This window comes from Asterias amurensis, chromosome 1 (assembly GCF_032118995.1).
Source record: "Asterias amurensis chromosome 1, ASM3211899v1".
Classification (NCBI taxonomy): domain Eukaryota; kingdom Metazoa; phylum Echinodermata; class Asteroidea; order Forcipulatida; family Asteriidae; genus Asterias; species Asterias amurensis.
This window is the reverse complement of record NC_092648.1, coordinates 35900929-36144721: the sequence shown is the minus strand read 5'-3', so window position 1 is coordinate 36144721 and position 243793 is coordinate 35900929. Positions and strand designations below refer to the sequence as shown.

The 243793-nt window shown below is 39.4% G+C and overlaps 10 protein-coding genes, 1 long non-coding RNA gene and 1 pseudogene across 17 annotated transcripts in view; 7 read left to right on the top strand and 5 right to left on the bottom strand.

Annotated features, from left to right (window-relative positions):
• The first annotated feature begins 213 nt into the window (after positions 1-213).
• On the top strand, positions 214-4293 carry LOC139938509 (uncharacterized; annotated as a pseudogene).
• A 24378-nt stretch (positions 4294-28671) lies between these two features.
• Positions 28672-51080, top strand: LOC139938482 (cleavage and polyadenylation specificity factor subunit 2-like). Of its 2 annotated transcripts, none has more exons than XM_071934040.1 (19): positions 28672-28779; positions 30425-30649; positions 31463-31622; positions 32485-32590; positions 34406-34651; positions 36370-36458; positions 36953-37051; positions 37672-37794; positions 38310-38477; positions 38920-39008; positions 40092-40206; positions 41429-41593; positions 42976-43012; positions 44104-44246; positions 44619-44753; positions 45789-45966; positions 47997-48079; positions 48822-48956; positions 49848-51080. In XM_071934040.1, the coding sequence occupies exons 2-19, from the start codon at positions 30501-30503 to the stop codon at positions 49938-49940; spliced, it is 2313 nt and encodes a 770-aa protein (XP_071790141.1). In that variant the 5' UTR covers positions 28672-28779; positions 30425-30500; the 3' UTR covers positions 49941-51080. The 2 variants fall into 2 exon arrangements, with proteins under 2 accessions (XP_071790141.1, XP_071790148.1); XM_071934047.1 differs by having other exon boundaries at positions 28756-28779; positions 30453-30649.
• A 929-nt stretch (positions 51081-52009) lies between these two features.
• LOC139938494 (polyprenol dehydrogenase-like) lies at positions 52010-56139 on the bottom strand. 2 transcript variants are annotated; one of them, XM_071934059.1, is made up of 2 exons: positions 55623-56139; positions 52010-54471 (listed from the first exon to the last, which is right to left on the bottom strand). In XM_071934059.1, exon 2 carries the CDS (start codon positions 54462-54464, stop codon positions 53634-53636), a length of 831 nt encoding a protein of 276 aa, XP_071790160.1. In that variant the 5' UTR covers positions 54465-54471; positions 55623-56139; the 3' UTR covers positions 52010-53633. The 2 variants fall into 2 exon arrangements, with proteins under 2 accessions (XP_071790160.1, XP_071790169.1); XM_071934068.1 differs by lacking the exon at positions 55623-56139 and adding an exon at positions 55480-55598.
• A 2466-nt stretch (positions 56140-58605) lies between these two features.
• Positions 58606-76069, top strand: LOC139938461 (BTB/POZ domain-containing protein KCTD3-like). Of its 2 annotated transcripts, XM_071934014.1 has the most exons (17): positions 58606-58756; positions 59728-59781; positions 60325-60370; positions 62280-62412; positions 63099-63179; positions 63478-63648; positions 64443-64724; positions 65286-65401; positions 66043-66130; positions 67152-67271; positions 67846-68016; positions 68647-68802; positions 70514-70610; positions 72205-72337; positions 72565-72622; positions 73502-73723; positions 74275-76069. In XM_071934014.1, exons 1-17 carry the CDS (start codon positions 58689-58691, stop codon positions 74283-74285), a joined length of 2007 nt encoding a protein of 668 aa, XP_071790115.1. In that variant the 5' UTR covers positions 58606-58688; the 3' UTR covers positions 74286-76069. The 2 variants fall into 2 exon arrangements, with proteins under 2 accessions (XP_071790115.1, XP_071790107.1); XM_071934006.1 differs by having other exon boundaries at positions 73502-76069.
• A 4172-nt stretch (positions 76070-80241) lies between these two features.
• Positions 80242-145017, bottom strand: LOC139938442 (usherin-like). 3 transcript variants are annotated; one of them, XM_071933977.1, is made up of 64 exons: positions 144306-145017; positions 143245-143410; positions 142050-142182; positions 140814-140979; positions 139999-140170; positions 139182-139369; positions 138509-138724; positions 136640-136727; positions 136042-136193; positions 134943-135117; positions 134344-134539; positions 133499-133797; positions 132469-132826; positions 131848-132037; positions 130604-130767; positions 130105-130266; positions 129189-129683; positions 128353-128622; positions 128005-128171; positions 127171-127315; positions 126415-126642; positions 125416-125694; positions 124666-124956; positions 124094-124248; positions 123207-123465; positions 122704-122907; positions 122038-122118; positions 121269-121460; positions 120580-120690; positions 119568-119771; positions 118716-119002; positions 117983-118130; positions 116976-117290; positions 116045-116224; positions 115354-115504; positions 114789-114931; positions 113471-113607; positions 112749-112884; positions 111909-112205; positions 110904-111101; positions 110517-110732; positions 109306-109551; positions 108616-108834; positions 107641-107843; positions 106810-107018; positions 105963-106056; positions 105298-105577; positions 104553-104612; positions 101852-102039; positions 101087-101298; positions 99989-100149; positions 98426-98623; positions 97306-97460; positions 96628-96829; positions 96030-96137; positions 91876-95027; positions 91138-91257; positions 90127-90362; positions 89645-89862; positions 88823-89008; positions 88056-88130; positions 86823-87058; positions 86284-86496; positions 80242-83420 (listed from the first exon to the last, which is right to left on the bottom strand). In XM_071933977.1, exons 1-64 carry the CDS (start codon positions 144821-144823, stop codon positions 83334-83336), a joined length of 15690 nt encoding a protein of 5229 aa, XP_071790078.1. In that variant the 5' UTR covers positions 144824-145017; the 3' UTR covers positions 80242-83333. The 3 variants fall into 3 exon arrangements, with proteins under 3 accessions (XP_071790078.1, XP_071790086.1, XP_071790095.1); XM_071933985.1 differs by having other exon boundaries at positions 86299-86496; XM_071933994.1 differs by lacking the exon at positions 104553-104612.
• A 3996-nt stretch (positions 145018-149013) lies between these two features.
• LOC139944795 (galanin receptor type 1-like) lies at positions 149014-152821 on the bottom strand. Its single transcript, XM_071941940.1, has 2 exons — positions 152101-152821; positions 149014-149369 (listed from the first exon to the last, which is right to left on the bottom strand). The coding sequence occupies exons 1-2, from the start codon at positions 152819-152821 to the stop codon at positions 149014-149016; spliced, it is 1077 nt and encodes a 358-aa protein (XP_071798041.1).
• A 3295-nt stretch (positions 152822-156116) lies between these two features.
• LOC139938435 (uncharacterized) lies at positions 156117-166771 on the top strand. The gene is made up of 6 exons (XM_071933965.1): positions 156117-156424; positions 159060-159187; positions 160178-160331; positions 161167-161306; positions 162897-163131; positions 163707-166771. Exons 1-6 carry the CDS (start codon positions 156281-156283, stop codon positions 164904-164906), a joined length of 2001 nt encoding a protein of 666 aa, XP_071790066.1. The 5' UTR covers positions 156117-156280; the 3' UTR covers positions 164907-166771.
• Positions 166772-171085: 4314 nt separating this feature from the next.
• Positions 171086-181938, top strand: LOC139938423 (uncharacterized). Of its 2 annotated transcripts, XM_071933948.1 has the most exons (6): positions 171086-171438; positions 173185-173312; positions 174313-174466; positions 174898-175037; positions 176099-176333; positions 176910-181938. In XM_071933948.1, the coding sequence occupies exons 1-6, from the start codon at positions 171295-171297 to the stop codon at positions 178644-178646; spliced, it is 2538 nt and encodes an 845-aa protein (XP_071790049.1). In that variant the 5' UTR covers positions 171086-171294; the 3' UTR covers positions 178647-181938. The 2 variants fall into 2 exon arrangements, with proteins under 2 accessions (XP_071790049.1, XP_071790054.1); XM_071933953.1 differs by lacking the exon at positions 171086-171438 and having other exon boundaries at positions 173232-173312; positions 174317-174466.
• A 19273-nt stretch (positions 181939-201211) lies between these two features.
• On the bottom strand, positions 201212-203570 carry LOC139941315 (uncharacterized). Its single transcript, XM_071937748.1, has one exon. The coding sequence runs from the start codon at positions 203081-203083 to the stop codon at positions 202346-202348; it is 738 nt and encodes a 245-aa protein (XP_071793849.1). The 5' UTR covers positions 203084-203570; the 3' UTR covers positions 201212-202345.
• A 4483-nt stretch (positions 203571-208053) lies between these two features.
• Positions 208054-222825, top strand: LOC139938419 (ATP-dependent DNA helicase Q1-like). Its single transcript, XM_071933931.1, has 14 exons — positions 208054-208140; positions 209286-209450; positions 209831-210013; positions 210525-210704; positions 211041-211153; positions 211804-211996; positions 212838-213004; positions 213321-213402; positions 213609-213757; positions 214276-214393; positions 214895-215033; positions 216465-216565; positions 217309-217446; positions 218048-222825. The coding sequence occupies exons 2-14, from the start codon at positions 209396-209398 to the stop codon at positions 218464-218466; spliced, it is 2037 nt and encodes a 678-aa protein (XP_071790032.1). The 5' UTR covers positions 208054-208140; positions 209286-209395; the 3' UTR covers positions 218467-222825.
• A 903-nt stretch (positions 222826-223728) lies between these two features.
• Positions 223729-233402, top strand: LOC139938414 (uncharacterized). Its single transcript, XR_011786153.1, has 3 exons — positions 223729-223907; positions 229082-229255; positions 230699-233402. It is a non-coding gene; the product is annotated as an uncharacterized lncRNA (long non-coding RNA).
• Positions 233403-237647: 4245 nt separating this feature from the next.
• LOC139938396 (uncharacterized) overlaps positions 237648-243793 on the bottom strand; it is a 15191-nt gene continuing 9045 nt past the window's right edge. The window contains exon 5 of the mRNA XM_071933901.1: positions 237648-243233. Within this exon, the coding sequence (XP_071790002.1) occupies positions 243165-243233 (69 nt within the window). The 3' untranslated portion in view covers positions 237648-243164. The remainder of the gene's footprint in view (positions 243234-243793) is intronic.

Here is a 243793-nt window from a genome sequence, read left to right as displayed (position 1 = left end):
GTGCCGTACACATGTATGTGCGTCTATGCGTACACAGTCACTGGCTGGGAGGCAAGGAGGTGCGATACAACACACCAATCACGTGTGGGGTGTTTACTTCTCGCGTGACTCTAGCGGTTTGCACGTGGATTGTCGCACTTCACGGCATGCGTGCAATACTTACGGCATGCGTGCAATACTTATTACTCATTGTGACGTTGACTTGATCTACACATGTTAGACTCGGTGTCATTGCTTTGTAGCATCATTCGTTCAGTTGTGTATCCTCATCAGTGCAGGTCGATACAAGCAACCGAGGTCTCCATCTCGTATCGTTACGGTCCGAATCATGACGCAGGGAGACCAGCAACAGCATCCCAGCGGGACGACCACCGCAGCCTGCTCTTCGTATCCCAAAGACGTCGCCGATTCGACCTCCGAGAGCAGGGGTATCAGTCCACCAGTAGAGACCGTCTCATCATCAGGGATGGACGGGCACCATCCACACCACTACCACCACCCTCATTATCACAAGGAGCACACAGCACCAACATCAGATGGAGATGTGAAAACGCTTCTTCATTTTGTCAATCTTGCCTCGTCAGATATCAAGGCTGCACTGGATAAGTCAGCACCCATCAGAAAATCTTCAGAGAATCGGAAGTTTTTACAGAAACAGCTTAAGCGCAGCCCACCGCCTTTTTTCAACGAGGACGAAATTTACAAGAGCAGTAGTGCACCAGTGTCTCCCCCTGTTGTTACACACGACAACCATGGCTTCAGTGCACGGAGATTCATCTCAAATCTGAACTCATCTCCTCCCTCCACCAACCACCAGAGTAGCAGCAGTCTTCACTTCTCGGAGAGATTAATGGCAAGTGCATCCCTTCATAGAGATCATATCAAAAACTCGGATTTGAACTTGATCAAGGAACTCTCTTTTGGAAATATCCACCGGGGTACGGATCAGATCTTGAGCAAAATGACATCGAATAGTTATCGGGACAAGCAGCACATCTCGTCCGGTCGTGAGTTCACAGATATGGCGACTTTAAATCACGAGGAAGGGGGCAAGAACAGAGAGAATCCGCTGCCGCTCCGGAAGCGCAGATTGCCCGCTTCATTTTGGCAAGAGCCCGGTAAGAGCGAGAATCACAAAACAACACCCGGGGCAATGGCTGGAATTTCACCGATAAACGCAAGTCTGAAATTTCCCCTCATTTCATCTCTTACCCAGGGCTTCACGGACTCTAGACCCACATCTCTGGATAAAAATGCAATTTATCCATCGAGTGATCACCAGTGTTTTCCCGCCGGACAATCGTTTATGCCCTCTCTTTCAAACTCTCTAAACACTGAGAGTTACCTCAATCGTACTCTTAACTTTCCCTATTCCTCTATTTGCTCGTGCCACCAGCATACTGAACTGTATGGCTACGACCACCACGGGCCGGCTTGTGCCACTTACGCATCTAGACAGGGCGGTGATGCACCGGGGATTTTCAGCCCAATTGGCCCCACCGGGCTCATCTCGTCATCACGGTGGCACGTTCCCTCACTCACGACCGACCGGCCGGACCTCTGCCACCCGTCGGCCGCCCCACGTGTCGTCAAGCCCATTCCCACCAAGAGCATATCCTCGTATCCACATCGTTATCACCCAATATACACTTAAAAATTGCTCTCCAATAACCCACATTTTTGTCAATAAAAAATTTCACCTCATCAAAAGCACATCATCCCATTTGGAAACCCCGACTGTCATTGTTCATGCCATAAATTGATGGCATTCCTACCACGGGAGTTTGACATTTTCCCCGTGTTCTCACCCGCTGTGATGATAGCATCCACTAGTGCGGTGGAATGCAACCCTGAGATGGCTGTATTCGCCTCATCGGATAGCTGAAACTCTTTGGGAAAATTAGGCTAAAGCCCCTAAGGTCCTAGGGACCACTGCGTGCAGTGCGCCAAGGAGATTGACGGTTAAAGGCAAGTGTTCTGGTGTCCATAACGGCCGTCAGGCACGCGTCTTGCCACGGGGGAGTAATTACAGACATGGGCGAACAAGCAAAACGCGTGTACTGAAATGTGTATGAATTTCCAAATGTAAAGGGTACATTACATACGTACCCTCGATGGGGTAAACTGACGGCTATGAGTGTTATGTTACTGACACAAAATACCAATGAAATTAAGTGCTAGCGCCAACGTCTATGTGCGCACTTCTTTTTTGAAACAATTGCCATCTTTAAACATGGAACTATGATCTTTAAAACATTAACCGAATTTTATTTCCGATATTTGTACCATATATGCCGTTTTATCGTGACACACATCCATATGATTTGGGCATTCTGCAACTGTTTTGTTTGCTGCATTTTCACATTAGGCTCTACTCTTTTGATTGTTAAACTAATAATTATTGTCTAAAAATGGTGTTTAACTTTGGTGCTAATTACTTACTTTAAAATACCACATTATGAAAACAACGGTGTTAGTAGAGATGCTCGTCATCTAGAAGTGGGCATGTTAATGTTCATAATATACCACTTGGATTTTCAGAATGTCTTATATCATTAACAATGTTCTCTTTCAAAGGTTTCATCTCACTTCGATTGCCACTATTGTACAGAGTGACCCAAGATGTGATAATAGCTTTAGTTTTTAAAATACAAACAACTGCAAAATGTACACTTGCCTCATGCAGCTTTATGCAATTGGAAACAAGTTCATAATTCAGTGCCATGTAATTCGACAACCTTCCGAATTCAAAGAACAGGCTATCAAAGTTGAACTTGCCGAAATCGTAAATTCGTTTCCCCAAATCCTCCATAAGCCTCCAGAGGTGGCATGAATATCTAAAACTTAAAGCATTATCTATAAACATTTTTACCACAGTATTCTTTATGTGAAATTTCAATCTTTGTGAAATTAACCCTCTGATAATTTATCGCACTAAGTGCTTTTGAAACTGATCATAAACGTGTTATTTATAATATCTATTGTTTAATTATTATAGTCGCGCCCTTTGTTAATTATTAATAGGGCTTGTATTACATAAAGGAGAGTTTTTAAATCCCGTGTCTTTCCTCACAAGGTGCAAGATAAGTTTGCAATATATTCCAGGAGTACGGTAGTTCGTCAGAAAGTAGGCCTATCTACTAGATAATTGTTTGAGTAGATCATAAAACTTATTGAAGCTGTTCAGTTATTTTGGTTAAATAAACAGGTATCCATGTTTATTTACGCCATTTTTAAAGACAGTGCATGGACACTATTGGTAATTACTCAAAACAATTATTAGCATGAAACCTTACTTGGTAACGAGATAATGGAGAGCTGTTGATAGTATAAAACAATGTGAGAAACAGCTCTCTCTGAAGTAAAATAGTTTTCGAGAAAGAAGTGATTTTCCACGAATTTGATTTCGAGACCTCATATTTAGAATTTTAGGTCTCGAAATCAACCATCTTAACGCACACTTAACTTCGCGTGACAAGGGTGTTTTTTCTTTCATGATTATCTCGCAACTCCGACGACCATTGAGCTCAAATTTTCACATGTTTGTTATTTTATGCATATGTTGAGTTACATTAAAGTGAGAATACTAGTCTTTGACAATAACCAATAGTGTCCAGTGTCTTTAAAGTGTACATCAAGACCGCAATTATAAAGATGTGTCATTTGTAGATTTGGAGTTAATTAAGGAGAACTACTAGAGCAATTTATCTATTTATTTATTTTGTTTGTCTCGGGTATTGAACTTGTATGATAGATGATATTAAGCTATAAGAATGAACGTGCAGTGCCAGCCAAAATGAGTTACGAAAAAAAGATAACATTCACACTCCCACAGTTTTTCACAGAATGGTTGTACCTTTTAGTACCGCCAACCTAACGGTATTATTTTAAAGGCACTGGACACTTTTGGTAATTACTTAACATAATTGTTAGCATAAAAACTTACTTGGCAACGAGCAACGGAGAGCTGATAGTATAAAACATTGTGAGAAATAGCCCCTTTGAAGTTTTTGAGAAAGAGGTAATTTACCACTCAATATAATAAAAGACTTCAGATGCTCTTGCAAACTCGGTGACCAAATTTTTCGCAGATTTGGTATTTTATGCATATTTTTGGGATACACCAAGTAAGAATACTGGTCTTTGACAATTACCAAACGTGTCCAGTGCCTTTAATATTTAAAATTTAATGTTTTACTTAGAACTTTTAGGGTTTTTTCCAACTCACGAAATTGAGGTACCGTACACTTAACAATTCTTAAAAATGTAAATTTGCTGAAGGGAAAATGAAATAAAAAGGGGACAATGGTAAACGGTTTCTAGCGTTTTATTACTTGAAGATATATTATATGTTTTAATTTGTTAATTTATTCAAATCTAAGAAGAGCTGATAAGATCGGCTAAGTGAAGAAGACGATGAAGAAATGCTAATGATTCCACAGACATGAGCTCAGTTTCATAAAGCTGTTCACCCATAAAAAAAAATCGTGCTTACTGTAGCAGGAAAATGTGCGTAAGCAGAACATTTCTAGTCGCGCATGCATATTCACCAATGGATTTGTATTGTTACGTCACTCGTGTGCTAACCGCGGGTTATGCCAGCATCACTTTACAGTAAACTGCTTTATGAAATAGAAATATTATGCTTTAGGGTCGCTCCGTAAGCACAAAACGGCTGCTTACATGTTTTATGAAATTGGGCCATGGTCACAATCGCGAAGCCAACCTAAGAGGCAAAAAGGTTATATCACGAGAGAGTTTATGGTAATATCCGTTTCCTTTCAAAGAATTAAATAAACTTGATGCACATTCTATTGAACAACTGCGAGTTTTGCAATTTTGATACCCTGGATTAAGAATTGATTTGAACCCCCCCCACGATGCCAAGACAAGTCCTTGCAACCGACCCTGTGTGATAACCAGACGGAGAGGGGCAGCGGGAGCCACCCTCTCAGAACCCTTGCCGTCTCGTCGTCTCCCCCCCCCCCCGCCCTCCCACCAAGAGATTGAAATTGAAAAAATGCACACAGTTGAATGGTTAAGTCTTTTACCCTTCTTCCCCCCCCCCCAAAAAAAAAAAAAAGAAGATAAAGAAGAAGAAAAAAAAGAGAAAAAGCCAGGGCCCAGAAAATATCACTTAACAATGTTCGGCTAAGCACAAAATGACCAGGATACCAGTCAAAGTACATTTAATACATTATATATATATATTTGCTGTTGACCATACACTAATGAGCATAATTTTGTTGTGCTTATCTACTTCTTATGCTTAAAAGCAGCTGTAGGAAATCAGGCTACCGACCCGTCGATCTAAAATGCCCCCCCCCCCCCAATTCCATGCACACAAGTCGGCCGTCGATGAAGCTATAGCATCTCGCCATCATTTGGGAGCAGACACGTAAAGTTGACCATAGAGCACTTCATCACACCGAGGTAGAAAAAAATACCTCTATGGTATGGTCACACAGAGAACTAAGGGCCTTTTCGAATCCACGGCTTCGGCTTTGGATTCGCCTTCAGGCTCCGTTCTCTCGTCTCAAACCCTGAGCTCGTATACGCAAAGCACGTGCAATTGTCAAATCAACCGGCGGGGCCAAGCTAGCCTAAACCGAATCCAAAGCCGAAGAAGTCGTTTCGAAAAGGGCCTTAACTTCAATGATCTCACTGCAGTTAAAAACAAAAAAATCCTCCGCCCAGACTGTACTTTGGCGAGTTCACCAGCCACATCTCACACACAGAGACCATGGCACCAATATAATCAAGTGGGCGGATGTTTATAGCGTGTCTTACTCATTTCTTTGCAGAGACACCCAAAGCAATTGAGACATTCCAACGGATTACACAAATCTTTGACCAAACACAAAATATGCCTGTGTGATAGATTATCCTTCAAATCCTGTTATCCTGTATCGAAATCACTTGTACTATACGGAGGTCTAAAGATCACTCTAAAGCTGGTTAAAAAAGGAGAGTGAAGATTAACATTTTTTAGGAAGTGGGTGGTGAAGCATTGTTTGCTATTGTCTGAGTTTGACAATAACAGGTGCCCTACAGAAAAACTTTTTGTTCAATTAGCTAAAACGTTGTACATCAACTCAAAAAAATTAGTGCCTATGTCGCATGCAATTATGTCCTATATGCAATACTATCCGGAGGACACTATGGCATATGCAATAATGTCCGCCGGACGATTTTGCATATGCAATCGTGTCCGCCCGGACGCTGCTGCACAATGCAATTGTGTCCGCCCGGACACATTTGCATATGCAGTTGTGTCCGACCCGTGCAAAACCGTCCTTGCAATAAACTAAACGCCCTTGGTCGAAAGACATGGGAAATGTTCGGTATTCGCTGCAATCATAAAACACCTGAATATTCATGCTGCATATACCATACATAGGTTCAGTGCATGCACGCTCGCTTACGCGCGCACATACATGTGCAGTCATGTACATAGACCTTTTCGCAAATACTGGGGCGCGCGCGTAAAGCTTGGAATTAGGTGCATTGTGGTCTAGCTGATTACAAATTTGATTAATATATATCCCACAATGCACCTCATTCAACAGTCTGCGCTTGCGCATTGGTATTTGCGATAAGGTCTATGTCCGCCGGACGGTTTTTGCATAGCCACGGACACGATTGCATATGCAAAAGTGTCCGGAACGGACAGTATTGCACGGCGGACACAAACTGTAAAACTTAACCAATGTACACTTGTCTGGGTATTAACAGAAATGGTTTAAACAGCTTGTAAAAATGTTCTCTGGCAATTCCCAACGATCCAGATTTTAGGGGTGGGTGTGGGGTGGGGGGGGGGAGTGTAGACACAATTGAAGGAACGTACCCCTCCTCGTTCCCATAAGCCCACCTCCAACCAAGTTGAACAGGGTTTAATCATGTCCCAGTGTCCCAACAATAGAATAACATACAAGTGCAAATATGGGCTAGTGATACGTCGAAGTTGCAACAACATAGTGACAGCAAACCCTGTTGCATAGAACTGTGTGTTTGATGTTTGATGATGCCCGAAGCCCTTTTCAGATTCAACTTTTGGGTGAACATTTTCTCTTTTATAAATGTTTTATACTATCGACTGCTCTCAAGTGCTCTTTACCATATATGTTTTTAACGGTCATAATTGGAGTAATTACTAAAGGTAATACGTAACCCTTATTTTAAACATTGTTTAAAGGCAGTGAACACTATAGGTAATTACTCAAAATAATTATAAGCATAAAACCTTACTTGGTGATGAGCAATGGAGAGCTGTTGACAGATAAAAACATTGTGGGAAACGGCTCCCTCTGAAGTGACGTAGTTTTCGAGAAAGAAGTAATTTTTCCACGAATTTGATTTCGAGACCTCAGATTTAGAATTTGAGGTCTCGAAAATCAAGCATCTGAAAGCACACAGCTTTGTGTGACAAGAGTTGTTTTTTTCTTTCTTTATTATCTCGCAACTCCGACGACCAATTGAGCTCAAATTTGCACAGGTTTATTATTGTATAGATATGTTAAGATACACCAAGTGGGAAGACTGGTCTTTAAAATTACCAAAGGTGTCCAGTGCCTTTAAAGTCCCAATGAGCAAACATTCTTAAACGTTAAATAATTCCAAATCCGAACTATTGACTTAGGCCGAAACATTTAAATGTCCCCTTTTATTTCTCAATAAAAATAACTTGTAACTTGGAGAAGAGCAGATTATCATTCGGAACGTCCAGACCATCACAACGGCTTGTTTTAGGGCCATCATCCCCCCCCCCAAAAAAAGAAGAAGCTTTACACAATTGGTTGTACCCGCAAGTTAAGTTGCTTAATCTGATTTGGCAAGCATTTGTACCCAACTGGAACAATCAAACCACCAAAAGCTTGAATAACAGGGACTTTTTCCAGCGGCGATGATGTCATATAGAGTTGTTTATAAATAGATAATAAAGTACCATGGATCCCCGTTTTATCTCCTTGCTTCTGTCTACTTATCCTTCTTTACCGGGATGAGTGCATGACTCATGCTGGGATCTTTGCTGAAAAGACGTTTAGAAGAAGCCTTCTTTTGGGTTTCCTTTCTTACTCTGTGGTAAAGAAATGGCACACTTAATGAGTCTGTTTGTTCGTTCGTTGAGACGAAATCGTCAATCAGGTAATTGCAAAATGTCAGTCCTTAATGCCTACCCAACATTGTTTATTGCACAGCATGCAACAGTTTGGTACGCCATGTGATAGACTAAGAATAATATTTTTTCATATAAATTAAACTCATCTGCTGAGGGACGACATAAAGATATATGTTAACAATTCTTTTAACGATTAAATTGCGGTCAGGTGTAGTTTCTTTAAGTCGTACGGTTTTTTTTTAAATGACCAACACAAAATGTTGGTGAAGGTTGTCGAAACATATATGGTGTCGGAACATATGGGTGTCGGAATATAGGGGTGTCGGAAGACAGGTTGAGTTATCGGAACATAGGGATGTCGGAATATAGAGCAGTCACCGACCTAGTTCACGGTGTGGTCATCTTGATTTTACTCCATTCCAACTCATGTAACCAAACTGAGGCTTGGACGAAATAGTCTGGTGCCAAGCGCAATGAATGTTAGCATTCATTACTGTTATTGGAAACAGGGAACATGACCAAGATGGTGACAGCGTGATAAAGGTCTAATGGTCAAGTACCCTCTTTGCGATATAAATAATGTATACCAATTCAAATCTATACCCGAAATGGGAGAGACTATTTGCCCTTCGTCTTGCTTTTGTTTGGAACGTTTAAAACATAATGGACAACCCGTGATAAATGTCTTTAATGGCGTCGGCCAAACACAAACCTATGAACTTTACCACAATTTGTTTGTAATGGAAAAACACACAAGTCGTAACTACAAGTTTATATCTTAAAATTGTACACACTGACAACTGTATTGATTACCGAATAACGTCTTTAACCTAGCTAACAAATGAATCGATCCATCGACCTCAATATTAAAACGCTTTCAAAACTTTGTCTTAGCTATTTTTGTAATTATCTTTTAATCAACAAATATTTAACTCATGCCTTAACCGTGTACTGCGAGTGCTTCATATGTGCAGAATTTCACAAATGTCTACAAAAACATCCCATGCAGAAATGTTTTCCATATCTCACGTCGCACGATATAATAATTACTCCAAACTGATATTTTCCGGAACTATAAGAAATAACTTGATAGCTTCTGACGACATCTGCTGAAACCAATAATGTCAGTTTCACAACATTTTTGAGGAAAATGCACAACAACAAAAATACGATGATGGAAAAATCATTTGATGGTATTGAATAACAACTCTGTACAAGCTATCAAACCAATCTGAAAATACACATCGACGTTAAATTACTTGCATAATTGACAGGACAGGGGGCAGACGACGGGAATACTAGTAAACATTTGCCTGAACGAGTGGCTATTATTCAATATGGCTCATGAATTCTACAAATACTCAGTGAGGTGAAGACACTCTTGGGTTTGGGGGGGGGGGGTAGAGAGGTAGTTTAATTTAACTTTAAATGTAAGACGATTAAAAAACACAAGTTCATGGTCAAAATGACAAAACAACATTCCGAACCAAAGCGATATGGCCATTTTGGAACTTTTTCTCAATAAGTGTGATAACCATCGCGTCTGCACAAGTTCGGCATTGGCTGTGAATACTTCGCAAGTCCATCATTGAAACATTGTATGACTAAAGCGTCGAAGACAGTCCCATCTGTTTGTTTGTTGGGGTGTTTGTTTGTTGTTTGTTTTGTGTATTTTGTTCTTCTGTCGATTGGGATTGGGACCCCAAGCCACTTTCAAAACACAAAGGCACTGGACACTATTGGTAATTACTCAAAATAATTTCTAGCATAAAAACTTACTTGGTAACAGCAATGTAGAGCTGTTAATATGGTGTAAAACTTTATGTAAGAAACTGCTGCTCCCTTTGAAGTAACTTTTTTTTTATGAAGACGTAACTTTCTACCCACTTAAAAGTTTTCAGGCCTGAAGTATTTAAATATCTTTTAGGCATTTAATTGAGTCAAAATTCACAGATTTGTTATTGTATGCATGTTTGGATACACCGAGTGCGAGGACTGGTCTTTGACAATTACCAAGTGTGTCCATGTGCCTTTTCCTGTCTTTTTTGTTTTTCTTTAAATATTGTTAAACACACACACTTAATACCGCCTCTGCAAAATGTTTCTCCAAGACCTTTTTACAAAATGATTGCATTCAAACCAGGTAAAAGAGACACTGAAAATATTAACTATCCGGCAAGTCAGGTTTTCTTACTGTCCCAGCAATGCCCCAGTGTCCTGCACCCAGTGTGGCTCAAACCAGCGCCCACTCGGCCGATAATAAACCCAACATCATGGCTAGTTGGCAACACGGTCAGCAATATAAAGTCACTACTGTACAAAAACAAGACCACATTTTTAAGCCAATAAATGCCACGCGTGCGTGTGACAGATGTAATTTAATTTGTTGATTATATTAAGATTTAACAACTTAATATTCCGGTATGCTTTTCCACATAAGAACTGCCACTGCTGTGCGTTGGTTTTTTAAATCGAAAACACACATGTGACTTTTTGCATGCCAGAAAGTGATTGATATTTGAGACCATCGTTTGTGTACAAGTGTACATTTTTTCAGCACGGGTGGTTGCATATTTCGATAATTTTACCCCGAAGCTGTAATAAAATTGTCAATTTTCAGGTAACGAGGGACAACGAATGGAGGCAGTTATTGGTTGAATTCGATGACGTGCCTGTAATAGGGTTGTTGAGATGTAATGTGTAGTTATTTGTTGTCTTGGAATTGGACGGCGCTTTGTGCCCGATAACCAAATGAAAGGCTCACCTGTGGGGTACAGACCTTTATCACGCTGTCACCATCTTGGTCATGTTCCCTGTTTCCAATAATAGTAATGAATGCTAACATTCATAGCGAATGGCACCAGACTATTATTCCGTCCAGCCTCAGTTTGGTTACAATGAATTGGAATGGAGTAAAATCAAGATGGCAACACCGTGATAAAGGTCCAGTGCAGAGTTGGGGGGTATGTCTTTTCGACTTCTTTTGCAGAAACTGATGGGGTGATAAACTTGACATCGATGGTGTTGTCACATATATTCTAAGGAGGGAATCAACGTTAACATCACAGTGTGTTGATGAAAACTAATGTAATTGTTTTGCCAGAAATTAGGGTAGGCCTACATTTTTATTCTCTCTTTGGTTTCTATAAACTATAAGTGATAATATGGTATCAAGTTTGACACCACGTTTTGCGATGCACGATGGCACGCGTCCCTGGGAGTTTTTGTTTTCTTTAATCAAGATAAAAATGACATTACTTTGTGAGTGAACTAAATTACTGTAGCTCAAAAGTCAGAGGAAACCTTTAAACAAGGTTGTTTGTGAGCTTGGATTGAGGACTGATATAAGAAAATGTTTTTGTTTTGGTTGGTCAAGTTTTGTCTTTTCCTAAAATAGCCGCACTTAAAACCCGAACCCCACCCGAGAAGATGTTCCCCCGCAGGCCCGGTCGGGATAGCACGCAGATGCGTTGCTTGTCACACATCGGTGTAAGGCTAAGACATAAATAACATTCTTTGGGCCTAATCTCCAATGCAATTATTTCATCTATTAAAATGATTGAGGTATGCATCAATGTCAAACAACCAATAATTGTTCATACTATATTAATCCATATGTAGAATCAATCATCTATCTTAGAGGTATCCAATGCAATGACTTGCATGAGAACAGTCAATGCAGTGTTTATGCTGTGTAGAGTGACATGCTTCCCCGTGCCGAAGGTATCGGAATTTCGCCACCATAAACTCCCACCTGAAATTGTCAATGATGCGAGTTATCTCTTCCTTGCTATCAGCCATTGTTTTTAAGGCACTGGACACCTTTAAAAATTGGCAAAAACCAGTATTATCACTTGGTGTATCCCAACATAATGCACAAATTAACAAACCTGTGAAAATTTTGACTCTTATTTGTCATCGCAATTGCAAGAGAATTATGGGGGGAAAAAAAAAGATCTTCGATTTAGCTCAGTTAATAATGACAAGACGCGCCTGTGTAAGCCCAAAATCAAGTAGAATATTTATCGTTGTTCACCCAAGATACATTCTATAACACGCACCATGCAATTCCCTATGTGGTTCATTACTTGAATTTAGAAAAATTTAAACTTTTGCATCACAAAGCTTAATAAGAATAAAAAGATGAGTTAAGTAACTGATAGTGTCAATTAAGACCTGCCCAATCCTTCTTGTCATTTTGCCCACATTTTCCGCTGTCTTTCCTTTCCTTGGGATACATCTACATCCTCCAGGAATGTGATGAGACTTCTCTTCTATCTGACCACGTGAACAATTACCTCAACCTCTCCATCACTAATCCAATTATTTCCAAGCTTTTTTCAACGTATATCCATGCAAATACTTGGTAACTAATTAGGACTGCCCGTTTAAAGGGAAGGTTAACCTGCTATGTTAAAGGTACTGTACACTATTGGTGTTACTAAAAAAATAAAAATTGTAGCATAAAAACTTATTAGTCAAATGGAGACCTATTGATAGTATAAAACATTGTGAGTAACGGCTCCCTCTTTATTGTAATCTATCTAGATTTATATGGGATTAAAACAATCAATCAGTTTCAAAAACCAAAGGACTGTATACTTTCCATTTAAAGGCACTGTAGGCACGTTTATTTAATGTAAAAGATAAAAAAATAACAAATTTGTGAAAGTTTTGACTCAATTGGTCATCGAAGAAAAAACACACAAGCTAGTTTTTACAAATTTGTGTGCTTTCAGCAGACGCCTAAAAATGCTTCAGGCCTTAAATCTTTTAATATTTGAGCGAAAAATTACCTCTTTTTGAAAAAGAAATACTTCGGAGGGAGCCTTCTCACAATGTGTCAACAGCTCTCCATTGCTCGTTACCAAATAAGTTGTTTGCTAACAATTATTTTGAGTAATTACCAAAAGTGTCCAGTGCCTTTAATATGAGAAAGGTTGTTGGTCATCGCCACTATGACATACTACGAATTCTTGTTTGTTTTCAAAACGAGACGCACACTCCAAAAACTCAATCAATCACAATTCCAGTTATTTTTCGAGAGCGTGCTTACATCATTATAACAGTTCTTGAAGTTGGTCTCATCTCCTGTTGATGAACCTCATCTTCAGAATTAATTTATTTCTGAGCTTTTTATTTTCTTTCTTTGGAGCTGTTAGCTACATCAAGTTATTTCCGAATGTTTGTCGCAAAATGAAATGTGAAAGAATGTCTATATTTCGAGGTCGAAATTTCAAAAAGTTCACAGTAAAAAAAGATTAAATCTGTAAAACAAATAGTGTTAAGTATTGTCAGCCCGAGAGTATAAGAAGTTTAGACATTGCTTCAAACCACATTTGTGATGGAAGGATGGACCACTGGATTTGGAAAGCCTGTGACCACTCTTTGTTTGCCAGAATCCATCTTCAATTAGTTTATAGCTTGAAACAGTAAGTATATTAAATTTAAAGGCTCCAATCGTCAAAAAGCAAACTATGATCCAAAGGTTATCAGAAGTTGCAGGAAGATATGACAGAAAAACACAATTGTTTTACAGAAGTGTTTGTATTTATGCCTGAAGAAGGCTTCATATCCAACATATTTTTGATAACAAAACCTCTTATAAAGGTTAAATACTTAAAAGTGTGTATTTTTTGTATCAGCGGCTATCCATGAGCATATGCGGATCATTATTATTTGGAGTAGGCTGACACAAATTTAATGTGCATGACGTTAACGTTTTACTATAGGTTTTCTCGGTCAAATTCGGCAAATGAGCAGTCAATTTCATTTTCATGCGTTCGAATTAAAGCTGTTTTGCCTCTCTAGTTGTTACTGTGTTTCAAATTCAGAATTCGGCCATTCAATTTCGTTTTGAATCGAGTCAAATTCCTTTAGCAATCTGTTAAATTTAGCGTAGCGTCATTCTTTTTCGTGACACACACGCCTCAAGAAGCGTCTACGAATTTGAATGCTGCTTTGATGAATTGTTAAATTGAATGATTATTTTGTTAATTCGAATGACGCAACATTACATTTGACTAATCCCAAAACGAAATCGAATGACCCTTTTGAGTAGCATTCGATTTTGTGCGAAATAAAATAGCTTGGTGGTTAAATTGGCTGCTCATTTTCCGAAATTGACCGAGAAAACCTATATAAAGCATAAGTAGGTTTTGAAACTTTGCATGGTGGAGATAAGATATAGAAGAGTTTGCGGTAACACCATGGTGTTACCGCAAACTCTTCTATATATAAAGCATGCCTACACATGTCGTGATTTTAGGGTATTTTTAGGAGTTTTATATTGCCAACCTTTCTAATAGTTTTCATTGTCTTGAAAGTGTCTAAACTCACTGAGGACATTACCGAATTACCTCTCTTTCTCGTGTAACACAATTTTGCAAGACTGACAATATCACACGAAGCATACGAAGAAAAAACCCTCTAACCAATCCTGGACAACTCGGCAAGCCGAGCGACACGGTTCGCTTGCCGAACCTTTTAAACAAAAATCACTAACATTCACGGCGTGCTTCTGATGGCAAACCGGAACAAGCAGATACTTGGTCACTGGCAGTCGAAAGCCAAAACCAGAACAAACTGACAAAACAGTCTAAGAGTCCCGCCGGTCATTCCAGTCCGTTTCACCCCCTTTCTTTCTCCGAGCTTTACCCGGGATTGCATGTCAACGGCAGAAGTATCCGCCACGGACGGGGCAAGTTCACCCGCAGGGACATTCCATCATCACCGAAGCGCTGGCGGGGAAGAAGAAAAAAAGTGAAAGAAAAAAATGGAAAGGAAAACAACTTCATAATGGATATCCCATAGGATCTAGTTCCTCTTGTTTGTCTTTCTTAAAATTGCCTCTCCAGACATTTGAATTTTCAAGATAGGAGAACTGAAGTATTTATGTTACAATTATGGTGAAAACAGCTTTGAAAGCAAAGAGTAAAAAACCCTGACTGACAGCTTATACAATTGATTTTCAATTCAACTTTAATCCTCGAAACCTCGTTCACAATACCTCCCTAAAAAAGCGCGCTTCATCACAAAAGGCGCAAAAAAAAAAAAAAAAAAAATAATAATAATAATTTTATTGCGACATCTTCTTACAGTTCAATGCGACTCTAATGCGAAACACAACCGACAATGAATAAACAATCACTTTAACAAGTAAGGGGGAGTACAAGAAAACGATACAATTCCGAAGTGCTGACAAAATATTTAAAGAAATAAAATAATACATCACATTGCGCTCTTTTCTTGCAAGATCCGATCGATACAGTTCTCAATGATATCTCTTATTTAGAATAAGACGTCATGATATTTTTCCATTCTTATATACCAAGACCAACTAACTGGCCAATACTTATTGTTTACTGTAAAATTCTAATTCCGCAATTCGAATTTGTATTGTAAAATAATCTTTAAAATAAGATTCATTTTACACTATGTGCCTTAGAAATACTGTGTTGTCATCATTGTTGATATCCATATTGTTTCTATACATGAAACTCAACTCAATCAAAATTTGTTCCAGTATTAACTCACAAAGGGATCTGGTCTTCTCCCAAAGGGAGCTATACAAACTGCAATGCTGCGGTGCGTTGCTTTCAACCTCTGCAGTAGCATTCCATAGATATAATGAGTTTGTAATCGCTGTCAGCTAGGTTTATTGACAGTGCATTTCATGTTTATTTAACTAAAGATTCTTGGGAAATGTTGAACATGCCTTTGACAACCCTCACCGTGGAGCAGGCACGACCTGAACCGGGCCGAGAGGAAGGCTTCATCGGGGTATAGAATGATTGGTCGATGCTTGGTTGGTTGACATGAGTGAAAGAAAAATTAATTGCATCGTTTATCATTGCTCAAAATAATGCCATACTCTCTACACAAATGCACGTATTTCATATTGTGCATATTAAGTTTGAACATCTCAATTCATTTTGAAAACAGTTTGCAATGCTAGTCATGTAAGTTGTTTGTAATAAGTACATTGGACGTGACATTATAGAGCATAAAAATATCATCCATACTTTGCAAGTTTTCTGTTCAATTCACACTTCAGTGGGAACAACATTAGGCCTATTGACTGCGCTGCTAAAGGTCGCTCTTTTGCCGTGTCGAAATCATATGATTTTCGCGCGACAAAAGTGCGGCAATAAAACAAATCCGTGACAAACGTGGAACCATTTTTACAAAATCGCCTTGAATAACAAGGTCTGCATTCGATCTGGTTTACAATCTGGTTTTTATTCGTATGTACGGCTAAATTAAACTTGCTGTATGTATGGCAAACCTTGCCTTCAAACGACGGAACAAAATCACCAGGCTTCCCTTATAGGCAGTGGACACTATTGGTAATTGCTCAAAATAATAATTAGCATAAACCCTTACTTGGTAACGAGTAATGGGGAGAGGTTGATGGTATAAAACATTGTGAGAAACGGCTCCCTCTGAAGTGCCATAGTTTTTGAGAAAGAAGTAATTTTCCACGAATTTGATTTCGAGACCTCAGATTTAGAACTTGAGGTCTCAAAATCAACCATCTAAACGCACACAACTTCGTGTGACAAGGGTGTTTTTGTCTTTCATTATTATCTCGCAAGTTCGATTGCCGATTGAGCTCAAATTTCCAACGGTTTGTTATTTTATGCATACGTGGAGATACACCAACTGTGAAGGCTAGTCTTTGACAATTACCAATAGTGTCCACTGTCTTTAAACCGTTCCGTGTAAACATGAGATAATAGTTTATGCAAAGCAAGTAATAAATCACTAGGAAAACTGCAACAGGTACTAATTTGTAATTACATTTTGAGTTGAACAAAGAAAATACAGAAGCGAGAGCTTAACAATTTGACTTGAGACCAGAAGAAACAGAAATAACAAAGTGAGTAATAGTTCAAGAATCTTGCTTGCAGTATTATGATGAGAGAGATGAACCAAACTCTCACCGTCTCAAGTTTACATTACGATAATTAAAAGTGACGTTTGATTCAAGAGAGAATAAATAATTTATACACTCCAAACAGTTGTTGACATTTTATGATGTTATGTGCTGCAGGGCTGTTTTGTAGAGCATATCGTCTGGCCAGCCAAGATGACGATGTGGTGTGATTTAAATGCACCACACGACAAGGCCGTCAAAATCTCGAGGCCGTACAAGCCGCTCACCTTACGATTTAAGGTCAAATATAAAGGTCATTAGATGACAGGAAATTACAAGCTGATACACGACCCGCTACTGTGCTAGAATGTCATCTTGCAGGAGCCGAGAAATTGTGGCATTTCGAAAGGGGAAAACAAGCCCTGGGCCACGGCGCGACTGGCATGCCTCTCCCTTAGCCATAATCACTCAGAAATTATGCCACGAATGATAGATATGCCGGTTGCTGGGCGACCTGTGTACAGTAGCCTGCGTCTGGACGCCGCATCTCTCGCCCCTGGGCGACCATTTGGAAGAATCTTAAAGATGCGGCGAAGACATCTCAGAGAGGGCAAGTGATGGGATAGCGAGAGAGTAAGAGCAACTCCTCATCACAGCTGCCTCGTGGTCTCTTACGACGTGGATAAACATCACTAAAGCAAAAAACAACACGGCACTGTGCATACCTTAGGTCCCGGACGGCCGCTACATTCATCGTGGGAAAATATCAGACGCGTGCTAAAGTTTCAGACGCAATAAATATTGTGCTAACTAAAGTGTGTATAATAGAGCAGCAGCGAGTTCCTGAAGAATCCCAAGTGGTTTTGGCGGGAAATGTGTCTCCACGTGAATAGAAAGTGGTAAATGCAAAGTGACAGCTTGTGTGAGATACTACGAGGGTGGCTTCACATCTCCGAGATAAAACAATTTCACACATTTTTAATCCCGAAGAGACTTGGTGTCACTTTCATTATATATATATTTTTTTTCCCCGTAGAGTTCAGTTCAAAATAAAACTAGAGAAAATAGAATTAGCTTTTTCAAACTGCTTAGCACCCAAAAGGACCTACGGTTTAAGGGCACTGGACTCATGGTAATTGTTAAAGACCAGTATTCTCACTTGGTGTATCCAAACATAGGCTATGCATGAAATAACAAACCTGAACATTTTGGCTCAATTTGGTCATCGAGTTTGCAAGATAATAAAGTAAAAACACCCTTGATGCACTACTCGGTGTGCTTTCAGATGCATATTAAAAGGCTTCAGCTGAAGTTTTTTTTTATTTGAGTGAGAAATTACCTCTTATACTAAAAAACTACGTTACTTCAGAGGGAGCCGTTTCTCACAATACTACCAACAGTTCCCCATTGCTCGTAACCAAGTAAGTTTATGCGAACAACTATTTTGAGTTATCTATATACCAATAATGTCCAGTGCCTTTTACGGCAACGACTATAGAAATATTCAGTGGCCTGATTTCTTGACCGTAGAGTTTTTCTCGAAAGCTAAAATCATAGTTTACAATATCTGATGCATTTAAAAAAGAACACAAAAAATGATTCCCTTATTTGTATTATTGCCTGCACAAAATGGACGCTCATATGTACTTTAAAATGATCCGGGACCATCATGGTCCACAATACAATGCATTCTGACACAGGAATGATTGCAAGGACAGAAAACACTTCTTATTCTCAAGTCTCATTCTAAACTATCATCTGTTTGTGGTTTCGCCATCAAAAGCAGACAAATGTCTCTGGGTCCACGATGATCTTCCAAGATTTAAATAAATCCGTTCGCGGAGTATCGGGTTTTGGCAGACGATTATAGGGCAAACTTTTGGCGCGCAATTGACAGCATTTCTGGCAAGTGTATTTTGTTGGCCTACTTGTGTAAAGTGATAATGGATTTTCAATGTGACGGAGTCGTGTGTGCGGTAAGGATGCAGTAGGTTGCAGGACGCGCTCGGGATATGGGTGGATTGGGGTAATATTTCAATTTGATAAAAAGTTGCTACTATTTATGAGAAATTAATGACCTTATTCACATTTAAAAACCTGCAAAGTTTCATTTGCAGTTTGTCCCTCTTCATTTTTTTTTTTTTTAGAATCAAAGTGGAAGGATGTAGGGTATAATATTTGCAACAATTTTCGAGAGGGTTAGGAATTAAGTTCTATATTTTCTCTGCCTCTCCCTATCGTTGAAATGACATTGATTTGTATGCAATTTCGGGATATTATTTTTAAAAAGTCGTCCCCATCAGTTAGCAATCCTATGATGGAAACGACATTTCCAAACAATGTGAGTGAGTTAACAATCCTATGGATGAACAATTAAAACAACACCCTTTGTTATCAGTATTGTGACTTGGGAATCATGGAATCCTATGGAATCCTAAACGTGGATGAGTTAAATTGGATGAACAATTAATTCAGCACCCATGGTGTCCTCACTGTATTGCGATAGGCGGGCTATATTTTTGTATGTGTCGCGATGCACAGCACAGAAAGAGTATTTCATTTTTTATAAGTCGACAGCTTTTTCCACACCATATAAGGAAACTTGAACCTAAAATGCAAGATGGCGGCATATCGTCAATACCGGTATGTCATTTTTAGTTGTATCCATACAGACCTATATAGATTTATAAAAGGGTTATAGGTGACACGGGTTACCAGCTCGACCTGTCCTGGATTAACCATTAACCTCATCTAAATCTGGGGTATGGGAATCTGTAAAAAGGATTTACGGTTAAATTTAGGTTTTGGGCTTATGTGAAACCCAATATCCATCTCCCAGTGGGGACTATGGGGGAGTGTATGTGGTACCTGCAGCACGGGACCTCGGCACACGCCACACGCGTTTTATGGGTCGCCTTAAAAGAAGCCGCTTAGCCGCATACCAACCAATTACGGGTGACTTTCTCGTCGTAAATCACAATCATTATCCGAGTGATGACTCCACATTCCATGAAGCTTCTCAAGCAGACTTCACGCTGTCATCTCGCCAGACTCTGGCCCCCGTAAATCGTAGCTTCAACTTCAAGTCTACCCAAAGTGATCTCCCGAATTTAATCCACCAACTATCCTGACTGACGAACAGCTGTCAGCGTTGTTTGATACAACCTCGCAGGCAACTCGGGCAATTCGTCTCAATCTGAGCGTTGACGTGTATGCTATGCGTTCCCCTGGGGTTGTACGGGGCACTGTGCCAGTCAGCGTATGCCACTCGCCGTAAAAACACTCCCGAAACCCCACCATCGTATTACCTCGTCGAGGGGATATTACGGAGATGTTTTGAATGTATAGATTTTTGGGTCAGTATACCGGAGGATAAAAGCTCAAGCAAATATTTGAAATGTCTGGACTAACTGGGGAAGAAGGAATCGTTTTGTCTGTAGATGGATGATCTAAGTGATGCTGGGCTATCTGTTTTGATGATGGATGAAAGGGTTTAATCTTGATTGCTTTTGAATAAGAGTATAGGCTACGTTAACCATTTAAAACCTGGATTATTTTAAAGGCAAAATAGTTATAACCATAAAATCTTTCTTGGTGACGAGTAATGGAAATATGATGACCGTATAAAAGTTTATGAGAAACAGCTCCCTCTGAAGTGCCATAGTTTTCGAGAAAGAAGTAATTTTACACGAATTTGATTTCAAGACCTCAGATTTAAAACTTGAGGTCTCAAAATCAACCATCTAAACGCACACAACTTTGTGTGACAAGGGTGTTTTCTTCTTTCATTATTATCTTGCAACTTTGATGACCGATTGAGCTCAAGTTTTCACAGGTTAGTTATTGTATGCATATGTTGAGATACACCAACTGTGAAAGCTAGTCTTTGACAATTACCAATAGTGTCCACTGCCTAGGCCCACTAATAAAATAATAAAAAAGTTCAACGTCAAGCTAACATTCAATTCAATGAAACATGTATTTCAATCCGTACTTATACAATAAAAAAAGACAAAATAATGTTGACAAAAATATAATTGATTGTACAAGCAAAGAGTAAACATGACCATGAATTGTGCTGGAGAAAACCCAATCTAAGTTGCTGTGATGAGTAATGAGCCAAAAAAGCCGAGGCTTGTGGGAGCAGCCTATAATACATAAACAATAGCAGTAGCAAAGACAACTAAACAAACTAAAATTACAGGAGGGAAGGCAAAATGTACAGGTGATGAGCTAATTATACATTATAAAAGCCCAAGAAATAATGACAATAATGGAACTGAAGACGTGCAGTGGATTCGGGAGAAAAAAAAAGCTAAGTTAAAGGGTGTATGTATTTTTTGTAGGACAAAAAACACAATTTCCACAGATTTACACTAAACTAACACAATTTGAAGATAATGATAGTAGAAAGCTTCCCTGAAAATATAACGTGCTGAGGTGCTGTAGTTTTTGGGTAATGAGTAAAACAATGTCATGAAACTAATTTTGGTCTCATGAGACCAAAATTATTTTAAAGACAGTGGACACTATTGGTAATGGAGTATGAACTGTGGTTATGGCACAGTGGACTTCTTCTTTTATAAGAACTTCAGGCTGTGTCCAGGAGAGTGGGTTAGGGCAAGGGCAAGGGCAAGGGCAAGGGCTACATCAGTGCACCTGTTCACATGTCCACAAGTCTAAGGTCACAGCCTTGGCCAAAGACTCAGAGAGCATGCCATCTGTATAAATACCATACAGACCGACTTCAAACATTGGTATATTAAAGACTTTGGACACTATTGGTAATTGTCAAAGACTAGTCTTCACAGTTGGTGTATCTCAACATATGCACAAAATAACAAACCTGTGAAAATTTGAGCTCAATCGGTCATCGAAGTTGCGAGATAATAATGAAGGAAAAAAACACCCTTGTCACACGAAGTTGTGTGTGTTTAGATGGTTGATTTCGAGACCTCAAGTTCTAAATCTGAGGTCTCGAAATCAAATTCATGGAAAATTACTTCTTTCTCGAAAACTATGGCACTTCAGAGGGAGCCGTTTCTCATAATGTTTTATACCATCAACCTCTCCCCATTAATCGTCACCAAGAAAGGTTTTATGCTAATAATTATTTTGAGTAATTACCAATAGTGTCCACTGCCTTTAAGCATTTACAAATGTATTTTCATTACATTGTTTTACTCATTTCTCAAAAACTACAGCATTTCAGTAAGTAATATTTCAAGGGAAGCTTTCCCTTATCATTATCTTCAAACCCTGTGAGTTTAATGTAAATCTATGGACATTTTGAAAGTACCCAAATCGACCCTTTAAATGAATAAGTATAAGGGCCTTTCAAAAATCTTAAAGGATGATCATCTTGTGATTAGGCCTACTCCGAAAAAACATATTATATTCAAAGTCTATAAAACAAATATTTTATGAAGATGGATATCGGTATTGAGAATCGTGCGAAATTCGTTCCCCCTCCCCCCCCCCCGATTCAAAGTCACTAAAAGTATGTCAACAATTTTTGAACCTCCAAAGATCGCCTTCAGGTGATGTTTGGAATTTAAACTTATGATGCGGCCAGAGATGCGATTCGGGGGCTACTGTCGCCTCACAAAACGTGGATGGATTCAATGTTCTTGCTGTTTTCTTATAAAGTAGCCTAGGCCTATAGGCAATGTAGCCAAGACTCTCACAGACTCTCACAGATGACTTTAAGCCTAACATGGACAACAGTGAGCCATCGACAACAAACAGCAACACAAATATGGTCATTTTCCATAATCTGAGCTGTTCTCTTTTTTGACGATGTCCAAGTCCAGACATTCATGGAGTGTGTCAACATAAAACCACGATTTTCCGACTTACTGTTCTCAAGATGAAAATGCGATTTGATTTTCAAAATCTTGACAACTCAAATAGTATTAAGAGTCAGTTCAGGTAAATAGTTGACATACTTGCTCACCGTCAAAAAATGAATTTTTTTTATACTTTGTAGGTGGAAGGGCCTTGGGGTGCAAGTAAACAAAATTGCATTTTCAATTCTATATATAGCCCGTTGCCATGGTTACGGCTCATTTTAATTTTTTGCCATTTTAGGTCGATTTTGGGGTCTGAAAAACTGGTTTTTAGCTCATATTTACAACTCCACCCCACCAAAATGCCATATTAATTCAAAAAACCTGTTATATCACTACAAAGTATCATCTTTGGCCTTCCTTGAGAAAAAAATTATTGCTTTAAATATCACCCTTGTGCTATTTTTGCATCATGCATTACAGTATGTTTTTAGAACTTGCAAAATCGACATTTTTACCCTATTTTTGGACCCCAAAATGTCAACTTGCCAGGGGTCTCAGAAAATTTTCCTTTCGTCTGTGATTAGGACCAACATTGGTCTTTCCATATCTGGTGTCAAAAACTTGGGCAATTGTATCCTGTTGGGCCAGTACTGCCTCAAAACTAGACTTTTTTCCCCAAAACATGAAAAATGCCTTTTTAAGGGCCTTTTCACATAATATCGACATTTGAGTCCATGGTAAATAAAAAGGAATATTTTTTTTTATACTTTGTGGATGGTAGGGACTTGGGGTGCAAATAAACAACATTAACATTTCAAATCATAATATAACACGTTACCATGGTAACAGTTCATTTGTGTTTAGGCCACTTTGGGCCGATATTGGGGAATGAAAAACTGTTTTATTAAAAGTTAACATTTACAACTCCACCCCACCAAAAAACAAAAATATTTCATAAAACCTTTTACATCACTACAAAGTATCATCCTTGGCTTTACTTGAGACAAAAAAATATTGCTATAAATTTCACCCTTGTGCTATTTTAAGAACGTGCGTTACAGTATGTTTTTAGAGCTTGCAAAATCAACATTTTTACCATATTTTTTGCCCTCACAATTCCATTTTTTCAGGGGTCTCAGAATATTTTCCTTTCGGTTTTGATCAGGGCCATAATTTGTCTTTTTATTTCTGGTAAGAAAAACTCGGGCAATTGTATCCTGATGTAACAGAACTGTCTCAAAAATAGACCCTTTTCCCCGAAAACATAGAGAAATGCATTTTGAAATATTTGCTTCATTTTGAATTTATAACATGAAGAAGTTAGCTATAATTCCATCAATCTGGCAACTTTTTATAAGCACTTTGTAGGTTTAGTGCATTACCAAACATTGATCAGGACTTGTTGATGACCTAAATCTTATAATTTGCCCCACCCCGGCCCTGGCCCAATCATATTTCTTGACATTGCATAAAATAAAATAACAGTTTTGTGAACAGCGCCTCTTTTTTGAAAGTCACATTTTTTAATTCCCCTTGCACATCAAGAAAGTTTGTACTGTCTTTAATGTTTTATTGATTCTCGGAATATTTCCCTTTTTGTTTTGATTGGGCTATCATTATGGTTTGCATGTCTACTGGGGAGAAACACTTTGGTTTATTGTATCCTGTTGTGACACTTCTGCCTCAAAAATGGTAATTTTTCCAAAAACAGTGAAAATGCATTTTGAAGTTATCCCTTAGTTTGAATTGATAAAAAACAAAAACAGGCATGCTTGTTAAAAGAATATGGCACTGTTTCCATGCTCTTTAAACCACTGAGTTTTTGTTTTGTCATAACTACTTTACCTAGTTGTACAGGTATGATTCACATTGCAAGAAGAGAAGTAGTGCGATGAGCAAGCTTTACTGTTCTTGTCTTTACATGGCCTTATAACAGTCTTCTTGGTCCCCTGCCCGCTACCAAACTAAACATTTTCATCCCAATCAGAACAAAGAGGCTCTAAAAGTGAGCAAGTACTGTATCCAAAGTATCTAACCATGTAGCCGCTGTACCGCCCAGCCGCATTATAGCGATACACTGTATGCGGTACGAGGAAACCTCGCTAGCTTGTGTTTGTAGAAAAAAAGGAACATCAAAAGAAAACTCGATAGTCATTAGTAGGTATACGCATTTGTTAATATATCTAGTTGTTATAGATCGTTATTAATTCTCCCTTCACAGTTGACTTGTCGAAGCTAGTGATGATGAAATAATTTTGCTCTTACGAAAAATAAAACGCTCATTAGTAAACAGGAAACTGTTCATCATTTATTATATTGTCAAAAATTAACGCCTTCGCATTTAATCAGTATGAGCATTGAGCCAGAAAAAAAGCCTTGAAAAGCTATTGTGTTCATTTTATCCGTGCACAAAAATATTCGCCATAAAAATTACCGTAGTCGTTTAATGAGAGGCATTTATTGTTCCCATGAGAACTTTTATACAAATATTACCGAAAGGGTAAAAAATTGTGCATACACATTAAGCCATGGCTATCTTTTAAAATTTGAACTATGATTCCAGTAATTTACTAATTTGCAAGACTCTTGAGAAATTGGATTTCAGCAAACTCGGGGGGTGCAGGGACTAACGGGGCTAAATGGTCATTCACCTGATTTGGCCTTCTGTAAGCAGTTCCCCCATCTATGGTGGGGTTCCTTTCATTTGTACTGTTGCAAACAATAAAAGAGTTGGTTTATTTAACGTGATAAACAATTCAATGTTTTTTGTTGATCGTTCTCAGAGACATATATAATAAATATGAATTAGTAAGATAGTGAATGGAAAAAATATCAAACTAGCCTGAATAGACTTTTGTCACTGCAAATTCATCTTACTTATTTATGTTCAGCAGGTGCAAGTTTTTACAACTTCTTTCAATGTTGTTTCATTAAAGGAACACGTTGCCTTGGATCGGTCGAGTTGGTATTTGAAAAGCGTTTGTAAACGTTTATTAAAAAATGCATATGATTAGAAAGATATTTTAAAAGTAGAATATAATGATCCATACAAGTATCACTCAAAAACATCTTTCTAACCATGCATTTTAAAACAAACCGTTACAAACGCATTTCAAAGACCAACTTAACCGATCCCAGGCAACGTGTTTCTTTTAAATAATCTCTAACGCTCATCTTGCAAATCGTTAGTATCATTGTTTTTAATAAGATCTTGGCAAACTTTTCCAACACTTTTAAGCGGGCTTTTTAATTTCCCACGTTTGTGTTGGACATGATTGGATGCTCCAAACCATCTGCCGCAAGCACAGAAACTACATTGTTTATGATCTCTATCTCTAAGAAAAGTTTTACATTTGGTAGCAGGCAGGGACCAAGGAGAGTAGGCCCTGTATTAAAGACAACTTGTAAAGAATGCTCATCGCACTCTACTTGCAATGGGAATCATACCTGTACAATAGGTATAGCCAAATCAAGAACTCTCAGTGGCAAAGCATTGGTTATGGTTTGGTTGGATACCATTATGTTTAAATAAAAACTTTGTATTAATTACTCAAAGGGCATGGAAACAGTGCCAGATTTTTAACAAGCATGCATTGTTTTTGGAAAAATTACTATACTCAAGGCATGATCAGTCACAACACGATACAATAAACACAGTGTTTCTACCCAGAAGACATGAAAACACCAATAACAACCGAAAGGGAACACTTTCACAAAAAGAGGCGCTATTCACAAAACATTGTTTTATGCAATGTCAAGAAATATGATTGGGGCTGGGCCGGGCAAATTGTAAAATTAAGGTCATCAACAGTTCCTGATCAATGTTGGGTAATCCACTAAGTGCTAAGGAAAAGCTGCAAGATTGATAGAATTATTACTTTTTAATGTTAGAAATTCAATATGAAGAAAAAACAATTCAAAATGCATTTTTCTGTTTGAGGAAAAAAGTCTATTTTTGAGACAGTACTGTTAACATCAGGATACACGTGCCAAGTTTTTCTTACCAGAAATAAAAAAGACAAATTTTGGCCCTGATCAAAACCGAAAGGAAAATATTCTGAGACCCCTGAAAAAAATGAAAAATGAGGGCAAAAAATATGGTAAAAATGTTGATTTTGCAAGTTCTAAAAACATACTCTAATGCACGTTCTAAAAATAGCACAAGGGTGAAATTTATAGCAATATTTTTTTGTCTCAAGTAAAGCCAAGGATGGTAATTTGTAGTGATGTAAAAGGTTTTATGAAATAATTTTGTTTTTTGGTGGGGTGGAGTTGTAAATATTAACTAAAAAAACAGTTTTTCATACCCCAAGATCAGCCTAAAGTGGCCTAAACACACATGAACTGTTACCATGGCAACGTGTTATATTATGATTTGAAATGTAAATGTTGTTTATTTGGACCCCAAGTCCCTACCATCCTACCATCCACACAAAAATGAAAAATATTCTTTCTTTTTTTACCCTGGACACGTATTTCGATATTATGTGAAAAGACCCTTTTAAAAAATTACAGGAAATTTTAAAATAATGTAGACTTAAAAGTCTACATTATTTCAAAATTTCCTGTAATTTTTGTATGATTTGTTTTTATTCAGCGTAATATTGAGCCTTTTTCAGACTTGAACGCGACCAAAAAAACCCACTCGTGATTATTACTGGTCGCAAACATTGTTTCTTTGACGTGTCTGAGGAATGCTTCGTTCGCAAACTTCGCACTCAAACTGTTGTGATTGATTAATAATGTTGGTTTTAAAGAGTGTTAGGATACTTCGCGCCACTGAGCCTTGTAATCCAATGCACCGATCACTGTCAACATCATGATGCTCTTTTCCCGTGACTCCCATGTTTAGCCACTTCTTTGTAAGGTTCATATGCTGTTGAAACATTGTTTTAGTTGTTCTCGATTCAGGTTTGTTATTTACAAATAAACACTGCACAAACTGAGGTTTTAAAATTGACACCGTCACATGGATACTAAAGAGACACAATCTACACAGTGTAAAAATAACATTAATCCTTTCCAAAAAATTGTAATTCATATTATATTATTTGATTCTCTCTTTGGTAGGATATAATACTTTAAATTTCTTTATTGATAAGAACAGGATCCCAACCAAATTTCTATATTTGTTGCATAGGCCCTATTGCTGGTGTTTGCTTATCCTGAAAATCACGTGGACATTAATTTGGTTATTAATCCTTTTTATCAAGGAGTCGGTAATTTCCCATGCTTAGCAAATTGTTGTGCTTAGCAGCTCCATGAAATTGGGCACAGATCTTAATTTGAGATCCACTGATCATAACAATTTGTGACAATTGAGGTAAACTTTTCAACTAACGAATATAAATCTTTTTGTTTGTATACGAAACTCTGTGCGGCCTTTGTTTACGAGGCTGACAGAATCATTGGCTCCCCCCCCCCCCACAGAAAAAAAACCCACACTCCACAACAACCTTATTGAAGCGGATTTGACGACATCATATGCCAGTGATCATGACGGCATGAAGCTCTTAGAAAAAGCTAAGAAGAGGCAGTATGCTCAGACCCGGAGCAGTTCACACAAAAACTGGAATAGGCTGAGACTTCTAAAAATAGCTTTGACAGACTAGAAACTTTAGCCAAAATTGAAACGGTGTGTTGAAAATGCACAAGTCTATACCATAGAAAAATTCTATAAAATAAAATCTGAAGTGTGAATGTAGGCTAGGCGTAGGCCTAAAGCGTCCCAAATGTTTAGTTACATATTTTGACACCAACAAACTACGTACTTTTCTATGCCGCGAATTATTTTGCTGTGGGGGACCATCGCGTGCCGTCCGTGATCGACTCAGTTTGCGCGGTCGGTTTTGGTTATCGGCACATTGCCCAAAATGTAGAGGGCGCTGTCAAAAAACGAAAATAGAAACCAAAATGGCGCCGCTGTAAATTGCCAATGGATAAAGCATGGTAAACCATAGAGTAAGGGTAAACAAGACAACAGTTAATTTGTAAGTAAATTAGCGCTGTAGTTGTGAGGGTTTTCATTATTTGAAGTTATTTCCTTTTTAACTATTTAATATAGAATACAAAGAGACAAACATGACACATCCGTTCCATTTAATCGGTTATTTTGAAGTTGAAAGAATGAAAGAATTTGGATTCGGCATAGAATAGATGCCGAACAACAAAAACATATTTTTTTTTTTGCCCGACCCCAAACATGTCAAAGTCAAAAGTAAACCACAAACACCTGAACGAGGTAGGATTTCACTGATGTCAAGAAACAGATAGCATTTCCTTATAAAGTGTGATTCTCAAAGATACATAAACTGTCGGAAACTTTCAAATGGTGACTTGATTGCTGTTCAAAAACTGGTTATTAAAAATTTGGAATGCCATGATAAATGATAAAATAAACTTTATTATTAATGTTATATTGATATTTTTAAATAAAATTAACCTGCCCTGATGATACTGATACTGGTGTTGTAAAAGCATCCAAAGCCAAACACTATTTTACCGTACTACATGTACAATACTTTTGTTTGTACTTTGATGTCACTCAGACTCAGAGTATACTTATAGTCTTGGTCTTACTCTTAGCTGTCAGGATGTGAAGATAAATCTGGTAGTGTAAATAATTTTACAATAAATAATATTGGCTGCTTTATGAGTCATCTTGATCTTGATCTTGATATAATATTGAACAGCTCCTTACTAGGAACAGATAACTTTCTGTATGGCGCCACCACTTTTTCACTCATTTTTATAAAAAAGAGATATCTCATTGAGGTAAATTAGATACTGTAATTATTTCATATCGAATGAAAAAGTGGTGGCGCCATACGGAAACTTTTCCCTAGGAACAGCACTTAAATGAAGTCAAGTCAGTAGGGAGGAACTACTAGTCTTTTTTTATGCGCACCTATCGCCAACACTTTAATAGTGGGGCTATACAGTTGATGGTTGTTAAGTAGAATTCCAGTCTTTTGCATCATAGAGGGAGCTAAACAATCTGCAGGTTGGATAATTTTACCATTTTTGGTAAAAAAATATCCACACTGTACAGGAATAATATCTGGACAAATTTAATTGGTTGAAAGCTTTACAAAGGCTACAAAATTCATACTAGTAGCCTACAAACCCTTCACAGAAACATTTGAAATTATTAGTGTCGACTTTCAGACAATAACATTTGAAATTTTAGTTTAATTGCCACAATAAAAATAAAACCCATATGAATGTGCTCAAAATCCCTGATGAAACATAAACCAAGCATAGCTACTGAATTTGAGGAAATTCCCAATAATGGTTTGTTGGTGTGTAAACGGATAGCGGAGGATGTAACAAAGAAATAATCCACGGGTCGGTCGAGGGGAAGAGAAGGAGAGGTCGTCCAGCAACATGGACGACTGACATAAAGAATTGGACTGGACAGGGTTCGGCAGCTGCATCAAGATCAGCAGAAGATCAAGATGGCTGACGTAAACTTGTAATGACCACCGCAGCGCAATTTGCACCAACGGACTGAAGAGAGCTCGAGAAACTAGAAACACTTTACTTTCTAAGAATCAATGTTGTGTATTTTCCCTTTTAAGTCCGCATTTTGTTTATATTGATCATAAAGATTATTTCATTTCTTTATATTTACAGACTGATGTTGATATTTTCCTCATCCTAGAAAAGCATTCGAAAAAAAGATAATTCAGCCGGATTTAGGAAAGCCAAGATGACCTCCATTATAAAGCTGACACCATTCTCCGGTGTTCGCGATGAGTCTCCACCATGTTACATGCTTCAGGTGGATGAGTTCAGGTTCCTTCTGGACTGTGGATGGGATGAGAAGTTTAACCTGGACTACATAGAGAACCTCAAAAAGTAATCATTATTCTGTTTGTACCTCCTGGTCTCTTGGCCAACAAGAAATATTATCGCATTCTGAGCAAATTCATTAGTGCTATACATGTTTGTATGATATGAAGCTCCATTAAGTGCTTGACTGCAGATATTATTTTTGTTATCATGAGTTTGAATCGATCACTTCCACTCGAAGGTAGACATTTTAATGCCGGGATTGATTTGATTGCAAATAAAAATTTCTCAAAGTTTGATTTAGGACGGTGGCAATGGAGATTTTGTTTGTGAAGACTGTACCAGCCGGCAATTTCTCCAAGTGGTCTGGCTAACTAGAGTGCTGACAAACATCACTGTTTCATACAAGCTATGGACTAGTGAAAAAGATGGGTGAGGAGTAAAGGACAAGCTAATTGGTCCTACTGGCTAGTCACTGACAACGTTAAGGGCAAACCCTGGTGCCTATTGGAAATTTGAAATAGAGTACAAAGTCTTGCTGTGCATGGTGCTTGCTTTTGGTTATATCAACAGCAAATTGCGCCACAGCACCTTGTAAAGCATTACATGGTGCTATCAGAATTAGGTCTCATAATTCAAACGTGGTCCCATATCTGGCAGGGAATACTGTATGTTACAGCGCCGGGAGCGTCACTGGGTGACGGACATGTGCGCTATATAAGAAGCCACTGACAAACTGCAGTTTTGTGTCAATAAAGTGTGTGCACTCTTGCCCAATGTTGTTAACATGCCTGTAGTGTTCAGAAGTACGCTATATGTGAAGAATCTCTCTGAGCTCTTTTCCATGACAACATTTTTCTTTGTGATTATTCTTACCAGGCATGTCCACCAGATCGATGCAATGCTACTCACTTTCCCAGATCATCTCCACCTCGGCGCTCTACCGTACATCGTCGGCAAATGTGGCCTGACATGCCCCATCTATGCAACCATACCTGTGTACAAGATGGGGCAGATGTTCATGTACGATTTATACCAAGTGAGTATCTCCTTTTTAGGAAAATCTAATTTTTGGGTGGACAAGTCAAGGGTATGAAACTTTGCATGGTGGGAGTATAATCAGGTGAAGTTTGCGGTAGCACCATAGTGTTGTTTCTGAAAAGAACAGGTGGTTGACAACTCAACGTTTGAATCAGTATGATCAGGAGAAGATAACACATGGTGTCGCTGCAAACCTCACCTATTTAAAATCAAGCATACAAAAATGCTGAGGTAAGTCAGACTCTTGTAATTTTATGATCTTGAAAAACTAGCAATACGTCCACTTTTTGATACTGAGAATTCTTTCGATTTTAAAAGACAAAACTTTCCATTCATAAATTTGTCTCGGTAAAATGATCAAAAACCAGGCCTCGTTGGGATTAAACCACGTTGGGTCTTGTGTATTAGAGGGTGGGTTTGAATCCCGGTCATAACACTTGTGCCCTTGAGCAACACTTTATAATTGCTTCTTAAGAAGTTGGGATTGTAATACTTTCTGCTCCACCAGCCAGGCTCCTAGTGGATGATACCCATGCCTTCATCCTTACAGACTGTGGAGGGGATAACCCTGTTTCAGCCCCAGAAGTAGGTGGCAACCTGCCCCTGGTGACAGTTGATTTTGGCCGTTAGGATGTTGGAGGATTAAATATTGGAGGATTTAGGTCTCCTGTAAGAAAATACGCCAGGGAGTAAGGCTTATATTTATAGTACTTCCCACACAGATTAATCGCATGCTAATAGATATTTCAGGTATTGCCAGTATAAACTTTGTCGTGGGAGTTTTTATCTTGTACCAATCTAGTTCAAATATAGTGACAACTCAGTTTTAAATCCATTTGTTTTTAAAAATCCTTTTCTAGTCGAGACACAATTCGGAGGAGTTTGACTTGTTCACATTGGATGATGTAGACACTGCGTTTGATCGGATTATTCAGCTCAAATACTCACAGAGTACCAATCTCAGAGGTATGTATCTAGTTATTGTACAAGTATAAACCCCTTGCATGTGACGTCACACGCTCAAAAAGCGCCCTGACAGGGGTCAAAAAGCACCCTCACTGGGGTCAAAGGAGGCAAATGATAGGACGAAAGCTATTCTTTGTGCGCAAAAACGTGCGCGTGAGCTCAGCGTCCCTGTAGCATTTCGTGTTATGCAGGGGGTCTATTGGATGCATTTGAAGTGCATTGTTTCAGAATGTAATCATGAAGTGAAATCTTGACTATTCAATTTCATGAGGCGACACCAATTGAAATTGAATGCCAGATTTCATTGAGTGATTATATTCTGCAACAATGCACAAATGAAATCTATTCAATATTTTCTACTTAAAGGCACTGGACACTATTGGTAATTACTCAAAATCATGGTTAGCATAAAACCTTTCTTGGTAACGAGCAATAGTGAGTTTTTTATAGTATAAAACATTGTGAGAAACGGCTCCCTCTGAATTAACGTAGTTTTCGAGAAAAAAGTAATTTTCCACTAACATATTTGAATTTGATTTCGAGACCTCAGAATTAGATTTGAGGTCCAGAAATCAAGCATCTGAAAGCACACAATTTCGTGTGACAATTAGGGTATTTTTTTTTCCATTATCATCTTGCAACTTAGACGACCAATTGAGTTCAAATTTTCACAGGTTTGTTATTTCATGCATATGTTGATATACACCAAGTGAGATCAACTGGTCTTTGACAATTACCAAAGGTGTCCAGTGTCGTAATAAATAACTCACACATAGAATCTTGTCAATTGAAAACTCTTTCACAATAAACACAAAATAGACACGGAAACTCTTCCACCACACTCTCTGGAAATTATTGATGAAACCTGGGCCCAATTTCATGGCTCTGCTTACCGTAAGCACAGAATTGGCGCTTACGGAAGCAGGGATCTCTGTGCTTACGGCAAGCGTATTTCACGAGTAAGCGGCGAATTTGGGCTTCTGCGCGTAGGTACTCCGCATTAATAAGCATCCGCTTACAAGGCTAGCACAGAAATTCGGCTCTTTTAATAATTATAATAATGAAGAATATTTATGGGGTGCCAAAATCCACCAAAATGAGGTGCTCAAGGTGCACAGGAGGGGGAACCACACACAGCAAGGAAAATAAGACAAATAGACCAGTTACACATAGGCGAGATTAAACAAAGTGGTTTTCAACTTAACCTTGAAAGTATTGATGTTAGAAATATTGCGGATTTGTAGAGGCAAGTCATTCCAGAGTGTGGGTCCAGCATGGGAAAAAGACCTATCGCCCCATGACTTGCTACTCTAAGTAACTTGAAGCATGCATGTATTGGAAGATCGGAGAGATCGCACAGGAGTCAGCGGGGAATCGTGATCGTAAGCGCAGAATTCGGCGTTAAGCAGAGCCTTAAAATTGGGCCCTGTACAGATGATACATACCTTTCATGTTTTTATTTACCCACTTTGGGCTGGTATCCCCCCCCCCCCCAGTTTTCTTTTTTTAAGAGTAATTTTGGAGTGATAAGCTGACAGAGTGATTATTTTCCTTTTTGAAAATATCGTCATCACAATGAAACCCTGACTTCACATGGGGAAAGACAACACAGGGTTCTCATAACAACCACTGTTTTTTTTTTATCGTGTTAGAAAATATGAGTATGCGTTCACCATAAATCGCACAGCCTCAGCCAAAAGCCATGGCCTATAATCTGCCATGGTATACTGGAATTTCAGAATGCTCAGGCCTACCAAGAGGAAACTTGGCTAGAGCTCAATCTCTGATTTTAATTTTGTCTGTTTTTCTTCCCAGGGAAAGGACACGGCCTAACGATTACTCCACTGCCCGCTGGTCACATGATCGGCGGCACCCTATGGAAGATCGTCAAGGACGGTGAGGAAGAGATAATTTACGGAATCGACTACAACCACAAGAAGGAGAGGCATCTCAACGGATGCGTCTTGGAGACGATTAATCGACCGTCTCTTCTCATCACCGATGCCTTCAATGCAACGTACATACAGGCCAGAAGGAGACTTCGAGATGAACAGTTAATGAGTGAGTGTTGGAGAGCTTGATGGGGTTTAAAGGCACAGGGTGGATTACACAAAGCACTAAGATTCATCTTTTAAAAGACAAGTTTTCAGTATCGCCATAGTGGTTTGTCTTGTGACATCACACTTTGCTTAATAGCAATTAAGATTGATTTGCAGTTAAGATCGATCTTAGATCTTTGTGAAATCCACCCCTGTATTTGGTAACAACTCTGAAAATTAATGTCGATGAAGACTTGCATGGTAAGAAATACAGCAGCTTTGAACAGTATAACGTATTTTGAGAAAATTTGCACTTGTAAGTATCGCAGTTGTGGATGAATATATCACTTTTTATCCCCCAAAATGTAGAATACGAAGCCCATGTGTATTCCTGTTGGGTATTATACTTCCTGCGTGGACATATTCACTGCGGAATTCTGGCGATATCTCAAAAAATGCAACCACCTTTTGAAATAAATTGTCGTTGGTTAGTTTCATTGTGTTATATCAACATTTATATAGGACTGAAACATTTGAAGGGTTCTAAGGACCAAACGTGTACAGACCCTTTAACTAACGAGGGCATGTTTGCACATTGTTTCCCCCTGTGGAATTGATGTAATGCAAACAACTTCGTAAGATTGAGTCTAGAGCCATCATTGTTGTTGGAATTCTAAAACATTCCAGAATCTAGTAGGAAAAACAGCTTTTCAATGTTGTCCAATCTGTGAAATCTGCTTCAGCATCGGGGAAATTACACATTCCAATGTTTGTTTGTAATTATAGTGACCTTGCAAGGCCATGTCTGGTATCCACATTTTTACTAGTCGTACTTTCATTTTGATGAGTTAGGTCAGGTACTTATTTGTTGCATTGAGTAAGGGAGTGTCTAAAAAAGTGGGAGCAATCAGACTCAGAATGGTCAATATCATTAAGAGTAGTAAAAGATTTTACCAATGGTTTAAGCTCTGTATACTTGGTGCTTGGGGGGGGGGGGTTTGTGTGCGGAGTTTGCACTAAATGTGCACTGCTTATCACATAAGGGTTAAGCAAAAAGACTTCTTTATCCCGGTGTAATTATTAAATGTATTAAAGGATTTGGGTACTTTTTGTAACACAAAACACAATGTCCACAGATTTACATTAAACTTACACCGTTTGAAGATAATGATAGTGGAAAGCTTCCCTGAAAATATTTGACGCTGAGGTGCTGTAGTTTTTGAGAAATGAGTAAAAGTATGTCATGAAAATACGTTTTTTCTTGCTGAACTAATTTTCGTCTCATGATCAGTGAGACAAAAATTATTTTCATTACATTGTTTTACTCATTTTTCAAAAACTACAGCACCTCAGCAAGTAATATTTTCAGGGAAGCTTTCTACTATCATAATCTTCAAACTGTGTAAGTTTAATGTAAATCTGTGGACATTGTTTTTTTTTTTCCCCAAAAAAGTACAACGACCCTTTAAATCAAGTGGTAATAGAAGCTTTGCATGTTGTGGATCACAAGGAGAAACTTGTGTGTGCAACGATGTTTAAAACTCTTTTGGGAAGAGTGTTGGCTCTGAAAAGAACTGTTGTGGTCTTGACGTTTAGAAAAGTATTCTCTGCTCGTCTTCACCGGTTCATCAAGAGCAAACCAACACTTCTCCCAAAAGAGTTGTATACATTTAATGCCAGGATGCCAATGGGCCGTAAATACCTTGGTAGTTTTCTCACATCCTTTTTTCCATATTTCAGCCATCATCCTAAACACAATGAGGAGAGACGGGAATGTACTAATCGCAGTCGACACAGCCGGCAGGGTCGTTGAACTCTCACTCCTCCTGGTAAGTGCCATGTGACATCATTAAGTTTACGTGTCATCCCGGTTACAGGACACACCATTTGTGTTGCTACAGCAGATTTTAAAAACTTTTTACGAAACAAGTGGTTAATTTTGACAATTTGTTATTGTTTTTCAACCTTCTGTGGTTAAACCAACCCCTTCCCTCAAACCCCACCCTCTTTGTTTTCCTTAAATATTCATAAGGGTTTACAAGGTGCTGCAACTCATACTCAATGTAAAATCTATCGGTGCAAACGCGTTCGCACAATCATAGAGTGCGCATGCAATTATTAATCACCCGGGTGAAACATGAATTTTCCATGACAACTTCGCCTCGTGAAACGGAATAGTCCTGATTTCACCTTGTGAGTTCATCCTGCGTCAATGCACTCATATGCATCCAATATTTTGCATTATACTATTTTTATTATAATTATAATAACTGCAAGTGGAATTGTAAACACTAATCCAAACGGATTGTTTGGATCATTTCAGGATCAATTGTGGAGGAACACAGAATCTGGGCTGAGTCCATACTCCTTAGCCATGGTAAACAATGTCAGCTACAACGTTGTGGAGTTTGCAAAGTCACAGGTAAACAATTACTGTTTTAGATTATAATTGGAACATGATACGGTTTAAAAAAAATATATATATATATATTTTGGGCTGTCGTATTCACCAATCTCTTAAAATGTAAGTCCAAACACAAAACACTTTCACTGTATTGAGCTCTTTTATTACAAATCTATTAATATAATTTTAATACTAACAACTGTTCAACTCACAAGATTTGATATTGTTTATGGTGAGATGAATGCATTACCTGAGCTACCAGCTAATGAGTGCATAGCACTTCTGAAGTACTGAAATTTTACAAGAGTAAAAAGTCAGGGATGTATAAGTAAAGTGGGTTGGTAAACTGCTTTATTTATATTAAATACATAACTTCTCCCTGTTCCAACATTTGTCAACAAGTTTTTATTTTATTTTTTCATGAACGTTTTTGTTTAACAAACTTAAAAAAAAAAATAAAAAAAATAAATTGTTGGTTGTGAAGCAAATGATGGTCAGTCGGACGAGGACAAACAAACAATTTCAATGTGTCTTCTTAGATCTGGGTCCTAGTTTAAAAACTTAACTGTCATCAATGACTCTGACCATTATGTATTGCATCCTTAACTGTTTTCCTTCTTTGATCCTCCTTCATGTAGGTGGAATGGATGAGCGACAAAGTGATGCGATCTTTCGAAGACAAACGTAACAATCCATTCCAGTTTAAACATCTCAAATTGTGCCACTCGCTGAAAGAGCTGGCCAAAGTCCCCGAACCTAAGGTACGTATTTGTAGAAAATCCCACCGTAAAGCTTGTGTGTGGTAAACATGTGCAGCCCTCAGCGCCATGGGTTCAGGGCCCAATTTCATAGAGCTGCTAGAGCGGAAAATATTGCTATAAAGGCAGTGGACACTATTGGTAATTACTCAAAATAATTATCGATGGAGTTTCTTTCCTCTCCCTTAGATCAGAATGTCTGCACAAGTAGATAGATTGTTCACTACTCCTAGTAATCTGTTGCCTTTATTTGATACTTTGGCCGTGGTTTCACAGGTCATTAACCCCCCTTTTCTAGTATTTCGTAATATGGTGGTACGAGTAGGGTGTGTTAGTTGAGTGTAAAAATGTGTGTTTTGCAAGGGGACAGATCGCCTTGTGACCGTCGACTGAGACGCCGGCCAGCATGTTGTATTGCTGCGTATTTTGTGGGTTTGGTATTGCCTAAGTTTCTCCGGTTTAGCTTCATGAGATGTGTATTTGATGCAATCGGTCATCTTTTTATCACTACCTTTCAGGTTGTTTTAGCGAGTGTACCAGATTTGGAATGCGGTTATTCTCGTAGCCTCTTTGTGGACTGGTGTGATAACCCTAAGAACAGCGTCGTCTTGACATGTAGGAGCAGTGAAGGGACTCTCGCTCGCTCATTCATTGATAACATCCAACAGAAAGAAGTCACACTCAAGGTATGACCTCAATTCTTGTTATTGTTTTTTTTCTTTTTGTTCCAGTAAATGAGACGGGCTCTGCAAAAATGAGTTGCTTGTCGCACAGCCCACTTTCAAGTACAGGGCGGTTGAGTGTTTGGATGGTGCAAAAACAAATAGAAATTGTTTTTTATGATATGCGGTTTCTTGCTTCTTATTGGTCTATATTTTCATGTTTTGCAAATAGAAACTTTTGTGTTTATGGACAAAGATAAACAGGGATAAACAGACCCTCTTGTTTCATTTGTGAACTTTTTTTTAATACAATATTTGTTTTTAGGAGGGCAAATCAAGAATTTTTTTGGGGAGGTCTTAAGTTCAAACACAACTTTCTTGCATTCACATTTGTGTTGTTGCACATGTATCGTACAGCTACAACTCCCTTATTATATTGTCTCTACCTCGTTGATGTTTGTTTCAGCTGAGTAAGAGAGTCAAGCTGGATCCAGAGGAGTTGGAGGTGTACAGAATCAAAGAGAAAGAGAGAAAGGCGGCTGTCAAACTGAAACAGTAAGTCTAGATGTTTTACTGATATTAATAATAATAATAACAACAACATCGGAGTCTTATACATGTATAGCTCAAAATTTGATGATAATAATAATATCAAAGTCTTAAATAGCGCTGAGTATATACAAAATTTCAGAAAGATATTGTAGTGATGAATTCTGAGACCCAATTATTTAGCACCTAATAAGGGTTTGTTTGCAAGGTGCTACGACGCATACAGCAGCCACAGCCAGAAACACCGGGGCGAACCCCTTCTCCTTTCGATAAGTGCTCTGGGTTCTTTTACATGAATTACACAACACATGGGACCAACGACTTTATGCCCATCCGAAGGACAAAGCAATAGTTAAATGTCTTGCTTAAAGGGCACAAGTGTCACGGCTGGGGATTCGAACCAACACTCTGCTGATCAGAAACACCAGAGTTTGAATTCGGTGCTCTTAACCTCTCGACTACGACACTTCCTCATGAGATTTTCTCAATTGAGTAGCATGTAGTAAGCCACAAGAGGAACTGACTGGGTTAAAATGCAAGACAATTTTGACAAGAGCAGGATTTGAACCTGCGACCTCCAAACTTCAATGCCAGTGCTGTTCTAACTGAGCCAAGATAGCCCTATGTTTGCAGTCTCCCTCTTTTGTCACAATCTTTGTTCAGGGGGGGGGGGGCGCATGTCAGAGGTCTTACAAATGTATACTGCCGTACGACCCTTCATAGGTTAAACAGCCCAACTTGAAGAGATAGGCTGTTTTGCCCTAAAATAAGAAAAAAGTGTAAAAGAGGCAAAGATAGGACATGTTTTATTCACATTCATGCATAGTATGTTCTCAAAAAAGGAAAAACTCCCTCATTTGACCCAGAAATTATCTTATATAAGAAGCAAACATTTTTGGGTAAAGGCTGTTTTGCAATAGAAGCGTCTCGCATAGCCAGATGACCGTGTTTATAATTTAACCTGGGAAGTGTTTTAAGGGCGTGCAACTTTTATTATATCAAGTAGTAAACAACAAGGGGAAACTGATGACTGCCTAAATATAAATACGGGGAAAAACTGACTTGATTTATTCTTTGTGAATCCCACAGAGGTGCTGAGTTAGACTCTAGTGATGAGAGTGAAGAAGAGATGGAGATTGGAGATGCAGTCGGTCACAAGAGCAGCAAGAAACAAGTCCAACATGACCTCATGCTCAAGGCTGAGGTACGTACAATGTTTTACTCTACACATTTGTTAAAGCCATTGGACCCTTTCGGTACAGAAAAGAAAAAAAAAGTTCACAGATTTACAAATAATTTACAGGGTTTACAGAAGGTAATGGTGAAAGACTTCTCTTGAAATATTAGTCCATGAAATGCTTTCCTTTTTGAGAAAACGGTAAAACAATATAAATTCTCGTTAACGAGAATTACGGATTTGTTATAAACACATGTCATGACACGGCGAAACGCGCGAAAACAGGAGTGGGTTTTCCCGTTATTTTCTCCCGACTCCGATGTCCGATTGAGCCTAAATTTCCACAGGATTGTTATTTTATATATAAGTTGTGATACACGAAGTGTGGGACTTGGACAATACTGTTTACCGAAAGTGTATAATGGCTTTAACCAGTTGTTGAAATTCATGTACACAGGCAGGACCCAATTTCATAGAGCTGCTTAAGCACAACAGAAAGGAGATAAGCAGAACAAAATTGACAACTAGAACAAGGTTACCAGCCAAAAATGCCATATCACATCTGTCTATGACTGGTATACTGCTTGATTTTGCATAGCAGCAAATAATTAAGCAATATTTATTGCCTAGGCAGAGCTATAAAATTGCACCATTGGTGATAAGTTTTCATGGCCCTCTCTTGTGTATAGAACAAGCTTTCCACCTCCATTACAGGTTCAAAGGTCATGTCCAAATTGCTTCCCTCGATATTCATGATGTTGAGTCTAAGATTACAATGGAACTATTCATCGGTTGAGAATGCTTACCCCCCTTGGAATTAAAAAGGCAAGCAAGGCTGAGTCACACTGCAGCGATAACGAAAACGATAACGATCACTACCCAAAGAGAACGCATTCTATTGGTTGAATGAGCGTGGGCGTATTCTGAGTCGAGCAATTCAACCAATAGAATATGTTCTCTTTGCATCGTGATCGTTATAGTTTTCGTTATCGCTGCAGTGCGACTCAGCCTTAAGCCCCAACTCAACTTATATCGTACTGCCTCTAGCTATAGGGCAATCTCGGTGGACTAGTTGACAAGACATCTGCTCTTGCATGGTAAAGGTCGTGGGTTCAATTCTCGCGCAATAATATGCCTGTGATTTTCTTTACACAGTACTCGGGAAAAGTACTGGGTACACGTTGCTTACATACATCGACGTATGGGTAAAACCAATTAATATCTCTCCCTAAATCAATATTATCTACAGAGTGGGAAGAAAGGAACAAGTTTCTTCAAGAATGCCAAGAAGTCTTATCCGATGTTTCCATTCCACGAGGAGAGAATAAGATGGGACGAGTATGGGGAGTTGATTAAACCAGAGGACTACATGATCACTGAGATGAACCAAGCTGAAGAAGAGAAAACCAAAGCTGTAAGTCGCTCATATATTGGCACTTTTGGAACCCATGAAACTGAGAGCCCCCGCATGCCCGCCCCCTTTGGGGGATCATCCCTTAGAACTATCGGTTGGTAGTTTATTGCACCACATAGGCACATATCTGTTGCACGCCTAAAGTTTCCACTCCAAAACGTTTGTGTGCTGCAATTTTACCCCAAATCAACCATTTCAATTTTCAAATGCATTTCTCATGACAGAAATTGTTAATTCTGCAAAGACATTAGACTTTAAAGAATTTATGTGGGACCATGGGTACAGTTAAAGGCGAGGAAAACAACATTTTTCTTTTGATTATGGGTGCAATAGCTTGTATTTGTCACTTGCAATGAATTAGTTTAGTTTTATTAAACTTTACACTGGCATAAAAATATACAAATGGATAAATTAAGATACAAAGAACCAAAATAGATTAAAATACCAAGCCAGTGAGTGGCAAGAAGGAACAGGTGAACAGCACCTCTACAAAGCTGTCCTGTCACAAAGAAAGTCCACTAATCCCACCCCTCAGTTCAGAAACCATTCACCCCTCTGTTTAAGAACCACCCCTCCCTCAGAAAAAGAACAAAAATAAGGGGGGGGGGGGCTTGAAGGCAGGCCTGACAATTATGAGCGACAACAAGAGCAATGGCAATGTGACACCCAAGTATAATGATCTTAATCGTGGAGAGGAACAAACTACATGTGAACTAGGCCTATATGTTGAATCCTCTGTAAATAAATAACACTTACAATAGATTTTTGTGTGCAGTTCTTAAAGTAATTAAACTAGGCCACTGTGGTGTACGTATTAGCTGTATACTACTGCCAAATGGAAACACCACAGTGACAAATCCAAAACTAAATTAACGTGCTGGGTATACTCTTAAAAATTTATGGCTAATGGTGCTGTTGGCTGCTAGGTGTAAACTGAGAGAAAGAAAAAAGGTTCAGCCAGCCTATATAGTGTAGGCGCTACGGTCATGGTTGAACACACACTTGGTGATGCTCAAAAGAAATAACTCGCTGATTTAAATACCACAGAAACTAAGGCTACTACAAGATACATTTTAAAACAATAACAAATATTTAGATGTGTACTGTTTGAGATGTTTGGGCAGCACCTTAACTTAAAAATCAATTTAGAATGAAATACTTGTTTAATAAAAAGAAAGCAACAAGGTTTATTTCTCTACTGCTGAGGATACTTTTCCCTAAAGCTCTTTGGAATCTTTCAACAACAAGTAGAATGCCATCATGTCAACATAACTCCTAAGATCTGGATCCTTATTTTTGTCATCAATGACTTCTCATCCATGGTTTTAAAAGAATGTCTTCCAAGATGAAATAATGAGAATGTAATTTTGATTTGTCCGCAGGAGGAGGATGGTTTTGATGGAGAAGACGTTGGTGAAGGTGAGTTATTAAAGGATTTGGGTACTTTCTTGTAACACAAAACACAATGCCCACAGATTTACATTAAACTTAAAACGCTTGAAGATAATGTTAGTAGAAAGTGTACCTAAAAAGATTAGTTGCTGAGGTGCTGTAGTTTTTTAGAAATGAGTAAAACAATGCCATGAAAATACGTTTTTACACGCTATAATAATTTTGTCTCATGATCACTGAGGTGAATATTATATTCATGACATTGTTTTACTCATTTCTCAAAAACTACAGCACGTTAGCAAGTTATATTTTCAGGGAATCTTTCTAATATCATTATCTTCAAACTGTGTAAGATTAGTGGAAATCTGTGGACATTGTGTTTTTTTGTCATACAAAAAGTACTCAGACCCTGTAAGTTAATTATCGTCATGAGAGGCGATGAAAGCAAAATATCAAGGACAAAAGTGCCATGATTTGGATTAGAACCAAAACTCTGGTGACAGTTCATTGGTGTGGTGAGAGAGAGTTTTTAAGAAAAAAGACGGATGTACAAATTCATACAAAGATAAATAAAGCACAGCCACTAGTGTGATATAGTTTCACAATAGTTTTAAGTTTTTTTTTGTACGCACAAAAAACTTAATGGTCTGACATTTAGACCCTAGCAGAGTCTATCTCATCATCATCATTTAGCGGTCGCTACCGAGATTCCATGCACAGTGTCACGCCAGAGGTGTTTATTCCTCGTCATGTTTGGAAGGTCCTCCGTGTCTCTACCGATCACTTTGATGTAGTTGAGTGGTCGAGGTCCTCTATTAGGGCACGGCAGTCTCCAATATAACACGTCAGGAATGGCCTGGTCTTTGGCACGAAAGCAGTGACCTGCGAAGCGGACTCTGCGTTGAGCAACAGTAGTAGAGATCGGTGGAATGTCTCTGTAGATCTGTTCTTTGGTCTTGTGCTCAAAGGCTAACAATGACACCAAATTATTGAGAGTCTGCTTCTGTCGAAACATCAGGCCATTTACTATTTTTTTGCATTTATACACTTTGTTTTGTTAGTTGTTTGCAACATCTTATTCTACTCAGGATTGTAAATGTCTTTATTTCCTTCATCAGCCGGGGCAGATATTCCCACAAAATGTGTCTCTCGGGAGGTGACCATGGAGGTGAAATGCTCGGTAAACTTTATTGACTTTGAGGGGCGGTCAGATGGAGAGTCCATCAAAAAACTCATCACTCAGGTTAAGCCTCGTCAACTGGTGAGTACAAAGTTCAGAATTTGTTTTTTTTTATTTGTAAAAATAGAGTCTGGATTTAAAATTGTTCATTTTGTGTCCAATCTCAACAAAAATCTATTGATTTTAGCACCAGGTCAATTTATTTCAGTTGAAAATGAATGCTCCGTTTTGTTGGCATTCAACAGTTAAAAGGAGTAATTAAATTTCACCAGTTTAGCATTCACTGGTTTTACAACCTGTGGACGAGGCGGCCACGGACGCAAGTCTATGCCGAAAGATTTTGATGATGATGGTTTTAGCAATACCACCATTCAATTTCATTAGGCCACAAGATTCATTCAAATTTGTGAACTGTAATCATCAACTGATAGAGCTGTCAATTTCTACATACAGATTATTGTACATGGCGCTGAGGAGCCTACCCAGCATTTAGCGGAGTACTGCAGGCTGCAGTTAGCTGGAACCAAGGTATTCACTCCGAGTATCAATGAGACAATGGATGCTACGATGGAGAGCCACATATATCAAGTAAGACGTTGTCAAATATCAATTCATTTGTTCTGCAATTTGTTAGCCGACAGGAAACACAATAAAGTGTACCGCAGTTTTCCCAATGGTTTTAACATATTTTGTTGGGGTACTTTTTGGAAACACAAAACACAATGTCTACAGATAATGATAGTAGAAACTGTACCTTAAAATATAAGTTGCTGAGGTGCTGTAGTTTTATTAGAAATGAGCAAAACAGTGTCAAGAAAACAAACGTTTTTACACGCTAAAATAATTTTTGTCTCATGATCGCTAAGACGAAAATTATTTTCATGACATTGTTTTACTCATTTCTCAAAAACTACAGCACCTTAGCAAGTAATATTTTCAGGGAAGCTTTCTACCATCAATATCTTCAAACTGTGTAAGTTTAATGTAAATCTGTGGACATTGTGTTTTTTGTCCTACAAAAAGTACCCAGACCCTTTAAGTAACTGACCCCAAAAAAGTGTTTCAATATGTTAGTAGACATGCAGGCTTATACTGAATTTCTTTTGAGTTGATAAGTATAATTAAATATTTTTTTACTCTCTAATTTTAAGACAAACATTTACGTAAATGCGAGGTTAATTTTTCTTTCAATTTTTGTTTATAAATATTTGATTGTGATTTAGAAAAATTTGTTCATTAGGCCTAAACATCAAATGAATTAACTCCATTCATTTTTGTAACATGACCTTGCCTGGTGGAACAAATGGGCAGGGAGCAATTATTTTGGAAATATCCAATAATTATCCATATTGGACTCTATGTTCATTTGTGGAGTGTCAAAGCAGTATACATGGTAAAATAAAGGACGACATGTGATCCACTATCGAATGACAAGCATTAACATGTACATCCCCTTCAAAGTATATTTTATACATAACTTTACATAAGTTTGATATTCTTTCGGGTGAATAAGAATTTGGTCTGCACCATAAAGGTGACATGTTATGAAAGGTAAAAACAAATTATATTCTTGATCCCCGATGCCAAACTAACATCTCTTACTATCTTATTGTTTGTCCAAAGGTGAGGTTAAAAGACTCGCTGGTCAGCTCCCTCAATTTCTCCAAAGCCAAGGATGCAGAGTTGGCGTGGATCGATGGCATGCTTGACCTCCCTGAGTCTGCGTCGGACCTTGGGGTCGTTAAAGAACCAGAGGCTGAGGCAAAGGAGGAGGGTTCAGAAGACAAGCTCAAGGCACCAGGTGAGAGAGTTAGTAGATGTGATTCTTGGCTCTTTGCCAGTTGTCAGCATTTTTGTAATAGACTGATTGCGCTCCGTGCGTCATGTGACCTATAGTGGGCACTGGATGTAAACAAACACGGCGTACTGCATATAAACATGCGATAAAAAGACATGATTACTGTTGCAGTTTTTGGCTCAAAGTAAGCTTGGGCGATATCAATTTATTTTATTCACTTTATATCGCGGACAATATATCGCGATATTCGATATAATCGCCATCAATTAAATTTGACATCAGTCTTTAAACTCCAAGTGAAAGTTGTGGTGAGACAGTCATAGCATAAGAGAGGTGTTCTAATGACAAATTCTTCTGGTTTTCCTATGGGGTGCAAGATGTCTCTGCTAGCAAATATATTGCGATATTTAATCGATATCGCGATATATTGCAATGTGCGATATTTTGATTAAAACCAAATCCATCCGATATCGAAATCGTTTCCAAATCAATATCGCGATATTCGATAATATCGTGATATCGCCCAAGCTTAGCTCAAAGAAGGACTAAATTCTTGAAATCACTGAAGAATATTCCGCAGTTAATAACATGAGACCTTACTGGTGGCTGAACAATGGCAGTAATGGGTAAACACAGTTCCACCAAATATGAAATTTCAAGAGAATTTTTACATGAAGTGTTTGTGCACGGAAAGTGTGGTTTTACAGTGCCCTCATTGTAATGATTTTGCTGCCAATATTTTCAATAAAAATCTCATTAAGAAGCTGCGAATCTCTTCATGTTCACCATGAAAAAATTTAGTTAGAAGGGGTAGCTGTCCGCTATGAGTAGGACAACTTGGCGATCTCCCTTATCACAGCCCAACTTCACGCCTTTCACAAAGCAAATCCATGGTGCATGAGCTCGCTCAAACCTCAGTTATTTACGTAGTCTAACCATACTCTCAAAAGAAACCTCTTTTGTAGTAGAATACTGGGAACATCAAACAAAAAATGTGATTTAAATCAATGTCACAATATTCAATTTATAAAAAGGACTCTGTTTTTAGTTATAAGTGTTATTTATTGAAAACACAGCCAATTATGGTCCATCGGTACGAGTTTTCCCATGTCTTTACTGTATAGCTGTGTTTTTTTATACCCACTATAGGTCACATGAACACATGTAAACATTGGTAGCGCAATCGGTCTACTAGTTTCCCTAAATTTCCTGGCATGTCGTGGCTCTGGTGTTGTCGCAACAGAGAGTCTGTTTGAATCCTGCAGTCCCGACACTTGTGCCCTTGGTCCCGACGTTTGTGCCCTCGATTATGACACTTGTGCCCTTGAGCAAGGCACTTGACCATAATTGCTTCCTAAAAAGTTTGAAAATTTAATCTGTTTGGTTATTTGTCTGAGATCATTATTACAACTCATAGGTCTGTAGCCAACCTCTGTCTTTTTTACGAATATTTCCGTAGTAAACTTTCCAGCTGTCTGTCCGACCTGGTCTCTCCTATCATGGTGTTTGGAGTGTGAAACCAGACTTTCTGCTTGTTCTCATCTATACACACTTGAATTGTTGAGATTTACATGTATAACAAAGAGCCATTCCAACAGCTTTATTCCACATACTGCATCTCTTTGTAACTCCTTGCCTGGTGCATGTTTCCCTCCATCCTACAATCTAGACTGTTACAAGAGGAACATCAGTTCCTACCTTCAGCTCCCCTGAGTTATTTTCATTCTAAATGTTATTTATCTTACCAAGAGTTGCTTTAAGCCTCATATGGTGCCAGCTGGCATAAAAAAGGGGACAAATAAGATTTAAAACTTTGCATGGCGGTGAGAGAATCTAGTAAGGTTTGATTTCCCCTGAAGAAAGGTCAAGTTGTTAAACACCTGATTCTCTTCAGAACCACTATAACTCATAGAGAGACATTTCATGTAAGCAGTCAAACAGTATTTATTGCAAACCTTAGTAGATAGCATTATTGTACATTTCTTATTATTTACTCTAAGCCGATAGTAATTCAATGTCTGTTTGTCCTCTAGGTTTAAGCATCAGTAATAAAGACAACATTGAAGGAGATACAGATGAAGTCATCCCAATGCTAGGAGCCATCCCACAACAAGAGGTATGTCTTGCTGAGGCAAAAAATAATAATAATACGCAGTTGTTATATATGCAGTTCTTCATGGTGTGTCATGGCCGAGTGGTGTAGCACATTCAACTCAAGTTCTGGATGGGAGGTCACCAAGATGTGGGTTCGAACCACAGTCATGACACTTGCGCCCTTGAGTGGAACACTTAGATGGTAAAAATTAGATGATTTTTTTTGTTTATTTGTTTAGCTTGGTGCGCTGTATATACTTGGCAGCACAGGTTGTATACTCCCGCTGTAGCTTAGGTGGTTTTTAAGAAAAGAAATAAATGACCCAGTGACCAGCAGGGTCTTTGACAAGTGAGACTGTGTTCTTTTACGTGCATTACAACACATACAGGACCTGTGGCTTCTGTACCATCTGAAGGATGCAGCAATAATGGTTAAGTGTCTTGCTTTAGGACACCATAGTGTCAAGACCAGGACTGGAACCCACACTCTGCTGTTCAGAAACGCTGGAGCTTGAGTCCAGTGTGCTTGGCCACAACACATCAGGACTGGACAAAGACCCCAAAATAGCCTTCTTTCGTAAACAAATCTTTAAAAACTCACATATAGTATGGTTGTTGTCATATAAAAAGAAAAGAAAAAAGGGAATCCCCAAAGTTTCTTCATGTGTTACCTGCTCCAAAATTAAATGTTGTACCTGCTACTAAAGTGTACATAAACCAACTTGTCTGCTTGCTGTAAATAATTTTTGTGAAAACTTTCATAGGTCCCTGGTCACAATCAAGTTTACGTCAACGCTCCCAAGTTCCAAGACCTGAAACAAGTGATGTCAAGAAACGGCGTACAGGCTGAGTTTACTGGTGGCGTACTGGTCTGTAACTCTGTGGTTGCAATTAAACGGGTAAGGAGATGTTTTCAGATCATATCTACTTTCTTCAGGGTGGTTTTATGGAGCTGTTTGAAACACTGCCTGATAAATTAAAGATGTTTTTTATTTAGGACGATAACTTGAAAAGATAAGCCCAGAATACTCTATCAGATATTGGTATTAATTCCTCACCAATATCAAGAACTGACACCTCGTGTACAAAATCACTTTAAAAAAAAATAGTTTTCAGTTGTTTGTTTATACAATATTTGTCAAGGCCCACAATTTCATGAAGTTTCAAAGATTCATGCATGCACTATGCTGAAATGAAAAGAAAAAAAGTTTCAACAAACTGTCACAAACCTAGTGTGTGGCACGTGAGCTGGCCTCTGTTTTCACAAATTGACACACAAGTAGTTTTGTAATTCATTAGAATGTGGCGTTTCAGGAAAAAAAATGCTTGGTTGTTTTGGGTTTATTTGGTTGCATGAACTGACAGGCACATTTCTTACTTTGTTGCTTATTAATTTAGGGAGTGAAACGTTCGAAACCAGTATTTTTGTAAAAGCATCAAGTATATGAAAAATCTGTTGAAAACACTCTTGACATCAAAGGATAGTGTTTTTTTTTAGATACTCAACTTTAGATGCTGTTTTGTTTGGTTTATTGGTATTGAGATTAATACACCACAGGCCTTTCAAAATTTCGGGTTGAACTCTGGCTCAAGTTTGGGCTCCGTCATCAAGCTCAGACAGTGTATATTTTTGCACAGTGTTTCCAACACATCAAATAGCTGGAGTCCAAATCGAGGATTGGAAAAAAACCTAGAAAAAAAACATGGCTTGTACTTTGTCGTTTTTTAGGCACGCCAGATTTAAGAGATGTTTATTTATCAATATTTAATTTGATTTGTTCTCATTTTAGAATGACTCTGGAAGGATCACGTTAGAAGGATGCCTAAGCCCAGATTACTTTAAGGTCAGGCAACTATTGTACGAGCAGTATGCCATTATCTAATGCAGACTAAAAGCAGCCCTCCGCAGCCCGTCTAGAGCAAGAGATGAACTCATGGCTGATGCGACTGCAGGTTATACTGTTTATCAGACTACTTGGGACAAACTTTGACACAGTACTTGTTCATAGTTGATGCTGGCCTGGAATTAACGTTTGAGAGAACAAGCCCATTTTCATTTTGAAAAGGGCACTCGCATTTGAAAATCTTAAAGTCTATGTGGAACTTTTGAAGGGGCACCGAGGCCATGCCCAGGGCAATAGAGACCATGTCCACCGTGACCTCTCCCGTCTAAATCCAGGCCTGGGATGTGAATGTAGAATTTGGTTCTGCTTTTCATTGCTGTGGATTAAAGTAGGTCGAGACTCAACTTCAAGAGAGCAACCATCTTTAGGTGCTTCACTGACCTTATACAGTACACCCAATGTCATCAGCCAGGATGAATCGTGGATGTGCCATTTTGGGGTTGGAGTGTCCAGTGTGTTTACGGTGCAGTGCACAGTCCAGGAGATGAGCACATTGTAAAACAATTAGTGCAGACAATAACCGCATTGCCGTCAGTAAAGGGGTCTGTATCACGGCCCAATTACATAGAGCTGCTAAAAGGCAGTGGACACTATTGGTAATTACTCAAAATACATATTTTGAGTAACATAATGCCCGTGATATTTTTTCGTAGGACTCGGGAAAGTACCGAGTATACAGTGCTAACACTCATCGGTGTATGGGTAAAAACCAAAATTAATATTCTTTATCCCTGATGCAAATTTAACATCTCTTATATCGTTGTGGTACCCGCTGCCAAAACATAGGATTTGAACTGCCTCTAGCTACCGGGCAACCTCGGTAGTCTAGTTGGTAGGACACTGCTCTAGAATTGCAAGGGTTGTGGGTTTAAATCCCACCCGAGTAACATGCCTGTGATATTTTTTCACACGACTCGGGAAAGTACTGAGTATACAGTGCTAACACACATTGGTGTATGGGTAAAAACCAAAATTAATATTCTTTATCCCCGATGCAAACTTAACATCTCTTAACATAATTATTAGCATAAGACCTTACTTGTTAACGAGTAATGGGGAGAGGTTGATAGTGTAAAACATTGTGAGAAATGGTTCCCTCTGAAGTAACGTAGTTTTTGAGAGAGAAGTAATTTTCTGAGAATTTGATTTCGAGACCTCAGAATTAGAGGTCTCGAAATCAAGCACCTGAAAGCACACAACTTTGTGTGACAAGGGTGTTTTTTTCTTTCATAATTATCTCGCAACTTCGACGACCAATTGAGCTCAAATTTTCACAGGTTTGTTATTTTATGCATTTGTTGAGATACACCAAGTGAGAAGACTGGTCTTTGACAATGACCATTAGTGTCCAGTGTCTGTAAGCACAGAAAGTAGCAAAGCACAACATTATGGTTACAGGAAGAAGGTTACCAGCCAAAATACCATGTCACATGTTTGAATCTGTGACTGGTTTCTGACCTATTTTTGCTTGACAGAAAACACCTTTTAAAGTAATTTAAGCAGCTCTATGAAATTGGGATTGATGAGTTAATTTATTATCAAATGAAGAAGGGATGACACTTAGTACATTCATACTTTGCAGGTCCAACTGAAAATTTGAGAAATAACATGTTTACCAAAAGGGTGATATCAGGGGTGGGGGCGTTTACAGTAGCCATACATGGTTGTAGCAGATACATTGCCAACAATTCCAAACGGTACTCTTGTTCAAAGCTGCCTTTTTTTTTGGGGGGGGGGAAAAACACCATAGCTCAGTTTCTTTGTGTTCTGTGTGCTAGTTACTTTTATGCATCAAATCCAGTATTTTCTGCATCAAGAATCACCAGGCCTATATTTCTTACATCTGTATATATAAACATTGTTAAGTTGCTATTATGAGAAAGTGAGTTGGGAATATTTATGACTCTGTATTAAGTTACTGAGTTATGAGATTTTTAATAAAGACTGTTTTCTTAAATTTTCTGAATTTAGTGGTTTTTTTTCCGTTTTTTTTCTTGAAAAATGGACAAGGCATTGCAGGGCTGTGAAATGAAGGAATATATCATGAGATTGGTGGCGACTTGGCCTTGCCCTAGGAGTTAATCCATGGCGAAATGTCAATTCAAGTCAATTGTAAATTCTCAAGTCATTTTTCCCCAAATCAAATCGTAAGTCAGGGAAATTGGGCAACTCCAGTCTTAAGTCACCGACCCGAGTCAACAACACTGCTAAAAGGACTCTGCTACAAACGAAATGCAGGCCAATAAATATTTTTTGCTTTTTTTTTGCTTTTTGGAGGTTGGTAAGCAGTTTGCACCAGCTACTTGTATCTTCTAAAATATGATTTCGATGAGAGAACTGTGGGACCAACAAAGAAAGAAATGAGAAAAGTGAAAAAAAAACAGGGTCAAAAATCAACCTGCTATTGTTTGGTACGGTGTATATAAAATATTTCATAAAATATTTATTGGGTTGAACTCTACTTAAAATCTAGGTACCATTAAAAGTAACTTGCAAAGAAACCTAAACCACCCATGTATTTAAGACCACAACATTTTCTTCCTCTGTGGTTATTTCTAAGCCTTTTATTAAACCTGAGTTTATTTCTATCAAAGTGAAATAGAAAATTGTGTCATAAGATAATAAGAATACAGTTTTAAATGAAGTAGATCGAGGATACAAAAATAACTATGCTACTGGCTTCAATTACTTCTTCAAATAATAGATTTCGAAAATCGTTTAAATTTAGAAAAATTTAATTGACACAATGGCAGTTCAAAGGCAGTTATTTATTGATTTACCAAAAAATACTATTTTTTTTAACTAAAATACAAAATAAAATCCACAAATCAAACCACAAATTGTAGCTCAAAGATTGAATTGAAGATTTTTCAATACCCCATCGCCCATTTTGAAATATTACTTTAATGCACTGTACACATTTGGTAATTACTCAAAATATGCATCTAAACTTACTTGGTAACAGCAACGGAGAGCTGTTACTAGTACACCTCTGAGGTAACATAGGTTTTGAGAAATATTTTCTCACTTAAATATTAAAAGACTTCAGCCTAAGCCTTTTATTTCTACCTGAAGGCACACAAATTTGTACAGTGGTGTTCTTTCGTTCATAATTTTCTTGCAACTTCGATTAACAATTGAGCCCTAATTTTCACAAGTTTGTTATTTCATGCATATGGTAGGATAAATTTAGTGAGAATACTGGTCTTTGACAACAACGAAACATGTCCAGTGCCAAGGAAAACAAACTAATTTGAGGCCAAATGCGCTGCAATGTCTAGTCACACATACTCTATGTTTAATTGTAACAGATCTACGTATTTTTGATACTCCCAAGTTAACTGAATTAAAATAATTATTTTGATCAGTCTGGTACAGACAAAACTGCCTGCATCATGGGCAGTACTCTGTCATTTAGTACTCTGCGCTAAAAGTATCAAAACCAAAGTACCAAACAAAAAAAACTCTCAAAACTTAATCATGATTTGAATACATGAAAACATAACGAATTCATTGTTAAAAAGTTCTCTCGAACAAATACAAACAATTGTAATAATGTCCTCACGTTTTGAACCTTTGAGGAAATATTCCCATGTGTCAAAACAGGAGTCCATCAACACTTCTTTTTGCATTTATCCATTTATTAAATTTTCCTCCACCAGGCAGTGTTATTTAGTAAACTGCCCCTGTTATTTCAACCAAGGTAGCCCAAAGTTTATCCTGCTTTTCTCTGTCGTATGCAATCGCCGAGGTTTCTGTGTCCTTGTCATCTACAAAATACTTCCCCGTCACCTTGTCTAAGACAGGGTCAGTAGCAGCTCTGAATACGAAGTTTGCCTCCTCGATTGGGATTCCAATTGGCCCCCATGCTTTAATGAGCATGTTGGTGTTCACCGTGCCTGGATCCAAGCAGTTAACGGTGATGTCATCAGCTTTCAAATCTCTCGCCATCTTGTAGGTGAACATGATATCGCAAAGTTTCGACAATCCGTAGGCCCCTCGGCCGTCGGCGTAATTTGATTTAGAGTTCAGGTCATCCAAACCGCCTTTCGGACAATTATGATGGGAGATGGAGCTGACATGGACGATGCGACTTGACTGTCCCTTCTTTAGAAGGTCCATCAAGAGTGAGGTCAAGAGGAACGGGGCGAGGACATTTACCGCAAAGGTCATCTCATATCCATCCTTAGACTCTTGCCGTGTGGTCAGGTAAACACCAGCGTTATTCACAAGGACATCCAAGCTGCAGTGCTTTTTGTGGATATCCTCCGACAGACTCCGAACCTGGTCGAGGGAGCCCAGGTCCGCAATGTATGACTCTAGACACTTGTTTCCCGTCTTCTGTTCGATTTCTTCCGTGGCTTTGCGGAGTTTCTCCGCACTGCGGCCATGCATGAGAACCGTTGCTCCAGTCTTGGCCAGTCTAAAAGCTGTATGCTTACCAATGCCATCCGTAGCACCAGTAACCAGAAACTTGCGACCAATCATTGAGGCAGCTGACATGGTTTTACTTCAGGGGAAAGAAAGAAAAAAAGGGGAAAACACAAATATAAAATAAGAAAATCAGTTCATCAAGCCTTGGGGCTGCAATTTTCCTCTTTCCTCTATGAGCAGTGGAATTTAAGTGTTAAAATGTATTTTGAGATATGCAAAAGGCACCAAAGCATAGGGCACCACATCAATTGCTGTGGGTGCCAAGTGTAGTTTTGAGGCCTGGTTAATTTTTATAAGAGAGGGATACTTGAGATAGCAAAGGTGTCGAATCTGACTGCTATTTTTCTCTCATTATGGCAACAAATATTATCTGATCACAAAATTAAGTGAAAAATTGCGATGGAGATGAGGCCTGCTCATTGCCTTTATCCACAATCATACCTTGACATTTTATTGACAGGGATTAAACAGTTAGAACTTAAACATAATTACTTTAATCTTATGGAACTTTTGATCATTCCCTATCTCTCAATGAATAATTAATTAATTAATTAATTAATCATTTGTTTGATAGCCTTAACACCAATCATATCAGGATGATATAGCCAGATACGAAAACTTAAAACCCTGTGGGAAAAACTGAGAATGTACATGTATGCTGACCATGCCCTAGACTTGATTCAAGTCCCATTCTCGTGCCAAAACTTGTGGACCATAAATAAAGGGGAGAAGGTGGGTTGAAAAGTTCAACCAAAAGCTGTGAACTCTCACTCGGCCACTCATTTGCAAGAACAATCCTGATTGGTCAATCCAACACACACTTAAGAAAGCATTCTATTCTACTGAAATTTCTCTCATTGGTTGTCGATGTCCTGAATACTTCATTTCCATATACGCAAATAGCTTCACACCTGTCACAAACTGTTTATAAACTAGACTGGAAAACCAGTCTTTCCGTGAATCATGAGAACTAACCCAAGTACAAACTGCAAGCAACAAGAGTAAATGCATTTTTGATCGTTTAACTCCTTGCTCCTGCTCGTTGTAATTTCTTTACTCTGTACTATATTTATCGATGACTTACGATATGAGCCTGCTCCCATACGATGACGGTGGGACTAATACTAAATAGATCAATGGTAAACTATGGTGGTATATTCACGGATAAGTGTACACAGTATTACCATTGCTCCATGATATTACACACCACCAACAAAAAACACTTACTCTGAACTCTATGCTCTGAACTTAGTTGTGTACGATCAGGAATCCCAGCAATGGCAAAGTAGAATGGGCATAAAAGTTGGAGGAATTTCCAGAGATAGATGCAGAAGATTATGCAGAAAAAGGCAACCACAATCGCTATCGCTACTTCCAGTGAACTAGTGATAATGCATGGAGTGATTGTACAGCAAGCCTTTTTTGTGGTTGACCTTATGGGATTGCTTTTTCGTTCAACCATGGAGGTAGACATGGAGCTATCCATTCAACCATTGCAACCTTCGGCCCTGGCCCTGTTTACACAATCTCAATCCTGCGGCACTGCTCGACATTATGTCAAGCAAGCATGGAGGAGGAAGAAACTAACACCGGACACGCCGGAATTATTATGTAGTGCAGGGGCGGTTGTTGGACGCCCGATCGAGTCCGATCCGGGAGGAAGTAGAAAGGTTCTATGAGTCACGTTGTAGGCCAATGATGTGGTTATAGAACAGTGTCAAGAATGCTGAAAACTAGAGAAGTGTTTAAAAGTTTTGACGGCTTCTTTTGAGATTTTCGTCCCAACCGCCCTCGCCAAAGCCCGCCCCGTGGAATGGCTTATTCTGCAGTTCAATTTTGTTATCTACTAATGTAGGCCTAGTTTCCGAAAAAAGAAAAAAGAAACCACTCGCAACTGAGACCCAGTAACTGGGGCGCTGTACTCCCTTTTTTGAAATGTGTCCTTCGGTTGTATCGTATCGGTCGTACTCGTAGTATAAAGACAATTTGAAAAAAGGAGTACAGCGCCCCAGTTTGAGGGTAAATGTTTGTTTTTCTGCAATGGAATTGCCATCCACACTAACATTTTATTTGATTGAGAAAACAAAAATCCACAGTGGCAATCTTGATGTAGGTCAGACAAAAAATTGCACGTAAAGCGGCGGTCCCAACCCGCCGTACGTGCAAGTGCGTGCTGTCTACGTGCAAAAACGTGGGCAAGATTTGGGGATCCGTAGGCCTACGTGCCGTTATGCCGAGTACGTGCCGAGTACCGCCTCAGTACGGATTTGGGAGCACGCAGACACGACGTTGCACTTTTTATAGTGCATGAGGAACTTTCTCTGCGTCACCCGTACGGATTCACCCCCAGTACGGGTGACGTGCGTGCCCTCTACAGCCAACGTGCGCACAGCGCACTGACTCCCTTTTTTTTCTCCCCAACGGTCACTTGCACGAGTACGTAAGCACGTGCTCCACACTTACAACACACGTGTGCGCACTTATTTCTGCAGTAGAAAAGACGAGTGCCATCATTTCGTCTCAAAGATGCCGAAGAAGACACAGAATAAGAGGTCGCTGCATCTGCAGCTCATCTGCAGCTCAAAAGGCAGGCGGATACGGCCAGAGAGGCCCAACAGAAACGGGCCACGGAAGATGAGAGGGCTAGAGAGGAAGAAGGGAGGAAGGGTGAAGAAGAGTCAGATGGTGACGCCAGAGAGAGTCTGATCATGAGAAGGGTGCTGCTGGTGGATCGGAGAGTGGGTCACGATAAGAACAAAAACATTTTACTATTTGTTTGACACAATGAATACATAAAATTAAATTATGAGTTCATGGAATAGAGTTCATCAAATTAAAGAAACACGTTGCCTTGGATCTTTTGGTCTTTGAAAAGCGTTTGTTATATGCATATGGGTAGAAAGATGCTGTAAAAGTAGAATACAATGATCCACACAAACATGCCTCGAAATTGCACGGTTTTCCTTTTACCTCGTCGACTAACACGGTCGGCCATTTATGGGAGTAAAATTATCCTTCTAAGCGTTTGTAACCGTTTGTTATAAAATGCATTTTATAACAAACGGTTACAAACGCTTTTTTATATACCAACTCGTCCGATCCAAGGCAATGTGTTCCTTTAAATCATGAATACCATGAGTTCATGTGCTCAAACAACCACGTTGTTAGCACGTTGTAAGCACGTTGTAAGCACGTTGTAAGCACGTTGTAAGCACGTTGTAAGCACGTTGTAAGCACGTTGTAAGTATGTACAACTCACTTACCACGTGCGCAACATACGTTGCACGCAACCACTCACGGCCAGGCGTGGCGTGCGGGCCACGTGCTTACACCTTGCGCAAACCGTGCGAGTGACGTGCGTTGACGTACTCCCTCCCTGCTCTTGCCACTCCCTCCCCACGTTTTCAGAAAGACGTGGCGGACGTGGCCTCCCAAAAAAACGTACGGACAAAAAAACACGCACGGTGGGTTGTGACCGAGGCGTAAACGATCTTCTTTTCACCATGTGTGTTGTGTAGCAGCAGTTTGGCGCCCGATGTAGTGCAACCGCGTGACGTGCCATATATGTTATAATAAAATGGTATGGGGGATGAGAGTCATCAAAGAGGACTCTAGTTTTTCGAGTTTTGTAGTCTCCCTTGAAACTATACCTGCTGCACTTTAGATAGACCATCCTCGAAAATGTTCCTTAATTATTATCACTACTGACCAGGAAGTATTGAGCTACAATTATTATGCAAGTCATGATCCTAGCCATCATAGGGGGGTGTTGCAGACAGGAAAAACTAACTGAAGTTAACAAATTGTATTCCACCACAAACTACGTGTTCTTGATAGGTCACACACAGGCCCTATAATTTTATAAAAGAAGCCGAATGTCTGAATTGTTAACAGAAAAAAAATGTTGTCATTGAGTCTGACAGGCCTACATGCACCATTTAGGTCTTTGAGCCTTGAGCTTTCTGTTTGTTTGTGTGTTTGTTTGTTTGTTTATTTGCTTGTTTTGTGTTGTCTGCATTTCTCCCACCAAATCTATGGGCGTTTCTGTTGCCGCCCCATACCCCACTGCAGTAGCTCATGGTCCAAAAATAGAAATGTTGACAATAGTTTGGTGCCATTATTCTTGTATGGTATCCAGACTCACAATTTTTACTATACATATTCAATACAATTTTCTACATTTATTTATGCACGATACAACGTAGCTGGATGTACACAACTGGTCACACTTCTTTTGATGAAAAACATGTATTAAACTCGACAAGATTGCGAAGAAAACAACGGTAAAACACCATGCATACATTGTTTGGATCACCTGGATTTTCTGGAGAGATTATTAAGCTGAATGTTGGAGGAGCAAAGTATGTGTAAATTTTGTTAACTGAAATTTTAATAATAATGTTTGTAATGAAAATAGTAAAATACACACACCACAATATGATTATATGCAGTGTGTGACTGTCATAAAAAAAAAATCGAAGTTGTGATAACCATAACCCTCCACACATCCTCCCGACTGTCGACCGTAGGGAGGAGGTGGGGGGAGATGATTGTCACAGCTATATATATTATTAAAGTAGTACAAAACTAACTTACCCTAGGATAACTTTCCGTATGGCGCCACCACTTTTTCACTCATTTTTACAAAAAGGGATATATCAATCAGGTAAATTAGATACTATATTATTTTATTTCGAATGAAAAAGTGGTGGCGCCATACGGAAACTTTTCCTTCTAATTTTCTGTAGTGTTATTTTGTTTTGGGCATGTGAAACGTACGCTGTTACGTTTCGGATAAGTCAATCAACACGGAATAAAACGGTCAAACATTTTTTACTGATGGTCCGCTTGTTTAATTTTTTTATCCCCAATACTTAGATACATACATGCTTGACTGTTTATTAAACCATTTCCTGAAGTTTTAATCGGAATATAATGCCATTTTTATAAATAACTATATAATTTGCCTCTAAAATCATGCCTTCTTTCCACAATTTCGCATGTCGCAAAATCTCTTAGTCTTACTCCATTTTAAACATTAACAACAACAAAATTGTTGGCGCCATCAATTTTTACACAAATTTTGTATCATTGGAAAACTTATTAATGACGCATGCACACTGAATCGAGTGTCTATTCTTGAGGTTTCAGGGTACATCTCTGAATAGTGAATTGAAATTTTCAAGTATTGTTGTAGATTCAGCAGAGGTTAGTGGAATTCTTTGGGACTTGATTTGAATGTGACCGATTTGACTTCTAAAGAAAACCCAAGTGACCTCAAATTAGTGGATAAGTTTGGAGAATAAACAATAACAAAATTATTTCTTTTCAGGTTTTCAACATCCAAGCAGACATTGACATGCGTTCCAGACTCCTTCTTCTCCAGGTTAGTTGAAACTTGGGAGAGTTTTCTTCATTTCGTATCTTCAAAGCACCAAATTGTCGTTTTTCATTTGTCTATGCAGTGTTTTGCATTGATGGTGTAGTTCGTGAGGTCTGATGGTTGGGATAGTAATCGGCATTTAATGCAGTGATCCATTGTGTGCTTCTCTACACCCACATTATGATAGGGCCGGTTTTGGTAACTCTGTTCAGTCCCAACTTTAGCAGTGTCCTAACTGTTGTTGACCAGTCCCAACTGTAGTATTACAGTTGGGACGGCCCAACTATAGCTGGGATCCAGGGACATATCCTTTTCCTTGTGTTTATGCAGAAAATTTGGACACACTGGTTGTACATCCTGGATATTCACTGTACCCCAAAGACATTACAGTTACACCCCCCCCACCCCTCCCCCCCAAAAAACCCAAAACAATTACAACAACATCAACAACTTTATCTCTTCAATATCAAGCCTAACAAAAATTCAATAACTGTTCATTGTTTTTAAGATGTATTGAAATATAACAATTTTCTCTTTTATTCCCAGCTTGATGAGCGGTCGTATTCCATCAGTCAAGGATGAAGAAGGAGCAGTAAGTGATTTAATAGTATCTCTTCAATTCAATTCATCAACGTTTATTTCCACATTGATAAGCACTTTAGAAAAACAAACCAATTGTTACAAGAACACTACTAAGTAATAATAATAATAATAATAATAAATCTTATAAAGCGCTGGTATCTAGAAAACTATTCACTGCGCTAAAATATGACCAAGGGAAAAATTAATGGTAGGCTTGACTGAAGAGTTAAGTTTTGAGATTGGATTTGAATGAAAAAATGTGAGGTTGTGATCTAAGGGTGAGAGGCAGGTCGTTCCACAGGCGGGGGGCAGCAACCGAGAAACTTCTATCCCCATAAGTTTTCAACCTGGAAGGTGGAACGGCAAGCAAGTTGGCATCACTGGACCTTAGCTGGCGAACGGGCTTATACGGCAGGAGAAGCCTCTGCAAGTACAACGGGGATGAAGTCTCTGTCATACAACGGTATGTTGTACAAAGGAGTTTGAAGATGATGCGTTGCTCAACAGGGAGCCAGTGTAGTGCTTGAAGAACCGGGGTGATATGCTCAAACTTTTTTGAGCGTGTTAGGATACGAGCTGCAATGTTCTGGATTCTCTGAAGGTGATGCAAGGTGGAAGCTGGAAGTCCATATAAGAGTGAGTTGCAGTAGTCAAGTCGAGACGTTACAAGTGCGTGAATGAGTTGCTCTGCTGTTTTGTCAGAGAGCAATGAGCGGATGTGGTTTATGTTCTTCAAGTGGTACATGGCGATTCGGGAGGAGTTTTTGACGTTGGTTGTGAAGTTCATGTGCCTGTCAAAGATGACACCCAGGTTTCTAGCTGTGTTGCTACAAGGAATGACATGGCCGTCAATCAGGATGCTGTGAATGGTGTTGTGGCGATGTTGACTTTGGGAGTTCAGCAAGAGGATGACTGTCTTATCGCTATTGAGTTGAAGTTTGTTTGCGACCATCCATTCCTTAACTTCGGCAACACACGCTTCTGTACGAGCAACTGCAGTGTTTGCGTCCGTGGAGACAAAAGTGGAGGCATAAAGTGGAGGCATAATACAAGAAGCCGAAGCTTAAAAACAGAATGCCTTTAACGCAAAAAGAAATATACTTAAATAAACAATATTGAACAAGGAAGACAAAACAAAACAAAGAAACGAAAACAGACAAACAAATGGATCTCTTAGTGGGATTGGAAACTTCAGGGCTCAAAATTTGGGGGAAAATTCCTCAAGACCACAGTAACTCAGCATGTTTACCAGATCAGAAGTTATTTTATTGTCCCTGATTGGGCAAGAACACCATATTGTCCCTTATTGGGCAAGAACACCATATTGTCCCTTATTGGGCAAGAACACCCAATATTGTCACTGATAGGCAAGAACACCCTATACTGTCAGTGATTAAGCAGGGACACGCTATCGTCCCTGATTGGGCAGGAACCTCCTATTATCCCTGATTGGGCAGGAACAGCAACTGCAGTGTTAGCCATACCCATTCCATTCAGCTATTTAAATTAAAATTAACAGTGAACAATCTGTGTCAAGCAATTTTATATTGACCGACAATGGAACTTGACAGCTGGGCCCAATTTAATGGCTCTGCTTACCGTAAGCACAGAATCGGCGCTTACGGAAGCAGGGAATTCTGTGCTTACGGCAAGCGTATTTCACGGGTTAGCGGCGAATTTGGGCTTCTGCGCGTGCGTACTTTACGTTACTAGGCATTCTACGCTTACAAGGCTAGCGCAGAAATTTGGCGCTTGCACGTAAGCGGAGAATCGCGATCGCCTCTTGCTGCAAAAAAAGAGTTTTATGTCTGGATGTGTATAGACCAACAAACTTTTGAGTGAAAGCAGCCCTTTTGGAGTCATATTATTTGTGTTTTTAAATCAAATTTTGGTATAGGATTATCTTTTTTTCCTTGAAGATTTTTATTGACCGTGACCCGACAGTCTTTGCTCCGATCCTAAACTACTTACGAACGAAAGAGCTGAATCTTAAAGGAGTTGATGTACAGACGTTACGCCATGAAGCTGAGTTCTATGGCATTTCACCGTTGGGTAGGTCTGACTAGTTTGTGTCACAACAGATGTTTTTTGGTTGTTTTTAAATAAGTTGCTTTAATTATTTTTGATACAGTTGCATTGTTTAAGACTTCATATAAGATTAATAACTTAAAGCAGACTGCCCCTTTAACTACAAGTAGTCTCTTCATGTTCATTACCAAGACATTGTTAAAGTGATCTTTATTTGAGCCAAGAGAGTTATTGCAAGGGTCAATGTGCCAACCTTTTTGTTTTGGAAATAAACACATTTGCAAAGAAGAACTAGTGTCATATTTGTTTCAGGGAGACGTTGCCTTAGATTTGGCGATTCAGGCTGTAAAAAGCATTTGGTATGAAATGAATATGGCTGGAAAGATGTTTTACAAGTAGATTATAATGATCCATACAAACATGCCTTGAAATTGTGCATTTTTCCTTTTACTTTGTGAACTAACGTGGGTTGGGGTCAGTAGATACCAACAGATTTGTAGAACCAAATTTTTTACTTCACGAAATGACAGATCGTTCATTTTATAGCCTATTTTGCCCAATGCAAGGCAACAGGTCTGTTTAACCTTCTAAAGAACATTTATGTAGGTTACCCCAAACCAAAAGTTTACAATGTAGTTTCATCTCGAAGCCTTGCTCCGTGCTCCAAGAAATCTTTAACTGATGCTGGTAAATTGTTCTTATCTTGACAGTCAAGAAGTTGACGTTATGTGAAGATCTGGAGAGATCGTCTTGTGGTAATGTGCTCTTCCACGGATACCTCCCTCCACCTTGTGAGTAACTAGTTTATAACTAGATTTTAAAGAATGCTGAGCTCAATTGTTGTCTGTGTTTGCAGCGTACGCTGTCTAACGCCCTCTATGTCAGCTGTGGACATGGAGTATCATGCACACTGCACTTGAAGGAATGAATTCCTATAATCTTTTATGTTGCTAACAACAGAGACTGGAAGTCTGTTAGTTATATGGTGTTAACAAAAAAGCATATGCCAAGTTATAAACTATTTATGGGACTTATGACAAAGTTACAGCCTGTAAACCAATGTCCTACGTTTTCTACTGTTCTCATTAGCTTTTCCACCCAGGCTGGAGCGCAACGAGCATCGTCACAGTCTCTCAGTGGATGCTGAGACAAGACCTAGACCGACGCTGGCGAGAGGAGCATCGTTAAGAGAGTCAACTCAGAGACCAGTGTCTGCAATAGAACCAAGATCAGTCAGAACTGACTTAGACATTCCTCTGGGTGAGTCCAGAATTTCTCATATTTGTATTGTGTTACTCATGTTACATTGCCCATGTTAAGCCCGGTTCATACTTCCTGCGAATGCGAATGTGATACGAATGTTGACGTCACAAATTCGCAACGAATAATTTCGCAGCAGTTGATTTGTGCTCAACTCTCCTGCGAAGAGCTGTGACGTCAAATTCACGTCAAATTCGCATCGCATTCGCAGGAAGTATGAACTGGGCTTCAGTGGGTCATAGCCTAGTAGTTTAGAGTATTGAATTCAAGTTCTTCGGGATGTAGGTTCGAATCTCGACCATGACACTTGTGTCCCTTGAGTAAGACACTTCACTATAATTTATTCTCTTCGTACGGGGGTATAAATGGGAACCTGGGAGGGTAAAGGTTGATATTGTGTATCGAAAAGCCACTGGGGCACCAATCGGGTCGGGGCTGTGTACTCCCCCCTGGGATCTGAGAAAGATTTCAGGAATGTTATTGGCCAAATGACCAGGGCCTGATGTAAAGTGCATTGATACAGTTACTGTAAATTGTGTTTTATAAGAACTGGTTTATTATTATTATTATTATTAAGCAGAAAACTGCGTATAAAGTTTCTGCAAAGCAGAAATGAGCAGGATGCCAGTCACAAATTGTACTTGTGACACAGTAATTTGGCTGGTAACCTATTCTGGTAAGCACAGTTCTGTTGTGCGTGCTTAGCGAATTATTGTGCTTAAGTAGCTCTATGAATTTGGGTACTGGCAACAAACTACTGATTTCTAATCTTCTTCAATATCTTAAACTCCCAGAAACCTGTACAGATCCTCGTAGGGTACTCATCGTTGCTGGCCATCACAATTGGATCGCTCTTGCCTACGCCCATTTCGTCTGCTGCTATCGCATCAAGGAGTCCACAGGATGGCAGTTAGTCTTCACCTCGCCGTATCTTGAACGGACCATCGAGAGGGTCGCACTGAACTCCAGGGTCCCGCTGAGTCAGTCCGAGGGAAAGGAAAAAATGGTGGCGGTGTCGTACGGTAGCCAGATCAGACTCTGGAGCTGCCAGGATGAGAGCAAACGCAATCAAATCGGTGAGCATTTCCAAATCATTAAAACAATTTGAAAACATCAATCCATAATCAGAGCTGAAGTGATTTCTTAACCCTGACTGCCTTGAGCCCATGTCATACTGTATATTTTACCCCTGTGCAGTGGAATACAGCCCTAGGGAGGCCCTAGGAGTTATTTACCCCACCGTTACATGAGGTTCCGGTCGTACGCTTCAAGAATACCCCGGGGTTTTACCACTTACCCCTACTCCAGAGCAGGGGTTGCTAATCTCTGGGGTAGATCAGGAGTAAAGCGATCCAAGTGTGAAAGGGCTGACTGTTATTCCAATAGACCTTTATCACGGTGTGGCCATCTTGATTTTACTCCATTCAAACTCATTGTAACCAAACTGAGGCTGGACGAAATAATAGTCTGGTGCCATGCGCAACGAATGTTAGCATTCATTACCATTGTTGGAAATAGGGAACATGACCAAGATGGAAATAGCGTGATAAAGGTCTGTGGGTTGTCCCTTGGGAATAGAATAGTGTGAAAAAAGGTTTTGGTGCTAAAATTACTAACAACTTCGTATTGTTGTGCAGGTACCTTTGATCTCGGTGTCCATGTAGACTCATTGTTCTTCATCGGTAGTCAACTAGTGGCTACCAGTCATACGGGTAAAGTAGGCGTCTGGCATGCAGTCACACAGCATTGGCAGGTAAAACAGTGAAATTCCATAAAAGTTAATTATTTTATTTTTATTTAATTTTAATTTGATTACCTTCAATGCACAAATATGTAAAAAATGACATCGGTGCAAAAGGGAAGCCCCAAACAGGCACACATGGCCACTAAATGGGGACCCTTGTTCACACATCAAAACCAAAAGACAAGGGACAAGCACAACTACTGACAAACAACCGAAGAAAACAAAGAAATACTAAAAAAAGTAAAAGCAAATCACAAAGAAGATAGAAAAACTACAATTTAAAAAAGACAAACAATTATTGCACAAGCATGATAAAAATATACAGGAGAACTGTTTTATCCAAATTAAAATTTTGTGCAAGTAGTTTTTATGTCTATCTGTACTCTGTAAAATTAGTACATTCCATTAAACATAAAAAAACCAAGCCCCAATATACATTCAACCATAACGTGAAATTTATGTGATCAGGCAAACCACAATGGTCAGAGTCCAACAGTCTTGTTGTTGAGTTTACCATAAATAAAATTTGTAAGGAAGGATCTTATTAAATCATCCAAAGAGTTTAAATAAAGAAATAACCAAAGTTGTTTGAAAGTCTATTGGTAACCATGGTAACCAGATGCATTTATTAATAATTGTTGTCCCTTCAGACTCAAGAAATGTGTGCGATTGCTAGCCATGATACAGCAGGGTCCTTCCTTCTATTGGGATGTACAAACGGCTCCATCTACTACATAGGTCAGTATTACTGGACTACTTTTAGGATTGTGTGTCTGTGTTTAATTGAAACTTGTGGCTTCTGGTTAGCCGTTCAAATTTTCCCCCGATTCCAATCTGAACTATGAGACAGCATATAAAAAGATGCAAATGTCAACCTACTTTCCCCAGGATCGACCAGGGGCTGATTTCATAAAGCTGCTTAAAGCCATTATACACTTTCGGTAAACAGTATTGTCCAAGTCCCAAACTTCGTGTATCACAACTTATATATAAAATAACAAATCTGTGAAAATTTAGGCTCAATCGGTCTTCGGAGTCGGGAGAAAATAACGGGAAAACCCACTCTTGTTTCAGCACGTTTCGCCGTGTCATGACATGTGTTTAAAATAAATCCGTAATTCTCGATATTGAGAATTGATATTGTTTTCTCAAAAAGTAAAGCATTTCATGGAACAATATTTCAAGAGAAGTCTTTCACCATTACCTTCTTTAAACCCTGTAAATTATTTGTAAATCTGTGAACTTTAAAAAAAATTTCAGTACCGAAGTGTATAATGGCTTTAAGGATACCAGTCACAAATTAGACATGTAACCTGGTAGTTTGGCTGTTAACATCATTCTGGTAAGCACACTTTTTTTGTAGTGCTTAGCTACTTTGGTGTTTAAGCAGCTCTGACATTGGGCCCTGGATTAAAAATAGAACACTATAGTCTTCACAACCACAACTTTGGCATACAAAATGTATCAGAAATTTTAGGTAATCAAACATATTTTAGTGGGGGATTAAGAAAAGACAGTGACACCAACGAAATGGATGTCAATCATTCTCCCTGAATTGAATCAAACTAACGTATTTGAAGAAACAGAATCGCGCACATGTAAAACTCAATATATTTGGGACCAAGTTGGTCGCGAATGTTCACATACGCGTGAGAATTGCAAAGTCTATTCAACCAAAATGCAATGTGTATGATGTAGGCCATGAAATGGTTTGCTTTATGAATGCTGTGTGACATACAAGCCTTTTTTTCCTCCCTAGATATGCAGAAGTTTCCATTAAGAATGAAGGACAATGATTTATTAGTGACTGAACTGTACCATGATCCTGGCATTAATGACGCAGTTACTGCCCTCAGTGTCTACCTCACTCCAAAGACAAGTAAGTCAACCAAACACATGATATTTAGGGCAGACAGGTTGGTGTATCCATGCAAAGGTTGTGGGTTCGAATCCCACCCGGGTGATTTGCCTGTGGATTTTGTTCACAGAACTCAGGAAAGTACAGAGTTTACATTTCACCGTACATGTTATATTCTAGATAAATAAAATTTAACCGTATGGTCTCAGAGCAAAAAAAAAACATGTTTTAGGGATTTGGCTTAAGTATAAAGTTTCCAGTCGACGCCCAACTGTCTGTGCAGTTTGCCATTGCATTCGGAAAGCATTCAGATTGAATTGCTGAGGGAGTGCTCCAAAGGTAGGACACATATACGTAGTTATATATGGGTTGATGTGGAAGGTTGCCAGAGGTGCCCTTAAATGCCTCGGCTCGAACACGTTGTAGTGGCGTCCTTTGAAATTCAGCTTCCCAGCGAATAAGGATGATTAGCCTCCCAAATTCTTATAACTGTTATTTCCCTGATGCAAGTTTCAGATAATCTAAACTTAAAGCTGTTGTTCAGTTGTTTCAAGACATTTTCCCTAAACTTGTCGATCTCTCTCGTTAACACCAGGTTTGACAGGTAACTGGATTGAGATAGCTTACGGCACTAGCTCAGGCAAAGTGCGAGTGATCGTACAGCATCCAGAGACTGTCGGACAGGGACCACAACTTTTCCAGACGTTCACGGTTCATTGTAATCCCATTTCTAAGGTCATGCTGTCGGAGAAACATCTCATCTCGGGTGAGTTTTAGACTTTGAGTAGTGAGACTCGTGACTCATCTGACGTCATCATCCACAGTAAATCCTGTTGTGCCCTTTTGGGAAATGTATACTCTAATGGGTTAATTGCAGGAATGAGATTCTTCCGCCTCTTTTTTTTTTCAGTTCTTATTTTTTAAATTCCCTGACTTTGGGAAATTTACCCTGGAACCTTTCACTTTTAGACATTTTAATTGACAAAAGCGACGGGCGAGTCGTATCTCTTCTTACTAGTCTGACAGCGAGTCAAATTTGTTTTTCTTGTCACAAAAATTGGGGGTTCGGTGGTACAATCCCTAAGAGAAATTGTTCTAAAGTTCGTAAAATGGTTTGACAAATCTTGATGTGTGCTAGAGTTAATGTGGCCCCAATAACAATCACAATCATTTAGTTTAGTAGACAAACGTTAAAACACGCAAGTAAGTATTAGTCTGGCTCATTTCTCCATGTTCTATACCACAATACGTCGGCGAGTGGGGAAACACCCAACTCAAATTTCCGGGTTTGGAAGACATACTGTGGAGTCTAATCCTAACCTTGTTCCAGTTGTGGTATGTTGTATGGGTTGTTACTAAATTGGCTTTATTTCATCAACAATATTTTTTCTTGCAGTGTGTCAAGAATATAATCATGTGAGAACATGGAATGTGACGAGATTTCGCGGGATGATCTCCACCCAGCCTGGCTCCACTCCGCTGAACTCCTTCAAGATTCTCTCTCTAGAGGAAACAGAGCCACACCCAACCTACGCCGCTGGAAATGACTTTGGTAAACTCAGTTCAATCCACTTCAATAATCAGTTGAGGTTTGCGGTAGCTTCATGTTCAAATCTCTTTTGAGTAGTGTTGGTTCTGAAAAGATTTTAACGCTTCAATCAGCATGCTCTGATCGTCTTCAGGAGAAGGATACTGAAGCTTACTGATCGAACTGTTGAGTTGTCAACCACTGGTTCTTTTCTGAACCAACACTACTCAAAAGAAATTTACACGTGGTGTTGCCGCAAATATTACGTGATTATACAATGCACTCCCACTATGCAAAGTTTTGAATCCGACTTTTCTATTGTTTATAAGAGATGTTAAATTTGCATCGGGGATAAAGAATATTAATTTTGGTTTTTACCCATACATCGATGTGTGTCAGCACTGTATACTCAGTACTTTTCTATTGTTGTGTCTTGACTCAAAATTTGGGGATCATGTTTAAGAAAAAAAGTTGTGTTATACGTGTATGTGACAGGTGAAAAATGTCAACTCAAAAACCTTTTTTCTTGGACTCTATGTAGTGGTTAGTTTTGTGCATACATTCAGGAATTGAGAAAAACAAGTAACCAACAGCCTCCTTATTTACATTTTATTTAGTTTATTTTATTTTATTTTACCATTAGTGTCCAAAACACCAAAATGCAATGTGTAGCGCAAAATGAAAACCCCAAACAGGCGCACATTCCCACTAAGTGGGGATCCTTGTTCACACATAAAAAAATTCAACAATTATTCATAACAAAGCAAAATACAAAGTTAGAATCTTGCAATAGAAAACATGGAAGTATACACCAATTCAGGCGCGCACTGGGCGCGCAGTGTGTTGAGCACCGCGCGCCATTGCTGAGGTGTACATGTGCCTAGTTTTGTGCACAGAGACATGAGGAAATCATGTTCCTTTTCACACTTTATGGATGTTAAATGTTTTTCTCAAGGACTATCACAATTTCCTTAACAGGAAATCATGATATACCAGTGTAGATCACTGACCACAAATATTTGTAACTAATAGGAACCGAATCATCTTAAAAATGGTGCTTGTCTTAGGTGAATTAGGGGGAAAAGACGCGGAAACTGTATAAAAAAGTCACTAAAATTAAATTTTGTCAGAATTTCATTTTTTTTTCCTCTGTGCTTAATTTAAAAAAAAAATATCAAGAATGTAGCAAATCGTCATATCATGCAGCCATGTGCAAGAAATCGCATAGATTGTCGAGGAAGACATTAAATTCCATAAAAAGAGAAAAGGGAAGCGATTTTCTGGTGCCTTTGTGCACAAAATTAGGCACAAGTACAACGCAGCAGTGGCGCGCGGCGCCCAGCACTTGCCTGAATTGGTGGATACAACTACCCTGTGTCGCTTAAACCAACGTCCCACCAGAGAGTGTCAATGAATGTGGCTCACATCCACCCTCTTCTACCAGTCTCATGAGTTTGTGTTATAGCTTGCCAGACCCAAGTGAACATATGAATTCCCAACTCAAAATGTTTTCTTGTTCTCTTCAGTTGGAATTTCCCTCTTTGTAATACTGACATTGAATCTAACCTCTGTGCGAGCTGTGGCTGTGGCTCGAGCCCCTCCAGCCATTCAACAGCCTTTTTCCCCAATAGCAAAATGGCTGATGAAGCCGCATCCATTAGCCAGAGTGGATGTGTGGTGTTACACAGAGAGCCGTTTGAGACCCTGTCTTCATATTATTCTTTCGTATTTGCAGGACCCTACGGTGACAGAGATGATCAGCAAGTGTTTGTCCAGAAGGTTGTTCCTGAGACAGACCAGTTGTATATTCGTCTTGCATCCACAGGGCAGAGGTAAGAAAGTAAATTAGGACCTTAACCCTCCTACTGTTGGATCATTCAATGTAAATGTTTGCATTCAATGTAAATGCATACCTGCAAGGGAAGGGTGGTTGATATTGTATTGAGAAAGTCTTAGGAGCACCACGGTCTGTATACTCCCAGGGAGCTGAGAGAAATGAGATGTTGGGCCATTGCACTAATGTAAAGCCCATTGATACGGTTATTGTAAAATGCACTGTATAAGAACTAGTTATTATTATTATAACTATCATCCATAGATAAACTATGCCTGCCTGTTGTATGATATTATTATATCATAAAGTAAAACGTAGTACATACTCAAGCCTCCTACCATTGTCTGCCTGGTAACCTGTTTCTGCTAAGTAAGATTTTTCTGCGCTAAGCATTTCTGTGGCTGCTTAAGCATCTCCATGAAATGAGTCTAAAAAAATGATATCACGAGGTGAATGCATCAACACAGTTCACAGTCAACCCTCCTACTGTCTGACCATTCAATATCGTCCACTGTGATTTTGGATGACATAAACTATGCCAGCCTACAATATGATTGTGGTGAATGCATCTGGTTTTCCTCCCTCGAGAAAACAAATTGAACACTTTCGATCTCTGGCTGTGCTCCGTGGTCATAATGAGTTGATGTGGCTGGCAGCCAAAGGCGCGCTTGCATACCATCTTCACACACGTTGTAGCTGCGTCCTTCGCAATTCAGCTCTTAGCTGCGAGTAAGGATGATTAGCGAGTAAGGATGATTAGCCCCCCCCCCAAATTATTATTATCTACACAGCTGTCTGACCATTCAATATCAACCACTGTGGTTTTCTCTCTGGTAACTTGTATCTGCACAGCAAGATTTTTTTGTGCTAAGCATTTTCTTTTTTGTTTAACCCTTTTAGAGACCAATAATTTTTGTATAATCATCACCGTATGCTCTGACGTTGCTAATCTTTTTTTCTTTTTTTTGAGTAGTATTTTCAGGTAAAATGTTAGGAAAATTAATAAGAAACAAAAATACATGTAGATTCTATGTTTACATGGGAAACATTGGAAAATGTCAGTTCAGTTCCAAACTTTTTCTTTGACCCCGTTGTTTGAGCAAAATATTGCGGTTGTTTGCTTGAAGCCGCTGTGGTCTTTAAAGTGTTAAGAATCTCTATGAAATGAATCTTAAAGACATTGGACATTATTGGTAATTGTTAAAGACCAGTCTTCTCACTGGTGTATCTCAACAAATGCACGAAATAACAAAAACTGTGAAAATTTGAACTCAATTGGTCGTCAAAGTTGCGAGATAATAATTGAAGAAAAAAAACCCCTTGTCACACGTAGTTGTGTGCTTTCAGATGCTTGATTTCAGGACCTCAAAATCTAATTCTGCGGTCTTGAAATCAAATTCATGGTAAATTACATGTACTTCTTTCTCAAAAACTACGTTACTTCAGAGGGAGCCGTTTCTCACATTGTTTTATACCATCAACAGCTCTCCATGGCTTGTTACCAAGAAAAAATTTGAGTTAAAAATTATTTTGAATAATTACCAATTGTGTCCAGTGCCTTTAAAGTGAACTTGAATGTGTTATTTCTCCAGGGTATGTTTGATCCGGTCTGTGGATGGCAGCATCATTACAACCTTCAGAGTGCATGAATGTGAAGGGTCAAGTAGGATGGGGTCACCACCGAGGCGATACCTATTCACTGGACACTCAAATGGATCCATTCAGGTGCGTTCTTAAGGGTGAACCCCACTAAATAAACTCCCGTAGCATACAGTGCACTAAATATTCATCAATAGGTGAACAAATACTTAGAAGTGTCTTAGCTTTTTAAAGTAAAGGAGAAATTATTCACTGACTCTTGTATTTATCTTCTGCTCAATTTGATATAGGAAGTCCAAAGTTATTCTCCCTTCGACAATGTGAATTGAGACATTTGTATAATTGACTTTCAGATGTGGGATTTGAGCACAGCATTGGATCATCTGGTTAAGGCCAACAAGGGGGAGAGAGGTGAGTACACCAGGAAATCTCTCTAGTATTAGAGACGATAATCTTTAGACAGGATTCGCAGGCCATCAAGCTTTACACCAAGCTTTACTAAGGGAATCAATGTGTGGTGAAGAGGTTTTCAACTAGTGGTTTAAGCCCAACGAGGCCTGGTTCTTGATAATTTTACCGAGACAAAGTCTAGGTAAATTATCAAAAACCAGGCCTCGGCGGGTTTAAACCACTAGTTGAAAACCGATTCAACACATTTTGATTCCCATTCATAAATACCTTTTCGGTCAAAAAAAATCAACGCTTTTTGGTCAAAAACTTAAATCAAATGCAAAAATGATAATTGTTCAATGATTTCTTTCAACACACCACCCCTCCAGCTATGAAATGGTAAAGCCCTCAGTGACACTCAAGGCACTTTAACATACGGTATTTTCCAGCAAGGTATGTGGGACCTACTCCTAACATAGCACCAGCGTTATCATCATCATCATTCTCTGAATCCATCATGGGGGATGTACATGTACAAATGTAGAGCCGTCCAACCAATGCTATCTGATGCGGATTGCCACAGCTGCCATGCCCGAGAATTCGGCGGTTAGCACCATGTAATGTTTCAAAATGTGCTGAAACTGAAGAAAAAAACGAGTTGTGCCATGAGGGTTGTGGACTCCAACTTAATTTTATGACAGAAAAATATGCAAATCGCAAAATCTTGAACACTGAGGGCGCACTTGGGTTTTTAAAATTAACAAAAAGCTACTTCTGTTTCCCCCCCCCACCTTGCTCCCTTGAATTTTACTCAACTACCTTGAACACCCAGAAGAGTGGATATGTGCGTTTTATAAGTCTTTATTATTACCTATGATTTAATCCCTTACCACTCTCCAGCTGAACCTCATCTTCCCGGTGGCCCATCTGAAGAGGAACTCATCCGCCTCCTCGGACACTCAGAGGTCTCCGCCTCTAGGACGACGACGCCCTCCATGAGCCCTGCAACATCCGCCCAGATGCTACCCATGAGAATCAACCATCTACGCTCCGGCTCGGCAAACACTCTGGCCAGTCAAAGCACCGAGGAACTTCCAGGTGCAGAGGGGGGACAAACCGGAGGTGAAAATACGGACGGGAGTTATTATGACCTGAAAGTTACCCATTGCTAGAACAGGCGGGAGAGCCAAAGCGCTCCCACGGCAACACTCTAAGTGGCTGGCTTTAACACATCACTGTTTATTGTTACTGTTATTTAATGCAGCACTTGGGAAACTTTATTTCGTCAGCTTTCTGTGACAACAAAGGAAAACTGCAATATTGTGGCCTTATTTTGGAGAAGGGGAGCTTTAAAGTCTTTAAAAGTGTGGGGCTCAATTTCAAAGAACTGCTTTTAAGCATAAAAAGTAGCTAAGCACAACAAAATTATGCTGACTAGAATAAGGTTACCAGCCAAAAATGCAATACCACATGCACCATCTGTGACTGGTACCCTGCTCATATTTGCTGAGCAGAAAATTGTTAAGTACATTTCGCTGCTTGAGCAGCTTTAAGACACTTGGCTGCTCCTCATGGGACAAGTAAGAAGCTGTGAATTTCTGTAAAAAAAATAATGCAAGATAAACTTTTGCTTTTATATATTTATATTATATTTTTGTTTTATTTTTGTACAGGCGGATGGTAGTTTACTTTTCACCAATGAGTGTGAGTAAATCATGAAGTCATCCCAGTTTTCATCATCTTTTTATTTTGTTGTTTTTCGTTTGACATCAGACTACCTCTCTCATGTTTGAAAATGTTGAATGATTGAAAAAATGATTAAGTGACAAATTAAATCAAGATTTAACCAGTAAGCGCTGGAAGACGTGCATACATGTTAATGTTTTCCATGCCAGAAATGAGATGAGGTGTAAACACGCTTTGGCCAAGGTTCTGCGATTCACAATGAAGCATCTAATAATAGTGGCTTCTTATATAGCGCTCATGGCGCTTCAACATTATAACCCACGGTCACTGAGCCTTTAAATCATTCCTTAAACCATCTCAGCTCCCTGGGGAGTATACAGCCAGTGCCGCCAAATATCTAGCGCACTGAGCTAATCAATCACAAGAACCACCTCCGCCCTTGCAGGTACCCATTTACCCCTGGTTGGAGAGAGGCTTATGGTTAAGTTTCTTGCTCAAAGACACAAGTGTCACAACCAGGATTCGAACCCACACTCTGCTGAACTGAAAAACCAGAGCTTGAGTTTGGTGCTCTGATCAGCTCAGCCACGATACGCCATATGCAACAAATATTCAACATCTCATATCACAACCAATCCATGTAAATGTCATGAGAACCTTTTAAAGACTTTTTGTTTGTTTTATCCAGGTTTCGTTCTGGTAACAATATTCTCAAACCAAAATATTTTGCCAGTATTGAAAACTAATCGCGGCACTTGGCACAGAAAAAAAACTAGGAAACCCTTACGCTAGTAGAAGTAAAGCTTGCATGTGTAAAGGTTGTAAATGCATACATGTTTGTAACAAGTGGTAAATGTATCAGTCATTTTCTTTTGAAATCCTCCTAATTGACTGTTCATTTAAATATTGTTATTCTTCAATGTTATTATTGGTAATAGATTTTACCATATTGTCACAAAGCTTTATGATATCATGTTGTAAATGCACCTAAACCACATTACATTATTAAATTGTGTTAAAGGGAGGGTACACCTTTGTTAATTACTCCAAAAAGTTAATGACCATAAAATGTTAATTGGTAAGACAACAATACTCGACCGATTGTAACAAACAAGGTGTCAAAATCACCGTAATAAAATTTTCCATCTCCCAGTATTTTCATTTTTAGAATACGAGTAACAATTTTAAATTTATAGGTGCATTTACAACAGCTGCGTTACTTTTTTTTAATGTCTTTATAACCTAACTAGCCAATAACACCACACACATTATTTTCAACACCGTTGCTATTTGAGTCATATCCCCTTTTCACTGTAGTGATTACAGTACTGATAACATAAAATGAACCAGACTTTAATAGATGTTAAACTAATTTGCATCAGGGATAAAGAATCTTGTTTTACCCAAACACCGATGTCTGTTAAGCACCGCATACTCGGTATTTACTCTGAGTTCTGTGAAGAAAAACCCACAGGCATCTCACTGGGTTGGGATTCGAACCCATGATCTGATCAAACGAGAGTCAGGCTGTTTCTTAGTCTATTTTTTAGTTTTTGTTGGTTTTATTCAAAGAACAAGGTTTCACTGCATTGTTATATAAACCATCTACCATCAGATTTGACTCATTCTTTCATCCTCTGGTCATGTCCCTTGTGTTTCATAGTAATTTTCACTACTTATTTTCATTTATATAAAAGCTAGACTAACCATTTTCATTCAAACTCATTTTGATAAAGCCATGACTGAATTGGCAGCTTCAGCTATGGCTGGATTGCCGCGTCGTCCTGCGCTGAAGTATTTTTCTTTTTTTTTGGGGGGGGGGGGGGGGGGGCGAGGGGAGGGGAGGGGAAGATGGCCGGTCTGTGAGCACTCTCCCGAAGAAGTCAAGAGGGGATTCACTCAGGTTTGTGAATTATGAATTATGCCAAAGTTTTGGGCAAGTCAAGTTGGGGATTTGTGTCTTGATGCAACATGGACATGTCCAGAAAGATGTGGTCAAAACGCTACTTAATGTTAATTCCATGTTATTTAAACCGTGCATGCACATGTATTTGCTTCATATCATTGGCATGGCTAGCTTATTATTACACTTTATATTGTTAATTTATGTAAATTTGTTGAGCCCTTCAAGAAAGTTATTGGTAATTTGATACTGTCTAGAAGGCTAACTAGCAACATAACAGATTTACTGTGAATTCGTTGTTCTTGGAAATAAGCACATACTCAGACAAATGAAAAATTGCAATGAATGACTGGTGCATGACATTTTTAAAGTTGAGTTTGTCTTCAGAGTTTGAGTGGAAATTTTGAGGTAGTGATTTGAAGCACCACGGCAGCCCGGGAACTGTTTACTCCCCAGGGAGCTGAGAAAGATTACAGGAAAGTAACTGGTCCAATGACCAGGGCTCTAATGTAAAGCGCAATGATACGTTATCGTAAAATCCACTATACATGTATAAGAATTAGTAACTATTATTATTATTAATCAAATGACAACATATAACACAAGATAACTTCTCAGGCTATATGAATACTTTGTACACGTGTATCTTTCAATTTTGAGAATATATTTCAGATATTTACGAATTGAGTAGTACATATGCCCAATACAGGAGTGCTTTGGGGATTACTGTTGAGTTTGTGTAGCCTTGTATCATGGCCTCTGTCTGTGGCATTCCAGTTTCATAGAGCTGCTTAAGCAGAAAATATTGCTTAACAATTGTCTGCTAAACAGAACTGAGCAGGATAGCAGTCACAAATTGTACATGTGACATGGTAGGTTAGCCGGTAACCTTATTCTGGTTAGCATAGTTTTGTTATGCTTAGTTACTTTTTGTGCTTAAGCAGCTCTATGAAATAGGGCCCAGTTGATAAACATCAAGTATGCAAAGAGGTTATCGCAAAGTGGGGAACTATTTTTGAAGTTAACTTCACTGTAGAACTGACGGAGATCTTTATTGGATGCCAAACTCACTGTATCTTAAAAGCTAGTGTTGTGAAAAGTCTTGAAGATACACAGTGTTTCAAACCATAGCACAGTGTGTATGTTAAATGGAAAATGCTGAAGATGAAGTATGTAATGAATGTTAAATCTGCATCAGGATAAAGAATACTATTCGGTATGACACCAATGTGTAAAAAGCACTGTATACACGAAACTTTCCCGGGGTTATGTGATGAAGAAAAACGGGTCTATACCTTGGGTGGGATTGGAACTCAAGACCTTTAGCGTTATAGAGCAGATATCTTACCTAGAAGATGTCCAGTTGGTGAGACATTTGCTCTTGATTGTCACAGGTCTTTGGTTCGAGTCCCACCCAAGTATAAGCTTGTGGATATGTTTTGAAGGATGCAGAAAAGAGAGTACATACGGTGCTTAATACCAAATAGTATGAACTACGTATTAATAAAGTTTGCAGTGTAAATAAGATATATTTAGTTTAAAATAATCTGTTGATGAATTTAACAATATATATTTTGTTTTACTTAGTGCAATATGAAATCTGCTTGCACATAATGTTTATAATGTCTAAATGTAAATAATAAAACACAGACAAGTATGTATTCTTATTATATTTTCAACAGTAGACAAGATGGCAAAAGGAATAGAATATTATAAAACTGGTGTGTGAATTGGAGACTTTGGGGGTCTAGCGATATAACGGCAGGTATTGCAAATATAGAGTCCCATGTAAAGCTGATGGTTACAATTTCATGATTCTACTTACTCTTAACGAAAAAAAGGCACTTTTTCTGTGCTTAAAGATACTGGACACGATTGGTAATTGTCAAAGACTAGTCTTCTGGCTTGGTGTATCTCAACATATGCATAAAATAACAAACCTGTGAAAATTTGAGCTCAATCGGTCGTCGGAGTTGCGAGATAACTATGAAAGAAAAAACACACTTGTCACTCGAAGTTGTGCACTTTCAATGCTTGATTTCGAGACCTCAAATTCCAAATCTGAGGTCTCGAAATCAAATTCGTGGAAAATTACTTCACAATGTTTTATACTATCAACCTCTCCCCATTACTCGATACCAAGTAACGCTTTATGCTAATAATTATTTTGAGAAATTAACAATAGTGTCTACTGCCTTTAACGTTAGCATATTCCACATGTAACTGAGCAAGTATGTTTTGCTTGCATGTAATCATGTAAATGAGCGTTCTTTGCTGCAAGGATATATTTTAGGATTGCGAAGCTTACTCAGTAAGCAGAGAATGTTGAACGAAAGTGCAGTATTTTAAGGCTTTCTGCATCGAAGATCCATGAAATTTGGCCCTGGTTTCTTATTTTAATTGAACCACACCTGATTGGTTGGTGAACTTCGGTATGGTAACTTGATCAAACAATATGTGTATATGGCAAACAGTTAACATGAATGTAGAAATAAAGGTTCAAATATGTAAGAGCTTAACATGTTTCTGCGTTGATGTTTTTTATTACGTCTGTTTATGTATTGAATGTTTACTTCTTCGTTGATTTAACCCCTCCTACTGTCTGGCTATTCAGTACCATCAACTGTGGTTTTGAATAATCTATAATAACATTCACAGTACTAAAGTATACACAATTAGCCTGTGTGAATGACTTGTTTTAAATAGTCCGTTAAAGGATTTGGGTACTTTTTGTAACACAAAACACAATGTCCACAGATTTACATCAAACACTACGTTTTTACATGCTAAAATAATTTTTGTCTCATGATCACTGAGACGAAAATTATTTTCATGACATTGTTTTACTCATTTCTCAAAAATTACATCACCTCAGCAAGTAATACTTTCAGGGAAGCTTCTACCATTATTATCATCAAACTGTGTAAGTTTGATGTAAATCTGTGGACATTGTGTTTTTGGCCTACAAAAAGTACATAGAGGAATATTGAATAGTTTGGACGGATGAACTACAGACAAGTCTAATATAATATTTCCTTAATCCGAAACCCTAACCCCAAACCTGACCCATAATAACCGTTACACCAAGATTCACCCCAACCCTAATCTGACCCAAACCTTCCTTTTCCTTAAACCTAACTCTAACCCGAAAACTAACCCTAACCCTAAAACTATTTCCCTCCTAACCCCAACCCTAATCCCGACTCCAACCCTAACCCTGTAACTAACCCCACCCCAACCCTAGTACCAACCCTAACCCTAACCCCAACCAAAATACCCCCAACCCTAAAACTAACCCTATCCCCTAAAACTAACCCCAAATCCCAACCCTTGGTAATTGTCAAAGACCAGCCTTCTCACTTGGTGTATCTCAACATATGCATAAAATAACAAACCTGTGAAAATTTGAGCTCAATCGGTCATTGAACTTGCGAGATAATATAATGAAAGAACAAAAACACCCTTGTCACACCATGGTCACACGAAGTTGTGTGCTTTCAGATGCTTGATATCGAGACCTCAAATTCTAAATCTGAGGTCTCAAAATAAAATTCGTGGAAAATTACTTCTTTCTCGAAAACTACGTCACTTCAGAGGGAGCTATTTCTCACAGTGTGTTATACTATCAACCTCTCCCCATTACTCGTAATCAAGAAAGGTTTTATGATGATAATTATTTTGAGTAATTACCAATAGTGTCCACTGCCTTTAACCCTTAAGAGACCAAACATTGCTTATCTTGTGTTTTTTTGGCAGTGGTATTTCTCAAAAACTACGTTACTTCAGAGGGAGCCGTTTCTCACATTGTTTTATACCATCAACAGCTCTCCATTGCTTGTCACCAAGATTTTTTTTTAAAACCGCACAACCCTAAACCCCAACATTCTTAATACTAATCTTGATACTAACAATATTTGTGAATCATGAATGAGGGGTTAACATAGATGCGGGTTATCAGAACACATGGGTGTCAAACAACATTATAATAATACAGGACTGGTTTGAGAACAATATTAGCGACACGCTTACCAAGATAATCATTCGCATTCAACCCAATATGAATGTTCTTTATTGCTTTCACTTATCCCATCACAAAGGCACACATTATCTTATCTCATTTTATATTTATTTTGATTGTATGATTCTACTTTTTAAGGTTGGCCCATAGAAAATCATTAAATAAATCTTAAATTATTATTACAATTATTATTGTCTGAGTAAAATCCAACTACAGGTATATCAGGGAAAACCACATTTAACATGAATATGAGAAGAAAAATGATATAGTAATTATACTTCTGATGGGTCTGTTTTAATTGATTACCTGGAGAGTTCATAAAATATTTTGAAGTACATCTTATATTCCACTTGAGTTATAGGACGGAGTTTGACAAATTAAATAAATATTGTTTTTAAATAATATTTGGTTGATAACAATATTGAAACATATTTTAAACGAATGGAAATGAGATTTTGGAATGTGTGCTCAGTTTCAAATGACCGTTACTGTGCTATTTTCATTTCATAGAGCTACGAGCCGTGAGCACTAGAAAAGGCATGCTACAATTCTTGCTAACATGTGAACGCTTTTTCCTGCTATAATAAGTGTGAAAAATTGCTTACTGTTAAGCAGCGCTATGATTTTGGCCCCAGGTGGAATGTTTGGTGAGTTTCCATTTCTACAGTCAGCAAACCATTCATGATTTGTATGAGACCAAATACCCAAAACTAATCCACAGAGTGAGTCCGATGGGATAATTCTACAATTAATGGTGGAGATTTCTGTACTCCATTTTAACAAGCTGTTATAAGAACGTTACAGAATTGGTAAGAAAACAAAATCGTGAAGATCACATATCTGAATTGTCGTATTTGATGAGAAACAAATAGTAGTTTAAGTTTGCGTTTGAAGTTTATCGCTCAGTGAGCGTTATATTAGTTTTTCATTACGCAACAAACAACAGACAATTATCAAGAGTAGTGTTCAACTCTTGCAAAACATTTGAAGCGAATACAGAGTTTTGAATTCAATTGCGCTTCACATTTATATTTCCAGGAAATTGAGCCGGGCTTAATTCTTACAATTAAGAAGTGATGTTACTGCTGTTGAACTTTCTATCAAGTCAAACCCTCTTACATGTACCTATCCCAGTCAATTTATCCTTTTTTTAACAAACAAAAAAACAGCAAACTATTTCAGAAACACAAGGTATAGTAACAGGTATAGTCTTCAGCCTCTTGTTTCAGTTTAAAATTATAACCTTTAAGCATAGTTTAAAAATACATTAGATTTGAGTACAAACTTTTACAAAGTACAAGATGCCATTTTGTGGTTAAGTACAATTCTTTGTTCACCCTCATATTAGCAGGCCGCCAATTTTAGTCACCCTTAAAAAAAAAAACTTTGTCCCACTGAGAAAATCAAAGATTGGAAACTGTAAAAAAGCTTAATATTGTTTCCCTCATGCATTAAAGCAAAAAGTATGAATACACAGTCTATAGACCTCTATCATGCTGCCACAATCTTGGTCAAGTTCCTGCATCCAATAACAATCATGAATGTTTACATACCAAAATGCAACCAGACTATTTCTTTCTTCCAGCTTTTGGGGCCGATTTCACAAAGATCTCAATTTGATCATAACTTCAAATCAATTGTAGTTGCTAAGTAAAGTGTGATGTCACAATACAAATCACTACGGTGATACTGAAAATTTGTCTTGTGATGAATTTTATTGCTTTGTGAAATCGGCCCCAGGTTTGGTTACAGTTGTTTGGATTGGAGAGATGAACAAGATTGCCGCCCCATGATAAAGGTTTATATAATACGTGATGAATGCATGAAACCCTACACATTAAACCTGTTTATCAAATCATAATTCTATATCAATCACCATTGCTCAAAAATAAAGGCACTAAATTATCCTGCATAAAGTATCAAGTATTAAATTCGTTTTTAGCATTATTTCTGCAAATACTCTGCCTTTCAAAAATCAGGCACATTTCTGATGGGTAGCCCTTGCAAAATGTCGCTACAGTAACAAGATTAAATCTCCGATAGTTGAGATCTACAACAAAAACATGAACTTTTTTACAAATTGAAACATCACACATGATTAGTAGAAGCTTAAGGTCACTTCAAACCTACGGTATAAAAAATATTGCGTAAAGTTACACGGTACAAATATTTTATAATTTTGTGTATTATCAATAAAAGACACGGCACAAGGCTTCAATAGACCTACATTTAAACCTGACTCTAAATGTTTAGTACTTTGCTATATCAAAAACTAAATGCACGAATCAAGTTATTTTAAGTACTGGACTACTTGAAGTAACTGTTTCACAAGAAAATATTAAAAGTTCACTTAGTTGTTATATTTCATGGAGGAATGTCAAATTCTTCTGTATATTTTGTTTCAGCTTTCAGGAATGATTTTAACGGTGGATTCTGCTTATTGTGTTACAATAGTTTTTAATATTGCAGAAATGTTTCAGCACTTTATTTAAAAATTTTAAAGTAAAACTTGCCTCCACACCAAAGTCATACTGAACTTTTAAACACAAAAAAAGGAAAAACCAAAACTTAATTATAAAAATAACACGGCTGAAAGTTCAACGAGAAACTTTTGGAACACAAGGTTGGTAACCATGGTAACAGACTTGCCAATGGGTGTCTACCATTTCCTCCATTTGGGAGTCAATTCCTTGTGTCAATTTGACAGCTTGAAATAGGTCAATACGGTCAATAGACCTTATTGAATATGACGTCACCGTTCAAATATTTGCCCTACAAGATGGCGTCTGTGAGTGTGTGCGTGTTTGTGTGCGGGCTTGTGCCGTGGATGCCGGAAATGCTGCGCGCAAACGGTTTGACTTAACACAGAAAAGGGTTATTCAATACAGTCAATACTCGGTGCATCAGAGTCCTCAGAATGTTTGTTGTGTTTATTTCAAGTTTTATGACAGCTACAACACACAATTGTTGCATAAAACAGACTCAAATATGTCAACTGGAAAAAAAAACCTCACAAATTTCAATTTACTATACAAACTTACAGTTTAGGGAAATTCCCAAATAAAAAAAAGTATATTTATGTACAGGAGTGTCTATAAGACACCATGCTCTCTTCTCGGCAGTATTTATAGGTGAGTGTCGGTAAACATTGTCTGCTCCTTAGTGTAGCTGTACGGTTGGCTGATATGCGTCATAGTATCTTCATCATATCCCTGTAATCAATTAAGACACAAATGGAAACTCATTAAGAAATCTTCAATTCTCATGTTCAAAGACCCTGGACCCCTTTGGTAAATGTCAAAGACCAGTCTCCTCACTTGGTGTATCCCAACATATGCATAAAATGAAAAACTATATTACTTCATAGGGAGCCGTTTCTCACAATGTTTTATACTATCAACAGCTCTCCATTGCTCGTTACCATGTAAGGTTATATGCTAGTAATTTTTTAGTAATTACCAATAGATAAATTCCAGTGCATTTAATTCACATGAAATGGAACATGAAAATGTTGTGTAAACAAGAAATGCAACTTTGGATAAAAAAAATAATAAAAAATGGCCAGCCACACTACATTTTGTACATGTACAATGCTTATGGAACTGTTAATAAAGAGGTCGTTCACACGCCGTACTAAAGTTGGTCTAAGTCCACTTAGACCGGTTCGGGTTCAACTTTTGTGCGTGTGAACGCAAATAAAGTTAGACCGGATCGGGTTTAAACCCCAAAACTTAAACCGTCCAGCGAGGCGGTCTAAGTCTAAACCGGTTCGGGTTTATCTTTTAACACTGCGTGTGGACAGAATGACATCCGGTTTTAACTCACAACGGACGACCCATTGTGTGGTTCAATGCACACGCCCGGGACCCGGAGTATTTGTATACGGTTTCTGTTGCCTCTTATGCTGAAAAGCACCGAGTATTTATATTACTTTCTTGCCGCTTACCGAGTTGGCGAAACCCTCTCGATCGGTGTATGCAGTTTAACACAGGCCCACGCCCATGATTTATTAAATTCTGAAACAAAATTATATTTTCCAAGCTTTTTTTGTTGAGTGTCCTACAATAAATTGAAACTGCTTTTCATGCGTATACTACGAGCGCAGCGAAGAAGCATTTTTGTAATGCTTCTCACATGTACAGCGCTGCCATCCCATAGTGATCACTCTCTGATATCCCATAGTTATCCATCACCGATCCCGTGGATGTGCCTTTCTATTACTTTCAATCTTGGAGAATGAACTGCAGTGGGCGCGAGGCTGTGTGTAGGGGAAATTCCCTACGCCAGCAATATCACCACGTTGTTGGGAAGTTGGGAAAATACTGCAAAGTACATGTATTTACGTAACTTGCACGTGTGTAGTTGTGTTTATGAACGAATCAGAATAAAAATCGCGGCACCAGCTTTTGAGAGATCGCAACTTCCAATCGATTGAAGTACAAACTAAAAGTATTTATTAAATCGGAAACAGTGGTATAAAACAAAACACAAAAATGAAACGTGTTCTGTTTCATGGAATATGGACAATATTTTGGTGAGTTTTCTCGGCGGTTTGTATCAATATTTTGTTTGTTTAAAAAAATAATTTCGAGTCGTGTTCATGTTTGTTTTAAGTGCCCATATCCTCCTAACGGTAAAACTGTTACCGCGTTCGATTGAGCCATTTGTATCCAATAATTATGCCCTGTCTGATCATCCAGGGCATGGGACACTCAGTATCTCGGCATACTCGGTGCGTGAATCTGATGAACAAAACCGGATGTTAGAGCAACGGGTCGCGTCTACTTTGACCTCTTAAAACCGAAGATAAACCGGATCGGGTTTAACTCTGTGCTGTCTGAACGCAATGGGTTTTTATTTTACGACCACCCCCCGCTGCTCGTAAAAGTTAGACCGGTTCGGGTCTAAGTTAGCACGCTGTCTGAACATACCCAAAGACAGAAGGAGGAAAATCAGCGGGTCTATTGAGAAGTTGGATTTTGAAAACAATGAATTGTTTGAATAAATGTACTCTCTTTCAGGAGACACCAGGGGTGGATTTCTAGTCCTATCTCGAGTTAGGACGAGTTACTCATCCTAACTTAGGACTAGCCACAGGTTTTATATATCTCCTAGGACTAGTCCTAACTAGTCCTTAGTTAGGACTAGTCATTACTCTTTGTGAAATCGACCCCAGTTTCAATAAACCTTTTTTGAGATATGGCGGACACAATGCTTCAACACGATAAGGTTTAGGTAAATTTGTGTGTTTACACCCCAACCAAACAGTACACTCCTATCACCTCAAAATAGCTTATGGGAGCTTAGAAAACCACAACAATAACATTATAGGATTGCAAAGAACAATCTAGGATAGGACCAATTATGTCTTAACATGCAAATCACTCTAGCAACTTTTGAGAAGTAGAATTAAGATTACACAAAGTAAAGCTTTCAAACATTAACAAAACTTCAGGAACCCCTCTCCCAGACAAACAAAACAGCGACAGCAACACCACCACCAACAATAACAACAACAACAACAACAACAACAACAACAAAAACAATTTAACATTATGCCAGCAGAGAAACAAGAACCAAGATTCCCATAACCCAGAGACTAGCAGTCTGAAATCAGCTCTAATACTACAACAGAGGTATAGAAAGGCGTAAAATATAAGGAAGTTTGAAATACAGACCAGGGCCCAATTTCATGGCTCTGCTTATCATAAACAAAGAATCAGGGAATTCCGCGCTTACGTCACGGGTATTTCACTTGTTAGCAGGGAAAGTTTTGCTTGTGTGCATGAGTATTCTATATAAGCAGGCTTTCTTTGCTTATACATAGCTTGCGCAGAAATTTGGTGCTTGCCATCTAAACAAAGAATGGGATTCGCAAAGGCAGAATTCGGCGGTAAGCAGAACCATGAAATTGGGACTAGAAGTGTATCCAATGACTAAAGATTCTTTTTCTAAAAGAACTCACAGTACCAAGTAGAGAATACCTAAATGCAGAGAGATCACCAGCACAGAAGAGAACAATGCGAATTGTTTGTGAACCTCTGGCCCTGTTCTGCCAGTATTTCCCATACTTACATCAGCCATACTAACCATGCCACTGTCGAGCTTGTTCGGGATCAAGACCCGTGCATCCCAGCCGGAGTCTTCAAACTGCTTCATCTTCTCGGGAGTGGTACCCCTACTGTAGGCCCCCGGTGCCTGGGAGGCGTTCAGGAAACTGGGATTGAGGTAGGCGTTTCCGAGGCTATGCATGCTGCCTGAACGACTGATGGCTTGGGGTATGGGGTCCTGTAGGAAGAGACATTGTTTTACTTATGTCATGAAAATAATTTTCAGCTCCTCAGCAACTAATATTTTCAGGGAAGCTTTATACTATCATTATCTTCAAACTGTGTAAGTTTAGTGTAAATCTGTAGACATTGTGTTTTTCGTTCTACAAAAAGTACATAGACCCTTTAAACAAACCAAGCATGCAATGTGCAATGTACATGGACAAGCATACCCACTATGAGTCCCGTGACTCCGGTCACCAAATGTGTCTAATACATAAAATATGATTGGTCAATACATTTTGAAATACACTTTCTGATTGGTTAATTCATCTTTTGACTCACCAGTATGCTCTCAGTCTCAGAGTACTTCCCGCATGTGTTGAAAGTGAAGTTACCGCGTTGCTGTCTGGGCGGCAGAGGTCTGCGCTCTCGCTCGTAGGGTTTGCGTGTTCCCATACGACTCAGGAAGATAGCGATGAGTATGAAGAGAATGACAACTCCAATGAGGACCATGATGGCTATGAACCAGACAGAGGAGTACCAGGCTACCTGAGGTATGGGGGTTGCGCCTCCATCGACTTCAGAAGATGAAGGGAAAATATATATATCATATTAGCAATGGCTAAGTGTCTTGCTTAAGGACACAAGTGTCACGGCTGGGAATTTGAACCCACACGCTGCTGATCAGAAACACCAGAGTTTGAATTCGGTGCTCTTAACCGCTCGGCCACGACACTTCCAGAATGCAGAGCAAATTGTTTGTCAAAAGTAAAACATTTAGATTTTCAATTTTCATTCACATCCACTTTCCAAGCGAAGGTAATAAATCTTCAAACAAAAATAAAAGTTACTCAATTCTAAGAAGCAAAATTCAAGTCATTATTGCAACCTTCACCTCTTTAATAATGAGAAGAATATTACTTGTAACGTGCCAGTATCCATCACAAGTGATGCTCATGAGGCTCACAAATACAAAGATATTTTCATAAACAGGTCTGTAGTTGCAATCTTTTGTCATAAAAACAAATATTTTCATAAAAATTCACAAGGAAAGTTCTGTCTCGTAATGGGATAAATGATGCTCTAAAAAAAATGTGTTTGATTTTTCAATTCAATTCATTCCACTCTGTGTGCTCAGTAAGGGAGCGCCTCAAAAGTCGGGCACGTTCCTAGCGCAAAAGAACGTTCCTGCGGGCATATGCCCGCGATCCAATGGATCGCGAGCATATGCCCGCAGGATCGCAACATCATGACAAAGTATACGCGGAGCGTTCCAAAAGACAGGTCCTGTGGAACGGACAAAAACGGCGGGGATACTCTTGCGATCCAAAAAGAACGTTCCTACCGTTCCGACTTTTGAGACGCTCCCTAATAAAATGTAATTAATTGTATGGACAGACTTTACAGACGAGCAGAGTATACTGTTCGAAACGTTGAGACCAAACCGGCTCTTTTCAGAGCCACCACTCCTTCAAAAGAGAATTTACTCATAGTTGTACCCGCAAGTTTACTATTCATATTTATAGTTACTCTTAAGACTCTACACTGATTTGGAATTACCACAGAGTCTCTTACCTGGTGGTTCATATATAATGGTTGGATACGAGACACTCCCTGATGTTGTCTTACACATGACAGTCAACTCATATTCTGCAAAAGATGAAAAAACATATACTTCTCAGTTGAAAACATATTGGGACAAATGTTTTGCTTAGAACTATACACATTTTTAAAACTTGCCTAAATCTCAATAATCCATAAATATATGGACTACTGGAAAACTGTGATGATTAATTTAAACACAAACATGTAGGGAATAAGTGTCTAAAATAAAGACTGGCTCCCTCAGAAAGCATATATTTTTGTAAATATAGACTGTCAGATAACCCAAGTATTTTTTTTTAATACGGAGTGTCTAAATAAGCACTGACATTAAGGGCATTAATGTTTAAATATGGACTTGGTCAGACAGAAAACCCAGGGCCTTAGTGTTTTCATGTGAGACCTTAGTGTTGAAATGTGGACTTACTCTGCTCGGACACCAAGGGTGTTGGTGTCAAAGTATGGGATAAAGCCTGGTTCATACTTCCAATTTTTTTGTCAAACTTCGTATCGCTACCAGGCTTTACTCATTCAAAAAAGCCAGAGAAGTGTTGTTTAATATGGACTCATTCTGCCTTACAACCAAAGGTATTGATGTCTAATCATGGAGTTAATGTCATAAATAACTGGACATTAGTGTTTAAAATGGACTTATTTTGCCTGAAAACCAAGGAGGTTGGTGTCTTATCATGGACATACTGTCATAAATCACAGGGCGTTAGTGTTCAATATGGACTTACTCTGTGGTTTGAGGGGTCGGTTAACACCAGTTGCGATGCCACTATACACAACATCCCCATTCTCTGTGAGTGCATACTCAGTCAGCATGCTGTTGAGTCTAAAGCTACCTGCCCAGTTGATGTTAATCAGCTTACTGGTTGAGTTACTGACGATGGTGGGTTTGATCTCTGGAATATACACTGGAGCTGTAGAAATAAACAATTATAATAGATTCACTTTTAAAATGTTGTGGTTTGGTATATTTGACCCTTTGTCATGTAAATATTTATAGTGTGCGTTTTGCGGTCGCAGAGGAGATCTTAACCCTTTTAAAAAAAACATAAAAAAACCAAAAACATTTTGTCTAATGTGTTAGTTCCCAAAGTAAAAGAAAAAACACTCAACTTTGAGGCATATTTTTGTGGATCATTGTATTCTACTTTTAAAACATCTTTCTAACCATATGCATTTCATAACAAACAATTTCAAATGCTTTTCATAGACCAACTCGTCCGATCCAAGGCAACGTGTGCCTTTAATCACCAGGGCCCAATTTCAAAGCCCTGCTTAACAGTAAGCAAATTTTTGTGCTTACTGTAGCAGAAAAATTTGCTAAGGTGCAAGCGTATTTCACAGGCTAGCAGAAAAATTGGGCGCCCATATTGCGCGTTTCCCATGGATTTGCATCGTGACGTCATTTATTTTTGTGTGGTAAGCACCAGAAGGTTAGCATGCCTTTTTGCGTGCTTACGGTTAGCAGCGCTATAAATTGAAATCGCACAGTAAGCACAAAATCGGTCGCTAAGCAGCACTATGAAATTGGGCCCTGGATCCATGCCTACCTGCTGCGAGTGTTGCTTGTATTGCAACCGGTGATTGAGTCAACCCTTCATCGTTGTAAGCTACGATCATGAAGTCATAGTTAGTGTACGGCCGTAGACCCGTAGCGTTATGAGATAAACCCAGGGCTTTGTCTAACATCTGGAAGCTGCTCACGGTGCAGGGTTGTTCAAATGGCTGAGCTGTTAGAGGACACGATGCTCTCATGCGAAGCTCAAACCTTAAAATAAAGACAATCATAATATTAATTATGATTTTTATCATTATTGATTTGACTTCAACAAATACAAGTACATCAAAAAAGCACAGTAAAAGTGAAATGATAACACAACAAACCAATCAAAATAGTAAAGAACACAATTTATTCAGGCAATTCATCGTAACATCATTCACCAAATATACCACTCGAAATAGAAGATAACAATGTTATTGAGAGCGCCCTCAGGCGGTAAAAAATTCGGCGGATTGTTTTGACAGTATTTACCTGACAATGATTCCGTTTGTTTCCGAGGGGAGCTCCCACGCTACATAAGCCCACGTTGCCCCAACTTCAGAGACTACAGGCTTAGCTAGGCCACTAGGCAAGGCCTGTATAGTTCTGATTAGAGCTTGTTCACTAGTAGTGCACCCCCCTGATGTGCAGGCTCGTACTTCATATGCGTAGATGGTGTAGGGCTGGAGTCCGTCATCGGTGAAGCTTGTCATTGTAGTTATGATCAGCTACATGGAAATACAAAAAACATGAACGATAAGTAGGATTTGAAACTTTGCATGGTGGAAATACGATATAGAAAGGTTTGCGGTAACACCATGTAAACTTGAGTTGAAACCAACGGTTCTTTTCAGAACCACCCCCACCTCATTAGAGATAGTCATTATATGGTGTTACCGCAAACCTTTCTCTAACATGAATGATGTTTCTGCCAATTGTTTGCTGACTAGATATTATGCTTTGTACAAATGCTCTTTTTATTCTTATCATTTGTTTCTCTTGTGGAAATGCTGATGTTTCAGACTTCATATGGTGTCATTGCAAAGAGGTTTTAAGTATCGAAATCTAGTTCTGGTGGTTTAGTCATCGGGTGTGGGTCCCAATCCTGCTCTACATGTATATAACTATAATTGCTTTTCTTCACCCAAGAGTAAGAAATGGTTCCTGTGATTGATTTAGCTTAGTGTGCTACATACTTGGCAGGACAGGCTGTATACTCTCCAGGGAGCTGAGATGGTTTAAGGCATGTAAGGAATGAAGTCTAGGCCTATGGCCCAGTGACCAGAGGTAATAATGTTTGAAGCGCAATGATCATTCTTTGGAATCAATATTATTATAATATTTATTTTCCCCAGGTAAAAATTGTATGATGTGTGAAATGAACATGGTGTTGCAGTGGAGTTGAAATTCCATAGGAGTTTATTCCCCTGGAATTCCCTGGGGTTTGAATCCCTGTGAATTGGCTCAGTGTGACAAGGGTTTGCATCATCATAAGATTGTTACCTCAGTGCCATTCCTGATGATGGTATAGCTGGATATATCTCCATTGGGCTGGCTTGGTTCTAGGATGTTCACCATTAAGGTAGTGGCCTCAACGTCGGTCAACGACGGCGGCTGTAGTCCCTGAACACAAACATAAAATGGTCAAAGGAATTATTTTACAGCAGGGGCAGAAATTTGCTAGCTGTAAAAAGGTGGGTTCTAATGCTATCCGAGTCCCATGCATGAAAATTTAATAAATGAAAATGAAAATTTAATAAGAAATAGTATTCTTTATCTCCAATTAAACTAATGCATTAAAATGTACAATTTGTTCAAGTGGTTCTAAAGGCATTTTTCTTTTAGCGTTGGAAAGAAAAACCAAAAACAGTAACATCATTATCAATGGAAACCTTGTGGTATTTGATTAGCTTATTTCTGTGTGCAGATTTATTATTGTCCTGAGGGTACAACAAGTACAGGTCAAAAGTTGATTCTGCAACCAATTCGTATCTCACGTGAATGTGCAACAATGTTGTATCTCAGTGTCCATTGACTTTGTGTGTACATCAGAGCAATTTTAAGCAAAGTTCAACATTTTGACATATAAGTGCAACTAGTGCTGTCAATTTGAACCTGAAAAAAGTTTAACTTCTTTATAGTTTCCATACAACAGTAGCCTGGATCACAGTAAACTTTTTACAATAACCAGCTGAAAATAAATCCGACTTTCAAAGTTGAGAAAAGTAACTTTTTGCTTACTTGTGGTGGAGCTTCCAGCATTCTAACAGGGGCCCAAGAGCTGGATGTTTCTCCCGCCGAGTTTGTTGACGTCACCATGTACTCATAGGTCTCATCAGGTATCAGGAGCGGATCCATGTCAGTGAACCTTGCGTTGGGTCCATCATACATTAAGATCGGATCGTCGCGATTGCCTGTCTGGCGGTAAACTCGTCGGCGGTACAACTTATACCCGAGTATAAGACCGTTTGGTTGTTGTGGCAGTCCCCACTCGGCAAGCACCCCGCTGGCCACGCCTAAGTTATCCGTCAGAGGGGTGAGGGTAGGGGCAAGCTGATTGGTTGGGACGTTTTCTAAGGTGCGGGCGTGGGCACGGTCGCTCAGAGCACAGCCTGTGAGAGTACATGCTCCGATGCGGAACTCATACTCGGTGAAGAAGTCCAGGCGATGGGCGTCAAAGCTGAACTGTTTCCCAGAGTAGAGGATGTTACCCTCAAGGTACAGGGTGTAGTTTTGGATGTCACCGTTGGGGTAGATCGGTGGAAGCCATGTTGCCCTGATGGATGAAGAGGAGAGGACTATAAGACCTGGAGAGCCGAGTCCAGCTGGCGAGGAGGAAGAAGTGAAGACGGTTGCCGAGTCGCTGATGGCTTGTCCCTGGCTGTTGAAAGCTGTCACGACATAGGAGTACTCCTGCCCAGGTGTTAACCCTTGACCCCCGTCACCAAAATCCTGGAATCTCATTGCGATGCCGTCGTAGACTAGCTTCCCGTCCCGACGCAACTCGTATCTTAGGATCACCCCGTTTGGCATGCTTGGTTCTGACCATGATGACTCGACAGCGATCGCACTCAGTGCTCTCAAGACGGGTGGATTCATGCCAAATGGACGGGCCTCAAAGGGTCTACTCACTGTCGGGAGACTTTCAGTACATCCTCCCGATGTACAAGCAACCACTGTGAACGAATACTCTTGATAAGGCGTCAGGGCTGCACTGGTGTATTCCAGATCTGGACCCGAGTAGATCACAACTCCATCCATTTTCAGTTCATAGCGGACGATTTCTCCAGCGTCCAAGGAAGGACTTGTCCAACTGACCTGAATGGTAGTAGAGCTGAGAGGGTTGGCCAGTGGAGGAGCCACAGTGCCAGGAGCAGTTTCAAGAGTTCTTATTTGTGTTGGTGAACTCACAGTACATCCACCTCCGGTGCAGGCTGTGATGGTGTATGCATAGACCGTGTAAGCCGTCAAGCCTTGATCGGTGAACTGCTTCAGGGAGTTTGCTTCAAAGCTGAACGGAGCGCTGATATTCCTTGTGAGTAGGTATCCTGTGATGATTCCATTGGATTCTGCTGGCTCCGTCCACTGCACCTGTAAAGTGGTTGGGTTGTTTGCAACATGGTTAACCACAGGGGGCGATACACCCACAGGGGCAGCTTGCTCAGTCTGCACAGAAACCCAGGGGCTTGCTACTTGACCAGCAGCATTCAAGACACTAACTTGGTACTCGTACAACTTGTGGGGTTGTAAGGAGTAGTCAGTGTAACTGTACTCCTCTGCTTCGGTGCTGTACTGCTGATGTACAATCCGAGTGTCAGTGAAAGGGCTATCGTCTGTATCACGTCTACGTCTACTCGATGTCGCTGTGCGTCTCAGGATGTCATAGCGGAGAATCCTTCCATTGGCTGAGATGGGAGGTTTCCAGATGAGCTGTACCGAGGAGGACGTGACTTCTCCTAAGGAGGGTGGAGCTTGATTGGCTGGAGCAACCTCGGCTGTAACGACCATCTGCGGTTCGCCTCGACCACATCCGACACTTGTACACGCTTCCAACACCACGATGTACTCAGTGTAAGGGTCTAAACGCCGGAAGAGATACTCCCGTGTTAGGCCGATGTAGACCGGAGTAATGAGGTAGACATCTTCGTAGATACGATATTCTTCAATGTGCCCGTTTGGCTGTCCAGGCTCTGGCCAGCGTAGAACGAGGGAGTTGCCGCCAGGTTGTTGAACCACCGAGAACCGACCGATCTCTGCTGGGACACCCTCTAGTGTGGTTATCTCAGCCCACGGACCAGACGACTCCCCTGCACCATTGATGGCGACAATACGTACTCGGTATGCGGTGAATGGTGCCAGCCCATAGAATGTGGTCTGAGTCAGAGATGAATCTACGGTAGCTGCAGGTACTACCGGGTTCGGAAGAGTTGGATCATCGGCAAGCATCTGGTGCTCGATTCTGTAACCCGTTATCAGTCCGTTAGGGAAAGCAGCCTCCTCCCAGGTAGCTTTGATAGCATAGGAGCTAATGGACTCCAAGTCAGGTCGTGATACACCTTGAGGAGGGGCTTCCAGAGTTCGTACACTCGCCCAAGGACTGCTACTTATCCCTTCGGAGTTATGCACAGTAATCCTGTACTCGTACAGAGTAAATGGTAGCAGATCACCTCCAGCATTGGTGAAACTTGTCTCCACCGGACCAGCTTGGTAGACGAGGTAAAGTTGGCTTGTTCCATACTCTCGTCTGTAGATCATGTACTTGGTGATATTCCCGTTGGGACTTGAGGGCGGACTCCAAGACACTTCAACCACAGTGGATCCAGTTGCTTTAAGGGTAGGCTGGTCCTGTCCTAGGGGCGGGGCCTCAAAGGTGCGAGCGAATGCCTTTGGGCCACGCCCGCATCCACCATCAGTACAAACCTCAACTCTCACATCGTACAATCTGAAGGGCGTTAGATTCTCTACGATACGGGATGTTTCCAAGTTGCTGAAGAAGGCTCTCTGCTCAGGGGTACCGCTCAGAATCACAACGCCATACCGTCGGACGACGCCGTTAGGAATGGTCGGTGGTATCCACGTTGCGCTGATGGACGTCGAGCTCAGAACAGTCAAACTCGGGGTGGAGATTCCTTCCGGAGCACTGTCTGGGGTCTGGCATGTGTAGACAGAGCTGTTGGTTCCACCGGCCGACGTGGACGCTTGTAAGATGTACTCGTAACGCGTGTTAGGGCTGAGGTTGGTATCGGTATACATCAGGCTAGATCCAGAGTAGACGAGACTATTGAAGCGATAGAGTCGGTAGGATGTCAGGATACCATTGGGGATCGCTGGCTGGGTCCAGTACAGCTCCAGAACGGTAGAACTAACGACGACGTGCACAGGACTTAAAACGCCTGAAAGAAATATAAAAAGGAAATTGTAATTAATCAAAGTTTACCTTCTAGTGCTGATTCACATCATATTTTCAAGAAGCATCTGAAATCACACCTGTTCCCACAATGATTGTTTGGTTGTTTATGATTTTAATTTGCAATTTTGAATCATCGTTGTCATGTGATCTTGATGAAATGGCAGTATATACATAACATTTTTGTAATGATGCATGTATGTATAATGATGCATCTTGAGTATGGTAATGTCTTTGTAGTAAATTAACATCAGATTTTTTCTTAACTCCCTTGAGTAATTTACTAGAATCCTACACCGTTCTAACAAAATCCAACACCATCTGGTAACTCAACACCCAAACTGTTAGATTCTGATTATGGGAGGATTGTCTGACTGCATGTAAAGCATGATGTTCTGCGCCTTGAACACCCAGTAGGGTGGATACGTGCGCATTACAAGTCTTATTATTATTATTATTTATTATGATCAGTTTACTAGTGTAGTCTTCAGCCCAACAACCAAGCCAAACAGAGTTCAGTTTCATAGAACTGCTTAAGCAGGAAATAATGCTTACAAATTTTCTACTGAGCAGAAATGTGCTGTAAAAAAAATGTGTTTATGTAAGTCGCCAGACTAACAAGGCTTGAAGGCCACTTCAAGGTTTGGGTTACAACCATTTTTTTTTCCAGGGGCCTATGCCACATACTCACAGGGCTGTAACAGGGTTACCCCCTTTACAGTCCATACGGATGTAGGCTTGGGTATCATCAATCCGAAGCCTGGCCGGTAGAGCAGAAAGCACTACCTCCCTAATTTTACACCCTATGAAACTAGTGGAAAAAATACACCACTTATCACAAGAACCACTGGCCATTTAGTGTGACTTTTGCTTTGCTTACAGTTAGCAGTGATTATGGAATAGAAACTGAGCTAAGAGAAGTTCCATAAGCAGAAATGCCAGCTTAAAACGGATTCTGAAACTGGCCTCCCGATCATAGCTTTCTTACCTTGTGGTGGGGCTTCAGGTGTAGTAACTGAGACAGCATTACTCGTGGTACATCCCGCTGCTGTGCATGCTACGAGGGAATATTCGTAACTTGTAAACGGTGACAAACCTAGACAGGACAGAATGGAAGGTCATGTTGAAGAGCAAGTACATATTGGTTTAGAGTCTGATTGTTGTTGATGGAATGGAAAGAAATGCTTATTTCTTTATGCATTTATTTTGGCATGAGCTTCGATTATGAAAACTATATCCAGGATAAAAAAACAAAAATGTGAAACATTTTCTAGCACCATTTCAATACAATATTTTGGGTGGCGTAAATTGTCAGCTGTTTATTAGCAAATTTAGACACAACTTCACAAACTCTCTAAGTGAAATGATCGTTCAAATGCATTCTATGCATTTTCAAAAATTTCAAGTTCTTGTAGATAGTTAGGTGCTACGCCGCTGATAGACTGGTGACAAACCTTGAAACAAACATGATCACTAGTGTCAAATAACCCCCTAAAAAGTATAAGGCCTGCACTTTGAGTGGCCTATTTGGTTTGGGAAAGCACATAAATAATTCATAAGTATTATTGATTTAAGGATCTGCTTACCACTGTGAATGTACTCAAAGCCGGTGGCGTCTCCCACGTATATCGGATCATCTTGACCGTTCTCTGCTATTCTATACTGTTGGATGACGCCGTTTGGTCTGCCTGGTATACGCCATGTGATGCGGACACTGGTAGCATCAATGGATGTAACTACTGGATCAAAGAGATTGGCTGGTACATCTTGCAGTGTGGCTGCAGTAACCTATAAAGAGGTGGCAAAACATTAAGGAAAAGCTCCATTAAAGAAAGAGGCCAGAATAATACATCCTTTTTGTCTGCACTAACTCACACCTGTTATCTCCATGTATTCCTTTTCCAAAGATGGATCGTAATCTTGTCATTGGATCAAAAACAAACAAGAGTCCAATTTTATATCTCTGCTAACTGTAAGCAAAGAATTGGTGCTTCAGACAGCGAATTCCGTGCTTACGCCAAGCGTATTTAACAGATAAGTTGGGAATTTTGGCTTGTGTGTACTGTATGTGTACTCCATGTAACTAGGCATTCTTCGCTCACACAGATAGCACAGAGAATCGGCGCTTGTCCTTTAAGCTAAGAATGTTGATTGAAAGCGCAGGATTCGGTGCTTGATCTGTAAGTGAAGAATAGTGATCTATTAACGCAGAATTTGATGGTAACCAGAGCCCTGAAACTGGGCCCAGTCGTATCAGTACTTACTGGTGGACTGTTGGCGCATCCAACACTGGTACAAGCTCCTAAGACGTAGGTGTAGTGCTGGTAAGGCTGGATGCCTTGACTATCTTCAAGTGATGTGGCAAGACCTCTAAAGATCTCAATGCTATCACGTCGCAGGATGTACGTCGTTATAACACCTGTAGAATCAGAGAGTTGTAATGAATTATTTATTGAGTCTGACTGTGAAGTTATATGGAGACATCTTGACATATGTTAATGTAAATAATAATTTTGATTTGGGAACCTCACACTGTGAGGTCCATTTTTTCTGTTTGTTTTATCTTGCAATTTGGAAAAGCTGGCGGGTTCTACGAGAGTACTTTGGTGTTTGACTGAAATTCTTGCAATATTTTCTATTTTTTATTTTACCCAAAATAATGGTGATCATCTTTTTGTACGGCTAAAGATGGAGATCTACGAACATTTGCAACTTGCAATCATGGAGATTTTGTGGAACAGTCAGGGAAATATTTAGAATCTCATTAAACATAACAGGGAGAAAATGTTTGGTTTATTTTCAGGGGAGTTTATGTAGAATTTTGCAGGGAAAGTTTGAAGCTTTAGAAAGAGGACTATTTGTCTACATTTCACTGATATTTTTAAATGTTTATTACTACCATTAGGAAAAGCTGGTGGTTTCAAGGTTAAAGGAACAGGTTGCCTGGAATCGGTCGAGTTGGTCAATGAAAAACGTTTGTAACCGTTTGTTATAAAATGCATATGGTTAGAAAGATGATTTAAAAGTAGAATACAATGATCCACACAAATTTGCCTCGAAAATGCATGGTTTCCTTTTACTTTGCGAACTAACAAGGTCGGCCATTTATGGGAGTCAAAAATTTGACTTCCATAAATGGCCGACTGTGTTAGTCGACGAGGTAACAGGAAAACCATGCAAGTTCGAGTGATACTTGTGTGGATCATTATATTCTGCTTTTAAAATATCTTTCTAATCATATGCATTTTATAACAAACGGTGACAAATGCTTTTCAAAGACCAACTCGACCGATTCCAGGCAACGTGTTCCTTTAACATAAATGTTTGCAATATCTTCTGTTTTACTGTTGTCTATATTTCACTGTTTTTTAAAAATTGTTTTACCATTTGGAAACGCTGGTGGTGTCCAAGTCAGTACGATGGTGTCCAGCACCCCAGCAGCTACCCTCCACTCTGGTGACGCTACGTCTCTTGGTATATCCTCATTGGTCAGCCCATTACTGTACTCGCTAGTTGCACTACCAACGCTATTATGAGCTGTGATGGCGTACTCATAGACTGTATATGGTATCAAACCCTCATCTGTTGGTCAAACATTTGATACTAAGTTATAATAAATCACAACTATCCAAGCAGCTACTTCAAGGTGCTGTAATATCAAATAACAAGTAAACAAGTATTAAAGGCAGTGGACACTTTTGGTAATTACTCAAAATAATTATTAGCATAAAACCTTTCTTGGGGACGAGTAATGAGGAGAGGTTGATGTTATAAACCGCTGTGAGAAAAGGCTTTCTCTGAAGTGCCATAGTTTTCGAGTAAGAAGTAATTTTCCACGAATTTGATTTCGAGACCTCAGATTTAAAACTTGAGGTCTCGAAATCAACCATCTAAATGCACACAATTTCGTGTGACAAGGGTGTTTTCTTCTTTCATTATTATCTCGCAACTTTGATGACCGATTGAGCTCAAATTTTCACAGGTTAGTTATTTTATGCATATGTTGAGATACACCAACTGGATGTGAGGCTAGTCTTTTACAATTACAATAGTGTCCACTGCCTTTAAAGGAAATGAACCCAAAAAAAGAACGCATAATATTTAGTTCTTGTATAGTGCTATACTTCACTGGGACGTCTCAAAGTCCTCACAAGTTGTTTTCCTTCAAGGTATCAAGCTATGTTTGAAATATAAGACCCTTTTTTGTAGCACCATGTATGGTTTACAAGGTGCTGTGTGTGACGCATTCTGAAGCCTACCATACCAGAGAGCACTTACATGTAACCCCTTCTCATTTGATTTGATTTGATTTGATTTGATTTATCTGGCTTTGAAGCCAAGGACTTTTAGAAAAGAGAACTGTACTAGCCAAGAAACCAAAATAAAGAGAAGACAAGGAGTCTAAGATGTACATGTATGTAGGAGGAAAATCCAAGAGAAATATTTCACATAATAAAGCCTTTTATAACACACCTCTTGCTTGTTCTGTATTCTGGTTGGCTGAAACACGGTCACGTGGGATGAACTAATATAGGCTAGTGATCGCGCGCGCGTTTTGCGGTAATAGTACCAGAGCGGGCAATAGTCTTTGAATATAGTGCCCGCGGTAACAGCGCCCTCTCTTGACTTGAACTGTGAACAACAATTACAAAATTCCTTTTTCTGTTCTTACTTGACATTTAAGACCGAGCTGTGTTATAAAACACATATTGACTGGCATAATAGGGTAACTAGTGTACGTATATTCCCCCTCGGTCGCTCTTCTGGTCACTCAAAATGCCTCGTGGGAATAAATGTACACTAGTTACCTCATTGCCATTCAATATGTGTATAATAATCCCTACAGGGAAACGTTGTTTCCATAATCATCACCTTTTTTGTAATCATGCCAAAGAGAGAAGAATACACCCTACCTCTGTTGGACACACTCTGACTACAGTTACTCACCTAAGTAAGTATAAGTATTAGGTCCAGCGATTGTGATACTTTCCAAGGCGGAGAGGCAGATGTTATCCACTCCAGTATTAGAGCCAGAGGGAGGCAGAGGGGCCGTCACAAACTGTGCATCGATCCTGGCGCATACATGAGTGTTCTTGTCAAAGTCACACCTGTTTAGTTACATAAGAAAATCAAATGAATCTCAAACAATAGATGTTATGCACAGGATGTTAATTGAGTAGGGCGTGTTTTGTTATACCATGGCAACATTATTATTAGAATTTTGTTGTCATCTTGAAACATTGTTCATAAATACCTAAGACAGTTTATCCATTCTGATTGGTCAAGAGCCCATTAAAGGGTGTTTAAACGGATGATATAACACCAGTAAAAGAGCTTGCACCTGTGCTTATAAGACAATTTCTTCATTCCTGTTGGTCGAGAGCAATGGCATGAACATTTGGGCCACATCACGCGATACGCGCGACGCGCACACCAATCTCCTTACAAGGAATTGTTTACCAGAGGGCCTTACCATTTCATAGCTAGAGGGGTGTTGTGTTGAAAGAAATCATTGAAAAATTATAATTTTTGCATTTATTTTACTTTTTGACCAAAAAGTGTTGATGTTTTTTGACCGAAAAATGTATTTATGAATGGGAATTAAAGTGTGTTGAATCAGTTTTCAACTAGTGGTTTAAACCCGCCATGGCCTGGTTCTTGATCATTTATCTCGACTTCGTCTCGGTAAAATTATCAAGAACCAGGCCTCGGCGGGTTGAAACCACTAGTTTAAAACCTCTTCACCACACATTGATTCCCTTATTATAACGGAGTAGGCATTACATAAGCAGACGAACAGTTGTTAAAAAAGAGAAACTATTCTTCATTGTTCCCTTGAACTTAGGGCTTTTTCGTACAAAGCGCTGGAAATTGATCGACTGTGGGAACGATCATGGTAATGTACACCGGTAAACATAACTGATGTTCACCGAGCAGCAATGGAACGTGCGTCTTTGTATCACATCACAAGATTGGTTCTCGACCTTAAAAACAATTTGTCACCGAGGTATAACAATCTACATTGTACAACAGATCAAAACTGACCTATTGCAATACGCCATTCCAGCTTGGCTGATAGGGCACGACATTCCTCCACCACAGTTTCCTTCAACGTTAGTAGCTCTGTCTGCGCATACATGAGTCAAGGGGTTGTAGCCCATGGTGTTACAGCAAGCCTGGGACGGGGTGATTCTCTCGGCACCACAGCATTGATCATTGGCTGCCTGCTTCTCTTGCACTGTTGCATAAGGGTGAGCCTGAAACAGAAGCAACAATTGTTAAAAAAAACCCAATAAATTAGGCGCAGTTGTAAAACAATGGTTAAAAAAAACCCAATAAATTAGGCGCAATTACCAACTATACATCCCCATTTAACTAAAAATTTGAGGTTGATTTTTTCAATCCTGCACTTGCATTACTTGAGAGAATCATATTGTAAGGCTCAGATGTCAATGGGCCATCAGAAAGGTTTAATAATCAGAGAACACACATAAAAAGACTAAAATTTATGGTGAAGCAGACTTAGGAACACAGCTGTTGTTGTATCTACGGGCTCTAAATTTGAAACAAGTACCTGTAGTAAGCTGGTCGTTATTTCTAAGGATGCCATCTTAAATTTTGAAAAGTCTATTTTAAAAAACTTGGAGACAACTGGAACTTACAAAAAGAGGTAATAAAGTCTCAAAGACAGTGGGGGAAGATTAAGCTCATTACAAATTACAGAGTATGAATGGTCTCTGAACGGTCTCTGCAATAAGTATGGCAATCACTCATTCTTAATGATTTCCTTTTGAAAAACAATTGAGTTACCTTGGTAATGCCAGCCTCAGATGAGCAGCACAGCGTCACAGAGAGGTCAACGTACTCTACTCCACAGCACACCTTGTTAGGTTCAGGGTCATAGGTCATGGTGTCGTCATTATCTTCACAGCAAACCTTGTCAGAGCCGACAACATCAGCGCCGCAACACTGGGCGTTGTAGCCGTCTTGGAAGTTGTCTATTGGGAAAGAATGCAGTTTAGAATGTTAGGCTATGTCTGAATGAGTGGCTGTCAGTGCAGCTGCGACTGTGGCTTGAGTGGCTGCCCCTTGAGTGGCTGGCACATTACTTGTCTTATTTATTTTCAGCTTTAACTGTTCTGCCATCTTGTCGCTTCGAATTTGTTGTGTCATGTATTATGTTCATCTGTCCTTTTGTCTGTCTGTCTGTCCTGTCTGTCTGGTTGTCTCGTTTTCTTGTCTGTCTGGCTGTTTTTTACAAGCTTATGCTTACCAAAACGGCCCCGTACTCTATTTATTTATTCATGTTTACTCTTACTTAAAGAAATGTATTGCTTTACTCCGTAATACATGTAACTGTTGTTATTCTTTTATGAGAGTATGGAAATAAATGTATTCTTGAATTGAATTGAATTACCAGCCATAAGAGTTATGTTAATAAAAATAATAAATTAAGGGTGGTGAATCATCCTCACTCGCAGCTTGCAAGCTAACCTGCAAGGGATGCGGATACAATATGGTTAAGCCGCAGGCATGTAAAGGCAAATTTGTTGTACCAGTACAAAACCAAATGTTCATAATTATTTTTTCACACTACCAAGAGATACTTCAGACAGAAAACTGCCCCAACAACAACAAAACAACAAAACAAATAAATAGTTTTCTCGCAGACAACAAAAATGTGAAAGATAAATAGTAAAGCACTGGTGATATACCTTTACCTCTGAATGATAATTGAATGATTGCTTTGGTGGCGTGATGTATTTTTCGAGTGGCTTATTTTACAAATTACAGTATGCAGAACTTCTGCTGAATCATGATACAAGCCCGGTTCATACTTCCTGCAAATGCGAATGCGATATGAATGTTGACGTCACAAATTCGCAACGAAAAATTCGCAGCAGTTCAAATCTGCTCAACTCACTTGCGAATACCGCTGCAAAAGGAGGGTTGTGAAGTCAAATTCACGTCAAATTCGCTTCGCATTCGCAGGAAGTATGAACCGGGCTTTACACTATACAACTGTGAGATCATCAACTAGCAATTTTTTTGCGTTTGGAGAAGTAGACAAATTCAAAACAGTGAATCATCTACAGAATGGAAAGCACACCTTCCATTAGTTTTCTGGAGAAAATAGAAGATCTTAGACAAAATACTTCTAGGGGATTTTGTACCTGAAAAGCAGTTGCTGAACGTTTCACATTATGCAACTTGCTCCAAAATGAACCAGCACTTTATATCATCTTTCAAATTAACATCACGTACAGTTCAGAAAAATTAAGCCTGGTTCAAACGTCACTTGAATTGCAAAAGTGAAGCAATGTTTTCCTTGGTCAAAATTAGAAAGCAGTGCATACTAATGTTTGCAACATACAAATTTGCTTTTGATTTGCTTTGCATGAAGTTTGAACCAAGTTTTACTAATCTATATGACGCAAGAAACTAAGTAGATAAAATCAAACGACAAAGGAGTGTGCTACAAACAGAAATAAACCCTAGAAAGCATTGAGAGGTACAGCAACTGTGCATATTTTAAGAGGGACCATTTTAGGGACATTCACACAGTTACTACATTTCATGTTTTTTAGTAGATTTTAGTTGGTTCATCAACATGACTTTGCTTCCCAAACCAACCAATAACGATAAAATTGGTGCGCACATACACAAGAAAACAATGTCACTGCATACAACATAATACATACAACACTGTCGGCAACAGAAAGCTCACTGTTCTCCATTGGTAAATTTCACAAAGCTACTAAGCAGATGTTATCACTGAGAAGGTTTAGGTAAATTGTGTTTATCAGAAACGGTTTACCAGTCAAAATATCAGGATATACATATATAGCATTTGTGACTGGTTTTCTGCAATTATTTTGCTTAGCACAAAAAAATCATGCTGAGCAGAAACATTTTATAAGCCAAAATACCATGTGACGTACACCGTTTGTCATTTTTGTGATGACTGGTTTTCTGAATATTTTTTACAGTTTACCAGCCAAATTACGCGTACCATGCAAAGTGTCTGGTTCACTGCTAATTTGCTTAGCAGAAACAAGGTCCAGGTTACAATTCTTTTTAATCAAAGTCATGGGACGAATAGGTACAAAGTTACTCTAAGGCCGTGTCCGAATTGGTGGCTACGGATGCGGCTACGACCATTGCCAGGGCTGTTGCTAAAGGCGTCCTATACTTCAATGCATGATGACGCGGCGATCCGGCCGTAGCCGTGGCTGTAGCCGCCAATTCAGATCCGGCCTAAAACACTGGTGTAACTAATTATTAACAGACTACAACAACAGTTGGAACTTGAGAGGTCTAGAAAGGCCACACTGAGGGTTAATCAACCAGCAAACCAACAGGAAGTAAGAGGTGAATGGTCAAGGGTGAAAACGACCGGTCTAGAAAGGTCACACTGAGGGGTTAATCAACCAGCAAACCAACAGGAAGTAAGAGGTGAAAGGTAAAGGGTGAACACGACCGGATACAGGAAGTTCATAATGTGAATTACCATCAAATGTTACAAAGGTCATCTGGCAGCACAGCCCTTGGGTCTTGTCAAAGAAAGATCCTATGAAATTGGCAAAATCTCTCATCATATATCATGCAAGTGGGAGAAAATGACAAAACTGAAATGTGCAAAGTTCCTGTAGATTTCACAAAATGCAGTCAGTGGAATAGCCGATGTACTAAATAAGACTGTAGTGGGGTGGGTCCAATCTTGACTTTGAAGGGGATGATGAATAGTGAATGATTTCATACACCCTGTGAATATATGTTTATTTATAAAAATGTTTTTAACTAAAAATGGGGGGAAAACCTCAAAAATTCTGTTGAATTATTGGATTGTTGATGGTAGTTGGAAAGAAGGTGACTGAATGAAGGACATATTGCTTTGAGACACGCTTTTTGGGGTTATAACCATTTTTATAAACTTTTATTATTTCAAAAAATTTACTGGGAGTGTTACAGTAGTTACATTTCTTCAAAATGGGAACAACTCTCGTGGGATCTAACTGAAGAAAGGTTAGGACGACTGCATCAGAGTAAAGTGTGCAACTGTACAAAATTAATGACATGCGAGTCGTTCAGGCAAGAAAAGCTTTCCAATGAGCCCCAATCCAAAATGCAAAATCAAAATCAGCAAAAACAAAATATTCCATTGCTCATCAATCATCGAAAGAAGATTGAATAACATCTATGACGCACCATATGAGAAAATCAAAGTTGAGATGATCGACATATCTGACACGTACCTGCGCAGCAAATCTGTGGCCCTGCCGTGTCGAAGGGAATACCCCTGCAGCATGCATCACCGGCCCCCACGGCCACCCGGTCCTCATCAGGGTCAATGCAGCATATCTGACCGGCAGGCACGCTAACGTATTGACCACTGCAGCATTGGTAATCCAACTGGAAAGGATGGAACTGACCGCCGCAGCAAACATCCGAGGAGGACGACCGCGCAGGGAGGTAATTGGTCCCGCAGCACTCGTAATCGGGCTGTTGGTTGTGAAGAGCGCCCTCGCAGCAGACCTGTTGCATCAAATATTTATGATAATGATAATGGAGTACAGTTATGGTGTCAACAAATTAACTAACTAACCTGTACAAACTTCATTTCAAAGGCTGGTAGTGTTTTTAAGATAATGCCAAAAATCCGGAGGGGTTTAGTCCACTAAGGAAGAATAATTTGTATTTGGAATAAACAATCTGAATTTCTTTTTTACATTAACATTTAGCAAATTAACATTTAATAAAAAAAATGATATCTTTTTCCATAATCACATTACCTCAAAGTGAAATGATTCTCAATTAAGTTTTCATTTATTTTTTAGAAGTGATTACCTAATGTATATCTTCCCTTTAAGAGACACTTGTTACTATTTATAAAGAAACTTGTGACAATTTTTTGTTTTACCTGGCTGCCTGAGTAACACTCGCCTCCACAGATGCTCTCTGTTATGCTACACTCAAGATAATCACACGAGTCTCTGACTGGATTCGAACCCTCACTGTTGAATAATGAATAACAATGTTAAAGTATATAGGATTTGAGGCATTGCATGGTGAGGTATCAATATATATTTGGTTTGCGGTAACATCATGTGTGTATCTACTTGCCAGGTACAGTTTGTTCTTTAGCGAACTGTCTTGATATATTCTACTACCCCGGAGTAGATTTATCGGATGTTCAGGAGACTTCTAAGTTCTGAAAAGAACTGTCCAGCTTTATCATGTTAAAGTATGATAGATGTTATTTATTTGCATCACAAATAAATAATACAACTTGGTTTTTACCCTTACAGCGATGTGTATCAAGCACTGTATACTTCTGTGGACAAACCATGGACAAATCACTTGGGTGGGATTTAAACCTGCGTTATTTGCCTGCGATTTTTTTCACAGAGCTTGGGAAAGTACTGAGTATATAAAGCTCAACACTATATCGGTGTCAGGGTTAAAAAAAAAAGTTGTAATGTTAAATGTATAAAGCTTAAAACAAACATGATATTTGGTCTTTGAAAAAAGTAGGAAACATTCTACTGAGTCTAAAGGTTGACCTAAATGTACACATGGTGAAGGGCCTTAACGGAAGGTTGATCCGCATGTACACATGGTGAAGGGCCTTAACGGAAGATGCTAATAGACTTTTCACAATGTTATATGCCCATTGAGTAGAGAGAATATTATGCCCATTGGAATGATTTTTAAGTTGATTCAAAAGTTTTTGTAAAAATTGAATGGAAAGATTGAAGGCGACTCACTCTTCCATGCATGGCATGTAGTTCCTACGGAACAGTTCATACTGTATGATGATGCCGTTGGGCTGGGCTGGGGTCGCCCAATTCACATCGATGACCGAGGAGCCCAATACGCGTAGGTTAGGAGGCACTATACTCGTTGGGGGCGCCTCAAGAGTTGTGGTCAAGGTGGCGTTACTGAGGAGGCAGTCGTACACTGTGCAGACTTCCACCTGAAATTAATTTTTTGATACAAAGCAAATAGTAACATAGACGGGACAACAGTGAATTAACCAAAACAAGTTTTTTAATATTAGTCAACGTGATTTCTTTTCTGCAAATGTAAACGGAAATAAAATTTATTTATTGTTTTCCCCAAATTATGCTGCAATGTTTCTCTCACAATATGTAATCTTAAGGTTGGGCTATTTAAAAAAAAAACTGTAAGAAACTAACAAGTGTGACAAACTCAAACGATCTCAAACAACCCAGAATAAAGCACGGTTAAAGGAACTGGACTTGTGTGGTAATTTTCAAAGACAAGTATTCTCACTTGTTGTATCCAAACATTTGCATAAACCAAATCTGTGAAACTATTGGCTCATTTGGTCATTGAAGTTGCAAGAAAATAATTCTTCCTCTTTATTGTATTTATTTCTGTGCTTTCAGATGCCTGAAAAAGACTTCAGGTCTGAAGTCTTTTGAAATTCAAATATTTCCTACAATGTTTTATACTATCAACAGCTCTCGGTTGATTGTTACCAAGTTCGTTTTTATGCTAATAATTATTTTGAGTTGCTACCAAAAGTGTCCAGGGCCTTTAAACTACTTTTTGAATAACCTTAAAAAACCGACCTGTATTGCATAGATGGTATACGGCTGTAGGTTGGGCAGAATATGAGAGAACGTTGACGACGGTAGAGTAGCCATAACAACATCATCTAGATACACAGAGTATCTAAGTATATCACCATTGGGTTGACTCGGCTCCTGCCAAGATACTTGCAATGCTGAGGGGCTCAAGATGTAAATACTGGGCGCTAAGAAACCTCCAGGAGCTGTGGAGAGAAGCAAGATAACATATTAGATTTTATTTTCAAATCTATAAATTTTGGGCAGACACATCCTTGAACAGAGTGCTCTGTGTTACTAAGAGTACAAAACAAATTATCCTAAAGCCTTGTTGAAGCCATCGGACTAGTGTCAACACGCCAATTGTAAACAAACTTTGTTTACTCTACCCCAAACAATGTTTAAAAATCTCAATAATTCCAACTTTCCTACTGAGACCAACAGAAATAGCATGGAAAAAGGACATTATACTGGGTTGATGCTTTGAGTAAAAGAATTCCATCAATGACCATCAATGTCTCTGCATTTGGTCCTACTGTTAAAGAAATTTTATTTTTTGTTTATTGATGTGGCATTTCATGGCAGGGTGGTCAAGCACACTGGACTCAAGCTCTGGGCCAAATTTCATAGAGCTGCTTAAGCATAAAATTTTGCGTAAGCACAAAAAAACCTTGCTTTGTAAAATCAGATTATCGGCCAAGACTCCACTCAATTCTTATGCCAAGTAAACAATAAGCTAAATACCAGTCATAAGCAATGTATATGGGATGGAATTTTGGCCAGTAACATGTGTAAAATAAGCAAGCTATTTTCGTGCTTAAGCATTTTTTTCGCTTAAGCAGCTCTATGAAATTGGCCCCTGGTGTTACTGATAACACTTAATATACATGGGCTCCTCAGATTTTCATGTTAATAAAATATATAGAAGAGTTTGGTGTTAATAAAAGTTAACATGAAACCATAAAGTCCGTTACTCACATCCATCTTTGGTCTCTGCATAGGCCAGGTTACTAGATACATTGTAAGCACCATTGGAGATTAGAACCCGGAACTCATACAGTGTGTTTGGCATGAGCAGTCCGATAGTGGTACTGTCTACCCCCGGTGGATGGGTGTTCATGGTTCGAATCCCTGGGGTGGAGCTTGCACCATATTCAACAAAGTAGTTGACGACATCACCTCGTAATTCTTGGAGCGCTGAAACATTAAGAATAGTACAATGTTGAGGAAGAAGAAAATGTCACGTAGACAGAAGGACTTGCAATATCAAGGTTGTGGGTACGATCCTACCAAAGCTAATCGCTGATTTCACATGACTAGAATATGTATTGTCCTCTAGTTACTGAATCACAATTTCGAGTCCCGGTTGTGACACTTATGTCCCTGAGCAAGACACTTAACTATAATTGATTCTCTTCACCCAGGGGTAAATGGGTACAGAGTAGCGCATATTTGTTGCACAGGCTGTGTACTCCCCAGGGAGCTATGGTTTAAGGAATGAATTACATGTAGGGCCAAGTGACCAGGGGCAATAATGTTGGAAGCGCTTTTAGACGCCCTTCAGGTGTGGAAAGCGCCATTTTTTTTTAAAAACTGATTATTATTATTATTGTGAAATCCTCATTATGCTTCACAGACAAAAATTCTGCGAAATTTAGAGCGACATACTTGGTGTTGTCCAGCTGAGCATAACTGTCACATGGTCTACAGCAACTGCAGAGATGAATGCACCGATAGACGGTCGACCTGCCAGTGTAGTGACCTCATCACTAGGGTCGGAGGTCAAGGGGCCGATGTCGTTGGAGACTGTGATGCGATACTGGTAGGTTGTGTAGGTGGTCAGTCCGAGATCAGCAAATGATGTGTCTGTGCCACTGTAGATGAGCTGCCAGAAACCTAGGCCTGTTGCCATGCCTGACGGGGATGAAGAAACAGTGAGTTAAGAAAACAACACATAATAGTCTTTTGAGATTCATATTTAAATTACTTTGTAAAATGTATTATACAGACTCTATTGGCAATGCTCTTCTCTACAGTCTTCCTAACAACCAGATTTCCCGTCTTCAACGCCTCCAAAATACTGCTGCCCGCATTGTGACACTATCTAAGAAATCCTGTTCCATCACCCCCATTCTGAAACAACTACACTGGCTCCCTATCTCTCAACTAATCATCTTCAAGCTGATGCTCATTGTTCACAAAGCACTTCATGGCAAGGCTCCCCACTATATTTCTGAACTTCTTCAAGTTTACATTCCATCAAGAAATCTTCGATCAAGTTCCATGCTTCTTCTCATTGAACCCAAGTCTCAAAACTCATGGGGAGACAGGTCTTTTTCTTCAGCTGCGCCACGCATCTGGATGTCTCTACCACTTAATCTTAGATCTTGTATTTGTACCACAACATTCAAATCTTTTCTCAAACATTATCTTATGTCACAGGTTTTCAAGGACTAATTTTGTTGTGTCTGTTTTTCTTTGTTTTGTTTTGTTTGTTGTTGGTTTTACTGCGCCTTCAGCACCCATCAGGGTGGATAAGTGCGCATTACAAGTCATATTATTATTGTTATTAGGGTTAAATGTATTATACAGTACTCATGTTTTTATGTGATCAGCCATCTATATGAAATTACAAATATTTTGGCTTACATGTAATCCATTGTGTAAGTCAGGAGAAAATAGTGGCAAACCATGCATAATTTTCAGCATTGAATCACATTTTCCTTCTCGGTGGAGGCCTGCGTCACCCTTACATTTTTCAGATTCAAGATGACCGTACGCGCTATCAGGTTTAGGCTTCATGGCAAAAACAAAACCATTGGTCACAATGTGTCAAGTCAAGTTTGCCTCGAGCAGCCTCAACTAGTTGTACTACCTACCTGGCTGTAGTGGTTGTCTTAACTTCATCCTATGCAGCTCATATCTGATATTTGGACCATTCGGCTTGATGGGTGCGCTCCACGTGACTGAGATGTAGGTCTGGGTGATAGGGTCGCCTCTAGGGGCCCCCTGACCCTCAGGGAAGTAAGGATCCGTCTGGGCTGGGGTGCCACTGCTCTCTGTGCAACCACCGATGGTACATGCCTCTAGGGTAACTGTTTATGAGAAAAGAACATTTATTGACACAAGTGTCAAGACCTGGACTTAAACATTTTGAAAGATTGCTTTATTTTCAGGGAACTTTCTGCAGAATCAGGGAGAGTTCTGAAATTAATTGTGGAAATAAAGGTCTGTTCCTTTTATCAATCTAAACATACACAACTTACCAAGATAGTTGGTGTAGGGCACCAGACCACTGACTACTTTGCTTGTCATGTTGGTGTCTCCAATGTACACTCTAGGCTGTGGCATCCGTATGGTGTAGCTTATGATTTCCCCATTGCTAAAGGCTGGCTGCTGCCATGTAACAAGCATGGACACGTGGTCCAGGCTGGTTACAATAGGTGCGTTTACTCCCCCTGGAGCTGTGAGTAAATTCAAAGATAGTGATGATGAATACAAAGTTTCAACATTTTCTCACATATGGTTTTAAAATTAGAATTGGGTTATGAGGACTACAGGAAACATAAAGAAGAAGGGAAATGTCAAATTCAGTTCTGTGATAAGCTCTTTTTCCTCATGTTTAAGTGGTGTAAGTTGTCTAGTTTGTATTTGACACCCTTCCAGTGCAAAGTATGTCAACATCCAAAGAATCTGATGACATCATTCTGAGAAAAATGGGTCCCTAAACTTTTTAACAGATTTATTCCTGATTTTATTGAAGAAAAATTTAACTAACATTCAAAGGAGGAATATTTCGAATAATATGGATCAAACCAATCAAGGCGCCTACACAAAATGAAAACATTATACAAATATAAAATGTCAAATTCAGGGACATTTTAATTGAATATCATTGAAACTCAGGAATAAACCATAACATTCCCGCACAAAAAAGTACAGACCCATTTTTCTGAAAATAATTTCATCCGATGAATTTTGCCCCTGGAGAGTATCAATTTTAACTGTCTCTTATCACAGATGATGCTGGTTGACCGAGGTTGAAATGATGACGAAGATTAAATTAGGAACCTCATTGATATATACTGAGTTATGGTAATTAATATATTAAGAATATTCTCAACAATCTCCTTTTTCTATCCTATTTTTCCTCAATCACTGCCAACCTTGCAACAATCTACATAATCGCTACCGATAACTACTTTGGTTGTTTGTCATAGAAAATCCAAAAAACACAGACCCCCGTCCACTCAATCAACTCTTCCACTTACCAGCTGAAAGAGTCGTGACCTCTTGCCAGCTGCTGGATGACCCACCAACACCATTCCGCACTCGTACTCTATACTCAAACACAGTAAACGGTGTGACGGCAGGCGACTGGTCCAGATAAACCAACGGGACGTCCGGGCCGACGGATACCACGGTGGTGACCGCAGAGAGACCTTTCTTGCGTCTTTCAATCTCGTATCCTGTCAGGACTCCACTAGGAGAGTCTGGTGGAGACCAACTGATGAGGATTGAGGTTGGGGTCTCGGAGCGGAGGGAGGGAGGGTCAAGGCCGGAAGGAGCTGTGAATAAAAAAAGGCAGAGATTTTAAAAGAGAATTACTCGCTTTCAAATTATCAAAGTTTCAGATGTTTACATGTTCATTCTATACACAATGCTGTATGGGATTTGAGGCATTGCATGGTGAGGTATCAATGTATATTTGGTTTGCTGTAACACCATGTGTACATTTAATAGATTATATTCTTTTGAAAACTTGCCTTTTTTTAATATTCTATTACCGCGGAGTAGACTTGTCATGACATGTGTTTACAATAATTCCGTAATTCTCGATATCGAGAATTCATAATTGTTTTAATTCTTTCTCAAAAAGTAAAGCATTTCATGGAATAATATTTTAAGAGAAGTCTTTCACCATTACCTTCTGTAAACCCTGTAAGTTATTTGTAAATCTGTGAATTTTTTTCTTTTTTTCTGAAAGTGTCCAATGGCTTTTAAAAACTACTACCTGGGCGGAAGGTAGAAAGTCAGCCATTCTAAATAGAGTGTTTTATCATGCGTTACTTTGAAATATCAAGACAGAGAACAAGAATTGAGGTACTGACTTGCTTGTGGTGTGGTGTAGGTCAGTGAATGAACGCTGCTTGTACATCCAGCACTGTTGCACATCTCCACATGGAAGTTATACTGGGTGTACGGCATCAGGCTATCTGCAAGGAACTCTGTTACATTGCCCGCCAACTGAAGAAAACAGGTGGAAAAAGCATGTTACATTCATGATTAAGAAGGCATTGATTAACTTAAAAATATTTATAATTTATTTGACTTAAAGCCAGTGGACACTATTGGTAATTGTCAAAGACCAGTCTTCTCACTTGCTGTATCTCAACACATGCATAAAATAACAAACCTGTGAAAATTTGAGCTTGATTGGTCGTCAAAGTTGCGAGATAAAACTGAAAGAAAAAAACACCCTTGTCACACGAAGTTGTGTGATTTCAGATGCTTGATTTTGGGACCTCAAATTTTAAACTTGAGGTCTCGAAATCAAATTCATGGAAAATTACTTCTTTCTCGAAAACTGCGTCACTTCACAGGGAGCTGTTTCTCGTAATGTTTAATACTATTTGTTTGTTTGTTTTTGTTTATTTTTATTTCCAAATATCACAATAAATAATCATAAAACATACAAGACAAAAGAACAAAGGGTGACTATTAACCTCTCCCATTACTCGTAATCAAGAAAGGTTTTATGATAATAATTATTTTGAGTAATTACCAACAGTGTCCACTGCCTTTAAACCGGTCTATTTCTCAAGTTACTTACAATCTCTCTAAGCTGGTTATTCTGGTACAGTCTGACTCTGACTATGATTCCATTTGGTTCTTCTGGCTCCTCCCATGTTACATACATGCTGTATGCATCCAAGATGGTCGCCATTGGTGGATCAATAGGGCCAGGCGCTGTGGAGGAAAATTAGGTTGGTTAACTTTGATAGACATCACTGCTAATACAGTAAACTCATTCGGCGCTAGGGATACATTGGGGCATGGTGTCTATCAGGGCCCAATTTCATAAAGTCTGTAAGCATACAAATTTGCTTAGCATGAAATTTCTTCCTTGATAAAAAACAGGATTACCAACCAAATTTCCATTTGTTGCATATTGCTTGATACTGGTATTCAGCTGTTTGCTTATCCTGAAAATCATGTAGCGATTTGGTTGGTAATCCTGGTTTTATCAAGGAAGAAATTTCATGCTAAGCAAATTGTTGTGCTTACAGGCTTTATGAAATTGGGCCCAGGTGTTTTGTGAATCTCAGGAATGCTATAGAAGATTTTTTTTTTTTTTTTTTTTTTTTTGGGGGGGGGGTCCTTCTGTACAAGAAAGAAAGAGTGTAGGAACATTATGTTGTTCTTAAATACTTTTCATTTTCTTTCATATTATCATAGCATGCAAAAGAAAGATTATTATTTTCTTTTTGGGACGTCTTCCTCTGCTACAAATCAGGCATAGTATAAGTCAACTCTTGTTAATACGAGGTACGTCAGACTGGCCCAATGTCAGACTGCGGAACTGGCATTCTGCTCTACCAGCCGGGCTCCTAGTGGATTATACCCATGCCTGCATCCTTACAGACTGTGAAGGGGGTTACCCTGTTTCAGCCCCAGGAGTAGGTGGCTCCTAGTGGATGATACCCATGCCTACATCCTTACAGACTGTGAAGGGGGTAACCCTGTTTCAGCCCCAGGAGTAGGTGGCTCCTAGTGGATGATACCCATGCCTACATCCTTACAGACTGTGAAGGGGGTAACTGTGTTTCAGCCCCATGATTAGGTGGCTCCTAGTGGATGATACCCATGCCTACATCCATACGGACTGTGAAGGGGGTAAGTGTGTTTCAGCCCCATGATTAGGTGGCTCCTAGTGGATGATACCCATGCCTACATCCATACGGACTGTGAAGGGGGTAAGTGTGTTTCAGACCCAGTTGATGGCAACATGTCCCTAGTGGCAGTTGACATGGTCGATTTGGCTCAATAGCCCAAAACGGTTCAGTGTAGCCATCACCTTGAAGTGGCCGCACCGCCTTGTGATGCAAGGCAATCTCTCATATAAAAACTTAAAATAAAATCTCCCTTACCAGCTTCCATTGTTACTGCAGCTGTCCAATCGCTCTCTGATTCTCCATAGTTGTTGCTTGCTACTACTCTAAACTCATATTCAGTGTAGGCTTTCAGACCAGTCTTAATGTAGTTGTTAACACTCACAGGAGCATTGAACAGACTGAAACACAAAGATGGTAGAACACAATAGAATTAACGCGTGTTGTGCAAGGCACGTAAAAGAACCCAGTGCACTGAGAAGGGGTTCGCCTCGGTGTTTCCTAGTATGATGACATAGCCAAAAGTATGTGTTACTCAGAAAAAACTGTGGTTAAACTATTTCAAAAACTGCTGTTTCAGAAACTGCTTACTACTTGACAAAGTAGAAACAAAAATGGCAAATCTAGCATTCATCGGTCGTGCTTATTAGTGCAATTATAAAACTATTATGAGCTAAATCCTGAAACTTGCTAAAACTTTATCAGTAATGAGTACATACCATCAATTTGTACAAAATCCGATTTGCCAAATTTTGTGATTTTGAACTTCGTGAAAATGTTAATAAAATAAGAAGGTAATATTTAGAATGTAAAAATCACTTACTCTTCCTGAAGACCTGGTTGGAGAGAGGGTCTGAACTGGAGTTGAAACCTGGCTTCACCCGGGGCGTTGTTCCTGGCAGGGTTTTGCCACTGTGCACGGATTGACATTGCAGATAGGGTGACCAGGGTGGGTGGAAATACACCATCTGGACCTGATGATTGAATAAATTTAATTAAATATGATTTAATTTGAGAACGTTAAAGGCACTGGACACCGGTGGTAATTGTCAAAGACCAGTCTTCTCACTTGGTGTATCTCAACAAAGGTCACAAAATAAAAAAACCTGTGAAGATTTAAACTCTATTGGTTGTCAAAGTTTTGCGCTTTTAGATGCTTTATTTTGGGACCTCAAAATCTAATCTGAGGTTTCGAAATCAAATTTGAATATTTTAGTGGAAAATTACTTCTTTCTCAATAACTACATAACTTCAGAGGGAGCCGTTTCTTACAATGTTTCATACTACCAACAGCTCTCCATTGCTTGTTAACCAAGTAAGTTTTATGCAAACAATTATTTTGAGTAATTACCAATAGTGTCCAGTGCCCTTTAAAATAATATTAAAAAAATGTGTTTGTTTATCATTGTAATTTTGATAAAATGACATGCTTCCATTTTTCATAAAAACACTAGGCCCCACCCTTTTGATTTGACAAGAAATCTTTTAAAAATACAAGACAGAAACAGACTTACTTCCATTAGGCATGACTACACTCTGCCGGTCACTGAGTAAGCTTCCCTGTGTGTTATAACCAAGCACCTGCACCGTGTATGAAGAGTCCGGGATCAGACCAGAGATTGCTACTAGTACATTAGCATCAGTGGTGTTCAGCAAGGTTCTGGTTTGAGATATGGTGTTGTACATTCCCATTTCTATGCAGGAAAAAAAAGACATGTAAAGAGCAAAAATTTTATCTTTTGAAGTCTTTATTAAAGGACAGTATAGAACCCCATTTGATGGAAGAAATTTGCCATATTTGTAGTTGTTACAGTGTTAGAAGATCATACACAAAAACCAAAAATCAAATTTATCAAATTCTTTTTCAAACTTGTTTGTGAGTGGGTCATAAGAAATAACTGTTTTTAGATGTGGGTAGAAAACTCCAGCAAGGGAAAAACAGTGCTATTGGGCAAGGATACATGTATATTATAAAAAGAAAGAGAAGACAAAATCAAGCTGGCCAAGATTGTCACTTTCATTCCTGATTAAACTAAAAAGTATCAGTTGTTTGCTTAAGCAATAAAAAGCCATTAAAAACAAATCATGTTGAAGACCTTTGACCTCAAATTTATGGTTCAATTGAGGCATAACTTTGTTTATTCAGTGTATGGATTATATTATAAAACTGAAATTTGGGTGGCGGTCAAAACAATTTTCTTTTAAAACATTGATTGTTCTGAATGGCTCATTAGGTAACCAGCCAAACTATATCATGAATTGCAATGCATATAGCGTCTGACACTAGGTCAAACCAATTGATACCTGCTACATGTATTGGGCCAGAATTCGTTAAGCTCCTAAGCAACGTTTTTCTGATAAGCAAAAATAGCAGGGAACCAGTCATTAAAAAAAAAACATCACATGGTATTTTCACTGGTTACCAGTTTCTGCTAAGCAACATACCTGGGGACACGTAGAATATCCCAGTGAACAGCACCTCATACTGTAGCCTCCCATTGGGGTTGCTGGGCGCAGTCCAGCGCGCCGAAACCGTTCGTGCGTCGGTCACAAACACGCTCAGCATAATGCTGCCCTCTGGTGGCGCCTCTGCTGTACGCGCAGAGCTCTCAGGACCGTAGGAGCAGCCCTTTGAGGTGCAGGCTTCGAGACGAAACAGGTGGAGGCTGTAGGGTGTGAGACCAGTGACTTGGTATGACGTATTGAGGTTGGATTGGACTACGGAGCCATCTTGGATGAGTGAATATCTTGTGATGACACCTAGGATGGGGGCAGAGGAGAAGGAGTTGAAAAATAATATTAATAACATTTGATATAATTTACTTAATCCCTTATAAACATTTTAAGTAATTACATTCTACAACTCTGATAAAGCAGTGCCAAATAGACCCCTCTCCTGCTGCTTCCCAGGTTGATCGCAAACTTGTGTGTGATCCCTATAGCTATACCATTTATTAACTTTTGTACACCTTCTGACTGGCACCTCTAAACAAAGGTATTGACAAAATAGGGAGTCCACCCACATAGGGCTAGATGGTTTAATTAGTAGAGAACCAACATTAATCTGGATCTAGTAGATGTGTCTTAGTTCAACCACAAATGATTTTAAACTTTTCAAACCAGTTGCCCTTTTGATTTCCCAGCCAGTTTCACTTTTGGTTTATAACTACTTATTACTTTATACCTTTTAAACTTTTATTTTTTTTAAAACAGCATAAATTTGGGGCCGATAAAGCGGTTGTGACAAATAACAAATTCAGGCATCAGACTGTGAAGGGAGTAGCCCTATTTCAGCCCCAGGAGTAGGTTGCAACATGCCCATAGTGGCAGTTGATTTGGGTCCATAACCCAAATCAGTTAAGTGTAACCCTCAGCTTGAAGTGGCCGTCTGTGGCCTTGTGATGTCAGGCAATCTCTCCCCCCCCAAAAAAAAAAAGTAATGCACTACATACCATTAGGTTCCTCAGGTTCAGTCCAGGATACAGAGAGATGATAAGGGCTGACGACCACAACAGAGGGTGCAGGTACACCTTCTGGAATGCTTTCTTCTGTATGGGCAGTGGCTGGTGCACTATTGGTACAACCTCCCCCTGTGCAAGCCTACATGAGAGGAAAATGTTAACACACTGGTCATTGTTTGTTTTTTGTCAAAGTAATATTGATTTATAGGCAAATGTAAAAGTTTTCAATTGAATACAGTGTCTAAACTAAATATTGATAAAACAGCAAAAATATGTCACTATATTTTCAGGATTGTATTGTTTAATTCCTGTGAATGTTTTTTGCCTGTGTGAAGTGTAAAGTGAAAGTATCAAGAAAGTCAAATCCATCCACAGTTAGCGAGGGTGACAGCGCATGAGTACCAATTGCATCTGTGGCTGTATTAAGGGCAGCATCCAAACTGACACCATGGATAGTTACAAAAGTTGCGATCTCCCAGATCTTTGAAGATTTGAATTTTTCGACATACTTTTATTGATTTTGTAATCAAAGGAGGCACTTCAGATGAAACCAGTTAGCACGATGCTAACTTCAATAACCATCTTGATAACAAGAACTTTTTTGTATAAAATTTACACAATTCCTTTTTGAGGTCATTGCCAAAGTATGACACAGTCAGACAGTCGTTCCTTCTAAACTCCCACCGCTAAAAAATAAGTTCTGACAACTTTATTTGCTACTTACGCTGAGCGTGACTAGATACATAGTTCCTGCCGTCAACTCCGAGAGAACGTGACTCCTTATCAGCACGCTGGAATTATAAATTCCTTCACCCACATCTCCTGACTCGACGGACCGATAGAGGAGATATCTCTCCAAACGGCCATTCAGTTGAGGTGGCTCGACCCAGCTGGCCTCGATGGAAGTAGGCCCCCGGACGAGGAGGGTAGGCGGGGCTACAAAGGATGGAGGTCGCTGGGCTGTGGTAATACTGACCTCTGGGCTGTCTGTGCAGCCAACTGCTGTACAGGCTGGGGAAATACATTGTAGTATGATACATGTACATTAAAATAAGCAATACACTGATCAGATCATTTAGTTGTCAACCACTGATTCTTTTCAGAACCAACACAACTCAAAAGAGACTTTCATATGGTGCTACTGCAAACCTCACATGATTAAACTCCCACCGTGCAAAGTTTCAAATCTTTTTTTATGATTCCCTTCTGTTGAATGTTTGGAGCCAGTGTATGTTACTAAGTGGTACATGACATCACACCACAGAAATAGAACTCATGTAAGGCGTATTTAGTATGCATATCTGCTTTACGGCACTAATGAACACGGACCTTTTAGTTGTTTACCAAAATTTAGTTTTCCCATTGGTTTATCTGGACAATTCCGACAAACAGGAATTTCGCATGGTCTAGATACTCTACATGTATGTCCACAGCTGACATAGAGGGCGTGCACAATTTAGCTCAGCATTTTCTGTGTTCTACATCATATTGATACTGTCTGTACACAGCTGACTTACGCCATTCGAGCTCAGCATTATGTGTGATCTATTCACAATTATCACCATAAATGATTTACCTGTGATCTTAAATGTATATGCAGTATACACCTGGAGACCAGACTCTGTGTGGATGCGCTGTGAACCAGTGTAGATTGATATATCATTCATAATGAGGTTGTAGCTGGTAATGATGCCATTGGGTCGGTGAGGCAGAGGCCAGGCCAATGTCATCATGTTGGCTGTGATGATCGTAGCTTCTGGGGAAACCACTCCTGAAGGAGCTGGAGATACCAATGGAAATAATTCAGTTTAACTCAACTCAATTTATTGCAGAACTGTCTACAGAAGTTAAATTCGTTTAACTATCTTTATTAACTCTGCAACCGATAATATGTGAAATGATATTTTCAAGTTTTATGGCTTTTGTAGCCAAAAATGTTGCGCAAATTTATGTGTGGATGATTAACATGGTTCCGCTAGTAAAAGTAAAGTTCATAATAGTAGAGTCGAACAGTCATTGACTTCAACTAAAAGCAATCGCACAACATCGGTAAACAGTATTGTGCAAAGGCCAGCACTTTGTGTATCACAACTTAAAATATATAAAATAACAAACCTGTGAAAATTTAGGCTCAATCGGTCATCGGAGTCGGGAGAAAATAACGGGAAAACCCACCCTTGTTTTCCCACATTTCGCTGTGTCATGACATGCGCCTAAAATAAATCTGTTATTCTCGATATCGAGAATTGATATTTGTTTTAATGTTTTCTAAAAAAAGTAAAGCATTTCATGGAATAATATTTCAAGGGAAGTCTTTCACCATTACCTTCTGTAAACCCTGTAAGTTATTTGTAAATCTGTGAACTTTTAATTTTTGTTCTGTTCAGAAAGTGTCCAATGGCTTTAACCGCATACAAGACAATATGAGCGGCTGACACTGAATAAATCTTTTTCTGCAAGGTATTGTGGAGCTTTGTTTTTGAAGTATGAGACCAATTCTTGTACAACGCAGCCTTGGTGTGTCTGGCAGTGCGAATCGTTTGAAGGCTGCACTCAAGAAGGAAGAATAAGACAGGTGAAATACCAACCTTCTTGTCGAGTCATGACTGGTACAGCTGAGCTTTCAGTGCAGCCTCCTGCTGTACAGGCAGCTACGGAGACTTGATAGTTGGTGAATGGAACAACCATGGTGATATTTCCTGATCAAGCAAAAAAACACATAATATTCTTGTAAAATTGAGAAGGAAATCCGGAATGGTTAACAGAGCAATTAAACAGTTGTGTTCTTAATGGACCCAAAACGGATAAAAGTCATTGAGAAGCAAAAACTTTAGAAAGTTAATCCACACTCCACACTACCGATTCAACATGGTTAAACCAATTTTACTTTAACATTGTTTAAAGGCAAAAAGTACCTTTGGTTTTCGTTTAAATTTTACTTAAAGGTTGATACACACAATATAGCTAACCTGTGAACATTTTAGTTCAAAAGTAGGAAGTTTTTCGCCGAAAAGAATGAAGTCTACACAGGAAGAAAAATACATAATTTGAATACCCAATGTGAGAAATGTTTCATGCAAAAACGTTTCTCAGATTGACAATCTTTTGAATGCTTTCTTTAAAACCACATTCCTTAGGAGGGAATCGTTTCTCAGCTGCAGTGCTTCTTACCAAGTAAGATCTTATGGTAATTAAATTGATGGAAATGATGGAAACTTATTTTCACCAAGATATTTTAACTAATATCGGCAAAAACCCTGAAATGTCTTGAATTTACCTGTGTATTCCGCTGGCCCAGTATCATTGTAATATCTCTGTATCGGTAGCTCATTGGTGCGATCCTGATCATAAGCAGTCAGAATGTAGTGGAGTAAGAGTCCAGTGTTACCAGTGGGTCTTTGCCAGCTAAGCTGTATGGTGTAACCACTTAAAGACACAGGGTCGGTAGGTGGGGTTACTCCGGTGGGTGCTGAAAAGCAAAAGACAGACGAGTGGGTTCTTCACTATACTTTACATACAAAGCATACCTTTAGATTTTAGAGCCAGCTGATTGTTTTAATCCTACAAAAATGTAGATGTATACATTTAAACTGACCTGTGAAAGTTTCATTTCAAAAGGGGGTTGCGTTTTTTGAGATATTGCCAAAAATCCGGAGCAAATATGTCAACGCAGGAAGAATAACTACAGTAAGGCTTCTCAGATTCATATTTGGGGGGATAATAACTGATCTCCTTTTTCCCTAATTGCATTACTTCGAAGTGAATTTTTTTTTGAGCCATTTGATTTAAGAAATAGCGCTTATCATGGATAGAAATTAAACACAGATTTGACCCAAGCCTAAATATTCAGATTTTTCTTAACTTTTAAAGATATTTGGATGCTGAAAGGTGTTTATGAATCGGAAAAAAAGAGGGGCGACTTAGTCTTCAAGGAGAGCCAATAAACAATTCTAGTGAGATGTCTATACTTTCCTCCATCAATTCTGGCACTTCTGGATAATGACAGGATAGGGTTAGGGTCTAGTAGAGACTTGACTTCTACTTACGTCCTTCTCTTGTTCTTCCCACAGACCAGCTGCTTGAAGTCGACCCCCGACTGTTACTCGCTGATACTTGATACAAATATTCTGAAACAAATTTAAAAAAAAATAAAATTAGCTGTTGCAAACTGCTTACCAACCAAAAGGACCTAGGGTGTAAAAGCAAAATTCGTTAGTGGCCTGACATTTCCAAGGCTAAATGACAACACAACACACATGAACACGAATACAAGTGTAATTAAAGCAGTCAACTAAGAGAGGTTTGCAGTAACACCATGTGAATATCTCTTTTTGAGTAGTGTTGGGTCTAAAAAGAACTGAGCCCAATTTCATGGAGCTGCTAAGCACACAAATTTGCTGAGCATGACAATTTTTGCCTTGATAAAAACAGGATTACCAACCAAATTTCAATGTGATTTTCAGGATATGCAAACAATAGCTGAATACCAGTAACAAAGGAAAATGCAACAAATGAAAATTTGGTTGGTAATCCTGTTTTTATCAAGGAAGAAATTTCATGCTAGGGAATTTTTCGTGCTTAGCAGCTTTATGAAACTGGGCCCTGGTGGTTATCAACTTTTTGAGTCGATGAAGAAATAGGGTCCACAGAGGCAAAATGCAGGGAGAGAACCCAATAGGCTAAGACGAGATGAGACAGAAAAGCTAACAAACCTGTGTATGTTCTCAGTGCGTTATCGTTGAAGCTCATCTCCTGTCCAGTGTACACAGCAGCAACGTTTAATCCAACGCATGGATTCTGACTCTGTGTCGCTGCTGGACATCCATCAAGGTACACGTTGGAGAGTTTGACTCCTTGGACTGTGAAATCAACCGTCTGGCCACTGACGACCATCTCTCGTATACAGCCACCGAAACCTGGGCAGAGGATAGAATAACATATTGATTTATAAAGTGACATTCTTAAATACATTCATGCACTTTGGCAGTTTGTTTATTAACTGCACTGGCGTCCAGGCCGAAAAATACATTTACAAGTAAAAATAGTTCATATATGTAATAAAATGTACGTAATTGTTTTAAAAAATGCAAAAGAAATCGTCCAAAAAGTACCCTTTATAAATAACCCTGGTTCATATAGGCAAACAAAATACATATATATATATAAATATTAAAAAAATTACAGAAAAAAACACAAAAGTTGAACGGCAACCAACCTGACTGCAGAGACAACCCAGCCTCCTCTACAAAGTCCGTCGCCGCTGACTCGTCAGGAATTCCTCCCATGAACAACTCTGATGTGATGACCAACGGGGAGCTGTCCCCTGAACCCACTTCCATAGGTCTACCTAGGACACTCAGGGTCACCTGTGGGCCATTCTGTACCACGGTGAGCGAGCGCCATTGACCATCGCAGAGGTTACCACCGGATGTGGTCAGGGTTAAACGACTTCCAGCTCCGGTGTACAGAGTCAACTGCAAAAGAGTATTTGGAGAGAACTTTATTTAAATTTATGTTTTCCATCATGAGGGATAAAACAATCCCTTACACTTCGGACAGAATTATTTCATAACTCTATCCAATAACAATCTTGCATTGAAATGGTGAAGAAATTTTGAGTTTTAATTTTTGACTTGTATGATTTACAATTAAACATGGTGTTTTCAAACTTCAGCAGGGAAAAAATCCAAAAGCACCTCGGGTGGGAGTCAATTCACAAGGCAGACGTCTTCCCAGAATATGTTTTCAGTGCAGTAGATGTCTTGTCCACTAGATTACTACTTGCATTCCACCTCTAAGAAAGTTCAAAACCTACATGGGGCACTATGTGGACTGGGGTTTTCAGTTCCTGACAGCATGGGTTTTCCCAGGAATAATTCTCTGGGATTTCCCTTCCACATCTAAAATTGAAACTTCCTTCCTTGTCTTCTTCTCCATTGTGCTTGGCTTATAGAGTGAATAAGTTCTCTTTTCTGAGAGTCCTGGATTCACCAGAAATAATCAATGAAATGAAATAGGCTAGTTTGCCCAGTGACCGCAGTCCAGTTAGATTCCATTTGTCCCCAAATTTAGGACTCAATCCACAACTTTCAGCAATCTTACCTCCAGGTTACTGTTGACAAGTTGCAGAATTACGAAGGCTCCGTTTGACCCATAAGCAAACATGATCAGCCCAGTGTTGAGTTCGGTTCTTATCTCCATGGTTGCAATGAAGGCTTGTCCACCAGTGACTATACCCTCAGGAAGGATGGCATAACCTACAACATGTAATGAAATTCGTTTGTATTAGTTGCCATAGATTTTATCTCCAATCCTCTCCCTATCTCTTACGACCATCAACAAACTCACCTTGTAAGAAGCACGGCAGCTGTTGATAATGCATAATATTTTGAGAAACAAATCCCATCAAAGGCGTGTGGTTTAAGAGAGAAGGATTCAAAACATTTCAATCTGACAAACGCTTCTGCATGAAACGGTTAAGATTGTGTATTCCAATTTGTATTGTTTTTTCTTCGTGGACATGTCAACTCTGGATTTTCGGCGATATCTAAAAAATTGTTCAACCTTTTGGAATGAAATTTGACAGGTTAGTTTTATTGTACATATCTACATTTATAAAGAATTAAAACTTACCGAATGGTTGCAAAAACTAAAAGTATACTTTGTAAGCTTACCCTTTCCCAAGAAGTGAGTGCCTTCTGAGAGATCAACCGGACACCCCTGCCATCCCGCTACCGTGTTCCTACTCTCTTCAGCCTCCTCCCATTCAAGCTCCGCCCACACTGGAGTGGGTACATGCTGTCTTTCAACACGCAATCCGCGCATACATCCGACGAATGACCGGCGGATGAGGGTGCTGTTTCCAGTGTCAGTTCTTGTGATGGTGAAATCGGGCGGGGTGCCTCCTACGTAGAGACCGGTTGTCATGCCGATGATTTTGGATGATGTCGGGGCGGAGGCTTGACCTGTGAAATGAATTGTTACCAATTTAAAAGCATCGAGCGTATTCGAACATTGGGACCCGTTTAAGTGTGTGAGTTACGTCCTTTGGGTGTTAAAGCAGCTACGTGGGACCAACAAGTTCCCAAAAATGTTTGAAAAAGGGCGTGACTGGCACCGTCTATTATTTGAAGATTTGCCTGGCAGAGGTACAACAAAATGTAGGTAAATACTCGCTGTGAGTGAGTGGGTTCAGACAAAATCAGAAGTTGACTTAAATGAGAAGGAATTCTTTACTCCTGGATGGAGAGAAGCAATCATGATAAAGTACCTTGCTAAAGGACACAAGTGTCAAGACTGACAAGGCTGGAATTCAAACTCACATTCAGAACTTTTAGAACTTGAGTCCATCACCCTAGACTGCACAGCCAAGGGGAAATGAAATAAATATAAATAAATAAATATAAACCATAACTTGATCTTACCTGTATACACTCCATCCACAGTGATCGTCCCATCCACACCATCCCGTACAGCTACTATATGATGCCACTCCCCGTCATCATAAACACGTCCTCCGTCGTTAGTGGGCGTCACAGCAGCTACCCCACCCTGAGGATCAAACAGAAACCACGGACGACCACCTCGCAGCTGGATGGCGATGAACTCTTCTTGTTCGCCAGCAGAGATGGCGAGCAGGAGTAGGGCGTCCACGGGCGAGGTGGGCGAGGTTGTACGCTCAACGCGGAACTCAAACTCAATACCTATGAACCGGTAAAATAGCAAAGGTCATTCTTTCCCCACTCAAAGAAATGCTCGGTAGTAGTGTATATTAGCGGACCCCTGAGCCACCTGCATCACAGGAGGGCATTTACCTCCCACACATACCCATCTAAGGTTGCTTAGCATGAAATTTCATCCTTGATAAAAACGGGATTACCAACAAAATTTCCATTTGTTTCATGTTGCTTGTTACTGGTATTCAGCTGTTGTTTGCTTATCCTAAAAATCACGTGGACAATTGGTTGGTAATCCTGTTTTTATCAAGGGAAAAATGTCATGCTAAGCAAATGTTTTTGCTTAGCAGCGCTATGAAATTGGGCCCTGGTTGTGAAACCAAGGACTCCCAAAAAAATCATCACTTCATCACTGTACTAGCCAAGAATCAAATAGAGAGAAGAAAATGAAAGATGTAATTCAGTTTTAGATGTGGGAGGGAAACCAGAGAATTTTTTCAGGGAAACCCACAGTCAGGTAAGGACTGAAGACCCAATCCACGTGGTACTCCGAGCGTGAGTCAAACCAGGCCTAGGTACATGTATAGGGTGTAAGGATTAGAAAATTACAGGTACAAATGGCAGTTTTGTACCATGAAAAAGCAGTAATGAAGTGTCGTTGTTCTGAACAAAAGTCTAGTGAGTACATCTAAAGAAATAATTTGTAGCTCTTTAAATTAAACACAATGTTCTGATCACTTTTCTTACCTGTGTAAGCAGAGCTTGGTAGTATGGAGCTCGCAAATAAATAGTATGCCCCTCCAGGAAACCTTGTTCCCTTTTCCACCCTCGGTGGGAAAGTGTTAAAGGATGCTATTGTGCGTGAAGCATGGTAAAGTGGGGTGGGACCATTCTGCTGCTTGGGGGGTTCCCATGTGACGGACATGGTGGAGAAGTTGTATCCGTTAACAACAGGTGGTTGGAGTCCTTCAGGGGCTGTCAAAAGAACACAAAATAATAAAGAAGGATTATAGGGAGGGTATACCTTTGGAAAATACTTTGATTAAATAAATTAAATTACCATAAAAATTAATTGCCATGAAAGCTGGAATGCAAGCTCAGGCGGATGCTTATAAAGCTCTACTGCAATCAATAGATACAATGCCCACTGTAAAATCTGTTAGTGTGCTAAACATAGCCTGCTAGCAATTTAACCTTCTGACAAAACAGCCTGGCGACATGACTTGCAAAAATTTAACCAGAGGCAAGTAAACATTTTTACATTTTGTAACCCTTCAAACAAAAAAAAGGCATTTATGAATGGTAAGTAAAAGTGTTGGTGTTAAACTGCCATAAAACCTTAGAAGCTGTGTGATAAAGGCCATCATCTTCAGCTTGGTCCTTTATCAGACACCCACAACCCTGCTGGTTCTAAACAGCCTTTCAAGACCTCATTGCCACCTTTTATTCCCTTATTATTATAAACCATTTAACGCACTCCTACAAAAAGTCCGAACACTTTACCAGATTCTAGCGTTCTGCCAGCTGATCTTTGACTCTTCACACAACCGATGCTGTTACAGGCCTCGATGATAAACTCATGAGATGAATAAGGTAAAAGATCAGACACGATGAAGAAACTACTTGACCCGTCTGATGTGTGGATTAACTGTTAGAGAATAGAGAAAGATCCAACATAAATGGTTGTGGTATCACTTCAAGACTAACTAACAACGTATTTGTTGTATATGTAAATAAAATCTGGTTGTTACATTTCACTCAGCTTTGCCGTCGCCTCATAAAATGGAATAGTCTAGATTTCACCTGGCATGCCTGATGACAATGCACTCATATACATCTAAAATTTGTACGGCATGAAATTTTTCTAACAGTTCGTCTCATTGACCTCTACATCTATTCCACTCAGTGAGTTTGACAAACTCTTGACCACATACCCAATGGTGTGTGATCTCGCAGTGCCATTTTGTTTTCTGTCCTAGAATGCCTTAACCCCTGGAAGTGTGACTTTAACATCCAAATACAGTGGGTATTTTAATTAGTCTGGTGGTTGTTTTGTGTTAAGCCGCCTCAGTTCGACCTTGCGTCAACAACAAAACAGTTGGTGACTGACTTTTCAGGATCACACTGCGCCTGAGCTAAGACCATCGGGAACTTTTCAGTCGGCGATTGTTTACAACCTGAGTGTAACTGCTATGATTTTGAGACAGTCGCCACTCGAAAAAATTAACAACGGCAACAGTAAATATTTTCAACTTGTACGACAAGATCCCGACGGTCGAGGCGCACGATTTCTCAGTTGTTGTGACCTGAGCAAATTTTGTCTTATGGCTGACTTACCATCTCTACTTCGGGAGGTGCGAAGGGGTCATCAGAGGTCACTATCTGGTAGACGTTGTAGAGAATAATAACTCCCAAGGCCTCCCTCTCAGTGGGTTCCAGCCACGTTACATTCAACTCTGAGTTTGAGATGCCATATGCATACGGAGCTGGGGTAGACACAGGTGCTACAAGACAGAAGTGTCCAATAATAGTTTAGTCTTTTTGCAAAATCTCATAGAGCGATGGAAAATGAATTATATATTTTCTAAGATGTAACATTCAGGGATCAGTATCGTTAATTAAGGGATCATTTCGGTTGGATGCACATGGGACAGTTGTAAACACAGATAATAATTGAGCACTCACAAGCCTCAAGGGTTCTAGCCGGTACCCAGTCACTCTCCCCTGTTCCAGCAGCATTCCTTGCCGTTGCTTTGAATTCATACACAGTGAATGGATCCAGCCCGTCCTGTGTGTAGTTGGTAGCCGGTGGGTCTGCAGGGGTCTCTAATGGGGTCACCGTGGGTCTAGGGTTATAGTAACCAGCCGGGTGGAATATACGGGTCACTGGGGGGTCACGGGAACCGTCTGGACCTGGAAGACCGCGCATGAATAACTCATAGTGTGTGATGATACCTGGGAAGGATTACACGACATTATTAATAATGATAAGTTTGTTAAGAGCAATTTATTTATTTTTAAAAGAAAGGCATTCAGAGTTTTTGAATTATGAGATTCATTTATATGGCACAACCTGCTGTCAGAAACCATGGGTTCTTTAATCTGCTGCCAGAAACAACAGGTTCTTTTTATGTGCAAATTGTACTTCGCGTGCCAATCAGCAGAAGGTCAAAGAGTTGTAAAATATACGTAAAACTGCGAGTGGACTCATGTGACTCATAGCAATGGTTTACAATTTAAACAAACCAAGTGAGTAACCCACAGTGTGCAAGGTCAAGCATGGCTGCTTCTGCCACTGGACATGGCTGCTTGGATTGTTTACACTGTATACAACAGTAAATTTCAAAACTTTGCTAAAATCTTTTTTTTTTCAGAAGCCTACTGTACAGCGCTTTTAGCAACGACTGTTGGATTGACACCTTATCAATTTAACGATTGATTGATTCATTGATACGAATTATGAGTCACGTGTCTCCCGGGGCCAATTGTGTATATTTTTGGTTAGATGTGAGAATACTCACCATTTGGCTCAGATGGCGGTTCCCATGTGATAAGAAATGCTGAGGTGCTGATCCCGACTGCATCTGGGTCCTGCACACCTTCAGGGGCTGCCATAGGGGTGTAAGCAAGCGCCCCTACACCCTTCCCACAATCATCAGCTGTACACACCGTCAAGAAGAATGTGTAATTGGTGAAGGGTATGAGATCAGTCGCCGCGTAGTTGGTGGCAAGCCCGCTGTAATGCTGGGTTTCAGGGGTGGGTTTGCTGGGCGTGACCGAGGTAAGGATGTACCGGGTTATCGGAGCAATGATCTGTGGGGGTTTGAACCAGGAGAACTGGGCAGTACGGGCAGCTACGTTGGTGATGGTGAGTATGTCGAAGTCTGCCGGGATGGCGTCGGGAGTGTTTGCTGTGATCGCTGGACTGGATGTACTACCGGCTTCGTTAACGACTTGCACGTAGTAAATGTACTGGGTGTAAGGGGACAGACCACCGTCTTCATACTGCTGGGTACCTGAAGTAATAAGAAAGTCATAATTTGATTAATTCTCAGATTTGGAAATGATTTCATCCTTTTCAAATGCTGTTGGATCTGTGCGGTCAGGTTGGCAGTAGTGTCTTGTCTCACCTTCCACCTCTTGGACCACGGGTCGAATCCCACCGGGGGCGCTATGCAAATTGAGTTTCAGTCCATACACGACAGTGGTCTTTCCTGGAATAATTCTCTGGGGTTTTCCTCCGAATATAAACAAGTGAAACTTCATCATTGCCTTCTCTCCATTGGGTTCTTGGCTTGCACAGTCATTAAGTTAACTTTTCTGAGAGTACTTGGCTTCACAACCAGAATCAATCAATGAAATGAAGTATGTACTTCTCTGTATTTTTTTCAATTTTTCGAAGTACTACATGTATATTACTGGGGGGTATATGCTTACCTAGTGGATTGCCTCCATACACTCCGCTATAAACCACAGCGCTGTCCCTGTACAGTCTGTACCCTATGATGTTACCATTGGGGGCGTCAGGCGGGTCCCATACCAAGAGGAGAGAATAGGGCGTCAAGGCGCTCCAGCTGGGGGCAGGCTGCTGCTCTGGAGCTGCCAGGACAAATTGTCAGAGATTAATGAGGAGATATTCTGTGCAACAGCACCCCAAGGCCGTTAAAGTCACCTGGAAATCGAATTTTTTTCTTCAAACATTAGAGTATATGTTTCTGAACAATAAAATAATTTTTTGAGTAATTGTTATTAACAATTTAAATGTTTAAAAAAATAAACAAAGTTGTGTGGGGGTGATCGAGGCAGACTTTGCCTCGATCGAACATCGAACACACGTAACAGAACCCGGGTAAGTACTGAGTATACAGTGCTAACACATATCGGTGGTTATGGGTAAACACCAAAATAAATAATATTACATCTCCTTGTCACTAACCTTTACTACACCCCAGCGGGTTACCAGCTTGTAGGTTGCTTGTACCACTCTTACACGTGTCACATTGGCGACCGGTTACCAGTTCTTTACAGATACACAAGCCATTGTTGGACTCACATGTTGTGTTGAAACTACCGGCTGGATTGCAGTCACAATCCTCACAGCTACAAAACAATTTTTGTGTAATATTTATAACAATATTGCTTTAGGATATTTCTGAAATGGATGACCTAACATCACAAGGCCATGGACGGCCACTTCAAGGTGAGGACTTCACTTCAACTGTCACCAGGGCACATTGCCACCAACTCCTGGGGGTGAAGTGGGGTTATTCCCTTCACAGTCTGTAAGGATGTAGGTATGGGTATTATCCCACCATAGAAGCCTGGCTGGTAGAGCAGAATGCATTCCTTCCCAACTTTTTATGAAGCAATTATGGCAGACCTACCAAGTCTGTCTTGTGCTCTCACGCACCGCAACCATTTTCTTTTGCATTGGGGCCAGACCGGGAAAAAAATATATAAAATAATGCACAATCTTAAGATTGCACGCAGTTTTTTCAGAATTATCAACTTGGGCTGGCGTTCAAACATAGCGCAAATTCTCAGATTCTCAGTTTTGCTCTGTAAGAAGATTCAGCCGCCAAACGGCAATTCGGCAGTGTGCAAAGCGTGAATTGCACACAAGTTTGTCTTGATATGTTAGCAAATTCGTTGAATGCGCTCCACGAGCGTAGACTCAACAGGCAGAAGTCATTGGCGGAGGATTGTGGATCATTTTAGCCAGAAATTTATCTTTTGGGGGGGGGGGGGGAAATAATCTGACACTTTAACCAGCAACATCTCCTGTGTACCTCATGTGAGTTCTAAATATACTGAAGAGGTTTTTAATTTATGTTGAAACACTTTTTCTCAACAAATAATTTTATGAAGAAAAAAAAAACCCAAGATTTGTTTTCTCCGGCGGTGACTCCAATGTCCGAGTAAAAACACACAAAAATTTGTGGGGGAGGGGGGGGGGGTTAAAAATCTCCTGCATAGCTGGCCTCTGAACTTGGAATCTCTGTTATGGTCAAGTGCCTTGCTCAAAGGCACAAATATCATGACTGGGTATCGAATCACCACCCTGCTGCTGACATCACCAGAGCTTGGGTCCAGTGACCTAGACTGCTCGGCCATGATATGCCACAAACAGAGGAGGGTAAATACAAGAAAGCTAGAACTATTAATGAAATCATGACTTACGTTCCTGTGACGGCATTAAAGTTCCAGAACTCTGGAAGGCAGCTGTCACACTGTCGTCCAGACACCCCGGAGGTTGAAGAGTCATTGCATTGACACTGACCGGTGACAGGGTTACAGGATAGTGAGGATGAGCTACTGGGATGACAGTTACAGGGTAAGCAGCCACCACCAATGTCTGGAGAAATATAACCTGATGGGGAAAATACAACCAAAAAATACTACTTAGTAAAGAAGCTTTGTGGAGAAACTGATCAATCAATCAATCAAACATAGTTTGTATAGCGCCTAAATCAAACGTTTGCTCAAAGGCGCTGAGGCACAGAAGAAATAAAAAGTCATTGATAGTAGGCCTCCTGAAACAAGTGGGCTTTTAGAAGTGCCTTGAATGTGTTGAATGATGTTGTGTCCCTGATGTGATTGGGAAGTTTATTCCAGAGCTTGGGTCCATATACCGAGAAGGCTCTATCGGTAAAAATGATGTATAAATAAAACAACAAACTTATTTACGTGAGAATCATCTCACTTCTGGTTCTTCTCAGAACAAAACAAAAATATTACTAACTAAGATTTGAAGCTTTGCATGGTCCAAACAGGTATATCTGTGATTGTGGAGTAGTTTACCTGCTGAACATTGATCGCACTGTCTTCCTGTTCTTCCGCTCAGGCACGCGCACTGTCCAGAGTTCTGATCGCACCCAAGTAGAGTCCCACCAGAGCCCTGCTGAGTACCGCTTGGATCGCACCCACAAGGGGAACACCCATCGGGATTAGTGGGCTCCAGTCCCCAGTTGTTGTTAATACACTGGTTACAGGTACGCCCAGTGACCAGAGGCTTGCAGGAGCACACGCCTGACGTGGTGTCGCATGATTCCGATGCGTTGACCGTACCAGCGAGGTTGCATGCACACTCGCTGCAACCTTCCGTGTTGGAGGATTGTAGATTGTAGGTGTTGATACGACACTGGTCACAGCCATGTCCCTGGACAGAAGTGATTTGTACTTTGGATTAATAAACTTCACTTCTTTTTAAATCAGTTTTAATATTTCAAAATACACATTAGAACAACCCAAAAGCAGCCAAAAAATATGATTTAAAGAAATAACCCAACGTGACATCGTTCCGAAGTACAAAAGATGCACTCTCTGTTAAAGTAGATAAGCACATCTATCTTTTTGCTTTCTACCAAACTGAGGTTTACCAACCAAATTGCTATTTCTCATGTATCATTTGTGTGACTGGTTTCCTGCTAATTTTTACTTAGTGGAAATTAAGCAATATTTGTATGCTTAAGCAGGCCTATAAAATTGACCGCTGGACACACAGTCATGTTTTTTTTCCCCATTTATTCTGGTTGTGAAGCCAAGGACTCTCAGAAAAGCAAACCTTATAATCACTGTACTAACCAAGAACCTAATGGAGAAGTAAGGAAGTTTGTTTTAGATGTGGGAAGAAAACCCCAGATAAACATTCCATGGAAAACCCACTCAGTAAGGTAGGGATTAAAAACCCAATCCAAATAATTGCTCTTCGACGGGATTTGAAGCAGGTTCCAAGAGGTGGAAGGCAGGACAAGATACCACTACGCCAACCCGACCACCCTAAGCAAAATTACAAAACATACACCGCTCCCTGAATTCCACGTTAACTTACCTCCACATTCGCCTTACACAGACACTGCCCGGTGATCTTATCGCAAAATGAGCCTGGTACACTGCCGTCTTCATCACAGTCACACTGTAGACAACCTCCGGATCCCAGACTATAATACCCATCCACACACTCATCACAGTTCTGCCCTTGAACCCCTACGTTGCATTGACAGCTACCTGTGACTGGGTTGCAGTAGGGACTAGAACCCCCGATGGGGCTACAGCTACATCGCTGGCACCCCTCGGGGTTGGAGGCGCTCAGGTTGAAAAAGCCGTAGTTGCATCGGTCGCACTTCTCACCTGATGGGATTAAAATGGTTTTAACAAATAATTACAAAATGATAACCCCGGGCACTGTAAACTTCCCCCATGGTTTCACTGACACCCAATTTCAAACAAACCTTGTCCTGAATGTTACTTTTCCGCTGGTTGTCCTCGACTAATTTTAACAAGGTTCATAATTTAAATTCTTTGGACAGTGGTGTCGTTTATGCATGGTGGGTGTGGGCATCTCCATGGTATGGGCGACCAACATTGTAAGGCTGCATGCACGTGCGGTGTGTGCTGGATACACTCAGTATACGAACCATGTGGTTGTGTGTGCATCGTGTATTAACTTTTGTACACGATCGCATTTCCAGTGCTGCAGTTTGGAAGTCCGTTATGGCTTGTCGGCTACTCGTTTAGATCGTAATATAATGCAGGCTAAAAATAGTCTGTTTGTCATTTTTGGGGCAGGGCAGGCATTTATTTGGCAGGGCGGCCTAAACTTAGGGAGGACGGCCCGCCCTCACAAAATACATGTGTGGAGAACATTGGCAACATCTAGCTGCTGCTCACACTTACCAATGACATTGGTTTTGCATGTACATATTCCAGTCGTCTGATGGCAGATTGTATCTCCCCCTACCGTGCCTGCCTCCTGACACCCACAGTCATCACATCCCTGTGGGTTGTTACTCTGTAGGTTGAAGTACCCTGGTCGGCAGGTATCACACTGTCTACCCACGGTGAAGGCTTTGCAAGGACACTGCCCATCAACCTGGAGAGGAGAGAGGAAATATGTCGGTCATTCTCACTATTTTTTTTAAAACTTCCTTGCCCCCTCAATCTTATCACATCCAGATTGGTATTTGTCTTAACAACACAGCCAATCTATAAATTTGTCAGTCAGGCCAACAAATAAAACTGTTTGTTTGTCCATAGCGGGTTCTCAAACGGTAAGGTTGGTCAATAGAATTTTCATTTATTTTTTATATACATATATATATGTATTTTTTTTTTTTTGGGGGGGGGAATAAAAGGTTAAAATGTCTTTTAACAGATGCAAATGATGGTCGGTCAGTCAAAGACAAACAGACAATTTTTGGTGGCCTTACTGCAGCAAATATGTTTTTATCCAATAACAAATAAAATTTATAATTGGAGTGAAATAGAAAACTCACCAATTCACAAATGGCTGAGGTGTTTACAGTTCCATTGGTAAAGCACTCACATTGCATACACACATCGGCAGAATCAAGGGGTGTTGCCTGTGCTCTGTAATAACCAGTCTTACAACGATCACAGTAACGCCCTTCTGTGTTATGTTCACAGTCATTGCAGACTCCGCCACCGCCCCTGTCAAGATTTAAATCAAGATAAGGTAAGATAGTTCTTCATATTTTCCATTATAAAAAAAAAAAGGTTCACCAAACAGGAACTATTCATTTTAAAGGGATTTGTAAGAATTGCAGTGACACCATGTGTATGTAACACCCAAACGGCATAAATTGGCCCTTCTCCAGTGACCTGAATCAAGTAACTTGACTACGATAACATCATTCGTTAAAAACGAGGTCTGACAACCTACAAAGCATTCTGCGTCTCCAAAGAGTCAAAGGGCCTTTAGCAAGGTCTGTTTAAGGAACACGTTGCCTTGGATCGGTCGAGTTGGTCTATGAAAAGCGTTTGTAACCGTTTGATATAAAATACATATGGTTAGAAAGATATTTAAAAAGTAGAATACAATGATCTACACACATTTGCCTCAAAAATGCTTGGTTTTCCTTTACTTTGCAAACTAATATGGTCGGCCATTTAAATTTGACTCCCATAACTGGCCGACTTTGTTTGTCAACGAGGTAAAAGGAAAACCACGCAATTTCGAGTGATACTAGTGTGGATCATTATATTCTACTTTTAAAATATCTTTCTAATCATATGCATTCTATAACAAATGGTTACATACACTTTTCAAAGACCAACTCGTCTGATCCAAGGCAACGTTTTCCTTTAATAGTGAGTAAACTTTGCCTAGTGATCAAGAAACATATGGGTTTAGGCTCTACTTCCATTAATGTGCAACACTTGCAATAGATTAAGTTACAAGAAAAAAAATAAGACTGGCCTTAGTGGGATCTCAGACAAATTATCGGTGAAGGAAACATCAACACTCGACCAAAAAAGAAAACTCCAACACTTCCAAAGAAAAGATCAGTTTCAAAATCAGTTTGAGAACTAGGAACAATAAAGCGTCCCTTAATTACTGTTTAAACATTTTACCTTGAATGTTCACCAGGGAACGGATCCACCGTGATGTCATAATCACAGCTCTCAGCGTGGTTGTAACATGTACATGGTTTACATGCATAGGCAGCTTCCTGGTCACCATGACGGAATGGTTTATCATTGTACAGGGGCTGACACGTGTCACACTGTTATGCAAAAGTATAAAAATGTGTTACTCTCCACAAATGTAAAACTTTTTTTATTGGCATGAAGTTCGAGCAGAGTATTTCTTGAAGGCTAAATGACAACACAATACACATAAGCAGGTAAACTGGTGAAGTGGAAATAGATGATGTTGAAAGCAGGGAATTCTTTCTCTATGTGTTTTCATATCCATCATCTTGTTCCACAGTATACATGGTACCTTTATTATGTGTAGGATTTGAAACTTTGCATGGTGGAGATAAGATATAGAAGAGTTTGCGGTAACACCATGTATTAACAATCTCTAAATGAGTTGGGGTGGTTCTGAAAAGAACCGTTGGGTTAACTCGACGTTTCGATCAGTATGCTCTGATCGTCTTCTGTGTGTTGTGTTGTGTTGTCAACTAGCCCCTGTTTACATGTAACTATGGTAATAGGAATATCTTACATGATCTCCCATGGTGTTATGCAGACAGTCACACTGGTATGGGGACGTACTGAGATCACACTCCATTGCATGACCACTGCAGTCACATCTAAAGAAATTATGATAACAAAATGAAATCAACATAATTTTTGAAAATAGTAGTATGGGTCGTTTAAAAAAAAAAAATTCTTTCTTTCTATGTTCAGGTTTGTATAAAATTTGTCTCAATTACTGGGGAAAAAACTGCCACACTGCTGCCCCTATACTCAGGAACAATTAACCATGACAGCTCACTAGCAGTACTCAAGAAATCTTTAAAAACCCACTTGTTCAATTGATTTGTTTGCTAAATCTGTTTATTTCTCTTTGCTTGTTGTTTATTGTGTGTAAAGCGCTGTGGTACTTCCCTTAGTTAGAGCGCTTTATAAACACAGTGTATTGTTATTAGTAACAAGTAATAAACCACCCTCTGGAACAAAGATATTGACAAAATAGGGCAAGACAGCTCAGTTGGTAGAGCCCCATCCAGCACATTAATCCGGAGGGCACAGGTTCAGGTCCAACCCAAGTCCATTTTTCTTTGTTCAACCTCAAATTTAGAATAATAATATACAGTCCTTTGTAGCACTGTATCACACCCTAGGATGACTCAAAGCAAAATTCAAGCAAAATAAGTAACTTATTGTTCTCACTTGTGGAATTTCCTTTTATTCAATCCATAGGCCTAAATCATAGAGATTGGCCAACGAACGTCAAAGTTCATTGTCTTACTTTCCTGAGTGTGATCTGTAATCTCAAACACTTTTCAGGAAATTTCTCCAGTTCAACTCCAATTTAAAGAGATTGCATATTTAGAGTAGTCTTATTTTACTTAACCATCATTGGAAAGATCCAATCCTTCTCTTTCCAATGATGATAAGCTTGGGTAAGGAGGTTAAACATGGACAAAACTACAGCTTTACAACAAATGGCATTTGCGCTCAGGATTATGTGCTTTGTTGTGTTATATTTTTGGTCATCTTTTTAAAACAATTATTTTGGGCAATTACGTTTTTAATTTCAAGGATACCCTGTTTTTAGGTGGTTTATTTCATAGTGGGGTTTCAATGTATAAGAGGGTTCCCACAACACAATGTGCATTTTTATAATGCCCTTTCAGTGATTTATCAAATTTATATTTCTATTTATTGTCATCTTTGTTAATTTATGCACCCTCGTACCGCGATGGTGTTTTTTTAATGTCTTTTTACTGTGCAATTTTTATCAATATTTTTACCCTGTAGTGCCCTATAATTCAGATTTGTGCTTCAATTTTTTATTTTTTTTAAATGCATGAGTGAGTGAAAGTGTGTAAGCTTGGTCGACTAAAGTCACCAATGGAAAGAAAGATAAACGGGAGTATGAGTGCAGTTTACTAAAGTTGCCTATTGACCCAATTCACCTGGGCCCAATTGCATAGCGCTGCTTAACGGTAATCAAATTTGCATGCTTACTGTAGCAGAAACATTTGCTAAGGCGCAAGTGTATTCCACAGGTTAGCAGAAAAACTGGGCAGCAGTATTGCGCGTTTACCATGGATTTGCACTGTGACATCATTTATTACCAAGCGGTAAGCACCAGAAGGTAATAGCATGCCTTTTCGTGTGCTTATGGTTAGCAGCGCTTTGAAATGGAAAACGCACCGTAAGCACAAAATCGGCCGCTAAGCAGCGCTATAAAATTGGGCCCTGATGTCATCATGCGCTATTTTGGTGGTCAAAGTCACTAAAGTGTGCATTTTAGGCAATGCAGCCTTTACACACCTATTGACCACCAAAATGGTGAGCATGGCAAAGTCGAGTGTGTGAAGTCAATTGTAAGGAAAAGGCTAAACTATAAGTCCTCTCTTACCTTGCACTGACAGTCAGTTCCTCCAGGCCATAATAACCATGACGTCGGTTGGTGATGTAAAAGTGATTCTGCAAATGGATGCGTATCTGAGTTGCCCGTACAAACTCCAGTAGCTCCGGAGCGTTGTAGAAGTCGTTGTGGCCGGGGCGTGCGATAGGCTCCGGTGACAGGAGCTGGAAAGTTATGTTTCCCTTGGAGTAGGGGACAGGTGGATTCCTAAAGTAGGCAAATAGAGACAACAATTTGAAACTGATGGAAACTGGGCTTCTTGGAGCTAGTTGGATCGAACCCGAGTTTCATGGCACGGCTTAACACTGAATTCTGCCATGCCAAGCATGCGATTCTATTCAGTTCTAAGCACAGAATTCCACGGTAAGCAGAGTCCATCATACTAAAACCTATTAATTTATAAACTAAAGGGACCTACAGCCGATTTCACGAAACGTGAAGATAAATTCTATCTCGAGTTAGGATGGGTTCAATGAGTTTGGTGAAATCCACCGCAGGCTCTGCATAAGCCTAGGCTTTCCCTGGGCTTTACATGGATCTCCCAAATTATCACCCATTGTACCTAACTGTTTGTACAAACATATCAACCCTCCTTTTTCCCCCAGAGGAAACAAAACAATTTGTTAGTTAATAGCCCACATGCAGCAAAGAAGTTATATTTTACGTTGAAAATTGCAGACAGTTGACGGAGGAGGGTGATAGTAGAGGTCCGTTATTCGGCATGCCAAACGCTGTCATACAGTCTTCTGCATAGTACTGCCAGTTGGACCAATCTAACGTATCGTTACGTCGGCGGGATATGGTGACTGATGTGGGTTGAGGGCTGTAGAATTGTAGAACCACGTAGAAAACCTGAATTAAAAAAACAAAAAATCCATCAGTATAAAAGAAGTTGGTAAAGTTTCAACAGTTTGTTGGGGATACTTTTGACTATAACTATTAGTGTTGTTTCAGAAATGTTTAAGAAATAAACCACAAGGGAAACGTGACTTGGTTAATTTCATTCAACTTTGGGGTGAAGAAAAAATTACAAAGAACAGAATCTGGAAATGATTTTAAGGTTAAATGGCTTCTGACTGGCACTTCCCAGACAAAGATATTGACAACATTGACAGAGATCGCCATCATAGGACCAGACAGCTTAGTTTGCTGAGCACCATGTTGTTCCAGAGGTCGTAGGGTTTAAATCCAGTTCTAGTAAATTTGGCTTTGTTCACCCGAATTTTAAATATTGTTAAATCAGGACATGGCCACATCATCATCATCTCATCATCTTCCTTATACCGTGTTGAAACCTCCTCTGAAGTATACTCATACATTGGTCAAAGTGCAAACTAGCAGGTGCGGACAATGTACAAAGTAAAAGCAGGTTACTTATTTTAGCATTTTGTTTGGGGACGGGTAATTAGCTGAAGGTGACGCCGCTTAGCCTGCTCTTGAAAAAAAGACAGGGAGTTAATTACACAGTTTAGCTACAGTACCTGGAACTCCCCACTGACGAGGTCAACATACAGCATGATGTCATCGGTGAACGTAGACACCCAACTGCTCCCAACGTCTCCATCGTTAGCAAACTCTAGAGGGTAAGCGTACTCTCCGATGCGTGCTAAGGTGTCATCAGTGGTGTCTGGCTCACCATTCTTGAGACAGAGTCTGTGAAAGATTAAAATCAATAGCTTTCAGACTCTAACCCGGTTCAGGCGTTGCTTCCTCATTTTTCACAGGTTAGTCTTATTGTACATCAACAATTGTATAGGATTAAAAACAATTGAATGGTTCCAAAAATCAAAGGTATACTTTGCCTCTGAGAGATACTTGAAATCTCTTATTCTCAACTATTTAACAAGCAAATGAACTCAGTTTTGACTTAAGGAGGAAGTGCCTGTTTTTTAGCACAGAGCATCGCAATTTTATAAGACAATCACAGAACTCTTTCAAACACATATTGGTCTTGTGATAAACTAGTTTTACGAATTTGTGAAAGAATAATGAATATCCTCAAATAAAAAGTAAGTTGCTCAAAGCAATGTTAGATATTTTTTTCTTGTTGCATCCTGTGCTGTCTGGGCCCAGTTTCTTAACGTCTGTAATGCTTAGCAGAAACAGGTTATCAGTCAAAATTACATGTAGTTTGCATTGTTGCGGCTAGTACTCAACTCAATTTTTTGCTTAGCAAAGATCACCCGATATTTTCTGCTTTTAAAACAGCTTTATGAAATTGGGCCCTGGTCTAACTGTGGATTTTCGCACAGAATTTTGCGGTTAGCAGAGCCATGAAATTGAGCCCTTTTCTTACCTATCCTCCAGGGGGTTGATCCGTGGATGTGAGTCTGGGCACCTGCACTCTGACTGAGCATGGACCCCTGGGAAGGACCCTGTAGCCAACTCAACAATCTCCCGATTTGTCAGTGTGTCTTGAAAGACAAAGAAATCTTGCATCCGTCCTAGATACTGGTTCCCCTCTGAACAAGTTGGAAAATTGAAGAAGAAACAATGTTAAAGGGATTGTTTACCATAAAATCTTACTTGGTGAAAATTACTGCAACTGTTTTAAACACTCTGTTTAATACTGGTTGCAGTCTGGATGCGATAATTACCAGTAGCCAGAGACGAGGGTAATATCAGCATCCAGACTGCGGTTTTAAACAGGGTGTTTAATACCAGCCGAAGCACATTTTTATTCCCATTCATAAATACCTTTTCTGTCAAAAAACATCAAAACTTTTTGATCCCAATTAAAAAAAAAAAAACGCCAAAATTATCATTGGTCTATAACTCTCCAGATTAAAAATTATCAATTGCACTTTACAAAATTAAATTTCAATTGAAAGCAAGATTTACTAACCAACGTTAACATAATGAGTGTTAAATGCGCCAAACAATAACAGACAAATAATTATCATTTTAGCATTATGTGGAAAGACCATCTGTTAGAACTTGAGGTGAATTTAAATGAAGAAGTCAATTTTACTACGCACGAAACTGACAAATTAAATTGGAGTGGGTACAGACGGTTTACAACTATTCAAATTAATATAAATAGCTGTTTCAGAGCACATCTGTGTGGGTTTCATAAATTAGGCCTGAAGCGCTGATGTGTGTTGAAGGCTTTCAAATGAACAGTGTGGCATGGTCATCTTGTTGTTGTTTGTTCCTTCATTCATTCAAGGACTCAGAATCAACAGAAAGGACAAAACAATTTAACTGGTCTGCATTTAAAGGGAAGGTGTACGTTTGGTAATCACCACTAAAATTATTGCCAATAAAAACTTAATTATTTAGAAAAACAGCAGGGTTGTGGCCCTACACGTGGGTACCTGTATGTATTGTACTACGCATAAATTAGCCCAGGCTATATCGCCGTTTAAAAAGACAGATGCCCTTGCAAATGTTCCCTGAAAATAATACTGTTGCTCGTTCATGTGTACGCCACAAGCATGTGTGGGCTTACAGGGTTTGAAAACAGTTGTGCTTCTTGAAACAAGACTAGTTATCTAGTACAAACACTGCTATGATCCTGTGTGAGCCCTACCTGTTAGTCTTTGTCCAACTCTGACAATGGCGTTACTCTCATCATACATCTGGCCCTGTAACGTCTGGGTGTCAAGAGCCGTGCCATCTGCTGCCAGGCCGTTGATGAAAAAACTGATTTTGTTGTCATATACCTTGGAAAAAAAGATCAACAGTTTTAGTTAGTCTACAAAAATGGTAAAATAAATGGGTTTATGCCATATTTGTCCAATAACAACATTTTATTGGTAAAAGGTTTGCTGCTAAATCATGAGAATAAAAGATGACTTTTTACCGAACAAACTGGATACTGTCTGCAAAAAACTACAATCCACAGATCAAGCAACATTTTTTTGAAGTTGTAAGAGCTCAATATATTATAGAGTGACAGCATAGATCCAGGCTTGGTATGGCACAAAGGATATATGGCCTTATAAATAGAGTCATCAGAAAATTAAGCCAAAAAAACATATCAATTAAGATCAAAACTAAATGTTCTAAATAAGTTAATATTGAGTTTTGGACATTTAGAAAAAAGTTAATTTCTCAAAAAACTATTAAATGAATTTCACACGAAATATTCCAAGGGAATTTTTCCACCATGACAATCTACTGTATATAAATACACTGTGAGTTTCAGCAAATCTGTAAGGACATAAAAAATTCAGGGTGCACAAAGAAACTGAATCTGCAATGCAGTCTCACAAACGTAACCTATTAATGGGAATAGAAAATTAAAAACAACCAAGTTATCAAGACCTTTAAGGAACACGTTGCCTTGGATCGGTTGAGTTGGTCTTTGAAAAGCGTTTGTAACCGTTTGTTATAAAATGCATGTTTTAAAAGTAGACTACAATGATCCACACAAATTTGCCTCGAAATTGCGTGGTTTTCCGTTTACTTTGCAAACTAACACGTTCGGCCATTTATGGGAGTCAACAATTTGACTCCCATAAATGGCTGACCGTGTTTGTCTACGAGGTAAAAGGAAAACCACGCAATTTCGAGTGATACTAGTGTGGATCAATATATTCAACTTTTAAAATATCTTTCTAATCATTGCATTTTATAACAATTTGTTACAAACGCTTTTCAAATACAAAAGCGATCGATCCAAGGCAATGTGTTCCTATAAAAAAAGATTTCAATATGAACTTTGCTGATCTTTCTAGTTTTTAATTGAAGTCGTAGCTGTTGGTAAAGGAGATTTAAATTACCTGCAAAGCCAAATGTGTCCATCGTGTAGGAGAAATGTCAGCTTGTGCACTGATGAGATAGGCCAAAGTTGGACTTGTGCGGTACTCAAGGGAGATCACAGTTTGTGAGACCAAGACGGTGAAGATGATTTGCCCATTAAAACTGGAGCGCTTCTCAAGTAACGCACTGGGAGGACAAATTACAAGGAATTAGTTCAAGCATCTGGATTTATTGGGAAGGCAGGGGTGGGGTGGAGGGGGTGGGGTGTAAACTTTCACTTTTTAATCTTTGTTGGAAAATTCTCTGAAAATGGCTTGTTTATGATTTCATTACTTTGTAACTCTATGCTTACTTCTGTTCATACAAATATCAAGGTGCAGTCATTTTTGCAAATAGTTTGGTTGATACATTGTAAATCATCTTCTTTCATTCTTCATCCTTGTTCCATAATTTATGATATTTAAAAAAGTACTTGCACTTCAAAAAAACCTTTAAAAAAATTATCTTCTTCATAATAATTGATGCTGCTAAATGTAGCCACTATGTTTGAAACTTTGCGTGGTGGGAGTACAATCAAGTGAGGTTTGTGCTTAAACCATATTCTCATTTGTCAGTTGTGATGGTTTTGAGTGGTTTGACAGCTCAAACTTTTGATCAGTGTGCTGTGTTTGAGAATTGTATTATTATGTTTTAGGACCGATAATTGTACCACTGGCTGAGATGGGATGGGAGGATTGAGGGAAAAGTGTCTTGCCACCAGTTTTTTTTTTCGTTATGAAATAAAAATGTATAGATTCTAATTTACTCAAATGAGAATATTCCTTTTAGTAAAAGTAAGTGAAAAAGTGGTGGCAGAATACGGAACGTTTTTTGGATATACCAATCCTACCTCCATGGATATACACAGCCTTTTTTTTTACAGGGTTATGATTATCCCAACAACCTCCTACAGAGTTCTAGTTTTTGTGACATCTTCAATAATCATGGGGAAGTTAAAATTATTTGAATTTGTAGGCCTTAAAAAATTATTCAAACATTTTTCTAGGCCTAAGTATTTCAACCTATCAAATAAAATACTCACCCCTCTTGAGTTAAAGACGGATCAGGTTTTAACCAAACAGCCAATGTGAACCTTCCATTGACACCAACAGTAGGTACTACCCCAGGGGAAATAAAACATCCAGGATCAAAAATCTGCGAGTTTTCACCAGGCATAGCCACCGGCGAAACGTCGACAGAATCCAGCCGAATGCAAGGGGAAGAAGGGAATAAAATCTGGGATGGGGAAGGGGTGCTAGTCCTGCTTGGACATCCTTGCGAACAAATTGTTTGATGGCATGACGAGACTGAAGAATTTAAAGTTGAACTCCGGCAAAAGGCAGTTGTAACAAGCCCACCTGTGACCGGGTTGTACCCGCAAGTTCCGATGTCGGGCACGGTAGAAATTGGCTTACGTTCGGCGGCATTTATCAGCTGCGGAAAGGCTCCCGATCCCTGGCAAATGGCGGGTTGTACGCAGTTTAAAATGACAAATACAACAAGAATAGCACCACCGTGTGCACACAAATGTCTTGTGTTTAAAAATCCAAAAGAAGCCATCTTTGGGAGATACAGAAGCTCTTTCAACTTTCACTTTCGAAGAGAGTTGCTTTTTCTGGTGCTGGTATGCGAGTCGCCATTTTGTTTAATAACGGTAGCCAACGTGCACAGCGTCCGTTGCGACCAATCGCTGTGAAGCGTTCCGTTTATTCCATTGGTGTCAAATTTCTGTGTCGCTTTAAAAATCTGCACAGCCCAATTATTGTTTCGAATTCCTCGAAATAGAAAGAAGTTTTTTAGTTTTGACAAAATAAAATGACCAGTTTATTAGCACAAGAAGCCTAGGGTGTGTGTTTTATGTTGAAATAGAGATGCACCACCTGTTTATTGTCAAAAACAGTAACACATTGCAATGTTTACATTTTCATTTTGGCACGTTCGAGAATGAGAGCCTTTTTTTAAATTGTCAATCCACTTTCTTTATTCACAGATAGATAGTCAATAATGAAGCTTAAATATAACATTTTGTGCCACAATATGTGTAATTTATATTTTGTTTACGTGAAACGTAGAACCTTTCTCCGGGAATTATGCAAAATTCGTCAGCTGGAATTTCACTTTTTTTTTATCTCGTCCTGGCACTATTTGAACCCACAGGGCTTTGTTTATTCTTATGCTAATGAGCTGACTCAGTTCAGCTGGCTCGACCCACCCAGCAGTTACATTAGTTGGCATTTGTCCACCTGTAAAGCATTGGCAATCACTACCGCGCAGAGGGAGTAAGTTTATGTAATGGGGTAATGAGCAATATACCTGAACAGCTAATTAAAAGGACACTAATTGAATGAACAAGTGCTCCAATGTTTAGGCTTTCAAGGCGTATGTAAAGAAACTTGTACATGATGAATAATTCAAATGAAAATGAGTAGTTTCGTGTAAAGTTGGGTTGGGTCATATGGCTGGTTGAACTGAGTTATATAACACTATCAGCTAGACGGGCGGAAAGTTAGTAGGGCAGCCGCTTATAAATGAGGAGCGCAATATGTTGCTTTCTAAATTGTCTGCGAATAAACAATTAAAATAGTAAATAAATAAATACAAAAATACAGCAGGACATATACCGATGGTATATACTTCGGTGTGATGTTTTAAATATAATTTAAACGAAGTTGTGTCAATGCTTTCACATGCTTGATTTCGAGACCTCATTCTAAGTCTGAGGTCTCGAAATCAAATTCGTGGAAAATTACTACTGTTCCCTCGAACCCGCGGGCGTTTCGTACACAGCGCTGGAAATCGAACAACACTGGGAACGATCAAGGTGATGTACACCGGTGTACATCACTTTTCATGTTACCCGACCCCTGAGCCATGTAACAGGCGTTTTTGTTGCACGTCACGTGATTGGTTCTCGACCAATCAAACTTCTCAGTTTGTTACCGAGGTATAACAATCCAACCTGGCATTTCTTCCTCCACGCATCTACCGAGCCCTCAGCATAGGAAAAGTCCCGAACAAGCAATAGAGAAGCCCCGGTGTCAGATGCAATTGTGTCCACCATGCAATACTGTAAGCTCCGGACACTTTTGCATATGCAATCGTGTCCGGGGCTATGCAAAAACCGTCCGGCGGACATGTTCATGACTGTACATGTATGTGTGCGCGCGTAAGCTAGCGTGCACGCACTAAACCTACGTATGCAGCATGGATATTCACGTATTTTATGATTGCAGCGATTACCCAACGGCCGAACATTTCCAATGTCATTCATAATTATGACATGCACTTAGCTTGTAAAACACGGCGATGTGTTCTGTCGACCAAGGGCGTTTAATTTACTGCCAGGACGGTTTTGCACGGGGGCGGACACAACTGCATATGCAAATGTGTCCGGGCGGACACAATTGCATTATACAGCAGCGTCTGGGCGCACACGATTGCATATGCAAAACCGTCCGGCGGACATTGTTGCATATGCAATAATGTCCTCCGGATAGTATTTCATAGAAGACACAATTGCATGCGACACCGGTCATCATCTTCCTCCCCAAACTACCGACACCTCAATCCTCAATTTCGGAATAAAATTTGATTTTCATAATATGACAATGAGCAAGCACTAGCCTCTTGGCAGTCAATACATGTACATTTTCATTTATGTAACATAAGGAGACTCAAACGGTACCTGGATAAGCTTCTGTCCTCTCTCGTATTGACTGTGGCAGTCTCCTTTTATTTGATGCAACGTCATATGAATTGGCTGAGTTCAAAGATTACAAAGTATGTTCCACACCCTTGAAAGAACATCATTTTTATTTCCACCACCACATTTGGAACTTTTTTGAATACCAAATAGAGAACGAATCCGTTTTCAAATTTGTTCCTCTTGTTTTTTTAAGCTTGAACAAAACTACATGTTATATTTCCACTTTTATTTACTGTCACATAACAACCCCTACCCCCACGACTTCTTCTTCTTCAGTCCACAATTGACATCAGTCGTTTGAATGTACCCCAAGTAAACAAAGTTTTAGGTCAAAAAGCTTTTCATCCAATGAATCAGTTACTCTATTTTCTGCATTTCGTGAAAGCCGAAAGCCGTGCCAGTTATAATTTTCAATTGTTATGCTATGTTTTAATCCCCAAGATCCCCACGGTTGCAATCCGCCGCCCTAAATAAAATTTACAATTTTATAAGAGACATCCCATGAGGGCGTATTCAGCTAGCAGTGAACCAATTTATGGTGAGAATCAAATTGAAGTAGAAAGTAGGGGAGATTTAGTAAAACTCAGTATGTGAGAAAGCCTATCTTTTGACCCAGATGTGCGCCATATACAAGCACACACTTAATTCAATTTTTTTTCCATACAAGAAAATTGCAGTTTTGATTGTTTCACTCCAATGTCGAACGGGGACGCATCCTCATTTCTTCGGCTGTCGATGAATTAAATCACTTTCGGGTTTCATCGAGTAAAAAACATAAAAATGTAATCCATTTGTCATTTCAATGTCACGTCATTTTTTATTAAATTTTATTTCAAATTATTAATTTTCATTGGTCTATTAATTCCATTTGTATGTCAGTGTCACGTCATTTTCAACAAAATTTTATTTCATCTCCATGAAATTATTCCTTGCAACAAATATAAGGGCAAACCAATTATGGTTATTAAGTTATAAAAATTTTGAAATCTGGTTGGTCGACGAGGAAAACTACCACGAACAAAAATCCATGTCACTGAAGTTTCCGCAGAAGTGTTTACCGCATACTTTTTTGGCGCGATACGGAGTGCATCACAATACAAGAGACCTGAGCTTTACGTCCAATCAGATGAACGCGCCCAAGGACAAGGGTGTTTTTTCCTTTCATTATTATCTCGCAACTTTGACGACCAACTGAGCTCAAATTTTCATAGGCTTTTTATGTTATGCATAATATTGAGATACACCAAGTGAGAAGACTGGCCTTTGACAATTACCAATAGTGTCCAGGGGTGGATTTCACAAAGAGTTAGGACTAGTCTTATCTCGAGTTAGGACCAGTTACTCGTCCTAACTTAGGACTATCCATGCAATTTGTATATCTCCTAGGACTAGTCCTAAGTTAGGACTAGTCCTAACTCTTTGTGAAATCGACCCCAGTGTCTTAAACAGTGAACCCATCTTCGGTGAAAACTGCGGAATGATTCTCACATTGTTCACTTTGGTGCCGATCAATGGTTCAAAATTCCGTAAAATGTTGTTGTTACAGATGTGCTTTTTTGACAGAGGTGAACTCCAGTGAATCTATACTACTTCGATTTTAATATTCATGGCTATACCATATTATTATATAATAATAGACATACTATATTTTTTTTTTACAAAGGAGAACAACGTCACGTGTTGAACAAGGGTATACAAAAAACTATGGGTGCGTTCGTTAAGCTTCCCTGGGTGTACCCCGCGGTGCTTACTCGGGTGAGCCCATGACAAGAGCTAATCGAACGATCACACTCGCCCTCTCGTGGTGACAGCATGCACCTCAGGTCACCCCCAAGTGACCCACTCCACAAGCAGGGCACTGGGTGCTGACCAAGGTGAGCCCGTCAAAGCTATTCGAACGTACCGGGGCAGACCGGGGTCGACCCAGGGAAACTAAACGAACGCACCCTAATTGATGGTGAATAAAGACACTTTCTGAAATATTGTGTTCATGATACTGATGGGAGCGGTGTTCCAAAGTTAGTAGCCGGCTATTAAAGAAGATCTATGGCAGTGTTTCGGCCACAGTCACAGTAGCAGAAGGTCCACCTCCCTCACCAACCCGGTTCGAATCCCGCTGCTTACAAAACGCTCCCCTGATCCCTTTACGGAATGGCTTGTTGAGCAGAGTATAAATGATTGGATTCAGGCAGGAGTTAGCCACCGCTAAGGCAATGGTCATATGCGTAAACGGGGACTCAAGCTGAACGGGAACACCAAAGTTGAAAAGCAAGTAGACAAGGTGGGTCGGAGTCCAACACACGGCGAATGATATGACGCAGGCAAGGAGAGTCTTTACCAGGGATTGAGATGCTCTGAGCTGCCACATTTCATGCTGGTCATTTGGACAGATACCGGTGGCTGGAAAAAAAACACAGGGAAAATAAAGTTATAGGCCCCAAGTCAATATGGTTAAGAATAATGACCTTTGCTTCGGTTCTCGATGGGCTTTAGTAAATCTTTCCTCAAAGACACTGGACACTGTTGGCAATTGTCAAAGACCAGTCTTGTCGTTTGATGTATCTCAACATATGCATAATAATAAAAAACCTGTGAAATTTTAAGCTCAATAATATTGGTCGTCGAAGTTGCGAATGAATAATGGAAGAAAAAACACCCTTGCTCACACAAGTTGTGTGGTTTAAGATCATGCTTGATTTACGTCACTTCTGCACTTAAAGACACTGGACACTATTGGTTATTGTCAAAGACCAGTCTTCTCCCTTGGTGTATCTCAACGTATACATAAAATAACAAACCTGTGAAAATTTGAGCTCAATCTGTCGTTGAAGTTGCGAGATAATAATGAAAGAAGAAACACCCTTGTCACACGAAGTTTGTGTGCGGTTAGATGGTTGGTTTCGAGACCTCAAATTCTAAATCTGAGGTCTCAAAATCAAATTCGTTGAAAATTACTTCTTTCTCAAAAACTATGTCACTTCAGAGGGAGCTGTTTCCTCACGATGTTTTATGCTATCAACAGCTCTCCTTTGCTCATTACCAAGTAAGGTTTCATGCTAACAATTATTTTGAGTCATTACCAATAGTGTCTAGTGTCTTTAATACGAGCATACAACCGGACGCAGTATTTTTCAAACGAATATCACGATAAGAGCAAATGATGTCAGACATGTAAGAACTTTGAACCAATTTATGTCCATCTTGTGTCCGTCAAAGCACTAACACATTATGTTTGACGAACCCAATCTAAACATTATGTTATTGTAAAACACCCGTGTGCTTTATTTGGGTAAATAGCTTATAGATATATAGGCGCTATATGACTGCAGTTGAAATTTTAAAACTCCTTTAAAGGCACATGGAAATAGACTTTTTCTTTTTCTTTAATTAGAGTATATAGTCCTGAACAATAAAATAATTTTTTGAGTAATTGTTTTTAACGATTTATATGGTTAAAAAAAAAGAAATAAAGTTGTGTGGCGGTGACTCCGCCTACCCATTTTGTGACGTCAATCGAGGAAGACTTTGCCTCGATCGAACAGCGAACACACGTACGTGCAAGTACATTCAAGTCCTAGTCGTGAGTTTGTACGTTTTGAAAAACTTTTTTTTTGCATTTTCCCGGCAATGTCGACTAGGTGTATTGCTGCTGGTCAGTTTGCCAAGTTGTCCGGTCCCACATTTTGACATGAAGAGAAAAGTTCTTTTCTAAAACATAACGCCATCCCAATAATTTTTCCAGCTAGTGGGGAAGTCGAAGAAGGTACGAAAGACGTAACGAACCTAAAGGAGCATTTGCCTAACGTGAAAAAAAATCAGGTATTGTTTAAACTTTGAGGACATGTTTTTAGCTTGCGCCAAGCGTCACTATGTTGTGTTGGCACTGCATGCGATTCATCGCGCCTCGATTGACGTCACGAACAGCGCCCTCTCGGGTCGGTCTTTTTTCAAATTTGTAAATAACATGGAAACTAATTGTTTTAAACCTTAGCTAATTGTTTATTCATATTCCACCCATCAAAACACATATTTTAGTGACAAAAGCTTTATTGACAAAATACCACTTCCAGGTGAATTTAAAGGAACACGTTGCCTTGGATAGGACGAGTTGGTCTATGAAAAGCGTTTGAAACAGTTTGTTATTAAATGCATATGGTTAGAAAGATGTTTTAAAAGTAGAATATAATGATCCACACAAGTATCACTCAAAATTGCACGGTTTTCATTATACGTCGCCAACTAACACGGTCGGCCATTTATGGGAGTCAAATTTTTGACTCCCATAAATGGTCGACCGTGTTTGTCGACGAGGTAAAACGAAAACCACGCAATTTCGAGGCATATTTGTGTAGATCATTGTATTCTACTTTTACAACATCTTTCTAACCATACCAATTTGATAACAAACGGTTACAGAACGCTTTTCAAAGACCAACTCGATCGATCCAAGGCAACGTGTTCCTTTAAGAATATTTCGAAACTAGAACAGTTGATTTGCGGTTGTATTTTCTTTCCCCTCACATTATCCAAAAATTTGTTATTTCCTCCTCTGTCAGTGCTATTTACTACAGAAACACGTTTGAACATACCGGTAGAGAGGACGGCCTGGAAACACAAGGACTAAAAAAACAAAGTGCGCAAAGTTTTTTGATCTGAAATTGAGCGCCACTGTGTAGCCCGGGTGGCGATTTTTTTTTAAAACGAAATTGCAATGATTTGGTAAAAGAGCAGGCCAGTTTCACGATGACGTAACCTGACGGAAAGAGCCAATCACAGCAACACGGGGAAAAATATTGCAATGTCGTTTGAATTTTGTTTTTTTACTGTGGCACAATGACCAGATAAGTTAATGTAAAATGCGCATAAACATTACCTCAAAAAAACTATCTTCACACGGCTTTTACAACGGCTACATGATTTAAAGATAGGCTCTACACTCATTGTGTATATATTCAGTATTGACCCGGATCACGACCATGTGCCTTGACCCGTTTCTGCTTCTTTCTGGGTACACCTGACCCATAATGGGTCAAAACCCTTTGAACTATGATTTTTTTTTCGAGTGGACACAATCCATGACAGATAGTCTACCCCAATAAAACATCTTGAAATAAAAAACGTGAAAGCTTACCTGCACGTGCAGTCAACATCTTGACTTGTGTGTTCAGAGTCGAAATAACCCTGAGTTGGGCAAACACCATCACGGCCAATGGAATTAGTATGTTGATTGTAAAATTGTACAATCCGTAAGCTGATCTAGCAAACAGATTCCGCCACCCCAAACGTTGGCATCCAACCACATCAACTTCATCAAAGATGAAGAAGTGAAAGGAATGGGTGACCACAGCAAGAATCCAGCAAGTTGCGATCATTATGTACTTATTTCGTTTGGTGAATACAGTCTTGTATTTGTGCGGGTGTACGATGGCTACGTACCGCTCCAAGTTCACGGCAATCAGACTGAAAACTGAGTTTACCGTAAAGAACCAGAAAACGAAACCAGACATGTAAAATCGACACCAAAATTCACCCCATAGTCCTGGGTTTGGAGTGGGGCTGGGCGCCGGTACTAGATTCGTAGGGATGACCAAAAGGCAGACCATGAAATCTACAGCGGAGAGATGAACCAAGAAATCACTGGTGTTTGACCGTAGAGTTCGAACCCGGAGCAGCACAACGGCAACCATCAGGTTGCCTGCGAGTCCGACGACGCAAATGATGCCGTAGAAAGCTGAGACGAATCGGGTGAAAGCTACCCGGTTGCCTGGTACCATAGCGCCCAAAGCAACACCCAGTGACTCTTCAATACTTCGGTTCAGTACCTTGGTGTCGATGAATTCAAGTTGGTCCATCTTGGTTTCGTTTCTTTGAAGCAGCTAGTGAGAGGATTTCTTCTCTGGATTTTTTATATATAGGCCCCCTACAGAGTTTTCAAGTTTGATTTCGATGGCCCCTTTTCCCCATTGACGTAAGAAGGTATGATAGTGAAAAAGCGATACCAGCTATCTTCACCAGCTATCTTCGCCAAACCACGGTTTCAGTTTTGGATTCAGCTTGAGACTCATTTTCTCTCGTCTGAAGCCCCGAGCACGTATAGAGGCCTACGCAAAGCACGCGCATTGTCCAAACACTCGCGGGGCTCCTCAAGGTTGAAGCCGAATACAAAGCCAAAGCCGTGGTTTCGAAAAGGGCCTATGGCTGTATCCGATTTGGCGGATACAGCTATCTATACGGCTACGGCTGTTGCTAATGGTGTTCTAAGTGACGTCCTACACCTAAACGCATAACGGAAAACCTATAGCTGTAGCCCTATAGCCTTAAGCCAGGCTGGCAGTGTGAAAGACACAATAACAAGAAGTAGTCATTTAACTTCGCTTCACCACTAAGGCAGCAGTCTTAAAGGAACACGTTTCCTTAAATCGGTCGAGTTGGTCTTTGAAAAGCGTTTGTAACCGTTTGTTATAAAATGAATATGGGTAGAAAGATGTAAAAGAAGAATACAGTGTTCCACACAAACATGCCTCGAAATTGCACGGTTTTCCTTTTACCTGGTCGACTAACACGGTCGGCCATTTTTTATGCGAGTCAAATTTTTGACTCCCATAAATGGCCGACCGTGTAAGTTCGCACAGTAAAAGTAAACCACGCAATTTCGAGGCAAATTTGTGTGGATAATTGTATTCTACTTTTAAAACATCTTTCCAACCATATGCATTTTATAACAAACGGTTACAATTAACGCTTTTTATAGACAACTCGTCCGATTCTAGGCAACGTTTCCTTTAATCGAGACTCCCTCAAGTAGATAATATAGGACTGTTGTGAAGCAAAGCTTTTTAAAGGCAGTGGACACAATTGGTAGGTCTAGTTACTCAAAATAGTTGCTATAGTATACATATTTACTTGGTAATGAGCAATGGAGAGCCGAAACGGCTCCCTCTGAAGTAACGTATAGTTTTCGAGAAAGAAGTAATTTTCCACGAATTTGATTTTGAGATCTCAAAATTAGATTTTGAGGTCCTTAAATCAAGCATCTGAAAGCAACTGCGTGTGACAATGGTGTTTTTTCTCCCTTATCCCGCAACTTCGACGATCAATTGAGTTCAAACTTTCACAGGGTTGTTATTTTGTGCATAATTATGTTGAGATACACGAAGAGAGAAGACTGGTCTTTGACAATTACCAAAAGTGTGCAGTGCCTCAAATCCGCAGTTGTCAAATTTTTATGAAATGTGTCGTGCTTAAAATAGTGCATGATGTATAATTGCATTATTTATAAACAACATTTATGACCCACATGGATCACTCCATCCATCATTGTCTATACACCACTCCTTCAATAAACAACCTTCAAGTTCACTTCGCTGACTTTTATTGAAATGCATTCCGGGTTAAATACACAAATAAACCAATTAGGTCTATCACTTTAAAGGTAAATTTCATGCACGATTGTTGGTTGCTGTATTTTTTCAAAAAATGTGGATTGTATAGGGTAGGATTTAATTCGAAATATCGTTTCACCGACATGTTTGCCCCCTTTTAATATTGAGTTCGTGACTGCCGAGAAAAATTAGAGCAAATTGTGACCTTTTTAAAGTGTCACGTCAGCAGAAGCAGATCTTGCTGTATTAAAACCCCACACGTTTAACTCTGTGTATACGGACGCCCACGATCGCTTCAAAATAATCAAACTGACATTTTTTCGTCAACTTGAGATGAAACAACTCCTGTGCGAAACGATTTCACTGCACACTTGTACCATCTTGGACGAAGATTAGGCTACTAACAGTCAATTTTAACATGGAATTTAATTTTTCATGACTAGCCCCCTATATGATGACAAGCCTACTCTTATTCTTTGTATCAAAGTCGGTCCAAAGAAACTCATGGCACCGGGAAGTTGGCAGGGAAACGGAAGAGCAACAGTGACTTCGTATTGAGTAAGTTAAAGTTGGGTTAGTTGGGACGGCCCAAATAGGCCTACAGCTGGGCTTTCCATTCTAGTGACAAGGGGGGGGGGGGGATACACTGACCAGGGGCTTTTAAAATAATTTCAAAGTCAAAATGGTCTCAAGTTTCTATCGGCTTACGCGGTAATTTCATGGCAAAACTTTAAAAGTATACGGTTCTACATTGAAAACAAAAAATGGTTTACACTGTGTGACGCCCCTCAAGACAGGCCTACAGTTGAAATAGCTCTTTAAAAGTGTGATGGCTTGACACTACTTTTTACGCGTGGGCCAGTTATGCCTACCACGCGCATGCTGCACAATCATACGCCACTTCCCAACTCGTTATCTGTATCGTCAGGTTAAAAGCCGTGCGCGCCGAGAGCATTATTTAACTGGAGAACTGGGCCTTTCTCAAACCTCGGCTTAGGCTCCGGCTCAGGCTCCGCGTGCAGGTACAAGCAGCAATACGCGCTTTAAATGCAGGCTAAAGGCCGAGCTGCGCACACAGCGCGCGGAGCCTAAGCCTGAGCCGGAGCCCAAGCCGTGGTTTGAGAAAGACCCTCTAGGGTATTAAAACTGACACCGTGGGTGTATGGTGTTAAAATAACACCAATATATTTGGGTTTTTTTTAAATCAGTGTTAGAAGTTCACATAATGGTGTTCATTTTGGTTCTTCCAGTTGGTGGTTTTACGCGCGCCTCATCATCTCTCAGAGTTTTGTGCATGATATACACATATATATAAAATAAAATAACTAGATCGGCCGCGCGTACATACGCGGGTTTTGGCAGGGGGGCTGCCATTGCCTATCTCCCGTGTACATTTTCTGTGCGTTGCCGTCAGCACGTGACTTATTGCCGTCAGCACGTGACATTTAGCGCGTCAAAGGCCTATCTCCCGTGTTCATTTTCGCGCGTCGCCTTTCGAACGTGAATTTTTTACCGCGTCCATGGCGAACAACATTTTTTTCTACACAGGCAATGGCGCGTATGTACGCGCGGCCGATCTAGTTATTTAATTCTATATCTATGGATATACACGTACACTTAACAGACGCGTGCGCGTACTGCGCGTCAATGGTTAGCACACCGCGAAAAAATGCGACTTCGTGCAAACAATGTACGCGAAGACGCGAATGCGCCTCATCCACGCTTTCCAATATAGTACGCGCTCTTCTCTGTTTAAGCGCGTTCTTTTTACGTTTTCAAAAGAAAATTCATGGGCGTGTTCGCAATGATGGAGTGTTCGGTGTAAAAAAGCAACTATTTTCACCATTTTACTATGAAACATTATCCCTTTTCAAGATAAAAAGAAGGATCAAATTTACCGAAGAAATGTGCAAGTGACTCTAGACCACGATGGCAGTTTTGCTAGTCAACATAACCGAGAAAGGGCGAAAGAGATTATGCGATGTGCTGTTGACTTTGCACTGGTTGTGCGCAATGTGCGGGATGTCAATCATCGTGGTGGGACTCTACATCAGAATCCGTATAGCGGCCAAGGTAAGTTAGTTCGTAGCCTGAAATTTTGCAGTACACTGAATGTAGGGAGTCATGTGGCGTATTGGTGTCTTGCCACGCCTTCTATTTCTTGGGGAACTAAGCCTGCGACTGCGAGAGTTTCCTTCACGCTGTATCCCAATGAATGGAAAAACTGCCGGAAAAAATCGTGTTTTTTTTGTGCATCTTTCGTAATTTTGAGAATATCTTTGAAATTTGTCTTAGTTCTGGTAGCATAAAGATGCTAAGATACTATACTTTCATAAAATATCCAATAGGATGAAATCTTTCATAATTATTAGGCTCGCTAATATCATTATAAATATTGCATTTAGCCTACCTCAAAATCGGGCTTATTTCCTGTGTAAAATCCCTTTTTTGCACAGTGACTCCCAACTTCAATTCATTGTTATATCGTAGCGTCATACGTTATCGACCCTCATATGTTTTCGGTCCCCAACTTTGATTCCCGTTTACCGCGAGATTGTGCAAGCTGCACCGGTTGCAGAAGCTATGCAGTTTACTCACGGTCTGTATTTTCATCAGGCTTAATCATGCTGAGAATAAAGTTTCCTGACGTTGGTTATGCTCAAACATTTATAAAATGATTGATTTTCGGTACAAATCACTAGTGCATTATTATGCCAACATTCAAATGAGTCAAAGAAACATCATCCAACCTCGAAAGTTCAAAACAAAATTACTATCTGCTAGATTGAGTTTCATTCTGTTTTAGTCAATAGATGGATCACTTGAGGTGGTTACTATTCTTTGGTGTGCCAATATGGGGGAAAATTCAAACATTTTAAGTAAAAATTACAAAAAAAAAAATCTTTTTGATTAACTGCATACTGTAAATAAATTCCGATAAGCGTAATAAATATTAAGTCTACATTAAAGATAAATGTCATAGATTGGTTTCTTATCTCCTGAAACCAAACATTACTGGTCTGAAATGGGGGGAAACGGATTTTTATGAAGTGTGTGTGCTTCAAGGGGAGTGGGGTGTTTTACTTTCATGCCTTATGATATCTCTGGATTACAATATAGTATAAGTAGCCATAATGCCTTAGGACAAAAATGTCATTAAATTTGTTAAGTAGTAATTGAATAATATTTTTGATTTATTTTGCACGCCATACTAGCTGCTGAAAATTCAATAAAACACCAACCAATGAAAGGTGTAAAAACATATGACGTTCCTCCAATGTCGTGCATGCATAAGCACTGTTAATGGCGGACTGTCTCTCGCAACGTAAAACCAAAAATTTAAAAATTTTAACTCACCATGAAGTGTAAGTGTTATTGTTAAAAATTTGGATAGATGGTTTGAAAAAAACTTTCAGTTTTTGATTGTGAATAATTTGTCTGTTATCTTACTGAAAACACATGGCACCAGGATAATGAATAGCGCCACCACACGGCTTAGATCCAAAAGGTGTAGCTTCAGGAAGTCTTTGCCCTCCTTAGTAATGTAACACAAACAATCATTCTAATTGGTTAAGGATACCACTCGCGTATCTTTCTTGAAAACAAAAAACTCCATTCAAATTTGAGCGTTATTTTGGGACTGTGGCTCGGAACGACTATAGTCTTTTCGCGTGTGTGATAAAGTGCATGCTTCCGGTAAGTGCGCTAACGTACACATACACAACATGATGTTAAGCATGTTAAGAGTGTACGTAAGATTGGACAGGAGACCATGACTGTAACACATGTTTATTGAACGGTTGGATAGTTCTCCAGAGAGCAGGGGATTCCGAAGTCATTGTGTGGTGCAGCTTGAGCTGTGCGTTTTCATAGGGTCCGTTTGACTCCAAAGGTTTTCGTAATAATATACCCCAGTTCGAATCCCACTGGGGTTTTCTGTCCCAAACTGACTCAGTGACTGCCCTGAAATAATTCGTTTGGGTTTTCCTCCCTCATCTAAAATTTAAATTCCTTCATTGTCTTCTCTCTCGCCATGTCCAGATGCTCGAAAAGACAATCATACACAATGTAGATAGATGTGAATCAACAGTTTGTTATCATAATGCATGATCAAATAAAGAGCTGCCGATTGCCTGTGGTGGCAATTAAATTTCTCTCTCCCGGCGAATTCGAAATGCGTACGCAATTCGTCTAATAGCGCCCTCTTTTGAATAAACTTTCTTGTCACGGCCCAAGTTGCAGCAAAGGGTGACCCTTATAAAAAGGGAACTAAATACAGGTTGTGGCATTTCTTTTACCTCTGCCTGTAGACCCCGGTTCGAATTTCACCTCAGACCGAAGCCTACATGTAGATTGGGTTTCGAGTCCCTGCCTGATGGTGTGGGTTCCCCCCCCCCATATTAGCCTTTTGAGATACGGTGGCCACTATATGAGTCGATTGCACTGGTTTGGTTACAGATAGGTTTACCAAAATCCAATATGGTGTCACCACATCTTAAAATTGCTCATTGGAGTTTTCCCGGCCCACATCTAAAACTGAACAATTCTTCTCGCTTTATATCTATCATGTTATTGGCGCTAGTTGTGCTGTTCGATGTATAAACTTCTTTCAGTAAAAAAGAAACCTTGAAGGACGAGACTTTTGAATGACAATATTCTGTCCTTTTTTAATGAAATATAATAAAGTACACCTTTTCACACACATCAGGTGAATCTCGTGGAGGGATACAACGGTAACATTCTGCCTCTTATGCTTATCTTTGTCGGTGCCTGCTCCGCAGTCATTGACCTGGCTGGAGGAAAGCTATGTAATAGTGTTGGAGACGTTTCCAGAAGGTATGTTTTTAGAAAGAACATTCTTGAAGAAAACATATATATTTTGTTGAGAACTTCCACACACTGCAACAAGAAATGGGATATTTGAAATGCTTGGTGGCAGCAGACTTAACAGGTTCAGTGTTGATGTAGTGCTGAGCTTGCCGAGAATATTTTGACCCTTTTCGAAACCACGGTTTTGCCTTTGGGGTTCGGCTCAGGCTATAGGCTGGCTCCGAGGTTGTTTTGACAATATGCGTGTTTTGCATAGGTGCTCAGGGCTTCAGACGCGAGGATTGAGCTTGAAGCTGAATCCAAAGCTGAAGCCGTGGTTTCGAAAGGGGCCTTTGATTCACCTCTAGTAAAGTCTGCTGCCATATAGCGTCACAAAAGTGCCCCATTACATAGATGAGCCCCTTCTCAGTTTTGATTTACATTCCTTTTCATCTTAGCTTTTGCTTTGTTTTCTTTTCATGTTACTTTCTCTATCTGCCCTGGGCTGGATTTCACAAAGCACTAAGATTCATCTAAAGATGAGTTGTTTACCATAGTGAATAATTTTGCTTAGCAATTACATTGATCATGCTGGCACCACTACGTCATGCCACAGGTTATTTATTTCATGGTTTTCTCCAATGTGCAATGTCCGATGGGGAGTCAAAGTCATACTCATTGATATTCTTGACTGGACGACTCCATATGTCCGGAGGGCAGGTCTCAGAGTTGTGTATTTTGGAAAACTCCCACAAGAAAAGGGACATAAACAACAAGCTGGCAACAGGCAATCTCTCATACAAACATTGGTTTAACGTTGATCATTATGGATTTAACAAATCGTGAAATTGTGATTCTGTATAGCTATCGACAATGGCCCATAATAAAATATAGTCAAGGTGAAACCAGTGGTTTTCTTGGTAGGATTCAGACCCACAACTTTGTGAGTGAAAATCCTGCAGCCTATTCTTACCAGAAGTGCAGTGACATTTGTCTATCTTCTATACTCCTATGCAGACGGACTCTAAAACGTCTCCTTCTACCCTACCTCCTTCTCCTTGTCTGCTTGAATGTCTGCATCTTCATATCGGCTTGTACATGCTTCGCCACTCGACGTCAACTCCACCACTCCTTTACTGCAGGCCTAGGCAAAGCCATGGACAACTACAAGGTTTGAGAGCTTTGCGCAATTCATACAACCGATTTGAAGGCTGTATTTTGTTCATGTTTAAAGGAACACGTTGCCTTGGATCGGACGAGTTGGCCTATAAAAAAGTGTTTGTAACCGTTTGTTATAAAATGCACATGGTTGGAAAGATAATTTAAAAGTAGAATACAATGATCCACACAAGTTTGCCTCAAAATTGCGTAGTTTTCCTTTTACTGTGCGAACTAACACGGTCGGCCAATTATGGGAGTCAAAAATTTGACTCCCCAGCATGGCCGACCGTGTTAGTCGACGAGGTAAAAGGAAAACCGTGCAATTTCGAGGCATGTTTATGTGGATCATTGTATTCTACTTTTACAGCATCTTTCTACCCATATGCATATTATAACAAACGCTTTTCAAAGACCAACTCGACCGATCCAAGGCAACGTGTTCCTTTACGGCACTGGACACCTTTTGTAATATTGTCAAATACCAGTATTCTCACTTGGTTTATCCCAACAAATGTATAAATGGAAAGAATCGAAGTTGCAAGAGAATAATGAAGGAAAAACACAATTGTTGCACAAAATGAATGTGTTTGCTTTCAGATGCATGTAATAAAAGGCTTCAGGCCTGAAGTCTTTCTTTGAGTGACAAGTTACCTCTTAAAAAAACAAAAGCAAAACAGGAAAAACTGCATTACTTCAGAGGGAGCCGTTTCTCACAATGTGTTATACTATTCAAAGCTCTCCACTGCTCGTGACCGAGCAGGTTTTTATGCTAACAAAGTATTTTGAGTAATCACCAAAAGTATTCACAGGATTAACTGTACTGTTTGAAATTTTCCTTTGTAAAGACTAACGGCACAGCGAAGGCAGAGATCGACCGCTTACAGATTGAGTTCGAGTGTTGTGGAAACAGTGGCTACGAAGATTGGTTCGATTTACAATGGATTTCAAACGATTTCTTGGACCTGCAAAACAGCAACGTACAAAGGTTATTTGGCTTAACTTTGGGTTGGGTGCAGTCTAGCCCTATATAGGACTCTTTCTCTGTACACAGGAACAGAGTCCTAACTATTGAGGCCCGTTTCTGGGGCGGAAAAAATTCACAGCTTCATAACTTAAATCTTACCTGCAAGAAAGCACCAATTTCAACAGATTCACATTCCATGGCAGCATATGTTTTTCTGCGGTGGGTTTTGATCGTAAGTTATTCTTCACAAATCCGTCATTTTCGTGAAATAATGCAGCTTCCACCGTTAAAGAATTCCCGTTTCGATCGTTTTCTCACAGTGTTGTCTGTTGTCGTGCGTACGCGTATACATTCGCGTGCAAGACGCACGATGCAAGCTTAGACGCATGAATTCTTGGTCACCGTATCTTGACTGCACACAGCGTTAACACGCAACACAATTCAAAATTTGCGCGTCGTGCGTCTTGCGTACACTCGGCAGAGTGTGAGAGTTACGAACAAAAGTGGGAATTCCTTAACGTTGGGAGCTGCATTATTTCATGAAAATGACGGATTTGTGAAGAATTTGAGTTATAAAGCTGTGATTTTTTTCCGCCCCAGAAATGTACCCTAATGTCCAGGACGTCACTGTAGTACAACACGAAAGTGTAAGGCCGCTAGGGCTAGGTGCAGTCAATCTAATAAGAGGACGGGGTATGCGCGGTAATTGCGTGTATTTCTCATTTATAGATCGTTGTTATTTATGGCGATGAGAAACTTTTAGACGGTCCTTTTTCACAATGTTGCGCTTGCTTAGACCTGCGTGCGCAGTACTGAGCATGCGCGCAGCAGTCTCAAATCGAGAGTTTTTTGCGACTTTTGAGACGCTGCAGCGTCTCAAAAGTCTCCTAATAAGCAATTTCAAAATTTAATCAATGTCACCAAATGAGAATATTTAATCACTCACACCACTCCTCAGTGAACCTCACCCTCTTACTCAGGGCACCACCACTCCATGATCCCCCAACATGGAACCGGTGCCCCCCCCCCCTCCGCGGGAATCGCCGCTCCCACTCATTCCAATGCCGATTCATGAAGGAGTGGTCAGTATTAGTACCACAAGCAATCACTCCTTTACAAAGTACCACCAGATGGAGGTAGGTTCACTGAGGGGGAGAGGTGGTTGAATGAGGAGGGACGCTCTCCCCGAGATAGAGAGGTGGTTCCCTGAGAGGGGAGGGGGGGGGGGGGTTCTGCTCCCTGGGGGACACGTTCCGGGGAGGAGGAAAGGATACACTCAGAAGAGGCGGTTCCGGCTTGAGAGGAATGGGAAAAGGCGGTTCCCTGAGAGGGAGTGATAATAGGTATTAGGTTCTCTGTAGTATAGAGTAACATCAATGAAATGCGAGATGTTTTTGTTAAAAGAGGCTGCATTTGGGCACGTAAAAGACGTTGGTGAACAAATTATAGGGACACCGCCAACATAGGGCTAGATAGCTCAGTTGTCAGAGCGCCGGCACGTTAATCTGGAGGTTGTTGTTTGGAATCCCACTATAGTCAATTCTTTGTTCAACCCCCAAAATCGTGAACAAAATCTAAATCTTTTTTTCCCTTCTCCTTTTTCTCCTCTAGCAAAATAAGCGACGGGAAATACCTGAACGACGACGTCCCGTACAGTTGCTGCGATTCTTATTCAGCCCGTCCCTGCATCCACCATCACGTTCATGACAACGATCAACACTTCAAATACGACTATCGCACCGGACATACTCTCCACAAAAGAGGCTGCAAGACCGCCCTCATGGACTATTTCAATGTCAGGCTGAATCGAATTGGTTTGATGATCATGCTGATATTCCTGATTCAGGTAGGTCGTATAACATGGCCGTCTGTAATGAAGCTTGGTTTCAAGATGGTCGATATTACAAACAAGAGGAAGATTTGGGGAAATTCAACATAAGGGAATTTTTAAACTCATAACTATCATCATTACACATTTTGCGTGTCGTGGTCGAACAGATAAGAGTACCGAACTCAGCTCAAGCACAGTGTGGGTTCGAGTCCCAGTCATGACACTTGCATCCATGATTGCTTTGTTCGGTTGGGACAGTAAGACGTAGGTCCCGTGTACTGGTATAGTGCGCATGAAGTAACCAATGCAAAACCTTGCATGGAAGAGTAGGTGTTTCTGGTTCACATCTAGCAAGCAGCCTTGGTTACAGGCTTCCTCAGGCTTGTGAGCTACAGTGATTAAGCTCACTTGGGATACATTATTGTATTCATTACCAGAAGTATTTAATACTAATTTGTTATTGGTCAATCCCCGCCATAATCATCCCCAATCCTGTCCTCCTCATCCCCACATCCCCATTGTCAGTCCTACCCCATCACCATCATCATAATTTATGTGCCATAGGCTTACGTCTTGCTTATTTCTTCCAGACGATAATTTTCCTGCTACTTCGCTATCTCCAAACGTCCATCAGTAACGCCTTCGACATGGATGATCCAGAGGAGACGGCCCCTGGGTGGATACTAGACAAACTTCCCTTCTCCGACACTAAAAGTTCCAAACCAAAAAAGAAAAAGCCCAAGAAACAAGACGATGTAGAGGATCAGGATACTGAGAGTGATGGAGAGAGTTTCGGTATTGAATACTCACCGCAGGGACCAGACTGGAATGAAGAGGAGAGACCCCTCGTTCAGAAGGAACCCCGAGGTGGGGGTGGAGCACCCCGAGGTGGGGGTAGGGGTGGAGGCGGAAGTCGGAAGGCTAGAGACGAAGATAATAATGAACCCGTCTATCAAAATGTACCAGGAGGGCAAGGATTCGGAGGGCTAGAAGACTTTGATTTGGATGATGTGATGGGTGATATTGAACTCCCAGAACTCCCAGAATTTGGGAGCAAGAATAAGGGGTATAAGAATTCAAAGTCCGACAAGAATTCAAAGTCGGACAAAACCAAGTCAGATAAGAATTCGAAGTCGGACAAGAATTCGAAGTCAAGTAAGAATTCGAAGTCAGACAAGGGATCAGCTAAGAAATCTGGAGGGTCGGCGCAGAAATCTCCCGCATCAACAAAGAAGTCTTCCGGATCAACAAAGAAATCTGCAGGATCAACTAAGAAATCTCCAGGATCTGCTAAGAAATCTCCAGGATCAGCTAAGAAATCTGCAGGATCAACTAAGAAATCTCCAGGATCTGCTAAGAAATCTCCAGGAGCAACTAAGAAATCTCCAGGATCTGCTAAGAAATCTCCAGGATCAGCTAAGAAATCGACAGGAGCAAAGAAGAAATCCCCGGGTGGAAAGAAGAAATCTCCGGGTGGAAAGAAGAAATCTCCGGGTGGAAAGAAGAAATCTCCGGGTGGAAAGAAGAAATCTCCGGGTGGAAAGAAGAAACCAAAGGGGAAGAAGATGAAGAATAAGAACAATAACATTGAAGACGATGATTCCGTGTACTGGAGCGACTCATCATCAGATGACTCGGATTACTCCGGATCTGATTGCTCGCTGACTCCACTGCTCAGCCTTTCTAATAACCGGAACGAGGTGATGTATGATTCAAAGTTAACCTCGGTAAAACGGTGGTCCAGAAGGTTCCGGATACCAGAAACGGCTTACATTGAAATCGAGGGTTGAGTCGAAAAGAAAGGTTTTGTTTGAATAATTTGAAAACGGTTTGTACAGCAACATTTCAAAAACTATTCAACAGTAGTGCCAATTAACATTCTTAAATTAAAGTGTCATATCAAAACATATCTCAATTTTTTTTAAAGCACGTACTGCGGCAGGGCTATTGACATTATTTTCAAAAAGGAGACACCCTCCCCCCCTAAAAAACACACCAAAAAAACTATCAAATATTTGGGCATAGGTTGGCTCACTGGTTTCTTTCCCTGCCTTTCACATCTGTTGACGATAAAGCTTGCATGAGGAGCGGGTTTTCAGTCAAAAAGAAAAACCTGATTGCCTGGCTAGGTTTTCTCCAATTTACGATTTTCCCTCGCATTTAACACTGAAGATTTCTTCTCGTTTCATATTCACCATCCTTTGTGTTACTGCTGGCGCGTGCGCGTTTGGATGTGTAATTAAATAATACAGTTGAAGGACATTCGAGAGCGAGAATATCATTAGGGGAAAAGATGGGCTAAAACACAAAAAGGGCCAAAATGCTTTAACGCTGAGAGCAGCGTCTTCTCGAAATTAATATTTCCTAAAAGGGTTTGCAATTTCTTACTGATTTGTTAATACTTTCAAATATAAGTTTCAGGTCTAATCGATCTGTCCACGCAAATCTAATGTTACATAAGTTTATTGAATAGTTATTGAATTGTAAATATCGTAAATTTATTTATCAAAGTTAATTTCGTAAATGTATTTATCAATGTTAATTTTAAGACTCATGACAACTTCTTACTTTGGGTTTATATAAGTAATATTATTAACACAACATAAGGACACCTATACTACAAATAAGTAAAATTTTAGAATGTGATTGCAACTTGAATACATTTATTTGATAGATGTTGTTGTAATTAATGTAAACTTGAAATCAATTAATCATTCAGCAATACACATTCTCAGCATGAAAACACATAACAATCGGCATTTTATGTAGACACTTTTCATTTTTCAAACGGGTTGCATGCATCCCATGAACGTCAGTCTAACAGTTTAGTTTGTCTGTAAAGCAGAGGTCTTGAAGATCGTGTATTCATGCTTTTCAGCCCAGCCCTCCGGGTGGCTTCTGAGAAATTAAACGGTTGCCTGGGATGGACTAACGATGATTAATGGAAGAGCAAGTTTTTTAAAGCAATTGCAACCAGAGGGCATGTTTAAAGTCACCTGGATTTTTTTCTTTCAATTATAAGAGTATATGCTTACGAACAATAATTTTTTTTTTTAGTGATTGTTTGTCACGATTTATATGTTTAAAAAATATATAAAGTTGTTTGGGGGCTGACTCCGCCTACCCCTTTTGTGACGTCAATCGAGGCAGACTTTGCCTGCAATGCGTATAGTAAACACACGTGCAAAGTACATGTACGTCCAAGTCGTGAGTTGGTACATTTCAAAAAGTGTTTTTCTGCATTCAGCAGCAATGCACCTGGTCGGCATTGCCGGAAAAAAACAAAAAAAAAAACGTACAAACTCACGACTTGGTCCGACAAGTACTTTGCAATTGTGTTTACTCTACGAATTACAGGCAAAGTCTGCCTCGATTGACGTCACGAACAGCGCCCTCTCGGGTCGGGGTCTACTCTTAAATTTGTAAATAAGAACTGATATTTTAAAACCTTAGTTAACTGTTTATTCACATTCCACTCATCAAAACACACATATTAGTGACAAAAGCTTTATTTTGAAAAAATACCACTTCCAGGTGACTTTAACAGTTGTGTACATTTTGCTATTGAATGCTTCGTGATGCACCGTAAAATTCCAACGTATATAGTTGATTTTGAACGATGCAATAATTTATTTAATGCATTCCAGGTTAAATACATAAATAAACCAACCAACCAAACAAACAAATTAGGTCTATCATTTTAAAGGTAAATTTCATGCACGATTGGTGGTTGCTGAATTTAAAAAAAAAAATGTGGATTGTACAGGGTAGGATTTAATTCGAAATATCGTTTCACCGACATGTTTGCCCCCTTTTAATATTGAGTTCGTGACTGCCGAGAAAAATTAGAGCAAATTGTGACCTTTTTAAAGTGTCACGTCAGACGCAGATCTTGCTGTATTTAAAAACCCACACGTTCAACGCTGTGTATACTGGCTTTTTAAAGTACATGTAGTGCTTGTTTGCCCTATACAGTTGTTCCATGATTTGTATCATGTTCTGTCTTTTTTTAATAGTTTTTTGTTAACTGTTTTAATTTTCCATCCCCTGCCGTTTTACTCATAGCTGGGGTAACTTGCCACCAGGGGCCAATTTCATAGAGCTGCTTAAGCAAAAAATGTGCTTAAGCACGAAAATAGCCCTCTTATTTTACACATGTTACTGACCGAAATTTCATCCTACAGCATTGCTTGTGACTGGTATCTAGCTGTTGTTTACTTAGCAAAACAATTCAGTGGAGTCTTGGCCAATAATCTGATTTTACTTAGCGCTGATTTTTTTGCTTAAGCAAAATTTTCTGCTTAAGCAGCTCTATGAAATTGGGCCCAGACTTGTGGACGGGTCGTTAGGTCGGCCCCGCGCGCTGGGATGGTGCTCTCGCGGGATCCCTGCTCTCTCGCGCGGGCTGGTGGCTCCCCGATTTCGACTCCTCATTAATGAGGGGTCGGGGTCGGGGGGCCATCGGTTCGCACGGGAGTGGTGGTCTCCCGGGAGCGCTGTCTCGGCGCGTGGGGCGGATTTGACGACTTGTCCACAAGTCTAACCTGTTAACAATGTCATTTCATTTGTGTCCCCTTACCGGAGATTTTATGTATTGCTCTAAAACATTTTTGATGTATTGTCCTGGTTTTTATGAATATCCTTTTTGGATTGTGTGTATTTTTGTGTATACCTCTGCTTATTTGCCTTTTATAGATATTCAGTGATTTTTATTATCTTCTGTGTTTTTTTATATGCCCTTTTTTGCCTTAATGTATTTTGGGGATTTAGGAGACATACGCCTTATGGCGACAGTTATTTAAAAAAAAAAAAACTTTTATGCTCTCCTGGACACCCCACTGTTGTTTTACTTTGTTTTCTAAAATAATGTTTAACGTATGTACATGTGCTTGTAAATGTGATTGCCCGAATAAATATTATTATTATTATACGGCCACCCACGATCGCTTCAAAATAATGAAACGGAATTTTTTTCGTCAACTTGAGATGAAACAACTCCTGTGCGAAACGATTTCACTGCACACTTGTACCATCTTGGACGAAGATTAGGCTACTTACAGTAATTTTTTAACATGGAATATAATTTTTCATGACTAGCCGCCTGTTATGCCCGCATTGTGACACTGTCTAGAAAATCCTGTTCTATCACCCCCATTCTGAAACAACTACACTGGCTCCCTATCTCTCAACAAATCATCTTCAAGCTGATGCTCATTGTCCACAAAGCTCTTAATGGCAAGGCTCTCCACTATATTTCTGAACTGCTTCAAGTTTACACTCCATCAAGGAATCTTCGATCAGGTTCTATGCTTCTCCTCATTGAACCCAAGTCTCGATACTCATGGGGTGACATAGCCCTATAGGACTCTTTCTCTGTACACAGGAACAGAGTCCTAATTAAAACTATTGAGGCCCGTTTCTGGGGCGGAACAATTTCACAGCTTCATAACTTTAATCTTATCTGCGACAAGCCACTAATTTCAACAGATTCACATTCCATGGCGGCATACATTTTTCTGCGGTGGGTTTTGGTTCTCATATTTTCCTCACAAATCCGTCATTTTCGTGAAATAATGCAGCTTCCAACATTAAAAAATTCCAGTTTCGATCGTTTTCTCACAGTGTTGTCTGTCGTGCGTACGCGTATACATTCGCGTGCAAGACGCATGATGCAAGCTTAGACGCATGCATGAATTCTTGGTCACCGTATCTTGACTGCACAGCGTTAACAACACAATTCAAAATTTGCGCGTCGTGCGTCTTGCGTACACACGGCAGACTGTGAGAGTACGAACAAAAACGGGAATTCCTTAACGTTGGGAGCTGCATTATTTCATGAAAATGACGGATTTGTGAAGAATATATGACGATCAAAACCCACCGCAGAAAAACATATGCTGCCATGGAATGTGAAACAAATATGCTGCCAAACAATGTACGCGATGACGCGAATGCGCCTCATCCACGCTTTCCAATCTAGTACGCGCTCTTCGGGAAAAAGTGTTCTGTTTAAAGGATTCGGGTACTTTTCCAAATGTCCACAGATTTACATTAAACTTACAGGGTTTGAAGATAATGATAGTGGAAAGCTTCTCTTCGAATATTACTAACTAAGGTTGTGTAGTTTTGGATAAATGAATAAAACAAGTCACAAAATCAATGAGACCAAAATGATTTTAGCATGTAAAATCCCCTTAACCAGTTATGATATTATACCAAAACCATAGCATAACTGGTTAAAACGTTTTTACATGCTAAAACTGAGACGAAAATTATTACTTTTACTCATTTCTCGAAAACTACAGCACCTCATAATAATAATAATATAATAATAAAACCATTCTTATATAGCGCATATCACCGTGAGGTCCCTATGCGCTGTAAAAGGAAATCAACAATTATGCACAAAGTAAACAGATATGTTTTCAACCGGGTTTTGAATTGTTCTGATGTCTCAGCCTGTTTAACAACCTCTGGAAGACTGTTCCATAACTGAACTGCTGCATATTGGAAAGAGCGGGAACCGTACGACTTGGTTTTGATAACTTGGGGGGGGGGGGGGTCAGAAGGGATTTATTTGAAGATCGCAGATTTCTGGTTGTTTTGTACTCCTGAACTAAGCTTTGAAGATAAACAGGGGCAATACCATGGATACATTGATACGTCAGAACCAAAACTTTAAAATCAATTCTAGCTCGTATTGGTAGCCAATGTAGATCCTTAAGAATGGGTGTGATGGATTCCCGAGTGCGAGTTCTGGTGACAAGTCTGTAAGTAAAATTTCAAGGGAAGCTTTCTACTATCATTATCTTCAAGCTGTGAAAGTTTAGTGTAAATCTGTGGACATTGTGTTTTTTGTTAGGAAAAAGTACATACATACTCTTTAAAGGGTGTATGTAACTTTTGTAGGACGAAAAACACACTGTCCAAAGATTTACACTAAACTCACACAGTTTGAAGATAATGATCAGGGGGAGGGCGGGGGGCGGAAGGGGTCGCGCCACGAACCCGCCACCTACGTTGAAAATAATCTCATTCTTCATTCACGACGAGCGCCGGTCGAAGCTCTCCATACAAACATACGCAAACGGTGCGCTGTGTAGTGCACGTACATTCCCTATATAAAATGAAAAGATTTCGAATACGTTCTACCCTTTGAACGCAGGCGCGCGGCCGTTGAGACTGCCTGGACGCGTCCATTTAATCAAAGGGTGCGTTTATCTCTAAATAGTGTTAATTCACCCAATTTTTACACTAGAAAACATCGTAAAATGATTTTTTTTTTTGCATTGCCAACTGCTTCAGTAACTTAATAATTTAATAAGCAACATATATTTAGCGTAAACGACATGTCTGCTTCAGAATTAACATTACCTGCGGCGAATGTTCCCGTCCGTCAACAGACGATCGTTTGCGTGGAAACCAAGTATAGGCAGAAACCATTTTCTCAAAAATACCTCTAAAAAAACGTCAAATATCCAGAGGATGTACGGAGGGATTTTGTTTAAACTTTCAGGAATGAAAGATCTATCCCTCATCTTAACATTCAGTAAAAAAAATCAGAGGATGAACGATAATTTTTTTCACATTATGTCGATGTTTATAGCCATTTTAGGGGTGACGTTTTGTAACAAAACTCCTGCCTGGACCCATTCATAAACGTTGGCCGCTGTAATAAGCAAACGGACAATTTCGGTAAAATGTTTAAGCATTTGATGTAAAACTAACCAGTTTAACAATTGAAAATGCTCTTACAATAAGTACTGTTATGTTTTCAGTGCTGTTAAAGAGAGCATTTCAGCGGTATTCATGTTATCTTTTCTTGTTTAATATTGTCATCACCTATTTTTAAAATGGAGTGTACCCAAAACGCGCTAGCAAATGATTGTGCAATACCCCTTCCTCCCCCCCCCACCCCCCCCCCCCCCCCCCTGGATGCGCCCACACGGCTTCAAAACCTTAGTGCGTGTATAACGGGGTGTTAGCGCTCTGGTCAATATAGCTCTATGGTTTAAGCGCGTTCTTTTTACGTTTTCAAATGGGCGTGTTCGCAATGATGGAGTGTTCAGTGTAAAAAGCGCAAGTATTTTCACCATTTTGCCATGAAACATTATCCCTTTTCAAGATAAAAAGAAGGATCAAATTTACCGAAAAATGTACAAGTGACCATAGACCACGATGGCAATTTTGCTAGTCAACATAACCGAGAAAGGGCGAAAGAGATTATGCGATGTGCTGTTGACTTTGCACTGGTTGTGCGCAATGTGCGGGATGTCAATCATCGTGGTGGGACTCTACATCAGAATCCGTATAGCGGCCAAGGTAAGTAAGTTCGTAGCCTGAAATTTTGCAGTATCCTCGTGTACCCTATATTCACGCACTGAAGACTTGAGATAGAATTTTAGTTTAATTAACAGAACCAAGAACAACTTTGAGCTTTATTTTTATTTGTCCGATGTCAAAGCCCACCTGAGAGGAGAATTTCAAGCCCGTAGAACGCCATATAATAAGCACAACGGAGGTCGTCGTATATACGCAAACGACCCCAATTTGTCGGCATACGTTTTGCGTTACATAAATTCACGCACTTGTTTTGAAACGTCAATACGGGGACCCTTTCTATGTTGCCTTTTCTTCTAAGCACTCGAGTCCATGCGGCAGGGAAACTAGAAGGCCAAAACTACCAGTTATAACTATTTACCCCATCAATTGTTGGGTTTCTACCAGGCTAATTAGCTGAACCCCCATCTTACACCCGGCCCCACCTGTGGTGAAGCCATCGATTTACAAAACTAAGTTATACAACACTAAAATGCTGTTTTTTCATAGTTAATTGTATTATAACAAATTATGAATAATAAATGAGCATATTTTTTATCAATAAGGCTTCTGATGTTTTTGGAGTGTTTTTTTAACCCACGTGCAAATTACAATAAAATCGTAATTTCTGGAAATTTGCCTATAAGGCGCATGTCCACTTCAATCTTTCACAGTTTTTTGTATCCCCTCTGTTGTCATGTAAAAATCATGTGATCTTGTAATTGAAGTAGTGAAGTATGGCAGACAACAAACGCAAAGAACTTTCAGGGTGTTTCAAGTGTTTTTATCAACCATTTTAGCTAGGCATATTTTGTGTTTGTTTACTAAAATTATAGATTATCTTAAATATCAACCAGAAAGGCTACGATTTGTCCCATCTTTGCAGGAGATTGAAGATTGTGTTGTATAATTTCATGAAATCAAAAAATTATGTCATTGCGTTTTGCAAACAAAAAGTTACGCGGCAGGAAAGATGCCTGCTGCGGGAATATTTGTAACGCGCAGATTTGGGGTATCGGATGACCTGAATTTAGGGAGTCATGTGGCGTATTGGTGTCTTGCCACGCCTTCTATTTCTTGGGGAACTAGGCCTGCGACTGCGAGAGTTTCTCTCACGCTGAATCCCAATGAATGGAAAAACTGCCGGAATTTTTTTTGCATTTATCGTAATTTTGAGAATATCTTTAAAAATATCTCTTAGTTCTGGTAGCATAAAGAAGCTAAGATACTAAACTTTCGTAAAATATCCAATAGGATGAAATCTTTCATCATTTAGGCTCGCTAATTTCATTATTATAAATGTTGCATTTTCCATCAAAATCGGGCTCATTTCCTGTGTAAAATCCTTTTTTGCACATTGACTCCCAACTTCAAGTCATTGTTATAATAAATAGCGCCACCACACGGCTTAGTTCCAAAAAGTGTAGCTTCAGGAAGTATTTGCCCTTCCAGTAATGTAACAATCATTCTAATTGGTTAAGGATAACACTCGCGTATCTTTCATGAAAAAAAAAAACTCCATTCAAATTTGAGCGTTATTTTGGACCGTGGCTCGGAGTTTTCCCGGCCCCACATCTAAAACCGAACATTTCTTCTCGGCCATCCATCGTGTTATTTGCGCTAGTTGTGCTGTTGGCTGTATAAACTTCTTTCAGTAAAAAAAATCCTTGAAGGACGAGACTTTTGAATGACAATATTTTGTCCTTTTTGAATGAAATATAATAAAGTACACCTTTTCACACACATCAGGCGAATCTCGTGGAGGGATACAACGGCAACACTCTGCCTCTTATGCTTATCTTTGTCGGTGCTTGCACCGCAGTCATTGACCTGGCTGGAGGAAAGCTATGTAATAGTGTTGGAGACGTTTCCAGAAGGTATGAAAAATAGAATGAACATCCTTGAAGCAAACATATATATTTTGTTGAGAACTTCCACACACTGCAACAAGAAATAGGGGATTTGAAATGCTTGGTGGCAGCAGACTTAACAGGTTCAGTGTTGATGTAGTGCTGAGCTTGCCGAAAATATTTTGACCCTTTTCGAAACCACGGCTTTGCCTTTGGGTTCGGCTCAGGCTATAGGCTGGCTCCGAGGTTGTTTTGACAATATGCGTGTTTTGCGTAGGCGCTCAGGTCTTCAGACGCGAGGATTGAGCATGAAGCCGAATCCAAAGCTGAAGCCGTGGTTTCGAAAGGGGCCTTTAATTCACCTGGTAAAGTCTGCTGCCATATAGCGTCACAAAAGTGCCCCATTACCTAGATGAGCCCCTTCTCAGTTTTGATTTACATTCCTGTTCATCTTAGCTTTTGCTTTGTTTTCTTTTCATGTTACTTTCTCTATCTGCCCTGGTCTAGGTTTCACAAAGCACTAAGATTCATCTAAAGATGAGTTGTTTACCATAGTGAATAATTTTGCTTAGCAATTACATTGATCATGCTGGCACCACTACGTCATGCCACAGGTTATTTATTTCATGGTTTTTCTCCAATGTGCAATGTCCGATGGGGAGTCAAAGTCATACTCATTGATATTCTTGACTGGACTACTCCATATCTGGAGGGGGAGGGGCAGGTTTCAGAGTTGTGTATTTCGGAAAACTCCCACAAGAAAAGGGACATAAACAACAAGCTGGCAACATGCAATCTCTCTCATACAAACATTGGTTTAACGTTGATCATTATGAATTTAACAAATCGTGAAATTGTGATTCAGTAGCTATCGACAATGAATGGCCCATAATAAAATATAGTCAAGGTGAAACCAGTGGTTTTCTTGGTAGGATTCAGACCCACAACTTTGTGAGTGAAAATCCTGCAGCCTATTCTTACCAGAAGTTCGGTGACATTTGTCTATCTTCTATACTCCTCTATGTAGACAGATTCTAAGACGTCTCCTTCTACCCTACCTCCTTCTCCTTGTCTGTTTGAATGTCTGCATCTTCATATCGGCTTGTACATGCTTCGCCAATCGACGTCAACTCCACCACTCCTTTACTGCAGGCCTAGGCAAAGCCATGGACAACTACAAGGTTTGAGAGCTTTGCGCAATTCATACAATCGATTTGAAGGCTCTATTTTGTTCATGTTTTATAGGGCACTGGACACCTTTTTGTAATTGTCAAAGACCAGTATTCTCACTTGGTTTATCCCAACAAACGTATTAAATAAAATAATCGAAGCTGCAAGTGAATAACGAGGGGAAAACACCATTGTTGCATAATATGAATGTGCTTGCTTTCAGATAAAACGTTCTTTGAGTGACAAGTTACCTCTTTCTAAAAAAAAAACGTTTAACTTCAGAGGGAGCCGTTTCTCACAATGTGTTATACTACCCAAAGCTCTCCATTACTCGTTACCGAGCAGGTTTTTTATGCTAACAAAGTATTTTGAGTAATCACCAATAGTATTCCCAGGTTTTTCCCAGGTATAACTTTACTGTTTGAAATTTTCCTTTGTGAAGGATAACAGCACAGCGAAGGCAGAGATCGACCGCTTACAGATTGAGTTCGAGTGTTGTGGAAACAGCGGCTACGAAGATTGGTTCGATTTACAATGGATTTCTAACGATTTCTTGGACCTGCAAAACAGCAACGTACAAAGGTTAATTGGCTTAACTTTGGGTTGGGTGCAGTCAATCTAATAAGAGGACGGGGTATGCGCGGTAATTGCGTGTATTTCTCATTTATAGATTGTTGTTATTTATGGCGATGAGAAAATTTTAGACGGTCCTTTTTCACAGTGTTGCGCTTGCACAGACCTGCGTGCGCAGTACTGAGCATGCGTGCGCACGCTCAGAGCCGCAAAAAGGACAGGTGTCTGCGCGCAGCAGTCTCAAATCGAGAGTTTTTTTGCGACTTTTGAGACGCTGCAGCGTCTCAAAAGTCTCCTAATAAGCAATTTCAAAATTTAATCAATGTCACCAAATCGAGACTGGGAGACAAAATAGTCTGGTCCCCAATTCGTATACATGAGAATGGGAATATTTAATCACTCACACCACTCCTCAGTGAACCTCACCCTCTTACTCAGGGCACCACCACTCCATGATCCCCCAACATGGAACCGGTCCCCCCCCCTCCGCGTGAATCGCCGCTCCCACTTATTCCAATGCCGATTCATGAAGGAGTGGTCAGTATTAGTACCACAAGCAATCACTCCTTCACAAAGTATTACCAGATGGAGGTAGGTTCACTGAGGGGGAGAGGTGGTTGAATGAGGCGGGACGCTCTCCCCGAGCTAGAGGGGTGGTTCCCTGAGGGGGTTAGGGGGGGGGGGGGGTCTGCTCCCTGGGGGACACGTTCCGGGGAGGAGGAAAGTTTACACTCAGAAGAAGCGGTTCCGGCTTGAGAGGAATGGGAAAGGGCGGTTCCCTGAGAGGGAGTGATAATAGGTAATAGGTTCTCTGTAGTATAGAGTAACATCAATGAAATGCGAGATGTTTTTGTTAAAAGAGGCTGCATTTGGGCACGTAAAGACGTTGGTGAACAAATTTTAGGGACACCGCCAACATAGGGCTAGATAGCTCAGTTGTCAGAGCGCCGGCACGTTATTCCGGAGGTTGCTGTTTGGAATCCCACTATAGTCAATTCTTTGTTCAACCCCCAAAATCGTGAACAAACTCGAAATCTTTTTTTTTTTCCCTTCTCCTTTTTCTCCTCTAGCAAAATAAGCGACGGGAAGTACCTGAATGACGACGTCCCGTACAGTTGCTGCGATTCTTATTCAGCCCGTCCCTGCATCCACCATCACGTTCAAGACAACGATCAACACTTCAAATACGACTACCGCACCGGACATACTCTCCACAAAAGAGGCTGCAAGACCGCCCTCATGGACTATTTCAATGTCAGGCTGAATCGAATTGGTTTGATGATCATGCTGATATTCCTGATTCAGGTAGGTCGTAGAACATGGCCGTCTGTGATGAGGCTTGGTTTCAAGATGGTCGATATTACAAACAAGAGGAAGATTTGGGGAAATTCAACATAAGGGAATTTTTAAACTCATAACTATCATCATTACACATTTTGCGTGTCGTGGTCGAACAGATAAGAGGACCGAACTCAAGCTCAAGCACAGTGTGGGTTCGAGTCCCAGTCATGACACTTGCATCCATGATTGCTTTGTTCGGTTGGGACAGTAAGACGTAGGTCCCGTGTACTGGTATAGTGCGCATGAAATAACCAATGCAAAACCTTGCATGGAAGAGTAGGTGTTTCTGGTTCACATCTAGCAAGCAGCCTTGGTTACAGGTTTCCTCAGGCTTGTGAGCTACAGTGATTAAGCTCACTTGGGATACATTATTGTATTCATTACCAGAAGTATTTAATACTAATTTGTTATTGGTCAATCCCCGCCATAATCCTCCCCAATCCTGTCCTCCTCATCCCCACATCCCCATTGTCAGTCCTACCCCATCACCATCATCATAATTTATGTGCCATAGGCTTACGTCTTGCTTATTTCTTCCAGACGATAATTTTCCTGTTACTTCGCTATCTCCAAACGTCCATCAGTAACGCCTTCACCATGGGTGATCCAGAGAAGACGGCCCCTGGGTGGATACTAGACAAACTTCCCTTCTCAGACACTGAAAGTTCCAAACCAACAAAGAGAAAGCCCAAGAAAAAAGACGATGTAGAGGATCAGGATACTGAGAGTGATGAAGAGAGTTTCGGTATTGAATACTCACCGCAGGGACAAGACTGGAATGAAGAGGAGAGACCCCTCGTTCAGAAGGAACCCCGAGGTGGGGGTGGAGCACCCCGAGGTGGGGGTAGGGGTGGAGGTGGAAGCCGGAGGGATAGAGACGAAGATGATGATGATGATGATGATGAACCGGTTTATGAAAATGTACCAGGAGGGCAAGGATTCGGAGGGCTAGAAGACTTCGATTTGGATGATATGATGGGTGGTTTTGAACTCCCAGAACTCCCAGAACTCCCAGAACTCCCAGAACTCCCAGAACTCCCAGAACTCCCACAATTTGGGCACAAGAACAAGTTGGAAAAGAGTTCAAAACCCGACAAGAATTCAAGATCAGACAAAGCCAAGTCAGATAAGAATTCGAGGTCGGACAAGAATTCGAAGTCAGGTACGAATTCGAAGTCTGATAAAAATTCAAAGTCAGATAAGAGTACGAAACCAGACAAGGGACCAGCTAAGCAATCTGGAGGGTCGACGCAGAGATCCGGAGGGTCGCCGCAGAAATCTCCCGCATCAACCAAGAAGTCTCCTGGATCAACCAAGAAGTCTAATGGATCAACAAATAAATCTCCTGGATCAACAAAGAAATCCCCTGGATCAACGAAGAAATCAACTGGAGCAAAGAAATCTCCAGGATCAACTAAGAAATCTCCAGGATCAACAAAGAAATCGACAGGAGCAAAGAAATCTCCAGGATCAGCAAAGAAATCTCCAGGATCAGCTAAGAAATCTCCAGGAGCAAAGAAATCTCCAGGATCAGCTAAGAAATCTCCAGGATCAGCTAAGAAATCGACAGTAGCAAAGAAATCTCCAGGATCAGCTAAGAAATCTCCAGGATCAGCTAAGAAATCTCCAGGATCAGCTAAGAAATCGACAGTAGCAAAGAAATCTCCAGGATCAGCTAAGAAATCTCCAGGATCAGCTAAGAAATCGACAGGAGCAAAGAAATCTCCAGGATCAGCTAAGAAATCTCCAGGATCAGCTAAAAAATCGACAGTAGCAAGGAAGAAATCCCCGGGTGGAAAGAAGAAATCTCCGCATGGAAAGAAGAAATCTCCGGGTGGAAAGACGAAATCCCCGGGTGGAAAGAAGAAATCTCCGGGTGGAAAGAAGAAATCCCCGGGTGGAAAGAAGAAATCTCCGGGTGGAAAGAAGAAAGTCCATGCTGGAAAGAAGAAACACCCGGGTGGAAAAAAGAAATGCCATGCTGGAAAGAAGAAACCGCCGGGTGGAAAAAAGAAATGCCATGTTGGAGGCAAGAAACCAAAGGGGCCGAAGATGAAGAGTAAGAACAATAACATTGAAGACGATGATTCCGTGTACTGGAGCGACTCATCATCAGATGACTCGGATTACTCCGGATCTGATTGCTCGCTGACTCCACTGCTCAGCCTTTCCAACAACCGGAACGAGGTGATGTATGATTCAAAGTTAACCTCGATACAACGGAGATCCAGAAGGTTCCGGATACCAGAAACGGCTTACTCTGAAATCGAGGGTTGAGTCGAAAAGAAAGGTTTTGTTTTAATAATTTGAATACGGTTTGTACAACAACATTTAAAAAACTATTCAACAGTAGTGCCAATTAACATTCTTAAATTAAAGTGTAATATCAAAACATAACTCAATTTTTTTAAAAGCACGTACTGAGGCAGGGCTATATTGACATTATTTTCAAAAAGGAGACACCCTCCCCCCCTAAAAAACACACCAAAAAAAACCTATCAAATATTTGGGCATAGGTTGGCTCACTGGTTTCTTTCCCTGCCTTTCACATCTGTGGACCCCGGTTTAAACCCAACCTCAGACATAGAGCCTGCATGAGGAGCGGTTTTTCAGTCAAAAAGAAAAACCTGATTGCCTGGCTAGGTTTTCCCCAATTTGAGATTTTCCCTCGCATTTAACACTGAACATTTCTTCTCGTTTCCTACTCACCATCCTTTGTGTTACTGCTGGCGCGTGCGCGTTTGGATGTGTAATTAAATAATACAGTTGAAGGGCATTCGAGAGCGAGAATATCATTAGGGGAAAAAAAGCCAAAATGCTTTAAAGGATTCGGGTACTTTTTCAAAATGTCCACAGATTTACATTAAACTTACAGGGTTTGAAGATAATGATGGTGGAAAGCTTCCCTTCAAATATTATTAACTAAGGTTGTTTAGTTTTTGAGAAACGAGTAAAACAAGTCACAAAATAATTTTGGTCTCATGAGACCAAAATTATTTTAGCATGTAAAATCCCCTTAAAGCCATTGGACCCTTTCGGTAAACAGTGTTGTCCAAGGCCCACACTCTGTGTACCACAACTTCTATATCAAATAACAAACCTGTGAAAATTTAGGCTCAATCGGTCATCGGAGTCGGGAGAAAACAACGGAATGTGTTTCAAAATAAATCCGTAATTCTCGTTAACGAGAATTTATATTTTTTGCTGTTTTCTCAAAAAGTAAAGCATTTCATGGAATAATATTTCAAGAGAAGTCTTTCACCATTGCCTTCTGTAAACCCTGTAAGTTATTTGTAAATCTGTGAACTTTTTTTTTTCTGAACCGAAAGGGTCCAATGGCTTTAACCAGTTATGATATTATACCAAAACCATAGCATAACTGGTTAGTACTTTTTTTTACACGCTAAAACTGAGACGAAAATTATTACTTTTACTCATTTCTCAAAAACTACAGCACCTCAGTAAGTAAAATTTTAAGGTACGCTTTCTACTATCATTAGGAAAAAGTACATATACCCTTTAACGCTGAGAGCAGCGTCTTCTCGAAATAGATATTTCCTAAAAGGGTTTGCAATTTCTTACTGATTTGTTAATACTTTCAAATATAAGTTTCAGGTCTTATCGACCTGTCCACGCAAATATAATGTTACATAATTTATTGTATTGTAAATATCGTAAATTAATTTCGTAAATGTATTTATCAATGTTAATTTTAAGACTCATGACAACTTCTTACTTTGGATTTATATAAGTAATATTAACACAACATAAGGACACCTATACTACAAATGAGTAGAATTTTAGAATGTGATTGCAACTTGAATACATTTATTTGATAGATGTTGTTTTAATTAATGTAAACCTGAACTCAATTAATCATTCAGCATTACACATTCTCAGCATGAAAAAAAACATAACAGTTAGCAGTTTCTGTAGACACCTTTCAAACGGGTTGCATGCATCCCATGAACGTCAGTCTAACCGTTTAGTTTGTCTGTAAAGCAGAGGTCTTGAAGATCGTGTATTCATGCTTTTCAGCCCAGCCCTCCGGGTGGCTTCTGAGAGATTAAACTGTTGCCTGGGATGGACAAGCGATGATTAATGGAAGAGCAAGTTCTTTAAACGCAATTGCCACCAGAGGGCATGTTTAACAATTATGTACATTTTGCTATTGCATGCTTCGTGATGCACCGTTAAATTCCAACGTATATAGTTGATTTTGAACAACGCAATAACATTCACTCTCTCATATTACAAGACCCCCTTAGCTGGTTGCGATTTGTCCGTCTTAAAGTTCAAATAATTGGATGCATCGTGCGTTGTCGCAGCGATGGTGAACTCTGGACTGCAACAGAAAAGCCAGACTTCACCGAGTGGTTATATTCAGTGACAATGCACGAACCAAATGCACTCAACATTTATTTAGTAAGGGGGCCTCACTCACACATAAATCCTTGTTTGTTGTAAAAGAAATTCACAATAAACACAAAGTAGACGCATCTCATCCATCAACAATCTGAAATGTCTTAAAAATTGTGAATAACGTGGACGGACACCAACCATTTCGGCCGTGACATGACCTTGCCTTATTTCGGCGGGGAGCGATTATATCTAACAGAATCAAGGATGACACGTGACTCATGCTCCACCAATCAAATGTCAGGTATCTGTTATGTGAGAGGTAGTTTCCACTATAGTACCGTAAACAATTAAGTTGGTAATCTCTCTCAAACTATTTGAGAAATTGTTGATTCGAGAAACAATTAACAGCAAAGTACGGAGCTCCTAAAAGGACAGGCAAAAACAAATATCAACAATTTATTTCGTTTCATCGAATAACATTTCGATGCCGCGTGAGGGAACAAAATAATACTTCACTGAAACGAAAAACTTTCCCTGTGTTTTGTTGACATGATAACAAAAATTCTTCCTTCAACTTAGCCTATTTGCTTCACAGAAGATAGGACTTATGCTGGTGATAACAAGGAAGACTTTGTGCTCAAACACAGTTTTAAAAAATAGGGCACGATCTTTACCTTCAAGTTGTCCTTTATAAATTTTAACTTAGCAATGCAAACCTAACCTATTTACTCATAATATGTAAATGACTGTGTATAAGCCGAAACTAATAATTGAATCAGGTATGTAACATAATGTACATTGTAAACTTTAAGGCACTTTACTATGTTTTTCTAACTTGATTCATCAATATTTTGTCAAAAATAAATAGCAATTGGATACACCGGTTTTTAACATCCAAATGCAACCAAGGGGATCGTTAAGTTAATATGGAATATTAATAAATCAATTATAATTTCCTTGCGTTAGATAAATGCGTGGTTCCATTTTTTTATTATATTGTTTTCCCTCTGGGAGCCAACATCATGCAAGTACAATTTTCGAGCAAATGTGACCCACTCTGTGAAAATTAGTCACATTTCGCCCAATGCATATTAAGTTATGGACAGTTTAATGTGGAAAATGTAAAAAAAAAAAAAGATAAACAAAAAATAGTTTTTTCTTTCTTTTTAAGATCTTTAGTTGCATGGTTAACCTTTAGAACACTTACTTTTAGGCAATAAAGCTATGAATACAACAATTTTGTGATCATACTTATGTCTAATTTGTATCCTTTTGCACACAATGGTAATTTAAAATATCATTTTACTTGTAATTCGTTTTCCACAAAAAATGGTGTAGTGGCTAATTTCAAACGGGAGTAACTCAGCAACGCGATACACCCAAAAGCTTAGACACATACCAAATTACTACTGCTGATGTGTTCTTTCCAGCCATGTATATAACTCAGTTCCTGAAATTGCCTACATCTGACTCATTTTCACAGAGCGGGTCACAATATACTACTGGAGTTTATCTCCCACTGGAAAATAACCCCCCCCCCATTAATTTGTGCTTTTGTTCCGGTTGCAATGGTATTCTGTATAGAAAACAGGAAATGGATAAGAAAACGGAGTATCTTTACCGAATTCTGTAGGGATATTATAAATTATATGAAGTTGTACATTCAACACATTCAAACAAAGGACATGTTCTGCCTACAATATTCCAATCAGAGACCAGACGTCATTGTGACCACAATGATATTATAACCGTATAATTTTACATTGCGGTAATATTTTGAAAGGTATAACTTCACAGGCCCTGGTGTACAACTTAATCCCAGCATCCATGCGATCTGTAGCTGCCGGGTCTTATTAATGCAAACCCACATTCTACGCATTGTATGACGCAATGTGACATGATATTGGGCATCATTACACACGATACTTTAAGGGGACACGTTGCTTTGGATTGGGCGGGTTCTGGGTTTATGAATATGAAAAGCGTTTGGAACCGTTTGTTATAAAACGCATATGGTTACAGAAAATTTTTTTAAAGGTACAATATAGAGATCCACACAAATATGCCTCGAAATTTCACGTTTTTTTTTTACTCTGCGAATAAACACGTTCGACCATTTTCAGGAGTAAAACATTTAGCTGACTCCACAATATAGCGTGCCGTGTTAGTTCACGACGTAAAAGGAAACCCGTGCATAACCAAGGCATATTTGTGTGGATCATTATATTCTACTTTTAAAGCATTTTTCTAACCATAGGCATTTCATAACAAACGGTGTCAATGCTTTTCATAGACCGACTCGCCGGATCCAATGCAACGTGTTCCTTTAACCAAAATATTGGCGGCATCGATTTACGCTGCACCAAATTGAAGCAACTATAAGACATTTATGCCAGGTCCCTGCCGGTTTTTTGTGAGTAAGCCTACTTGGGTATCAGGTTCTACGTGATTCGAGTCAATGGCCGTGACTTAGTGGGCTCTGGTTGGGCCGAAAATCACGATGATTCACTTTTAAACTGATTGAGAACGAGCTTCGAAGATGAGCAATTGCGACTGATAACTACATGCCTACGTGGTATTATTATGCAAGGACGTGTGGTATCTCCGTTTTTGTATGGTGAGGTGTTTATTGGCAGCGGTGGAGCATGGAGGAGGATTCGGGAACCCCACGACGAGTTCAAAATACTCTTAATTCCAGGTTGTTGTCTTAAGACATCATCACTCGGTGTAGCCCACAGTAAGAAAACTGTTAACATTTGGGATAAACTGGTCATCGAAGTTGCAAGAAAATAATGAAATAAAGTGAGACCCAGCAATTGCTGGTATGTGTGCTTTTTCAAATGCCCACTGAGAAAGTCATACCTGAAGCTTTTCTCATTTTGAATTTTTGGAGTGAACAATAATTACTTCTTTCTCTAAGGGCCCTGTCACACGAGGCAACTTTTACATGCAAGTTGGAGGCAATCAACTTCAGTGCACGCTACAGGATCACTTTAGAAGCACATGAAAATTTTTACAAACGGTGTCTTACCATCCCCAAGAAAAATATGTAAGAAATCATATGAGAATGCTCCTTCTTCTTGGAGATTGCCTGGAGCTGGTTGCCTGTGAATTGCCTCGTGTGACATGGGCCTTAAACTACATTACTTCAGAGGATTCGTTTCTAACAGCGTTTTATAAATACCAACAGCTCCCCAGTACTCTCTCTATCAATGATCAGCAACTTGTGGAACACTTGCAAACAAAATCACACAGTCACTGTCTTTAAACATTTACCAATACTATAGTAGTGACATACAGTATATCGTGTTTCATTGCTTAGAGAAGATAATTCATGCTTCTCCAAGAAACAGATAGCATATCTTAAAACTGAAGGATGACAATATTTGAGATGACTTCTTCGAGACAACAAAGATATATTTACATATGACATTTCACGAAACTTAGGCCCTACAGGTATAGATGAGATTCAGAAGATTGAACCTTGGCATTTATCTTCAAGACACTGGACACTATTGGTAAGTGTCAAAGACAAGTCTTCTCACAGAACCTGTGAAAATTTGAGCTCAATTGATCGTTGAAGTTGCGAGATTAATGAAAGAAAAAACACCATATTGTCACAAGAAGTTGTGAGCTTTCAGATGCTTGATTTCGAGACCTCAAAATCTAATTCTAATGTCTTGAAATCAAATTCGTGGAAAATTACTTCTTTCTCGAAAAATATACGTCACTTCAGAGGGAGCCATTTCGAACAATGTTTTATACTATCAACCTCTCCCCATTACTCGTTACCAAGTAAGGCTTTATGCTAATAATTGCTTTGATTTATTAACAAAAGTGTCCACTGCCTTTAAAGGTTACCGCTCCGCTCCGGCTCTCGATATTTAAGCTGCAGTGCATTAATAATCTTGGCTTTTGGTGTGCAGGCACAGGCGATACACTTCTAGCCGAAGGTAAAGACTTTCTTAGCAATAATGAGCAGGATACCGTCACATAGTGAAAAGGTGACATTGTAATTTGGCTGGTAACCTTATTCCTGTTTACATAATTTTGTTCTGCTTGGCTTATTTCAGTACTAAATAGGGCACAGGTCCGGATCCGGATCCGGATCGGTCCGTGTACTATACACACGGTATCTTGAAATGATTGAGTTTCCAATCTACTCGTGCGGTCTCCAATTTTTATCAAGTTGATTTATAGGCTCAATGACAGCATGTGATAATTCACCTTGATCGCTTTAAGATACCAGTCATTCTAAAAATATTTCCTTTCATTAAAGGCACTAGAAACGTTGGGTAATATTATTGTCAAAGATTCTCACTTCGTGTCACATACTATGCATAAAATGACAAACCTATATATATGTTTGGACTCTTGTCATCGAAGTTGCAACAGAATAATGAAAGAAAGAACACTCTTTCGCATAAAGAAAATGTGCCTGTCTCAGATGCGTAATTAAAATGCTTTAGCTGAAGTCTTCTATTATTTGAGATTGAGAAATTACCTCTTTCTCAAAAAATACGTTACTTCAGAGGAGTCGTTAAATTGTACTGTCAACAGCTCTCCATTGCTCGTTACCAAGTAAGTTTTTATGCTACTACAGGTTTTGAGTTTTTAATTTACCAAACGTGTCTAGTGGCTTTAAGTTTCTACCAGTCATCTGGCAGTTCAACATACCCGTCTCCATAAACTAAATGACAACAATCGTCATCTGCATAGTGCATTATAGCGCATTGCATTCGTGTCAGTCAACATTCTACCATTGACCTTCGAAGTTGACACTATTTTCTTAACTGTTTAATTCGAGTTGAAGTTTAACTTCGAAGGGCAGGTCATTACTGTTTAATTAATGAAAAATACATTTGCCTTTAGCCTTATGCTGACATGTTCCTATATCAGTGACAATCAAAGGCATCGCCAGTGCTTTAAAGGTTCTGCGCTTAGTAATGACTGAAAATTAATGCCAACAAGAACTTACTTATATATCTGGTTTGCGGTAACACCATGTATATATCTATTTGCCATGTAGAGGTTTTTTTCAGAGAACTGTCTTGCTATAAATATATACCGCGGAGCAGATTTTTCGGACTTTTCGGGAGACTTCTCAGTTCTGGAAAGAACTGTCCTGGGCGGAAGGTATAGAAAATTGGCTGGGACTACTTCTTTAGCATATGGAATTGTAATTAACTGAACTACCACGGAGTGAGTTCTTAATTGGTCTCTAAACTTATCTTAACACAAATAGGGAATACATCAGCTTTGGATATATAGGTTTTCTCGGTCAAATTCGGCAAATGAGAAGCCAATTTCATTTTCAGGCGCTCGAATTAAAGCTAGTTTGCCTCTCCGGTTTTTACTGCGTTTCAAATTCAGAATCCGGTCATTCAGTTTCGTTTTGGGGCATTGTAGTTCCTAGCACACTCATTCTTTTTCATGACACACAATCATCATTGAATTTAGCAAAGCTGGTTCGACTAGAGATTTTGCTGATTTAATCATTTTCAATTTCGTAAAGAGGCAATCAATTTCGCTCACCGAGGATTCAAATAAGTACGACTATAAAGAAATACGAATAAACAGATAAACTGTATAAGGCAAACCGTTTCGTACCTTCGCAGGTTCAAGATGGAATGCTCCCGTCAAAAAGGTGAAGTCGAGTTGAACACTATACAATCAATCTTTCTTTATTTTATGTTTCCAGTAGACTTTTACCCTGGGCCCCCTACGGGTTGTTTTCTTCTTTATTTTTTTCGAGAGACCTTCAATGGTTAACTGACCAAGACCTGACATTTGAAAGTGTTTGAACGTCTTTTTTGTTTTATATATTTTTTTAAAATGTTTTTCCAGTTGTTGTTTTTTGTAAATATTCACCAACCATATGTTGGCGTGCCAGACATCTTGGCATATTATGTTCAAGAGTGCCAAAACATTAACCGCATGCCTTTAACATTCGTATAAGGAAACAGCAAGTTAACTAAGCTTGGGCGGTTCCAGAAATTTGGGGCTCGGTTCCGGTTCCGAAAAAAAGCTCGGTTCTGAGACATACCCGGTTCCAATTCAATATAAAACATAAGCCGCCCGTCCCGAGCTCACACACACACAATTGAGCCGATCTATTTTAACTGAAAATAACCAAGTTAATCAGACATCGGTTCCGAGCTCACACACACACAATTGGAGCCGATCTATTTTTAAAGAAAATACCAGAATACCCACCCCAATAATCAGACATCGTGCCACCGAGCACCTATTTTCCCTGCATTTAAACAAGTCTTTGATTTAGCCGGCAGTACGATCGTTGTGTAGCAGTATGTCCGTAGTGTAGTACATCCATAGTGCAGTACATCCGTAGTGCAGTACATCAGTAGTGCAGTACATCCGTAGTGCATGCAGTGTGTCGTCTCTGTACATACAAGTGTACTATGCCTGTACATGCCTGTACATGCCTGTACATACATACATACAGCACTGTGTGTTTTGTGCATGGGGCAAGCTTTTATGAATATGGATATATCGGCAGCCAATCACAACGTGCTGTCTATACATGTACATGTATATGCATGACATGTACATGCATACATGTGGTGGTTGTAGAAGATGCCTATGTGTGTGCACTGTGTATGCAGCCACATGTGATAGTAAGTTGATACTCATGTCGGCTTGAAGCCTTTGCACACTGTATATGCGGTCACCGCTTTCAACATCAAGCCTCAATTTCTAGAGCCGGTTCGTCGCAGGATCGGCTCCACAGAGCCTTTTATAATTGGGACTCGGTCTTTTAAAATCGGAACCGACAAAAGCGGGTACCCGGTTCCACAGAAGAGTGGAACCGCAAGTCCGGTTTTCAATTTGGAACCGGGTAGAACCGGGTAACCGAAGGGACCGCCCAAGCTTAAAGTTAACAAGCGTTTTTAAGACTGCACAAATATCAGAATTGACTGCCTCAAAATGAAATTGAACGACTAAACATACGCCTCAAAAAAACTCCTGCGAATTTAATAAATAACAGTATTTATAAAGCGCCAAATTGCCAAATGATACAAGAAGAGGGAAAAAGACAGAACAAAGATAAAGATGACCAGCTACGAAGAGGCAAAAAGGTGGGTTTTGAGAGCACGTTTGAAGGCTGGGACACTGTTTGAGCTTCTGGTAAGGGGTAGGTAGAGAATTCCATAGTCGGGGAGCAGCAATTGAAAATGCCCTATCACCTGCAAGTGTATGGGTTTTGTGAACTGAAAGGGATTTACCAGTAGTAGAGCGAAGAGAGGAAGAGGATGTCTGGAGTGAAAGGAGAGAGGAGAGATAATGAATATGTAGCAAAACAGTTCTCAAAAAAAAAAAAAAAATCTACCTGGCAAGTAGACACACACATAGTGTATATAAAGACACATATAGTGTATATAATGCAGCTTCGATGAATTGTTAAATTGAATGATTATTTTGTTAAATCGAATGACGTAAAAGTAGATTTGACTAGTCTTTAAATGAAATCGAATGACCCTTTTTTAGTAGCATTCGACTTCGTGCGAAATATAATAGGCTGTTGGTTAAATTGGCTGCTCTTTTTCCGAAATTGACCGAGAAAACCTGTAGTATAATGAATGTTGAGAAAAAGAACAGCGGTGATGGAAAAGTTATCAACTTCGCATCATCAAAAGATTGAATCTCTGAGATGATCTCATTGTGTATTCCATTTGTAGTTATATTCTTCATGCGTGGACATATACCGCTCACACCTTTAAAGACACTGGACACTATTGGTAATTGTCAAAGACCAGTCTTCTCACTTGGTGTATCTAAACCTATGCATAAAATAACAAACCTTTGAAAATTTGAGCTCAATTGGTCGTCAAAGTTGCGAGATAATAATGAAATAAAAAACACGCTTGTCACACGAAGTTGTGTGCTTTCTGATGCTTGATTTCGAGACCTCAATTTTTAAACTTGAGGTCTCGAAATCAAATTCGTGAAAAATTACTTCTTTCTCGAAAACTACGTCACTTTAGAGGGAGCTGTTTCTCACAGTGTTTTATACTATCAACCTCTCTCCATTACTCGTAATCAAGAAAGGTTTCATGATGATAATTATTTTAAGTAATTACCAATAGTGTCCAGCCGTCGATTTCACGACTCGTCTTATCTCGAGTTAGGACGAGTAACTCTTCCTAACTTAGGATTAATCTTAAGGTCTGCATGCTACAGTGCAGGGTTGAGACTCGTCCTAAGTCCTAAGATTAGTCTTAAGTTGGGAAGAATTTTGTGAAATCTTAAATGACATTTTACAAGAAGAGGACAATCATCTTTTCAACCAATTTTTTATGAAGGGTCTGACTAACCAATATTCTCTGCATCGAAAATAATAATAATAATTAAAGAGTGAGTAGGCCTACATGAAATGAAAGCACTATTGGTTACCCCAGTCAATTTAATTTTGATACTAAGATCTTCCTAGATGATCTCCACGGCATATTGTGCAAACTGACGGAAAACGTATCGAGCTAGCAAGGCACTACTCAGTGGCTCAAAATCAAACAGAGCCGGTACCTCGATACTGTATTTTGACAGATAACATCGCACCTATGGGGGCGCGTTTTCAATTTCGGAACAGCCGGACGCTCACATATATAATTATTGAAAGCACGCTTGTGAAAATAGTTCCTGGAGGGAAAAAATCCACCAAACTTCCGAATAATGCAAGGGATACCTGGGTATAGTTGGGTAAATGCGATGGCAGATGGCGATATTGTGTATGAAAAAGCATTTGGAGCGCTATGGTTGCCTACGTTGTATACTCCCCAGAGAAGAAATATTAAAGGAATGTTATTGGCCCAATGACGAGAGCACTAATGTTAAGCGCATCGATACTTGAAATGCGCAGAAGAACATGACCTCAAATGGGCTGAGGATTTTATTCATGTTTGAATAAATTGTCGAATTTGGTATAATGTGGAGACCGACGAAATCGCCTGTACATGGTGTTAAATCATACTTGTGAGGACAATTAGTGGAGGATAAAATTCCAATACAAAGGAACATTAATGATCTCAAGTTGAGTATTTTGTTTCTTTTTGAACAGGAACGAAACGTCTCCCCGGGGGTTTCTTTAAAAGAGAACGATGCTGACCATGGATTTTCGTGTGACAAAAAATACCTCGGGGATGTTAAAAAGAAGGAAAAATTACAGAACAAACCTCATCTCCACAGGGATGCATTAATTTGAGAATTTGAGAAATTTGTATGCGCGTTCCTTGTCGGATAGCAATTAAATACGGTCTCGATAGCTGTGTTTGAGTAATATGGGCCCCCGGGCGTTGAAACATAAATCCATAGACAAAAGAACATGAATAAATTAAGAGGAACGACGTGCATAAAATGATTTAAAACTGAGTCATATCAAGATTTATGTGACTCGGAAGAAAAATTTTACACGTATGACGAGGATTGCTTTACCTGCAGCTAGTTTGTGTTGTAAATGCCATAGGCGTAATCGTTCCCAGGGGTTTAACACCATCGTATTTCGTATTTTAATGACGAGGTAATTTGATGTCCGCACTCTAGTTTCACCCAACCGGTCTATTTAAATTATAATAATAATTAAAGGCACTGAACACGATTGCTCAAAATGGTTATTGGCATAAAACCTACTCGGTAACGATGTTGAGAGAGAGAGAGAGAGAGAGAGAGAGAGAGAGAGAGAGAGAGAGAATTTCTCACTCAATTAAGACAGACTTCAGCTGAAGCCTTTTATTATGCATCTGAAATCACACCAATTTGTGCAAAAAGGGTGTTCTTTTTTCGTTCATTTTTTTTCTTGCAGTTGCGATGACCAAATTATTTAGTCCAAATTATCCCAGGGTTGTTAGTTTATGCAAATGTTGGGATACGGCAAATGAGCTTCCTTGTCTTTGACAATTTTGTATTACCAAACATGTCAATACAAGTGCCTTTTATTATAATCCCATTTTGCTGAAAACAAAGCGAGTGTTTCAAATGTACTCTTCGAACAAAAACACCAGTTCTATTGTGGAAGTGAAAAGAATTAAATAGTTTGAGTTGATTATCATGATTATTTAGTTGCTGAAAATACATCATTCAGTTGCAAACACTGCCCCATATAACATTGTTGTGTTTGTTGTGCATGTAGTCACAGAGCGTGATTTTAGCCTCTGTTTTCAGACGCTTTTCATCAGTGACACAAACAGAGCGAGTCACGACAAAAACCTAAGGCGGGAAACATAAACACACGGACGAGAATCAAGATCAACAACACGGTGTGACGGGCTGGGAGCGAGCCCCCCCCCCCCCCCCCCGACCCGACTCGACCCCCTGACGCAATATGAAGAGAGAAAAGGTAAATCTTCTCGTGCTATGTCGATTAAATCATTTTGGAATCTAGTGAATTCCCCCCAAAAAACAAAAACAAAACAAAACATTGCATTACTCATTGAATTTTACAAAAGGGTTAATGTTCTGATATAATACAAAAACCTTTAGAAGTACACCCGCCACCGGGGCGGGTTAGAGGACACACCACAACATCGTAATCGTAACTAATCTTTAGAGGTGACAATGTCGTGTATTTACCGATAAACATGATGGGGCTTAGAGCGGTATGTAGGGAACGAGGTTATGAGGAAGGAAGATTATTACGGGGGAAAGAAAGGGCAGATTCATGATTGTGGACCGGGTGGTGAAAGCGGTGGCGATATTAAAATCAAAAGAGTTGTCTATTTTGCGTTAGATCCTGCAAACGAAAACCACAATATGGGGCATACGGTCCCACCTCGTTACCATGGATGATCGATCTTGCCACGCAATTTTGCCAGATGTCTTGCCATAGATGTCTTTGATCATCATTATCGGTCCAAATATAGTAAGGCTGTGCAAAATGAATTAACTTAATACAATATGACAGAAAATGGTAGACGCGAATTGTACGGAGGTGCGTTTTTGTGCAAGCGTCGTGCAACTTGGAGGACATTCTCTCCCTGCAACTGAGATTCAAAGTATTCGCCCAAGACGTCATAGACCGCCATCTTTGATGCCAAACAGTGGAGAAGTGCATGCGTTATGCACTGCTCACGACCCTCAGCCAATGAGCGTGCAAGTTTCATCAACGATGTCGGCTTATTCAAGGGATGCATGGTGCCGGTGTCCCATGCAATTATGTCTTCTATGCAATACTGTCCGGAGGACATTATTGCATATGCAATAATGTCCGCCGGACGGTTTTGCATATGCAATCGTGTCCGCCCGGACGCTGCTGCATAATGCAATTGTGTCCGCCCAGACACATTTGCATATGCAGTTGTGTCCGCCCCCGTGCAAAACCGTCCTTGCAGTTAATTAAACGCCCTTGGTCGACGGAACACGTTCGTCATTTTTTTACAAGCTACGTGCATGTCATGAATGACATGGGAAATGTTCGGCCGTTGGGTATTCGCTTCAATCATGAAGTACGTGAATATTCATGCTGCATATACGTAGGTTCAGTGCATGCACGATCGCTTCCTTACGCGCTCACATACAATCATGTACAGTCATGTACATGTCCACCGGACGGTTTTTGCATAGTTCCGGACACGATTGCATATGCAAAAGTGTCCGGAGCGGACAGTATTGCATGGCGGACACAATTGCATCCGACACCAGCCCACATTAGTCGACCTGTGATTGAACCACTGGCCAGTAACGTTCATCTGCAGTGACGCTTTCCACTCGAACGCCTCGTTTGAAATCCCTTTTCGAAACCACGGCTTAAGCTTTTGGATTCAGCTACACGCCCCCCGTTCTCTCGTCTGAAGCCCTGAGTGCGTTTACGCAAAGCTAGTCTGAACCGAGTCTGGAGCCGAAGCCGTGGTTTCGAAAAAAGCCTTTGACGCTATACTGTCACTGGTGTCCTTCTCGTTACACATGTTAGCATGGAGCAGGCAATCGGGACCATGGTCCTGAAATCCTGAGGCTGGTTCCAAAATGGTCGACCATCGACCACAGAAGTCAACCAATGGTCGACCAGCCTGGGTTCAAGTCAAGTAGTCAACCTTAAGTCAACAATGGTGCCTCTCGAACTTACTCCTAGTCTAGATTATGATGACGTAAGGTGAATTTTGTCAATATCAGGATTGTTATAGACTTGTGACTTTACCTTATAAAAACACAATGACTCGAAACCCGTGATTGGAATGGGAAAACAAGTTCGGTTCCTTAGCCCTCACAATAATATTATGTGGCAATCAGAACATATCACTGGAAAAACCTCAAGAAGACAACCAAGTTAAACGGTATATATTACCAGTAGGTATATTGGCTTAATCATTACAAACTATCCCCCACCCCTTGCGTGGAGTTAATTAAGTTGGACCGCAGTTCGTTGGAAGCCCCATCGCTTCGAATCTCTTCCGTGGCATATTACATCCCATCCACTTTGAATCTTTATAGACACGGCATTTTGTACCATGCGTGTTTTATCGAGGCAGGAGTCAATTAAGACAGGTGAAACCCACATCCTACTCTGGAATTGTAAGGAATGATTAACATCAGCCGGGAAAGATAAACTCTTTCATTTGGCGAGGTGTATCCCAACGACGTTACTGAGTTTTTTCATTATCACTCCTATAGCCTTCCCTCCCTTAAAAGGTTTCAAACATCTTAAAGGTATGACATCGATGTTTGCTGCAACCGTTAGATGAATTGGATCTCTCTATGCAATAATTGTGCCGGACATTGCCTAGACTTGATTCAAGTCGGGTCTCTGGCTAACCGGTTCAACAGCACAGAGCTAACTATGATGAGCCGTTTAAAGGTGTGCACATAAAGCTGCATGCGATGCAGTTGATTATCAACCGACCAAGGATTCGACGAAAGTTCGACTTGGGTCAAGTCTAAACTTTGCCGTGCAATTCGTAGTTTTCTCTCTAAATGCAAAAGCGTGAATAAACCCTCTTTGAATAGCCATGATGAGGGTCAACTCTTTTTCGGGTGGTCTTCCACTCTTTTTTTGGGATTGAAGTTTGCATCTTTTTGAGTGACTTTTCAGTCTGTCCTGTCCTGGAGTGAAACCCCTCCAAAAGAGTGAAAATAACCACCACTCTTTTTAAAGAGCCATTTGAGGGACAACTCAAAATGTAAGGAGTGGTGTTTTTCACTCTTTTACATTTAGAGAGTGGGTTCATGTTTTATGTGCGAGGCTCGTTTTACACTCTAATTGTTATATACATTGGGCAGAGCATTATATCTTAAAGATGGCGGCTTCAAGTAGCCTTAATTCAAGGCTCTTGACCTGGATATTACGAATTAGTCCATGGGCAAACTGCCTGGATATATAGCTTTAACCTTGCTGTAATAAACATGGCGTCGTGAAGGCTATGCTCCATCAGTAAAGCGGCGATCAATGACAGAAACATTTCCTTCAAAAACGATATCCAATGCAGTATTTGTATTACTGGGAATTGTGAATCGATCAACATGCCATTACGTCTTGAAACAAGACTTTACCCCGAGAGTGATGTAGTATTCCATCATAGTTACACACACAAACATCGACTGTGTTAAAAAGGCCCTTTTAAAAACCACGGCTTCGGCTTTTGATTCGGCTTTAGGCTCCGTCCTCTCGTCTGAAGCCCTAAGCGCCTATACGCAAAGCACGCGCAATTTGTCAAAACAACCGCGGGTCCAAGCTAGCCTGAGCCAAATCTGAAGCCTTCAAAAAGCGCCATATTCTCGTTAGTGTAGTTAACTCACTGACTATTGTGGAGGTCAAATCTAGACTAACGAGCTCAAATGAAGTAGGCAGTTTGTTGATTCAGCGATACTTCAACAAATAATGTATAGCTTCTCTTTCCTTAAGGATAGGCCTATCGTATAGTCGTACCATTACTCATAAGGTAGGGAGGTGATGGTATTTTGCCTTCGTCATTTGATAGAGTATAGAATGAACAAGAAATGGCAGCCATGCACGATGTTTGAAAACTAGGGCATACTTGCTATTCACCTACATTTTGTTTTCAAAGGACAAGCCTGCGATGGGCCTCCAGCCATATATCTTTCTTATCACACACTCTCAAAAAGAAATATAACATATTAACAGCCATTCACGATATTGGAAAACTAGGGTTTACTTGCTATTCCTCTTACATTTTGTTTTCAAAAGACAATCCTGCAGTGGCCCTACAGCCAAAAATATCTTCCTCAAATACACTCTCTGAGCAACCAAGCAAATGACAGCCTTTCACATTTTTGAAAGTAATGGCCTGTTTCTTTTCTACTTGCATTTTGTTTTCAAAAGACAAGCCTGCGATAGCCCTACAGTCAAATATCTTTCTCATGACATATTACTCTGCCTGTACCATTAGTTCAATGTTTGTATCATTAATCATTAAAGGCACTGGACACTATTGGTAATTGTCAACTCTTCTCACTTGGTGTATCTCAACATATGCCTAACATAACAAGCCTGTGAAAATTTGAGCTCTATTGGTCGTCGAAGTTGCGAGATAATAATTAAAGAAAAAATACACTTGTCACACGAAGTTGTGCGCTTTCAGATGCTTGATTTCGAGACCTGAAAATCTAATTCTGAGGTCTCGAAATCAAAATCTTGGTAAATAACCTCTTTCTCGAAAACTACGTCACTTCAGAAGGAGCCGTTTCCCACAATGTCTCTTATACTGTCAACCTCTCCCTATTACTCGTTACCAAGTAAGGTTTTATGCTAATAATTATTTTGGGTAATTACCAGTAGTGTCCACTGCCTTTAATCATTACAGGCACATTATTCATCCAAATATTTCCCATGTCTGCCCCGCTATCAACCACGATGCAGTCTCGTTCTCCATGGATTTCAATTTAAAACAAGAATGTAAAATAATATGTCTGTGTGTGACGTGCTTTATTGTAGCCATGAGGTATGTATGTATCATGCTCAATTTCTTTGCATCCACTCGGATTTTGTTCTCATATTAATGTTCTGTTTACAGTGTTTTATTTTACAGTGTTTTTGAAGAAGCACTTACAGTAAAGACCATCTGCTTAAAAAACAAACATTGAATGACACAAAACTGACGGGGACGATATCATTTTTGGCGCCAAAGCTAACGACGAAAACAGCGCGAAAATGGGTTCCACGAAATGTTGTGTGTGTTTAGCTCACTTTGGAATTTAAGCAATTCAAAAATATCTGTCAAAATTACCTGCACCAAAATATGCTGCCAAGAAGGCAATATTTAAAGAGATTTACTTTTACGTTCAAAGGCATATAAGTCGCATTAAGCGGTTAAAACTATAATAATGTATGAAACCATTTGCATAGCGGCAACTTAGCAAGATTTGAGGTTTTTTCTTACTCGTTCCTCAAGAGTACCTTTCATATTTTGTTTATTTACTTACTCGGTTGGTGCTGCAGCATTTTTTGTTATGGTGGCCTAGTGCATTGTGTTTTTGGTGTCTACATGGTTACTTTTGTCATTTTACATTTTTGGCAATAGGCCTATACAGTGTAGTATAATTTCTATGTTTTAAACAATGTGGACATCAAAATGCAATTCTAATCTAATATAAGGACTGCTTATCTTTAAAGACAGTCAGGATAAAATACTTGTCATCAGCCGTGAAAGTCCCGGTCCCCTTATAAAAGATGGACCTCTTGCAGAAAGCCAGAATATTTTCATCTCAGTCGTGCATGAACGTCGCGACGTAGAGAGTTTACAAAGATAATTGGAGGCCGTTGGGGACAACCGTAATTTCAGTTTAGGGAAAAAAATGGTTTGCGAGTAGAAGCAACAACGCGACTGTTCTGTCCAATAAGCTCGTGGGCCCAGGGGTCACGAGCCCCCATCACCTATCCCGGAGTTTGACCTTCTACTGTGAAATGAACTTCCTCAAGTGCCGGGGTAAAAAAAAAATTAAAGACATAGCCATTGTTATTGACAAGGTTGCTTTTCAGTGTTAAATCAACCCTTGAATTGTTCGGCATAAGTGACAAGTCTTTATTAAGTTAGTTTTTTTTTAATCAAGTGTCCCTGAACGCAGTGCGAGTTCCTGCGCATTTTGTTGCACCGTTAGAAAAGGGGTGTGTGTGTGTGTGGGGGGGGGGGGGGGGGTACAATCTTACATGGTATCTAGGGAAACGTTTTAGAGCATGAAACATTGACCCCGTTAAACGGAATAGCCATGTTCGCTCGTTCGTAGTTTCTTTTAGTTTCCCTCTCACAAGTGACAGTGAATGTGTTTATATTATTTTGATTTTACATTTTGTTGGTAAGGCTATAGGCCCGACCAGAACTGAGGGGTCAGATTGTATATTTTGTTGGTTTTCACCTAATAAGATTACAACAAATCGGTTCGGGAAGATATTTGTATTTAAAGGCGTTGTATTTATTATACCTTTGGTTTTTGGAATCGTTCGATTATTTTAATCCTAAATTAATGTAATTGTACACAAATAAATTAATCTGTGAAATTTCTTTTAAAAGGTGTTCGCCGTTTTGAGATATCACCGAAGCTCCAGAGCGAATAATGTCCATGCAGGAAGAATAATCCCCAAAACGAATACGCAGTCTCTGAGAAGCGTTAATTCCCCGGTAACGCTTCGCGCAAGTTTCGGGGGATACAAAGTTGCAACTGTTCCTATTACCCTGCAGTACTTGCGAAGTGAATGTTTCTCAAATTGCATTATCCAAAGCCGATGTTTAGGGCTATTCTCAGCACGTACGTTTGTGTTGCCATTAATTTTCAGAGTCTAATTAATTACTTTTTTCCCCACCTCCCCACCCTTGATATTGTCCTTTGTGTTTCCATCTTCTTGTGGTCAAGCCAGTCCCTTCCCTTCAACCACCCCCCCTGTTGTCCCATTCTAATTGTTTACCCCTTGCTTTTTTCTGCATGCTTTCTAACCCCACTAATGTATTTCCACTTCACTGCTTATGGGTTGTCATTTAGCCTTCGAGAAAGACTCTGCTAGGGTCGAAACGTCAGGCCATTAGTCAATTCCAATTAATGTTCAGAGTCATTAGACCCTCCCTTTAACAAGCTTTAGAATGATACCACAGCCCCAAAATACATTTCATATGGTGTCATCTGTATAAGCAGTTTGTGACATTGGAATTACGAGTAGGCCTCAGAGGAGGACAAGTCGACTTCCGATACCGGGTCAATAATATTGCCCCCCCCCCTACCATATTGATATGTCACCCTCCCATTTCCGTTGTCCGTGTCGCGTTTTGCCGGCCTCGAGGTCGAGTTGGAAAAAATAATGACTGTTCTGGGTTAGGGATTTCTGATTTTAAAGTGACTCACTACATCCGTTGTGTTCTTAAAAATACATCAATACAAACCAGAAATAACAAGGTGGGGGATGGTGCAGGTTATGCACTGAAAGGGCCACAACTTACAGTGTGCACTTTGGTAAACAGCTTCTCAGTGGTCTCCAGTCTCAAGTTGTCTTACCTGTGGCCGTTTCTCCCGAAACGTTTAATTAAAATTGTTATCAAATACTTTTATATAGACTCCAAAATGTACAAACCTTCATTCATAAATACCTCAGACAGTTTCGATATTCCCATTGGTGGAGAGCGCGTCACGTGGGTGTGTAAACCTTTGTTTATGACCAGTAAAAAGTGTTGAAACATGGGCGTGACACGCGAGCTTGCACCTGTTCCTATAAGACAGTTTCTTCATTCCTACTGGTCGAGAGCAACGGCCGAGACAGTGTGCCACATCACGCGATACGCGCGACGCGCACAGCGTTCCCTTATAAGGAGTTGTTTACCCGAGGGCGGCGGAGGGCCTAACTATTTCATAGCTGGAGGGGTGTTGTGTTGAAAGAAATCATTGAAAAAATAATATAGTTTTTGCATTTATTTAACTTTTTGACCAAAAGTGTTGACCAAAAGTGTTGACCGAAAAGGTATTTATGAATGGGAATCAAAGTGTGTTGAATCGGTTTTTAACTAGTGGTTTAAACCCACCGAGGCCTGGTTCTTGATCATTTTCCTCGACTTCGTCTCGGTAAATTTATCAAGAACCAGGCCTCGATGGTATTAAACCACTAGTTGAAAACCTGTTCACCACACATTGATTCCCTTCTTTAAGGTATTACACGAAAAGCCCAATCCTGTCTGTACCATTTAAAGACCCTGGACACTGTTGGATAGTCTTCCCACTTGGTGTATCTCAACATGTGCAAAAACAAAAGTGTGAAAATTTGAGCTCAAATGGTCGTCGAAGTTGTGAGATAATAATGAAAGAAAAACACCTTGTCACTTGAAGTTGTGTGCTTTCAGATGCTTGATTTCGGGACCTCAAATTCTAAATCTGAGGTCTCGAAATCAAATTCGCAGAAAAAATACTTCTTTCTAGAAAACTACGTCACTTCAGAAGGAGCCGTTTCTCACAATGTTTTATTCCATCAACCTCTCCCCATTACTCGTACCAAGTAAGGTTTTGTGCTAATAGTTATTTTGAATAATTCCCAATAGTGTCCACTGCCTTTAAAACTAATGATGATTTATATGCCGTGCAAATCTCACGAGTATTCGAGAAATTTTGTGACCATGGTCCCACGAACCTAATTGCTCAACGCGTGAATGATGTAGACTTGCGCACTTTAATCGAGTCCTATGGTTCAAACACACGCGAGACTTGGCAGTTGGCGGGATCCTGAAACTACATTAGATCACGTCCATAAGCCATGTGCAAACAATTTGTATGTAAGGGCATGTACACGTTTGCATTTTGTGCTTTGACAGTTTTTATAGATTTTTCGTGTTTAAACAGCATCGTATTATACATACAGCATCATCTTGACAACGAACATCTTTCAGCGAAAATCTGACAATGTTGAACTTTGAAACACTGAGTAAATGTAATGATCACAGCATAATGTATCGTAGGTGAGCCAAAGTGCATGGATATAAATGGATTCAGACATCTTTGAAATTCATCAGCATAATGGAGAGGATAGCCGCATCCTCCACTGTTCAACGTTTGATGATCTTAGAGTTTGATTATTTTCCCACTACACTTATCGATTTTGTTGTTGTACCTGGCTTGCACAATAATGAGGAAACATTATTGGGCTTACGGTCACGATCACGGAATCATGACATTTGAAACAAGTCCTTAAAGGCAGTGGACACTATTGGTAATTATCAAAGACTAGTCTTCACAGTTGGTGTATCTCAACATACGCTTAACATAACAAACCTGTGAAAATTTGAGCTCTTGGTCGCCGAAGCTGCGAGATATAATGCACGAAAAACACCTTGTCACACGAAGTTGTGTGCTTTCAGATGCTTGATTTCGAGACCTCAAATTCTAAATCTGAGGTCTCGAAATCAAATTCGTTGAAAATTACTTCTTTAACTACGTCACTTCAGAGGGAGCTGTTTCTCACAATGTTTTATATTATAACACCCCTTGCAAGTATTGTGCCTGCTCATTGGTTTAGAGCGCGTCACATGACATGTCTTAGTTTTGCTAGACGACGGCCGTGTGATAGAGCGTCGGTTTGCCATGCGCTAGTCCGAAGACTAGCACATGGCGCCGTGCGCTAGTCCGACAGACTAGCACACGGCGTGCATTACCCAGACGTCCGTTGCGTGTACGAGGATGATAAATTAATAGTCTGTAACCATTTCAGATTGTCCGACACTACATGCAACACAGTAGGTAAAAGTGTTTGCGTAGGTAAAAGTGTTTAATCTGTGTTCGCGTCGTCCGTGGATTGTAGCATTCAGGTCTGTAACTTAATAATAATAATACAGGTTTTAGAAATGTTTGGGGTGTTATAAAACAAATATTGACTGCTTTTACTCGTGCAATGGTTAAAAACTATGACTCCCTCGGTGATCCCCGGAGCGTTCTATTTTCCCTCGGCTTCGCCTCGGGAAAATAGAACGCTCCGTGGATCACCTCGGGAGTCATAGTTTTAACCATAGCACTCGAAGCAGTCAATATTTGTATACTATCAACCTCTCCCCATCCTTTACTCATAATCAAGTAAGGTATTAAGATAATACTATTTTTAGTAATTACTTATAGTGTCCACTTCAGTCATGTTTTAACGTACTGCTGTAAAACAACATAATGGGAACATGTTCAGACAATTTCCCCTTGAATCTTCAGGCGTGTGGTAAATTACACCGGCAGACGAAATTGCATGTGACAAGTTTGGCTTTATAAGTATGCACTTAAAAGTAATAAATTCAATTTTCCATTTTTGCCAAAGACTTTATTACCGGTAATAAAATGAGGCTGCGCAGTGTAGCGTGTCATTTATCTCTAATATATAATACAAGTGACATCAATTGACCAATAAAAAAGTCCAAGTGAACTTGGAGCGTACCTGACGACTGTTCATTTGACAACGGCCACAATTACTTCGTAGTTTATTTAATCATTGTCGTATAGTTTGTATTAATTCCAACAGAGTAAGCTTCAAGAAACAAAACCAAACACTCTGTGAAGTCTTCAGCTTGAAAGGACCTAACATTATTGTATTTTTTATTTTTTTACGTAAAGTATCGCTGACAATTATTAGAACGTGAAAACACAATTTAGCTCTCAAAAACAGAGAATTAATACACCGAACTCAACTCAAACGTTCTGACCGTGTTTTGTTTCCAGCGTCTGTTCAATTAATGACAACATTTCATGGCTTTGATACCTATGAAGCCCAATAAAAAGATACAATCTGACAGTGTTGTTATAAGATTTGACTTACATTTAATGTGAATTCAGGCAGGAATTACAGACCATCCATTTACATGACTTTGCAACATCCCCGTGTGCTCATCAGGAGCAAAAATGATTGAGAAAACCATGAAATACTTTTTCTCTATAACAAATGATTTATTTTGTGCACCTTTAACCGAAATAACCCAGCTGTTTTGTGTATCCGCATGATCACGTACAGTCTCAGCTGGTAAAAATAACCTTTGAGCAAACAATCTATGTTTCCGTTCTCTGGGGTAAAATACTGTACAAAATCAATCACCTCAACTGGCACCTAAGTCATTTACCAAAACAGCAGAATTAGCTCCGAATGCCGTTGGCTTCGTCTGAAGCAATTGAAACCAAATGTCGATTGAATAGGAGGCGGACGCCAGACCACTAGGCATCATGCAGAGAGGGCGTTAGGACAAGGCGCCTGTGAAGCTAAAACATGGGCCCAGTGGTATACTGGACACTATTGGTAATTATTAGCGTGCCAACTTACTTGGAAACGAGCAATGGAGAGTGTTGATAGTATAAAATATTGTGAGAAACGGCTCCCTCGCTGAGGGAAGAATCGCATTTTTGAGAAAAGGGTAATTTCTTACTCAAATAATAAAATACTTCAGGCCTGACGCCTTTTATTATGCATCTGAAAGCACACAAAATTTCTTTCGTTATTTTTCTTGCAAATTCAACGACAAATTGAGCCAAAATTTTCACAGGTTTGTTATTTTATGCATGGGGTACACCAAGTGAGAATACCGGTCTTTTACAATTACCAAACGTGCCCAGTGCCTTTAAAAGAATAGAAAGAAAAAGTACAAGTCATATGGCCAATGCCATTAACTGTGTATATTGCAAATGCCCGCCCCAGTAGAAAAAAAAATATGACTCTGAAGTTTTTATGGCAGCTTTCTCCCGCGGTTTATGGTGCCGTTTTGAGCATGATGCTGTGGCACTTCGTAATAATTCTTCACTGCACTCTGCGCCCATTCAACAACTTTCTCAAACAGTGTACAACAATTCGTCCATAACGTCTCCCACAAATCGATGAATCTGAACAGAAATCCATATTTTTCCATCAATTCATGCTGCTGGATTTGCTTGCACATCTCGACCATGAGGAGATCGGCAGTGACCACGTCCTTGGAGAGATCAGCGGGGGATTCACCGGCTAGAGTCCTCACGAAGAGGTCAGCACCGAAGATGATCAACAGGCTCACGATGTTCCGGAGACCGTAGGCAGCCGCGGTGTGTAACGGGGCGTAGCCGTTTGAATCCTGGACGTTAGCGTCAGACCCGCGCGTTAACAGCAATTTCACGGTGTCCAAGTTGCGATTCAGAACCGCTTGGTGGAGAGCTGTCAACCCGATATGATTTCGGGCATTCATGTCGATCTGGGCCCCGTGTGTGCTGAGGATCTTATCAAGTTCAAAGTTGTCCTGTTGTTGGACGGCAGACTGGAAGCGAACATCGAGAGAGAATGTAATATGGCGGCATGCAACGAGCAGTGGCTCGTCATCTTCTTCCAGGTCGAATGAAGGGCTCGGGTACGTTCGATATCGCACCCTACGCCGTCGAAGTGCCCTCTCTTTATAATCTTTAGCACCAGACATACTCAGTGACGATTTCAATTCCATGTCAAATTTACATCATAAATGAAGGAATTTCCACCGTACAAAATTACAATTCCTTCTTAGCGTTGAATTGGCACATAATCCACTGCTGCGCATTGAATTTCCTCACTGAGACAACAGCCGTTGATTTCCTCATTTTGTTTCAGAACGCAAGCAACTTTGACATTTTAAGTAAATTGTCATCATGCATCGTATGTCCCTCAACAAAGTGTATTCACATGGTGACTCGTACATGGGCATCACTTTCCTCCAACAAAACGCCACCAAGATCCGTGTAATGTAAATAGAACTTCATCCAGCACAACACTGCTACTGCACTAGCTCCCAAGTCGTCTTTCAATGCAGCTGGAACTCAAATCTCCCCAGCTCTATCCCTGGTGAACTTGATAACCTTACGCCGGTTCAATAGCTCATTCCCAAAGCCAATGGATTGAAGCGACAGTTATAGTGACTTGAGGCAGTCACTCTCTCCTTGCCTTTTTGTATGACCTTGCTACCGTACATGCCGCATACTGCTCAAGTCCCCATGGTCCTGCTCTCAAGTATACGTTGATATTATAAGTCCACATGAAAGGGCCCTCTATAAATGCGAAATGTCAATACAAACACTGGTATGCTTTCTGTATCTGGTGAAGAAAAAAGAAAACATCTTTCATAGTCAGCTCCTTTCGATGTTTGCATACAGTATTCCAGTGGGTTGCCACGAGCCCTTTCACGGTGTGTGATACACGACGATGCGCATGTAAATCTGCTGTCGCTGCTCTTAAAGGACGGGCCGTCCGGTCGCCCGGGTGAGCGATATAACGAATGCTTGGATCGCACTGCGGGCCTTGCCGGTGGGTGCAACTAATGACGAACACCAAATCCCGTGTTGATAACCGCCGTGTTCTTGTGATGACAATCTACATCACAACTAATTATAAAAAAACAGCTCGTCAGAAAAACCTGTCTACCTCAGTTGACCTTGCCTTTTCAGCTATTATAAGGGCCACTTTATTAGCGTCAGTTTGAAAGAAAGAAAAAAAATCTCACGTGTAAATATCTGCTCATTATAATATAAATGTAACAAACAATTCATTGTCATTTTGCGCTTAACCCAAATTACACAATTGATTAGAAATGCAAGGGCACCAACATAATAGCCAGAAACTTTCATAAAAATAAAAAAATGTAGCTGTTATAAAGCGAGACTTAAAGGTACTGGACACTTGGGTAATTACTCCAAATAATTGTTGGCATAACATTTAACAACTTACTTGGTAACGAGCAATGGAGAGCTGTTGATAGGCCCCTAGTGTAAAACATTGTGACAATAGCTCCCTCTGAAGTAATGTAGTTTTTGAGAAAGGTAATTTCTTACTCAAATAATGAAATACTTCAGCTGAAGCCTTTTAGTATGCATTTGAAAGCTCATACAAGTAATGCAATGTTTTTTCGTCCATAGTTCTTTTGCAAATTCGATGTCAGTTAAAAACCCAATAAATTTTATTGATAAGAAATGCAAGGGCACCCGCATAATAATGATCATAAACTCTCCCGTAAAACTAAATAATGTAAAGCAAGACTTTAAACAACTATACGAGGTAACAGCTGGAGCTGCCGACCGACCGCCAAGAGTGTGCCGTCTCCTACGACCAGAACCCGGGGGACATGGTTCGCAACCGCACCGCTCCATCACTCTTCCTACACACGTCTCTCCGATGACATCCAAGTGCAAGCCAGCGTGCTTTCAAGTGATCAATATAAACGTGTGCTTCTTGTCTAGGTGTTCTTTCGCGCTTTTTTTATTCTCCCCCCTCGGCTGGAACACAAGTGGGTCTTGAATATTAGAGACCTGGCAGAAAATAAATTTGAAACAGGTAGCTGCTTGTGCATGGCTTTATTATGTATAGGTCTACATGCTGTGTGGGCATTGCCATAATAATAATGTTAGTGTATTAAAGGGTGCTGGAAAGAAGACTAAGGCTATGGCCATTTAACACTACCACTTTGCTCCTGCTGTCGCCGTTTTTAAATAAAATTATCTGGAATGTGAGAAACAAACTTGCTTAAAGGCATTGTATACCTTTGCAGGTCACTTGTAACCGTTCGATTGTTTTAATTATAATATAAATGTAGTTGTAAACACACCCCGTGAAAGAAAATTTCATTTCAAAAGTGGCGGCATTTTTTAGTCGCCGATCAAAGACGAATACAGACCCTTTAAAAACACACAATAATGACTTTGGAATTCCTCTAAAGTGTTTTGGTTTGCATGTTATTTTAATTTATGTATTTTAGTTCGTCAGGGGTGATGATCTCATTAAAATGAGATTTAAGGATGCCAAATTGAGACAGTCAAATTGACATGGAATTTGACGTCTCATTAATAACTATGTGTTCTCCTGATTAGCGGCATGATCCGGTGAATTGTATACGCAAGGTGTTCCTGCCTCATAAGGAGTTCACTCAATCAAATCCTCCTACTTGCAGTAAATTTCATACATCACTACACTTCGACTGTGAACACTCTATCAAAAAGACTTTATAGAAAGTCTGTCTTCCATTTTGTTTGTAGTTGTGTTTCCAAAGCCCCATGTCGCTCTAATAACTCCCGGTTTGACTCGGACTCCAATTCCCGTTTGGCCTGACCCTTGTCTGAGTCATTTTGACCCAGAATCTGTTTCAAAATGACAAAGAAATGTTTCAAACTGACATAGAATCTGGCATTTTTTTGCCAATTTCTTGAAAGGTCAGGCTCAACGGGGCTCAGAATCCAGGTCAATTCATACAGTGTAGCCTTTTTAAAGGCAGTGGACACTATTGGTAATTACTCAAAATAATTATTAGCATAAAACCTTACTTGGTAACAAATAATGGGGAGCTGTTGATAGTATAAAACAGTGTGGGAAACGGCTCCCTCTAATGTGGAGTAGTTTTCGAGAAATAAGTAATTTTCCACAAATTTGATTTCGAGACCTCAAGTTTAGAATCTGAGGTCCCGAAAGCACACAACTTCGTGTGACAAGGTTTTTTTCTTTCATAGTTATCTCCCAACTCCGACGACCAATCGAGCTCACATGTTCACAAGCTTGTTATTTTGTGCATATGTTGAGATACAGCAAGTGAGAAGACTGGTCTTTGACAATTACCGATAGTGTCCACTTTAACATACTCGATGTTTGTGCAGCCGCAAACAAGCCACCCTCACTAAGTACGGCGCAGCCCTTGTGCTCTCCTAAATAATATTGTACAACGTTTTCACCGCTAGATGTGTAAACGGTTTCAATTTCTACAGAAGCGCGTCATCAGAATTCCAACTGGATAGCCCTGTACGCATACCTGTGTGAATGTTTCTTTTGTTCTTTCCATTGTCCCTGTTGTGATCCTCCCAAAGACTATGTACACAACATTCCTAATAGGACATCCCTCTTCGGAAATTCCCTGGTGTAGACTTTTGATCATAAGATAGCCAATGTTCAAACACTGAAGTCCTTAAAGGCAAATAAGCACACAGGCCCGACGACGGCCTACAACTTTTGCAAGTATAGACGACTTCACTCGTACAAATTAAGCTAGAACACCCAAACATTTAATTGACTGCTGCACTACTCATTTCCAACACCGTAGGCCGCTTTATAGTCGGTCGCGCGTTGGTCGCGCGATGGAAATCTTGCGCGCAATCCTAAGACTGAGGCCTAAAAACCGTGTCTTTTTATGATCGCGCGTCAAGATTTCCATCGCCCGACCATCGCGCGACCGACTATAACTCGGCCTTGACTGTACCCAAGACACAACTCTGCTGCAATAATGCACTAGATTATGGTCCATACTGACTATTAGGTCAGTGGGCTGTATACTCAGCAAGTAGGCCTTGCCCCTCCAGATAAACCCACATCATTACAATCGCCTGCACCCCGAAAAGAAGTTGACCGTCATTTGTGATTTGTGATTAACTTGTTTTGATTTTGTTTTCAAATGAAACTCAAGAACATCTTATAAAGCACTCTATCTTGCTCATAAAAAAAATGAAAGAAATCAATCATTCCTAAGAGGAGTTGTGTCTTGCAAGCTGTCTACAGAATACATGACAAAACAAATGAGTGACTTTTTGTTATACCCTTTGCTACTATTAAAGCCATTACACACTTTCGGTACAGAAAAAAAAAGTTCACAGATTTACAAATAACTTCAGGGTTTACAGAAGGAAATGGTGAAAGACTTCTCTTGAAATATTATTTCATGAAATGCTTTACTTTTTGAGAAAACATTCAAACAATATCAATTCTCGATAGCGATAATTACGAATTTATTTTGAACACGTGCCATGACACGGCGAAACGTGCGGAAACAAGGGTGGGTTTTCCCGTTATTTTCTCCCGACTCCGATGACCAATTGAGCCTAAATTTTCACAGGTTTGTTATTTTATATATAAGTTGTGATACACGAAGTGTGGGCCTTGGACAATACTGTTTACCAAAAGTGTCCAATGGCCTTATAAACTCAAATGTTTAGATCCAGTCTATAGTAACACTCCACGGCTACAAAATATACATGAGTGCTTTCAGTAAAACAGGCATAACTTCTCTTAACAAATTTCCATTTGTTTCATTCTTTTTTTAAGATAAGCAGGAAAAATGCTTGTGTATTATGTGTTTCACCGGGTTTTGGGTGTGTCAATGATTTCTTAAATCATCCTCGGTCAACTTCTTTTTGACCCTGTAGGCCTACAGAACAAGCATTAGATTTGCCAGAGATTAAGCCACGCTTCCCCAGAAATTTAGAAATATACAAAGAAAGAGTGATGCGTCAATTTCAGACTAAGCTGGTTGGAGGGGGCTCTTTGTTTTAAAACAAAGAGCCTCGAGCTCCTTTGTCTGAAGTTGTCAACCGACACGACGCGCTCAGTGAGAGTCATAAAATCACCACAGGAGGGCGCTTCTAAAATATAAATAGAACCTGGCAGACAACACGTGTGCACTTTGGTATTGGAAATACCCGATCATTACGAGACAAGTGTGCGGTGTCCGGACGGCTACCATTACATACATTATGATAATAATGATCTGAACTTAGGAAGGTAAGCTTTGTGTTTCTTTTTGTCTGAAATATTGGAAGTGGTAGTAGTCTGTACAACTGTATTGCTGGCTACCAATATTGTAGATAATCAAGGTGAATTTGTATCCCTTGTGGGGGTGTCAGCAGACGACGAAATGGTTTGTGTTAAAAATGATATCTGTCGCCATCGTATTGTTATCGTAGCCTACATGTTTGATGTTGTTTACTGCACTAGTACTCCGAACTCCATTACTGGGACCAGTTCTTAACTTAGTTGGGACATAAATGGTTGGGAACACCCGTATTATTTGCTAACATTAGGTCACTGGAACTGTGCATGTAAAAACTGCATCTTTGGTCATGTTTTAACTTACATCCATCAGTCTTCACTTTATTTAGTTACACTTGTGGTTTGTTTGTCATTTTTGTTGAATGTTGGTTGTTATAATAATTGTAATGGAAAGAGGAAGGAGTAAATAAGGAAAGGAAATTGGTTGTTCATATAAATTGTGTATTCAATTTTCTGACTAACAGTTACACTATGTATTAACATAATTGCATTTGGCTATTTTGATTGAAGTATAAATTGATACGCTGGGTTATTCCTCTAGTCCTAGAACTATGAATGAGGTTCGTTCCGCTATTGTTTCCATGTTGAGATGATACTCAATAGCAGAACGAACCTCATAGTTCTAGGAGTAATTAAAAGGCTACTTGATATGGTGTGTAATCATACCCTTTTTGCTGTTTGGAGGATTTTGGTTCAAACTTCATTCTAAAATTCACTGTGGATGGAGGGATTGCATCATTAAATACTGACAAACATCGCAAACAGTTTGTGCGATAATTAATTATAGCACATTTCCCCGACTAGCTTGGCAAAAGGTATAGATTTGATTGCTCCCTGTCTAAGAGCAGGGCTGGAATGACACAGAGGCCAAGGTTCGTTGCCCCTGGTCTTGGCCTTGGTGCCCTTCAAAAGTTTCCCAGAGACTTTAAGATTTCTCATGGAAGTGCCCTTTGAAAAATGAAAATGGCCTGGCCCTTTTAAATAGTAAGTGTTTAAATAAAAAAAAACAATTTGAATTGGACTACATGGAATAATCAAAGTCTTATAACTCTTACTAAACAATTGTGTGACCTTTTTGTCTTTGATTTCCAAACTAGCACGGGAATTTATAGAGGTCTTCTTGTAGCCCAACTTGGAGCAGTTTGAAGATTGGCTCGTTTGATTCAGAGATTCACAGAGTAGCCAACCAAGCTGTACGTCGGTCATAATGGCATCAACTTCAAAATCGTCCAAAACTGAGAATGCACAAACTCAGTTGCAGGGTAAGATGAAGATCAAAATCATATATTTATGGTTTTATGCGTATTTATATTTGATGCGTACTGTTGCAGAGTTGGATTCAATACCCGGTCATGACACTTGTTCCCTTGAGCAAGGCACTTTAACCAAAACTGCTTCGTAAAAATTTGGGAAGGTATTGCATTCTGCTCAACCAGCCGGGCTCCTAGTGGATGATACCCATGCCTACATCCTTATGGACTGTGAAGGGGATAACCCTGCTTCAGCCTTTATGAGTACATGTGGCAGCGTGTCCCTGTGTAGCCCTCCGACCTTACTTGTGATGTTAGGCGATCCCTCATTAAATTAAAAGTGAAAATAAATTAATATAGTAGATTTTGTGTTGTAATCTAATCCGCATTAGGAGTTCTGGATGAACTTGGCCAAGTTGAGATGAAGCTGGATGGCGTCAGGAAGCGGATCGATTCCCTGGTCCAACAGCAAGACCAACTCCTCGGCAAGAAGCAAGAGCTGAAAACCAAAGCGGACCAGCTGCAGACTCTGTGCCAGAAACTGGAAACAGCAAGAGGGGACTTTCAGAAGTCAGGTAAACTTAATAAGTATGGCGTGTCTTGGCTGAGCTGTCTCGCATTGGACTCAAGTTCTAGTGTTTCTGAGTGGGGGTTCGAGTCCTGGTGAGGACTTGTGTCCTTGAGCAAGACCCTGAACCATAATTGCTTTGACATTTGGATTGGACTTAAAGCCCTAGATCCTGTGTGTTGTGGAATGCACTAGTGTAAACAAAAAACTAGCACACTCGTCTGTATTCTGAACTCAAATTGTTTAAGTTTGGCCAAAGCATGCTGAATTGAAATAAGGTCTTTGGACTGTTTTCTACATGGTGTTTATCTTGGTTTTAAAAGCCATTCTGTGTATTCTGGGCCATTGTATAGGGCCCTATGGTTTTCTCTTTATATTTTTTTGGGTGCGTATTGGCTGAAATCTGCGTGTTTCGGTGTGCATATCGCATACCAGTCTGATACGCTAGTTCAGCATGGGGAGAACTCTGAGCTTTCTTTTGAGCAATAAAGCCATGTTTACATCTTAACTTCCCCTAGATTTCTCATGGTCCGAAGAGCTGCATAAGTTGAAGAAGTCCAAGTTTGGAATCAAGACTCTGAGATCAATGCAAGAGCAGGTGATAAACACGACGATGTCTGGAAGAGACTGCCTTCTGGTCATGCCCACGGGAGCTGGAAAGAGTCTGTGTTTCCAGCTACCTGCACTCCTGAAAAAAGGTAAGTGTGTTTGATTTCACCGCCCCCCCCCTCCCCCCCACTTTGGAGAGGTTGAGATTGTCATAGCTAGCTAGACAATGGAACGTTATTGAAATTTTTATTTTGTATTTCCCATGTCAACTGAACCAAAGGGCCATGATTTGCTAAATAATTGCTCGTGCAAATTTCTTATGCAATTTCTCATGATGTGTTGGGTAAAACTGAACATTTCTTCTCGTTTCCTGTTCATCGTGTTCTTGGCACTAATTGTGCTGTTGGATGTGTATTAAAAAAAAAAAAAAATGAAAATTATGTTCTTGTTCAGTGTCTTTCTTCTTGCTTTCTGACCCTCTGTAGGCGTGACGCTAGTGGTATCTCCCCTAGTGGCATTGATGGAGGACCAAACGCTTGCCATGAACGAGCTTGGTGTACCAGCGGCAATGCTTTCTTCAAGCACACCCCCAGAGCAGGTGCTTAAAATCTCTCAATCTGAAACTTTGTTAATTTATATTTAATTTGTTTAAAGTTCAGTAGAGTGTGGGATCGAGTCCCAGGCCTGACACTTGACCATTATTGCTGCGTGCTTTAGATGGGACGTTAAATTGGGGAGGTAGTGCTTTCTGCTCTACCGGCTAGGCTTAGAATTGAAGATACCCAAGCCTACATTCGTATGGACTATGAAAGGGGTAACCCTGTTTCAGCCCTAGGAGTAGGTGGCAATGGCCTCTGGAAAAAATTAATTGTAGCCCACACCTTGAAGTGGCCTTCGGCCTTGTTTGTCAGGCAACTTGCATAAAAAAAGAAAAAAAAAAAAAGAAAAAAAACTGTTGGTCCTACATTGTGTATTGACCGTAAAAGAACCCAGTGCACTTATCGTAAAGAGAAGGGGTTCGCCTGGTGTTCCTGGTTTGATTGGCTGCATATTGCGCCACAGACCACCATTACATGATGCTATGTAAAGGAATTGGTCTCATACTTGAAAAAAACCAGAACTCCGCATACCTTGCAGGAAAAATATGTTGGAGCATCATGAAGGTCACTGAGTGACGGATTTGATTGAGCGCTATATTAGAAGCCACTATTATTATTAGAATTATTATTTAGTATTTGTCATTTGCAGTTGAAGGCGACCAATGCTGCCATGCTGGATGATAACGCCCCACTGCGTCTTCTTTACGTCACTCCAGAGAAGATTGCTAAAAGCAAACGCTTCATGGCTCAACTTCAGAAGTGCCATCTGAAGGGACGGCTGGCCAGGATCGCTATCGATGAAGTGCACTGCTGCAGTCAGTGGGGACATGACTTCAGACCCGGTGAGTGTTTTTAAATTGAAACTGGTTCATGGTGATCATGTCACACATATCTGTAACATTAAGATCTAGATTCAAAGTAGCAATTTTTTTTCACACACGGTCTTGATGTCACAACTCGCCCCTGGTGGCAGTTGATTTGGGTCAACAGCACAAATCAGTTAGGGGTAGCCTTCACCTTGAAGTGGTCGACTGTGGCCTTGTGATGTCAGGCAATCTCTCATTCAAATAAATATATATAATAATAATAATTCCATAGACCGTGCAAATCTTGTGTGTATCAAAGATGATTTTCTATGAAATCAAATCTTCTTATTGAATTCTATTTATGCAAAATTTATAAAAATAAAAATACCCATAGCAGTTTGTTATAAGTATAATGTAAATTTTTAGTACAACAAACTGTTTAAAGGGAAGGTACACGTTTGGTAATTACTCAAAACAAATATTAACTTAAAACTGACTTGGTAATGAGCATTGGAGAGTTGTTGGTAGTATAAAACATTGTGGGAAATGACTCCCTCTGAAGTAACGTAGTTTTTGAGAAAAAAGGTAATTTCTCACTAAAATAATAAAATACTTCTTGCTAGAAGTCTTTTATTCTTATCTGACAACACACAAATTTGTCCACTGAGGGTGTTTTTTTCTTTCATCATTTTCTTGCAACTTTGATGACCAATTGAGCCAACATTTTCACAGGCTTGTTATTTTATGGTATGATGGGATACACCAAGATGGATCACTGGTCTTTGACATTTACCAAACGTGTACCTTCCCTTAAAATGAACATTACCTTTTCTCTCCAGCGATGTAACTAATATTCCTGTACATTTGGACGTTACAGATTATAAGATGTTGGGTGTTTTGAAGAGACAGTTTCCCGAGGTACCAGTACTAGGCCTGACGGCAACCGCAACGGCTAGCGTACTAGAGGATGTGAAGAACCTGCTTAATATGCAAGCATGCATCATACTGAGGTCATCGTACAACAGGGCTAATCTTCTCTATCAGGTATCAGTGAAAAACCTTTTCTTAAAAATATTGTAATAATGTTCATCCCACCCCACCCGACGACGCTACCTTTAGGAGAATAATTGATCATATTTGTAAAAACTAAATCAAAGCATACAATTTATTATACGTTTTGCTTTGTGTGCTGCAATTACCTCAAGGGATAAGCCGCTTGACGCACGCACAGTGTAGGAATTTCAGAAAGCGGGTGATCGTCGGACGGCCTTCATCACATGTAATTTTCAAAAAGCGTGTGGACTGTTAATTAATTATTATTATTGTACAACAACTTCAGAAGGAATCTGTTTTCTTTCAGATTTGTGACAAGCCCAGCAATCAGGCAATCTTCAACGAGAAAATTGTGAATTTGTTGAACGGACGATTCAAGCACAAATCAGGTTGGTCATTTCCATTCTACCAAATCTCCTGCTGTTTCAAAATGATGACTCAAACAAGCAAGTCTTTGGTTTGTTAAGACACTGGTTGATGGAGTAAATGACTCTTCATGACTCTTCATCACTCCCAAAATGCATGCAGATGAGTGCATCTGTTATAAATTAGTTATTGAATTTATCCTCTTTCCTTTTCTTGATCCCCTCTTTAGGCATTATCTACTGTCTATCCAAGAAGAATACAGAAGACGTGACCGAAGCCTTGCGAAAGAGTAATATCAATGCTGAGCCTTATCATGCCGATCTCAGTGCTAGCATCCGGAGTGCAGTACATGGACGTTGGAAGAAAGGAGATACACAGGTTCGTTCCCCTTGTTTACTCAGTCGGCCTCTAGGTTTCCTTCCAGGGTTCTCTAGACAATTTAGAGGATTGCATTTTCACCATCCCCAAAATTAAAAATCCACCTTCCCCACAGCTGGCCCACACTGAAACTTAGCTTCAGGATAGTGGGCTGGAGTTCTGGTGTACACAGTTGGTCCATTGCATTAGAATCGTATTAGTATCTTAGTATCCAACACACTCCAGATATTCAAGAGTAAATTAAAAACACATCTATTCTCTTTTTGTTTATAAAACTGGCACCTCCGAACAAAGATAGCTTAGTTGGTAGAGCGCCAGCACATTAATCCGGAGTTCGTTGTTTCGAATCCCATTTAGTCAACTCTTTGTTCAACCCAAAAAATCATTTCAAAATTTACCCAGTCAGTTTCCCTTGTGGTTTATATTGATATTTTATTTCAAGTTGAACTATTTCTCACAAACAAGGATACTGGCATTTGAATGGAGGTTAAACAGAAGTTGTTCTTAATTTATTGAAGGTGGTTGTAGCAACGATAGCCTTTGGTATGGGAATTGATAAACCAGACGTCCGCTTCGTCATTCACCACTCAATCAGTAAATCACTGGAGAATTACTACCAAGAAAGTGGAAGAGCAGGTACGAGAGGCAAAACTCAACGATTGTCAGTAGACTCAAGACTCAAGCGTATACTGCTGGATTTAAATAAACAATAAGTGTGCTGGATTCTTTTGTATGTGTCCCTTCCGAAGGATGAAGTAATTAAACCCAGCACTAATGATGTCACTTTTGCTTGAAATACCCGGCTGTCAGACAAACATACCACACCACCTATGTGATCACGGTGTCTTTGGCGCCCCAAATTGCTCTAGTAGTGTAGTTAGTCGCGAGTAAACATAAAAATTGGACATATACGCGCATTAGTGGAATTTGACACTTTTGTCTGAGATCCAGGTACTTAGCTTCTATTTATAGCATTAGTGCAGAATGCTATTTCAGTGTCTTGCTTAAGGACACAAGTACCAAGACCCAATAAACCCACACATAACATATAAACTTGAGTCTGGTGCACTAGTGTGACTAGTTCCGTATGTGACACCATACTCCTATATTGATATTTCTCTTTTCCCTTTTGATCAGGGCGTGATGACAAGCCAGCAGAATGTCTCCTCTTCTTCCACATGTCGGATGTTTTCCGTCAGAGTGGGATGGTCATGGTGGAGCAGACTGGACTTCAGAAACTCTACACGATGGTAGCTTACTGCATTGACCAACATCGGTAAGCTGTCAATTTGACCATTGAGTCTTCTAAATACTTGATATAAGAGTCAAATGCTCTTTAAAGACAGTGGACACTATTGGTAATTGTCAAAGACTAGCCTTCACAGTTGGTGTATCTCAACATATGCATAAAATAAAAAACCTGTGAAAGTTTGAGCTCAATCGGTCGTCGAAGTTGCGAGATAATAATGAAAGAAAAAAACACCCTTGTCACACGAAGTTGTGTGCGTTTAGATGGTTGATTTCGAGACCTCAAGTTCTAAATCTGGGGTCTCAAAATCAAATTCATGGAAAAATACCTCTTTCTCGACAACTATGGCACTTCAGAGGGAGCCGTTTCTCACTGTGTTTTATACCATCAACCTCTCCCCATTACTCGACACCAAGAAAGGTTTTATGCTAATAATTATTTTGAGTTAGTGCCAATAGTGTACACTGCCTTTAAAGGCAAAGTATAACTTTGGTTTTTGGACTGATTCTATTGTTTTAATCCATCAATGTGTCCAACCTAGTTCCATTAGGGTGTCTGAGCATGAAACCAAACTTTCTGCTTCTTCTCACCCATACTCTCTTGCTTTGTTGAGTTGAAGAACAAAGAGCCATTCCAACAGCTTTATTCCACGTTCTGCATCTCTTTGGCTCTCTTTATTTGGTTCATGTTAAATCCCTCCATCCTACAATCTAGACCATTTCAATTTCTACATTCAGCTCCTCTTAGTTATATCTCACATTTTATTAATTGTTCTTCTTATGCCCCCTTACCAAGAGTTTCTTAAAATACTTATACTACCAAAAGCTGCTGTAGGCTTTTAACCAATATGGGTGACTGGCAACGAGGTAACTAGTATAAGTCTATTCCCACGAGGGACTTTGAGTGACCAGATAGGCCCCTCTTCTGGTAACTCACAGGCCCGAGGGGGAATAGACGTACACTAGTTACCAAATTATGCCAGTCAATATGTGTTTTATAACACAACTCGATCTTAAATGTCAAATAAGAATAGAAAAAGGAGTTTTGTAGTTGTTGTTCACGGTTCAAGTCAAGAGAGGGCAAAACACACGTGCGCGATCACTAGCCTATATTAGTTCACCCCACGTGAACGTGTTTCAGCCAACCAGGGGTGGATTTCACAAAGAGTTAGGATTAGTCTTATCTCGAGTTAGGACCGGTTACTCGTCCTAACTTAGGACTATCCATGCAACGTGTATATCTCCTAGGACTAGTCCTAAGTTAGGACTAGTCCTAACTCTTTGTGAAATCGACCCCAGAATACAGAACAACCAAGAGGTGTATTATAACAGTTTTTATTGCCATTCATTTTAAGAGTGATTACCAACGAATACCTTCCCTATACAATGATCCTGAACTTGTTACCTCCTTCTTGGACTTTGAAAGTAACTAACTTTGAAATGTTTACATGCTCGGCAGATGTCGTCGCAAGATTCAGGCAGAGCACTTTGATGAGGAGTCGAGCACTAGCAAACAGCAGTGTAATGGAATGTGCGACAACTGCAAACAGAAAGAGAAGGGTATGCTTCTTGTGAACCACATTGGCTTGGTGTTCCGAATATTTTTAAAGGCCACCCGCGGTTTTGTTTTTCTGAACTTTTTGGGTCTTCAGGTTAAAACAAAGATGTTTTTGTTAAATTTATTCTGAAATATGCGCAGACTAATCAGTTCGTGTTTATTAATAAAAAAATAAAAAAATGAGATACTGCCAAACATCACGAAACATCCAGCCACTTCAAGGTGAGGGCTACACTTTACTGATAACAGTCACCAGCGGTATGCTGCCACATACTCTTGGGGATGAAATGGGTTTACCCCCTTAACAGTCCAAATGATGTACGCATTGGTATCAGCCACTAGGAGCCTGGCTGGTAGAGCAGAATGCACTACCTTCCTTATTTTTACAAAGCAATTATGAGTGTGCCTTGTAATTAAGGGCACAAGGGTCATGACTGGGATTTGAACCCACACTCTGCTCTTGACAAAGGATGTCGGACACTTGGTACCTTTGCCACTTCGTACCCTGGACACTTCGTACCTTCGGGACACTTCGTACTGTAACCAAATTGGTCACTTCGTACTGTGGGCGGGGTACGAAATGACCATCAGCTGAGTCACTTCGTACCTTCAGCTGAAGTGTCCAGGGTACGAAGTGGCAAAGGTACGAAGTGTCCTGACACCTTGACAACATCAGAGCTTTGGTCCAGTAAACTAAACAGCCTGGCCACCTTCATAGATTTTTATTACTCTTTCATCCTGGCAGTTCATGATGTGAAACTGAATGAGTACATTTCAACCCTTCTGGAAATACTGAAGGCAAACAGCAAGAAGGAAACGCGAATCACTCCGCTGAAGCTGGTGGACTTTTGGCTTGCCAAGAAACCCTTTGTACAACTAGCAGGTAAGATAAGACAAGGGTTTTCCTTTACCTAAGTTTACGTCTTTATCCCTCGAAAGGGGCCTTTCCACTAGACTAAAACTGTTGGGGTTGGAAAGACACCACACTTTTGTCAATTCATCAAGTTAATAAACCACAAGGAAAATTGACTGGGTAATTTGTGGTTTAATAACTTCCTGTTTGAAATCAAGAAGCTGCATCCACTTAGGGTGGCTTGGCTGCCGCTTTCCAGGTTGTACCGTAAGCTTGAGTATGATCCCTGGCTATACACAGCAGCTCATGATTGTTTGGCCTCTGACTGGTCTCCCTGAACAAAGATATACATAATAGAGAGATCGCCAACATCGGGCTCATTAGGTTAGTTGGTAGAGTGCCGGCATGTTAAAATGTAGATTGTTACTGGACTTAGATCATTACTGACGACCATCAAAGCTTTAATAGATGGAAATTTGCATCGGGATAAAGAAAATTCATTTTTGTTTTACCCATTTACACTGATGTGTACTAGCACTGTATACTCGGGACTTTCCCGATTTCTGTGAAAAAATCACAGGCATTTTAACCTGTTGTTTTCTTTAAAATATGTATGTGTCTGTTTTTACAGGTGGCAAACCGTCCTTGTTGAGTCGCCTGGATTGTGAATCCATCCTTTGCTTCCTTCTCCTGGAGGGTTTTCTCAAGGAGGACTTCCATTTCACTCCCTACGCAACCATCACCTACATTTTACCCGGACCAAAGGCAAATGGTTCCCTCAATAAGGATGCAGTTATCTTTAAGTATCGACCATCGTCTGGATCTGAGGCGACTGACATGGATGCTACTGGCAACTCAAAGTTAAAGGGGTCGTTTGGGGAGGGTAGAGGAAGCTCTGGATGGGGTAAGAGTGCGCCCTCTACTGGGAGTCAAGGTAAAGATTTGAAGGGTTCTGAAGGCCAAGCTGCAAAGAGGAAACGGGAAGTGCCTGAATCAAAGACGCAGGCAAAGAAAGGTGGAAGCGGGGACGTGAAAAAGCGAAAAGTGTGATGGTTCTATAGCATGGCCCTTCATTCTTCAGCCTTATCCTCATTCTGTAGCCTCAATATTCTATTGCCTTTCAATCAAGGTATTCAGTTTGATTGGTGTGCAGAGAATGTTAACAAAACATGCTTCATTACGATCGATTAAAAAATACATCCTTTTCAATGAGCGAGTGTGTTAACATCCAATCACTTGGGTCATTAAACTTAAAGGATGATAAGTTAAATTACTAGATCCTGGAAAAGCAATTACATGGAGTTGGGGATAACTGGTGAATGTTACCAGACGAAAAGGATGTGTCTTTTAAGCCTCATTCTTTAATAGAGCATTCCCTTAATGTTTTTATTATGTTTTAAACATACACCAATGTGTGTAGAGTACTATAATACTCAGTACTTTCCCCAGTAGGAACAAATCCACATGCATGTTACTTGGGTGGGATTCGAACCCACGACCTTAGCAATTCTAGAGCAGATAATGCACCACTAGATCATCTAGCTTGGCCTTGTCCAGTGGCTAGAGGCAGTTTGAATCCTATATATTAGCAGCAGATACTTTCCCCAGTCCCCATTAACTTTATACATTATCATCTTTATGCCACCATATCTTAGAGGTTAATCAATCATTAAGGCTCTTCTGCGAGTCATGACAGGTTAAAAAAAAAAAAAATGTATACATTCTCATTTATGCCACCATCTTGGAAGTGCTGGGCCGAGCGGTTAAGAGCACCGAATTCAAACTCTGGTGTTTCTGATCAGCAGAGTGTGGGTTCAAATCCCCAGCGGTGACACTTGTGTCCTAAAGCAAGACACTTTGCCATTGCTTCGTCCTACGGATGGGACGTAAAGCCGTTGGTCCCATGTGTTGTGTAATGCATGTAAAATTACCAGGGCATTTATCGATAAGAGAAGGGGTTCGCCCCGCTGTTCCTGGTTGTGGCTGCTTAATGCGCCGTAGCACCTTGTAAACCCTTATAAGTGCAACATTATTGGGTCTCAGAATCCATCACTGCAATAACCTATCTTTCTGAAAGTTTGTATATACTCAGCGCCTTGAGTATACCTTGTTTGGTAGATACGTGCGCTATGTAAGACTTCGATATTATTATCTTAGAGGTTAAATAGTGGTAATGCTTAGCCATGTACCTTGGATGGGCCAATAAGCAACCTCCTTTTGACTTATGTGTAAGTGCATGACGTCATGTGCATAAGGTCCATTGTTTGCACCACAGCAACATTTGAAAACAAACTAAAATCTGGAATGGAGACAATCACATTGTCAAAAATTTAAAACCAAATTGTACACAATTTTTCTTTATAATAAGTTTAAAATTAGTAGCAGGGGATAAGACATAAAATCATTTGATTTGACTTTAAAAAAAAAAAAAAATGCATGACTCACAGCTTTTAACGAATAGCTACTATTTCAACGTTTGGTGATATGTTTTTGACAAATCAAGTTAGCATAGCATTTTTAACACTTGAAAACTAGACTGAAATTATAGTTTTTGCAAAATGCAAAAAAAAGTTTGTGTCTCTCTTTTTATTTGGTTGACACTTCTAAAATGTTTAATGCATGACAAGCATGAATTGTATCTGCTGGCAGTAGATAAAATGTAGACTTAATGTATATTTAAAGTGCAATGTTTTTTTAAAAGTTTTTGATGCAGGCTGTAGTAGAATTACAAAACAAACACTTATAACCAAAGAAATATATTGAACTTATAACTTAAGTTGTAAATTCATAACCAAAGAAACAAACATGTGACTGATCTCACTGAAAGACCAAGAATTCTGGTTATTTAATCTGATAATTGTAGAGTCATATAAATTAATAGCAACAAATGTCTAAATACAAGAGACCATAGCTGTGGCCTTAAAGACAGTGGACACTATTGGTAATTACTCAAAATATTTAATAAAACCTTACTTGGTAACGAGGAATGGGGAGAGGTTGGTAGTATAAAACATTGTGAGAAACAGCTCCCTTTAAAGTGGAGAAATTTTTAAGAAAGAAGTAATTTGATTTTGAGACCTTAGATTTAGAATTTGAGGTCTCGAAATCAAGCATCTGTAAGCACACAACTTTGTGTGACAAGGGTGTTTTTTCTTTTATTATTATCTCGCATTTTCGATGGCCGATTGAGCTCAAATTTTCGCAGGTTTATTATTTTATGCATATGTTAAGATACAACAAGTGAGAAGACTGCCTTTGACAATTACCAAATCTGTCCAGTGTCTTTAATGGCAGGAAAACAACAACATTACCAAGTTCTGGCTTGTTGTGTTGGACATATTAATTGTTGTGTTGCACATATTATTTGCATCTTAATTTTGTGAATTTCACAGTAGCAACATTCAATATTATTAGTAAGAAATTATTACGCCAGAGGTAGTTATAACTCATATCTCATGCAGTAAATTATATTGGATCAGGTTTTTTTCACAAATAATTTGACAAATTGTAATCTGAAACATCCTAGGTATCTCCCTTGGCGCCAATCATCCAGATTTTTCTGTCATCTAAATTATTTCCATTTTTGAGAAAGAAATTTGATCATCTTGAAATTTTTGAGGAAAAATTCTTGAAATTGTTATTACAATATTGTAACATTTAATTTACTGAGAATCTTGTTAAAAGTAGCTGTTTACATGTTTCTTGAAAACTTGACAGTAGTTTAGTTGGATACACTTTCAGTCTTCCCAAAACTAATTAAATACTGTTAAAATTAGAATCACCCACATAAATAAATTCAATTTCTGTGATTGTATTATGTCACCAGACTACAGTAACATAGCATGTAATCTAAATGGTCTCATTGCAGACAGTGTTTCACATAATGGAAACATCTTATTATGTCACCAGGTCATGGCCAATGTTCTGGTTTATTGGAACAGCATACCTCTTAAAGGGTGTGCATAATACTGGTAAAATTGAAAATATAATCGGTCACAGATTTGCATATAACTTAAAGATAGTAATGATGGGAAACTTCCCTTGATGAACGTTTTCGTGAGTCCGGACCAAAACCTGTGGTTTTGACAGTGACAAGCGTTATGTTTTTTAAGCTTAAACTTTCACAGAGTTGTTTTTTCATGCTTATGTTATGTATGCAGAGTCACATAGGGTGTACTGTTCCATGAGAATTACTTATGTTGTCTGTGAGCTTTAAAGTGATAGTTTAACACTGCAGTGAGAAGAGAAAAACGGTCTCTTCCCATCAGAAATTGTAACTATCACTTTAAAGCTCTTCTGTACCAATTTCCCAGTGTTTTTAAAGAACTCTTTACTTTAGTAAAAGCAATTCTTTTGCAAATCAACTGATGTTCAATATTTTATGGTTACATTTGCATTGGGGATAAAGAATATTCATCTTGGTTTAAAGACAGTGGACACTATTGGTAATTATCAAAGACTAGTCTTCACAGTTGGGGTATCTCAACATATGCCTAAAATAACAAACCTGTGAAAATTTGAGCTCAATCAGTCGTCGAATTTGCAAGATAATAATGGAATAAAAAACAGCCTTGTCACACGAAGTTGTGTGCTTTCTGATGCTTGACTTCGAGACCTCAAATTCTAAACCTGAGGTCTCGAAAACAAATTTGTGGAAAATTACTTCTTTCTTGAAAACTACGTCACTTCGGAGGGAGCTGTTTCTCACAATGTTTTATACCATCTATCTCTCCCCATTACTTGTAATCAAGAAAGATTTTATGATGATAATATTTTGAGTAATTACCGATAGTGTCCACTGCCTTTAATGTTTTGACATGTTTTACATACTATATTATAAAATTCTGAAGGCTGGAAAATTGTCTGAATTTTACCCTTTAAAAATATTTAATTAGGCCATTACAAATGCTGCAATGCATATTGATAAATAGTTCCTGCTTTCTACTTTACACTTATGTTATGTCAACAGTCGTATAATGTTTGTATTGCCTTATATAAATAATGTATTGCCTTATACAAATAAAAAAAGCTTTTATTTTATGCACTCTGTTATTGTCCACGTTTTCCCTTCAAGTACATGTACTTGCTTGTCTGTTTCTATCAAAACAAGATCAGGGCCGAATTTCATAAAGCATGCAAGCATATAAACTTGCTTAGCACTGAAATATATTGCTTAGCAGAAATAGGTTACTAGCCAAAATGTTATAAAATTTACATTGCTGCGACTGGTACCCCACTTAATTTTTGCTTTGCAAAGATATTTTCTGAGCAGAATTATCTCCTTATAGCTTTATGAAATTGGACCCGGCTGATGAATGGCAGGTTTGTGTTACACGCATATGGAAATAATATTTATTCATCGACATGGTCTTTGATGAAGATACTATTTCAACATTGTCATTTGTTGGTCTGAGGAAATATTATACAATCCAGTAATATAAGTTTCAGGAAATTAACCCTGAACTTCCTTCACGAATGAATGCTCAAGTTCCAAGGTACTTAAACTTCTTTGTTTATTATGCTAATATAATTGTGTTTAATTAATGACATTTAATGACCTACTTGAGTAATTATTTTAAAATTGGATTGAGTACCTCAGAAGAATTGTTCTCTTGGTCTTATTTTCTTAGAGATGGTTAAACAGTTTGCAGAAATTGAGCAGGATACCGGTCACAAATGGTACAGTTGACATTGTAGGTCGGCTGGTAACCTTATTCTGGTAAGCATATTTTGTTGTGCTTAGCGACTTTTTATGCTTTAAACAACTTTATGAAATTGGGCCCTCAAAATTGACATCAAATGAGATTTCAAGTATTTGGTTTATTTAAAATTCAAGACCAGTCGTTACTGAACCTATTTCTCCAAAGAGCCATGATCCTTTATGTACGAGGAAACCATTTATAAATATTGGCTCGCTTCCCCACTGCACTCAAATGAGAATAAAAATTAGTTGAAGTGAAATTTGACACCCTAATTAATGTTTAAAGAGCGAGGAGACTAAAGCAATAATCACTTAGGATACAAGAAGTCATGTAAAATTAAACAGCTGTGCTTTCCCACCCAGTTGGCTCATATTCATAGAGCTGCTTAAAACATTTCTGCTAAGCAAAATTAAGCAGGATAGCAGTCACAGATTGTAAGTGTGAAATTGCATTTTGGTCAGTAACCATATTTTGGTAAGCATAGTTTTGTTTGGCTTAGCTACTTTTTATGAAATTTGAGCCCTGTTCATACTATTATGAGGATGGAAATGGTTGAGTGAGCACATATGCCAGTTCTGTTAATGCAGCCAAGTGGTGTGCAGGTTGGTAAGTGATCTGGATTGCTTGTGGATTCGGGGTTGTGTGACACACCGACATGAGAGTAGGTGTCTATGTTATCGCTGCATAGTAAAGTATTCCTGGGGAAGGATGGTAATTTCATCGTGTAGAGTTTGAGCTTGAAGACTGAGGGGCAGTGGGGCTCAGTATTTGTGGCTACATTAGAACAAGGTAAAGTCAGTCATACCTGTTTTTGTTTTAACTTCTGTGGTTATAATTGCACGATACAAAATTATACTCTTTCCTTGCTTACTTGCATAGGAAAATGCCCTTCGCTCAGTACTGCCTATGCTTATGGCATCGAGGAAGGAGTATTTGTAATCCAAAACATGTACAATAGGCTTTTTTGTTAGCGACAGAAAGCCTCGTTGCCAGAAACATTAAATGCTTAGGAAATGAAAGTGAAATGTTTGGCTTTGGGACCAATTCCATGAATCTTTAAACAATCCACTTGTGGTTCAGCATGCTATAGGTTTGATAACGGGGAATGGACCCTAATTGATACTGTTTTGGTTTCATGAAAGGGTTTTATGAAATGAATTCCTTTCATCTAGTTAAAGTATTCGGGTACTTTTTCAAAATGTCCACAGATTTTCATTAAACTTACAGGGTTTGAAGATAATGATAGTGGAAGGCTTCCCTTCAAATATTACTAACTAAAGTTGTGTAGTTTTTGAGAAATGAGTAAAACAAATCACAAAATAGTTTTGGTCTCATGAGACCAGAATTATTTTAGCGTGTAAAATCCCCTTAACCAGTTATGATATTATACCAAAACCATAGCATAACTGGTTAAAACGTTTTTACATGCTAAAACTGAGGAGAAAATTATTACTTTTACTCATTTCTCAAAAACTACTGCACCTCCGTAAGTAAAATTTAAAGGGAAGCTATCTACTATCATAATCTTTAAACTGTGTAAGTTTAATGTAAATCTGAGGACATTGTGTTTTTTGTTAGGAAAAAGTACATATACCCTTTAATTGCCCCCCCCCCCCTCCATATTCTAGAATTCCACGATGTTTGTTAGTGCATGCTACACATAAAAAAGGGTTTAAGATTTGGGCTTTGGGATTCTAAAGTGCAAATAAGGTGTTCTTGATCATTTTGTTTTCATACCAAAAATAAAGTAAAACAAAAAATATAATAAAAATGAAACAAAAACAAACAGGTTGATTTGTCAAAAATGAAAAAAAAAAAAAATGAAAAAAAAGGTTGATTTGTCAAAAATATTGTTAGATAAAAACACATACAACCAATGCCCAAATTCTCCCCATTGTTATGCAATAATTTTAGAGGTAGTCCACACCCGCTGCCCCTCTTTTGGTAGTAAACTTAGAAGAGCATACTACTAGTAGGCTTGTCACTCTTAGGTTTGACCTAGACAAAATTGCAACAGAAAAGATTTCTTTTGCAACAGTTTTTTCAAACCCCTCTAAACAACATTGCCTATCCAAAAAAACAAAAAAACAAGAAGTAAGCAGGGGAAATATGCATATTTATGTTGCTTAGATTGACTAGACTATAGCTAGTTGAGATGTTAAGAATAATACAAGATATGCTTATAGCCAATACCTCTGCATGGAAATTTGCCTCAGGAAAATAGAAAGGGCTGCTGAGTCATATTGAACCATATTGCACTCGAAGCAGTCAATATTTGTATACTCAGCCATTAGCTCATTTGAAACATGGTTGACACCATGGTAATATGGTGTCATAATAATATTTTGTTTGGTTTGGGAGTAAGACGGGACAAATTTATGTAGAACTGGGTTCAACACATCTCAAAATGGCTTCTGCATGGTACATAATTCATCAATACACCAATGCAAATCTGCAAAACAAGGGAAATGAAATATTTTACAATCCAGGTAAAAAAAGAAAATGTTCACTCACAAGAAAAATAATTTGACTACTAATAATGACATTAAAGACACTGGACACTATTGGTAATTACTCAAAATAATTATCAGCATAAAACCTTACTTGGTAAGGAGTAATGGGGAGAGGTTGATGGTATAAAAACATTGACGTAGTTTTCAACAACTTCATGTGACAAGGGTGTTCTTTCTTTCATTATTATCTCGCAACTTCGATGACCAACAATTGAGCTCAAATTTTCACAGGTTTGTTATTTCATGATACACCAAGTGTGAAGACTTGTCTTTGACAATTACCAATAGTGTCCAGTGTCTTTAATGGTCGATGTTTGTTTGGGATGTTGTGCTGTTTGGCAACACTAATTGCCATAAAAATAAGAAATCAATGCCCCCCCCTCCATATTCTAGAATTCCAGGATGTTTGTCAGTGCATGCTACACAAAAAAGGGTTTAAGCTTTGGGATTGCATATGTTGAGATCTTGTTGTACACCAAGCGAGAAGACTGTTCTTTGACAACTACCAACAGTATCCAGTGTCTTTAAGTAAAAATAATGAAAATTTATAAAGTGCTGCTGGTATCCTCCACCAACAGAACAGAACGGAGGGTAATATTGTTGTAGCAATAACTAAATAAGCCTAGAAAGTTTTGAACTAATAAACAGTGATGGAGAACAATTGAATTGTTTTAAATTGTTCCACAATGAAGGAGCAGTTGAAGCAAACAATTTGAGATTGGATTTTCCTTCAAACATGTTTTGTTATTGGATCACAATAGGTTTATATTTATTCCCCGATTTCTAAGTCACTTTAAATGTCTAAATTTAGCAAACTTAGCCTAAGAAAGAGTGTACAGATGAAAATTGCAACTATTCCACCTGAAGTATAGAAGTAGAAAATTGTACTAATGAAGATAATGATTCACATTGTACCATTCGTCATCACTGTCAATTAAAGTATAACAGACCTTTATCACGGTGCAACCATCTTGAATTTATTCCATTGATATCAATGTTACCAAACAGAGGCTGGAAGAACAAAATAGTCTGGTTCCTATTTTCAAAAATGTACATTTGTTATTGTTATTCAATACGAGGAACATGACCAAGATGGAGGCAGCATGAAAAAGGTCTATAGTGGTTGTAGACAACGCAGCAGGAAATATGTTTATTTTTAATTCATTGAAACAAATAACCGGAGCTAGCATTACAAGTTTAGTAGTCTATTAAAGCCATTATACACTTTCGGTAAACAGTATTGTCCAAGTCCCACACTTCCTGTATCACAACTTATATATAAAATAACAATCCTGTGGAAATTTAGGCTCAATCGGACATCGGAGTCGGGAGAAAATAACGGGAAAACCCACTCCTGTTTTCGCGCGTTTCGCCGTGTCATGACATGTGTTTATAACAAATCCGTTATTCTCGCTAACGAGAATTTATATTGTTTTACCGTTTTCTCAAAAAGTAAAGCATTTCATGGACTAATATTTCAAGAGAAGTCTTTCACCATTACCTTCTGTAAACCCTGTAAATTATTTGTAAATCTGTGAACTTTTTTTTTTTTTTTCTGTACCGAAAGGGTCCAATGGCTTTAATATCATAATAATAATATGAATGATAATTATTACCTACAAAAGCTATTATATATGGGTCTATTTATATCCCTCGTTGTCATTGTCTGGCAACAACCACCATTACTTTAATTAACATTGATACAAAATGGTAGGGTAGCAGTATAAATCATAATCTTCAATGATACAATTTTCTACTTCTACTCTCCAGTTTGAATATCATTTTCAGAGAAAAAAATTGTTCTGCCGTCTATTATAATAAAAACAAAAGGAAAAGAGATTGCATCCACAGCTGTCAATGTGTTGTAAACTACTCGGAACCTGTGTGTTGTTTGCTCCTCTAGGTGAGTTAATATTAAATAGGGTAGTTAACCTAAATTTATAGACAATTTGTCAAATATTAGGCCAATGTAGTCATAATATCATTTTGTCCCTGGTTCTCTTCATTATGCATTGTAACAACCAGAATTTGATGATTTACACAATGACCACGTGACAACAAAGTCGTGATGCATATTAGGCCACTATAGGTCAAATTATGTTATTATGTTGTTTAAAAAAAAAAATCAATGTTAAAACATTGGAAATTTGTAAGCACAAAAACTGCTCCAGAAATTTTCATGCACGATCCATGCATTAAAATCAAAATTTTATTAAAAGTGACACTTATTGTAGCTGTTTCAAGGTTTTTAAAAGTTTATCCCCCATGCTAACTCCCCCTGCCTTGTTTGCATGTGTCAGTAAATAAATTAAAACTGTAGCCTAGTCTTACAGCACTACACACCCACTTCTGGTCCTTAATAGAACCATGAGGAAGAACTATTTTCTTCCTCCATGATAGAACACTTCCCTGTTCTCAGAAAGACCAAAGTGTATTTCAATCTAGAAACAACTATGAAACGTATACACGTTTTTATCCAGTAAATGGAGGATTTCTCTTTGTTCTCCTGTTGTTTGGACTTAACTTTTTTAAAGCCAGTCCCTGTCATAGTTTTGAACTCAAATTATTGCTGTGTGAAAACACCCATACCCCCTTTGTTAAAATCCTCAGTCCTCATTTAATAAATCCCTTCACTAACTTTCTGTTGCAAACCAACAAAAGAGAACAAATTCTGCTCATTGACCCTAATGATCTCTTGGTCTACTTCCATTCAATTATTTCCTCTAATATACATGTACGCGTAGTATGGTGACTATTTTGCAAGCAGCTCTGGGTTTGTGTAAGTGGAAAATCTGACATTTTCATGCCAGTTATCACTCAGTGAACACATGCCCTGTATGCTGAGGACGAGTCTGAACAATTATACTGTAGTCTTGATCGAATTTGAAGTGGACAAATCAACCATGAAGGAAAGGTTCCACATTGATTTCCTCAGTAATGTATCCTACATGTTCTGGATGAACTGTTTTTAGCAACGAGGCCTTGAGAGTTCTACTTCTAAGAAGTGATTTCACATTTAAAAAACGAAGAGTCTTCTTTAGTTGAGTTTTTTTTAGTAAAAGCCAATCTGCTTCCATGACCCCTCACTGCTTTCTTATGACTGATTGCCTGCTTGAAGACAACCTTGTGCTCGAGTCCCCGAAATTACAAATAACGGTCTCGTACAGCAGTTACCCAGTGTTCCGAAACGGTTGTCTGCAACTACAATCATTCTATTGGTTGAAATAGGCCTTGCAGTGTCGTGCAGTTTTATCAATTCATATTGCTGGATGAAAAGAATTCTGGTGAGTTTAATTTTACACTAGAGCCCTTTCGCTTTCATACCATAGTGACTGTGTATATAGCACACAGGAAGAGTTTGAACTAACACGAGTTGTGGATGCACTTATGTTATCCATCAATTCTGATCACTAAATAGTGAGCAGCTTTTACATTTTTATCCCTTAACAGGCTGATAAATGACAACCTTACAGCTTTAGTAACGAGAGGCAATCAGTGTTATGTTAAAGGAGATTTCCTGGAGCAAGTTGTGAGGATTGCCGGCTGGATCATCTAGCGTCATTTTATTGGTTAGTGGTGCAAGACCCTGGCATTTACAGCTGATTGAACACAACTGTATGAAAGGTAAGGGAAATTTTGATGAATTTCTGATCTAGCATGTGTGACATGTGTGAAGAGGCCACTGCTGGAAGGAATGCAATATATAAAAGTTCATAGTCAAACCAGGGAAGCTAAACATGTGACAAGCAACTATCTGAAATTAAGGCAAGTCTGAATTCAGTTACAATTAAGAGGTGTTTGTGCACACAATATTATTCATGGTTTATTTTAAAATTCCAACTTGTGCCAGAGACACAATTGCAGCCAATTGTACAGGTCTATAAAGTTACATGATTTTAAAATGATAAAAAATTCAGGGCAAAACAAGTCGAATTACGTTTAAAGTAAATACATAATGCACGAACACCTAAAAGAAGAAGAGCTTGCCAGGTACACTACTACATTTTGGCACAAATATTCACTCTCACATGCAATGAAAGCTTTGGCATTGTGTTTCAACCATAAATAAATTTTAGCCGCGAACACTGAGTGCAATTCAAACAAAGCCAATTTCTGAAGTTACACCATATGGTCATATTATCATGGAGAAAGAAAACTCCATGGTCATGTCATTATGAATCCACCTTCAACCAGACACAGTGTTGTCCACTTACTTGCATAATGAACCAAACATCCCTTATTACCATAGAGTTATGTATAAGAACTAGAGGGCACACTGGCCTATATACGTGCCCCGGCATGCATGCAGGCGGCCTTTTTCTAAGTTGACAAACTGGCACCCACAGCATGTGTTTGTGTGGCCGTTTTGTAAGTTGAACAAAACAGCATTGCGTAGCGTTTAATAAACACAAACTCCAACGTGTGTTTCATATTCAACGCGTGTACAGAATAACGCGCGCGTGTCTCCTTGCGGTCCCGTCGCGTTTGTGCACGAAGCATCACCCGTGCGCCCTCTAGTTCTTATAGATAACTCTATGCTTATTACACATCAGAGTGTATAAATAAAGAGAAACACATTTTTCAATAGATGTTAAAATATAAACTGGAAAAGCAAATCGTAAACAGAACTTGTTGCTCAAATTGTGTTGGGAAATAACCATCTAACTGATGGATTTAAAAATCCAATTACTACTGAAAACTTATTGGCCACAGATTCAGAAAGTTTTATTGCAACATTTTAATCCAACCTAACATAGGATTCAAACTGCCTGTAGCAACCTGGCAATTTCGGTGGTCTAGTTGGTAAGACACTGCTCAAGAAAGTACAAAGGTCTTGGGTTCACATTCCACCAGAGTAATATGCCTGTAATTTTTTTCTTTACTTATCAGTGTTTATGGGTAAAGCCAACATGAATAATCTTTATCTCCGATGTAAATTTAACATCTATAAAATGCAAATGCAGAAAAAAGACAAATATATTGAAGATTTCATGTGTTTGATAATTCACCTTTGCATGTAAAGATTAATCAAATATCTTTTTAATTTAATTTGTTTTGGTTCGTCAGAGAGGATATAAATCATGCCAGAACGGAAAGCAAACAGGCACCCGATCTCAACGATCAAACGCCAAGGAGCCATCAGAAGGAAACCACCCCACCACCATGATGCCGACCCAGAGAACCCCATCTTTGCCTCCATCCTAAAACTCTGGAGCATAACAAACGGGATCTTGCCTGATGTAGTCGGACGTGTGCCTGAGGAACACAGGACATTTGTGTCCCATTTATTTGGGGTTCTCAAGATTTGTCTGTTGCTGCTAGCTCTACACATGCTGTTCAGAGTTTTCTTTGGGAGTTAGCTGGACCCCCCCCCCCTGAAAATCCCCGTAAATGCCTGTATCTATTGCAAATGTAAATTTATTTTTTACTGTACAAAGAACAGGGGTGTGAGTCTCTGCTGACAAAACAAGTCTCACAGTTAGATACAAACTTTTTGAGGCAAATTGAATGATGACTTATCTATCTTTTGGTAGCCCCTTGGGTTAAGATTTCACAAAGCTTTTATTAGGAACAGTGTCCTCAACACTAGAGAAGCAAATACCATGATTTCTATATGTGGACAAAATAACAGTTGGGTTTATCCGCCAGGCAGACATAACCGCTCGTTTTGAATCCAATGCTTTGACTCCAGGCTAGCTTGGTCTCACGTTTGTTTCAACAATATTGCTTGTGCTTTGCATGTATGTGCTCATTCAGGGCTTCAAATGAAAAGACGGAGCCTGAAGCCGAATCCAAAGCCGAAGCTGTGGTTTCGAAAAGGGCCAAAGATGATGAAATTTCTAATCCATGAAAGAAAGAGCACGGGTGAAATAACTTGTCAACCAAATGTTCATGTAATAATATCTCTTACCTACAGTGGAAAACAAAGTGTTCCCTGAAAGAAGTGTTGTGATTGGCAGATTGGAATAGAAATGCCTTATCTTATGTGACAATGAAGCTACTACTAAACAAAAACGTTACTTGGAACTACTGTCTTACTTTGGACTTGGCTCCACCGAATTGAGCAATTATCATTGCTTTTAATTTGTTACAAAAACTCTTGCCGTTTAACAGAACAAGATTTGTTTGGCAAAATTGTAAGGGTTTCCTGAGCTTTGTGAAACAAATAAATGTCCATAATCGATTAATAAACATTTCTTATAAAAAATATTCACTGGAGACAACTCATACGTTCACCATTTTGAAGCATTCAGAAATAATTGCAAAAGATTAACAATTAGGGAACTTTTTGTGTGAGAAGTTCGAAGATTTGTTATGCAGTTAAGAACGTTACAATAGTGCTCCGAGCACTGCATGATTTCAAATTGGGTTGTTTCACACTTGGCCTTGTACACATCTGTTAGTTTGACTATGTAAGATGGTATTCACAAACTTTTAAAGGTAATGTTTTCTTTTTAAACTAATTTTATACTTAAATCGAGTGGCCTCCAACATGAGACTGAGTACTTCTAAAGTAATTTAAAGTTCTAACATGTCTAAAGGCAGGTTGGTGTAGCGTTGTGTCTTGCCTCGCCCTTCCACCTCTGGGACCCCGGTTCGAATCCCACCGGGGGCACTGTGTGAATGGGTTTTCAGTCCCTAATTGACTGCTTGGGTTTTCCCTGGAATAATTCTCTGGGTTTTTTCCACCCACATCTAAAACGATAATTTCTTCGTTATCTTCTCTTCTCGTTTGGCTCTAATTTGGGCGTTGAGAATAATTATCCAGATCTAGAATGGATTAAAAGCTTGAAAGTCATTAAAGGTAGTCGTACTTTGATAATGACTCAGAAAAGTGCCATTGATTGATAGAAAGTATGTTTGCAAATTTGAATACCCAGGGATCATCTAGAGGCGACTTTTGGAAATTTTCATGGAGCCTATTTGCATGGATGCTGCCCTCAATCCAGCCACAATTTATGGTTGATGCCCGCTGTCACCTCGCTAAACAAGGATAGATTCAGCATTCTGGATGAAAATACCAGGACAGTTTTGTAGTTCCAGTCCCAAAAGCTCCTATGTTTGATTGGCAGAATGTTATCCCACAGCACTTTGTAAGCCATAACATGTTGCTGCATGTATGTAAAGGAAGTAGGTCTCATAATTCAAACGTAGTCTCACATACCTTGCAGAAAAATACTGTATGTTAAAGCGCCTTGAATGTCATGGAGTGATGGATATGTGCGGTATACACTGTATAAGAAGCCAATATTATTTATGGGGCAATTCTTCACATACACGTAGTTTGATTAGAAATGGCATACATTGTCGTTTTACTGAATATCTAATTAAAGGCACTGTACACGATTGGTAATTGTCAAAGACCAGTGTTCTCACTTGGTGTATCCCATTATAAACAGAAAATAACAAACCTGTAAAAATGTGCACTCAATTGTTCATTACGGTTGCGAGAGAATAATGAAAGAAAAAACACCCTTGTTGGACGAATTTGTGTGCTATCAGATAGGAAAAAGACCTCGAGCTAGAAGTCTTTTAATATTTTAGTGAGAAATTACTTCTTTCTCAAAAACTACGTTACTTCAGAGGGAGTCGTTTCTCACAATGTTTTATACTATCACCAGCTCTCCAATGCTAGTTACCAAGTCAGTTTTTTAGTTCATAGTTGTTTTGAGTAATTACCAATCGTGTACCTTCCCTTTAAACTAAGATAAGCAATTGCTTGCCCATTTTTAGTTTTTGTACATTAAAGTTAGATCATGCATCTACATAACTCAATGTTTCTGAAGTACATTTTATGTAGCTTTCTCCCCATACGAACTATCATCATCATTATGATCATCAACATCAGGGCCCAGAAAAGAGCAGGATACCAGTGACAAATAGCACATGTGACAGAGCAGTTTAGCTGGTAACCTTATTCTTGTAAGCATAATTTTGTTGTGCTTAGCTTTTTGTTATGCTTAAGCAGCTCTATGAAATTGGGCTAGGCTGTATCTTCATCCTTTGATGTTGGATAAAGCCATCTTCCATATTAATTTCCATTGTCTTCTGTAATTTTTCATTCTACTCCATGTTGCCATGTTGTTCTTGGTGCTACAACATAACCAATTAGCCTTTTTGAGATACAGCGACCACTATAGGAGTGCACTGTGTGGTTTGGGTGTATACAGACAGACTTACCAAAACTGTACAGTGTTTTAGTATTGTGTCCACCATATCAAAATAGCTTATGGGAATAATATATGGGAATATCGCAAAGAAAAGAAGACAAAATAAGAAAAAGGGGAACACATCCAAACAATCAGAGGAAAAAACCCAACTAAATGACTCAGAAAATGCTGGGAAATTCAACTTAAACAATGAAATCATTGCACATTTATTTATTCATTTTCAATTAATACATGGACTGCTACATCAATAAAGCAATACTTATTCTGACTATGGCCACCATCAAACCTGAAACAATAGGAATGTAGAAAACAATTACAATAAATTAGTTTGTGGCAAAACTATCTCAACTAAAATTGTAAATACATGTACATGCAAAAATTAGCGTCAAATTTCTTAGATCATTAAAAAATAAAAATCTAAAATCAATGAAAACTCTGATCTCAATTAAACATACAGAACATAATGGTGTGAACATTTAAATTTAAAAAGACTTGCTTAAAAACAATAATCTGTATAAAAAATACAAAAATGTTGAACAAATTCTCATATTTTTCTGGAAAAAAAACGACAGTAAATTGTATTGTTACATATCTGACAAATTAAATAGAAACTAAACAAATTTTAAACCTTTGAGCTTAATTAAAAATCAAGTTCAAGAAAATTTGCCCCAAAATGAAGCACATTAATGAGCATAAACTCTGACTTGGTAAGAAGCTTTATTTAACCAGAAAATTACTATTGCGATTTTATCAATTTAAACCACAAGGGAAACTGACTGGGTAAATTTTTGAAACGATGTTTTGGGTTGAACAAAAAATTGACTTTGAGATTTTAAAAACCAAAACATTCATTTTTCATTTTCAGTGTTCTTGGAAATTAAGGGGGTAGTCAGGTGTCTCTTTTTCAACCCCCACTCCTTAATAAAAAGATGGATTTCCCCCACCCTTGGGTAGACAGGGATGTGATGGGCTGTTGAGAAAAAAAACTCTTGAGCGCAAAGCATGAAAGCATGCAAGCTCGAAAACTTCAAGCATGAAGCCCAATATATCTTTAGTTTTAAAAGCCCTCTGCATTCTGGGCATTATATGTTGTTTTTTTTTTTTTTTTTTAATGAGTTTGATCTTTAAATTGTTATTATTATTATTTTTTTTTAAGGGAAAAAACAACACTGGTATTCGGATTAAAAAACAGGGAAATCGCATTCCTGGGAAAAGCTTGTGGTTAGAGCACTGCCCTCAGCTGTCACACTTTATTTAAGTACAGCGTACCCATAAATAAAACAACAACAGGAAAAAATCACACTCCACATTGGGTTGCCATGGAATCTTGGCACATGTGTAGAATAATTGACACATACAATAAACTGCAATAAAAAGTAAATTAGATTTATAACCATCTTCCACAGGAATGCATAATTTAGTAGAATAAGCCTCAAGCATTCATAATACGCATCATCTTAAAAATGTCAAGCAAATGTTTATCAAAGACACTCACCGTAAATCATAATAGGAATTGTTTGCCCTGGATTGCCAAATCTACATAAGGCTCTCACAGTAAAATCTCAACAGGAAACTGATGTATATTTCAAAATAATTCACCACTTAGCTCACATAAAAGGTAGGGTCACAGATTGGTAAATTACCAAAAATACTTGAGAAGCACTGCAGTTGTTTTAAAAATACAAAACTATTTTGAATGTTTGAGAAAGGATTCCCTTCAAAGTAATACTGAAAATGTTTGCTCTAAATATTGAATCTGAGAAACGAAGCATGGATGAATTGTCTCTTAGATTTCTGAGGCTAACTGTCTTTTTGCAGATGCTGCAACCAGAGATGCAGTTGCTATCCGCCGTCACCTTGTTAAACATGCAAAGCTGCCGACATTTGCATCTTGGATACCCCACCATGCAATGCCTCAAATCCTATATTTTTTCATGTTGTTGCACAAGTTATGTGTTTTCAGGTGCTCGATTTTGAGACCTCAAAATCTTATTCTGAGGTCTCAAAATCAAATTCAAATATTTTAGTGAGAAATTACATCTTTCTCAAAAACTACGTTACTTCAGAGGGAGCTGATTCACACAAGGCTTTATACTATCAACAGCTCTCCATTACTCGTTACCAAGTATGGTTTTATGCTCATAATTATTTAGAGTAATTACCAATAGTGTCTAGTGCATTTAAATGTAGTGATACTTTGGCTATCTTTACTTCAAACTTTACTTGGTAAAGAGCACTGGAGAGCTGGTGATATTGTAAAACATTGTTAGGAATCACACCCTTTGAAGTAATGTTTTCAGAGAAAGCGGTTGTTATTTAAACAAGCAAATGAATCGGAGAATAAAATAAAGGCTTCCGAAGCCTTTCTTTTGCATCTGAAAGCACGCATTTCTATGCAATAAGCGATTTTTTTTCTTTAATTATTTTCTTGCAACTCTTATGACCATATGGACCCAAATTTTCAAATAATTGTTGTTTTATGCATACGATTGGACACCAAGTGAGGATACTGGTTTTTGACAATTACCAAAAGTATACCCCGACTTTCATATAGAGTATCTCAACACTTTCCCCGGCTCATGGCTGATAGAATCATTCTTTTTCTGTGAGTTGTTTACAAGGCTAGATTTTCCACAATTGGGCCAAACAAAATAATTTCAATAAGCTCACGGTTCTGCTTGAGGCACAAGAACAAATTATCAAACTTTCAGGAGCAGAAATTTCTCAGAATTCTAATTGAATTAGTGTGTTTAACGGATGACAAAGTTTTGGTTTAGTACATGAATACAAATTGTCATTCCTTTTCTTCCGACATGTTTGAGAGATTGCAGACCTTGTTAACCCACACACTAGCAGCATCATAAAATGGGACACGTTTAAACACAAGGTGGCAACAGACATACTCGGTATGTTTTCCCTTGACCAGGAACGTTACAGATTTGGTAATTAATCAAAATAATTATTACTACCAATAGTGTCCAGTGTCTTTAACTCAGTTCTTAGCATGCACACATTTTCTAAAATTACTGATGGGCCCAACTCTCTAGAGTTGTTTGTCCTAAGGACACTGTATTAAGGGCTACTCTATATTAAGAGAACATTTTTAATGTTTTGCCCAATTTAAATAAAGCCTGTTAGCACAAATATTTGCTAAGCACAGAAATATCTTGCTGAGAAGAATCAAGTGACCAGTCAAAGTACCATCAAGTTGTCTTTGTTCCAACTGGTGCCCCACTTATTTCTTGCTGAGCAATGCAATTTGCTAAGCACTTTGTCCTGCTTAATATAATAGCTTCATGAGATTGTGTCTATTTACGCTTGCTGCCATCTAGTGTCCCCTCAAACTTTAGCCTGAGAAACTGACCTCAGTTTTGCAGAGACCGACATATGATGTAGGCCTACTCTGACTGTTAACAAATTTGATTTAATACAACCTAACCCTTTTTTTGCTATAAGTATTAGGGATTATTGCTGACTTGTACAAAAAGAAACACAGCATCGTTCCTCTTATAAAATGAAATCTTGCTGTACAACAAAGCCTCATTCCACTGACCTTTACACAAAAAAGCTATATCCAGTAACTTCTCATCAACAACATTCTCCCTATAATTTATAAATTGTTCTTAATAGTAACTTTAATTTAAGTACATACATATAAACAGCCTGAATTATCACATTTTAGGAAGACCTGATGCCAAAACTGTCACTTTCTCATGTCACTTACGAATACACTGTACAAATACTTAGTCATTGGAAGTCATTTTAACTCCTTAATATATATAATGAAAACTACTGCCTCACAAAACAACAACATAAAAGTTTGTTTACATGACTTTTTAGTACAAAGTGCCAAGTTGAGATGGTTAAGTCTCGTTTGAATTGACAGCCTTGAATTGACAGCTTCTCTTGCTGCTATGGCTTGAAGCATATTGCTCTATGAGCCTTTTTGAGGTATGGCGGACGTAATACGCGCGCGTCACACGCCACAACTGATGCCACGCTCACCATGTTGGTGGTCATTATTAGGTTTACGTGTAAAGGCTGCGTCGCCTAAAATGCGCACTTCACTGAATAACATACATTCTATTTCTATTGGTCAATACGCACAAATTTACCACAACTTTACAGTGTTGTAGCATTGTGTCCGCCATACCTGAAAAAGGCTTATGGGCTAGGCAACAGCCACACAAAATAGACTGTGCAAGTCTTGTGCATATTCAAACAATTGCTGCGTCACAAAAATTCACTTTGCATTCGCAAGAAGTATGAACCAGGCTTAATGGCATGAATTCATCACACTGTTGGTTGGAGATTCCAAGCCATTAACTATACAGTGGCTAGAATAACTACGTATTGCCCCTTTTGTCACACGTGGCAAAAAAATGTTTTTCCTCTCAAAATTGATTTTTCTACCGAACATCCCTTTAGGGGTTTTCATACAACCACCTGTCTTGCGAAAAAAATTATATGTCGATTAAAAACTAAGAGAAGAAAATTAATAAATTATAGTTAAAAAAAGTAGGGTCACATCCCTTGTGCCTTGTTTAAATCCGAAATATATCTCCCAGCCCCCAAACTAAAATAAAAATCAATGACGTTTCACCAATGTAAGTCAGTGTCTCATAAAAAGATACATTCTTTAGAAAATCTCTCTCTGCTAAAGTCGTAAAATGGATTTGGCTAATACTGAACACGTTCTGCAACTACAAGACATGGGCCCAATTTCATAGAGCTGCTTAAGCACAAAATTTTGCTTAAGCAAAAAAATCCTTGCTTAGTATAATCAGATTAATGGCCAAGACTCCATTCAATTGTTATGCTAAGTAAACAACAGCTAAATACCACTCACAAGCAACGTATATGGCATGAATTTTTGACCAGTAACATGTGTAAAGTACGCGTGCTATTTTCCTGCTTAAGCAGATTTTTTGCTTAAGCAGCTCTATGAAATTGGCCCCTGGTTGGACAAAACAACCTAATTGAAAAATCACTGTGCGGTGGTTTAATTCAAGCCAATAGCATTTGTCTATAGGGAGAGACCCCAAGTTTCTGTGATCACGGGCCAAGGAATTCTGTCCTAACATCCCAAAGGGTAACATGAGTTACAGTTTAATGAGGAACACAATTCTGTGATAAACATAGGCCTGATGATACTTCATGGAGGACACAAACGCCATTGCCCCTATGCCCCCCTGGTAATTGCCCTTGAAATGACAGTAGAATTTTATGATTTCCTCATAAGGCATGTAAGGTGTCCTTTACCAAGGAGAAAATGCCTTGGTGCCCTTGTCCTTTCAAAAACGAAGATTTTAGTAGGGAGTTACTTCAGTTTGGACGGCAGACAAAAATAGGATGATTGAAACACAACCTTAGTACAATTGATAAAAATATATATTAAAATAATGAAGTTTTTATGAGCACATTTTCATTTTCTGTTAAATAATTAAGTTAAATTGTTAAAAAAATTACAGATTGAATTAAGTACTTTTTTTGTTGTGCTTCCAGAAATGGCACTACAATAAATATTGAAAAAATAATAATTATATATTCGATTGAACAAAAAAATCTTGCCTCCTCATCCTCATGCACAAAATACAAAGGTACTTTTACAGTTTCTCTGAACTACGATAAAACAAGAAAGAAAAGAGAATCAATGCGTTCTGCAGGAGATATTCCATGCCTAGGTAAGTGTTTTTGTTTCTTCTTGTCTTGGTTAATCTGAGAATAATAATGCGGAATGAAGTGATTCCTAACTAACCCTGCAGTAACTGCATAAAAGGTACAACATTGTACAACATTGTGTCAATATTGAGAAGCTCAAATAACACAGCAGGCAAGCTACAGAGTACAGGGCATTATTGCAGGGTCTTAAAAGCCTATTTGCCAAACCCAAGAAAAATGTTTAAACACAAAATCCAAATTTTATTTGTGACCCAGCTTTTTATCTCAATTTTAAAAACACCTTTAAAGGGATAGACATACAAAGTATTTATGAACTATCAAATGTGTTTTACTAATTATTTTAAACACTCCGTTTTGGGAAACTACTATGAATACTTGGGTTGCATATTTTGTTCGAAAAAAACAATTATGTTTTATAGACACAATGAAGTTTTATGAACTGAGTACACATTGGTTTAAGGTTAACGACCTTGTGAATTGAAACTCTTTGGGGAGAAGCCAGGGTTGAGATTTAAAGTGGCTCAACTTTTTGAACAGTGTCCTCTGCTTTGTCTTTGTGCTCTTCAAGACATGTTGAGAACACTGCTCCAAAGGAAGGCACAAAACACTAACCAGCTAACCCTTGTATTGGTTCCGACACGCTCAATGCCCCCATGCTAGTAGTAGGAGTGTATTCCATATAGAGGGTGCTAGATAGATACTGTTTATTATTAAACCTTTACGGGAAACTGCAAGTACCCAGAAAGTTTGTGAGTACCCGAAAAGTTCTAGAGTGCACTCGTGCAAAAAGGAAAAATCTTCCATATAGAGGGCGCTAGATAACTCCCGTTAAAATCTACGGAAACCTAGAGTACCTCAAAAGCTCTTGAGTGCACTTACGCTAGTAAAGAGGGCGCTAGATAGCTTCTGTTGATGCTTACAGAAACCAAGAAACAATTTTTTTCGAGTGCACTCAAGATTGTCCGAAAGGCTGAAGGGGTTATTATTATTTAGTGCCTTCCTGTTTAAAGACACTGAACACTATTGGTAATATTGTCATAGACCAGTCTTCCCACTTGCTGTGTGTCAGCATATGCCCAAAATATCAAACCTGTGAAAATTTGAGCTCAATTGGTCGTCAAAGTTGTGAGATAATAATGAAAGAAAAAACACCCTTGTCACACGGAGTTGTGTGCTTTCAGATGCTTGATTTCGAGACCTCAAGTTCTAAATCTGAGGTCTCGAAATCAAATTCGTGGAAAATTACTTCTTTCTCGAAAACTACTCCACTTCAGAGGGAGCTGTTTCTCACAATTTTTATACTATCAACAGCTCCCCATTACTCGTTATCATGAAAGGTTTTATGCTAATAATTATTTTGAGTAATTATCAATTGTGTCCACTGCCTTTAAAATGGCAAGACTCTGCTTTATCTCATTCTGATTCAACTTAGATGCAAACACTTTCTAAATCATAAAACGTTCTTAATCCTTACTTCGTACACCATGCAAAGCTTCAAATCTTACTAATTAAGATAAATTAACATCAAGGACAGTGAACGCACCACTAACAGTGAAAATATTTTAAGCAATACTTTTACAATTCAACTAAATTTTTGGAAGCAGTGCACTAAATGTGACCGTTAACACTCATTTATAATAAGACATTAAGTACAGAGCCATTGCAATAATATAAAAATTAAGTACAAAACTGCAGCCTTTTTCATATTTCGAATGTTCAAAAAGACAAAACAGGAATAAAAATTTGAATTGTGTTTAGTTTCACCAAGTTGTAATAAAAAATAGATATAATTCGCTGGACCAGACATCTGATGCTACAGAAGGGTCAAACCAGCCACCCACAGTCTAATTCACATAGTTTGTCAAACTGGACGTAATATACAAAAAGGGTAAACAACCCTGCTTATGATTCCAAAGTACAACATTCAAAATCTACCAGGCTTCACTTAATCAAAATCATTTTTTTTTCTACAGTACTGTGGTAATCTGTCAATATGACAGTTGTCACCGCATGGAGCTATAAAGGTCACAGTAACAAGAAAATAAAATCCTCATCACTGAAATTGGAGGCTCATAAGAGGGCAGTATAACATGACAGATCTGGAGGCTCACAAGAGGGCAGTATAACATGACAGATCTGGAGGCTCACAAGAGGGCAGTATAACATGACAGATCTGCAGTCACTTTTTTTCAGCTCTTGTAGATGTTTCACCAAGCTTTTTATCATGTTTATCTTTGCGTCACCGTGACAAGCTTTGGGCTTTTGCTATCTACATTTACATGCTAACTTTTTTTAACAGTCTGTGGGCACAATATTATCAGATATTTATTTACTTTACAATTCAAAACTCTGCTAAGTGTGTTTCTTACACATTGTGTACCTGTTAGACGAAGTAAACATCTTTTAAACTATAATTAAGTAAGCTTAGCTGCAGAGTGCTATAAAATAATTGTCTAACTTAGTAACTTCTGCTAAGACTGTAAGAGAGTGTCTAAAAAAACATGCACAAAAAACTGCTTAGCACAGAAAAAATCATGCCTAGCAGAAACAGGCTACCAGCCCACCAAAAAACAAGTAATAATGTTTGATTTGTGACTGGTTCCATGTTCATTTTTGATAAGCAGAAAGTTTTGTTTAGCACCATTTTCTACTTTAGTAGAGCTTAACAATCAGGGTCAAGGCCCAATTTGAAAGAGCTGATGAAGCACAAAAAAGTAGCTAAGCGCAACAAACCTATGCTTACCAGAATGAGTTACCTGCCAAAATATACCTTCAAAGGTACCATCTGTGACTGGTACCCTGCTCAGTTTTGCTTAGCAGGATATAATTCAGCACCTTTTTTCTGATTAAGCAGCTCTATAAAATTGGGTCTAGTACAGAAGACCCAAAAAGGTAAGCAACAAATATTTCTACGCTAACATATTTGTCAAGAAAACATTTTTTTGAAGGTGTGGGGAAGTCACTCAGTACAATATGATTCTTTGGCTGCAAATTTGTTTTTGCTGCCAAATTGCTTGTGCTAAGCAGTTCTGTATAACATGGCTTAAGGCTTCCTTTGCCGATCAATACACCATGAATAGCGAACCTTCTCCTTCCAAACTACATGTATCCGATCTCGGGGAAAAACATTATCTTTGTAACTGAAACTAACTCAACCTTAATTAAAACCCCAACTCCCTGGGGATGTTTTCTTTTCGGGAACTGCGTTGAATCATCAGAATTCAGTCGCATAATTCAAAGTTGTTGCCTCTATAAGGTATAGGGTTTGACCCTTTGCTGGAAAACACAATCGCTCTGGAAGGTTCATATCAAATTACAGGCAAGTACAACAAACTCGAAGACAAGACGGATTCCCAGGACTGATTATTCACAGAGGCAAAGAAGGCAGTTGCTTCCGTGCCCCATAGTCATTGCCTTGGTGCCCTTGAAATGCTCCAGTAGAATTATACAATTTCCTCATAGGGTGCTCTTTACCAAGGAGAAAATGCCTTGGTGCCCTTGCCCTTTCAGAAACGAAGCATGGATTCCTGGGTAACTAGAGTTAACAAAAAAACATACCTTCTTCTTTTTCTACGAGTCGACAAAGATCAAATCCTGATGTTCTGAAAATGAACAGGAATCAGTAAGGCTTAGGTTGAGGTTGGTTGACTGCATAGGAGAGTTTGATGAGTGGCTGAATGTTAGAACTCGTCTTCTGAACTATCGGCCAGTAGCTGCACCCTGTCAAAGTTGCCGCTCATGTCGTGATCCTGGAACGGAAAGGTCAGAATCAAATGTCATTTCATTTCATGTTGTTTATTATAATTCTTCTTTTTTATAATTGTTTGTTGTGTTGTTATTTAGCCTTTGAGAGAGACTCAGCTAGGGACGAAACATCAGGCCATTAATTATTTTTTTGCAATTCTTCTTCATGATATAAAAATATTGAATTCCATATCCAGTTTTTTAAAAACAAGACATTATACAAGAACATGACATACATGTAGTAACAAGAAATGGTCAAAAAGGAAAATGCACAAAAAACACTTGACAGCAAAAACAGTTATTTGAAGTCAGTCTCGCTGCATTGCTATAAAGTTTGCGTTGGAACCTCAGATGTGCGTGAAGGCCTTATTCCACCAGACTTTTGCACACTAACCAGGTGGTTTATTCAATGGGTGGCACTATAAACTTTTTTAGTGTCACCTCCTCAAAGCAGTCGCTTTAGCATCAAGGTTCAAGGTTCATTTATTTTTGCACAGTATCAAAAAGCAAAAGGCAATATCAATCCAAAGAAGTCATTACAAAATACAAAGTAGAAAAACAAAAC

What these genes read in the sequence shown, in the direction of transcription:
- LOC139938482 (XM_071934040.1), top strand. Translation starts at nt 30,501, where the DNA reads ATGACCTCCATTATAAAGCTGACACCATTCTCCGGTGTTCGCGATGAG. An exon ending in ACAGAGTACCAATCTCAGAG is followed by an intron (nt 32,591 to 34,405) that starts GTATGTATCTAG and finishes TTTTCTTCCCAG; the next exon opens with GGAAAGGACACGGCCTAACG. An exon ending in TGGAGAGCCACATATATCAA is followed by an intron (nt 44,754 to 45,788) that starts GTAAGACGTTGT and finishes GTTTGTCCAAAG; the next exon opens with GTGAGGTTAAAAGACTCGCT.
- LOC139938494 (XM_071934059.1), bottom strand. Translation starts at nt 54,464, where the DNA reads ATGTCAGCTGCCTCAATGATTGGTCGCAAGTTTCTGGTTACTGGTGCT.
- LOC139938461 (XM_071934006.1), top strand. Translation starts at nt 58,689, where the DNA reads ATGCATACATTGTTTGGATCACCTGGATTTTCTGGAGAGATTATTAAG. An exon ending in CGGATACCTCCCTCCACCTT is followed by an intron (nt 63,180 to 63,477) that starts GTGAGTAACTAG and finishes TGTTCTCATTAG; the next exon opens with CTTTTCCACCCAGGCTGGAG. An exon ending in ACTCAAATGGATCCATTCAG is followed by an intron (nt 72,338 to 72,564) that starts GTGCGTTCTTAA and finishes ATTGACTTTCAG; the next exon opens with ATGTGGGATTTGAGCACAGC.
- LOC139938442 (XM_071933977.1), bottom strand. Translation starts at nt 144,823, where the DNA reads ATGGCTTCTTTTGGATTTTTAAACACAAGACATTTGTGTGCACACGGT. An exon ending in TGTAGTCATGCCTAATGGAA is followed by an intron (nt 115,505 to 116,044) that starts GTAAGTCTGTTT and finishes TTCAATCATCAG; the next exon opens with GTCCAGATGGTGTATTTCCA. An exon ending in CTGAGGCTGGCATTACCAAG is followed by an intron (nt 101,299 to 101,851) that starts GTAACTCAATTG and finishes CTTCTGTTTCAG; the next exon opens with GCTCACCCTTATGCAACAGT.
- LOC139944795 (XM_071941940.1), bottom strand. Translation starts at nt 152,821, where the DNA reads ATGGACCAACTTGAATTCATCGACACCAAGGTACTGAACCGAAGTATT. An exon ending in GATGTTGACTGCACGTGCAG is followed by an intron (nt 149,370 to 152,100) that starts GTAAGCTTTCAC and finishes TTTTTTTTCCAG; the next exon opens with CCACCGGTATCTGTCCAAAT.
- LOC139938435 (XM_071933965.1), top strand. Translation starts at nt 156,281, where the DNA reads ATGGCAGTTTTGCTAGTCAACATAACCGAGAAAGGGCGAAAGAGATTA. An exon ending in GAATCCGTATAGCGGCCAAG is followed by an intron (nt 156,425 to 159,059) that starts GTAAGTTAGTTC and finishes CACACACATCAG; the next exon opens with GTGAATCTCGTGGAGGGATA. An exon ending in TGCTGATATTCCTGATTCAG is followed by an intron (nt 163,132 to 163,706) that starts GTAGGTCGTATA and finishes TATTTCTTCCAG; the next exon opens with ACGATAATTTTCCTGCTACT.
- LOC139938423 (XM_071933948.1), top strand. Translation starts at nt 171,295, where the DNA reads ATGGCAATTTTGCTAGTCAACATAACCGAGAAAGGGCGAAAGAGATTA. An exon ending in GAATCCGTATAGCGGCCAAG is followed by an intron (nt 171,439 to 173,184) that starts GTAAGTAAGTTC and finishes CACACACATCAG; the next exon opens with GCGAATCTCGTGGAGGGATA. An exon ending in TGCTGATATTCCTGATTCAG is followed by an intron (nt 176,334 to 176,909) that starts GTAGGTCGTAGA and finishes TATTTCTTCCAG; the next exon opens with ACGATAATTTTCCTGTTACT.
- LOC139941315 (XM_071937748.1), bottom strand. Translation starts at nt 203,083, where the DNA reads ATGGAATTGAAATCGTCACTGAGTATGTCTGGTGCTAAAGATTATAAA.
- LOC139938419 (XM_071933931.1), top strand. Translation starts at nt 209,396, where the DNA reads ATGGCATCAACTTCAAAATCGTCCAAAACTGAGAATGCACAAACTCAG. An exon ending in CCAAGAAAGTGGAAGAGCAG is followed by an intron (nt 214,394 to 214,894) that starts GTACGAGAGGCA and finishes CCTTTTGATCAG; the next exon opens with GGCGTGATGACAAGCCAGCA. An exon ending in TACTGCATTGACCAACATCG is followed by an intron (nt 215,034 to 216,464) that starts GTAAGCTGTCAA and finishes CATGCTCGGCAG; the next exon opens with ATGTCGTCGCAAGATTCAGG.